Source organism: Gopherus evgoodei, chromosome 2 (assembly GCF_007399415.2).
Source record: "Gopherus evgoodei ecotype Sinaloan lineage chromosome 2, rGopEvg1_v1.p, whole genome shotgun sequence".
Taxonomy (NCBI): Eukaryota; Metazoa; Chordata; order Testudines; family Testudinidae; genus Gopherus; species Gopherus evgoodei.
In genome coordinates, this window is record NC_044323.1 from 147872816 (window position 1) to 148115375 (window position 242560).

General features: G+C 55.1%; 7 protein-coding genes across 12 annotated transcripts in view; 4 read left to right on the plus strand and 3 right to left on the minus strand.

Moving 5' to 3' along the window:
- The window catches only part of SEMA4C (semaphorin 4C), a 16756-nt gene extending 2125 nt beyond the window's left edge, over positions 1 to 14631 (plus strand). For both annotated transcript variants that reach the window (XM_030551815.1, XM_030551816.1), the window contains exons 2-15: positions 2344 to 2528; positions 7087 to 7235; positions 7613 to 7675; positions 7991 to 8089; positions 8599 to 8695; positions 8833 to 8949; positions 9354 to 9505; positions 9795 to 9970; positions 10269 to 10413; positions 10725 to 10947; positions 11273 to 11388; positions 11687 to 11844; positions 12095 to 12165; positions 12775 to 14631. In XM_030551815.1, coding sequence (XP_030407675.1) covers positions 2417 to 2528; positions 7087 to 7235; positions 7613 to 7675; positions 7991 to 8089; positions 8599 to 8695; positions 8833 to 8949; positions 9354 to 9505; positions 9795 to 9970; positions 10269 to 10413; positions 10725 to 10947; positions 11273 to 11388; positions 11687 to 11844; positions 12095 to 12165; positions 12775 to 13613 — 2517 coding nt within the window. In that variant the 5' untranslated portion in view covers positions 2344 to 2416 and the 3' untranslated portion in view covers positions 13614 to 14631. The remainder of the gene's footprint in view (positions 1 to 2343; positions 2529 to 7086; positions 7236 to 7612; positions 7676 to 7990; positions 8090 to 8598; positions 8696 to 8832; positions 8950 to 9353; positions 9506 to 9794; positions 9971 to 10268; positions 10414 to 10724; positions 10948 to 11272; positions 11389 to 11686; positions 11845 to 12094; positions 12166 to 12774) is intronic.
- Positions 14632 to 22879: 8248 nt separating this feature from the next.
- On the plus strand, positions 22880 to 29009 carry ANKRD39 (ankyrin repeat domain 39). Its single transcript, XM_030551817.1, has 4 exons — positions 22880 to 23096; positions 23293 to 23399; positions 26604 to 26807; positions 27245 to 29009. Exons 1-4 carry the CDS (start codon positions 23003 to 23005, stop codon positions 27386 to 27388), a joined length of 549 nt encoding a protein of 182 aa, XP_030407677.1. The 5' UTR covers positions 22880 to 23002; the 3' UTR covers positions 27389 to 29009.
- A 485-nt stretch (positions 29010 to 29494) lies between these two features.
- Positions 29495 to 38313, plus strand: ANKRD23 (ankyrin repeat domain 23). The gene is made up of 9 exons (XM_030551823.1): positions 29495 to 29534; positions 31752 to 31907; positions 32733 to 32867; positions 33157 to 33264; positions 34970 to 35068; positions 35310 to 35408; positions 35977 to 36075; positions 36298 to 36396; positions 36810 to 38313. The coding sequence occupies exons 1-9, from the start codon at positions 29508 to 29510 to the stop codon at positions 36909 to 36911; spliced, it is 924 nt and encodes a 307-aa protein (XP_030407683.1). The 5' UTR covers positions 29495 to 29507; the 3' UTR covers positions 36912 to 38313.
- A 7833-nt stretch (positions 38314 to 46146) lies between these two features.
- Positions 46147 to 66392, minus strand: CNNM3 (cyclin and CBS domain divalent metal cation transport mediator 3). Of its 4 annotated transcripts, none has more exons than XM_030551821.1 (9): positions 65404 to 66392; positions 52513 to 52656; positions 51798 to 51950; positions 51340 to 51509; positions 50757 to 50853; positions 50356 to 50489; positions 49607 to 49742; positions 48515 to 48598; positions 46147 to 47443 (listed from the first exon to the last, which is right to left on the minus strand). In XM_030551821.1, exons 1-8 carry the CDS (start codon positions 66272 to 66274, stop codon positions 48558 to 48560), a joined length of 1746 nt encoding a protein of 581 aa, XP_030407681.1. In that variant the 5' UTR covers positions 66275 to 66392; the 3' UTR covers positions 46147 to 47443; positions 48515 to 48557. The 4 variants fall into 4 exon arrangements, with proteins under 4 accessions (XP_030407681.1, XP_030407679.1, XP_030407678.1 ...); XM_030551819.1 differs by having other exon boundaries at positions 48515 to 48628; XM_030551818.1 differs by having other exon boundaries at positions 48515 to 48631; positions 65404 to 66307.
- Positions 66393 to 77345: 10953 nt separating this feature from the next.
- On the minus strand, positions 77346 to 126937 carry CNNM4 (cyclin and CBS domain divalent metal cation transport mediator 4). Its single transcript, XM_030549416.1, has 8 exons — positions 126914 to 126937; positions 120780 to 122322; positions 96092 to 96235; positions 95641 to 95778; positions 93504 to 93673; positions 93039 to 93138; positions 81982 to 82163; positions 77346 to 79108 (listed from the first exon to the last, which is right to left on the minus strand). The coding sequence occupies exons 1-8, from the start codon at positions 126935 to 126937 to the stop codon at positions 78902 to 78904; spliced, it is 2508 nt and encodes an 835-aa protein (XP_030405276.1). The 3' UTR covers positions 77346 to 78901.
- A 326-nt stretch (positions 126938 to 127263) lies between these two features.
- Positions 127264 to 143994, plus strand: LMAN2L (lectin, mannose binding 2 like). 2 transcript variants are annotated; one of them, XM_030551824.1, is made up of 9 exons: positions 127264 to 127402; positions 128081 to 128199; positions 131713 to 131830; positions 132990 to 133072; positions 136943 to 136975; positions 138255 to 138416; positions 138517 to 138631; positions 139778 to 139897; positions 140556 to 143994. In XM_030551824.1, the coding sequence occupies exons 1-9, from the start codon at positions 127279 to 127281 to the stop codon at positions 140696 to 140698; spliced, it is 1017 nt and encodes a 338-aa protein (XP_030407684.1). In that variant the 5' UTR covers positions 127264 to 127278; the 3' UTR covers positions 140699 to 143994. The 2 variants fall into 2 exon arrangements, with proteins under 2 accessions (XP_030407684.1, XP_030407685.1); XM_030551825.1 differs by lacking the exon at positions 136943 to 136975.
- Positions 143995 to 146901: 2907 nt separating this feature from the next.
- Positions 146902 to 241097, minus strand: FER1L5 (fer-1 like family member 5). Its single transcript, XM_030549417.1, has 50 exons — positions 241074 to 241097; positions 234432 to 234523; positions 233733 to 233845; positions 225845 to 225966; positions 225310 to 225438; positions 224732 to 224794; positions 215559 to 215609; positions 211898 to 211928; positions 208919 to 209034; positions 207781 to 207901; positions 207056 to 207159; positions 202742 to 202785; positions 201453 to 201535; positions 201260 to 201372; positions 200385 to 200498; positions 195504 to 195681; positions 193814 to 193938; positions 192722 to 192822; positions 190247 to 190436; positions 189367 to 189522; positions 189087 to 189215; positions 188424 to 188587; positions 187512 to 187626; positions 186957 to 187059; positions 186174 to 186337; positions 185584 to 185760; positions 184637 to 184796; positions 184298 to 184375; positions 181793 to 181974; positions 181532 to 181690; positions 173450 to 173548; positions 172345 to 172506; positions 171901 to 172066; positions 170923 to 170948; positions 167339 to 167395; positions 166776 to 166877; positions 166290 to 166421; positions 164474 to 164629; positions 163641 to 163732; positions 162720 to 162890; positions 161724 to 161872; positions 160820 to 160959; positions 159521 to 159609; positions 158982 to 159077; positions 151855 to 151996; positions 150896 to 150995; positions 150269 to 150462; positions 149945 to 150054; positions 148831 to 148978; positions 146902 to 147317 (listed from the first exon to the last, which is right to left on the minus strand). The coding sequence occupies exons 1-50, from the start codon at positions 241095 to 241097 to the stop codon at positions 147225 to 147227; spliced, it is 5925 nt and encodes a 1974-aa protein (XP_030405277.1). The 3' UTR covers positions 146902 to 147224.
- Between the last annotated feature and the right edge of the window lie 1463 nt (positions 241098 to 242560).

Below are 242560 nucleotides of genomic sequence, written 5' to 3' on the forward strand. Positions count from 1 at the left end.
CAGCCCAGGTGCCCATGGAGGGCAGGATCCATCCCCTGCACAGGAACTGACCAAGACTCTGGCTTGGTCTCTCGAGCTGCCCATCCCCCGCCCCCATGGGCTGCCCTGGGACCCGACCCCTCCGGCCCCCCGAGCACCTGCCAGGCAGTGGCAGTTGCTGTGATGTGGGTGTTTGACATGCTGGTCTAAGACCCACCAACTCCCAGGGGCTGAGAGCAGGGGCCAGTCCCTGCGGGCCTGACTGCGCCGGAGGGGTTCCAGAGGCTCCCTCGGCTCCGTTGGGGGTAGTGAGCTCTGGCGGGGGCAGGGGCTGCCCCACAGCTCGTTCCCAGCTGGATCTGGCTTCCTGGCTGGGCTGGCCATGATTCCCACAGCCCACTGCCTCACTTCCTGGCCGGAAATCCACTTCTCCCCTGCCGTGTCCTTCCCCGCAGGAGCCGGGTGGGAGAGGCAGCTTCCTGCTTCCCTTCATGGAAAACAGCTCTGCTTCTGCCACTGTCCTGCTGGTAACCTTCCCGCATCCGTGGCCCCACAGCCTGGCCATCACCCCCCCACTCTGGCCCCTGCCCGGCTGGATGCCACGGGCACCTTCTGCCCTCTGAGGCCGTGTCCCATCCACAGTCTCTGTCAGTCCCTCCCCAGGACATAGAATCATAGACTATCAGGGTTGGAAGGGACCTCAGGAGGTATCTAGTCCAACCCCCTGTTCAAAGCAGGACCAACACCAACTAAATCATCCCAGCCAGGGCTTTGCCAAGCCGGGCCTTAAAAACCTCTAAGGAAGGAGATTCCACCACCTCCCTAGATAACCCACTCCATGCTGGCGGGCTCTGGGCAGCAGTGCCGTGTGGCATGTTTCTGCACACTCCTCCAGGCTGGCAGCAGGAAGCCTAGGTTCCGGGGTGGCAGAGGCCCAGCACAAGGCAGGAGAGAACCCAAGGCAGGAGAGAGCCCAGCCTGCTGGCAGCGCCAGCCTGTTCGCTGGGCTGCTCCGTCTTCAAACATCCCGAACGCAGAAGGGGAGGCCCAACACCAGGCTAGTTCAGAGTCTCCCTTGGCAATTGCTCCCCCTTGTACCTTCCAGCCAAGGGTCCCAAAGCACCTCGCTGGTGTGGAGGTAATTCACCAGCTGCCAGCCGGGCTGGTGTCATCCTACCCATGTTAGAGGGGGAAACTGAAGCACGAAGTGATGGGGCTTACCCGAGATCGGAGAGGGAGTTTGTCAGAGCTGGGACCTGCCCTGTTGGGATTGGCTCGGGGGGCTAAAGCGGGTTCAGGGGGCCCCTTTGGGGCTCTGTCTGACTGGGGAAAGCCCCTCACCCATCCCTGGGTGGAGTTTCCTCCTGCAGAGGATGTGAGGGCGGCAAGGTGGAGTGATCCCAGGGGAGTGTGTGCGTGGGGGGGCGGGGGGCGCAGCTGTGCGTCAGCTGGGAAGAGGGAGTAGCATTGCTGGCAGCCTCTGTGCCCCCCTCCCCCCCCCCGCTGACTCAGCGCCAGCTCCATTGATGGCAGGAAGTAGTTATGGAAGGAGGTGAACCACAAAAAGGGGAATCCGTGACCTAGGGGTAGCTCCGGCTCCGGCTCTAGCTCTGCTTGGTACGGGTGGGGTGGGGGCAACAGCTCCCTGCAGGAGACACTGGTGCACACGCCTGCCCCCTGCTGCCTGGGGGCAGGCTCCTGCAGGGGGTGCTCGGCTACGTGGGGGGCAGGGGTGGGGGGCGCTTGGCTAGGTGGGGGGCGTGGGCACTGGCTGTGGAGCTGGCCAGTTGATACCATTCAGTGCGGGGGGAAGGGGAGCCAAGCGCTCCTGTGTGCGGGCCCAAGGGGCGGGGAGAGGCCCAGCCTGGGGGGGGCACCAGGATATCGCTGTGTCTCTGCTTCTAGCCACTGGCCTCGCCAGCTCGTGGGGCAGAAACGCTGCTCTGGCCTGGCCCTGGGCTGTGGGGTAGGGCCAGACAGAGGTGTCCTGCTTGCCTCAGGAGGCTAGAGGAGATTATAGGGGTCAGGACTCCTGGGTTCTGCCCCCGCCTCCCTCTCTGACACTGGGCAAATCCCTTCCCCTCCACCCCACGGCCCTTGGCTCATTCCCTGTCTGGCTGGGTCAGACTCTTTTCCCTTCCATGGGGCTGGGGCTGGGGCTGGGGCAGGGGGCTTGGCAGGGAACGCTCTGCAGGGGAGTGGGGTGGGGGGAATCTGAGTCTGTGTCTGGCTCAGCCCCTCCCTCCCCCGAGTGCTCAGAGCAGAGGCATCTCAATGACTCTCTTGTCCCCATTTCCTGCCTGCCCACGTGCTTTGGCTCCTCTGCCCTTGGCCCCCCGTAACCGGCCTGTCTCTCCCCGCCAGGCTGCCCAGAGCAGTGAGGGCACAAAAGGAGCTGGGCGCAGGGAGGCTAGACCTCAGCGTGCCACGGGGCAGCATGGATGCCAGCCTCTCAGGCCTCGCCCTGCTCACCACCGTCTTCCTGAGCGTGGGCACCACCGACACAGCCTGGTGGAACCTGGTGCCCAGGAAAACCATCCCCTACAACGGTGAGTGCCGCGATGGCCAGGCTGGGGGGACGTGTCATGACTCTGTTGGGTAGTGCCCAGCCCTGGCAGTAAGCACAGAACTGTTGTGGTGCCCTGGGCTGGGCTTTTTGGCATTACCCCAGCTGATGGGGGGAGGAGGAGGCAGCAGAGGTCTCTGGAGGAGTGGGGCTGGGAATGCCCCATCAGACAGACCCCCAGGGCCCGACCCCAGGAGTGTTTGTCCCACGGTGCTGAGCTGGATCCCAGCGATTCAAGACAGAGGGGCCTGGAGGGACAATGTATTTTAACAGAGAAGTCGAGCATCTGGCTCCCCACTGCTGAGACTGGGGAGAGGGGTGTGTGAGTGTGCCTGTCACTGCCAGGCTCGCGTTCCCCGCTCTGCAGCCATGACCACCTCTTGCTGTTTAAAGGGGAATGTAGAGACGCACTTGATTCCGGGAGCTGGGGTTTTAAGGAAACCTCCAAATCCCATGTGCTTCCTTGCAGAGCTGCTGCCTCTCCCGGCTTCCTGCTAAGGGAACCCCCTTTTCCTGGGGAGCAGCTCCCCCATGCCTGGCTCACTGTGCGGTGAGGGCGAGGGGTCAGCAGGGTCCCTTTGCTGGGGGGTGGCTGTGGAGGATCCCTGCCTTTGGGGGGATGGGAGGGAGCTCCCCATCCAGCCTGCACCCGCCCTGGCAGGGGAAGGCAGGCCTAGCGGTTAGGGTGCTGGCTGGGACTTGGCAGACTTGGGTTCAGTTCCCTGGGCAGCCATGGCCTCCCTGTGTCCTGGGGGAGTCCTGGAGCCTGTTCCCCGGGATGGGAGCACATCCCAGGCACCCTCCATCACCCCCCAGGTCTGACTCGAGGGGCTGGAGCTGGGAGCCAGGAGAGGCAAAGGGCTGCTGCAGTGAAGCCTATGGGTGCCCAGCCCTGGAGCCCCTGGCTGGCGCAACCCATTAGGTGACCTAGGCGGTTGCCTAGGGCACTAACATTTGGGGGGCGGCGACCGCGGTGGTGGGACCTTCCACCGCCTCTGTCGGGGGTGGCATTTCAGGGGTGGGACCTTCTGCCACCTAGGCCAGGAAAAAAGCTGGCAGCGCTCCTGGCAGGGGGGACATGCTACAGTTGCTCTGAGCCCTGCGGGGCGGCAAAGCCAGTTTGGGGAGCTCAGGCTCCGGTACCATGCATGGGACACAGGGCAGCACCCGTGGCCCGGGCAGCCTGCCCCTTTGGATAAATCTCACTGGCACAGCCAGGCCATGGTGACCAGGCACTGCTGGTGGGCACCTCCCACTGCCATGGGATTGGGAACCCCTGCCCACCCAGGCCCCCCCACCAGCAAGCATGCGGCATCCAACTCTGCTCTCCCGTCGGGTGCCTGGCCCCAGCTGTGATGCACCAGACATGGCATCTGCAGGCTGGGAGCTCTGTGGGGTAAGGTGGGGGCCCCCCTCCTTGGGCCAGCCACGGCTCACAGGCCAAATCAGGTGCTCAACCCCTGGCTCCGTGGTACCTACGCTGGGGTCCCGAGACCTTCCCTGCCCCCCCTTCCACTGGTGAAGCGCTGCTCTCAGCGCTGTGCTGGCGGGAAGGGGGCTCTTGCCTGCCCTGCCTGGGGCCCGGCTGGCCCCGGGGGAGCTGCCTCTCCGGAGGTGACATCAGGTGTTTGCGCCAGCCCCGGGCAATGATCTCATCCTGTTTGCTAGTAGTTGCCCTCCCCAGGGCTCCCTTCCCCTCCCCCCCGCATCCTGCGTCCTGCTGCTCCCCCAGCGCGGAGGCTGGGCCCAGCCTCCGTCCCTTGTGCCCACAGGCTCTCATTTGGCTCCTGCCATACGAGGTGGGCGCCCGACCCCTGTGCCCATGCGAGGGCTGCTCTGAGTGAGTCTCTGTGCCCTGGGTGCTCCCCCCTCGGTCCTGCGTTCCCCGCCTTGGCTCTGGCTCTGGGGGTCAGACGGCCCAATTGGTGCGTGGGCGGGGATGTATCCTGTGGCGGTGCTCCTCAGTCCCGACCTGCAGCCCCCCCCTTCTGCCAGGCTCTCTGTGCCCAGGGCAGGTTCTCCTCCTGGGCCCCCTTTAGCACTCAGGCTCTGCAGCTGCCACACCTCCCCCACCCCCGGCACCCCAGTCCCTGCAGGAGCTGGGATGTACTCGCCAGCCTGAAGTTGGACTGGGACTGGCTGCCTGGGGGTTGGCACTGCCCATTGGGTCCTCATCCCATGAGAGCTGCTGGTTCCTGCTCTCCACTCTGTGAGGGGCTGGACTCATCCTTTCAGGTGCTGCTGCCTGGGACCTGCTCCCCATATGTGCGGGCTCCCCTCCCCCACCCTGCTGAACCCCAGGCTGGGGAGTGGGGGTGGGGCTGATTGAAGCCAGGTGCCAGCTTTGATCGGCCGTGGCAGTGGGGCGGGCTCCACTCCCCGGCTCTAATGGGTCCCAGCTGGCGGAGCAGCCGAGCCAGCCGCCTCAGTGCCGAAGCCCCAGGTTCTCAGACTGCCCTGGAAGCTCTGCTCTCCAGGATGCTGGGCTGTGCCGAGGGGTCTCCCTCACCCCCCAGTGCTCCTGCCCTGTGCCGAAGGAGTCCCTGGGTGTTCGTGTGGGGGAGGGAGTGCAATAATCTCTGGGAAGCCTCGTTCCCTGTGTCCAGTCCCACTTTGCCTGTGTCACCTCAAGGTGCCCATGCTGCCTGCCTGCGATCTGTGGGTTCTCCCCCCCCCCCCGACTCTAGGCGCTGGGGATGCCAAGTCTGGCAGGATCTGTGCTGCAGGGCATGGGGGCAGTGCTGGGGGCAGAGGTGAACTGATCATGGGGGCTCTGGTTTGGCACCTGCTGTGCCGCGCCATATCTTGCCTTGATGTCAGCGCTCGGCTGCCTTCGCCCCGGTTCCAGGGAGATGCCCCGGGGCGGCCTGGTTGGACCCTTCCATGCCAGCTGGAGTGTGTGTGTGTGTGTTTGGGGGTATTGTACGTGGCAGCATCTGGGAATCTCCCTGTGCCCCAGGTGCCATCGTGCCAGGCGCTGTGCAGATCTGGTCAGCAGGGCCGGTCCCTGCCCTGGGGCGACATGCTCCTGGGTGGGGGATTGGGACACAGGAGGCTTCCTGGAAGTGTCGGGAGGGCCCATTTCCCCAAGGCTGTAGGCCAGCCTGAAGTGGTCTGTATCCTGGGCCCTACACGGCTGGCTTGTGAGCCCACTGCACCAGCCTGAGCTGCACTGGGGTTGTGTGAGGGGCTCATATTGCGGCTGGTAACGCTACCGGGCTGGTGCTGGGTTTCCTGCCATCAGCTTGGGCCAGCTCCGCTTGCGGGCTTGACTTCTCTCTTCAGCCTCCTTACCTTGGGGAGGCAGAGTGGGCAGCCCCCGGGCTGGCTAGGGAGTTCGGTGCCCTGCATGCTGTGTCCAGCCTGGAGCAGAGCGAATCGGGGGCTTGGTGGGCGACAGCTGCCCCCACCCCCACCCTGGCAGTGCCTGGCAGATCTCCTTCCCCCAGCCCAGAGTGGCTTGAGTACCTCTGTATGCTCCCCACCCCCGCGCTCCGCTCTCCCGTCAATGTGCCCTTTCTCTGAACAAAGCTGGCCCTGGGGGCCGGGCTGGGCAGGGGCTCGGCAAAGAGCCCCTCTGCCAGGGCGCCAGGCTCAGCACTCTCCGGTTCCACCCGGCGCATCCCCGACAATGGCTCCCTTGTCCAGCCAGCGTGAGGAGCGAGTGGCTCCCTGGAGGGCAAGGGCGTCTTCCAGGAAGGGGCTGATGCCCCGAGTGGAGCTGGCTGGAGCAGATGGTCCCACGTGAGCTCCCCCGGCCCAGCATGCTCAGCGGGTCTCTGTGCCCCATGGGGCCTGGGGCACGTTAGAGCTGAACTTTTCTCCAGGCTCAGGGTGTCTGCAGACGAGATCACGAGTTCAGGGCTGTTCCCAGCTAGGCTAGAGAGCTGCGGGTCAGGAGTGAGGAGCATGCCAGATCGGAGGGGGATCCCAGGGCTGGGCTAGCAGGGGCTGCGGATCTGGAGGGAGGGGCTGCCAGCCACGGCAGTGCAAGGTGGTGTGTGGCCAGCCCCGTCTCTGCTGGGGGCTGTTGGCGATCTGCAGGTGGGGAGGGGAGGGCATCTGGGGCAGTTCCTCTCCTGCTGGCACGGAACGAGTTGTCTCCAAGACACCCTTCTCTAGTCCTGAGTCCAGTCCAGACTCAGCCTCGTCACCTGCTAGCCATGGCCCCCGGGATCCCTCAGCACCTGCCCCCCCCAGCGGGTGGGATCCCCCCTTGCCCTACAGCAGGTTGGCCCAGTGCCCGGGGTGCCAGCCGAGCAGCCAACAGGACGTGGGTGGCTCCTGGATCCTGTGTGCCCCCAGGGTAGCCTGGGAGTGAGGAACTCACCCACCATTGCTGGGGCAGGGTGTGAGGTGGGAGCCCCAGTATCACCACACAGCTCTGAAACTTGAGGCCTGGCAACCTCTTGGCTGACTGGCACCGAGGAGCAGGCAGCCTGGGACGCATTGGTGGTGGTGCCAGGCCCCAGTCTGGCCCTGTGCCCCCAGGAGCTGCAGGCCTCCGAGTCCCCTGACACCGTCCCATCGCCTCCCCACAGAGCTGAAGGACGTGGCGAAGCGGTTCTCCAAGGCAGGCGTGTCGCACTACATGACGCTGACGCTGGGCGAGGCCGAGAGGGTGCTGTACGTAGGTGCCCGGGAGGCCATCTTCGCCCTCGCCACCGGCACCATGGAGCTGAAGGCAGCGGTAAGAGAGGGCGGCTCTGCTGTGGGGTCCTAGCAGGGGGCACAGAGCCTGGGAGGGGGCCCCCAAAGCCTGGCTGGCAAGGTACGCAGTGCCCCCACATCTAGGGGGATGGAGCTATGAGGAATCTGGGTGGCCTGGGGGTGCTGGTTAAACAGCCCCTTGGGGAGCAGCGCCCCCTGCTAGGCACCCCTGAACATGAGCATGTTCTCTTGGGAGCTGGGCTGGGCCCTGGTTGCTGGGCGCCTCCTCTGCCAGTTGGGGGATGTGGCAAGCATGGAGAGCCAAGTGCTGTTTGGCTGCAGGAGATGGAGGGTGGGTGGGGCAGGACTGGGGTGGCCTGGCTCAGCCCCTGACCCTGCTCCCCTCTGGCTTGGCAGATCTCCTGGGAGGCTCCAACAGAGAAGAAAGTGGAATGTATCCAGAAGGGCAAGAACAACCAGGTATGCCAGCTGGGCACACAGCCCCGGCTCCCCTGCCCGCTCCCAGCCTCGCCCCATGTGCAGGAGCAAGGCCCCCAGTCTGAGCCCACGGATCTGTACGGCAGCCTCCTTCTGCGTGTGGAGGGGCTGGTCCCGGGGTGGCACAGCGATGGCATGTACCATGTCTCTCCCTGGGCTGGGGAGCTGCAGGGGGTCCCACAGCCCTGGGCAAGTTCCACTTGTCTCCATGGCCAGCCCTGCCCTGGCATTGCTGGGGGGGGACCCAATAGCCCCCCCCACTAGCCTCCTCCCGCTGACCAGCCCCTTTCTCTCCAGACCGACTGTTTCAACTACATCCGTTTCCTCCAGAGCTACAACAGCTCCCACCTGTATGCGTGCGGCACCTTCGCCTTCCAGCCCAAGTGCACTTACATTGTGAGTATGGCCCGGAGCAGTGCGCCCCCTGCTGGACGGGATGGGGCTGGGCTGGCGAAGCTGAGAGCTCCCACTGAAGCCAACGGTCCTGCCCCACTCCCCACATCACCCCCTGCTGGATGGGACGGGGCTGGCGGAGCAGGGAGCTCCTGCCCTGCTCCCCACAGCGCCCCCTGCTGGACAGGATGGGGCTGGGCTGGCGGAGCTGAGAGCTCCCACTGAAGCCAGTGGTCCCGCCCTACTCCCCACAGTGCCCCCTGCTGGACGGGACGGGGCTGGGGGAGCCGGGAGCTCCCCCTGCCTCATTCTGGCAGAGGCTGGGAGTCCGTGGTGGCGACCGAAGGAGGGGATGCTGACGGGCGCTGCCTCCTGGATGAACGATGGCCAGTGTGGAGCTGTGCTGAGCGTGGGGCATTCTCAGACCCTGCCATGGACCCAGCACAGCCCCATCTCTGCAGGCAGCTTGCCGCTGGGTCCCACTGACCCTACGTGTGGGGCGTCTCTTTCAGGAGGAGTCCAGTTTCTCCCTCAACAGGCTGGCCTTCGAGGATGGGAAAGGGAAGTGCCCCTATGACCCGGCCAAAGGTCACACGGGCCTCATTGTGGGTAGGTGGGGCCCTTTGGGGGGGGGGGCTGGTTTGGGGGCTGGGACGGGGCCCAGGGCGCCCGGGCTGGGAGTGGGAGGCTGGTGGGTATTTCTGCCCCACGCACCCAGTTAACCCCTTCTTGGCCATGCCGTCCAGATGGCGAGCTGTACTCGGCAACGCTCAACAACTTCCTGGGCACGGAGCCGGTGATCCTGCGCAACCTGGGCCCCCACTACTCCATGAAGACAGAGTACCTGGCCTCCTGGCTGAATGGTGAGGGGGGGACAGGGCACAGGGGGCACGGGTCACACAGTAGCTCATGCAGCCCCCTTTCTGTGGGGGGAGGGACTCTCACTGCCCCCAGAACCAGTCCATCCCACTGTGGGTCTGGCGAGCGGTCAGGCCCCTGCCTGGGCTCTGCTGCCCAGGATTGAAGCCCCAAGTGTGGGTCTTTCCCAATGTGGCATCCGGCTGGGGTTGGGGGTGGTCCTGCAGCAACCAGAGGGTGCTGTTGGAGGGGGCACAGCCGGGCCGGCTCCAGAGGGCATCTGGCTCCAAGCGTGACGGGAGGCGGCCGGGGGGCTCCTCCCCACAGCACTGGGAGCTCGGGGGCCCGAGTGGAGAGCTGGGTTGATGTGGGGCCCACGAGCCCTGGTCTCACGTGCCCCCTATTGCAGAGCCCCACTTTGTGGGCTCGGCCTACGTGCAGGAGAGCGTGGGCAGCCCCAGCGGGGACGACGACAAGGTCTACTTCTTCTTCAGCGAGCGTGCCGTGGAGTACGACTGCTATGCCGAGCAGGTGGTGGCCCGCGTGGCACGGGTCTGCAAGGTACGTCCGGGGCACCGTGGCAACCAGCCCTCGGACAAGGGCCCGTGCCGGGCGGGAGGGGTGCCCAGAAACACTGCGGCGTGGCTGGAGCCCGTGGGCCAGGCCGGGCCCTGCCCTGAGCTGGATACGGAGCTCGCTCCAGGCCTGAGCCTGCTGCCGGTGTGAGGGGACCCTCGTGGTGACCTGGTGTCATGGGGGCAAGAGACCTCCTGGGACCCAGGTGCCAGGCAGTGGGGCTCTCGGGGTCTGGCCTGTCCCACCCCCTCATGTGGTGCCTCCCTCTGCCCAGGGGGATGTGGGCGGCGCCCGGACCCTGCAGAAGAAGTGGACGACGTTCCTCAAGGCCCGGCTGGTCTGCTCCATCCCGGAGCAGCAGCTGCACTTCAACCGGCTGCAGGCCGTGTACACGCTGGAGGGGACCACTTGGCACGACACCACCTTCTTCGGCCTCTTCCAGGCTCGCTGGTGAGCACGGGAGCCCCAGGCCACTGAGCGTTCCCATGGGCCCTGCAGCCTCCATCCCACCTACACTGCCTGCTGGGGGACCCCCGCCCCTCTGCAGCCGGTGTCAGCCCTCCCATTGGGCCTGTCTCCCCAGGGTTGCCCCCCAACTCACACGTCCCCCGGGGTCAGGGCAGTAGCTTTCCCCTGGCTCCCTCCCACCCGCCAGGCTCTGCCCTGGCCATCACCCTCCCTCCCCACTCCCTCATCTTTCCAGCACCTCCAGCCCCATGCCGGGTCTCACCCCCCTTCCCTCCCACAGGGGGGACGTGGACGTCTCTGCCGTCTGCCAGTACCACATTGAGGACGTGCGCAAGGCCTTCGAGGGGCCCTACAAGGAGTATCGGGAGCAGGCCCAGAAGTGGGGCAGGTACTCGGACCAGGTGCCCAGCCCCCGGCCTGGGGCGGTAAGTGCCATGGGGACCAGGGAGACCCAGCCATCACAGTGGGGAGGCCAGCTGCTCTCATCTCTGCCAGGGGTCACCCCCCGCCGTGCACTCAGTAGTGCCCCCTTGGGGGCTGGGTGGGCACTCACTAATCCCCACCCCCACCCCAGGCTGCCCTGGGAAGTGTCACCCGCACTGCCTGCCTGCCAGGGTCCCTCCCCCAGCGTGGGCACTTGAGCTGCCTCTGTCCCCCAGGCTGCCAGCTGAGCTATGCCTTGCCCCCCTGGTTGGTGGTGCCCTGCCCCACTGTGACCCAGCCCCTCTCCCCTCAGTGCATCACTGACTGGCACCGGCAGAATGGCGTCGCCAGCTCGCTGGAGCTGCCCGACAACACGCTGAACTTCGCCAAGAAGCACCCGCTGATGGACGAGCCGGTGCTGCCGCGCCACGGCCGGCCCCTGCTGCTCAAGAAGGACACCAACTTCACCCGGCTGGTGGTGGACCGGGTGCGCGGGCTGGATGGGGCCTCCTACAATGTGCTCTTCATTGGGACAGGTACTCGTCAGGACTCTGCTCTCTTCCCCTCCCTCCCCGCCCCCCAATAGCTGGGGCCTCAAGCCAGCCTGGGCTCAGCCTTGCCCCGGGGTGGGGGGGTGCAGTGGGAGGAGGGGCAAAAGCCACATGGCACAACAGTGCTGGGGGGCCACTTTGGGAGCTGCTGAGCATGTGATGGAGGGGCAACTTGGGGGTGCATCTCCCAGCATGGGGTGGCCTAAGGGTTCCTGGGGGTGCTAAGGGGGTGGTACAGGAGTGATGGGGGGTGCTTAGGGCCCCACCCCTGCCCACAGCTCCCTGCAATCCTGCCCTGCGGCTCTTCCAGGTGACGGGTGGCTCCACAAGGCCCTGGTCCTGCCCTCCCGCGTCCACCTCGTGGAGGAGCTTCAGATCATTGAGCCAGTGCAGCCCATTGAGAGCCTTGTGCTGGCCCACCAGAAGGTAGGGGGCAGGGCACCTTGGGGACAACCGGGGGGAGGGAGGGCAGAGCACTGGGAGGTGGAGGGGATGCCCTGGGCTGGTGGGGGGGGCAGAGTGTAGGGGGTTGGGGGAATGCCCTGGACTGGGGGGGGGGCAGAGATAATGGGGGGTGCCATGGGGGGGCACAGGGGGCAGAGATAACTGGGGGGGTTGTTGGGAGGGGCAGGGATAACCGGGGGGCTGTTGGGGGGGAACAGAGTATGGGGCAGTGATGGCTCTAGGCTGTCCCATCAGCAATGATGTCCCTCCCCCTCCCCAGAAGCTGCTCTTTGCCGGCTCTCACTCCCAGGTGGTGCGGCTGTCCCTGGCCGACTGCGCCAAGTACCGCTCCTGTGCTGACTGCGTCCTGGCCAAGGACCCCTACTGCGCCTGGAGCCGCAACACCAGCCGCTGCCTCCGGGCTGATGGCTCTGACGGGTGAGGGGGCTGGGGGGCTGGCCTGGGGGCGGGACACTACCCATATGGGGGGCGGGAAGAGGTGGTCATTGTGGTGTCCCCTCCAAGAGGGCCCTGATTAGCATCTCCCTGCCCTGCCCCACGGGAAGGTCTCCTCTCACCTCCCCCAGGGCTCTTGTTCCCTTCTGGAGCATGGCCCAAGGGGCAGTGACTGCAGCTCGGTGCCCCACCGGGGACAGCTGGGGCTGTGCTGACTCCAGGTCTGTCTCAGGTCCCTGCTGGTCCAGGACGTGGTGAACGCAGACACGGCTCTCTGCAACCTCCTGCGAGCACCCCCTTCAGGTGAGAGGTCACCAGCGCCCCCCCCCCCCCCCCCCCCGGGCGGGGAACTCCCTGGGAACCAAAGGGGCTGGGGAGGGGGCCTGCACTCTGTTAGCTTGAGGAGTCCCCTCTCAGCGCAGGCTTGAGAGCCAGGACTCCTCTAGCTCTGCTGCTGATTTGCTGCTTCTGTCTGTGCCTTAGTTTCCCCAGGTGGACAACAAGGCTGACTGGTGCTGAGGTACCTGCCCAGGAGCAGTGGGGTGCAGGGCTGAAGCTGCCCTGGGTTCCCCTGTCCCAGGGTCTCTCCTAGGTTGTCCCAGGAAGTGCACTCAGCCAAACATCTCCCGTACTTGCCCTACAGGCCACAGCGACACCTCCCACCCCCCATTGGTCCTGGCACAGCCCAGGTTTGTCCATGTGCCCAGCTCCTGTGTGAAACCAGCAGCAGTGTCAGAGCCCACAGGACACGTGCCATCTCCAGGCTGGTCCCTGCAGCCTCAGCAGAGAGGCCTAGGCCAAGGCCCTGGTGCTGGCATCGCCCGTGGGGTGTCCCTCTTGGGCAGGGCTGTGGGATGGGCAGAGGGTCCAGCCCCCACCTCAGCCTGACCCCTTCTCCCCTCTGTCCTGCAGTTAACGTCACTCCCAAGAACATCACGGTGGTGGCTGGCACGGACCTGGTCCTGCCCTGCCGTCTCATCTCCAACCTGGCCCGGGCTCGCTGGACCTTCAACGGGCGGGAGCTGGCCGAGGACCACGCCTCGGTGCTGTACGACGCCCGTCTGCAGGCCCTGGTCATCCTGGGCACAGGCCCCCAGCATGGTGGTGCCTACCGGTGCTTCTCGGAGGAGCAGGGCACGCACCTGGCGGCCGAGGGCTACATGGTGTCGGTGGTGGCAGGCCCAGCCGCCACGCTGGAGGCACGGGCCCCACTGGAGAGCCTGGGGCTGGTGTGGATGGTGGCGATTGCTCTGGGCGCCCTGTGCCTGGTGCTGCTGCTGGTGGTGCTGTCCCTGCGGCGCCGGCTGCGGGAGGAGCTGGCCAAGGGCACCAAAGCCGTGGAGAGCACCCTGGTGTACCCCATCGAGCTGCCCAAGTCGCCCCCCAGCCCCAAGTTCGTTCCCAGCGCCACCTCGGACTCGGACGAGAAGCTCTGGGACCCAGCCAGTTACTACTACTCGGACGGCTCCCTCAAGATCGTGCCGGGCCACGCCATGTGCCAGAACGGCTCGGCCACACCCTCGCCCCCCGCCAATGGCATCCCTGGGCAGCCCCTGGCATCCCCACCCCCGCACTCACCCAACCGCATCCACCTGGGCAGCGTCCGCGGCTCCTCCTCCAACGGCTACATCCGCCTGCAGCTGGGTGCCGAGGAGCGGCCCGGCTACAGTGACCTGGCCGAGGAGCTACGCCGCAAGCTCCAGCAGCGCCAGGCACTGCCCGACTCCAACCCCGAGGAGTCCTCGGTGTGAGCCCGGGGCTGCGGGCCTCTGACGCAGGCACAGCTACCTCAGACCCGGCCGGGGGCGCTGGGATCCCCTGCCCTGCCCACCTGGGACACATGTGGGACCCTTTTTCTAACGACACCGGTGGATTTTGATCCCCCTGCGGCTGCTGTCAGTATTTCAGTGGATCGGGCCCATTCTGGAGCCGGCCTGGGCCCTGGGAACGGCTGGTTCGGATGTATGAGCAGGTCCTGGACGGAGGGGACACACGAGTCTGCCCTGGATCCTGGATGGATGGAGCCTACTTAGGACCTGATGCCTGGAGCGGATGTGGGTGGGATTTTGGAGGCCGGCTCGCCCGAGAGGCACAGCCTGGTGCTGTTGGCTGCTGGCTGGACCCCCCCTTGTGAAAGCATTATCCGGTGGGCGCCTGGGGTGGCCACTGGCGTGTGGACCTGTTCACCCACTGCTGGGTGGGAGCAAGGGCAGACCCAGAGCTAACACAAGGTGCCCTCCTAGTAATGCGGGGCAGGACTGCATTGCATGCTGGGAACAGGGCACCCATTCCGATTACCTATGGGCTGCAGTCCCGGGGGTGGTGTCAGCTCTGGCCTTCTCCCTGCCCCCCCGAAGGTGGCACCTCATGGCCTGCGTGCTGGTGATGGGCCAATGGTGTCCTTGTGCCTGGGGGGGAGCTGCTGGTGGAATGGGGGGGCTGTGTTCCTGTGCCCCTCCTCCAGGCCAACTCAAACCACAGAGATGGACTTGGTGACTTTGCCACACCCCCTCTCCGAGGGGTGGAGGATATGGGGTGGGGGGTACCAGTGTAAATACCCCCCCACACACACACCCCACCTGAGTCCCTGCCTCTTGGCAAAGCCAGTTTCTGCCCAAGCTACCCCCGATCCCGCACGCCGGCTGCCTCCCCCACCCCCTTGTCAGTGTAAATAAGCAGCAAGGACCCCCTGACCCCAGTGTAATTTATTTGTTATTGAAATCTATTTATTGGCTGTAAATACTGGAGTATTTTTATATTAATAATAAAAGGGAGAAAAACTCCAGCTGGTGCCTGTTGCCTTGTGTGTGTGCGTGCAGGGGGGCGGGTGCCCTCGCTTGATGCCGGCAGATGCAGTGTTCTGCGCCTGGCTCTGCTGGGGTCAGGGTGGGGGTTGGCACTTGGACTGAGTTGTTGGGGGGGACAGCACTGTGCGTTTTGTAGTAGTGTTGCCCACTGGTCGGACGGACACACACACACACACACACACACACACACCCCACTGAGCTGTGCCCCGGGGCTTGGCCCCAAACCTTATCTCCCACCTCATGGGCCTTGCACCCCCTGCCCGAGACGTCTGGGCCACAGCACAGAAACCCTGCCCCGGCTGGGGGAGGGCTGTTCCCGGCCCCCGCCTGTGAGCTCATGGAAAAAGGAGCAGGCAGGCTATAAAAGGGCATTGAGTCTTCCTGGAGTGGAAAAAGCTCCGCATTCCCCTGGGAGCTGGCCTCTCTGCCAAGGGGGAGGGGGGCCCCCGCCGGGCCTGGAACGCTCTTAAAGCAGCAGCCACAGGGTCTCTGCCTAATCCGGGCTGGGGGGCAGGAGGTTTCTGTGGCTTGGGGGGAGCCTCTTGCAGCTTTTTTTCCCCTCCCCAGCCCCCCTCTGCTCCCACCCCTCTTGGGATCACTGCATGGACTGGCTGGGGTCCCCCCTCAACACAAGCCAGGACCCCCAGGTTTCATCTGCTCTGGCACTGCCGCCATGTGACAAGGCTCATGTCCCTATAAAGAGAGGCCTGATCCTGCTGCGTCCCCATGAGGACAGGCACATGTGGATCTGTACTGTGCTCTGCCTGCCCTGGGGCATCGGGCTAGGGGGTCGCAGGGCCCCCCCACTGATCATCTTGCTCGCTGGCATTTGAACCTTCCCCTCCTGCTGGCTTTGTGGCTCAATCCCAGCGTCCCTGCCTGCAGGCGCCTCTCAGGACTGTGCCCACCCCAAGCAAGCTCTGCCTTGAAAGCCACAGGCCTTCCCTTTGCCAGAGTGGTGATGTTTGTACCCAGAGCCTGAGAGATCCCCCAGTCTCCCTCCTGCCTGGCTCTGCCTCACGCTGCTTCGAACATTCGCTGCCACCTTGTCACTCTCCAGGTGAGCTGAAGCCAGAGCAAGTGCTAACCTGTTTAACCCTCTAGGGGCAGAGCTAGTCAGGACCAGCGCCCCACTCGCTGGAGGGGTGATGTGAAAGTGGAGGAGGGCGTTGGCACCTGGCCAGATTCCCCCAGGAGCAGCCCTGTGGGGAGCTCCCAGGAGTGTGGCCAGGGGCTCGGTCCCTGCTGCCAGCTGCCTGCTTTGTGGGGCCTCAGCAGGGCCGCCCCAGTGCTGGCTGCTCTCGGGGCTGGCTGGCCTGAGCCCCAGTCAATCTCGGTTAAATCCACACAAACAGCCAGGTCCTTTCTCACCAGGCTGACTCCCCTGTAGTCCAGGGGTCCGGCAACCTCTCAGAAGTGGTGTCCCAACTCTTCATTTATTCATGGTAATTTAAGGTTTCGCGTGCAGATAATACATTTTAGATTTAGAGGGGCCGGCAGATGGACAGAACCCCGGGCCGGCAGTGGGCTGAGCAGAGCCGGTGGCAGCAACCTCAGGCCCAGGGGGCCGAGTGGGGCCGGGACTCCGGGGCCGGCAGCGGGCTAAGTGGAGCTGGTGGCCAGGATCAGGGGCCAGCAGCAGCATGCCACAGTAAATCAGCTCGTGTGCTGCCTTTGGCACATGTGCCATAGGTTGCTGACCCCTGGGTAGTCCAAGCTGTGCAGTGTTTTTAGGGACCGGCACGATCCTGCTGGGGAGCCATGCGCTCAGGGCCCTTCTCTGCCTCCAGGACCTGGGTATGGATGGGGCTGTCCTGGCCCTTGCAGGCCAGTGCCATAGTGCCCCCTTGTGGTGGGGGAAGTTGCTGGTACTATTGAGCCTTTGCCTGTGGGGCAGTGGACCCTGGCCAGCCCCTTTGACAGAGGGGAAGGGGGGGCATGTGCCATATTGGGCCCAGGCAAGGGGTCTGCTTTCTCTAGCCCTTTCGCACTGGGGCTGGGGTGCGGGGGAGGGTGGAGCAAAGCAGGAAGGTGGGAGGGGAGAGGATCCACAGCTCCTGTGCTGCAGGGAGGGCTTCTTGGCCGGGTGGCTCCTTCCCATGGCCATGCAGCACCAGGACTTGTTCTCCAGTCCTGGCTTCTCATCTTTGCTAATTAATTACCGGAAACAGCTGGAGAAAGCAGAGCCAGCAAAGTAGGGGAGGAGGGCCACCCCCCTTCCCTCCACAGCTGGAGAGCTGCCCAAACCGCTTCCCTCATAATTGATCCTCATGGGAGCATAGCATTGCTCCTCCCGCCTACCCCTTACAGCTGGGGAAACCGAGGCAGAGCCAGCTCAGGCCACCCAGCCTGTTGGCACCCAAGCTAAGAGGAGATCCCAGGAACCCTGACTTCTAGCCCTGCTTCAGAGCAGGTGACTGGGTCCCTGCCTGCGGCCATGCGAGGCGCTGCCCCTCCGCTCCAGGCGTGCAGCACAGCGGATGTGGCCATGCTGGGCCCTTGCCAGTCGCAGCACAGTGCCCGGGGAATGTGTCAAGGAGGAGTGGGAGGGAGGGAGGCAGGAGCTGCCCGGAAGCCAGGCTGTGGGGACAGAACCGTGTAAGCTGGGAGCCAGCCGGCCCTAGAGGGCTGGGGGGAGCTCTGGCCTGAGGCCAGGTCCCCCCTCACCCTCCCAGTGAGGGGCCCACCAGCATGCTGCTGGGCCCTGCCAGTGGGGTTTTGCTGGGCCTGCTCTCAGAGCCCCAGGTTGGTGGGTGAGGTGCTGCCTGGCCAGCTGGTGGTGGCCATGCCAGGGGCCCAGGGCAGGCTCCCACAGGCCACTCCCCAAACCTGAGAGTGGCTTTGGGCTGTCTCATGGTGGCTCTGTCTGTGCACGTCCTCACTGGCCCTTCATCTTCCTGCCCTCAGGAGAACTTCTGGGAAGCGGCTTGTGTAACAGCGGCGTGGCCCGGGCCTGGGCCACTCCCCCCAGCCCTGCAAGGGGAGCCCTTCCCACGGGACAGCCCCTCGGCGGGCAGATCATCCCTCTGCCAGCTGGGGTTCTGGGGCAGGTGGGCCAACAGGCCGGCCTGGCACCCTGGTGTTTCTAGGGAGACCCCAGCACGAGTCGGCTCATAGGGTGCTGGGGAGGGGCAGGGGCACCTGTCGCCATCTGGGGGGGGCCTTCCTGCCAGCCCTCTCCCACCTTGAAAGGGTTAATGAATTTAGCCTCCCAGGTTTGTACTCCTGGGGACAGTAGGGGAGGGCTGGCCAGTGGCTGCAGCGCCCTCTGCTGCCTCAGCTGGCGCCCACAGCTGGGTGCGATCGCATGTGAAATTTCCATGGAGAAATTCCAGTTTCCTGCCCCTCTCTGCTATGGGGCCTGCTGCCAGCGTGATCCCAGAGATGCTCAGTGGGGGGAGGGGGGGATGTGACAGGGCCCCGAGCCCAGCGACGCACCAGCGTGCGTCAGACCCGGCCCAGGCCCAACCCGCTAAGGAAAACAAACACGAGCTCGGCTGGGAAAAGAACTGTCCCAGAAAGAGCGCCGGCCCCGTTCCCAGCCTTTCCCACAGCAGCGAGCTGGGACCACCCGGCCCCTCTGAGCGCAGGGGGCAGCGCTGGGAATCCTGGAGCACAGCTTGGCAGCTGTCCAGCTGGCAGGGCTGGGGGGGGGGGATGGGGTCAGGGTGGCCATGTGAGCCCCAGGGATGGGGACAGGGTCACAGGTTTTCCCAGCACTGGTGCCTGGCTCAGTGGGGCTGGGCCCAGTCCCCAAAGGAGACACAGGGATTATGCCTGATTATGGGAAATGGGGCTGCAGAGCCCCCCCTGGCTCCCCAGGAAAGCACCAAGGGGCCGAGTTCTCTCCATGGCTTCTCTGGCCAGCTGCTTCTCCCACCCTGCTGTCGTGGACCCTTGGCCCGAGGCAGAGATGGACGTTGCTGGGCCATTCAGCTGTGCTGGCCCCTGGACCCATGGCAGTCTGGGGCGCTCATTCCTTCACACCCACCCCACGCAGGAAGAAGCTTCATGAGGAGGAGACAGCAGCAATCATGTCTAATGGTTAGAGCATGGGGCTGGGCATCAGGATGCCTGGGTTCTATTCCCTGTGCTGGGAGCAGGGTGGGGGGTGCTTTAGTGGTTAGCACAGGAGAGACAGTCAGGACTCCTGGGCTTTATCCCCAGCTCCGCCACTGACTTTGGCTGACCGTGAGTAAGTCCCTTCCCCTTGCTGTGCCTCAGTTTCCACAGCTGTGAACTGGGACTAACAATACCAACTCCACTTTCCAAAGTGCTTTGAGTCCCCCCTGCACTCCTGCTTGGAGAAGCTAGTGCAATCATGGCTAGGGGCTGGAGCAGGGCCAGGAGTCAGGACTCCTGGATTCTATGCCAGGCTCCAAGAAGGAGCACAGTCTAGTGGTTAGGGCAGGGTGTCAGGTTCGAGTCTCAGTTTTTCCAGTCAGCGGCAATCTTGCGCGTCCCAGATGAATCAGTGCCTTCATGCCAGGGGTGGGGGGAGGCTCTGCCTGGCCACTGCTTCCTGGCACTGCGGGGTCGGGTCCTTTCCCCTGGAGGAATTCGGCTCAAGGGAGAGGCAGCTCTTGCAGGGAGCCCAGCTCTGCTTTCATGGCCCAAGCTTCCCATCCTGGGAAAGGGCAGCTCCTCGGGGCTGGGTTATGCAGCCCTGCAATGAATGGGAAGCTGACGCAGGGGCTGGCTGCTGGGCTGTCACCTTCAGGCTACGTGCTGTAGCTCAGCGTGGGAAAGGCCAGATCCCCCTGAGCCAGCCGGCTGGCCCCCCAAAAGCCCCAATGGGAGTCTGGGCGATGATGCCAGCACAGTCTGCCCCGGGGAAGAACATCCTCCTCCTGTGGTCCCGGGGCACGTGCAATTTCTCCAGGAGCAGCCTGGCAGGCCCTTTCTTGGGGTGGGGGGGGGAGATGGATCGTCTCCAGCATGGCCTTTCCTCAGAGCCCCCCAATGCCAGGTCTCCCCGGAGGGTTGCGAGCGGCGCAGGGGGGCTGGGGACCCATGCTGGGCCTGTAAGAAAAGGCTGGAATGTGCCCAGTGAAGATCCTTCCCCTCTGGGCCCTTCCCAGCCCACCCCAGAGCTGCTGGTGGCCCACAAGGCAGCGTGTCACCCTGGCAGTTCAGGTCCATGGATGCAGTTGGGTCTCAGGCAGGGGCCTGGGCCCTCGGAGGTGGGAAGATGTTTCAGAAATCCTCCCTCCCCTGCAGCCACCTCCTGAGAAGCGCCTCTTGTTTACAATGGACTGGACCTGCCCATAAAGTACCCACAATACATCGCTCAGCCCTCCTGTCCCGGCTGGCACGGCCAGGCCCTGTGGGAAATTGCTGCAGTTAACAAGCTGCGCTGGCCTGTTGCCATGTGGAGCAGCTGGCACCTGCATGCAGCACCTGGGGGTGAAGTTCCCCGCCCCTCCCTGGCACAGGGCACCATGGGAGGGGCCTGGCAGACTCCAGTGGCAGCGACAAGCAGGTTCCTGTAACGCCACTGTTCGGAGAAGGGCCCAGCCCAGTTCCAGAGCCTGCACCTCCCCGGCTGTTCCCCGTGGCACCCCCACCATAGCCACCAGCCAGGACCCATTGCAATCCAGTCTACATCCCGGGACACAGCCAGGGCTGGCCTTCCGCCCTCTCCCGGGGTTGCATTAGCCCAATGCCAAGATGAATTGCCCTGTATTAGAGCTGCACCTAGCGGGCCCAGGAGAGATCAGGGGCCTGTTGAGCCAGGCCCTGAACAAACAGAGTGAGAGACAGAGCCTGCCCAAAGCCATGTAAACCAGAGAGATGGGGAAGGTTCATTAGCCCCATTCTAGAGGTGGAAACTGAGGCAGAGAGGGCAGTGACTGGCCCAGGGTCACCCAGCAAGTCCACAGAAGAGCTGAGAATTGCAACCGTAACACCTCCCCCCAGGGCTCAATGTCAGGGGACGTGTTCTGAGCTCCAGCCACGACAGTGCCAGTAGCTGCCTGGCCTCCCGCTCACCCCGGGCTGCAATCTGAGGCCTGGCTGGGCCACGCCAGCGCTGAGGAGGGAGCCAGTGCCGGATGTGAGCAGCAGCCCACGGCTCTGAACAGAGGCTGTAATTAAACCAGGGAGCTCCAAAATGACAGGCACTCGGGCTGCATCTGGCCAGGGCTGCCTGTCATTTGGGGTCAGGGCTCTCCCCTAATGGGAAGGCGAGTGGGTTAATTTCAGGGTGCGCTTGGGCACTGTGCGGGGAGCACAGGGCGACGGCTGCAGAGGGGGCCAGCCAGGACGCTGGGAGGGGAGCCCCACCTCACGTGGGGTTACCAAACCACGCTGATCGCTGCTGACCCTGCACAGGACAAGCCACTCCCTGTGTGCCCGAGGTCACCAGCCAGATGGGATAAGGCCCATGCTAGAAGAACCATGGGGCAGGGGCCTTGCCCGCCTGGGGGCGATCTGAGCTGCCCCACTGTGTTTGGTTCATGCACATCTGGTGGAGGCATGCGTTCGGTGAGTTGGGGAAGGCTTGGCCCAACTCCCAGTTGCAGGGCTGCCTGGGGGGGGACAAGTGGGGAAATTTGCCCCAAGCTCTGGGCCCCGCAGGGGCCCCCACGAGAGTTTTTTGGGGCCCCTGGAGCAGGGTCATTCACTCACTCTGGGGGCCCCAGAAAACTCTCACAGGGTCTGGGCCCCTGGAGCTTCTTCCGCTCTGGGTGTTCGGTGGCAATTCAGTGGCGGGGGGTCCTTCTGCTCCGGGACCCATCACCGAAGTGCCCTGAACACCCGCAGCGGCGGGTCCTTCCGCCCCGGGACCCGCCGCCGAACTGCCCCAACGATCCATGGCGGGGGGTCCTTCCGCCCCGGGACCCATCACCAAAGACACCAGGCCCCCTGAATCCTCTGGGCAGCCGTGCCCATGTGCACCATCTCAACCCTCCCCCTGGTAATTTACACTGATGGGCAGGGCTGCGGGGCTGTAGCTGGCTGGTAGGGAGTTGGCATGGCTCTCCAGCACGTCTGTGCCGGAGCTGGGAGCGCTGCTGGCAGGAGGGCTGGAAGCTGTGGGCAGCAGGCAGGGCTGGGATCCTGCTCTGGAGGGAGGCCAAGGACAGGCTGTAATGCAGCCACCTGGACGGATCAGGTGTATGGGCATGGCCTGCTCCATGGGGGGTGGGGGGCTGGGAACTGCAGAGCGACCTCTCAGAGGAAAGGGGCTGGGTGTGGGGCTTGTGCCATGGGTCTGCAGGGCAGGGGAGCAGAGGGAGAGGGGCCTGTAAATTAGAGGGGCCTCCCCTGCTCCCCCTGGAGCTTTGGGACTTGTGAAGCTTTTTGGCTGCTTGTCCCCAGGCCCCGAGGCTCACCTTGCCCCAAGCAGTGTGGACGCCTGGTGCTTTGGGGCGGGGGGCTAGTGAGAGGGGCTCCTAGTAGTCCTTGTGGTATGCGGGGGAGCTCTCCTCCATACCCAACAAGACCTGCTGGGACCTGAGTGTCTGGAGTGAAGGTGGGGGTGGGAGGTTCCAGCCCGATCAAAGCCCCTGCCTAGGTTACTGAGTTACCGTGTTTCCTGGGTGCCCCTCATAGCCAGCGGGAAGATCGGCTGCCACCTGTCAGGCTCTCCCAGCACTGGCCCCTTTCGGAGGTCGCTGACCCGGAAAGCTGCCAGGTGCTCAGTGCCCACGGTGACGGGCTCGGGATTGTCCCGCATGTCCCTGTGGCCGCTCTACTGGGAGAGTGGCCGCGGGGACAGGATGTGCAGGGCACGACCCCCACATCCCAGCAGGATCCCTGGGGCTGGTAGCCGTGGCGGGGCTGGAGGTCTCAGACTCCCAGCCTGGCTCCAGGATGGCTCTTTGCACCCTGGGACACATCTCTGGACGTCACCCTTCCCTGCACTGCCCTGTGCCCACATCCTGCGGGCGCTGCCCTGCCCAGCTCACGCCCCTGTGCCCGGCGTGGAGCTGCCCAGCCGCAGGCGAGGCCTGAACGCTCCTTGGTGCAGCGAAGGCGCCCGGGGCCTGGCACCGCTGGCTGCCACCCGGGCACAGAGAGCAGGACACCCAGGCCCGGCCAAGGGGAGCCGGTCCCTGCCCTCCGGGGCGCACGTGGGAGGAGCCCGGCCTGACTGCGGCCCCCTGCACCCTGCGCTTCGGGCGCCCCCTGGCGGCTCCGCGCTGCCAGCGCGCCCGGGGAACCGGCGGGGGGCGGGGTCTCGACTCCCAGCGGGAGCCCGGGGCCGGTCAAAGGCGGGTCGGTCCGCGCCAGCCGGAGCCGGAACCGGGGAACTGAAAACGGGGCGAGCCCAGGGCGCCGTTGGCCGGCGCGGGGCTGAGACTGCCCCCTCCCCCGATCGGGCCCGCATGGCCTCCTCCGGCCCCCCCGGCTCCTGCTGCTCCCACGGGCCGGCCGTGCCCGGCGTGCACCAGACCGCGGCGGAGATGGACTTCGAGAGAGGTACCGGGGACCGGGCCTGCCCTGGCAGCGGGGCTGTCCCTGGGGGCCCTGCAGCGAGCAGCGGGAGATGGCCGGAGGGGGGGGGGCGCTGCAGCCCGGCTGGTGGGGGCGGGGTAGCGGCTCCAGATGGCTGGCGGGGGCTGGGGGAAGCTGCCCGCCTCCCCCACGCCGGGCCTCAGCTCTCGCCTCTCTCTAGGGGTCTGGTCGGCTGCCCTGGACGGGGACCTGGGGCGGGTCCGGAAGTTGCTGGTGGAGAAGCGAGTGGATCCCAGCAAGCCCGACCTGGCCGGCTACACTGCCCTGGTGAGTGCCTGGGCCTGCGGACGGGTCGTGCCTCGGCCGGCCTCCAGGGGGCACAGCTGAGTGCCCTCCCCCCATGGGGGAGCTGTGCCCTGGGCTGGGGACTCCCTGGGGCACATGCTGCAGGGTGACAGTGACCCAAGTGTGCTGGGTCTCAGCTCCCAGTGAGCAGACCATAGGAAAGATAGAACATGTGGCAAAAGGCCACCTTGGCTTAACCACGAGATCTTGCATGATCTAAAAAATAGAAAGAAGTCATATAAAAAATGGAAACTAGGACTACTTACAAAGGATGAATATAGGCAAACAGCAGGGGAATGCAGGGGCAAGATTAGAAAGGCAAAGGCACGTGCGTCTGACGAACTGGGTATTCACCCATGAAAGCTCATGCTCCAATACGACTGTTAGTCTAGAAGGTGCCACAGGACTCTCTGCTGCTTTTAAAGACACAAAATGAGCTCAAACTAGCTAGGGGAGTAAAGGGAAACAAGACGACTCTTTATCAGCAAGAGGAAGCAAGAGGAAGACCAAAGACAGGGTAGGCCCACTGCTCAGTGAGGAGAGAGAAACAGTAACGGGAAACTTGGAAATGGCAGAGATGCCTACAGACTTCTTTGTTTCGGTCTTCACCGAGAAGTCTGTAGGAATGGCTAACATAGTGAATGCTAATGGGAAGGGGGTAAGTTTAGAAGTGAAAATAAAAAAAGAACAAGTTAAAATCACTTAAGAAAAGTTAGATGCCTGCAAGTCACCAGGGCCTGATGAAATGCATCCTTGAATGCTCAAGGAGCTAACAGAGGAGGTATCTGAGTCTCTAGCTATTATCTTTGGAACATCATGGGAGATGGGAGAGATTCCAGAAGACTGGAAAAGGGCAAATATAGTGCCCATGTACGAAAAGGGAAATAAAAACAACCCAGGAAACTACAGACCAGTTAGTTTAACTTCCGTGCCAGGGAAGATAATGGAGCAAGTAATTAAGGAAATAATCTGCAAACACTTGGAAGGTGCTAAGGAGATAGGGAATAGCCAGCATGGATTTGTAAAGAACAAATCATGTCAAACTAATCTGATATATTTCTTTGATAGGATAGTGAGCCTTGGGGATAAGGGAGAAGTGGTGGATGTGGTCCACCTAGACTTTAGTAAGGCATTTAATATGGTCTCGCATGATATTCTTATTGATAAACTAGGCAAATAAAATTTAGATGAGGCTACTACAAGGTGGGTGCATAACTGACTGGATAACCATACTCAGAGAGTAGTTATTAATGGTTCCCAATCCTGCTGGAAAGGTATAACAGGTGAGGTTCCGCAGGGGTCTGTTTTGGGACCGGCTCTGTTCAATATCTTCATCAACAACTTAGATATTGGCATAGAAAGTACGCTTATTAAGTTTGCAGATGATACCAAACTGGGAGGGATTGCAACTGCTTTGGAGGACAGGCTCATAATTCAAAATGATCTGGACAAATTGGAGAAATGGTCTGAGGTGAACAGGATGAAGTTTTAACAAAGACAAATGAGAAGTGCTCCACTTAGGAGGGAACAATCAGTTTCACACATACAGAATGGGAAGAGACTGTCTAGGAAGGAGTACGGCAGAAAGGGATCTAGGGGTTATAGTGGACCACAAGCTAAATATGAGACAACAGTGTGATGGTGTTGCAAAAAAAGCAAACGTGATTCTGGGATGCATTAACAGGTCTGTTGTGAGCAAGACACAAGAAGTTATTCTTCCGCTCTACTCTGCTCTGGTCAGGCCTCACCTGGAGTATTGTGTCCAGTTCTGGGCACCACATTTCAAGAAAGATGTGGAGAAATTGGAGAGGGTCCAGAGAAGAGCAGCAAGAATATTTAAAGGTCCAGAGAACATAACCTATGAAGGAAGGCTGAAAGAACTAGGTTTCTTTAGTTTGGAAAAGAGAAGACAGAGGGGACATGATAACAGTTTTCAGGTATCTAAAAGGGTGTCATAAGGAGGAGGGGCAAACTTGTTCACCTTAGCCTCTAAGGATAGCACAAGAAGCAATGGGCTTAAACTGCAGCAAGGGAGATTTAGGTTGGACATTAGGAAAAAGTTCCTGTCAGAGTGGTTAAACACTGGAATAAACTGCCTAGGGAGGTTGTGGAGTCTCCATCTCTGGAGATATTTAAGAGTAGGTTAGATAAATGTCTATCAGGGATGGTCTAGACAGTATTTGGTCCTGCCATGAGGGCAGGGGACTGGACTCGATGACCGCGCGAAGTCCCTTCCAGTCCTAGAGTCTATGAATCTATGCCCCCATGGTAGGAGCTGCTCTCCGGAGGGTCCTGACCAGCTCCAAGCCTGCAGCCTCAGCAGAGCGGCCCCAAGGTCAATGTGTTGGCCTGGGCCAGAGTGAGACCATGGTGGGAGGGGGTCCGGGGTGAGCACCAGTGGGGCCAGGGCTGGACTCACATGGAAAGCTCCTGCCCCATAACCGCCCTGTCACTCAGACTCACCCAGGTGCAAGGGGAGGGGCATGAGGGCACCGGGCATTTGGGGGAGGAGGGTTCGAGGCAGCAGGTGCCCCTGGTGCCAGCTGGCTGGGTTCAAAGGGGAGAGTGGGACGGGATCCAGCTTTGTGATCTCATTGCCTGGCCCCCACCCACTTATGCCAGCTCAGCTGGAGGGGGGATTGACTCCAGGCAGCTGACCTGGCATGTGTCTGTGTGCGGACGCTCTTAAATCTGTGTCCACCTGCCTGAGTGCAGGTCCAAGCAGAACCCCAGGGTCTGGGCCCACGCAGGCCACAGCTCACACCCATTGAGCTAAATCTGCTCTCCCCGTTGTGATGTCTGCGTGTAGACAAGGCCTGGGATTTAATGAGCTGGCTGAGGGCTTGGCTGGGAGTTCTCATGGTGGAGGGCTGGTCGGATTCCCTAGAGGATGCTGTTCCCTTGGGGGAGAGCGGGCGAATGTTACCTACCCAAGGCCACAGTGCTGTGTGCCAGTGCCCTGCATGGTGCTAAAATGCCATGGCTTGGATGGGGGATTAAATGGAGGTTCTCAAACAGCTAGATCCCCTAGAAACTTGTTTTGTGAGCTGGGCTATGTCCCTCCCCAGAGCCAGCTGCATTTCAATGTCCTTGGGCTGGGTGTGCAGTGGGCTTTGAGGTGTGGGAGGCGGAAGGACCTGTGTGTGGAGGTGGTTCCTGAGGTGCCCTCTTCCCTGTGTTTCAAAGCACTACGCCAGCCGCAACGGGCACGGCGCCGTCTGCCAGTTCCTGCTGCAGAGTGGGGCCCAGTGCAATGCCCAGACCCATGGCGGGGCCACCGCCCTGCACCGAGCCAGCTACTGCGGCCACGTGGACGTGGCCAGGCTGCTGCTGGCCCATGGAGCTGACCCCGGCATTGCAGATGACGATGGCATGACAAGTTTGCATAAGGTGCGGGGCTGGGGCTCCTCCTCCCACTGTCCCCTTGTGCTTCCAGTGGCCCACAGGGATCTCAGTGCACACCACCGCCCCCTGCAGGCAGACCTGTCCCACCAGGTGTCGCTCGCCCTCTGCTGGCTGGAGCAGACAACGCCACCCTGTGCCTGCAGCTGGGAAAGTTCTGCTCTAGCTCCTCTTTGCGGAGCAGTGGGCTGCAGGTTCTGTTCCCTGGGCCGAGGTGGTTCGACTGGAGGCTATGGGCGAGGGGGTTGCAGAGTCAGTGCACTCTCCTGCACCCTGCTGGGCTCTGGTTCTCTCCCCTTTGCTGACAGGAGACATCTCCTTCCTCCCTGAGCATCCTGGTCTAGCAAATACTCCCCTAGGGTCTGTGCCATACCCTGCCCCACGGGAGCATGCCCCCTGCCCTCAATTCTGCTCTCCTTTCGCAGGCCGCCGAGGGAGGCCACCGTGAGCTCTGTGAGCTCTTGCTGCAGCACAGTCCGGTACTGAAGGGCATCCAGGACAGGAGGGCCAGGAGAGCATGTGACCTGGTCCCCGGCAGCGGCACCTTGCGGGACCTCCTGGAGACCTGAGGGCGGCGGGGGGGTGTCACCCTGCACCAGGGTGCGCTGGCTTTTGTCTCCCCCTCTTGGCCTGCCGTGGGATTGCAGCACCCTGGGCTCTGAGCATGCAGCCCTGGGGTGATCTGGGCACGCGCCCCACTAGGTAGCTGCTCTGGGGAGCCTGCTGCAGCAGCGGGAGAGGGGAACGGGCAGATTTGGGCAGGGAAAAGGAAGGTGCCGCTATAAACCCTGTTCTGGTGTCACTGGCTGGGGGGAGCCCGCCCAGGGTCTGAGATCAAGGGGACTCCAGCGACACTGCAGGACAGCAGGGTTCCTGGGCAGCTGCAGTGGCTGGTGGCGGAGTGGGACTCTGGGGGGCAGGGAGGGGTCTGTGTCCAGCCCTCTGCATGGGCCAGGCACCACTGCCCAGGACCACACATCTGGCGGGAAGCTGAGGCAGCCATGTTGGTTGTGGGCATTGCCCAGGGCTATTGGGCTCCGCTGGGAAGGCAGAGGCACTAGCTACGTGTGACTGGCGTGTGCTCGGTACCATGGACCCCATGCAGCAGGGGCTGCAGGCTCCCAACCCCTGGAAGGAGGAGTCTGACGTGTGCCCAGAGCAGAGGGCAGCACGGTGTCCCCTGAGGGGATTTCTGGCCTGTCGAGGGCTGCCAGGGGCTCCTCTCTGTAACCCTGAGCTGGGGGGAGAAGGGGGGTTGGGATAGGATGTCCCCTGTCTCAAGCCTATTTCAGTCCTTGGCACTGAGCTGGGGAACCGGAGCCCCCAAGGACTTGGTGACAGGATGTCGGGCGTCAGCACCATTAACTCTTCCCTGCCTAGTCCTGTGCCCTGTCTGTGGGCTGGTGGTCCCAGCTGCTAGGGGCTGGTCTCTGGGGTCTGGCAGGGCATGTCTGCCCTTTGCTGGGGAAGAGGGGTTAGTGCCCACCCCAGCCCTGTGTTGCCCCCTTCTCTATCCACTTGCTGTTCTGCCCAGCCTTCCCCCCACACCTCCGCCCGCAAGCCCTGTGGGCCTGTTTCTGGCAGGAAGCAGGGTGGGGGTGGGATCCTGCAAACTTACCCTCCCCACTCGCTCACAGCTGGATTGGAGGGGAGCCCAGACCCCTCCACATCTATTGCACAGTGATCTCGTGGGGGATGGGGTGTCTTCTTCTATGCCCCTCTCCATGCTAAAGGGACCCCCCACACACACTATAGGCCTGCAGAGATTGGGGGGGGGGCTGCCCTGTCCTCTCTCCCAGAGAGGATCCAGCAGAGCCCCCCCCCCGCCCCCCCAAGCTGGGATCAGTGGAAGCTGCATGGGGAGGCGCAGGGGCTGGAACATGGCTGCTGGGCCTCAGCGATGGCCAGCAGCATCACAGGTAGCAGGGCCAGTACTGACCTATGGGGGAGAGTGCCCCCTGCTGAGCGCCTGCTCTGCTCCCCATAGCACAGCACCCCCTAGTGCCAGCACCGAACTACAGAGGAGAGTGCCCCTTGCTGAGCACCTGCCTTGCTCCCTGCAGCACAGCGCCCCCTGCTGAACCCCCACCCCACTCCCTGCAGTATATAGTGTCCTTGGGAGGTGCCGTTTCTGGGGGGCGTGGGACATGCTGGCAGGGCATAAATTCATAATAAATCCCTCACAAACTGCACCGTCCCTTTTTTGTACAAACTCGCCCTGACTCCCCTACCCAGAGAGGGGAGCGGTGTGGGGCAGGGACCGGCTCTGTTCTGTGCCTGTGCACTGCCTGGGGCTGAGGCCGAGGGGCAGCGTGGCCGGGGGTTACCTGTCAGACTAGCCCGGCAGGGGAGCCGGGTTCTAGTCCTGCCCCGGCCAGGCCTGTGCCTCAGTGTCCCCGCTGGGGAGGGGGCTGGTGGCTGCCGGCTCTGACGCTAGAAGGGCCCGGGGCTGTTCGTGAGGCTCTCTGGGGAGGGTTGCCCGGTCGGGGCACCCCGTGGCAGGGCCCTGTGGGACCCGCACCGACCCCTGCGCGCTGGGGCCGGTTGGCCCGGGCCGGCGCTGCCCGTGTCCCGCTGCTGGCCGCTCAGGGGGAGCCCGGGGCGGAGCCGGGCGGGTCACTGGGGTGGGGGCGGACCCGCCGCTGGGATAAAAGCAGCGAGGTGGGGCCGGCCTGTCGCGGGCGGACCATGGAGCTGATCAGCGTGCAGCAGCTTGTGAGCTGGGGCTGCCCTGGCTTGCGGCGGGGCCGGGGGGCGGCGAAGCGCAGCGCCTGGGGCACCCCCCTGTGCGGGGCAGCGGGACGGAGTCCAGGGGGGATGCTGCGGAGTCCTTGAGTCCCGCGGGCTCTCGCTGGCGGCCCTGTCTAGCGCGGCTGCCGCGCTCCACCCCAGAGGTGGCTGCATGGGCAGAAGCCCTGGCTGCGGGGAGAGCGCAGCGGGCTGAGGCTGGGTATAGGGCGGTCCCCGCTGGACTCTCCTTAGATAGGGGGAGGGGGCCTCTGGGCTGACCCGGTGTCCGACGGCGAGGGCTGGTTATGGGGCAAATGTCTGCTCCCAGCAGGCCCCCCCCCCCCCGAGAGCGCCAGGACCTGGTCTCCAGGGCGCTGGGCTGTCGCTTCACTGGGGCCAGATCCCGGCGAGGGGGGCCCCCTGGGCTGTCATCCTGCATTGCAGTGAGGTGGCAGGTGGGGTCCCCCTCCACCGCTGGGGCTGGGTTTGTGAAGATGTAGCTGAGGGGGGATGCAGGGAACTGTGCAAGGGAGCTGTCCCACCTCCAGGACACACCCTGCCCTTGTGCTCTCCTCAGGTGTCCCTAGGGTGACCAGATGTTCCAATTTTATAGGGACAGTCCTGATTTTTGGGTCTTTTTCTTATATAGGCTCCTATTACCCCTCAACCTCTGTCCTGATTTTTCACACTTGCTGTCTGGTCACCCTAGGTGTCCCTACAGGGTGGGTCTGGTGGGATCCCCTTTGCGCTTCCCCACTCATGTGGGGCTGGGGTGTGGCGAACGTGCCAGGGCTGGTGCTCGGTGCCACGGGGTCTGTCTGGGCGGCCCCTCGGCTGGTCCCTCTTAGCTGGGCCCAGGCCGCTGCTGTGGGACTGGGTTGTTGCTTTGTAGGTGTTTGCCCTGGTCTCGCCAGGGTGGGCTGGGTGCCCCCTGCTGCCCCTGTCCTCTGCAGCCCCTGGCCCTGCAGGCTTGTTGGCACTTGTTTGCCCTTGGGCAGCATCCGCCACACGTGATGTTTATTTCACGCTGGACCCACCAGCCCCTTGGGGGGGGGGTATAAATAGGGGCTGACGCTGGCCAGGGCCAGGACAGGTGCACGGCCCCGCAGGGCAGCAAGGCACGGCTGGAATGCCAGCCACAGCCAGCGGGGCGCCCGGGCAGCAGTGACAGGAGACGGCAGAGCAGGAACTAGACACCCCCCTTCCCCTGGGCTGGGGAGGCCGAGCCAGCCAGGGAGAGAGTGATCTGGGGAGAGCCATGCACAGCCCAGGGCCAGGCCTGCCAAGGGCCCAACCTGGGAATGTCCTGTTCCCACCCCCGCTCAGCAGAGCTAGGAGTGACAGCGTTCATGGGGAGCTGGGCAGAGCACTTCCAGCCTCCTTCCCAATGCCCAGCTCTGCCACTGACCCACTATGACCCCGGGCAGGTCCCTCCTCTGCTCTGTGCCTGTTTCCCAGCTGTAGAGACGGCCTGGCCTCGCAAAACCCCCATGGGTTTTAATTTATGTTCCATGCCTCCTTAGCCAGCCAGTCTCCATCCTGGGGCCAGATGGGAGCCAGCGCCCCCCAGAGGGGAAAGGCCCCGCGTCCCATTCCCCACCCCCCTGAGTCTGCCAGTCCCTGTCCTGGGGTCAGATGGGAGCCAGTGCCTCTAGGTCCCAGGTCCCATTCCCTGCCCCCATGAGCCAGCCAGTCCCTGCCTTGGGGGTGGATCGGAGCCAGTGCCCCCCAGAGGGGAAAGGCCTCGCATCCCATTCCCACCCCCTTGAGTCAGCCAGTCCACGCCCTGGGACCAGATAGGAGCCAGCACCCCCTAGAGGGGAAGGCCCTGTGTCCCATTCCCTGACCCAGCCAGTCCAAGCCCTGGGGCTGGAGCTGGTGCCCCCCCAGAGGGGAAAGGCCCCATGTCCCATTCCCCACCCGCCCTAGGGCCAAATGAGAGACACCGCTCCTGTCTCCCAGTCCCTGCACCCTGAGCCAGCCAGTCCCCACCTTGGGGTCAGATGGGAGCCAGGGCCCCCAGGGGGTAAAGATCCCAGGTCCCATTCCCTGCCCCCATGAGCCAGCCAGTCCCTGCCTTGGGGGTGGATCGGTGCCAGTGCCCCCAGAGGGGAAAGGCCCCATGTCCCATGGGGATGCTACATCTCCTACACTTCATGCCCTGGCTGCACCCTCTACCTTTCCTGCCCCTCTTCTCCGCAGGTAAGTGGTGACAGGTATGAGGGGAAGGTGCGGGCCTTCGAGGTGCTGGCAAGGGGAGCAGCACAGGAGCCCGAGGGCTGGCGGCATGGTGTGGCTGGGGTCCGGGATGCCGTCCAGGAGGAGAAGCAGAAGGTGAAGGAAGATAGGAGGAAGAAGGTGAGCGGCTGGCCCCTGGCAGAGTGGGATGGGCACATCTCCGACTCCAGGGGGCAGGATCCTATAGGATCCATAGGGTCTTTCCCCAGTCCTGGCGTCGCTCCTCTTGGCAGAGCCTTTCTAGCTCTGTTAACTCTGTGCTTGCTTGTCCTGCTCTGTGAAGGGCAGAATGTCATTTGGTGCCCCTCACTCCCAACCCACAGCCCCTATTACCCCAGCCCTGGCCTCCCCCACTCCCATCTCTGCTGGAGCCCCTCACTCCCAACCCACAGCCCCTATTACCCCAGCCCTGGCCTCCCCCACTCCCATCTCTGCTGGAGCCCCTCACTCCCGACCCACAGCCCCTATTACCCCAGCCCTGGCCTCCCCCACTCCCATCTCTGCTGGAGCCCCTCACTCCTGACCCGCAGCCTCTATTACCCCAGCCCTGGCCTCCCCCACTCCCATCTCTGCTGGAGCCCCTCACTCCCAACCCACAGTCCCTGCCGTCCCAGCCCTGGGCTCTCGCTCAATGGAGAGCACTGTAGTATTCAGCAGTGGTCTCCCTAGGCTGGTGGAACCAGGTGTCTGGGTGTTTCTAGCTCTCCCCCGTCCCCCGCTTGTCCTAGAATCTGACCCCCTTGAGCTGGCTCTGTGCCAGGAGCTCAGACGGGCCTAGATGGCTCTGGGGGGACCCTGAGTGCCCCAGTTTCTGTCCCGTGCTCAGGACAAACGCAGCTGGGTGTGGCATGGCCCAAGCTCCTGTCCGCTCTTCTGGGCGGCTGGTGCCAGCTCCAGGCACTGCTGGCTCTGCCTTGACCTGCTTTCTGCCCTCCCCCTGGCCAGCTTGAGACACTCAACAACTCCCGGGTGCGGCTGGAGAGTCTCCAAGACCTGGAGGCGATTGTGAGGCTGCGGAAGCAGAAGAGGAGCCGGAAGAGGGTCCGCCCCAAGGAGCCCAAGCCCGAGCCGGCTGTGCTGGTGAGTGATGCCACTGCTGCCCAGCCTGGGATGGGAGCTGGCCACAGGGGGCTCAGGTGACTTGGTCCCAGCCAGCTGGGCTAGTCCGGAGACAGGGACCCCCTGCTCTGGCCCCATCAGTGGTGTCTGGGTCACGGCTCGCAGGGGGTTCACATCCCTGGCCACATGCAGGCTGGGGCTGCCCCCGGGGCGGGAATGGGAAGGATGCTGGCAAGATGCTCTGAGCCAGTTGTGCAGCATCCTGGGGGAGGGCACTGCCCCGGCACTCACCCCTCCCTGTCTGCCCTAGGCCGAGCCTGTGGACGCTGCCCGGTTCCTGCAGGCAGTGCTGGAGAATCAGGTTCCCATGATTGACAAGTACCTGGCAGATGGTGGGGACCCCGATGTTCACGACCAGGTGTGTGTGTGTGGGGGGGTCTGGGGCTTTAACCCAGGACGTGCTTTCAGCAAGGTTGGTTATTGTCACAAGTCCAGCCTGCCGCTGAGCTGCTCCGGATGCCTTGGGACGTTCGCTGCTCAGGCTGATGCTCCGTGGCCGGGGGGACCCAGCTGTGGCCTTTGACTGGGTGCCCCCAGCAGAATGCACCTTGGGCAAAGTGTGCACAGCCTGCCACAGGGTGTGGGTAGGGACCAGGGATCTAGCACCTGGAGCGTGTGTGTGTGTAGGGGGGAGTGTCACAGACTCACAGATCGTGCCCACTCGTGGCCCCGTGCTGTCCGTGAGGGGTGCCCCTTTCAGTGCAACAGCCCTTCTCAGGGCTCCACTCTCTCTTGGGGTCAGTCCCCTCTGCCTCCTGGAGCCACACCTCTCTGAGCCTTAGCACACCTGTCTCTCCCCATGGGCCCTCGCAGGGAGTCCACTCACTTTGGATCCCCGGGGCCTCCACCCCGGTGAAGGGGTTGATGCAACCCTGCTGTCTAGATGGGAGTGACTCTAAGCCAGCATAAAATAGGAGGGTTTATTGAGTGACTTAACACAGCACAGGAAACCCTCTGACCCTCAGGCTTGGCCTCCTTCAGCTCAGCACAGCACATCCCAGTCTCCCCTGCATTCAGGTGGGCTCTGCCTGCTCCCCCTCTCCAGCCCAGAGCCCCCTCCTTCCCAGCGGGGCATCTGAAATCACCGACCCCAGGCCCCGCCTCTGTCTTCTTTCCAGGTAAACAGGGTCGCCTGTCTCCTCTCCACTGCCCCCCCCCCATCTGGCTGGAACCAGCTGGTTAGGTCATGGGGTCCTCTCTTCGCAGCCCATTGTCCTCCCACTGGACAGAACTGGCTGTGACTCCTGAGCTGGGTCTCCAGAGAGGGTAGGGCGTCAGGTCACCAGTCGCTGGGGTATTCCTCCTCCAGGCCATTGGCTGGGGTCCCAAGTTCCTTCTCCGGTCCTCTGCAACAACAAACTCCCTCTCCGCTCACTTTGTTAAACCAGTAACAGCCAGGGGCACTGAGTCCCCCTCCCTCTGCATGCAACCCACTGGAAAACCATGAAAAGATAAGAAAATCCCCCACTTCATCACAGGGGGGACCTAGGGCCTCTGGAAAGGGGTCATAGAGCTTAAGGGCAGATGGGACCAGCTCACCCACTCTGACCCTCTGTATATCCCAGGCCACCAGCACCCACACACCCACCAACCAAATACCGCAGCCTTCAGGAGCCTGGGCTGGCATGTGCCCCAGAACTGAGGTGCCTGGTGCCCCATAGCGGCAGGGATGATGAAGTGAGACACACCCAGACAACCTGGCAAGGGACCCACCCCCCACACTGCAGAGGAAGGTGACAAGCCCCCTAAATCCCTGCATCTGACCTGAGGGAAACAGGCCCCTAGTGAGACCTGGGATGTGAGCCAGACCCGGCCAGCCATGCATCTGAGACAGCGATAGCTCGGTGCCACCAGAGTCTGGCCCTCCCCGCTTTGGGAGAGGGAATCAGCGCCTGGAGTGTGTGCGTGTGTGTGTGTGTGCGTGGGGAGGGGGGGGGTGGATGGATCTAACACCTGGAGTGCGGGGAGGGGGGGACTAGCAGAGGGGGGAGCAGCAGGGATCTAGCACTGAGAGCGGGGGCGTGGAGTTGTCTGTTATCACGTAACCTGGGTCTCTGCTGCAGTTCAGGTGCACTGCGCTGCACTGGGCCTGCCTCCGGGGCCATGCAGAGATCGTGGACAAGCTGCTGGCAGCTGGAGCCAAGCTGGAGCCCAGGGATATGGTGAGTGAGCGAGCATCTGGTGCCCACTGACCCGTCCCCCTCCCCCTGCCGGTTCCCATGGCCGGGGCATGCGGTGCAGTCAGAGCCCCCTGGGTCCTGCTCTGAGAGTCATTCCCAGATCTGGCAAACCTAGGGACCCTCCTAGGCGTGGTGACCTGGGGCCCAGAGTCTGTGTCCCCGAGCGGCCCCATGCTGTGGTCCCCAGGAGCTTGGCACCTGACTCTGCCTTCGCTCTGCCCAGCTGGAGGCCACGCCTGTGCTCTGGGCCTGCCGCGGGGGGCACCTGGACGTTCTCCAACGCCTGCTGGACAGAGGAGCCAAGGTCTCCACGCGGGACAAGGTGAGCGGCTGGAGCTGGCAGCCGAGCTTCCCGGGGCCTCTGCCATGACCGGGAGAGCTCCTGCTCCCTGGGCTGTGTGGCTGAGGGGTCCCTCTGGGTACTCTGCTGGGGGTTGGGTTTCCCTGGGGCTCTGCCCCTCACCCACCAATGGGGCAGGCTCCTTCCCTGCTCTCTGGGTCCCGTTTTGATGCCAGCCTTGGATCTCATCCTGTGCCTAGCCACCTTCCCTACATCACTCCATCCACACACCTCTATTTCCCGTCACTTCCTATCCTAAACTGGGGTGTGCTTAGAGGTGAGCTGGATCAGCAGGGAGAGGGGCTCCTGCCCTGCCCCAGGCCTGAGATCTGTTGCTTGGGCCCCTCGCTCTTGGCGCTGGTTGGGGCCTGGTCTGAGCTCCCTGCCCAAACATGCCATGGCAGCTAGGGACCCCAGGGAGGGTGTAGTGTTGGCAGCTGGGCATTGAGGGCTGTGGTGGAGGGGTGAGCGTCCCATGGGGGGAGACCACTTCCCAGCGAGGCCATTTCCAGGGGTGCTGCCATGATAATGGGCCCTTGTTCCCTGGCAGCTGAGGAGCACGGCGCTGCACGTGGCCGTCCGGACGGGGCACTGTGACTGCGCTGAGCACCTGATCGCCTGTGGGGCTGAGATTGATGCACAGGACAAGGTAGTGCCCGGGGCCTGAGGCCCCACCCTTGCTCCATGGGGGCACTGTCCAGAGCCATGGGCAGGGGCCCTGGCTGATGCTCCAGGGAATGGGGGCTGGGCTTGTACCCTGGGCTGGCCGGCTGGGTGCTGCATGGGTCCCCAGAGCCAGCTGCATTGCAGGAGGGGGCAGTGCCAGGCATGGGCCCTTGTCCTATGAGCTGCCTGTGCCTTTGGCTGGCAGGAGGGGGACACGCCCATTCACGACGCCATCCGGCTGGGCCGCTTCAAGGCTGTTAAGACCCTGCTGATGTATGGTGCCAACCTCAGCGTCCGGAACCAGGTAAGCACCATGTGGGACTCCCCCAGGGGCAGCTTGGGAGGGCAGGGGCTGGTAGAAGACATCCAACTCCAGGGGCTTGGACTCCTGGGTTCTATCCCAGCTCTGGGAGGGGAGTGGGGGCTAGTCGGTTGCAGCACGGATGGCTGGGGCCTGGACTCCTGGGATCTATCCCAGCTCTGGGACCGTGGCCAGGAGCTCATGCTCAGATATGGGACGAGTGTTGTGAGCCCTGCTCAAGCCCCTCAGCCCAGTTGTTCCTGCCCCTACTGCAGTCTTGGCTGATTGCTGCCCCCAGCTCTCTGCACAGTCCTGCCCTGCCCCCTCCCTGGACTGCTTGTGTAGAGTGGGCGCTGGTTCCGTGGCGGCCGTCCTGGCCGGTGCAGTGGCAGCCTAACAATGTCTGCTCCCTGCAGGAGGCCTTGCGACCCGTGGACCTGGTGAAGGACTGGCAGAGGGGCATCCGGCACACCTTGCAGACGTGTGCCGACCGGCAGCACCCCCCTCGGCCACACTGACGCAGCAGGTCCAGCATTCAATCCCCTCCCCAACCAGTGACCACTGGCGGGTCTGGGTGCCACCCTGGTGCCCTCTGCAGGCTGTACTCATCCCTACACGGCTTTCATACCTGGCCAGGGGATTGGGCCACCTGTCCTTTGGGAGGCCTGTGGCGGGTGGGGGTGGTGAGGTTTGACCCTGACACTCACCTATTCCTGGTTGTATGGGGATGTGTCTCTTTCCCTGGGGCTGCCCCTTGGCCAGGTGAGGCCCTGGGGGAAACTGAGGCATGGAGGGGCTAAGACTTGCCCATGGCCACACAGCCAGTTAGTGGGAGAGCTGGAGATGAACCCAGGAGTCCTGCTATTTCACCCAGCCCCACTCCAATCACAAGGCACCATCTCCCCATGGCCTGCACCACAAGAAGAGGAACTGCTCCAGGGTCTGAGCAGATCCCCTCCCCCTTCTGGGCCCTGGCCTGGCCCCCTCCCCCTTCTGGGGAGGTGAGCCCTGTGGCCTTCCTGAGGGGGTGCGGGAGGGAACACTGCTCCCCCCTAGGGGCAGGCACCTGCTGCACCCCAGGGTGATCCTGAGTTCATGAAGAGGCTGAGCCAGCCCTGGGGTAGAACATGGTGCAGTGAGATGGGGCAGCAGGGCTGGGCCCAGACCAGCACAGCTTCCTGGCTGATGGAGGCAGGCAGCTTGCATGGCCTGGCCTTGGCTGTCTCATGGTCAGTCTGTGCCCTGAGCCAACTTCTGGCCATGGCTGCCCCCTAAGGGTGTGCAGGCCTGCCCCCAGTCCCCTGGATGGCAAGGCCTGGTGTCTGAGGAGCTCCTGCTGTTGCTCCCCCCAGCCCCTCACCTCTGCCCATGGCCAAAGAGGCAGCTGCACCCAGCCTCCTGTAGCTGTGAGGGCAGCCCCTGCCTTACCCTTAGCCCCAGCAGCCTGGCTGTGCGTGCCCCCAGCCACGTGTGTCCCCTGGGCTCAGGCCCCACACAGCAGCTAACAGCAGCAGGGTAGGACATGGCTGACAGCTGGGTGGCTGACAGCTGGGTGCCCCCTCACAGCCTGGCACAGGACAGGCATGGCCTCCTTTGTTCCCCCAGGAGCGCTGCTGGCCCGGGAGGAGCTGAGCTGGTTGACACCTGTGGGGGATATGGAGGCTGGAGCTCAATGAACATGAGACCCTCCAGCCAGTTAGCCTGGAGCCAGTCAGCACCCACCAGCAGTACACCGAGTCTGCCCTGACCCCAGCCTGCCCAGCATGGTCCTGGCTCTTCCCCAAGCCCTAGGGGGAAAGTGCCTAGGCTAAGCAGGAGGTGGTCCTGCTTCTCTGCTGCTGGCCTTGGGTGAGTCCTGGCCCCTGCCTTAGTTTCCCTACGTGTAAAATGGGGCTAACAATGAATGGAGCCAGCTTCTGGGAAAAGACGGTTACTCACCTTTGTAACTGTTGTTCTTCGAGATGTGTTGCTCATATCCATTCCAGTTAGGTGTACGCGCCGCGCGTGCACATTCGTCGGAAAACTTTTACCCTAGCAACTCAGTGGGCCGGCAGGTTGCCCCCTAGAGTGGCGCCACCATGGCGCTCCATATATACTCCTGCCGGCCCACCCGCTCCTCAGTTCCTTCTTGCCGGCTACTCCGACAGTGGGGAAGGAGGGCGGGTGCGGAATGGATATGAGCAACACATCTCGAAGAACAACAGTTACAAAGGTGAGTAACCGTCTTTTCTTCTTCGAGTGATTGCTCATATCCATTCCAGTTAGGTGAATCCCAAGCCTTACAAAGGCGGTGGGGTCGGAGTGAAATGTGGCAGAATAAAACTGCCGAGCCAGAGGCTACAGCCTCTCTTGACTGCTGAACCAGGGCATACTGCGAAGCAAAGGTAAGGACCGAGGACCAATGGAGCTTCGCGACAGGTCTCGTGGGTAGAAACACGAGCCAGCAAGGCGGCAGATGAAGCCTGAGCCCTGGTAGAATGCACGGTGATGTGGCTTGGGGAAATATGAGCCAAATCAGAACAAGTGGGGATGTCCGCCATCACCCAAGATGAGATCCTCTGAGAGGAAAACAAGCAAGCCCTTCCTTTGGCCCGCTACCGGGGCAGAGCTGGGGCACCTTAGGAAATGATTCTGTCAGCACAACATAATGCGAGCACTCCACAGATGTCCAAGGAGTGCAACGGTTATGCCCATTGCGTTGAGCTGTGGGTAACATGAAAGGCCAAAACACCTTAGGGAGGAAAGCCGGGTGCGGTCACAACTGCACCTTGTCTTTGTGGAACCTTCGTAAGAGCTCTGATCTCAGAGACCCGTCTGGCCAAGACTAGGTTGAGGCCCCAGGGCGGGGCTGGGCGGCGCACCCGAGGGTGCAAGCGCTCCAAGCCCTTGAGGGACCTCGAACCCATAGAGCGTGGGACACTGAACGTCCATCTTAGCCTGCTGGAAGGTAGGGACGGCTGCTGAGAGTATCCTCAGCGATGATACCGCCAGATCCTGCCGCTGAAGGCCAGAGGCAGGCCAAATAGAGGGGATCGAGACCTCAGCAGGAGCAAGATCGAGCGTACTGCAGCTGTAAAGGAAACGCTTCCACCTGGCTCGGTACGTTGACCAGGTGGAAGGCTGCCTGTCACCCCAACTCAGGAACGCAGGAGCCACCGTGAGGCGAAGAGGCTGCAGGTCCGAGTGACGAAGCCTGTCATTGCCCTGAGTGATGAGGTCTGGGCTGACAGGCCGAGCAACGTGGTATGTCAGTGCTGCCTGGACCACTCTGGAGTGATCATGATGACGCACGCTCCGCCCCTGCGGAATTTGAGCAGGACGTAACGAACCAGTGGGAACAGCGGGAAGGCATAATGCAGTTGGCCGTTCCACGGTATCAGGAATGCGTCCAAGATCGATTCCGAGGAGAGACCTTGGAAGGAGCAGAACACCTGGCATTTCCTGCACTCGCGGTGAGCGAACAGGTCTGTGTGAGGAACCATTTCCACTTCTGGAAAGCGGGACGCCTCACATGGGGCAGAGTGATGACTCGTAAGACAGGAAAGACCTGCTGAGTCAAAGAGATAAGACGTTCCGAACGCCTGGGAGAAAGGACGTCGCCAGCTCCATCGAGCAGGCCATGCAAAAGACCCGGAAATGGATGGCCTCCTGACAAAAAAAGGGGGGAGGACTATGTCCCCCCTGAATGCTTATGAAGCACCTGGCCATTGTGTTGGCTGTAAACACCGAGATACAACGGCCTCGCAGCTGCCGCTGGAACCCCTGGCATGCCAGGCGGACTACTCTGATTTTTGGGGCATTAATGAGGAATGCCAGCTCCCTAGAAGACCGAAGGCCTTAAGCTCGGAGGTGACCATGAGCACTCGAGCAGAGAGATGATGCGTCCGCCGTCAGGGGCAGTGAGGGCTGGGGCGGATGAAACCGCATCCTGTCCACACCAAGGAGGGGGTTAGCCACCACTCTAGGGAGCCTAAGGCGTTCGAGGGAACGGTGACTACCATGACCATTGGCTCCCTGTCCAAGCGGTACGCCGAGGTGGGCCGGACTTGGAGAGGACGGAGGCGGAGCTTGGCGTGTTTGGTTACAAACTTGCGGGCAACCATGGACCCAGGAGACTGAGACAAGAACGAGCTGAGGTCGTTGGGAAAGCCTTCAGACCTCAGATGATTGATGCCATCGCCTAAAACCGCAGTTGCGATAAGCAGGCTCCGGCTAGGTAGGAGACCAAGATAGCCCCTAGGAAGCCCAACCTCTGCGTGGGAACCAGAGTGGATTGCTCTATAGTAATCATCAGGCCTTGATCTGTGAATAAGACCGTGACGATGCCCACGGCTGAGTGGGTTGTGTGTCAGAGTCTCCTCGGATAAGCGAATCGTCCCAATACGGAAAAACGCATATCCGACATAGCTACGGTAGGCGGCGACTATGGCCGTAAACCGGGAGTATTCACCGCTGGCTATAAAGCGGAGGCATCTCCCGTGCGGAGGGAAGATGGCATTGCGAAAGTACGCGTCCTTCCTATCCAGGGCGGCATAGTAGCCCCCAGGAGGCAAGGATGGAATAATGGTTCCCAGGGATACCATGCAGAACTTCAACCTTATCCCAAACCGGTTGAGTCCATGCAGGACCAGGGAGGTCTGAGACCTGTGTTCGAGTGGGGAACTAGGGCATAACGGGAGTAAAACCCCTAGCCCCTTTCGTCCGCTGAAGGGGGACAGGGCTGGAGCAATTTAAAGGTGGTACCTATGCTCTATCGTGCGCAGGACCCAGCGATCTAAAAGTAACTGGGGCCATGCCAGGAGAAAGCGGGATCAGGATCCCGTCCTGCGACTGGTACACCGCCCTCCGACGAACCTTGGAAGGTCCGTCTTTGGTCCCAGTGGTAATTACGAGGGGCCTCGACTCTGGCTTTTTAGGGGGCCTGACGTTTGTCTGCGACCACCTTGGCCTTGCCGTTTTCCAGAGTTCTGCCTCTGGCTAGGCACAGAGTATGGCGGCTGGGGCCATAAAGGCCTGCGTTTGGTCGCAAGCGTATACACGCTGAGACGCATTAGGACCCTATTGTCCAGCAGGCTTCGCAGTCTGGGGCTGTCTCTGCCGCGAAGATGCCTTTACCAACAAAGGGTAAATTCTTTCCCCCGTCCTCCAAGACGGCAGCGAACTCTAGGTGGGAGGTTCGAGGGAGAAACTCCTCCACCCAGGTGCTATAATTATCGCAGCTAAGCAAGGCTTGTTGCTTTGCTACCCAGAGGCGCAGGGCCCCTGCAGAGTACACCTTGCATTCGCCAAGGCTCTTTCTGCTTCGGGGCTGGCGCCCGCTGGCCATGATATCAGGATCGTGGTCCTGAGCATAAAATCTGCGCATATGGGATGACACGGATGCGTGTCCGGATGGCCATGGAGGTACTAAAAGAAGGCACGGGCCGAGTCTCTGACTCACTCGGACCTTGCCCAACTCGGCACCGGGGACCGGCATCGGGAGGCGTATTGGTACCTGGAACGAGATCCAGACCCGCAACCAGAACGGTGTCGGGAGGTCGACCGAGATCTCGAGGCTCGGAGAAGAGCTACAGGAGTCAAGGTACCTGCCCCGGTGCCAGATGTCGGAACGGTGCCGATAGCGGGTCGGCGAACGGGATACCGACCGGTGCAGCGAGTGTGACCAGTACCGAGGAAAACAGTACCGGGACTGCCAGTGGTGTCCGGCGTGCCGACAGGACTTGGAGTGTCTGCGGGACCGTGATCATGGACGGTGCCGCTCTGCTGTACTGACAGGGGACAGTCCCTTGAAGAGACTGTATTACCCGTACCGGCGGTGCCCGGGTCAGGCAGCACTGACTCTGTCATGGCACTGAGAGCCCTCGCCGTTGGTAACATCTCCGGCGTGCAGGGAACAGCAGGCTCAACCACAGTGCGTACTGGGGAGCTGTCAGGCACCGGATTCGACGGCCCTCGTGGGGCCGGGATCCACGGTACCGAGGTCATCAGAGCTTCGGTAGGTGCCGGTGCCGGGCGAACCGAGATAGATAAGCTGTCTGGCTGCGGTGCCGTCAGCACTGAAGCAGCGGGAGTAATACGCTCAACCACGGCGCGTGCCGGGGAGCCGTCGGGCACCGGATTCGATAGCCCTTGTGGGACTGTAATCGACGGTGCCGATAGAAGCAGCCGGAACAGGAGCTCAACCACGGCGCGTGCCTGGGAGCCGTCAGGCACCGGATTCTACGGCCCTTGCGGGACCGGGATCGACGGTGCCGACGTCATCGGTGCCGCAGCAGGTGTCGGTGCCGGGCGATCCGACTTAGACTAGCTCTCTGACCGCGGTGCCGTTGGCACGGAAGCAGCCGGAGCATTAGCTCGACCACGGCGCGTGCCGGGGAGCCGTCAGGCACCGGATACTACGGCCCTTGCGGGACCGGGATCGACGGTGCCGACGTCATCGGTGCCGCAGCAGGTGTCGGTGCCGGGCGATCCGACGTAGACGAGCTCTCTGGCTGCGGTGCCGTTGGCACGGAAGCAGCAGGAGCAATACGCTCAACCACGGCGCGTGCCGGGGAGCCGTCAGGCACCGGATTCTATGGCCCGTGTGGGACCGGGATCGACGGTGCCGACGCCATCGGTGCCGCAGCAGGTGTCGGTGCCGGGCGATCCGACGTAGACGAGCCCTCTGGCTGCGGTGCCGCTGGCACGGAAGCAGCAGGAGCAATACGCTCAACCACGGCGCGTGCCGGGGAGCCGTCAGGCACCGGATTCTACGGCCCTTGCGGGACCGGGATCGACGGTGCCGACGCCATCGGTGCCGCAGCAGGTGTCGGTGCCGGGCGATCCGACGTAGACGAGCCCTCTGGCTGCGGTGCCGCTGGCACGGAAGCAGCAGGAGCAATACGCTCAACCACGGCGCGTGCCGGGGAGCCGTCAGGCACCGGATTCTACGGCCCTTGTGGGACCGGGATCGACGGTGACGATGTCATCGGTGCCGTAGCAGGTGTCAGCGCCGGGCGATCCGACTAGACGAGCTCTCTGGCTGCGGTGCCGCTGGAACGGAAGCAGCAGGAGCAATACGCTCAACCACGGCGCGTGCCGGGGAGCCGTCAGGCACCGGATTCTACGGCCCTTATGGGACCGGGATCGACGGTGACGACGTCATCGGTGTCGTAGCAGGTGTCAGCGCCGGGCGATCCGAGTAGACGAGCTCTCTGGCTGCGGTGCCGCTGGCACGGAAGCAGCAGGAGCAATACGCTCAACCACGGCGCGTGCCGGGGAGCCGTCAGGCACCGGATTCTACGGCCCTCGTGGGACCGGGATCGACGGTGCCGACGTCGTCGGTGCCGGGCGAGCCATCTTAGACGAGCTGTCTAGCTGTGGTGCAGCTGGCACAGAAGCAGCAGGAGCAGTAAGCTCTACCACGGCGCGAGCCGGGGAGCTGCCAGGCAGCGGATTCCCTGGTCCTGGGGGACTGGAATCGACGGAGCCGAAGTCATCGGTGCCTCTGCAGGTGACGGTGCCGGATAGCGCAACTGAGGCGAGCTCTCTGGCTGCGATGCAGGTGGCACGGAAGTAGCGGGAGCAGGGGGCTCAACCACGGCGCGTGCCGGGGAGCCGCCAGGCACCAGCAGGAATCGTAGACTCTCTCGACCTCGGAAGAAGGGAGCGGTGCCGAGTCGACATCGGTGCCGGCGACGGTCGGTGCCGAAAGGCCTTGGTGGTACCGGCGGGGTCCGGTGCCGAGGAGGCGCTTCTGCCCGCCGCTTGAACATCGCTCCGCGCCCAAGGTGGAGGGGCAAGTGAAAGTCCCGCACCTTTTTGTTCTCGGCTTAAAAGCCTTGCAAATGGGGCACTTATCTGTCAAGTGTGATTCCCTGAGGCACTTCAACAGGAGTCATGTAGATCTCTCTTCGGCCGCGGCTTCTGGCAAGCCGGGCCCCTTTTTAAAACCCGGTGAGCCATGCATGGCTCCGGCACTGGGCTCATGGAAGGGGCTACTTCCTGAACCCCGCTAACTAAACTAACCATACAAATATATATATAAAAGTGTTATAACTGCATAATTATATACGAGAAAACGAGTAGCTAGGGAAGTGGAGGTCAGCTAAGCCGCGCTCCACTGTTCCAACGACCGACACGGGCGGTAAGAAGGAACTGAGGAGCGGGTGGGCCGGCAGGAGTATATATGGAGCGCCATGGTGGCGCCACTCTAGGGGGCGACCTGCCGGCCCACTGAGTTGCTAGGGTAAAAGTTTTCCGACGAATGTGCACGCGCGGCGCGTACACCTAACTGGAATGGATATGAGCAATCACTCGAAGAAGAACCCCAGGTTCATGCCCAGCCCGTTGGGCAGCTCTCTGAGCCACAGCCTGCCCCCTCAGCACTGCAGGTCAGGCTGAGACCACCAGGAAGCTGCTGTGGCTAGAGCATAGCCCCTGTGCCCGCTCTTACACACGCTGGCATGGGCAGCACGTCTCCCCCCACCAGAACTGGTACCTGGGTGCGAATGGAGCTGGATGGATTCATGCTTTGGGGCATCCAGCCTAGGAGGGTGCCTGCAACACTGGTGTAGCGTAGACAGCAGCGTGGGCTTGGTGCAGGGCTTGCGTGCCCCACCCCCCGCCTGGCGCTAGTGCCCTTAGCAGGGCCCCCAGCAGGTAGAGGCTCTAGCTCCCTGCTGGGAGGGTAAGGAATCCTGTATCCAGGGCTGGGGGGTGAGGTTAGAGGAGACGCTCCCTGAACCCCTGCCCTGGCTCCTGCCTTAGACTACAGCTTCCTGTGCCAGTCACTGCCTGGAGCGGCCCCACCTGTGCCCCAGTACTGCTGGGATGGGCACAGGCCAGAGCAGGTACAAGTGACAAGGCAGCAGCAGGTACAGCTGGGGATCTGCCCTAGCTGCAGCCCCCAGCTCGCTGCAGAGCAGGCTCCAGGCCTGTGGGTGCCCAGCCTGGCCCCCAGGCGAGTGAATAAATCTCCAATCCAAGCAGCGGCAGTGCCATGTTCTGTGCCCACCCTTGCTATGCAGGTGCTGTGCCAGGGCAGCAGAGGGGTGTGAGCACTGGCCTTGTGGCTGTGCTATGTGGGGCAGATGGGGGGCTGGATCACAGCTTGGCTGGATCACACCAGGTACTTTTGGAAGGCAGCTTAGCAGGGGGAGGGGCACCCGGCTCACAGCCCCTCCCTTTTCCACACACCGCACCTGTCTCCCCCATAACTGCCGGGCAGCACTGCAAGAACTGTCCCAGCAAGCAGCCCCTGCCCTCTCCAGCAGCCCAGCCTGGCCACCTCCTTTCACTGCAGGCAGCTGTGCAGGTTTCAGAGGGAGGGGGCCAACATTGGGGAGGGAAAGCGACTAGCCTGGGCCCTGGGATGGGCGTTTCCTGTCCTGTGCCAGAGGGGGATGGGTCTGCTTGTGGGGGTTAACCCAGGGTGGGGGAGGAGAGGGGTGCCCCTCACAGAAAGCCCCATCGCAGGCTGGAGGAGCTTCACAGAAAACCTTTCCCTCTGGCCGAGACAAGCCATGACAGGTGTGCTGGCCTGGCCCCCAACCCCCTGGCTGGCAGGGCCTGGTCCCTCCCTGTACTGGTGCCTGAGGGGCTTGCAAGGGGGAGGGCGGGAAGGGGAACAGCTCTCCCAAGAGGTGCCTACAGCCCCCACCTCATTTCCACTTAATGGCAGCACCTACCTCGTGCAATCAGCTCCATCCCAGGCCCCTCCCCACGCAACGCGGAGGCCATGGGACAGGGACAGACAGGCACAGCTATGACAGGACAGATTACAACTCCTTTACCTGCATGCCCCCGGCTTTTCAACAGGCTCTCCTGTTCTGGGGCCAGGCGCCACTCTCCAGCCTAGCATCTGGCGCCTTGAAAACCCGGGGAGTAGAGAGGAACAAACAAGGCAGGTGTCCTGCCCAGGGGCCCTGCGTCCATGTCAGACCTTTAACCCCCCAGGGCCTGCAGCCAGGCAACATGTCCGAGGGGTAAGAATCTCCGTCCATTGGGCTGCTCAACGCAGTCTGCAATCGCGGCATCACATGCCTGGGGCCCCTGTGATCTCTCCTCCTTGGGGGGAAAGGGAGGACAGGGCTGCAAGGACTGTGCTCCCCCAGCAATCAACCCCACTAACTGATGGCAGTCCCACCAGGCCCACTTGTGAAGACTGACTCAGGTTGCAAAGCCCAGGGCAAGGGCAGCACCCCCAGTGCCTCGGGAAGAGATAGCCAGGGGTGCAGGGGCAGAGCCCAGCCTGCCATGCGGGCTCTCTGCTGGCAGCCGGTGTGGAAGGCTGGCGGTGATGGGCCCTGACTCAGGAGGGCAGGGATGGGGTGACACCCAGCGCCCCATGGGAAGGGAAGCCTAGACGGTAACTGGCCACACAGCTCTGCCCTAGGGCAGGCTGAGGCATCCCAGCATGGCTCCTGGAGCAAAGCTGGCTTGGCGTGCACAGTGGAATGGCCCAGGCTGACACTGGCAGAGGAGGGACAGCCCAGGGCAGCCTGGCAGAGAACACGCCAAGGAGAGGAATGCCTAGGCCAGGCACACGCAGAAGGCACCCTATGGAGGAACCAGCCCACAACCCGCCACGGGGAGCTCTCCTGCAGCCCCCACCCAGCTCGCCAGGTGCCCCCAGCAGCCAGGGGGTCTGGTTTGATCTAGGCGCTGCTCCCTGGAGGTTTGTCAGCACAGGTGCTGATGCTGCCTGGGGCTCTGGCCACTGAGGGGGGAATTGGGTTGTTCTCCCGCGGACTGGAATCCAGTTCTGGCTGCCCTGGCAGTTGGTCCTGATGCAGCGAGATCCTGTGGAGCAGAGTCCAAGTGGCTGGCATCCTTTGGGGCAGCCCCTTCAGGCCACACAGGGGTGTGTGCAGAGGGCATCTGGGGCATCCCACCCCATGAGATTGCTGCTGCTGTCAGGAAAGTCCCCAGGGCCTGACTCCCAGCCATGAGGTGGCTAGGACGGCCGGGAGGATGGTGCCAGCTCCCACGCTGCTGTCAGCAGGTCCTGCACAGGGGAGGGGTTAGATGCCCGTGTGCTCCTCTTCCCCAAGGGACTGGCTGCTTTATCCTGGTACCAGAGCAGAGAGAACAGCAATTACACACCCATTAGGCCCCAGGAGTGGGGTGGGGGGCTTCCAAGGATGGTGTCCTAGGGCACAACCCTGCCGTGGCCCAGCCAGCGTTTTCCATCTCTAGAACCCGAGCTACAGATCCCCAAAGCACTTGCACAGATGGAGAAACTGAGGTAGAGGGAAGGGCAGGGATTTGCCCAAGGTCACCCCCAGACCAGTGGCAGAGCTGGGGCTAGATCCAGGTCTTAGCCCAGCAGGCCACAATGCCTGCTGCAAGGCTGGGCCCAGGAGCTCCCACCAGCAGTTCGTGGAACCAGGGAGACGCTCCAGCCCAACCCCCTGCCCCATCACACTGGCACCTCTGGCCACCCACGGCCGAAGCTCGGGCTCTGCTGCAGAGCCGTGACCTGGGCTAATTCCCCACTGACTCATCACCCAGGGAGGGGGCCTTGTTCACCAGCCCGAGCAGGAAACAAGCCCTGTGCTGGGGGCTGCGGCTCACTGGCTGATCCAAAGGCCCCTCCCACTGACTGGGGGACCTGCTCAGCATCCCAGCTGCAGGGGGCACCACTGGGACGGTGCATGAGCATCCGGGGACAGAGGCTAGTCTGGCTCCTTAGCAGGGAGGCCAAGCCCACTCTGGTCTCCCTCAGACCTGTTCCACGTGGTCGTCCGTGGCCCTTCTTACCAACCTGAGAGAAGGCAGCACCAAACTCCGCCCTACCCCTCGTCCTGCCAGGCTGCCGCACATAGGGACCAAAAGCTCCAGAAATGAGATGGTGACTGTTGGGCAGGCCTGGAGCCCAGCAGCCCGGAGCTGCAGCCAGTGTCTTGTGACGGTGGCGCTGGGTTTCAGAGCCTCCCTAAAGGCCTTGGGGAAGAGATGTGGCTACGGGCGGTGGGGGTGCCCCCAGAATGACTAGGATGGAGACAGCCAGGCCCCTGCACCGGTCACAGCTCCCATAAAAGATCAAAGCCCACCCCCCCACTGAGCACCATGGGCAGAGCAGGGAGCGCAGACCCTGAGAATACTGCTGCACCAAGCGGACGAAGGCTCAGATATTTACCTCCTGCCCATCAGTAACCCCATGGATCCCGCAGAACCCGCTATCAACTGCAGAGCTCAGCTGTGCCCAAGAGAGGGTGTGTGGCTGGACAGAGCACGCAAGAGAGAGACTCAGCTGCTGAAAACGAGGGAAGAGAGAGTGAAAGACACATGACAAGCAGGCGGGGTGATCGGCCTGGTTGGGAGGTGCCTGCCAGCACATTCTCCCAGTGGCTGCCAAGCAACCCTCAGCTGCTTACTGTGGAGAACAGCAGAGATGGGGAATGCCCACTCAGGGGGCTGGGAGAGGCTGGGGTCCCCAGGTCACTGCAGGGGTGCTGGACAGGGAGAGGCGAGATGAGGCTGGGCAACATTGGGCCATTCCAGGGGATGCTGGAGAGGGACGCTGACTCCAAACAGCCCCATCCTCAGTCCTACAGACCCTCCATCTCCCTCAGCGTGCTGCCTTCCAGCTGGGTCAGAGAATGAGCTCAGCCCACCTGGACTAGGCCTGGGTCCAGCCAGTGCTCTGGTGGGGGCTAGTACCAGCTGCTTCACAGGCAAGTGCAAGAATCCCCCTGCGGACAATTCTGGAGTCACCGCCGCAGGGAAGTTCCTTCCTGACCCCTTCCGTCACGCCCTGCAGCATAAGGGGTTGCAGCTGGGGGAGGGGCCCAGCTTACAGGCCTCCTCGTCTTCTAACACAGACACATGCAGCCGGTCAGTGTGTGAGAGGAAAGTGGGCGGAGACACCATGCGCAGCCACTGGGCAGCAGCAAAGGGGTTAAAGACAGACGTGCGCATGCGGCAGTGGGAGAGAGCATGGAGGGGTGGGCGCAGGCAGACCCCAGCCCTGGAGAGCCAGCCAGCTGGGCTCAGATCCCAGCGAGTCCTCACGCAGCAGGCAGGATGGCCTCTGGGAGCACTGGAGTTGGCCACAGCCTGCCCAGCCCGTCCGCACTGGGCACATGGAGGCCTGGCATGTGCCCCCTCGAGCAGCCCCCAGGGTGCTGTGCTTCGGGCCGCCCCAGCAAACGCCAGCTGAGTGGACTCCCAGTGGGGCACGGCAGCCTCAGGAAGTGTGTTCGCACTGCGCCCCCTGTGCCCCCAGCACCTGGCATGGTGTTCCTGTCGTCCAGGAGCTTCGTCTGGCTGTTGGGGACGATCTTCAGCTCCAGGCTGTCGGGCGACTGGGGGGACGGCTGTATCCTGGAGGTCATGAGGGCGTTAAGGTACTGCAGCCGGGTCACCTGTGGAGAGGCGAGCCAGAGCTCTGAGTGTTCCCTTTTCCTGGCAGCGGCCCGGGTTCCAGCCCCAGGGATGGTGCCCACCCAAGGCCAGGAGAGACGGGAGCAGTGGCTGCCTGGGAAAGCGAGTGAGACCCAGAGGGGCGCGTGATCCCTGAGAAGAGGACCAGAGCAGGGATGGGGCAAAGCACCCCTAGGAGTCCCCAGAGGTGGAGTCTCCCAGCCAAGGAGTTGGCAGCAGAGCGCAATCACAAGGGGGCAGAGGCTGCCCCAAAGCACAGTGCCACCAGGGACACCCCAGGGCCTGGCTCTCCTTTGGGCCCAGGGGACATGGCCAGAGGCCCAGGGCACTGCTGAGCACCAGCAGAGTCGTTTCACTTGTGACATGCTCTGAATCTGAACCCAGCTGGTCCCAGGAGAGAGCGAGCGCTGGAACCCTAGGAGGAGGTAGCAGTCCCTCCCCATTGCCCGGCTGGCTGCCCCCCCATTCACACCACGCAGCCCCTTGCCCCTCCAAGCCCGGCAGCGAGAGCACAGTGGCACGTGTCTGTAGAGCCCATAAAAACACGAGGTTAGGCCTGGCTGCTCCCAGCCCAGCTGAAGGGAGTTGTTGTACCTTGATGAACTGCAGGTCGGTGAGCGCCCGGACGGTGTAGTCGGGGCAGTATGTGGAATAGGAGGAGCCCTCGCTGCAGTCCAGCAGTTGCTCACGCCGGTTCGGCCGCAGGGTGGACACTGGCGATTGGTGAACTGTTGGGAGGCAGAAATCAGGGGCCAGCTGGGAGCCCAACACTCCAAGTGCTAATTGGGAAGGACCCCGGTCTCCAGGTCTCCCCGCCCATGGGCGCACAGCTGGGCTCATCCCCCCTCCTGCTCCCAGCCAGCCAGCGAGGGCCAGCCTGGGGCCCCCCAGCCAGGCCAGGAGCCGTGCAGAACTCGGGGCCTGGACTCCCCACAGCAACGGGCTCCCAGGGGCAGTTCACACCCATGACCCTGTGGCAGGCCGCAGGTGCTCACCCGAGGAGGGTGCCATCAGCGCCGAGACACCGTAGTACGTGAATGCTCCATTCTCGAATTTTAGGCCCTCCTTTCCGATCTCCACTTCCACCCTGCCCTGCAGAGGAGAGGGCCACGGGTCAGGGTCAGCAGCTGGCCCACTGCTCGACAATGCTCCTCCCCCAGCCCCAACCCGGCAGGCAGAGACCTCCCGCCGCCACCCGCTGCTGCATTTGCTGGTCACGGGGGGGCAGCCAGGCCAGGTGCCCTCCTGGCTCTCTGCCAATACCTGCTGCTAAGCTGGCCCCACCCCTCAGCTTGCCTCCCAAGATCCAACCCGCAGCCTGGCTCCCCGCTCTCTAGGCGTGCAGCAGAGCAGCCAGACAAGGGTCCTGTTGTGCAGGGTGCTGCCCGGTCTGGTGAAAATGCAGAGCTCAGATCATGTGGGAGGGGAAGAGGCGCAGAGGGGGACAGGGACGTGCCCAAGGTCACTCCGCAGGGTACAGCCAGGGACAGAATCCAGCCCAGTGCGCTGCCGGCTGGCTGCCTCCTCTCCTGCACCAGGCCTAGCTGATCTTGGGGAGGGGGCGGGGCTGGCCGATACCTGCAGGACCAGGACAAAGTAGTTGACGGGCTGGTTGCGCTGGTACAGGTAGTGCTCAGGCGCCAGGCGGTCACTCTCGTTGAATTTCACTTCCTGGTTGACGCTGGGGTGCTTCAGCAGGTGCAGCAGGACCTTCTCAGAGACGCGGGCCGGGCTGAACAGATCCACCTCTGGTGGAGAGTGAGGGGCAGAGAACCCAGCCTGAGTCGCTGGCTCCAGGGACGGGACACTGCAGGGAGCTTGGGGGTGGGCCCCAGCTGCTCCCCCTGCCCCAAGCCCAGGGGACTGACTGCACTGCGTGTTACAGGCTCAAACTGACCGGTCTGCAGAGGAGGTAAGCCAGGGCTGTCCCACAGGCAGAGGGAGCCCAGTGCTCAGTTGGGCTCGCTGGCTGTGGAGCCAGGGGGTGGCACAGGGAGGGCTGGGTGGCTGGCAGCTGGCTCTCTGCCCCGACTCACCTCGGGATAGGAAGCGCTGCGTGGCCAGCAAGAGCTGCGGGGAGATCTTCACCTTGTGCTCATTGTCAGAGCCCTTGAACAAGGAGAACTCTTCCTTCCTGTGCTCAAGCAGGGTGCCCATGGGAGCTGGCCTCTTCCGCACCTTGTTCTCCTCTGGGGTACGAGAGAAGGGAACAAGACAGGCGGAGCCAGAGTCACATCAGCTGGCACCAGAAACCTGGTCCCCAGGCTCTGGGGCCAGAGAAACCCCCAGAGCAGCTGCAGGCTGGTGATCCCAAAGCACAGTGCAAAGGGACCTCAGCACCCCCCACTGTACACAGGGAAACAGAGGCAAAGAGCAGGGCAGGGACTTGCTTCACGTCAAGCAGGAAACAGCGACAGAGCTGGGAATACAGCACTGGCCAGTGCTCCCACTAACTGCTAGAGCCCACTCCTTTCCCAGAGCTGGGACTGGACCCCGGGTGACCTAAGGTCCCAGCCCCAGACAGCACTGCCCTCCTGAGGAAGAGTTTGGGAGTGGTCCTGGGGGAATCCGTATACTGCTGCCAGCCTGGCTTGGGTGGGGAGGGAAGGGGCTAGGGGAGACGGGTGCTGAGCTGCCTGCACAGAACAATGTGCCCGCAGCGCTGCCCGCCTGCTGCAGCCGTCCCTGGGGGCTCTGCTGGCCCCCTAGACTGAGTGAAGCCGCGGGGCGCGCCGGGCGGGGCTCACTCACTGTAGTTGTCCGACTCGTCCAGGATCTCCGACCTGATGATCTCCTCGATGACATCCTCCAGCGTCACCAGCCCGATGGCCTCATAGAAGGGGTCACCCTCTCCCTCGTTGTTCACCTTCTGCACAATGGCCAGGTGCGATTTGCCTGGGGGGTGGGTGACAACTTGCTACAGGCACCAGGGAGGCCTTGGGGGGCGGGGGAGGGAGGGGGACAGAGGTTCAAGGCTACCCAGCAAGTCAGGAAGAGAACCCAGGAGTCTGGCTCCCAGCCTCATGCTCTGACCACTAGAGAACTCTGCCTCTCAGCCCTGACGCAGCTTTTAAAAAATAACTACGGAGCAGCAGAGAGGACACACAAACTGGCACAGACTGGCTAACCTAGTAAGGAGGGCTTTAAACTAGGTTCGACAGGGACAGGTGAGCAAAGCCCACAGGTAAGTGGGGAACAAGACTTGGGATATGGGTTGGAAACAGGAGGGAGCACGGGCTATAATGGCAGAGAGAAAGGAGGGTCAGGGCAAAGCTGGGAGGCAAGATCAAACCAGTATCTTAGATGCCTATATACAAATGCGAGAAGTATGGGTAATAAGCAGGAAGAACTGAAAGTGCTAATAAATAAATACAACTATGACATTGTTGGCATTACTGAAACTTGGTGGGATAATACACACGACTGGAATGTTGGTGTGGATGGGTATAGTTTGCTCAGGAAGGATAGACAGGGGAAAAAGGGAGGAGGTGTTGCCTTATATATTAAAAATGTACACACTTGGACTGAGTTGGAGATGGACATAGGAGATGGGAGTGTTGAGAGTCTCTGGGTTAGGCTAAAAGGGGTAAAAAATACAGGTGAAGTCGTGCTGGGAGTCTACTACAGGCCACCTAATCAGGTGGAAGAGGTGGATGAAGCTTTTTTCAAACAACTAACAAAATCATCCAAAGCCCAAGATTTGGTGGTGATGGGGGACTTCAACTATCCAGATATATGTTGGGAAAATAACACCGCGGGGCACAGACTATCCAATAAGTTCCTGGACTGCATTGCAGACAACTTTTTATTTCAGAAAGTTGAAAAAGCTACTGGGGGGAAGCTGTTCTAGACTTGATTTTAACAAATAGGGAGGAACTCGTTGAGAATTTGAAAGTAGAAGGAAGCTTGGGTGAAAGTGATCATGAAATCATAGAGTTTGCAATTCTAAGGAATGGTAGAAGGGAGTACAGCAAAATAGAGACAATGGATTTCAGGAAGGCAGATTCTGATAAGCTCAGAGAGCTGATAGGTAAGGTCCCATGGGAATCAAGACTGAGGGGAAAAACAACTCAGGAGAGTTGGCAGTTTTTCAAAGGGACGCTATTAAGGGCTCAAAAGCAAGCTATTCCGATGATTAGGAAAGATAGAAAATGTGGCAAAAGACAACGTTGGCTTAACTATGAGATCTTGCGTGACCTACAAAATAAAAAGGCGTCATATAAAAAATGGAAACTAGGTCAGATTACAAAGGATGAATATAGGCAAATAACACAGGAATGCAGAGGCAAGATTAGAAAGGCAAAGGCACAAAATGAGCTCAAACTAGCTATGGGAATAAAGGGAAACAAGAAGACTTTTTATCAATACATTAGAAGCAAGAGGAAGACCAAGGACAGGGTAGGCCCACTGCTCAGTGAGGAGGGGGAAACAGTAACGGGAGACTTGGAAATGGCAGAGATGCTTAATGACTTCTTTGTTTCGGTCTTCACTGAGAAGTCTGAAGGAATGTCTAATATAGTGAATGCTTATGGGAAGAGGGTAGGTTTAGAAGAGAAAATAAAAAAAGAGCAAATAAAAAATCACTTAGAAAAGTTAGATGCCTGCAAGTCACCAGGGCCTGATGAAATGCATCCTAGAATACTCAAGGAGTTAATAGAGGAGGTATCTGAGCCTCTAGCTATTATCTTTGGGAAATCATGGGAGACGGGGGAGATTCCAGAAGACTGGAAGGGGGCAAATACAGTGCCCATCTATAAAAAGGGAAATAAAAACAACCCAGGAAACTATAGACCAGTTAGTTTAACTTCTGTGCCAGGGAAGATAATGGAGCAAGTAATTAAAGAAATCATCTGCAAACACTTGGAAGGTGGTAAGGTGATAGGGAATAGCCAGCATGGATTTGTAAAGAACAAATCGTGTCAAACTAATCTGATAGCATTCTTTGATAGGATAACGAGCCTTGTGGATAAGGGAGAAGTGGTGGATGTGATATACCTAGACTTTAGTAAGGCATTTGATATGGTCTCGCCTGATATTCTTATAGATAAACTAGGAAAGTACAATTTAGATGGGGCTACTATAAGGTGGGTGCATAACTGGCTGGATAACAGTACTCAGAGAGTAGTTATTAATGGCTCCCAATCCTGCTGGAAAGGTATAACAAGTGGGGTTCCGCAGGGGTCTGTTTTGGGACCGGCTCTGTTCAATATCTTCATCAACGATTTAGATGTTGGCATAGAAAGTACGCTTATTAAGTTTGCAGATGATACCAAACTGGGAGGGATTGCAACTGCTTTGGAGGACAGGGTCAAAATTCAAAATGATCTGGACAAATTGGAGAAATGGTCTGAGGTAAACAGGATGAAGTTCAATAAAGATAAATGCAAAGTGCTCCACTTAGGAAGGAACAATCAGTTTCATACATACAGAATGGGAAGAGACTGTCTAGGAAGGAGTATGGCAGAAAGAGATCTAGGGGTCATAGTAGACCACAAGCTTAATATGAGTCAACAGTGTGATACTGTTGCAAAAAAGCAAACGTGATTCTGGGATGCATTAACAGGTGTGTTGTAAACAAGACACGAGAAGTCATTCTTCTGCTCTACTCTGCACTGGTTAGGCCTCAACTGGAGTATTGTGTCCAGTTCTGGGCACCGCATTTCAAGAAAGATGTGGAGAAATTGGAGAGGGTCCAGAGAAGAGCAACAAGAATGATTAAAGGTCTTGAGAACATGACCTATGAAGGAAGACTGAAGGAATTGGGTTTGTTTAGTTTGGAAAAGAGAAGACTGAGAGGGGACATGATAGCAGTTTTCAGGTATCTAAAAGGGTGTCACCAGGAGGAGGGAGAAAACTTGTTCACCTTAGCCTCCAATGATAGAACAAGAAGCAATGGGCTTAAACTGCAGCAAGGGAGATTTAGGTTGGACATTACGAAGAAGTTCCTGTCAGGGTAGTTAAACACTGGAATAAATTGCCTAGGGAAGTTGTGGAATCTCCATCTCTGGAGATATTTAAGAATAGGTTAGATAAATGTCTATTAGGGATGGTCTAGACAGTATTTGGTCCTGCCATGAGGGCAGGGGACTGGACTCAATGACCTCTCGAGGTCCCTTCCAGTCCCAGAGTCTATGAGTCCTAGAGTCTATAAGGGTGGGGCAGGGGGCAGAGCAAGGGGCTAGGCAGTATACCCTTTCTCCTGCCCCCCCACTCCAGCAGCAGCAAAGACGGCCAAGGGAGAGATTTACCTCAAGGGTCCCATTCGGAGCAGGGCCTTCCCTCACCCAGCTGTGCACAGGCCAGGCACCACGGTACGCTCCAGGGAGCGGAGAGGGCTGCGTGGGATACTTGTTCTTGGGGTTTTGGGAGCCCTCAGGTGGCTGGTAACCAGCCCTGTTTCCTTCCCATTCTCCAACTACGGGACTCACAGATTCCAACAAAGGGGACGTGGGGGTCCAACTGGCAACCTGCAGGCCACATCCAGCCCTCAGGACCATTCTGTCTGGCTGCGCCCCATTTTGCAATACCAAACGGCACCCTCCATGCGGGGTGAGTTTGTGTGCACTCTACGGGCGAGGTCATCACATGGAGGACACCTTTTGGGTTGTGTATGTTGCCTTCAGAGGTGCCACACTACGTATACTGCCCCCATCGCTGAACCAGCTGGTCTTCTGCACAGCCCCAGCCAGAGAACTGCCCCACAATAAGTCCTAGAGCCGAGCGTTTAGAGGCTTGACTTGAAAATGGTCAGGGGTGGAGAATCCGTCACAGTCCAGGGTGAATTGTTCCACTGGGTAATGACACTCCCTGTTACAAATGGGCACCTTCTGTCCAGTCAGGATTTGTCGAGCTTCAACTCCCAGTCATTGGATCGTGTGAGACCTTCCTCTGCCAGACTGCAGAGCCCAGTAAGAAATCTTTGTTCCCCATGTAGGTACTGACAGGATGGGATCAAGTCACTTTGTTAAACTACATCAGTTAAGATCCTTGAGTCTCTCACTCTCAGGCAGGTTTTCTAATTCTTTAATCATTCTCGTGGCTCTTCTCTGCCCCCCTTCCAATTTATCCACACCCCTCCAGAATTGTGGACACCAGAACCGGACCCAGGGTCCCAGCAGTGGTCGCACTAGGGCCAGATACAGACAGAAAAATCTCTCTGCTCGAGAATCCCCCATTTACACATCCCTGGATCGCATTAGCGCTTTGGCCACAGCATCGCACAGGCTGCTGATTAACCCCCATATCTTTTCCAGAGTCACTTTTCCCCAAGGGAGTCCCCCATCCTGAAAACCCAGCCTGTGCTCATTGCTCCCAGCTGTTTTCAAACCTGCTCTGTTTGCTTGCGCCGTTTACCATGCAAACCATGTCTCTCTCGATCAGTGACCTGTCCTCTTCACTATTTACCACTCTCCCAATTTTGGGTCATCTGCAAACTTGATCAGGGATGATTTTATGTTTTCTCCCAGGTCACTGATACAAGTATTAAATAGCACAGGGTCAAGAACCGATCCCTGCGGGCCTCCTCTAGAAACACATCCATCCAATAAGGCTTTTCTGTTTACAGTTACACTGAGATCCCCACTGACCGCACCCCCTTAGATGTCACCTACCACCACACATTGAAACCCATCTGGGGTATCATCAAACAATTACAACCCATACTCAACAGGGACCTCATCCTGAAATAAATCTTTCCCAAACCCTCCTCTTCTGGCCCTCAAACAACCCCCAGTCTTGTCAAGCTCAGCATCAGAAGCAAGCTCCCCACAGACCAGGACCCACCAAGTCAAAGCAGCACCAGAGCCTGTCAGAACAACAGATGCAAAACCTGCAGACACATCTCCACTGCTACAATGATCAACACCCCCCACAGCACACTAGTCAAGATCCATGGGTCCTATGCAGGCCTGTCACGGCATGTGGGGTAGCTCTGCCAGTGCAGTAAATGCCCCAACAACTGTGTGGGTGAAACAAGACAATCGCTACGCTCTCCAATGAACTCATCCAGGAACACGGTAAAAGACAAAAACACCCCATCATCTGTGGGTGAACACTCTTCACAAAGTGATCAGCCTGCATCCCACCTGTCAGTCCTTATCTTAGAATCATACAACAGCAAGGTTGGAAAGGATCTCAGGAGGTATCTAGTCCAACCCCCAGCTCAAAGCAACCAATCCCCAGATTTTTGCCCCTAGATCCCTAAATGGCCTCCTCAAGGATTGAACTCACAATCCTGGGTTTAGCAGGCTAATGCTCAAACCACTGAGCTACCCTGTCTTCAAAGGAAACCTGCACAATACCTTCAAAAGCCAAACCAGGGACTGTAAATTCCTAACTTTGCTAGACACTAGAAACCATGGACTCAGCGCAGATCCTAGGTTTCTGTCTCATTCCAACAATCTGTAACCCACTAGCCCTCCACTGTCCCATGACTGCAGAGCTGTTAACTGCCCACTTCACCTTGAACGGGCTCTTCCAACGTGATGGGTGTAACTCATTACACATAACAAACCCTTCCACCTGGTGTGTAGCTGGGACACCCTGAGGCCCTTTGCAAGCCCTGAAGAGCTCTGTGGAGCTGGCAGCTCCTCTCTCACCCACAGAAGTGGGTCCAGGAAAGAGATGACCTCATCCACTTTGTCTCTCTCATTTTGAGACCTATCAGCTTTTAATTCATTTAACGTGTGCCAAGTTAATTGTATGTCCTTCCAGTTTTTAATCAGCAATGCTGTGCTGTACTAATTCAAATGCCCGACAGCAGCACTGTTACCTTTATCAACCAACCCTGTCATCTCCTCCAAAAAGCTATCAGGTTAGTTTGACCGGATGGATTTTCCACAAGCCCATGTTAATTGGCCTTAATGACATCACCCTCCTTTAATTCTTTATTAATCGAGTCTTGGATCAGCCACTCCACTACCTTGCGCAGGATTGGTGCTCCAAGTGTTAATGAAAATCAATGTTGAAGGTCCAGAGAGCTCCAGGCCGGCTCTTTTCAAACTCTTGGATCTAAGTTATCTGGACCCCACTTCCCCAAAGGCATCTCCGCAGCGTCCCCTGGGCATCACAGCTGCTTCAGGCTGGTGACACCATCCAGGACACACATGCAGCAGTCGGGTGCTGGCCAGAGAGTGCTTGGCAAGTAGGCCAAGGTCGGTCGCTCTCTTGCTGCCGATCCCACGTGTCCAGCCTGGGAGGGCTGATTTTATTGCAGTACAATGGCGCAACAGAAATGCTCTGAGCTCCTAACACACTTCTAAGGCGCTCAGAGCACTTAGTGACATGCATATTGTTGCCCGCACTCTACGGAAGGGGAACAGAAGCACAGAAGGGGAGAAGTAACTTGACCGACCCCAGAATGTAAGTCAGTAGCAGAGCTAACAACAGAATCCAGGAGTCCTGACTGCCAGCCCCTGCCCCCACTCCCCTCCCAGAGCTAACAACAGAACCCAGGAGTGCTGACTGCCCCAGTGTGCATAAATGGCCGACACTCTGTATCCTGGCAACAAATGGTCAAGGTCCTTCCCCCCTGCAAGGGAACAGCTAAAGGTGAACAAAGAGATCAGGTGACCTCCTGGCCCGGGAAAGAGACAAAGGCCAGAAAGGAGGGGCTGGAGGGGGTTTCAGTTTGGAGCTGGCTGGGGACTAGGTGTGAGGGCAGATGGGGGGGTCTGGCTCACTGGTCTGCAGAATGGACTCGACTGAGGGGTCCCGTTCTCTGTACCTACAAGCTCTGTTTTAGACCCTGTTCCTGTCATCGAATAAACCTCTGCTTTACTGGCTGGCTGAGAGTCACGTCTGACTGCAAAGTGGGGGTGCAGGACCCGGTGGCTTCCCCAGGACCCCGCTGGGGTGGACTCGCTGTGGGAAGCGCAGGGAGGGGCAGAGGATGCTGAATTCTCCAAGGAGAGACTCAGGAGGTGAATCCGTGTGAGCTTCTTGCCCTGAAGAGTCTGCTCTGAGGGAGAGGAGGCTCCCCAAAGTCCTGACTGGCTTTGTGGGGAGCAGTTCCAGAGCATCGCCCAGGGACCCTGTGACAGCCCGTGCTCTGGAATCAGCAGAAATCAGTTGAGATTGGGCACAGAAGCACTTTTGGTTCACACCTGCTGCCAGCCAGGACATACCTGAGGATGGGGGAAGGGGAGTGGCACGCTGGAAGCAGCATGGCAGGAGAAGCCACCCAGACACTCTCCCCTAAGGAGGTGCTACAGCAAAGGAGTGGGCTGCTGGGCACACTAGGCCTGGCATCACCCCCAGCTTTGCCCACGGGGGTGTGTCTCAGCTGAAGCCTGTGTCACAGGGGTCCCTGCGCCAATCTGTGTCCCTGCTGCACAGGCGCACACAGGGCGCAGGTTGTGCTCTGCTCTGGGGTCTCCCTGAGCTGTTCTCGTGCACACTGGGTTTCAGCTCGGGCTGTCCGAGCTCAGCAAACAAACAGGATGTTCTCCTCCCTGCCGGCGCCTCCAGGGCTCAGGTGAGCGGCTCTGAGCCACTGCAGCCTTGTGTCCGATCTGTAGCCCCTTGGCCAGCTGTTCCCACGTATCCAGCTGTGCACGTTTGCTGGGGAGGCCACCTGGGAAGGCTTCACAGGGACCAGCCCTGGATTAATGCTGCACAGACACTATGGGTAGGCGGCTACTGCAGAACTCGCATGTCCTGAGACCCAGACATGAAGAATGCTGCGGGGCCTGGGGGCACAACAATGAGCTGCTTCTGATGGAGGTGAGAGGCCAAGCAGAGATGGTCTGCTTTGCACTTGGATCCCAGCAGTCCACAAGGGCCCCCTTGTGCCAGGCACTGCACAGACCCTGCTCCAGATGGGCCCGCCCCACCAGAGACAACGACAGTCTCTCTTTTACAGGCCCCGGGAAATGAAGGGACTTGCCCAGGGTCACAGGGGGGGTCTGTGGCAGAGCCTGGCTTGAATTCAGGCCTCCTACAGCCCAGTCCAGTGCCTTAACCAGGCCAGCCACTCACCGTCCTGCCCCCGACATTAGTGCAAGGTCTCCCTGCCCCACCCTCTGTTTAGCTGGGGGGGCCCAGGAGCCGGCTGGAGGCCCCCAGTCCAGTGCTGGTTTTGACATGTGAGAGTTGCACAGCATTCAGACAGAGAGGCGCATCCCCCATACGGCTGAAGCAGGAGTTGGGTGGAGCTTTGGGCTTGACACCAGACCCACAGATTCGCCCCCCCATCCAGGAGTGAAGCAGCCTGCTCTGAGGGCCCCGGAGAGCGCTGAGCCTGGAGCAGGCGACACGCGCTCAGTTGTTCTGCACCGCAACGGAGTAGCCAGATCCCTGCAGTGACACTGAGGTCACACAGGCAACGAGCTTGCCCTGCCAGATGTTTCCATGGCAGCAGTAGGACCTGGCTCGTCCCCCCACAGAGACCAAAGCCAGCTCTGCCTGCCCGGGCCCTGGAGCCCAGCAGGCCTGGGGACTCACGGCCCACCCCCACCCTGCGGGAAGGAAGAGCCTGCCTTTGAAGGTGACCTTCCCCAGGACACACGGGGAGGGAGGGCTTTTCCTGACTGTACTGTAATCGGCACTACCTTGGGGGAGGTCAGCACAAAAGGGCTTTACTGCTGGTTATTGTCCACCAGGCTCTGCGGCTGGGCAAGGAGAGCACCACGAGGGCACAGGGTGTGCAATCAGGCTGTTTAAAACGCTGTGGTGTTTGGTTAGTTTTTGCTAACCACATGCAGCTCCGACATCCACAAACCACTTGGGAGCAAAGCTCTCTCTGTTAAATCTTTAACAGTCCTTCAGCTAAGGGCTGAGCATAATCACTCTACTGCCCAGCTGTGCCCTCCCAGGAGGCCAAGAGAAACAAAACTGGGACTATCTGATGTTCCCAAGGGCAAAAATACCCGAGTAATATAACAAAGAACATGAGAGCTGCATGCATGAGGCCTAAGCACCACTGATTTCCCTTTGCAAGTCACTTTTCAGAACAGCACTCTGGCCTTTCTCCCCGAGAGGGACCTGCCTCCAGCTGCTCCAAAGACACACACCAGGAAGTGCCAAGCCGAGAGAGGGCAGGAGAGAGGGATCACCGCACAGAGAGGGGCAGGGCTCCGGCTCAGCATTAGAAAAGTCACAATATCTGGGGCAAGGTAATCCTGCCGAACTCTAGCCTCTGTGGCCGGCTTTGAGCAAACTCCCCTCCAGGGACAGGGCAGTGTGCTCAGTCCGCTGTGGTAAGCCAAACGTGGCATCAGCCAGAACTCTGTGAGGAACCAGCCCAGGGCCATCGCTGCCAATGCCCTGCACTGCACGTCGCAGCTGGGAGCAGCCAGAGACAGGAGGCTGCAGTCAGTCGGTGCTCTGCCTCGAATGCACACGCCTGCGCCTGGAGCATGGCCATCCCTAGTCATCTCCCAGGGAACACGGGAAGCTGGCTGGCCAGCAGCACTGAAAGAGTTAACTCCTGCTCACCCCATCGGTGTATTGGGGCTCGGCTAGTCTGACAACGCAAGGCGAGTGTCCATCACCTAGCGAGGGTCTCAGCCAGTCACTTACTTCCCTTTGGTGCCATCGGCTCCGTTGCACAGCCCAGCCCAGCCCATCTCACCCTCCCCCTGCAGCAGGGAGGCTGGGGGTGGGAGGCCAGTCCTAACAGCACACAATGCAGGGCTGGTGGGACGGGCGCTGGCCCCATGGAGCCTCCTATACCACAAGGAACTTTTGCAATTCCCTCCTGTCTGAGCGTGGGCTCTGAGGGGGACTGGCTGATGAGGGGTGGCAGGGATCGCTCGGGCAGAACTTCCACAAGGGTGGGGGCTGGGACCTGCTCAGCAGCCCCCAGGAGCTCCTAGTGATGGTTCAGCAGCCTTGGCGCAAGGCATGTGGCATGGCTGGAGATCCTGCACGCAGAGGTACTTTGTTATCATGAGAAGGATACAAGAAAGCATCACTGGAGCACAGTCCAGGCTTGTGTAGCCCAGTGTTCCATCTCTAGCAGTGGTCAGCACCAGCTGCTTCCGAGGCCAGTGCTGAAAACCCTGCAGTAGATGAGGAATGAGCTGTCCCATGATGGTTGCACCTTAACTCCCAGCAGTCAGAAGCCAGCTAAGCCCCAGAGCTGAGGGGAGGCCAAATTAAGGGTGTTATCCTTGGCTGCCCAGGAACGATCCAGCTCACGCAGACACTGCTTGCCCAGGGCGCGTGGCTATCTGCAGGGATCTCTGAGGAAGGGAGTGCCAGCTGCCTTCAGTGAAAGGTACTTTCGGACACTCTTGTGCCAGAGCAGGCAGCAGAAACGTGCCTCAGAGCATCAGCTCAGCCCGGTGTCTCAGGCCTCCTTGGCACAGGAAAGCTCAGCCTGCCACTGCAACCCCAGCACTCTGCTGACCGTGGGCCCTGGGTACAATACACAGGTTTACTCCCCATGGGAAGCTGATGGTAGGCACCAGCATTCTGCAGGAGGCAGTGTTACTCAAGGGGCATCAGCATGCACGCCTGACACCATGCTCTCCTCTGCCCCAAGAGTGCCTCCTGCTGGCTGGCTAATGGAATCAAAGCTGCAACCTTAGGCAGCATCTCAGCAGCACAGAGGGGCCAGCTCAGAACTAGCCAGAGGGCCAAGCACTCTAGCATGGTCTAGTGGACTAAGCTCAGGGTCACGAGGTACAAGCAACTGAGGTCTAGGCTGCATGGCCACTGGGACTTCGCGAGCCCTCTGTCCCCTCCCCCGGCAATGAGCCTGACCCAGCACCGGGACGGTGGGGCCCCTCAGCACTGTTCCCAGACCCTAATTCAGAAGGCACCTCCTAGCCATTACTCTGAACACAGTAGCAGTCACAGCATCCTGAGGCCCCTGTATTCTCTGATTGCTGGCCCAGCGCTTGGGGAAGTTTCCAGCCCTGTAAGCATTTGTTCTAGCCAGATCAGAGTCATGCATCCAGCCCCCACAGACCATGGGGCCTTGAGACATAGGAACTTACAAATCCCAGCAGTCCGATTACCAGCGCAGGCCTCACCTCAATCTGCATATAGTTTCAGCAGCAGATTTCAGCTCACGAGTTTGTGATTTGTGCTCACAGCCCACCTCCAACCTTTCCGAGGGCCTACAGTCCAGGCGCATTGAAAACATTTCTGCTAGAATCATGTTGGGTGGAAGAAACTCCACAGAAAGTGACCTATGGGTCCAGCATCCTGTGAGCTGCCTGGTACTGAACAACTGGGCTCCCCACCTACACAGCATGTGTTTATGACTCTTGCTTTGTGAGGTCTTGGACCATAAAACACAGGTTGATTTCAGGCTGAGTCTGAGTGACTATAGCAAAACACTCCACTCTACACAGGGGATTTGCATAGCGCACGGTACAAACCAGTCTACAGACTATGCCCCCAGATTGTGGGGGCACTAAACTGTCACTAAACTGGGAGAAGTGGTAGATACGCTGGAGAGTAGGGATAGGATACAGAGGGACTTAGACAAATTAGAGGATTGGGCCAAAAGAAACCTGATGAGGTTCAGCAAGGACAAGTGCAGAGTCCTGCACTTAGGATGGAAGAATCCCATGCACTGCTACAGACTAGGGACCAAATGGCTAGGCAGCAGTTCTGCAGAAAAGGACCAAGCGGTTACAGTGGACGAGAAGCTTGATATGAGTGAACAGTGTGCCCTTGTTGCCAAGAAGGCATTTTGGGCTGTATAAGTAGGGGCATTGCCAGCAGATCGAGAGACTTGATCATTCTCCTCGATTCGACATCTGGAGTTCTGTGTCCAGTTTTGGCCCTCACACTACAAGGAGGATGTGGAAAAATTGATAAGAGTCCAGAGGAGGGCAACAAAAATGATTAGGGGGCTGGAGCACATGACTTATGAGGAGAGGCTGAGGGAACTGGGATTATTTAGTCTGCAGAAGAGAAGAATGAGGGCGGATTTGATAGCTGCTTTCAACTACTTGAAGGGGGGTTCCAAACAGGATGGAGCTTGGCTGTTCTCAGGGGTGGCAGATGACAGAACAAGGAGCAATGGTCTCAAGTTGCAGTGAAGGAGGTTTAGGCTGGATATTAGGAAACACTATTTCACTAGGAGAGTGGTGAAGCACTGGAATGGGTTCCCTAGGGAGGTGGTGGAATCTCCTCCTTTAGAGGTTTTTAAGGTCAGGCTTGACAAAGCCCTGGCTGGGATGATTTAGTTGGGGTTGGTCCTGCTTCGAGCAGGGGGTTGAACTAGATACCTCCTGAGGGAAACTTCTAACCTTGATATTCTATGATTCTATGACTGTGGCACTCAGAAGTGAAATGCCACCCGATCTCTGGGGCGGGAGGTGGCAGCATATGTTACCACCACACTAGGGCAGGGATAGGAGACTGCTGCATACAGCTGAAGCCAGGAGGCTGAAGTTTGGCCAAGGTGCTGGGGCTGATAGCTCATTGGAGTGTCCCAGCACCTTTGGCAAGTGATTATGCAGGGCCTCTAGTGGCAGGCTCCCTGCGCCATGCTAGGGCACTGGGGGCAGCACTGACCCAGAGGGAGAAGCACCCCTAAGCAACCCACTCCAGGCAGTGCAATATCCCCAATGACTGAGGGGACTGCAACTCCTATGGAACCCTCAGCCTGGAACCACAGCACGCTGCAAGGGGAGAGTACCGGGTCACAATCCCCGGGTCACCCAACCCTGGGGCAGTTACCTCGTTTAAACTCCTCCAGGACAGCGTCCAGCTTAGTGTCGTTGAAGACGAAGTGCAGGGGGTGGTTGTAGAACTTGCTGATGGTGCTGAGCGGCACGCAGTCATCCGGGTCCACCAGCGCCAGGTCCTTGACGTAGAGCATGTCCACCAAATTGGTGCGCTCCTCCTCGTAGACGGGGATGCGGGTGTAGCCACTCTGCATGATCATGGACATGCTCTTGAAGTCCAGCACGGCGTTGGCGTTGAGCATGAAGCACTTGTCCAGCGGCGTCAGCACATCCTCCACCGTCTTGTTGCGCAGGGCACCCTTGCTGAACTCCTCGCGCACGAACTCATTGTACGGGTCGCTGTTGCGCACCATGTCCACGATCTTCTCCCGCAGGAGGCAGGTGCTGGCATCGTGCTGCAGGGCCAGTTCCAACAGCTTGCTGAGCGGCAGCGAGACGGGGAAGGTGAGCAGCATACAGAGTTGGGTCAGCCAGAGCCCGCGGGGAGCCAGTGCCAGCCCCCAGCGCGAGCTGACGGCGAAGGGCAGCACCTCAGCCAGCAGAAAGACCAAGACGGCCACGGCCAGGACAGCAGGTGCCACCATGCGCACGGCCCAGTAGAACAGCACGGCCAGGGCGGCGTTGGCCAGCGAGCTCAGCAGCAGCAGGGAGCAGAGGGCAAAGGTGCCCCGCTGCCTCACCAGCTCCAGGGCTTTGCAGGCCTTGCGCTCCGCCTCCGAGCCGCAGTCCCGCAGCACGTACAGCTCCACTGGGTCCAGCCACAGGGTGCTGAGCTGCAGGACCCGCAGCAGGGAGGACAGGGCCAGCAGCAAGGCCACCAGCGTGCCCAGCAGCCAGGGGGCCAAGGGGGGCGGCAGGGCCATGGCCGCAGCTCGCCCGCCCCCACCCTCGTCCTCGTCCACGATGACAGCGTCGCCCGGGGCGGCCGGGCCCCAGGGCTGCCCGGGCCCCAGGCGGCTGCAGAGCTGGTACCGGCCGCGGGGCCCGGCGGGGGACACGGCCACGCGCACCAGCACCGCGTGCTCCCCCCGGGGGCGGTCGTCGGGCAGCACCTGCAGCGCGCCGGCGGGCGGGGCGGCGGAGGGGGGCCCCCCCCGGGCCGGGCAGGGCCCCCCCGCGGGCGCGAAGGCCACCCAGGGCCAGCTGCGGTTGCTGAGGCCGGTGCCGTAGAGGCGCAGGCGGAAGTTGGCCCCCGGGGCGGCCCGGATCAGGCCCCCGCGGGCCCAGGCCCCCTCCTCCAGCCGGAAGCCCAGCACCCGCGGGGGGGCGGGGCCGGGCTCGGGGGGGGGCTCGCTGGCCGAGGGGGTCCCGGCCCCGCCCCCCCGGCGCGCGGCGCAGCCCAGGCACAGCGCGGCCATGGCCCAGCGCAGCCCCCACCCGCCCGCCATGGCGACAAGTGGGGAGCGCGGGGGGGGTCAGCTGACTCCCCACTCGCGCACCTTAGACTGCCCGCGGCGGGCCGGCCAATCAGAGAGCGCGGCTGCCGGGCTCCGGCCAATGGGCAGCGGAAGAGGGCCCCAAGCAAGGGGCGCGCAAGTTAGGCTGCATCGTGATATAAACAAGCAGAGGGAGGGGGCGAGGGGGCTGAGATTTAAAGGGACAGAGGCCCCTTTCCCTGGCTCTGGGAAGGTTGCACCCCTCGGTGCCCAGCCGGGGGGGGGGGAACCTGATCTGTGTCCCCCTCGAGCCAGGCATGGCCACAGGACATTTATCTGCAGGGCTCGTGCGCAGGGGAGTTACTGCAGAAGGGAGGCAGGGGTCAGGGGGCTGACCGGCACCTCCAGGATGCTCCTAGGCCTGAACCCCTGGACACCGGCAACGGGTACTGAGCACCCCCAGCTAGGGCAGCACCACACCTACTGAGCACCCCCCGCCCAGGGCAGCGGGTACTGAGCACACACCCCCACAGGGCAATGGGTACTGAGCACCCCCAGCGAGGGTAGCACCGCACATACTGAGCACCCCACCCCCAGGGCAGCAGGTATTAAGCACCCACACACACAGGGCAGCAGGTACTGAGCACCCCCCCCCACACACACACAGGGCAACGAGTACTGAGCAACACCCACCACACACAGGGCAGTGAGTACTGAGCATGCGCACACCCACCCAGGAAGCAGGTACCAGTGCTAACCAGACCTACCAGGGTCCCTGTTCGACCGGGCATTCTGGTAAAAAAACGGATGCCTAGAAACCCTAATTTAGACTTGCCCACACCTCAGACCTGTGTGAGTGGAACTTCTCCCTGTCCAAGGCAGAGGTTGAGCAAACTGGGATAGGGCTCAGAGATTTCACCTACTTTTCTCTGAATCAGGGTTAGACTGCACAAACAACAGAAAGGCCAGCCCAGTGATGTATGCACATGGTGCTTTAAAAGGGCTGTAAACACTGATGAGCCAAATCAGCTGTGAGGAAGAATGTATTCAGTAAAACATGAATGATCATTGGGACCTGGTTAAGAACACTTTACTAGATGCCAAGAAAGCCACAATCCCACCGTCAAGGAAGAAGGCTGGCTTGGGTAAAATAGCAACCTGGGTTAGAGGGCAAGTGAAGGCAGCTATTTAAAAAAAAAAAAAAAGGAAGGAAGAAAGGAGATACTTATAAATCAGAAGCTAGATAGTGTCAAAAATTGATGAGAAGCCACGAGATACAGAAAGACATCCATAGTGCGCCCGCACCTTGAATACTGTGTGCAGTTCTGGTTGCCTCATCTCAAAGAAGATCTATTCAAATTTGGAAAAGTACAGAGAAGGGCAAAAAAAAGATTAGGCATCTGGAACAGCTTCCATATCAGAGGAAATTACAAAGATTGGGACTGTTCAGCTTGGAAGAGAGGGCTAAGTGGGGATATGATAGAGGTCTATTAAATCATGACTGGCGTGGAGAAAGTGAATTAGGAAGTGTTATTTACTCCTTCATGTAACATAAGAACCAGGGGTCACCCAATGAAATTAACAGGCAGCAGGTTTAAAAAAAAAGCAAAAGTAAGAAAGGGGATGTTGTGAAGGAAGTATAAGTGGGTTCAAAAAAAATAACTAGGTAAGTTCCTGGAGGACAGGTCCATCAATGGCTCTGGGTGTTTTTTCCTAGCCTCTGACTGCCAGAAGCTGGGACTGAACAACAGGATGGATCATTTACAATTTCCCTGTTCTGTTCATTCCCTCTGAAGCACCTGGCATTGGCCACTGTCAGAAGATAGGACACTGGGCTAGATGGACCATTGGTCTGACCCAGTTTGGCCGTTATTATGTTCTTATTCACTCTATGGCCAGCAAAAGTTAAGGCCAATAAGATGGAGGTTTTTAAGTATATTATAAACAAACAAAAAAACCCTGACAATGGTATTGGTTTATTACTAGACAGAAATGGCAGAATTATCAATAATAATGCAGAAAAGGCAGACGTGTTCAATAAATATTTCTTTTCTGTATTTTGAAAAAAACAGATGATACAGTTATAGTGTATGAGCAAACTCTTTCCATTTCACTAGTATCTTCAGATGATGTTAAACAGAAGCTACTAAAGTTCGACATTTTTAAATCGGCAGGTCCAAATAACATGCACCCAAGAGTTTTAAAAGAGCTGGCTGAGGAGCTCATTAGAACATTAATGTTGCTTTTCAGTAAGTATTGGAACAACAGGGAAGTTCCAGAAGAAAGCTCATGTTGTGCCATTATTCAGAAAGTGTAACTGAGATGCCCTGAGTAATTACAGGCCTGTCAATCTGATATTGATCCCGGGCAAGATAGAGCAGCTGATGTGGGATTCGCTTAATAAAGAACTAAAGGAGGGTAGTATGAATAATAACCAATGCCAATCAAGACGGGTTTGTGGAAAACAGATCCTGCCAAACTAACCTGATATCCCTTGAGATGAGATTACAGGTCTGGTTGATAAAGGTAACAGTACTGATGTCATGTACTTACACTTCTGTAAGGTGTTTGACCTGGAACTTTATGACATTTTGATTAAAAAAGCTAGAAGGATATAAAATGATCATGGCACACAGGAAATGGATTAAAATCTGGCTAACTGAGAGGTCTCAGAATGTAAATGGGGACTCCTCACTGAGCAGATCTGTGTCCAGTGGGGCCCTGCAGGGATCGGTTCTTGGCCCTACGCTATTTAGCATTTTTATCAATAACCTGGAAGAAAACAAGGTCATGCCTGAAGCAACATGAGCACTGCGGGAGAGGTAAATACTGAGGAGGATGGGCACTGATCCAGAGCAATCGCTCACTGGGGGAGCTGGGGACTGGCAAACGTGTTTTAATCTGGCTAAATGTAACTGTAAATAAACAGAGGCTGTTTGTCTAGCGGATCTGTGCCAGGGATTATTGTGGGCAGGTCTCTGGCCTGTGCTCTACTGGGAGTCAGAGTAGATGATCACAATGGTCCCTTCTGGACTTGACTAAAGAGCCTTGCCCCACCTCCCCATCACAGCATTGTGTGCCAAGCCACTGATCATTTTATAATCTAGGTTTTTAATAAAAAATATCGTGCTTTCCACTTGACACCATCACAGGGACAATCACAGGAGTGCTGCCAATGGGACACACCCCCTATTTCAGTCGACAGGGGGCGCTGTAGGGAGTGGGCCAGGAGCACTACCTGTGGGGGGAGCTCCCAGCTACTTCAGTCCTGGCCTCTCCCCCAGCTGACAGTGCTGTAAGGAGCAAGGCGGGAGCACTGGCTCTTGGGGGCAGTCCCAGCTGAAGGTGTTGTAGGGAGGGGGGTGGGAGCAATTCTGCACCCAGTCCTCCCCAGAGAACGAGCCCAGCTTAGCCCCAGCCCTCCCTGGTCTGCCGTTCCAAGGCTTAGCAATCACATTCGAACTGGCCATGGCAGCAGTCAGTGGCAATGGACCAGCGCACCAATAGACAGGCCCTGTCCCTAAGAGCCTACCGTGTAAATAAACCAAGTGTGGGAGTGGAAACTGAGTCTGGGAGGGTGCCATGACTTGTCTAAAGTCACCAGCAGGGCGGTGGATGAGCTAGGAACATAACCCAAACCTACTGAGCTCTGAGGAAAGGCCCGACGCCCTAGACCTCTTAGTAAGTGTGAGCTCATTTTGTTTAGTTATTGTGGGAGGCTCAGATGCCACTGATACGCTGCAAAACTTGGCTCAGGGCCTAGCCCTCACCTGGTCCGCTCTCCTGTGCTACAGAAGGGGAGCGACTGGAGGGGGGAGCAGGGACACACGCCCGATCCTGTGGTTTTCTTGATCTTTGGTTCAGCCCAGAACAGCCTGCCCAGCTCGGACACGGTTCTGAGGTACAGTATGGAGATAGGAAATCTCGGGGGGTTCCGTACTATCGCCCATGTCCACAGACATGTAAAGACTCCATCTTTCATCTGTCACAGCCCAGGGAAATGCTGCCACCCACCCCCTGGCCACAGGCTGCGGCCTGGCCGTATTTAGATCCTCAAGTCCTTAGCAAGGGCCTAGTCTTGAAACCTCTTTCTCATGCTGCGGTATTATATAAGGTGTATTACGGTAGCGTCCAGAAGCCCCACCATGCAGGGCGCTGCACACACAGCCCCCAGCCCAGTGAAAATGGACTGGTCACTTTCACTTTCTGGCTCTCCGGGCCTAGCAAACCCCTGCAGTGGCATTGCAAAGCCCTGGCAAAAGCAGCATCATTCTGCAAACCCCACAGACAGAGCAATCAATCTGGACGCGCTGCCACCGCCCTCATGATTCTCGTTTAAAACAAAATTAGGAAAATGAGGGTTTTTTGTTTTAAAGTAAGTTTAGGACCCAAACTCTGCCCGGTCCCTTTAAATTCTGAGTTGCTCTTGGAGTCAAAAGCAGTGCTGGTGGGTGGGGGTAGGTTAGCTTTGGGGGCGCAGGGAAGCACGAACAAGCTTTGAATTGGTGAATAGAAAATGAAGAAGCAAATATAAGAAACTGTTTCTTTCAGTGCTGCCCCAGTTCCTGTTTCATCTCTTTACTAAACTCGCAGGGCCAGATCCTCACACAGTGTAAAGCAGCATAGACCACTGATGTGACTGGAGCTATGTTGATTTACCCCAGCTGGGATCTGGCCCACTGACTCCCACCGAGCGACAGCCCATTGGCCCCAGTTAGGATCTGGCCCGCTGACTCCCATGTGCTCATTTACATCAGCTGGCGACCTGGCCCTTAGAGCTGAATAAAGAAACGAAAATAGGATAAACAACACAGGGTAGAGCCTCATTTGGTGTAAATCAGCAGAACTCTACTGACTTCAAGGGAGCTACAACAACTTGCATCAGCTGAAGATATGGCTGAAATGTCAGCGTTTGTGACATTATGTAATATGCTTCCCACCAAACACATGAACAGAGAAATGATTAAACAGAAACAGGCACTCCACTGCCCATGAAATTAGGCATACGCAGATTCAGCCTCCTGGCCTCCACCTGCATAGCTGGGAATGAACCTTCAGGGGCCACAAAGCACAGAAGAAAGGGAATATAGAGAGATATTTTATTACCCAATCAAAAAAATAAATTCCATATTTTGTTTAGCAAATATCATAATTTCTTAGTGACAAGAGATGCAGACTCAAAAATGAAACAAAACAAAATCCCCTCCCAAAAGGGTGTAACTCAGAACAATGAAAAAAAAATATACAAGAAACGACGATCCCCAAATAATCACAAACATATACAAATTAAATCTGGTGCAAAATAAATATTAATCATTTGCTACCTGGCGTGGCCCATCTACAGTATTTGGATCTCCCCCATTGGCCCCATCAGCGATGCAAAGCCAGCGACGCTGGGGAGTCCAGTGTGGGGGTTATTGCTGATTGGCTAGGGAGAAGGAAAGCCAAAGGAATCAGGAGAGCTCAGGGGAGAGACAACCAGCACTGAGGTACTAAAATTCTCTGCAGAGGATATGTGTGAGATTCTCTCCCACCCTACCCCTTGTGCAGCCACTCACACTGGTGCACAAGAGTATAAAACGTGCCCAAATCCGAACGCAATGCCTTTGTGCTTGTACGCAGGGCAGGGCAGAATCAGGACCCCGGACTATGGAACGGCCACAACATTCAAGGGCCGTTGGAGACAAGTGGGGACAAGATCTGATCTGGATCGGCACATGCCCTCGCTCTGTTCTGCACTCTGGTGCCAGCAGCGCAGTTTGCGAACCTAGTCCCCTGGGCTAGATGGAGGCATTGTTTCATGGAGATTGTAGTATCCTGGATAAAAGCTGAACAGGAGTCATGAAAGCTACTGAGAGAACATCAATTGGGCCTTTAAACGGAATCAATTTGCTCCTTGAAACAGGTCTAGTCTCTGATAACCAAGGACACGAGGGGCTCGATTCTACTCTCACAACAGCACAGATTAGGAGTCAGTCCTCTGAAGTCAGTGGAGAGAACAGTTACCAAGCGAATCAACCCACTGAAGTTACAGACATGCATGCAGCTCCGATTCAGGAAAACATGGACAGATGTGCTTAACGTTAACCATGTGCTTTACTTCCGGTGACTCCGAAGGGGCTTAAGCACATGCTTAGGTGCTGTCCTGAATATAGGGGATGCTTTCCTGGATTGGAGCCAAGATGATGAGAAACATGACCATGGCTGAAGTATCATCCCTTCTGAGGTCACTTCCTGGTCTCCAACAGAACAGGAAATGACATGTACTGGAAGAGAAGCCGCCTGTTTTCATTAATTTAATCAGCACATAACTCCCTGGTCAAAAAACTGCTGCCCAGAGGCCTCAGAAGAGACAGGTGAAATTAACATGGGTGTTTCCATACACAAATTCACAAGTGAGCGGAGAAAGAGGCTTCAGAAGACACCACCTTTTTTCCAACCAGACTTTGTAGAGAAATATTTCTTCTTAAAAAAAAAAAATGGACTTTTAAAATCTCTCGAGTCTCTCCTCATAGGAAAGGATATTTAAAAAAAAATAAAAAATAAAGCCCCCCACAAATAAATTACATAAAGTCAGCCCCAGTGGGCAGCATTTGGAAACCACTGTGCTTTTGTCTGGAATAAAAAACCTCCCACACAATCAGAACATTAAAAACCAGACAAAAGCGCCGGCAATTGAAAGATTTGTACCCAGTCAAGGAAGAAATTCCAAGGGACAACGATGCACTCAAAAAATCCCTGTGCAAGCTCTGGTATTTCTATGGCAACAGATGGCTCAGACTCCTACAAGGAGGGAGCCAGACTTCTCCGGAAGGGTGACTGGAGATGCATAATGTGTATCTGCCCCTGAATTTCAATGGGAAGGACACTGTTAGAATAAATGCAAGGTAAGGAAGTAAAAGCCCACACTGCAGATGGGAGAATTGGGAAATCCTGGCAAAAAGTCCAATCACTGGAGTTTTCCTTTCAAAATGCTCAGCAGCGCGCTAGGTCGGCCCCAATCCTGTAACCTAGTCCAGGTAGGTGGCTCATTCGGCCCATGCAGCACCTCTGTTACTTTACAAGGGTCTGCCCTGGCTGGATCCAGTTGCACAAGGATGCCTTAACATCCCTTCCCTTCCCAACTCTCTAACCTGGCCAGATTCATTTCCCCTGGAATCCCTCCTCCCCACTCCCATCCCATTTATCTGCAATAGAGTCCACCCCACAGGGCTCAGGCCTGTGGTTCTGTATGAGTCAATGGGACCAGCCTCTCAGTGAAATCTGAGGAGCAGCTTGGGGGCTCTGGTCACAGACTGTGAGCACGTATATGGACCCATTTGGGAGGGTGCAATCAAACACTGGCACCTGCTTCCAGACCAGTTGAGAAATGGCATGCAGCGGCCAGCGTTTGAGAAAGCCCTGTTTTAAAACCCAACAGCTCTTGCAGCGCTGTGTAGTGCTGGAGCGAGAAGAAACGCTACATGTTCTGGTGCCGCTTTGCTCTACGTCCCCATACAATTTAGGAGAGTTTCATCAGTTCCAAAGATGGGGAAACTCAGGCACAGGAAGGGAAAGGGACTTGCCCAAGGTTACACAGCTGGGCAGTGGCAGAGCTGGAATTAACACGTATAGCTCCTGAGGCCCAGTCCCGTGCCCCAGACATGACGCCACTCTGACGGCCGCAGGACCTTTTTCTACACAAGGGGTCCCATCCCTGGAATACTGTGCTGAGAAGAGCCACAGCAAATCGGTCAGCGGCAGAATTCAGCGACTCTATCGACGGAGCACGCCTGGGAAGGACACAGCTTCCCACTGCTGCCTGGCACCTTGGTTGCAGGGAGTCAAACGACAACTGCATCGAGATGGTACAGTAGGCAAAGGGAACCATGCTCCACTGCCTGTGGATCTCCCCAGCCAATGGGCCCAAGCGAGATGCACGTTACAACAGCTGTTGCCAACAGCCGGGGCTAGAGTGATGGCAAATTCCCCTGGATAGCCAGTGACAGAGCAGCTCAGCATGAGCAGAGCCAGAGTGCAGTTAAACCCACAAACAGCACAGTGCCTGAGCCTGATCCTTCACCTCTCTGCACCTCATGGTGTCACCTGCTCAAAGGGCAGAAGGCGACCAATCCTGAATTCTCCGCTCAAGCTGTAGGGAACTTCCTGCAGCCCTCGATCCTAGGCATATATGGGCACACAAGGAGAACAGCAAGGGAAGGCCAGACTCTCCCTGTCTAGCCATACTGTAGCAAAGCAGATTTTAATAGCAGCCTAGACGACCCCAATGAGACAGTGTCTCTTTTGGGGCTGTCGTCGTAATGACACAGGAGGTGCTCTCCCAGCTGCAGGCAGAGCATCATGACTGAGAAAATTCAGGCTGCCTTGGAAACCAGTGGAAACCAAGACTAACTGAAACGTTTTTCAGTGTGCTTGTATCCTGAGGAGTGACTATGTCAAAATGGCTTGTTTTCCCGCGAAAGACCAGCTCCCTGTACCAATCCATTATCAGAGCTGCTCATCTTATTGTCCCAAACACCCTTCATCCTGGAGCACGCAAAGGGGGGAGTTTGGGGGAACTCTGGAGCTGTGTCTATGTACTGAATGGCTTTCCTTCACATTTAGATGGTCGTTATCATGAATAGGGATGAAAGACATTTGGGGGACCAAAGGTCTCTCTGTAATTAGCCTGGAAAACTGGAAAAGGTGAACCAGGAAGCTGAGCAGGCTCCGTTACAATTCAAAGGAAGATTTTTCCACCTGCCAGAGCTGTAGACTCTGCCTGGGATTGGAGAGTCAAACTGGAGTTCATCTGCCCCCAGCTGGAATATTCGACATGAACAGAACGGGGACTAGACACTTCCCGGGGCTGAAGGGGGAGTTTTTTCCAGGTCAGGATGACTGCAACTTTAAAGGTTAGGAGCAGGAAAGCCATGTTTTCCATGCAAAAACAACTTCAGAAACTTTGCAGAAAATTTCAGATGTCTCTCTAGAGACTTCTCTGAGGATTTGCAAATAGGATTTTTCTGACATCCCTCCATCTCGCCCAGGAGGATGATTCCTGTGGAACAGACTCTCTAGTTCTGCTTAAACCCTGAAGAGCTTCCATCATGAACAAAACATACCCAACACTATTCCCAGATCCCAAACAAGGGCTCCAGATCTGAACTCGATCGTGGAAGCCAGCCAGCATATGCTTTGCAATACCCTTTTAAAACATCAGCATGCAATATATCAGTGTACAAGATTTGTTCTCTGTGCACCGTTAACTCCGAACAGAATAAATCCAACAGTATGAAGAGTTGCTTCCTGAACACAAGTAGGCTCCCAACAGCACATTTTGGGGTAAGGGACATTTGCCCTGTGAAGAGCTCAGAAGCAGGAATACTGTATCACTGATGGTGGGGACAACCAATCCTGATTCTTCTAACCCTGAGCATGTGGTGTCAGAACATTAACATCACCAATGTCATTAAGGACACCAGCAGAAAAGTTCTCTGGTGCCTATCAGCAGCGGTCCTTGCGGGCACTAACTTCTAAAGTACATGTAAAGCCTCGGTATGGGAAAGACAAACGGGTCAGGTGAGTTCCTCCTGCGAGGTGAACAATTCCATAAACATCTCAGCAGCTGGAGCGCTTATTTTATCAAACACCGCAGCACTGACAACCAGGGCACCAGCCCTAGTGGACTAGGTGTTCATTTTGCTGTCCGCCCTGGAGTGGCCTAAACGCAGATCTGACCTGGAGACTGAGCCAAAGCAGGAATAATTGAATACCGCTCAGACGAAGTCACTTTGAGGAGCGGAAGAGCAGATTTAGTTACTTCCTATAACTCATTACATAGCCGAATATTTATGGTTAATTTAAGCAACTGGAAATAAATGAACCCAACCGTTTCTTTAAAATTTGCCTTAAAACCACACAGATCTGTCCAGCTTCCCCCCCTCCCAGCTCCTGAGAGGTTGCTGAGAATCGTTACAAATTAACTATTACATTTAATTTCTGCTGATGCCCAGATGTAGTGATTGCCCCCCCAAGCACCCTGCTCTTCCCCTTTCAGTGTAAGCCAGCCAGAGCCAGGGGCTGAGCGTCTCTGCACAGCTCTGCTCACTGCACTGCTGACGGGGGCTGCCTGGACTCCGGGGCGGATTGCCTGGATCTTTGGTTGAAAATAGAGAGCGGAAGTGGCCCAACAGCCAGTTCAAACAGGAGGCCCTGAGCCCAAAAGCCTGTCCTGGCACCAGGCTGTGGGCAAGGACAGAGGGACCTAGAGCTCTGGCATCCTGTCCCATCCCCCCAGCGGAGCGGTTATGCCCTAGTGGGAAGACCTGGATCCACTGAGGCTGTGCACCCTGCCCCTTGGTGTGTCAATGGGGAGTGCGAACCAGCCAGCTACAGCAGCTCCCTCATAGCGAGCCTCCCACACAACCCCTGCACCCCGGAGAGGCCAGAGGCCACAAGGGCTAGGTCAGGCCTCCCCCTCCCCCACAACACGGTCCCCCTCAAGCAGCTGCCCCCCCACGCCACAGCCCCCCATCAACTGCCCCTCCCCCCCAAAAACAGCCCTCCCCCATCAACTGTCCCTCCCCCCTGCCACAGTCCCCCTCAGTCAACTCCCCTACAACCACCTCACTCCGCCGAGGAGCATCCCTGGAGCTGGTTTGCTCCCTGACAGGTTCCCTGCCCAGCCCTCTCTCCCCAGGGGTGCCCTCAAACCAGGGCTCCCAGCTAGCCCAGGCAGCAGCCTCGGGGACACAGACAGGTGTGGGGGCCAGTTACCTGAGCCTGTGGGAACGGACAAGCTAAACTGCTCTCACGAGGACACAGGCTGCCCCGCTGCTCTGTTACTCCCGTGTCAATCGGGCTCAGCTAGTGAGTCGACAGAGTCAATCTGGATTTACACAGGCGCAAATGAGAGCTGAGTCTCTCTTGGCCAGGCGGGTGGAGAAGCCCAGGTGTCTGCCCCAACGGCGTGCAGCCGGCCACTCTAGGAGCCCGAGCTGACCTCAGGTGTGTGCGCAGAGGACCCCACTGATGCAGCAAACCCCACGCAGGCGAGAGCAGAATCCGGCCAGGCAGGGACAAAACCAGCAGGCCCCTCACAAGCCACATTGGCTGGAAGGGGCTTTTCACTGACCCCCCCCCCCCCCCATTGGCCTGGCTGCTCCACTCCCACTCAGCCCCATTCACAGCAGCGCTCAAAACCCTACCCGCACCATGGCCGCTGAAGTGATGTGGAATCCCAGCCACCACCACCGCTCTGCTCAGCAGTGCCCGCATCCAGCGCTTGGCATGAGAAGTGCGCCTGGACCCTCGACTCCCAGCTGAATCCTGGGTACGTGCTGGGCTCCATCTTGGAGACGCACCAAATGACACGGATACACAAAGAGCTCTGCAAGGCCAGTGCCCAGGCTGGATGGGTTCCAACCACCCTGATTGTAACTGGCTTCAGTGCTGGCTGCTCTGAACTTCCAACCACCCGGCAAAAAAAAAAAGAAACCGATGAGACACCAAGGCTTCCTGAGCTGGGCCAGTCACTCCCACATCTGGCGGCTGCTGCCCAGGCTGATCGCTGTCCTGTCCCCAGGGTGCATGGCCAGGACTGCTTTGCTGCTGGACTGGGGGTGGGAACAGGGCCATGCTGGGAGGAAGTGCGAGGGGCCATGCTGAGGCGCCAAGCGGGTGAGCATAGCTGTTCTTGGCAGGGGCACTCCCAGCATGGCCTGGGGTTTGAGACCTTGTCCCTTTGTTTCCATCTTTATTCATTTAAATAAAAGCCAGTTTAGAAACAGCAGGCAATGGGCTCCCTTCATAAATCCTCTGTGAAGTGAGCCTCCCTGCCCCTAGCCCACGCCTGGCCCAGGCCGAGGTAAAGTCGGTCCCTGGGATCCAACAACTCCAGGGCCCATTTTCAGGGAAGGGGTGGGGGATTCCCTTTTGCATCCTGGCGTGGCCATGGTACCACGAATCCACATCCTCACCAACGCTGGCAGCAGGGGATGCCCTGAGTGATCAAAGCGTCTCATAGAGGGGGGGATCTCTAGACAGAGCTATTTGGACGGGGAGGAAGGCTCCCCACCCCAAAGGGTGCTAAGTGTCCTGGCGGGGGCGCTGGCGGGTGCCCTGGTGCCAGGCTCAGATGGAGTTCTCCTGGGGACTGTGGCTGCTCCTGAGGTTCAGGCAGTTCCTCTCGTTCAGGAGGCTGGTGGTCTCGTCAGCCACCGAGGACTCCGCCTTTTCCGTCAAGCTGGTGTCCATTTTGGGTGCACCGCTGTCTGGAGACTGAGGGCAGCTGTCCAGGCGCGAGGCCATCAGGCCATTCTGGTACTGCTGGCGCGTTATCTGCAGCAGGGGGAGAGGAGCAAATGTGGTCAGCCAGTGAGACGAGCTTGGCTGGCCCAACTGAGCTCCAGAGTGTGGCCTGTGGCTATAGGCATCTTAAATATAGAAGATCGTCATCAACTACAGATCCCAGCATGCCATGCTCCAGCCTGACCATCCCACCTTGACCTGAGACTACAGACCCCAGCATGCAATGCTCCACTGCACCCTCTCACACCTGAGACTACCGATCCCAGCATGCCCTGGCCATCCCCCCCATCCCCCCCAGGCATGATAACACAGTGCACTCCCTTCATAAGAATCACATCCATGCTGGACAATTTGATTCTTATAAGCACTTGACTCTTACAAGCAGAATTGCAAAGAATAGATTAAATCGGCCATTATGTTTTAAACAACTGGCTTTTTTTCCCCCCAGTTGAGAAAGGTCTCATTTCCCATCACTGAATTCTTTAGACTTTCAACATATTCACCGTGGAACAAAACCACACCAACTTTCTAACTGAGTGAGACGCTGTTATTACCCAATCATTTAGCTGGTGCTTTTGTTCAAGGCAATCACTGTATTACGACTGTGCAGCATGTTACAACTGCAGCTGGTGTAAACTAGAGGAGCTATACACTTGTTACAGAGCCAAAGATACACATCTTAAAAATCTCTCAAACTGCAACAACCCTAACATATGGAAGCGCAGTGTGACCACACAACTATTCATGTAAAACACCCGAACGGACTGGTTAACAGTACTGGCTCACATTCAGATTCATTTCGGGATGTCACCGTCCGTCACCGGATTGGAGTGTCTGGCCCTGGGAATGTACAATGTAGTGGCACAATCACTGTTTGATTACAAATTTGTCTTGTGTTCCCTGATCACGGCATCATCCATCCCCTTGTTAACCTCCTTTTCAGGCAATGCAGGAGGTTAAAATCACTGCAGCCCCTAGACCGCAGGCCATTTGTCTACGTTTTTGTTGCATCCAGAGTCCACTTCAGCATCATTTTCGGGTTTCACTTCCAATCGGTCTCTGATCTCAGTCGCAACGTCCTTATCAGAAGTCGGCTGCGTTACACTCACCAATGGCTAGCCACTCTTCAAATTCGGGGGATTAACCAACTACTTCTGCCATGGGTGCTGTGACCAGACCTCCTTTTTCTCAGCAATTCTGGATTGCTGAACCATCGACGTCAGACCAGGCCTTTGTGAGCACTAGAATGGCACCTAAAAGACTGAGCTTCCTGGCCATTTCCACAGCAGCAGCTTTCTTGTTCTCATCATCAATGTGGTGCAACACCGTGCGAACCATTTGCTTGCGATACACCTTGGCAGTTCTGATACTTCCCAGGCCACATGGCTGAAGGATAGAAGTTGTGTTCCTTGGGAGGAATTCACAGCGGATATGCCTCAGTACTATATCTTTCCTCACCTGGATTGGGCAGACGTCCACAAGTAGCAAAATCTCTCTCCTTTCCTGGCCCAACTTTTGATCCCACTCACCCATCATCCAGGAAGGTGCACTGGCAGCAGAGCGGACTGGAATACGTCTCACACCTGGGTTTTGACTTTTTCCAAGGATGAAAAGGTCCTTTTCCCTACCAGCCACGGAACAGGCGAACCGAGCAGTAATCGTGTCTTTAGATGACTTTTCTCCTTTTTTATTGTCTGATTTAAAGGTAAAAGTGCCACCAGGCAGGGCTCCAAAGTCAATCCCACTTTCATTTGCTTTCCAAATGTTTTCTTCCATGAGGTCACATCTTATTTTGATCCACTTGTTTTCTAATCATTCTTTGCACGACCTAACGTTTGTGGCTTTGACTTCTCCATGCACTGTCTAAAACCAACCCCCTCTCGTTTCTTAAAGCGCTCACACCCGCCACACTTTGAGGTGGTAATGCCCAGGGTCACCGCCTGTTCTTTTGCCTTCCACTTCACCAATAGCCCACCTAGGGGGCATTTCTCTCTCTGGCATCTTTGATCCACTTTATAAGCGCCACCTCGACCATAGGTGCCTTGCCTGACCACTGTCTTTTTTTGTTTCCTTCGTTTTGTATTATGCTCTCCCTGTGTCTGAGAAGCTTAGACAATGTAGGTTGTAGAATGCCCAATTTCTGAGGTGGGTCTCTCTGGCCGGCCTTGGGAAGACTAGGGTAGGACTCAGGAAGGTGGCATTTTTCATCTGCAGAAAGCATTTTTCTTTTTCCTGCCATGTTGACTCTCACATAAAAGACACGACTTGTTTATTCTACCCAGGGATTTTCCTTTACACAGGCTATGTGCCCAGCAGTGCAAGATGTGATCAAATTCAAAACATCTATGCTGGCTTATTACATGTCGTAGCACTTGACTATGGGATTACATGCAGTCAGTCTGACCCGAAATGAGTCTCATCAGCGGATCGCTTGAGTCTTACAAGTGGAGTACTTCAGCATTAGAGAAAGGATCTTGTTCCATTTTTTTTTAATCACTATATGCAGTTGGTTCTTGTACTGGTAATTCTCATAAAGGGAGTGCACTGTAACTGGCCTGTACAAAACATGTTTCACGGGGGGACCCAAGCGCTTTCCAGAACACCTCATGTGTGGCCACACGCCAGCCCTGGGCTGCAGCCACCTCTGGGGTGGGCTGGGAAGCTGCACACAGCAATACTACATCCAGCATCCAGCAAATGCTAGAGGGGGGTTCAAAGAGGCCCAGTGTAGAAAAGCTGAACAGGAATTGGGCAATGCCCTGAGATCTGCACGACTGCAAACGCTCAGGGCCTTGAGTTTATGTCTCATCTGACAGCAGCACAGCGCCCCCTAGTGCTGCACTGAGGACAGCGCTCCCTACCCAGCCCTCACCTCCCCTGCAACTCAGCACAGCCGGCCTCACCTTGACGAACTGCAGGTCCATGAGGGCACGGACACTGAAGTCAGAGACGTACTGGGGGCTGGTGCACACGTTGAGCTGGTTGCTGCTGCCGCTGATGGGGGAGGAGATGGAGTCCGAGCGCTCGGGGTTGCTGAGCGACGCTGAGCGGTTCAGGCTGCTCATGTGGGACGGGGAGCGCAGCTCTGCAGAGACATGGGCAGGGTTAGCTGGGGACCACTCTCCTGCCTCACCCTGACCACTCCCACTAGGCTCACCTCCCTCACTCGCCCTGGGCCCAACTCTAAGCCCCTTTGCTCCAGGGCCATGTGCTGATTCCTGGCCAGCACCTGCCATCCAGAGAGGTGAGCCAGCCCCGGGCAGTCCCAAAGGTCCCCCCACCACTCAGTCCCTGGCCCACGGATGCCCTGCAGAGTGAGGTCAGCTCCACCCTGCTCTCACTCAGACCTGCGCTGGGAGCGGGGCTGAGACCCCCCAGCTCGCTGCACATGGACCACTGGAAGCCAGGATTGGGGCTAGCCAAGCCCCAGGCATATGACCGAGGCGCCGATCGAAACATCCCCCACTGTCCCAGACACTGGAACCCCCTGGAACTCAAGCACAAATCTGACCCGGGGTCCGGCCACCTTGGACAGACACCCACCTGGCTCCTGCACTAGCTCCCCCAGCGGAGCGAGGAGTCAGGGCCCCAAGAGGGTGAAAGCTTCAGAGCTCTCCCCTTCTCCAGCTCCGCCCCAATCCCACTCTTTGGGAACCAGCCTCTGCTGGAGCCCCAGCCTCCCCCTCCCCATTGCCCGAGGCGGGGGGCCCTGGCTGCAGGTGCTGTGGAATCACGGGGAGGGAATCCCCGGTGTGGGAAGGCTGTAGGGTATCTGCTTCTCTCAGGGATCCCAAAGGAGGGGACGGGAGCATGGTGACGTGCCAGCCCCCAACCCACATTCTCTTTTGGGTGGCCCCAGACAGGGCTGGGTACTAGAGACCCACCAAGCCCATACTGCACTTGGCAGCAGCACTCAGCTGTGTGCCGGGCAAGGGTTCGAGGGCATCGCGCTTACCAGCACCCAGACAAAACCAGCTTCCTCACCCTGCAGCCCTGAGGGGAACAGGGTGTGGGCACCATCCACAGACTGGGGTGGAACGTGTGTCCCCAAGCCAGGCCCAGGCAGGACTTTGGGTGGCCTGGGAGACAGTCACTGCTTGGGCCCAATCTGGCAGATGCTCCAGCACCTCCCCACTTGCCCCCTTTCAGCCCCTAGAGAGCCTGGCAGAGTCGAAGTGGGGTTAGAGCAGCAGTTGTGGAGGATGTGCCTGGGCCTGGCAGGTCTCTCATTTAGTGGGCTGTCTGGAGAACGGCCCAGGAGCCGGTCCAGGGGTGGAAGCACTGCAGGGGAGGCAGTGCCAGCCAGCTGCGGAGGAGCGCTCCAGCCCCTCCATCCCACGGCCGGCAGGCAGGGGCAGTGAACAGCTCAGAGGGCTCTGCCTGGGGAGAGTCCCATATGGAGAGATCAGAAGCCGCCCTGGCCCCAGACTGGCCAGCAGGGGGAGCCTGCGATACTCCACAGTGCCCTCTGCTGGCTGACATGGAAAAGGCTCCTGATCCAACAGTTTAACCCCTTCCCTCCCCGAGCCAGCAGTTCACAGTATGGCTGTTCTTAATTGCTTATATTTATTGCCAGCCAAGAGGCAATGAAGCCCAACCTGCTCAGCAAGGCATGGGCACCCTAAGGGAGAGCCCAGTGGAGGAGCCCAGCAGCATATTTGAACCCTATCCAGAGAACATACATGGTCACAGCCAGGACATCGGTGCCACCATCTGAGCATGGAGCTCCATTCTGGCATCTGACGGGAGTGGAGATTGGTTGGAGGTGGAGCTTGCAGAGTACCACCCTCTTTCTCTTGCCCGTTCAAGCCTGGCACACATTCACGCTGTGCTCCAAGAGCGCTCTATGGAAAGGAGGATCTGTACTGCTATACAAAATGTGCAGTGCCGGGTACAAAATAATAGGCTCTCAAAAATGGTTTGTTCTTGTTACAATGCACAATGTTTTCTCGCTGAGCCACCCTTCCCAGGCTGCAGTTCTACCGGGGGCTCCGACGTGCATGGCATGTTGCTCTGCTGGCGCGTGGGTAGAATCACAGAGCTGGGGTTGGGAGAAACACCTATCCCTTTCCACCCATGACACCGCGTCTCCGAGTGAGCATTGTGCAGGCAGCCAACAATGAAAGCTTCCAGGCAGAGAGTCAAAGCCCTGAAGTGCAGAGTTGAGACCTTGGGGGCCACAGCGGGAGGCATAGGAGGCATTTCTTGCCAACAGCGGGAGGCATTTCTCGCCAACAGTCTGGAAACACTGGAGGCGCTGAGCTGTTACAGGCCTATGAGACAGTTCCAAGCACCTGGGCAAACCCAGTTCTCTGCAGGGAGCTCGAGACGGGGCTGGGGACTACGAGCGACAGAACCACACGGCATTCCTGCAGCACGAGGCAGAGATGTTAGGGAGGTCTCCCTGGCACCAGTTAGAGGAACAGGGGAGGGTGGGCATGGTCCCCTTCTGCAGGGCAAGGCTTTCACCTGCTGGTGGAATAGGTGCAATTGACTGACCCCCGCTTGATGTTCTAACACTACCCCTGCACTCTCCCCCAGAGCACGTGCAAGGACAGAGGGAACACAGGCCATTGGCAGAGGCTATGGGGGGCACAGACCGGGCCAAGATGCTAGCTGCAATGTGTGGGCTGGACGTCAGAGGTGCTCACCTATGTCCCATGTCACCCTCTAGCAGCTGCAGCCAGCAGCGCAGGTATCACGAGGCCGGCACGGCAGCTGCACTGGGCAGGGAAGGCTCCTGCGTTGTGTCCCTGCTGTTCACTTCCACGTCCACGTGACCTGTGAGAGCCGGGGGATTGCGCCAGCCCCAGGCTTGCGCATGACCGTGTGTCTACAGTAGGGGGCAGTGCAGAGCGGATCCTTGGAGATGCTCACAAACTCGACTGGAGAGGGAGGGATGGGACAGGCTTCTCCCAAATGGCCCCTGGTGCCAAAGAGGGAGAGCCAGGTGCTCGCGGCACGGCACGGCACGGCACGGCACGGCCTCTGCTCCCCATGCACGTGCTGCTAGGCGGGATGAGGTCCCTTTCAGGACCAGGGTTCAAATCTGCTGGTGGCTCATCACACAGAGTCAAAGAAGCAAAGCCAGTACTGCCCTGCCTGCCCCTGTGCCTCCCGCAGGGCAGTGAGCCCAGTGCTGGATTAATGCGGGAAGGCCAGGCCCAGGTTAATCCCGTCACAGGGGGGTCTAGCACTCCATGCACTGGCTTCGGTTACCTGTCAGCCTGGAAACCAACAGCCTCTCCCTAGGACCGGGCGGCTGCGCTAGGCAGAAACACACAGAGGACAGAACAGAGACATGCAGGAGGAGAACGTCATAAGAAACCCTCAGGAGAGAGACCAAAGCTTGGCTCTGCCAGCTCCAGGGAGACGGGATTCGCCACAGACGCCCCAAAATAGCCCCTGCCTGGCCCCTCCTACATTTGGCTGCTGGACCGACTGCCTGGGAGCTGGTGCCATGCGGGGAGGGGGGAACTTGGGAGAGGAACCTGGAGAAGGTGGGGCCTTGCTCCAGGCGTGGCTTGGGACAGGGCCGTGCTGGACAGTGGGGGCTCAGAGCTCAGGTCCGGCTATGGGTGGAGAGGGATCGCGCCTGGCTGCAGGAGGGAAGCACGAGGCCCCTGGCAGGGCTAAGGCGAGTCCCTGCCACGTCTCGTTTCAAGTCCTGGGTGCGGATGGCGGGGCAGGACTTCCAGCCAACATGGAGGGAACTTTGTTTCTCTCTGCAATTGCTGCTTCCATGCCGACAAGCCTGGTGCGCAGCTTCTGCAATCATAACGTAGCCCCTGTTCCATGCCCCCCCGGCACATAGGGATTAGGCCCACGGGGCTCTAAGTGCCGGGGGCAGCGGGAATAGAGGGCAGGTAGGCACCGCGGTGCAGGGCAGGAAATCGCCTGGTTCTCTAACCCCCCAGCAGGGCCCACATGTGGCCAGACGACCAAGCAACGGGGGAAATGAACGGCAGCAGGAGGAAACCAATGGCTGGACCCAAGCCGGAGGCATGCTCCCCCCACAGGCCTAGGCTGCCCCCTCCCTGCGGCTCTCAGCCCAGCCCGTGTGGCTCACCGCTCTTTGGGGAGGGGCCGTGATGCTGCTGTGGAGGGCAGAACCCCGCAGCCAGGAACTCCAGCCACACAGGCTGGGTGTGGCTCCCACGCCTGCCTTACCCTCAGGATGGAGGCGTGGGCCGGGGCCCTTCAGGGCTCTCTGATCAGCTGCCCGAGCCCTAGACTCAAGCGGAGTTCCAGCCCAGTCCCCCTCCCCCGGCTGTGGGGGCCAGTGACAAGGGCTCTGCAGCTGGCTGCGGAGGCACCTCACCAGCCCCCTGAAGTTCTGCAGCCGGCCACAAAGCCCTTGTCGCTGGCCCCCACCCCGGGGAGAGGGGGACTGGGCTGGAGCTGGCAGCATCACAGGGTGACGCTGGCCCCGTAAGAGGGGACAAGACCTGCATACCTCAGCCGATCACTCCTACTGTGGGCCCTCAGGGGCGAGAGCCCAGGAGCCAGGGCTGCCTGGGAGCAGAGGGGAGCAGTGAGAGGGGGGTTGACTGGTGGCCCCAGGCCAGAGGGCTGAAGCCAGGAGAGCAGTCGGGGGGGGGGGGGGGGGCTGTGCCCAGGAGCCAGGGCTGTAGGCTGGGAGCCAGGGCTGGAGGCAGGGGGTAGCGGGGGGGCCGTGGCTGGGAGCCAGGGCTGGAGGAGGGGGGCAGTGGGGGCTGTGGCCAGGAGCCAGGGCTAGAGGCCAAGGGGCAGTGGGGGGGGGGTGTGTGCCCAGGAGCCAGGGCTTGAGGCGGGGGGAAGCAGGGGGGCATGGCCAGGAGCCAGGGCTAGAGGCGGGAGGGGCTGTGCCCATTGACAGCTCTGGCCAGCGAGCTGGGCCCAGGAAGCAGGGTGAGAGAGTTGGGCAGTGAGAACGCGCTCCCAGCATACAGGCGCCAGGGATCCCCACCGAGAAGGGCGGGTTTCCTGCCAGCTGGGAGGGCTGAGTGGACTGGCCTGGCCCAGGGACCGAGGAGATGGATAGCCGTGGGCGTGGCGGATTGGGTGAGATGATGCAGGACTGTAAAGGGGAGATATATGGACGACACTTCGGACTATTTGCCCAGTGCTTTTGTAACACATGAAGTGGCTGGCTCCGGAGCAGGACCTGGTACAATAGGTCCATTCTCTGTTCTTGGCAGCACGGACATCCCCGAGATATCACTCAAAGGGGTGGAACCTGCCCCCAGCACGGGGAGAAGCGTGCGGAGAGTGCACAGGGAGTCGCTTGAGCCTGGTGGCCGATCCTGACCTCACAGCATCAGGATTCACAGGGAGTAACCGACAAGGTAGGTCAGGAAAGCAGAAAACTGGGCATGAAAGCCAGTGCCGAAAAGACACAGATTATGGCAAGTGGAGGAGACGTGTGTTCCAGGGAGGCCCATCGAGGAGGGGGAATTGTAAAGATGAAAATAAAGCAGTAAGAAAATGGCTAAGCCAGGAATTCACGTGGTTACAGCAGGGGCTTGGTCCCGGATTGCTCCCGGAGCACGATCCACAAGACTAGGAACGGAGGAAGGCCGAGGATGTGCTGATACAGAGGGGCTGGAACTAGGGGGCTGCCACACCCCCTGGCTGCAAGTGGTTTCCATTGTACCCAGGGTTTAGTTTGGTTCAATGGCTCCTAGCCCCCCCTACTGCACACACTGTTCCAGCCCCGCTGCAGGACGGCACAGAAGAAGAAGGTTTAAAGATGAACGAAGCCAGTCCAAGGCAGAGAGCGGTGGGAAGACTTCGTCTGGCCCCACTGAGGCTGCTGCGCGGATGGATAGGAATCAAAGACAAAGAAGCCACAAGGGGAAGAGAGCCTGGCCTGCTGTCTCTGAGGGTATCTGAATGGGGAAACTAAGGCAGGCATGCCTGCCATGTCATGACCTTCCACAAGAGGGCACTCAAGATGGGGATGCCTTATTACAAGGGCTAATCCCAGCTTTCGGCTTGTGAGCAAGTGCTCTGCTGGTGTGTCTGTAACAGGGAGAAGAAACGGACACGAAGGTGAGATCAGACCAATGCAGAGCAGCAGATAAAGATGACCATGTAACCACCTCGGAACCAGGACTCCTGGGTTCTTGTCCCAGCTCTGCTACGGACTCCGCGCAAGTCTCTTCCCTGTTCGGGCCTCCGTTTCCCCAGCTGTAAAATGAGGAAAATGATACCAACCCACCAGCATGAGGCGCTTTGAGACCCTCGGAGGAGAGGCACGTGGAGAGGTTACTTGCCCTGGACAGCGAGGGTGGTGAGCCATGTTCCCTGTGCCTTTGATTGGAGATGGCTCATAGCAGCGGCCAGCTGGCACACATGCTAGTCAGCCTCCTGCCTGTTACATAGCTCCGTGCGGACCGCCCTCCGGCCCTTCCCTCCCGCCGAGATCCACCGCAAACAGCTCCGAAACAGGAGGAGGAGCCATCTCCAAAACCCGCAATTACTGCACACGGTGCATAACTGGTCCTGCTCCCTCCAGCCGCATCCTGCTGGGTGCTGCACTCTAGGGCATCGCCGAGCAGTTCCCTCTGTGCCGGGAGAGCTTTGGAGTTGGGGCCAGCGAGACAAACGCAGAGCCAGCAGCAGAGCGCAGTGTTTGGTGAATGGACACAGCGGCTTTGTGCATCTCGATAATGGCCAGGGAGGCCGTAGGGTGGAACGGGACCCAGGAGAATGAGCCTGTATGTGCACAGGCACTGGAATATTGCACGACTGGCAGCGAGAACGAATGCAGCCTGGTAGCTCCTGGGGAGGTCTGATTCCAGACCGCAGACCCCTAGCGAGACAAAACTCTGGGGGTCTTTCTGAAGGGCTTCATCCTGGCTGGTCTCCCCTGCTGGTGAGGGTGGGCAGCAGTGCCCCTGGTGATCTAGCTGGCGGGGTGAGACAGGCAGGCGAATGGTTGGTTAATTTCAAACTCAGAAGAAACTTGAGTAAAAGTTTGTGTGTGGTGGGAGGTGGTGGCAGCATCACTTTGTCCTTAACAAGTACTGTGAAAGGGGGGCAGCAACCAGGGCCCCGAGTTCCCCAACCTGGCGCATGGCTGCCATGGCCGAGGAATGGTGTCATCGTGGATACATGGAGCAGAGAGTTCCAACGGTGGCCTTATACAGCAGAAAAAGACCAAGCCGAGGTCCCAAACAGGCTGGGAGCAGGGTGGGTGACCGGCAGACAGAGGTTTCCAAGTCCCCGGGGGAATCGTGCTGGCACTGGTTGGGCAGAGACCGGGAAGTACCTAGACTAAAACCCCTTCGCTCTGTGCTGCAGTGGGCTGGTTCTAGCGCTCCCGAGCGTGACAGCGTCTGCTTCTCCACAAAGCACACTTGGGCAAGGGGCCCTGCAGAGAGACGGGGAAGGGGCTTTGCTGGAGGAAGTGGAGGGTGTATCCTGGGGAAATGATCTCCAAAACCCACCTGTCTGTAGTGATTGAATCCCCAGCCCACCTGTGGTGGTAAAGGCAGTCACCAAAGCGAGGAAGGCAGGATGGGAATTCAGGCCCTCAACCAGGCCCTTCAAATTGTTGTGTGGGGAAGGACGGGCGCAAGGTGGGAGGCTGAGCACTGGCTGGTTTCCTTCTCTGGAAGCTTGGTCTCTTTTGCTGCAGTTCATATGACTCCTGAGAGGGGCCGAATAGGGCAGGGTGGGATCTCTGAGCCGTCTGGGACTTGCTGGGCTGTCACTTGTGGGTGGGTGTATGAATACAAAGAGAACAGCAGGTGGCTCTTTGTTAACGTCAAAGGTCTCTAGATTTGTCTGCGCTGGCTGCGAACAACGGAGACCCATGGAAAGGAAGGTCCTCCACCGTCTGCTGGAGTCTTCTGGAGATCCGGCGCGCTGGAGCCACAAGGCCCATCTCATAACATCCCTGTAGCAACCAACCTGGCGGCAGCATCCGTGATGTTGAGGGAGGATTGCAGAGATGTTCTGGTGAGTAACTGGCCCTCTGCACCGACCACCTGGAACTGCTCTGAGCTCTGCTGGTAAGTGGGCAGCACAAGAGTTCAGGCTAGCACAGTTTATGGGATTCTTTTTTGCCATCGGAGCCTGGGAACTGGTGAATCTAAATTGTAAGGAGGCTGAGGATTAAGATCCCCTCCCCAGCTTGTGTCTTCCGCATTCGGTAACTGCACTGACGGCCGAGGAGTTAGGGGAAGGATGAGAAAAGAAAAACTCAGAGTCCTTTGCTAGGACAGAACAGGTCTTATCCGCCCTCCTGCACACAACAGAAGCAGGAGCATGCCGGGCGCTCTACCGAGCGGAGGAGTAGCTGGGGGATGCCGGACGCTCTGCGCATAGACGGAGGGATATCCGAGGGGAGGGGGGGAGGGGCGGGGGAGGGGGCGTCGAATGCTCTCCTGTGCGGAGACGGAGCGGTGACCGTGCCATGCCAGGCGCTCTCCTGCTCAGAGGCAGAGGGGTAACCTAGCCGTGCCATGCTGGGTGCTCTCTCATGAGGAGTAGCAGCCCGAGGGGGTGCCAGATGCTCTTCTGTGCGAAAGCAGAGCGGTAGCTGGGGGCATGCCAGGCACTCTCCTGCGCTGAGGCGAGGCTGGGGGGGCCGTACCGGATGCTCTCCCGCGTGGAGGCAGAGCTCGTGGCTGGGCTGTGCCGGATGCTCTCCAGCGTGGAGGTGGAGCGGTGGTGGGCGTGTGCAGACACTTATCACCGGGCCCAGAAGGGGCTCGCTGACAGGCACGGTGCCGCCGGTGAGGGAGAGTGTAGGGTAGCAAGTGGCTCCTCAGGAGGCTCGTCCATCTCCTTGCGAGGAATCTGCAATGCTCGTGATCAGATCCGGGGAGAGCTTAAAATCATCTGCCAGGGCTGAGGCGTGACAGTGTCACTCAGAGATGGGGAGGACACACCTCTTCACCAGGTCTAGTGTCCCGCTCGGCGCATGGCTCCTCGAGGGGCAGGTCCCTGGGCAAGCAGGTGATGCAGATTGTCTCTCTGCAATGGGTGGTGCTTGAAGCCCTGGAGAACTGCTGCCAGTACGCTGTGCAAGTGGCCCAGCATGGCCAGGGAGGAGTTGCATAAGGCACAGGATGGGGAGGCACCCATAGGTGCTCATACCAGCCAGACATTGGTTGCAATCTTCACCTCACCAGAGGCTTTTGGGAACGGGCGAGGGGAGAACCCTGGATTGAAATTTGCGAAGTTGAGGCAAGGTTTTCAGGCTCTGCCCCATGAAGCTCACTTTGGAATGGTGCCAGGCCTGGAGAGCTCTACGGTGAAACCGTCTGTACTAGGCAAACTTCAGGCCATCCTGACATTCTCAGTCCTGAAAGTAGGTGGGAGAACTGGGCACTTCAGGTCCCGGGGAAACGTCCCAGCAGCGAGCACGTGACCAGTGCCAAGTCCATGCTCCACACCAAGGTGATGGTGGGACAGTGCCATGCAGTTCGGGTGCTCCAAGGGAAACGCGGTTGGAGCCCATGGGGGCTTCAGTACCAAGGAAACAGAGGAACAATCTCTTCTTGCCGCCTCTGTCTGCTGACGGTACCGATGAGCTCTCCAGGACCGAGGCTTTGCCGTCGTTCTGTCAGGCCATGCCGTGGGGACCTGAGGAACCAGCTGGCTCATGGCCACCCAACTGGAGGGCACAAGACACCCACAACCTCGCCTTTTCAGAGATAGATTCGGGACAGGTCTTTGGAGGACTTACGAGAGGAGCCTTGTGTCTTCCTGAGGCCTGGGAAGGGAGGGGCTGCAGTAATGTGGAGATAGCGGACTTGCTCGCTCGGTGCCTGGGAGGGGCCATGGCCTGGCTCAGACACTCTCCATCAGGAGCCGCAGCTTCACCTCCTTGGTTCTCTGGTTCTTGGTTTTAGTGCCAGGTAGAAGTTGCTCTTGTGGGTAATGGGCAATTCCCCGAGGCAGTGGATGCATTGGGAGCGCCCAGCGTGACCGGGAGCGTCTCCTGGCACAACAGACAAGGTTTGGAACCAGGCGCAGCCTCCCAGTGAAAAATATCTCACTTCTTCTATTCTGATAGTCACTAAAGACGGCTTTTTAAAAATATCTCACTTCTTCTATTCTGATAGTCACTAAAGACGGCTTTTTAAAAAATGTTGTTTTAAAAAAAAATTTAAAACGAGGAAGCTCAAACTGCTGCTCCAGACGCTGAGAGCTCCCACAGCCGGCGATCAGAGTCTGAAACAAGGACAGAGCTGGGGAAATCTCCATGGGGACAGCTCAGCCGAGGCGGCTGAGAAGGAACGGAGGGCGTTTGCCCTCACAGCGCTAGCACGCAGGGGTGGGCAGAACAGGCACTGCCAGGAGAAATCGCTGATCAAAGCTGCAGGCGGTGCTAAAGCACCTCGAGTGCAGCACCCACCGGCACTACTCCCAGAACGTCGCTATTAATAGAAGTTCGTCGTATGAAATGATATTGAACCATTTGTGATAGGCTGCGATACCCAAATGTAACCACTAGATGGAGCCAGCTGCACGACAGTCAGATGTCCTGCCCCATACTGGGCCCGGTGTGGCCCAGCATGCTGAGAAAAGGCCCTGGGCTGGGACAGCAGGGAGAGGAGGAGGGAGCATGCCAGGACTAAGGGGTGTCAGCAGAACTGGGGGGGAGCAGGGCTGGGCTTGCAGGGGCTGCAGGTCAGGAGTGAGGGGCGCCGGCCGAGCTAGGTGGGGAGCTGGCATGTCTACCTATCCCTAGCTGATGCCACGAGTCGTATCACCTCTGCAAGCCCCTGGCCATGCTCAGGGTGGGCGGGGGGTCCTGTGGGGTCACTCCCTGTGGCAGGAACTCCAGCTCCCTGGAGACACAGATTTCCAACCTTCCCAACCGGGCTCTGGGCCCAGCGACAGGTGACGGCGCCCAGACCCTGGCCCAGTCCATTCTGCCAGTGACCTGGCTGGGCCCACCCATGAGTGTGGGAGTGGTTCTGGCCCCACAGGCCGGGAGTGGGTGGGGAGAGAAACTTACCCTGCGCGGGGGGCAGGCTCAGCGCCATCACACCATAATAGGAGAAGGCTCCCGTCTCAAACTTCATGTTCTCCTTGCCAGCCTCCACCTCCACCTTCCCCTGCAGGGCACAGACACTGTCAGGCCCCAGGCCGGCCCGCGGGTTGCTCCCAGTGCCCCCGTCACCCCATGCAGTCCTGCCCGCCCCCCAGGTGCCCAGCGCCCCCCACCAGCTGCACCTAGTACCCCCACGCAGTCCCACCTAGCCCCCCCACTACCCTCCACAGCCGCCCCCACCACAGGCTGCACCCCTCCCCCCGCAGCCTGCACCCAGACCCCCCCTGCTCCCCACTCCCGCATAGCTGCCCAGCTCCCCTCCTCTCCCATGGGCTGCATCCAGCCGCTCCCCCGGACACGCTGGGCTCCCCCGAATGCCTTGCCCCTCCCGCGGCAGGTGACAGGCCGGCCCCGCCCCACCCAGCACACCTGCAGGATGAGGATGAAGTAGTCGGCCGGCTTGTTCCTGTGGTACAGGAAATGCCGGGGTGATTTCTTGTTCTCCTCGTCGAACTTGAGCTCGTGGATGACGTCAGGGTGTCTGAGAAGCCGCAGCAGGATCTTCTCCGAGATGAGGGTCGGCATGAATAGCGTCACCTCTGTGGGGGGAGGGCAGATGGGTCAGACGCCCCCTGGGAGCCATGTCCTTGCCCCTGGTCCTGGCACAAACCCCCTGTCCCAGGAGTTTCCACAGAACCAGGTGCCCCCAGAGGACTGAGCCAAGCCCCTTGCATCCGATCCCAAGCTAGCTCCACGCAGCCACCTCTGGTGTGGAGTGCCTGGCCGGGGAAGAGCGAGGGGAACGCTGGCAGCTTTGGCACGCATGAGCCATGCCCCATGGGATGAGCGCCAGGGTAGGGGGAAAGGAGCCGCGGGCCTGCCTGGAAGAGGCGCTGCAGCGTGGAACTAACGGACGGGCCTGGTGGGTTCCGCTGGCTCCCCAGGACGGAAAGGCCCTGCGCCAGCTAACCATCACCCATGGACAACCTTCCTGCCACGCCCGGGCACGGGGCTCCCGCCTCTTTGCCAGCAAGATGCCTGGCCGGGGAGCCCACTCGCCTGGCACCATGACAGACGCTGACAGCGTGAAGTGGGTCTGTACTGTGGCCCATTGGTCCAGAGGTGACTTGCCCAAAGTCAGTGACAGAGCCGGGCACAGAGCCCAGGAGTCGTGACTCCCAACCACAGCCTAGAACCACAACGCAGTGATGAGACGGGCAAGTTGGCAGCCGGGACCCCCGACCGCACAAGGGAAGCGAGGACTCGTGGTTAGGGCCAGGGCTAGGCGTTGGAGACCTGGCTCTGACACTAGCTTGCCGGATCCCCTTGGATAGGGCATCGTGCCTTGGTTTCCCCCTCCACAAACTGCTCTGTCTCTCGGTGGGGGGTGAGGAGAGTTAATCCCTGGGCTGCAGTGGATGTGTTTTCAAACCCGACTGCCATTTGCCTATGGGGACTGAATCTCCCCTCGTGGCAGGGTGGGCACCATGCCCCACACTGATAGCATGTCACCTCCTGGGACTGTGGGCGTGAGTCCAGCTCCCCCCTGGTTCCTTTCCCTGAGCTCAGTCATCACAGTCAGGCTGCTCCTTGGTTTGACCGCAAGAAACCGACCCAGGGCCCAGTCCCCCGCTGGGGAGCCCTATGCCACAGAGACGGGATAACAAGGGGCTGCTAACGAGACACAAACCCCGGGATTTTGGAATGAGAGACTCGACGGAACCCTTCCTTATGGCCGGCATTGCTTCTACAACCCCATCGGGCAGGGATCAGAGCTGCAGGTTTTACACGCCGGGAGACGGTGCACCGAGCCCTACGGTACCTGCTGTCAGGTAGGTAGGGGTGGGTGCGTGTGCACGTGTGTCCCCGTCCCTGCTCAGCTGGGCTGCGTGTAGGTGGTGGTCTCCATCCGCCTGGGGAGCTGTACAAGTGTCTGCTGCTAGCTGGCGCAGGGCACATATGTGCCAAAGACATGGACACAAGGGGTGTGCTAGGGGCTGACCCGTCCTAACCCCATTAAGGGCCCGGCCCAGTGGCACTGGGTGCACCCACCAACAGCCCCAAAGGAGCACGCCCTGGAGACCCAGCAGGTGCCCTGTGCTTCCCCCACAACCCCACCCGTAGCCCTCACTGTACTGCACTGCAACACGGCCGAGGGCCTGGCGCCGCCAACTCCCAGAGCGTCTCAGGGCAGTGCCAGGAGGCCAAGTCCCTCACCTCTGGCACTGGATGGGCCCTGGGAGCTGCCAGACATGCAGAGCCCCAGCAGCAAGCCCAGGACCGTGCCACCATCTGCGGCCCAGATCTGCCCCAGCCACCCGCTCTCAACTCCTGCTCCCCCGGCACCCCTCTTTTGCCAGCCAGGGCTCAGACAGCATCCAGCCAGGATCACCCCGTCAACCTGACCCCCAGGTCCTCCCACAGCCCCTTGTCCTTCCTAACCCCCATCCCACGACCCCCTTTGCCTTCCCATGACCAATGCACCCCACCCCTCCCCCCTGGTGACCCCCATTGCCCTCCCCATGACCCCCCTCCGGGGCTGGCCGGTCCCAGTCCGGAGGCTCACCCGTGGCGAGGAAGCGGTGCGCAGCCAGGAGCAGCTGGGGTGATACCTTCACCTTGAGCTCGCTGTCGGAGTCCTTGAAGGCAGAGAAATCCCTCTTGTTCTTCTGGTTGGCCACACGCTTCCGGGTGCGGTTGTCAGCTGCGGGGAGAGGGGGTGTCAAGGGGGACAAGTCCCAGCACCCCCCCCATGGGCACACGCCCCTGGGCTCCCCTGTACCCAACCAGCGCCCGCTACCTCAGCCAAGGCCAGGGGCCGCCAGGGCCGTGCCCCCCCTGGAGGTGGGGGAGGGGATAACGGGGGCTGGGAGGTGAGAACCCGGTGCTCAGCAGGTCCCCTCTCCACCCCCCCTGCTGCTCGGGTGCCCATTTTCCTCAGGCCGGCCCTGCAGCGGAATGAGAGGGGGGCCAGGGCCAGGCCAGCGGCGCTGTGCCCGGTGGTGGGGGCACCTAACTGTACATGTCCGACTCGTCCAGGATCTCCGACTTGATGATCTCCTCGATGACGTCCTCCAGCGTCACCAGCCCCAGCACCTCGTAGAAGGGGTCACCCTCTCCCTCGCTGTTCACCTTCTGCACGATGGCCAGGTGCGATTTGCCTGGGGACACAGACACTGTCACCCTGGGCTGCGGGCTGAGTGCAGGGGACTGACAAGCCCTGGCCAGCCTGCTCCCAGTCACACGGCACACGCTGGGCGTAGCTGCTGCCTGGCCCCCATGCTGCCGTTCCACCCCCCAGAGCACCATGGGAGCAATGGAAACCCCAGATCTAGACCCCGCTGGGCCAGGCCAGGAGCCAGAGCCTGCGAACAGCATGCCACAGCAGCCAGCCGCACTGCGGGAACCCCGGGGAAGCCTGCGGCTTGCTGCAGATGGATCAGATGCACAAATCCCAGCGGCACCTGACGCTAGTGGAGCCCCCTGAGCTCCAGTGGGCACCGGCCGTGCCACCCTCAAGGCCGTAGCCTGCTGTATCAGTGTTCCCAGAGCAGCTGCAGATTGGCTCCCGGCAGGCCCAGGCCTGCCCACGGCTGTGACTCCACCCCGTGCTCTCAGCCCTGCCTAAGGGCCGGATCCATGCAGGGCCATGCCCCGGCTGCCCGCGAGCCCATGCAGGACCTCTGACCCGCCTTGAGCGAGTACATCTGGATCCGAGAACCCCGCATTTCCTGAGCCAGCGTCAGACCCTGACTCACCATGCCCGCACCCTTCTCCCCCAATCCCTCTCACCCCCCCACTCACCCTCGTGCCCCATCTCCCCTCACGCCCTCACAATCCCTCTCATCCCCGTACCCTATCTCCCCCCAGCCTCTCACAATTCCATGCACTGCTACAGACTAGGGACCGAGTGGCTAGGCAGCAGTTCTGCAGAAAAGGACCTAGGGGTTAGAGTGGACGAGAAGCTGGAGATGAGTCAACTGTGTGCCTGTGTTGCCAAGAAGGTTAACGGCATTTTGGGCTGTATAAATAGGGGCATTGCCAGCAGATCAAGGGACGCGATCGTTCCCCTCTACTCGACATTGGTGAGGCCTCATTTGGAGTACTGTGTCCCCACACTACAAGAAGGATGTGGAGAAATTGGAAAGAGTCCAGAGAAGGGCAACAAAAATGATTAGGGGGCTGGAGCGCATGACTTATGAGGAGAGGCTGAGGGAACTGGGATTATTTAGTTTGCAGAAGAGAAGAATGAGGGGGGATTTGATAGCTGCTTTCAACTACCTCAAGGGGGGTTCCAAAGAGGATGGATCTAGACTGTTCTTGCTGGTACCTGATGACAGAACAAGGAGTAATGGTCTCAAGTTGCAGTGTGGGAGGTTTAGGTTGGATATCCGGAAACGCTATTTCACTAGGAGGGTGGTGATGCACTAGAATGAGTTACCTAGGGAGGTGGTGGAATCTCCTTCCTTAGAGGTTTTTAAGGCCCGGCTTGACAAAGCCCTGGCTGGGATGATTTAGTTGGGGATTGGTCCTGCTTTGAGCAGGGGGTTGGACTAGATACCTCTTGAGGTCTCTTCCAACCCTGATAGTCTATGACTGATGTTCTGTGATTCTATGATTCTAACCCAGGAGTCCTGGCTCTCACCCCCCGCCCCCATCTAACCACTAGACCCCACTCCCCTCCCAGAGCCAGGGCGGGAACTGGGGGATAGCACCCAGGACTCCTGCCCCCCAAGATAACATTTTCTTCCTGCATAAAGCTGACATAAAGCGCTGCCGTTCCTGCAGTGTCACACCCCCTCCTCCAGCTGGGACATTTGGGGGGGCAGCTCCCTGGGGGTCTTGGGGCTGGACCACCCACATGGATACTTGCTCGGCCAGCTCAGCATTCTCGAGTGGCACATGGGCCACCTATGCCCATTCCCTGACTAGCTGATATCCCAGCGCCCTGGATGAGACAAGGGTGCCCACACCTGCCCCCAGACAGGGGACGCGAGACTAGGTGCAGCTGGTGCTGTCGGAGGAGGGGGAGATACGCCAGCCGCAGGGAACGTGAACGCTGGGTGGCCCCTGCTCACCCTGCTCTCAGGCCAGTGGGCACCACTCAGCGGGCATATGGTCATGTGCTAGCCAGGCGCTGGGAAACATGCCTTATGGACCCCCCACGCTGCCTGTTCCCAGCTGCCTCTCATGCAGGATCCTCCGCCCTCATCCGCGACCATGTGCCCAGGGCTGTCTGCTCAAAGGCCACATGGCACTGGACGGGCAGGCCCTTTAAGCCATGGTCTGGCCCTTCCACAAGCTGCATCCATATGGAGGGCACATGGGACTGGGGTGAGGAACGAGAGACCCTCTCACCTCCTGGAGCTGAGCACAGTGTGAGCATTAATGCACTGTCCATCCATGCCCTCCCCACTGCCCACAGCCTCGCTGCCCAGCCTGAAACACGAGGCCAGAGACTGGCGTCAACGCCTTTCGCAGTGGGGAGAACTGGCTTTTCCCCTCAGCCTGCAGACCCTGTGCGGAGCAGCTGGGGTGGACTCAGTCACAGGCCAAGGCAAAGTGACCTGCAGGTTCATCCCACCTGTGGAGCTTGGGGAGTGTCTTATCCAGCACTTGAGGGTGGCTCCTGGGACATGCGGGCCCAGGGAGTGTGTGTGGGGGGGGGGGGGGTTCCCTTCACTGCCAGCCTCCTCCTGGCTCCCTGCACCGGGCAAGGGGACTTGGAGCCTGTGTCTGGGCATGCAGGGTAGCACTTGAGCCTCCTCCCCGACCCCACCCTTGCTCCCCCCCAGCCCCCCTCCCCCCAAGCGGGCCTCAGGGACAGAAACCAAAGTCAAAATCTGAGCAGCACCTCCTGAGCTGTAACTGAAGATGATGGCATTACGCCCTCCGCCACAGAAATGACATTAGCCCAGGCTACACGTAGGCTGACTGCTCCCCCTCCCTCACACACACACGGTTAGCACTTGCTACAGGCCCCGTCAGGCCGCTGGGGACATGCTGCTCTGGACCTAGCCTTGCTTCCAGCCCCAAATCCCTGGAAAATCTGAGCTGCCCCCACTATCCACCACTGCCATGTAGCCACCTCTGGGAAGAGCCAAGGCAGCTGGGCCACAGGAGAACTGAGGGAGGTGGACCGGCAGGGCCCGGCCTGGGAGCTGAGCAGGATGCTCGTGCTAGCAGCCCAAGAACAGCAAGGAGCAGGCAGGTCAGAAAGGAAGGAGCCTGTTCACCTTTCCCTTCCCTGTTACCAACAGGGAGGGGCGGGGTGGGGCGGAGGGGCTCCTTCTGCTCAAGGGCCAGCCACGGCACCTGCTGGGAAAGGGAGGTGCAGGGCTGGGAGGGGAAGAAAAGAACGGGGGGGGGGGGGCGGGGAGGAAGCTGCTTGGCACAACCTGGGGCCACCCAGCATGGAAGCGTCAGGGGAGCGCAGAGAGGCAGTGAGCAGCATTTGCACAGCCCATGCCAGGAACCAGCCCGGGGGGCCCTCCCCCCAACCTCTCCAAGGGCAGAGTGCAGGAGCTGCTGCCATTAGCACCCCAGCCAGGGCGCTGCACCCTTCCCTGCCACCCCTTGTCTGTGCCTCGTAAAGCCAGGATTATGGCTCTGGGAGAGAAGGAAATCCATGAGTAAACAGTCTGTGGGCGTAACGCTGAGGGCTTGGGCCAGAGCCAAGAACTGTTTGGGAAGAGAGGGGTCCTGCTGCTATTACAATAATGCAAAAAAGGCAGAAGTGTACAATAAATATTTCTTTTCTGTATTTTGAAAAAACAGATGATGCAGTTATAGTGTATGAGCAAACTCTTTCCATTTCACTAGTATCTTCGGATGATGTTAAACAGAAGCTACTAAAGTTCGACATTTTTAAATCGGCAGGTCCAAATAACTTGCATCCAAGAGTTTTAAAAGAGCTGGCTGAGGAGCTCATTAGAACATTAATGTTGCTTTTCAGTAAGTATTGGAACAACAGGGAAGTTCCAGAAGAAAGCTCATGTTGTGCCATTATTCAGAAAGTGTAACTGAGATGCCCTGAGTAATTACAGGCCTGTCAATCTGATATTGATCCCGGGCAAGATAGAGCAGCTGATGTGGGATTCGCTTAATAAAGAACTAAAGGAGGGTAGTATGAATAATAACCAATGCCAATCAACACGGGTTTGTGGAAAACAGATCCTGCCAAACCAACCTGATATCCCTGGGGATGAGATTACAGGTCTGGTTGATAAAGGTAACAGTGCTGATGTCATGTACTTACGCTTCTGTAAGGTGTTTGACCTGGAACTTTATGACATTTTGATTAAAAAAAAATAGAAGGATATAAAATGAACACGGCACACAGGAAATGGATTAAAACCTGGCTAACTGAGAGGTCTTAGAATGTAAATGGGGACTCCTCACTGAGCAGATCCGTGTCCAGTGGGGCCCTGCAGGGATCGGTTCCTGGCCTTACGCTATTTAGCATTTTTATCAATAACCTGGAAGAAAACAAAGTCATGCCTGAAGCAACACGGACCCTGTGGGAGAGGTAAATACTGAGGAGGATGAACACTGATCCAGAGTGATCGCTTACGTGGGGAGCTGGGGGCTGGCAAACAAGACGTGTTTTACTCTGGCTAAAGGTAACTGTAAATCAAGATGTTTGTCTAGCAGATCTGTGCCAGAGGTTATTGTGGGCAGGTCTCTGGCCTGTGCTCTACGGGTGGTCAGACTAGATGATCACAATGGTCCCTTCTGGACTTGACTAAACAGCCTTGCCCCACCTCCGCGTCCCCATCAGCTGGGTGGCTCCCCTACCAGGCAACACTGCCCCAACTCTCCTCCGCTCAGTCTCCCCTCTGCACCTGCCAAGCTCTCTGCACCTGCAGGATGTGCACTGGCCCCTCCCTGGGGGTGTGAGCCTCCCCTCCTCGCTGGGTTCCAGCCTCGCTCCCCCCACAGGGTACATCCCTGGGGGCAGGGGGCAGAGCCAGTGACTCGGCCAAGCACACGTAGGGAGCCAGTGGGAGAGTCAAGACTCGAACCTGGATCTCCTGAGTCTCAGCCCAGTGCCCTGTCCACTGGAACCTCCGTCCTGCCGCTCCCTTGGGTTCCCCTAGATACCCCCACAATGCGCAGCGTTCACACTCAGCCAGCCCACAGACGCATTCAGATCTAGAGTCCTTAGCCCCCGACTGCCCCCACCCCAGACACGGCTTGCACTCCACAGGCAGGCCATGGGCTAAATCCGTCCCTGGTAGAGTTCCACCCCCCATTCCCCAGAGCACCCATAACCCAGCCTTCCACTCCCCCGCCCTTAATGCCCCTCTGAGACGGACAGGCACTGAGCCCGCAGCAGGGTAGAGCCGCCCGTGGCCAGAAAGGATGCAAGGAGCCGGGGGCTTGGGGTGAGATGCAGACATGCCTCTTCAGAGAGGGGCACCCCAGGGCCTGGGCCGAGGTGCGGAGAGCAGCCAGCTTCCAAGAGGGGGCAGATGGGAGAGCAGCAAAGGGCTGTAGCTGTCCAGCTGGAATGGTACGATGGGGCGCGGGGTCTGAGGGGTCCCTTTGTATTTCCCCCTGGGTCAGTAGCTCCCCTCTACATCCAGGGGCAATGCCCATCTTCAGAGCACCAAACCACCCTGTTCTAACAGCCTTGCCCCCCTGAGCCACCAGCCCCATCACCGCCAAGGCCGACAGAGCATGGCTTGCTCCCAGCCCGCCGTTCCCTGAGACATTAACCCCTTTGCTGGAGGGCTAGGCCAGGCCAGACAGCAGCCCAAGAAGTACAGAGCATGCAGGGAGGGGGAGCCTATTAACGACAACGGGGTCACAGACACCTTGGCCCAGCCAGACTCCTCCCAAACTCAGGCCTGCGTCAAACAGCAGCCCAGGAAAGGACGGAGGCTGGGTCCCGACAGCAGCTAGTCAAACGCAAACCCTCACTCCAATGGGGAGGAATTTCCTCCTTTGCCTTTTCCTTCTACTTTCTAAGCTCTCTGCCTAGAGCCAAGAGCAACAGTAGCTCAAGCTACACCATTCGATACAGTCACCTACGGCCCTGTGGGGTTCTCGAACTTCACTGCACCACGACCCTCTTCTGACAACTACTGCTGCCCGGCTCCAGGGCAGGGACCTGGAACCTGAGTCCCAACACCCTCAGGCTTCAGCCCTGGGCCCCCGCAAGTCTAACGCCAGCCTTGGTGACCCCATTCAAATGGGATCGCAACCCACTTTGGGGTCCCGAACCCTGAGGCCTCGTTTATCACGAGAGAAAAGTGATCTTCCTTGGCTTCTCATAGACACCTAGGGCTGTTCATGGCCTGGTCCAGCGGCGTGCAGAGCTGGTTTGTATGGATGGAGGAGTTGTTCGCTCCAAGAGATGAGTCAGTGACCATAGAAGGCTGCTGGGTGACGCTACCCAGCAAGGTCCCTGAGTGCGAGGAGACTTGCTATAAAGCCCCTGTTCTAATGTCTCTGGCCACGTCTGCACCAGAGAAGTGCTGATGGAAGGAACATTCCCTCCTGCTGCAGCAAATACTTCAACCTGAGCTATGTGGAAAAAAATCACTACCCAGGAGCAGGCCGACTAGGAGGTGTTCCATCACCCCCACAGTCAGAACACTTTCCAAACCTTCCCACACCACGTGGATTTCAGCTAGTGGTACAAGGAATCTGCTTTTGGTGCCCCCCCCCCCCCAACCTCTACCATTTGTCCAGGTAACATACTGGCCTTTGGAACCCCACTCTGCTTAACCAGAGACATCTGGGCCCCTGTATCCCTCTGCCCCAAGTACTCCCTGCCATCAGTTTGGACAGCCGAAACATGCTCCATGTCTGGTTCTGCAGAGACTAATCTCACAGAACCAACATGAGCATTTCTATTGCCTGGGGGGTTCTGTGGTGAGGACAGCAGAACTAACATGAGCTATGGGTTGCCTGCTGCCTCCTAGCACAGGGCATTTATTCCTCAGGTGATCCGTGGAATTACACTGATAGCACCTGGACTCTTCTGCTTTTACAGGAGATTTGGGATGAGAGTTAGAGGAATGGTTTTGGGGAGGTGAGTACCCAGCCTCCCACCCTCTCCTTGGAATCTCCTCTTCCCACCAGCTTTAAACACCTCTTTGGTGGTTTGTTTTCATTAGATGCCTGGGTCTGTTGAAAGGCATCAGCAAGAGACGCCATCTCATCCACAGACCTTACATCTCTGTCCCATAGACACTGCTTCACATCCACCTTACACATGCCTAGGAAATGCTCTTGAGCAACAAGATCCAAATGTTCCTCAAAACTTGTAACACCTTTGCCCCTTACCCATTTTCCCATCAAATCTTTCATTTTGTTCACATATTCCCCATTATTCATCCCAATAGCTCTCTTCAGATTCCTAAATTTAACTCTATACATTTCAGGGATAATCTGAAACCTTTGCAAAAGAGTATTTTTAAATTTACAGTAGTCTAAAGCATCCTCAATGGATATTTCACTGAATATATTCAGAGCTTTACCAGTTCATTTTGCAGTCAGGGTAGGAACTCCCTTGGCCTCAGGGATCTCATGCACTGCACACAGCCTTTGAAAGGTGGTCAGATATTCAGCAGGTTTCAGAGTAGCAGCCATGTTAGTCTGTATCCGCAAAAAGAACAGGAGTACTTGTGGCGCCTTAGAGACTAACAAATTTATTTCAGCATGAGCAATCCATTGTCTATAGCCAAGCTCTAAGTACAACCATATTTGCGCCAATCCCTCAGAGACAAACACCTACAAGATCTCTATCAAGCATTCTTAAAACTACAATACGCACCTGCTGAAGTGAAAAAACAGATTGACAGAGCCAGAAGAGTACCCAGAAGCCACCTACTACAGGACAGGCCCAACAAAGAAAATAACAGAACGCCACTAGCCGTCGCCTACAGCCCCCAACTAAAACCTCTCCAGCGCATCATCAAAGATCTACAACCTATCCTGAAAGATGACCCCTCACTCTCACAGATCTTGGGAGACAGGCCAGCCCTCGCTTACAGACAGCCTCCCAACCTGAAGCAAATACTCACCAGCAACCACACACCATACAACATAAACACTAACCCAGGAACTTATCCTTGCAGCAAAGCTCGATGCCAACTCTGTCCACATATCTATTCAAGTGACACCATCATAGAACCTAATCACATCAGCCACACCATCAGGGGCTCATTCACCTGCACATCTACCAACATGATATATGCCATCATGTGCCAGCAATGCCCCTCTGCCATGTACATTGGCCAAACCAGACAGTCTTCATGCAAAAGAATAAATGGACACAAATCTGACATCAGGAATCATAACATTGAAAAACCAGTGGGAGAACACTTCAACCTCTCTAACCACACAGTGACAGACTTGAAGGTGGCAATTTTGCAATTAAAAAAACTTCAAAAACAGACTCCAAAGAGAGACTGCTGAACTCGAATTAATATGCAAATTAGATATAATTAACTTAGGTTTAAACAGAGACTGGGAATGGATGGGTCATTACACTAATTGATTCTATCTCCCTATGTTAAGTTTTCCTCACACCTTCTATGGGTCACCTCAATTATCGCTTCAAAGGTTTTTTTTCTCCTGCTGACGATAGCTCATCTCAGTGGATTGGACTCTTCCAGTTGGTATGGCTACTTTCACCTTTTCATGTTCTCTGTATGTATAAATATCTCCTGTCTGTGTGTTCCATTCTATGCATCTGAAGAAGTGAGCTGTAGCCCACGAAAGCTTATGCTGAAATAAATGTGTTAGTCTCTAAGGTGCCACAAGTACTCCTGTTCTTTCTTCTAATTGCCTTCTATGATGAGATAACTGGGTCTGTGGATGAGGGGAAAGCAGTGGACGTGTTATTCCTTGACTTTAGCAAAGCTTTTGATACTGTATCCCACAGTATTCTTGCCAGCAAGTTAGAGAAGTATGGGCGGGATGAATGGACTATAAGGTGGATAGAAAGCTGGCTAGATCGTCGGGCTCAGTGGGCAGTGCTCAATGGCTCCACGTCTAATTGGCAGCCGGTATTAAGCAGAGTGCCCCAAGGGTCAGTCCTGGGCCGGTTTTGTTCAATATCTTCACTAACCATCTGGAGGATGGCGTGGACTGCAACCTCAGCAAGTTTGCAGATGACACTAAACTGGGAGGAGTGGTAGATACGCTGGAGGGTAGGGATAGGATACAGAGGGAACTAGACAATTTAGAACAGGGGTGGGCAAACTTTTTGGTCCGAGGGCCACATCTGGGTGGGGAAATTGTATGCAGGGCCAGGACAGGGAGTGCAGGGTGTGGGAGGGAGCTCAGGGCAAGGGATTAGGGCAGAGGAGAGGTGGGCAGTGTATGAGGGGGCTCAGGGAAGGGGGGTTGGTGTGCACAAAGGGTGTGGGGTGCGGCAAGGGGCTCAGGGCAGGGAGTTGGGGGGCGAGGTGCAGGAGGAGCTCAGGCTCCGGCACTGCTTACCTAAAGCGGCTCCGGTGTGGCAGCGGTGCGCACCAGTGCCAAGGCAGGCTTCCTGCCTGCTGCCCTGTCCCCAGCATCACATCGCTCCAGGAAGTGCTGCCCCTCGTGGAGGGAGGGAAGAGGGCTCCGTGTGCTCTGCCCTTGCCGCACCTCCAGGTACCTCCCCCAAAGCTCTCACTGGCCATGGTTCCCCGCTCCTGGCCAAAGGCAGTTGCAGGGGGTGGTGCCTGGAGGCACGGGCAATGCACAGAGGCCTCTGCCCCTCCTTGCCCAGGGGCAGAAGGGACGTGGTGCTGTGTGCTTCTGAGAGCGGCGCGGGGCCCACGGCACCATGGGGGGCAATCCCGCAGGCCAGATCCAAAGCCCTGAGGGGCTGGATCCAGCCCGCAGGCCGTAGTTTGCCCACCCCTGAATTAGAGGATTGGGCCAAAAGAAATCTGACGAGGTTCAACAAGGACAAGTGCAGAGGCCTGCACTTAGTGTGGAAGACTCCCACTGCTACAGGCTGGGGACCGAATGGCTAAGCAATAGTTCTGCAGAAAAGGGCCTAGGGGTTACAGTGGACAAGAAGCTGAATATGAGTCGACCGTGTGCCCTTGTTGCCAAGAAGGCTAACAGCATTTTGGGCTGTATAAGTAGGGGCACTGCCAGAAGATCGAGGGACCTGATCATTCCCCTCTATTCGGCATTGGTGAGGCCTCACCTGGAGTACTGTGTCCAGTTTTGGGCCCCACACTACAAGAAAGATGTGGAGAAATTGGAAAGAGTCCATCGGAGGCAACAAAAATGATTAGGGGGCTGGAGCACATGATTTATGAGGAGAGGCTGAGGGAACTGGGATTGTTTAGTCTGCAGAAGAGAAGAATGAGGGGGGATTTGATAACTGCTTTCAACTACCTGAAGTGGGGTTCCAGACAGGATGCATATAGATCAGTGGTCCCCAACGCGGTGCCTGCGGGCGCCATGGTGCCCGCTGGGGCATCTTAATGCACCCGCGTCCTGGCCCCCGGGAGAGCACCTGCCAAAATGCTGTGGCAGGGATGCCTCTCGATGACACCACTTGTCGCCAACAAGCGACGTCATCAAGAGGCGTCACTGCCGCTGCATTTCGGCTGGTACTCCGCCGCCGCTGTAGTCCTTCGGCTGGCGCCTGCCAGCCAAAAGGTTGGGGACCACTGATCTAGACTGTTCTCAGTGGTACCAGATGACAGAACAAGGAGCAATGGTCTCAAGTTGTAGTAGGGGAGGTTTAGGTTGAATATTAGGAAAAACTTTTTCACTAGGAGTGTGGTGAAGCACTGGAATGGGTTCCCTAGGGAGGTGGTGGAATCTCCATCCTTAGACGTTTTTAAGGTCAGGCTTGACAAAGCCCTGGCTGGGATGATTTAGTTGGTGTTGGTCCTGCTTTGAGCAGGGGGTTGGATTAGATACCTCCTGAGGGCCCTTCCAACCTTAATATTCTATGATTAGACTGGGCAGCAACTAGACTAAGCAGTTTTTCTCATCCCACTGGATATTGCAGTCCTTAGCATATAGGTATGTTCCTTAAACCTGGGCCAGTCTCCTCTGTTGGAGTCTTGTCTTCTTCTCAGTGTCTTGGTTGCTTGCAGTGAACATTGGGGCAGGAGAAAGTCCAGTATGTGTCCACTCTGCCTGTTTTATACCCGCAGTCCATGTGCTTGGAGAACAGAAATCCAGGCATGTCTGGGGGGCATTGCTGAGTCCCCAGGCAAGGTTGAGCAATTCCCTGGGTGTGGCCGCATGCAGGGGAGTCATTGCATTGTAGCTCCCTTGATGGACAACGGCTGGTGATGGGTTGTTTGACACCCCACCCAGGCATTGGTTCTATCCTTGCTGTTGCCTCTGGGGAGCTAGTAACTGGCTGATTCCCCGACTTACAGCATGCTTTAGTGACAACCATACTACACAATTCTCATAACTTCAGATGCATTCATGATACACACGTATGGATAGAGAAATGACTTTCAGCAGATTATAACCTTCCCCTGATACCTTACAAGGCCTGCTTTCTATGTGAGATTACAATTATATGAAAATGAGGACTATGGGGGTTCCAGTACCCTCCCCCAAGGTATAGAATGTCACAGCTACATTTCTCAATTCGACTTTACACTTGCTCGGTTGGACTGACGCAAGCAGTCCTCGAATTACAACGGCCAGTAAACGGTATTGGAGATCACCAAGAGTCTATGTTTAAGGATCCATAGTTCCACCTTGAAACCAACCCCACCCAGCCAAGCCTAGCACAGAACTAGGGACTGCTGCCTTTTAGCAGGACTGCGGTAAGACCTTGAATGAACTGAACTGATTTAGTCTCTCTGGATAATTGGGACTGTGCGCTGAGCACATTTTGTGACACTGTAACCCATTAACCAGCTGTATTGTGTTTTCTGTAATTTTTTATGTGCTTTAAAAGCTATTTTGGCTCATAAAACTCACAGACTCACAGAGAGGCAAGGTGGGTGAGGTAATATCTTTTATTGGATCCACTTCTGTTGGTGAGAGACACAAGCTTTGGAGCTGCACAGAGCTCTGCTGCAGATCTAAAGATGTACGTTTGCTAACCTCTCTCTGCCAGGGCGGCCTTTGGACCTGAGGAGAAACTCTGGGTGGCTTGAAAGCTCGTCTCTGTCACCAACCGAAGCTGCTCCAATAACAGATGTGACCTCACCCATCTTGCTTCTCCAACATCCTGGGACCAAATCGTGTACAACAACCCTGCATCATCCACTTACAGCGATTCTTCAGTCTGCACTTTCCAAGGAGCCCAGATCTAAAGAACAGCGAGGAACCTGTCCAAAGGGTAGGAATAAACGGCCAGTTTTCAGAACGGAGAGAAATAAATAATGTTGTCCCCCAAGGGTCTATACAGGGACCAGTGCTATTCAACATACTCATAAATGATCTGGAAAAAGGGGTAAAGAGTGAGGTGGCAAAATTGGCAGATGATACAAAACTACTCAAGATTGTTAAGTCCAAACCAGGATGCAAAGAGCTACAAAAGAATCTCTCAAAACTGGGTGACTGGGCAACAAAATGGCAGATGAAATTCAACATTTATAAATGCAAAGTAATGCACATTGGAAAACTTAATCCCAATTATACATCTAAAATGAGGGGTTTAAAGTAGCTGTTACCACTCAGGAAAAATCTTGAAGTCATTGTGGAGAGTTCTCTGAAAACATCCACTCCATGTGCAGCGGCAGTCAAAAAAGTGAACAGGTTAGGAACCATTAAGAAAGGGATAGATAATAAGACAGAAAATATCATGTTGCCTCTATATAAATCCATGGTACGCCCACATCTTGAATACACTGTGCAGTTCTGGTCACCCCATCTGAAAAAAGATGTATTGGAATGGGAAAAGTTACAAATGACAACAAAAATGATTAAGGGTATGGAACAGCTTCTGTATGAGGAGAGATTAAAAAGACTGGAACTTTTAAGAGACAACTATGTGGGGATATGATAGAGGTCTATAAAATCATGACGGGTGTGGTGAAAGTAAATCAGGAAGTGTTATTTACTCCTCCTCATAACACAAGAACTAGAGGTCACCAAATGAAATTAATAGACAGCAGATTTAAAAACAAAAGGAAGTATTTCTTCATACAACACACAGTCAACCTGTGGAACTCCCTGGCAGAGGATGTTGTGAAGGCCAAAACTATAACAGGGCTCAAAAAAGAGCTAGATAAGTTCATGGAGGATGGGTCCATCAATAGCTATAAGACAGGATGGGCAGGGATGGTTTCCCCAGCCTCTGTTTGCCAGAAGCTGGGAATAGGCGACAAAGGATGGATCTGTTGATGATTCCCTGTTCTGTTTATTCTCTCTGGGGCACCTGGCACTGGCCACTGTCGGCAGAAAGGGCACTGGGCTAGATGGACCATTGGTCTGATCCAGTCTGGCCAATCTCATGTTCTAGATTTGGCATATTCATTCTGAAAGGCAGCGAGGTTGAGTTAATGAGACCCAGATGGTCAGCTCTGGGTGCTCTTTCTGGGTCTGGCTAGCATGACCATGTGCACCCTCACGCGGATGACAGTTGTTTGTCTCTACGTTAGAAATGGGTTAACAACTAGGGTTGTGAGGGGCACAAAACATGAACAGCAGTTAGCAGAACACACATGGACTCTCGGTCTCCAGCCAAGTGCATGCTCCCCTAGAAAACAGGCTCTGTTGGGAAGAGGCCTCTCTCTGCACTGTGCTGGCATTCAATGCACGGTCCAGCATACGAGAAACAAAAGGTGAATGACTTGATAACGACGAGCCTTTGTAGCTTGTTCTTGGTACCAGGTGCTGGATCTCCGCAGCACCAGCCCCGCGGGGTGAGTTTTATGGGCGTTTTGCCTCTAGATATCTCTGCGTTTGTGCACAAAAGGACAGTCAGAAAGCTGACATTTTAGAAAACACAGTGGTGTGACCATGTTGGTCCCAGGATATTAGAGACAAGGTGCGGGAGGTGACATCTTTTATTGGAGCAACTTCTGCGGAGAGAGATGAGCGCTCGAGCTACACAGAGTCTTCCTCAGGTCTGGGAAACAGGGCATTGGAGGAAGGAGGGGGGAGAGGGCTGTATCTCAGCAGCCTCTTTGCCAAGTGATCTCAGCTTGCAGCACCCACGCTCGCGTGGCCCCGTGGCGCTGGTGGATTTGGGAGGGGTTCGAAAATTCACCTTTAAAACAGAACCTGCTGCCGCATTAGCCCCAGAGCAAGTCGCAACGTTCTCCATAGACACCAGCCACACTCTGGAGCAAGGAGTCCAAGAAAACAGTGAACGAGCCCGAGGACAAAGGGATGCCTTGGTCTATGAGGTGCGACCCTGGCTGACGGGTGCCTTATCTTTACAGGTCACATGGACACAGAGGCATAGCAAGGAAATGTCTCCCCCAGGGTCACTCAGCGAGTTAGGAGTGGGACCGAAACTCCATCTGCCATCAACACATGGCTGACAATCTTCCCAGGCTCCCCTATTCACCCCCAGCCCTGGTGTCCCTCCCTCAGCCCCCTTGCCACGAGGAAGCAGGGAACCTACTCGCTCGCCCTGCCAGCCACACCGGCTGAGCCTGCCATACTGGAAAAGCTGCTGCCGGGCAGAGAAGAAAACAATAATAAGCAACCACCCCGGGGCTGGCAGGAAGGTCCATCCCCACGGGACGGGGCAGTCAGCCTGGGCAGGGTGTTTGCACAGACTAGACAACACCCTCTCTCACCTGGCTGGGTCTGCACACCCTTCTCCATCGGCATTAGCTTCTCCCCCCTTCCCTGCCGAACCTCTTGGTTTGCCCCTTGGTCTCCCCCCATGAGGAGAGGCTCCCCGTCTTAGCACCCTGCTCTCGCATGCACTGACAATGAGTGACGCACGGGGACCAGCTCAGCACTGAGCCAAGGCAGAGAGCGGGAAATGGATCTTCCCAACATGTCGCCTCGACGCAGGCCCCATGCAGATGTCATTCAGAGAGGGCTGAATTCCCAGGGACAATCCTCAGCTTTTCTCTAGCACTGGGCAGCTGAGATCCCAATACACGTCAGCATCAGTCTCCCCGCTGCCCAGATGGGAAACTGAGGCACGATGAGTCTTTCAGCCAGCCAGTGGCAGCATCTTAGTGAGGACCTCTCCTGCTCCATCAGGAAGGAGAGAAAAAGCAACTTCTCCCTTCCAGCAGCCAGAGGAGGCCTGGGGTGGGGTGAAGGGCTTCCAGTTACTCAGAACCGTACTTGCCAAAAGCTCAGTCTGAGAAGCGGTGCCCCCAGCCAGGGGGCAGGGAGAACCACCAGCTTCACCTTCCTTCCCACCAGGTGCTTGGTACATTTCCCACCCGCTGTGTTTCCTCTACGTTGCCCACCTTACTCTGGCGTGACCTGTCAGAGCAACCACAGTGCCCGCCCTGGCAGCCCTGCAGCACACAACCCTGCAGGACAGAAAACAGCGCTGGCTGACTGGTGTGGTAGGTGGCTGATGGCATGAAGAACAAAGCTGCCCCACCTGGCAGGCACCGGCACAGAGACACAATGCCCAAGCCCAGCTGTTCGTGGGGTCCAAGGGATAGATGGTGCTGCTGTACTGAGCCCCACATGCTTCTATTTCTGCAGGGAACATTCAACACAACTGCAACTGGGGAGGGGGCTGGGAGTCCATGTGGTGCCTGATCCAGATGGACACCAGGAGCAGCGCAAGAGGTGCTCACATTAGCACTGGGTGCCTCATCCCAGAGAGAAACCCAGGAGCTCCCAATTACAGCCTACACAGCTCTTCTCCTGGCGGGGAGCACAGCTGCAGGCTCTTGGGGATCATTGCTCCTGCTGCCAAAGTGGGGCCCCAGACTCCGTGCGTGAGGTCGGGGGGGAAGCACTGGGCCTCAGCAGCGACACCTGGAGCTGTCTGTAACAAGGCTACTGGATGCCACAATTTCAGGCTATGTCCTAGGGACTGATGGGGGGAAATCAGCAAGTCAAAAGCGGGTGCTGGGGGGCACACACAAGGGGATTGTAACACACACGACAAACCAGGGATTTGGGGCCCAGGCTGCCTTTACCGCCAGGCCCCACTCGGCCACAGGCTCGTGGGCACTTTCCCTGGCTCAGCCAATCAGTGCCAGGACGAAGGGGCCCCGCCCATTTCTGCTTTGGGAAGGGAGGAGTTACAGTCACAGGAGGATCCGAGCCCTGTCCTGGCACCTGGGCACGCGCAGCATGTGTGCATGGGGAGGTGAGGACAGGGCTCAGGGCTGCCCGCAGGCCACACCGAGCTCCTGAGAGCTGCGGCTGAGCCTCAGCTGCTGTCTGTTGGCACAGGCCAAGTGACTGCGGAGGCTACAACAGGTCCCGCCAGCTGGGTGCTGCCCTCCTTGCCCCCGGCCTCGGGATGCCGAAGAGCTCTGATGGCTGAGAACGAACTCTCCTCTCGCAAGGGTCGCAAATGGAAACAGCCCCACTGGGTCCCATCCAGCCGGGCCCCAGGACACACTGTAAGATCCATTCTCCAGCGCTTTAAACACTCCAAGGAATGGGGAGAGGATCTGAAAGTTTAACAGATCTTGCTGGCAGGAAGCTGTTCTTAATTCCATCTTTCCGTCCTCGCCGTAACCTCAGGACCCTAAGTCATGCGCCTTTCTCCATGCAGCTCCCTAGGGTCACAGACTACAGATTCCAAAGCCAAAAGAGACCATCTCGTCTGACTCCCTGCAGACCACAGACCTGCCCCACAATAACCCCTAGTGCAGATCTGTTAGAAAAACAGCCAGTCTTGATTTGAAAACAGCCAACGGTGCAATCCACCATGATCTTTGCTAAGTTGTTCCAGTGATTAGTGACTCTCACTGTTAAAAATGTGTGCCTTATTTCCAGTCTGAATTTTCCTAGATTCAACTTTCAGCCACTGGATCACGTTAGGCGTTCCACTGCTAGACTGAAGAGCCCAGTATCAAATCTTTGTTCCCTGTGTAGATAATTATAAGCTGTGATCCAGTCACCCCTGAACCTTCTCTTTGGTAAGCGAAATACACTGTGCTCCTGGAGTCTCTCACTCTCAGGCAGGTTTTCTAATCCTTTAATCATTCTCATGGCTCTTCTCCACCCCTCCTCCAATTTATCAACACCCCTCCTCAATTGTGGGCACCAGAACTGGGCACCGGATCCCAGCAGCACTCGCATCAGGGCCAAAGTCAGGGGGGAAAAATCACCTCTCTGCTCCTTCTCGAGATTCCTGATTACGCATCCCACAATTGCATTAGCTCTTTTGGCCACAGCATCGCACTGGGAGCTCAAGTCAAGCTGATTCCAGAGTCCCTGCTTCCCAGGAGAGAGTCCCCAGCCTGTCAGTTCGGCTGACGTTCCTTGTTCCCAGACGTGCACATTTACACTTAGCCGTATTAAAGCACACACTGCTTGCGCCCAGCTCACCCAACGATCCAGATCGCTCTGTAGCGGCGCCCTGGCCCCGTTGCTATTTATCACTCCTGCCACGTGTGTGTCACTTGCAAGCTTTCATAAAGATGATTTTGTTTTCTTCCAGATCACTGATCATCATCAGAAGCATTATTAGCTGTTTAGTATCAGAGGGGTAGCCGTGTTAGTCTGGATCTGTAAAAGCAGCAAAGAATCCTGTGGCAGCAAAGAATCCTGTGGCACCTTATAGACTAACAGACGTTTTGGAGCATGAGCGTTCGTGGGTGAATACATGCATCTGACGAAGTGGGTATTCACCCACGAAAGCTCATGCTCCAAAATGTCTGTTAGTCTATAAGGTGCCACAGGATTCTTTGCTGCTTTTATTAGCTGTTTGTAACCCTGTGCCAGTGCCCCTGGGAGACCCCTCAGCCCAGCGCATCCTGGCCAGAGGAACGCACAGTGTATTCATTATGCAGATACACCCGGGGCTTCATTCACCCCCTGCTGACGCAAGGCTCTGTGTGCAGAGGAATACTGCACTCTGAGGACCCAGAGACCCTGGAGCTGGGAGGAGGCAGGATCTGCCCACGGCTCAGAGACTGATCTCATTCTCGGCCACGCACACCACGTTTGGCTGAGGTGGACTGGAGCAAACTCTGCAGGTTGGGGGCAGGTCAGGAGCAATCCTGGGTGGCAAGTGTTATCAGGGGGCTGTGACAGAAGAAGCTGCCCCTCCATCTCCTCCTCCCGGAACACGGCAGCTGGGGGAGCATAACAAGGTGCACCCAGGCAAGGCTGGAGCTCAGTGAGGGCGGGAGGTGGGAAAGGGTTAAAGCACCGTCCGGACACAGTGCAGCCTGCCTGGATTTCCAGCTGTAGCGAGTCTCTGAGCTGAGTGCCGACTTCAGGTGAGATGCAGGCGGGGAGGAAGGGAGCAGAACCCACCATGGTGCCAGCTGCCCTGGCTGGGACGGGACGTGCCAGGGAAGCCGGGCGCCCCTCTGGGTGCTGCACGCTTTGACCTGTCTCACCTGCACTCTGCCCACCTCGGCCAGGCCTCCTCTCACCTTCTCACCGTGTGCAGCGCATTCTGAGACAGATCGTCAGGTGGGCACCTCCCCTCCTTGCACAACAAGCCCTGGGGCCACCTCCCCTCCTGGCACGCCCAAAAGCCACCTCCCCTCCTTGCACAACAAGCCCTGGGCCACCTCCCCTCCTCGCACAACAAGCCCTGGGGCAGCAGCAGCAACTGCTCACGTGGAAGCAGCACCCAGGAAGCGGCCAGCGTGTGACTGTGTCTCCATGCAACCGGAAAGGGTGTCCTGATCCAAAGCCTCCTGAAGCCCATAGAAAGGTTCCCAGGGACCCAATAGGCTTTGCATCAGGCTCCAGGAGCGGAGCCGGGCCTGTGGCTATTACTATCGCTATGTGATTGGCCAGTTTTCTGCAGATCGTTGGTCCTCCACAGCACCAGACCCTGCCCAGCCGACGGCTCTGGCCACCGCCCACCCAGCATCTCGCAGACCAAATACTGCCTCAGAAATGGCCCCTTCTGCCCGGGCTGCCATGAAGGCAGGATTTCACACAGCCGGCAGGACAGCAGGGGTCAGATAGCCAGGGCCCTCACTGTCCCTGCCCCATTCCTGCATCCAGCCCACACTCCTGCCTGAGCGCACTCAAATGTCTGTGCGTGGGAACCTGCCCACCAAAAAGGACGCTGAGCAGGGCAATCCCTCATCCCAGACCACAGCAGATTCATTATCTTCTGACCTTGCAAGCTCACAGACGGGTGTTTGGTAAAGGACCTGGGGATTACAGTGGACAAGAAGCTGGATATGAGTCAGCAGGGTGTCCTTGTTGCCAAGAAGGCCAACGGCATACTGGGCTGCATTAGTAGGAGCATTGCCAGCAGATCGAGGGGCGTGACCATTCCCCTCTATTCGGCACTGGTGAGGGCACATCTGGAGTACTGCGTCCCGGTTTGGGCCCCCCACTACAGAAGGGATGTGGACAAATTGGAGGGAGTCAACAAAAGCGGATGGCAACAAAAATGATCAGGGGGCTGGGGCACATGACTTATGAGGAGAGGCTGAGGGAACTGGGCTTGTTTAGTCTGCAGAAGAGACGAGTGAGGGGGGATTTGACAGTAACCTTGCAGGCTTGGGACTATGGAGACAGGATGGAAGATGCCACCGTGCTGTTAGCCCAGGAGGGGAGAGCAGGGGGACAGCTGATGAACTGGGAAGTCAAGAAGTTTACCAGTGATCTGTTGTGCCCTTCCCCACACCAGTGCAGAGTCAGCCTGTGGAACTCACTGCAACATGAGGGGAAAGAAATGCTCCTGCATGACTTTAGGATGGCGTTAGAAGAGTAAATAGTATTTACAGATGCTCTGTGAGCTTCCACTTTCTGCCCGACCCAGGACCAGGAACTGGACAGGTGAGGAGTGATTTGCAATGTTAATACAAATATTCACCAGTGCCCGCTGGTTTTTGCCCTTGGGCTGCAGCTGATTTTGCAAGGCTGATTCACAGCGATCTGAGGTACATCTGAAGGTGCAAGAGACACGAAGTCTCCTTCCTCGGGGCAGGGCTGAAAGTGGACGAGGACGAGCCGGAAAAGGACACCAACACCCACCCTTGGCTTTCCTGCTCTGCTCCAGGAGACAGCAGCAAAGCAAAATTCACCAGATCTCTTTTCTGAAGCACACAGAGCGGTGTGGGAAGGGGAAGACAGGCCGGACTGGGAAATGGCACAGAACAGAGAAGAGACTGGAGAGGAGAGAACTGAATGTGCAAAGAACCAAGACTTCGGCTAGACAGGCCAGATGTCAAGGAGCCTGGCTGGAGTTTGGGAGACCCGGATCAATCCCCTGCTCTGCCACAGACTCCCTGGGCAACCTTAGCAAGTCACTTAGTCTCTCTGGGCCCCTGCTGCATGTCTGTAAAGCAGGAGAACAGCACTGCCCAGCCTCATGGCACTGCAAAGATCAGTGTAGAGAGGATTGTGAGAAACTCGGATGCTACCATCATGGAGGCCAGATAAGCATTGTGGTGAGGAGTGGTGGATGGGGAGGATGTTCCCAGACCAATGGCAAGGGATGTAATCAATACGGGGATGGAGCGGGGCAAGGAGTTCCAATGGGGGGCGCGGATCAGTGCCCAGAGAAGAATGCGGGGGTGACAAAGAGGGCAGGCAGTAGTGGGGTGACATAAAAAGGTGCCGGATGTGATGGTGGAGCAGGATCTTAATGTGAACTAAGAAGCTTTTGCCCACTGAGATCCGTTCCTTCAGCAGTGCCGAGGCACAGAGGAGGAGGAGGAGGAACCGGGTTTCACATATGGTGGCTTGAAGGCTGCGTGCTCTCTGTGCCCAAGGGGAAACCCAAAGGCAAGAGGCTATTTATTGTTAAAGGCCTTTCATCTCCCCTTGAGGACCAAGCTCAGAGAATGCCAGCCAGCCCGGCAGTCGATTGCAGCCTGTCGCTCTGCCATTGAGGGAGAGCAGAGCCAGGCTCCTGATACCCTCAGCCCACCAGGGGTTGGTTGCACCCTGGAGCAGCCCCAGAGGGCGGCGGGGGGAGTGCTTTGTGCTGCTCTCGAGGTGCAGGGCATGGGCGCAAGAGAGCTTCAGCCACAGCTGGAACGAGGAATCCCTGCCCCACAAGGCCTCAGGGGTAAAGGGAGAAAAAAACGGCAAGAGCCTCCACAGCCCTCTACAAAGTGAGTATGTTCTCCACATCGCACAGCAGGGACCTCACATGGCAATTTCACCCCCGTGGCTGGCCCGGGCTGTGGGGATGTTAGACGCCCAGGCTCAGACCCGAGCTCTGGGATCCTCCTGCCTCACAGGGTCCTAGCACAGGACATCTACACTGCACTTTAACAGCCCCTTGGCCCAAATGCTGCACGAGCCCGGCCAGTCATGGGTGTGGACAGACCTTCAATCACGGACATTAACCTATGGCCATTCCCTAGCCCTGCCCAGCCGAGGATCTCAGAGCACATGCTCCCTGAGAGAGGGCTCTGGGTCGCTAGGCACAGAGAGGGTGGGAACTTGTCCAGGGACCCCAGCAAGTCGGCAGAAAAGCCCTGACCTTGCCAGGGGCCTCAGCCCACCCTCGTGGGACCAATTTCCGGGGGAAGGAGAAAAGATCTTCACATGGGCTCAACCCTGGGCCAGTCACGTCCCCCAAATAATTAAAAAAAAGCATCAAGAGGCTCCAGAGGGAGGCTGGGTCTGTGCTTTAACGAGCCACCGTCCTGTCCAGCTGGCGGGGCTGAGTAAATCTGCAGCTTAGGCATTAATTCCTTGATTTAGGTTTTTTAAGTGGGGGGGGGAGATTGGGGGTATTGACATTCGGGGGCTCATAACCCCTCTCCTCCCCTGCCAGGGAAGTCTGTGGCCAGAGCTGCAGCTCAGTGAGGTTTTCAGCTGGCTGGACTGAGGCCTTGCCTGGCATCATGGGGGTAGCGTGGCCGGGGTGTGATCTGCCCCATGCCCTCGGCCCCAGAACACACACAATAGTGCCTCAGGGGTGCACACCTGCACAGGCTCTTGTTGGGGCGTGGGGACTCCAGAGACCCATGTGACCGTTCCCCCAAGTGCTCTCACTGCGCAAACTCCTGCCAGCCTTTCGTCACTGCCAGACAGGGCGGGTGGGAACCAGGTTCACTGGGTCCGACGTGCAGCACGAACCATGCCTTCACCAGCTGAGCAGAAAAGCCCAAACGGGAGGGTGCGTCTGGATTTCAGGCGATGGAGCCAGAACCAAACCCAGAGGGGACAAGGGATCAGATGAAAGTGACCTGAGCTCCCTGTCCCAACCTCAGACCAGACCCACATCACGTGTCCATAGTGCCCATCGCCGGGGTGAACGGGGCAGGCACCGGGGCCCTGGCACAGTGGCAGCTTCCAGATTTTCAGGTGCTAACTGGGAGTGCACCAGCGACGCTTCTAGCAAACAAGTCTCTCCCCACCCCCATCGCTGCCTGGCCTGCCTGGGCTGGGGAGGAAGGGGACTGGCAAGGGTCCCAATCCTGCTCCCTTCGAAGCCAAGGGGAAAAGTCCCTTTCACTGCAATGTGAGCGAGCTGGGCCTGTGGTTGGGGAGGGAGGGGGGTAACAGGGAGAGTGGATTCCTGTTCAGCCGGGAGGGGGAACGAGGGTAATATGTTCCCACCAGGTTCCCCAGCAGGCTCAGGTGATCCCTGCAGACCTGCAGCCCCATGGTGCTGAACCAGAAGCAGTAAACATGGTCCCAGTGTTTCATCCTGCGCTGCCTGGGGTGGGACTCTCGGAGTGCAGTGCCCGCAGGGCTGCAGGCTTGGCAGCATCGCCTGCCCCAGCCCTGCCAGCCTGGCTGTGGGGTCAGCGCAAGGATAAAACCTCCACAATGCAGAACAAACACAGATCAAGCCCCAAACAGACCGGGATGCCCCTCCTGGAGCTACTCCCAGGAGACACAGACAAAGCGCTAAGGCCTGGAGTGAGAGGGGACTTCTGTCTCCATGGCCTGCTCAGATGTTGGGCTCGCTACTCTGACTGTCCCTGGGTGCTGGAGGGGTGGGCTGGACCCCTGTCCATCAGGAACTGGAGTGCGACACCTCCCCACCCTGCGCACAGGCCCCAAACCAGGCATCGCATTGCCAGGACTCTGGGCCACAGCTGACTCGGTTCCAAAGCGTCTCTGCAGCGCACTGCCAGGGCCCTGAGTCTGCTGAACGGAACCACTGGGTCCAGCGGGTAACGCTGAAGGCAGTGGAGTGATCCTGGTGCCCAGGGGCACCCTGCAAGTGCTGTTAGACTGGAAAGCGATCAGATGACAACATGCAGCGCTTCCTGGCTTGTTTGCGTCTTCTCCTGCTAAGCTGGAGAGCAAAGCTAGTTAACTGTCCCAGTCCCCGCACCGCTGGTGGGCTCAAGTCCTGCCCCACACATACCAGGGCTAGAGAGTGACCTACATTTAGAAGCTATGAGCACTGCCATTGCTGGGGGGTGGGGGGACTGGTAGGGGGCGTACAAGCAATTTGTTGCTTTGACTTTCTGGTTTACACAGTAACACAAGCTGCAGATTGGACACAGGGACCCCCCCCCCCAGCACATTACACAGCAGTGCCATCTAAGGGACAGCATGAGGGGGGAGCACTTCTGTCTTGGACCCCCCCTTTCAGCCTGGCTGAACCCCGAGTCTCTGACACGCACTTGGCTCACCCAGCACCAGGAATGCTCAAACACAAATAATAAAATCACCCCCAGTCTGAATCAAAGAGACATCGCCAAGTTAAAAAACCCATATTTGAGTAAAGACGTTTCCTTCCCTGGGCTAACAACATCCAAAATGATTAAAAAAAAAAAAAAAAACTAAACTGACCCCCGGGGAGCCACAACTTCCCCCCCACACACACACTTTGTTTTCTTTCTGCATTTCATTCCACTGGGACAACAGATTCCTCAATTTCATCGGCACTCCTACATCAGTTTCACTTTCAGGTTCTCTGCTTTAGCGGGTCCTGCAATGTTTGGGTTGCAAACACGTGGGGAAGTGGTTAGCTCTAGATACCAATAAAACCCCAAACAAAGGCTGTGTGCATATATAATATTTTATGTAAATATTAGCTTTCGGAAACTTTTTAGACCAAAACCTCCATCTGGGGCCTAAGGAATCCATCAGGGCCCATGAATGGGTCTCTGGGGATGCTGATCAGAGAATAAACCAGCCTTTTTAGCAGACAAAGTATTTCTACATTTTTGCGTTGAACAGAATTTGCCTCATCTCAATATAAATAGAAGTCTCTCCCTCCCCCGCAGAGCTCGGTTTTAAATACCCTTGCTGCTAAACAGTCGGGAAGGAGTGCATCCCTTCCCGTGGGAGCTGCAGCAGGTACATGTCACAGAAGCTGGAGATGGACATGTTGACCCTACTAGGGGCCATCTAGTTCATCATCAGTGGGCCCAGCTCAGAATTGGTCCTTGCAGCATATTTGCAAATGGTTGGTCTAGTCTAGTTTTAAACACTCCAAGTGCCTAGGACTCTAGCACTTCCCACTGGGAGAAGCCACCTCTGGCAGATGTCACTAGATGTCAGCTCCCCGATCTAACTCCACTCAGGTTAGCAGAGATGCCTCTGAATTTGCACTGGTATAACTGAACCCAGTGGTGGAAAGTCTCCAGTGATGGTCAGCCTTGAGTCTCTTTTCTCATTGTCCCTCTAGTCACAGCCCCCTGGCATTCCTCCCTCTGCCCACTAATGCCTCACACCTACCGCCCTAGTGCTCCAGCCCCGCCTCAAGACAATAGCGGAACAAGAAGAATCCAGTCTGGGCTGGCTTACCCTTTTTGAACTCCTCCAGCATAGCATCTAGCTTGGTGTCGTGGAAGACAAAATGAACCGGATGGTTGTAGAACTTGGTGATGGTCTTGAGGGGGGTGCAATCGTCTGGGTCCACAAAGGCCAGGTCCTTGACGTAGAGGATGTCCACGATGTTGGAGCGCTCCTCCTCATAGACGGGGATGCGGGTGTAGCCGCTCTCCATGATCTCTGACATTGTGTTGAAGTCCAGGATGGCGTCGCTGTTGATCATGAAGCAATCGTGGAGCGGGGTCATGACATCCTCCACTGTCTTAGTCCGGAGCTCCAGCGCTCCCTGGATCATGTTGAGTTCCTCCTTGACCAGGTCATTGTAGGGCTCTGTCACCTTCAGCATCTCGACCAACTTCTCACGGTTGTAGACGGTGCCGATCTCCTGGCCCAAGATGCAATCCAGGAGCTTGCTGATGGGGAAGGAGAGAGGGAACGTCACCAGCATGAAGAACTTGGTGATGCCGATGGTGTTGGCGCCCACGGCCAGGCCGTGCCGGGAGCAGAGCGCCTGCGGTACGATCTCGCCGAAGATGACGATGCCAATGGTGGAGGCGATGACGGCGCCTAAGCCGGAGCCAATCAGGTCATCCAGCAGGATGGTGAGGGTGGTGTTCACCAGCACGTTGCCCAGCAGCAGGGAGCAGAGCAGGTAGTTGCCCTTCCTGCGGATGGGCTCGATCTTGCGGGCGTAGCGCTTCTCCTTGTCGGTGCCGCAGTTCTGCACGATGCGCAGCTCCATGGGGTCCAGCGCCATAAGGCCCAGGTTGAGGCCGCTGAACATGCCGGAGAGCACCAGGAGGCAGAGGATGAGGATGACCTGGAACCAGAGGGGCAGCAGCGACTTCTTCTCCTCCAGCACCATGAGGCGGCTGTCCCTGCCCTCATGCCGCAGCCAGGGCTGGCCAGGGCCGCGCTTGGTGCACAACACGTAGATCTTGGCCCGGTCGTTCTTGCGCAGGGGCCGCACCTGCACGTGCAGCACGCCCGAGGTGTTGTGCGTGTCGTTCATGTGGGACTGCACCACCAGGTCCTGGGTGTGCACGGGGCAGCTGGTGTTGGCGTCGGCACGGGCGCTGGCGTTGGCACCGGCCCTGGCACCCAGCTCGGCGAAGGCCACCAGGGCCCCGGTGTGCGGCCCGATGTCCAGCCCGAAGAGCCGCAGCTGCACCTGGCTGCCCTCGGTCACCTGGATGACGCCCCCGTGGGGCGCCGCGGCCGCTGGCTTGTTGGTGCCCTCCAGCCGCATGCCCAGGATCACGCTGCTGCTGCTGCTGCTGCTGTCGGGCGGGCCCGGCCCCGCCGCCAGGGGGAGCGCGAGCGCCAGCCCCAGCAGCGCCCGCAACGCCGCCACCGCCGCGCCCCCGCCGCAGCCCAGCGCCATGTTCCGCTCGCCCCGCGCCTCGCCCGCTCGCAAGTCACAACCGCCCGCTGCTGGGCTGGCGGCGCGCACGTCACCCGCCGCGCGGCCACGCCCCTGGGCCCGGCCACGCCCGTGGCCACGCCCCCTGCGCGCCTTAAGGAGGCGCCGGCCTGGGGCGTGTTAAGGGGGTGTCGCTGTCCCGTCCCGTCCTGGGACTGGAGGCGGAAGTAGGCGGACACGTGTGGGGTGTTATGGGGCGGCGTGACGTGCGGGGGAAGGGGCAGTTCTCAGGTGTTGGGGGAGGGTGTTTTGGGGAGGGGGGTGATTTTTGGGGTGGTGGGGGAGGGTGTTATGGGGAGGGGGATGATTTTGGGATGGGGAGGGCGTGTATGGGGCAGGGGTGATTCTTACGGGGTAGGGAAGGGGGTGTAGGGGTATATGGTGATGGGTCCTTTGGGGCAGCCCTGCCATGCCTAGGCCTCTCTGCCCTAGGTGTAAAATGCTACCCCATAGTTAACATGGGGGCTAGGTGCCTACAGAGGGACATGATGATACTCTCTAGGGCGTGGCAGGGGAGTCGTGCCGCTTCACCACCACCATCCCCTGCTCACATCATGACCCACTCACTACATGGCATTTTCTTCTCTTTGCCCCTTGTTTCCCTTTGTTGATTCATGACTTTTACAATTTGCCATAAAACATAAGAGTCAGTAAACACAGGAAGGGGACGACACTGTGGCGGCTTGCCCAGCATCATCCTGCAGCCTTCAATCTCTCCTGTGTTATGAGAAGGAGTAAATAACACTTCCTGATTTACTTTCTCCACACCAGTCATGATTGTATAGACCTCTGTCATATCCCCACTTAGTCATCTCTTTTCCAAGCTGAAAAGTCCCAGTCTTAAGCCGTTCCAGACCCCTAATCATTTTTGTTGTCCTTTTCTGAACCTTTTCCAATTCCAATATATCTTTTTTTGAGATGGGGCGACCTCATCTGCACACACTAGTCAAGATGTGGGCGTTCCATGGATTTATATGGAGGCAATATGGTATTTTCTGTCTTACTATCTTAATGATGCCCAACATTCTGTTCACTTTTTTGACTGCCGCTGTTTTCAGAGAACTATCCACAATGATTCTAAGAGCTCTTTCTCGAGTGGTAACAGCTAATTTAGACCCCATTATTTGATATGTAGAGATGGGATTTTGTTTTCCAAGGTGCATTTCTTTGCATTCCTTGTGGTGGGTTTTGTAGCGGACACATTATAGCAGAGGCAATTGTCCTCCAAACAGCATGCAGAAAGAGCTCCCTATTGTAGCATCAGAGAAAACCTGCATTGTGCACCTGGCACCCTGCCGCTGGGTAATGCTGGCATGTGAAGGGGTCTATAAATAACTTGCAATTCTCGATTGTACTCCATCCCTGGAGGATCCCAGACTGCTTTGCAAACTGTTATAACAAAGCACACAGTGGTCACTCCTACCGGGCCTGAAATGCAACTACCCCTGGGGTGGAACATCTGAGCTGTTTAACAGCTCATAGTAACACTAGGAATAATTTAGGGGCCCAAGTCTGTGCAGTACTGACCATCAACTCCCTTTAAAGGGGATTTGAAGACACTCAGCCTGGTTTGAATCAGGCTGTAGGAAGGAAGTTGAAGGAAATTCTGTACCCAAATAAACTGCAGGAGGGATGTAAAGAGGTGGAATGTAATTACTGACTTTGGAATGGGGCTAAGACACGCTGACTTCTGACAGGAGGCTGCATCTCCACCCCAGAGAACAAACAGCCCTGGCTAGTTAACATGCCTCATACCTCCACCTCAGGAGGCAGAGAGGGGGGTGGCGGTAGGTCAGGAGTCAGTGAACAGGACAGATGTACAAGAAGTCACTAATAAAAGCATCTCGGCAGATGGCCCAAAGGCACTCAGACAGACCCAGCCAAACCTACTGGATCATTTGCCCAAGTACCGGCAGTTCCCATCTCGGACTGAATATTGAGCGATGGAAGCTTGTTCTGCTCAGAGCACTTTAATACATAAATAGTTTAGCCAGCTCAGCACAGAGCGCACTTCTCCTTTAGCAGCTTTGATGCTGCCTTGTTGAGCAAAGTCCCTCTTCAGTGCTGGCCCCAGGTAGCTGGTAGAGAAGGGCAACAGCCCTACCAGGCGCATCAGATCAGCTCAACCAGACCCTGAATGATTAGAGAGGAAACAACCTGGTTGGTCCCTTGACATAAGTTCCTCAGTATTTTTAAACAGCCCATGGCCCTTAACGGCTTTGCCCAGTCACTGGAACCTGTCAGCTGAATAAAGTTGAGTTGCACAAAGCAGGCCTGTATGGGGACGCAATGGGAATGGGATGTTTGGATGAAGACAATTCTGTGTGGCTAGTGATTAGTTGGCTGGTTCACCGAACCCCAGAGTGACAGTGCTCAGTTACCAGGTGAGCTTGGGGTTACAGCACTCCAGGAGAGTCATGTCAGCATATGATGCAACCAAACGAAACCTAGTGAGTCAGAGACTTTCAAAGACAGGACAGTGGGTGGTGAGAATGGCCCGGCTGGGCAGCCTGTGTGGCTCACAAACAATATAATGACCCCAGGGCAGGCATTGTAATCAAGCCCCAGTTCTTCACCTCCAGCAAGGGGATTCACGCAGCTTTTCCAGGGGACAAGGAGACCAGTTCTGATTTCTCTCTTCTGCCAGAGACTGCACCCAGAGTTTGTTCTGGGCCCGGCAACAGCGATGGACTCACAGAAAGGGCACGAGGCAGAGGCAGGTGTAGAACCCAGGAGTCCTGATGCCCAGCATTATGTTTGATCCACTTAACCAGAGCTGGCTCTTCTTCTTCCTCCTAGTGAGTGCTCTGGTGCCTTACAATAATAACCCACTGCAACTCTATCAGAACCACTCAGTGCATGTTAACAACGTGTTAACATGTTAACAACAGCGTGTTAAAAATATCCCTTTTAAAGACTGGAAATGGATTTCTAGTTTAAAGTTTCCAGCAGGGCTCTAACTGCCAGCCAGAAAAAGTTCCCCATGATTTTAATGATCACATAGACTAGTGCGAGGGCCTTCTATAAACACAGGCTCTGTGCTAGCTATATTTGGACCCATTGCCACAAGGAGCTCCTTCAGGCACTCCAGGCGGATGTAAAGAATTCCTTCTGCCGGCATCGCCAGGTGCACAGTCCTAGAGCAGCTGGGCTTCATTTTCCTCTCGCTCGGGCTGGTGTCGCTCCAACTTGCGGTGCTGATTTCACCCCCGATGACATCAGCAAGAGATCACTCGCTGGGCAACTCTGACCTGTCTACAGATGCCCTGACACTGCTCCTCTCCTTCTGTTCCCCAGTCTCAGACTACTGTGACCCAGCCACAGGCAACAGAAAGAGCCAGGTCTCATTCCTGCTCTTTCCCAGAGGAAAGCAAGTGGTAATTAATGCATTGCCTTTGGGAACCGTAACCTCAAATTCACCATCAGAAATCTATGGTCCATTGGAATGTGTTTCTATAGCAACAAGGACCAGCGAAATAACTCCCTCAGAGAGCTGTTGGGCTCAGGCAGAAAGAGCAAGAAGATGCATAATGCTAATGCAGCCCTTGACTATCATTGCTGGAGAGCTGGGCTCCTGGATTAATTCACAGATGGAGATCAGTCTGGCTGGCTCTGCTCCTGGGTGGAAATCAGTCTGGCTGGTTCTCCACCTCTGCTTAGGGCTGGGCCAAGATGAGACCAGGAAGGGACGCCGTGAGTCAGGCTTGAGGTGGACAGGTAGACTACTTAAGGATGCAGGACCAGAGTAATTGGGTCAGGACTCTGAAGGGCATCAGCAGAGCAGGGTGCGTGGGGAGAGCTCAGGAAAGGAACAGGTAGTCGGTGCCGGAGATCAGGCGTGAAAGGCATTGGCAGAGCTGCGTAAGCAACATGGTTTGCACAACGCCTGAGTGAGCTCTGGACAAAGGGGAGTCAAGTGACATCATTCAAGGTGCCTTACCACAGTAAAGCAACATGTTCCAGCCCCATTTCCCATCCAGGCTGAACAATGCCAAGAGCCAGGCTATGGCAGCCTGTTCAGTGAGCACTGGTGGAGGCTGGGGCTGAGCGAGGCTGGCAGTCTCTGTCAGAGCTGCTCATTACATCCAAGGGGAGCATTCTTCAGCTTCTCAACAGAGCTGGAACTTCTGTTCAGAGAAACCCTAGGAAAGTTCTGCATCAGATGATTTCTATCCCCCTTCTTGACACGAACACCACAGTGATGGTGCCTGGTTCCTCTTTGGCCTCCCTGTCCCTCCCCACCCCAAGCCACAGCTCTGCTGATGCTGCAGAGTCTCTCACAGCACAGACACCCTGTGCTCCAGCAGGACTAGGGGGCGGGAAAGCTGGCTCTAGCTCCATCATTGACCTTAGGGCAAGGCCCTTCCGCCTCCCTGTGACTCAGTTTCCCCACACACAATGGGGTCAGTGACGCTGACCCAGCACTCAGGGAGCTGTGGTCTGTGCTGCAGAGGGAGACCCAGCGATGGACAGTGTAAAAGGGCCTGTTAGTGCATCGTGGCTGCTGAGATGGGCACAGGCTCCAAGAACTGGGGGGCAGGGGAGAGGGCTGAGCAAAGTCTAGTGCCAGGAAAGTAACAGTGGCATTTCGATGGGGAAACTGAGGCAGGGAGGCATAGTCAGGGCGGGGCACCCTCTGGCCCCCAGCACCACACCTGGTCCCGTCACTGCATCACTACGGTACCTGTCGCCAGATCACCGTCACCATGGCACCGTTGTCCCCATGTCGCTAGGCAACTGTGGCCGTGTGTGTCACAGTCCCGCTGGGGACCCAGGGCCGCCAGGCCCTGCCCCGAGAAATGGGGACCTGGTCCCCCTTTAAGCAGCCCCGTGCCCGGAAGCGGCGAAAGCACTACATTTCCCAGAGCCCTTCGCGCGGCTAGCACCATTCGGCCCAGTGACGGATGTGCTCCTCAGCCAACCAGAATCACGGTTCGCATCAGTAGGCGGTGCCTGGAGGAAGCCAAGGGTGGAGTTGGGTGGGGGCTCCCTGCAGCCAATGAGAGGCGCGGGGGCGGGCGCTAGAGGCACAGGTCGGCCCCGGGGAAGATGGCGGCGGTAGCGCGGTGGTGGCGGGCTGGGCTCCCGGGGCTGCTGCTGCTGCTGGGGGCGCGCGCCGAGCAGACCGAGGAGCACCTGAAACGGGAGCACTCGCTCAGCAAGCCCTACCAGGGTGAGGGGCCCCGCGGGGCGGGGCGGGGCGGGGCTAGGCTGGGGGTGGGGGGGACCCAGGATGGAGGATAGGCTGGGGGCCCCCCTGCGGTGTGTGTGCGAGGGGCTAGGCTGGGGGGCCAGGGCAGCAGGAGTAGGGGGGTGACGGGAGGGGCTGGGATGTTTGGGGAGCAGGGTCGTGGGATAAGCGAAAGCTGTACCTGGGGCAGGGAAGATGGGGGGGTGGAATGAGTCAAAGGGTGTGAGAAGGGGAGTCGGGAGGGGGCAGGCAAAGAAATGGAGGTAGTGCGTTCAGTGGGCAGCCGGTGTTGGGGGAAGAGAACGGCAGGGTGGGGGTGCAGAGGGAGCTGTGGGCAGTGGCTGGAGTATGACACTATTTTGGAGGCAGGGAAGAAGCAGAATGAGGGTGGGTTGGGAACCCCGAGAGAGAAGGGGTGGGGGATGAGCTATGTAGGTGGGGTGGGTGGAAGCAAATGTCTGTGGTGTTTTGTGCACCTGGGAAAGAGAAGGGTAGCCAGGTGGAGAGTCTGGGAGGGAAAGAGCGCAGAGCAGGGAGGTGGGTGGGAAGATGGATAGAAGCGTGAGAAGAGACAGAGCACAGGGCAGTCAGTGCTCTTGACAAAGTCACAGCACTGTACCCTTGTACGGATGGTGCAAATGTTTTCCTTCTACCCCTCAGGTGTTGGATCTTCCAGCTCCTCTCTCTGGGACCTTATGGGCAATGCCATGGTCACGACTCAGTACGTCCGCCTCACACCAGACATGCAGAGCAAACAGGGGGCTGTGTGGAACAGAGTGGTAAGAATAATGTTATCTAGCAAGCTGTGAGGAGTGCTGGCACGCCAGGGTTTTGTATCTTGTGCAGAAGTAATTTCTATCTTTGGGTTGCAGCCAGTATGTCTGAATTCAGGATAGTGAGAGGTAACAAGAAGGTAACTGAGATGACTTGATTTATGGAGTCAAGATTCTCATAGGAATCTGCTGCTGCAGGTCACAGGAAGTGGTGCACTGATGGTGAGAATCCTTAGCTCAAGTGCAGAATGAAGGGTGGATGGGCCTCAGGCAGATTGCTCTCATGAAAACTACTGGCCAGACAGATTTGTGGAATGGTTGTGCAAAACAAAGTCCAGCTACGGTTAATCTGAAACAAGAGTCTTGGCAGTGTCTCTGCTTTCGATGTAGCTACAGGAGATCATTAACTTTGTGACAGTATTCCATTCCATTGAGCTTTTCCTTTGACTAAAAGTGCTAAAAGGCAGTGCATCTAAATGGCTTGCTCCTGGGCAATGGCCCTGCCAATTCTATTATAGGATTTGATCCTAACTCCCTCTATGATTATAGCTCAGACATCCCATTGAGGATCACCATTCTGTTGTGCTCCATGTACGGGGCACATTCTTTAGATCCTGAGTAGATGCAGATCCATGTCCCCTGAATACAATAACTTATGAAAGAGGCTTTTTGTTCTGAGGGAATGTGAACTGTGTAGATGCACACAAGAACCCTAGACCAAAGGCAGATTTGGTATAAGTAATTGCAACTCAGATAAGTCAGTGGACTTGTACCTGGTCATACCAGTATGAATTGGGCACACTGAGTTTATCCTGTAAACTTGATTTGATGTTCCCCTGCTCCCATGTGTAAAGGTTCCATCAGAATCTGAAAACGACTAACCTCACATCTACCTTTAATACTTGGCCACAGCAGCACATGTACCTGGATTCTCTGCCTTTCTTTGGTGGCTGTCAGTTTGAGTCACAAATTCAGCTCTCATCGAATGTTTAGCTAACTTATGTCTTGCCTAAGGAGTGGATATAATTTGCTTATTAAGTGAAAAGCTGGAATTTGAGCCAGAAAGTGTCTTATGGTCTGTATATCTTCCTGTGCTGTTCAGTGCAGGCCTTCTCAACTTATATCTGCTTGAGCCCTCCAACAAACTCATACAGTCTTACTTTGCTGCACTATAGTTGTTGTTTAATGTTTATAGTGCCTATAGTGGATGCTACTTTTTAAAACATGTAATTATATATGATGTCCAAGCTTCAATCACACAGAACTGAAGCTTTGATAGGATGTTTCTCTGGCTTATAGTAGTAATCACACACTTCTTTCCAGAGCTGAAAAATGCCTATTCTTGGTGAGTGCAATTGCCAGGCAAGGGGAAGTGTGGTCTCCTAGATGTGATGCGGACACAAAGGGCTTGCTGTTAGAGGCTTTCTTTTAGGATCTTATGTGGCGCCCATCATCTTGTTGTGCCTATATTCACATGGTGCAGGATCATGACGTAGCTTGTAAGTGTGTGTGCTGGATTTCAGTGTTTGGCAGAGTAACTGGAGCAGTGATTCCCAATCTCTTCCAGATTAAGACCCTCTCCCGTCTCTCACAGGTCTAGCAGGAAGCCCCCTCCCATTTAGTAGTATGGAAGGGCCAGAGTGGTCACACCTCCGTCACACCTGCATCTGCTGGCTCAGGTTGAGCTCATGCACTACAGATCACACCTTATAATGTCTGGCTATGCAGTTGTTTTTAATGTTGCAGTTTTTGTCTGCATTTTGCACAGGCAGTGAATAGGCTTGCCTAAGTCCTATAACAGGATATACAGTAGGAGCCACTCAAAGGCATGACAGTTTGGGATGGAATTTTCTGTGGAGTAAATAGTACGTGAAAGCGCATCACTGTGGTTTTATAGAAAGTTTCCTGTAGAACTACTATGATTTCTGCTCTCTCCACACAAGTACCTCTCTGATTCTGCCTGGCTATCTGAGTCCCAAACTAGTTGACCGTGTGTTGGAGAAAGGTAGCTTGTTCCAAGATCAAAGGCACTGTAGCTATACCAAACCTTTCCAGGTCAGTACTCTTCTTGCAGCTCACTCTGTCAGGGATACTCTGCTCAGGAGGACAGAGTCCTGTCCGTTAATAGCCACGTCCTTTTAGTCCATGGGATGAGACTGTTTTAAGTCAGACATCTCCAAGCCTTCAGAGCGAGTTGGACAGCTGCCTCCTTATATTAAAGAGCTGTGTAAATTGTCTCCATGGAGCTCGGAGGCCTCCCTCATTTCTGCACAATTGTCTGTATGATGTAAGTGTGTGTCTCTGACCTGAACCTGTTCTAATTGTCTATTGTGAGTCTACCTTCCACAGTGAGTTGCCACCTGTCTCTGGTATGTATCTCTGGTGCAGGGCAGGCTTGATGCTGCTGCATTTGGCAATCAATACTCAGCCATGGGCACTATTGCGAGATGTGTCTGACTGTGGATCTTTCTGTTCTTTTATATGGAAATTCAGTACAAATAACATGCTTAAAAAAGGCTGTAGTCAAGGACCCAAATGTAGCTTTTTGAGAAGTCGTAAAATGTTTTTCATTTTAAAAAAAAAATGTCACGGAGAGTGTGTGTGTGTTTGTGTGTGTGTGTTTGTTTTGGATTGGTAGTTCCCCTGAAGTGATTGTGGTTCACATCAGCTCAAAATTAACCTGACAAGTGTAGCTTTGTTGCTTAAGCTGAATGAAATTCAGGAAACTGAACTGATTATATAGTGAAAAATGGACTGTTTTCTTAAAATCCATTGTCTTGTGGCATTGATAATATTGTACAGATGTGACTTTGAAGTGGGCTTTTGACTCCTCATATGGTATGAGTCCAGGAGTCGAAATACCTGTCTAACCACTAACTCGTATCCAGTCTGGATGACTCTGTTATAAAACTATTTACATTCTTTGCACCGATTGGTTCTACGCTTCATCTAATGTTCATAAGGGGGTGTAATTTGTTCATCTATAGTGATGAAATCCAGGCCCCTCCGGGCCCAATTCTGATCTCTTTTCCTGATTTCACTGGTTACTCCTGGGTTAGGACAGTGCAAGATCAGAATCAAGCTCTTTGGTTTTATATCCATGGTTCCCTAATCTTAACAGTGCCCCATGGGATTAATTACTCTTGCTGAAATACGCAAAGTAAGGCAGTGCTGCCTATTGGCAAGGGAAATAAAGGACGAAGAAATCTCTGCCACACGCTCCATTTAGCAGATGTATTTGTGCTAAGGCAGGCCAGCACTTTTCCATGAGGTGGTGGGTGTGTTGGTGCCATGGCTTGCTGGCTGCAGAAAAGCAGCTGTACTGTCTGGCTGGGGACACTGCAGCCAACTGTCCCTCCCCATCCAGATGGAACAGATCCAAGCTGAGATGATGTCCATTATTAACGTTATCTGCCTGCAAACCAATAGCCGGAAGGGCTGTGAATTGCAAGGGGTGGGTAGTCTATTGTCAAAGTCCCCCTGACTGCTGCATGCACTCTCCCCCTTTCTCTTTTGCAGCCTTGTTACCTGAGAGACTGGGAGATGCAGGTCCATTTTAAAATCCACGGGCAAGGCAAGAAGAACCTGAATGGGGATGGCTTTGCCATCTGGTACACCAAGGATCGCATGCAGCCAGGTAAAATGCTCTCACGGAGGCATTGTCTGCAGGGGGAAGTGTTGCACAGAGCTTCCGCTGCTGGCCTTCTCCTGCCCCAGCGGAGACACGCTGGCCAGACGAGCGTCGCCCTTGGCTGTGGGTGTAGAGTGCATGTGTAGTTGCTGCCAACCTTCTCCTTTTTGCAGGAACCGACAAGGAGGGAGCCAGGAGTGACTGTGAACCCACTGTAGCTAGTACTGACATTGCTCTGCAAAAGCTCGGGGTGACCATTGATGGGGGCTCGGAGGAGTCCAACGTGGCTATGAATTCAGCTGTGCAGTAGCAAACTGCTCACTCTGATTTTCAGAGGTGCAGAGCAAGCCCCATTCCTACTGCAGGACTAGAGGCTGCAGTTGCTCCAAAGCTCAGGAAATCAGACTTGTGCGGACTAAGCACGGACTTGGAACACCTGTATTCTGAAACTCTGCTCCCGTTCCCCCATCTGTCAAATGGGGGTGCCTGCCTACCTCATGAGTTATTGTTTGTAAAGAGCTCTGATATCTAGCACTCCTATGTAGACTGCAAAGTGATTCATCAGGTGAGAGTGTTGCTGTCTGCATTTGACAGATGGGGGAAGAGAGGTGCACAGAGGGAGTGGTAGACCCGGTGATTGAACTTGGGACTGCGGGGTGTCGGTCCTGTAACATGGGTGCTGGGCTCTGCTGTTCTGTAAGTGCTAAATGGTGCTATGTGGAGGGGGCTTCAGCCCCCCAAGCACAGACCAAGGAATGAATCCCCTGTGGGGAAGGGGGAAGGTAAGGGGTGACTCATCCACTGCCACTTGCTAACATTCCTTATGAGCTGCTACTGGCCCCATGACAAAGCTACCTTTGGAGGCATCTCCGGCATAGATTCTTAGGGGAAAACTCCTTCAGATGGGCATGTGCATGAAGATGGAGGCTGCTCCACTGGTTCTCATTGGCTACAGGGAGGTAAATGTCTGTCTGACGCTACCAAATATTACTGCAGCCTCTTCAAGCTACTCTTGTGGTTCTGCTCCAAGGTGGGGCCTGTCGATGGCTTGGGGAGTAAATCTACCCGCACACGGGGTGGAAAGCACTCACTCCACTGTCTCTGCTAGACTGTGATAGGACACAGGCTGTGTTGCCCATTGTTCACAATCTGCCATCTGTTCTAGGGCCCGTGTTTGGGAACAAGGATCACTTTCTGGGGCTGGGGGTGTTTGTAGACACCTACCCCAATGAGGAGAAGCAGCAGGAGGTAAGATGGCCTTTTGGCAGTTCGGAGGGAAGTGGGAGATGGATGTGAAGTTGTATTACATGGCGATGCAGCCGTATTGCGTGGCGATGCAGCCAGAGCTTGAGGGCAGAGTCGGCGTATTAGCTCATTCAAAAGGCTTTGGCCATATTTCTAGCTCCAATGCAGCTGTATGGTAGAGAAATGCCAATCACAGACCCGTCTAAACCAGCATTCTCTCCGCTCCTCATGGCTGCAGCTTTTGGTCACTTGCTACTGACACTGCTCTTTTTCCCCTTCCTGGCTCTCTTCCCTTCTGGTTTTGAGCTTGCTGTCTTCCTTGTTGTCCCTCTCCAGGGGACTAGCAGCAGGCAAGTAGCTCTTCATACTTGGAGGGGGCTGCAGGCCAGACCAGGCAGCTTCCCTCTGCAGCCCTTTCTGTGTGTCATGGCATCTGGTGTAGAGGCGCACTCGCAAGGACTGAGCATTCCTGATTAGCTTCTCCTCACTGCTGACTCCCTGTATGAAGTATCGTGCTCTGCAGGGCAAGTCCTGATGGTGGTGGGCATTGCCTTGCTGCCCCAGGCCGGTGTATGTAGGCTGGAAACACCGATTAGGACGTGCTGTGGGCCAGCAATGGCTGCAAACACTTTGCGGGGGAAATGGGAAGCAGTTGTACTCATTTCCCTTGGGGATTTGGGGACTGTCAGCGAGCTGGGGTCAGAAGTGTCTGAAATGTGTGGACCTGTAGTGTGGTGATCCTCACCTCTGCATAGCAGTGGCCTAAATGCCAGCATAAGAACGGCCAGACTGGGTCAGACCAAGGATCCATCCAGCCCAGTATCCTGTCTGCCGACAGTGGCCAGTGCCAGGTGCCCCAGAGGGAATGAACAGAGCAGGGAATCCTCAAGTGATCCATCCCTTGTCACCCATTCCTGCTTCTGCCAGACAGAGACTAGGGACACCATCCCTGCCCATCCTGTCTTATAGCCATTGATGGACCTACCCTCCATGAACTTATCTAGTTCTTTTTTGAACCCTGTTATAGTCTTGGCCTTCACAACATCCTCTGGTAAGGAGTTCCACAGGTTAACTGTGTGTTGTGTGGAAAAAATACTTCCTTATGTTTTGTTTTTTAAACTTGCTGCCTATTAATTTCATTTGGTGACCTGCTAGTTCTTGTGTTATGAGGAGGAATAAATAACACTTCCTGATTTATGTTCTCCACACTAGTCAGGACTTTATAGACCTCTATCATATTCCCCTCCCCACCCTCCTAGTCATCTCTTTTTTCAAGCTGAAAAGTTCCTGTCTTTTTAATCCCTCCTCAAATGGAAGCTGTTCAATACCCCTAATCATTTTTGTTACCCTTTTCTAATTCCAATATATCATTTTTGAGATGGGGTGACCTCATCTGCACACAGTATTCAAAATGTGGGCATATCATGGATTTATGTAGAGGCAATATGATACTTTGTCTTATTATCTATCCCTTTCTTAATGATTCCCAATGTTCTGTTCGCTTTTTTGACTGTCGCTGCACATTGAGTGGATATTTTCAGAGAACTCTCCACAATGACGCCAATATCTTTCCTGAGTGGTAACAGCTAATTTAGACCCCATTTGATATGTATAGTTGGGATTATGTTTTGCAGTGTGCATCACTTTGCATTTATCAACATTGAATATCATATGCCATTTTGTTGCCTGGTTATCCAGTTTTGAGAGATCCTTTTGTAGTTCTTCACAGTCTGCTTTGGACTTAACTATCTTGAGTAGTTTTGTATCACCTGCAAATTTTGCCACCTCACCGTTTACCCCTTTTCCAGATCATTTATGAATATATTGAATAGGACTGGTCACAGACCCCTGGGGGACCCCATTATTTACCTCTCTCCATTCTGAAAACTGACTATTTATTCCTACCCTTTGTTCCCTTTTAACCAGTTGCCAATCCATGAGAGGACCTTCCCTCTTAACCAAAGTAAGCTGTCATGGGATAAGAGCCTTTGGGAGGGACCTTGTCAAAGGCTTTCTGAAAATCTAAGTACACTATATCCACTGGATCCCCCTTGTCCGCATGCTTGTTGACCCCCTTAAGGAATTCTAGTAGATTGATGAGGCATGATTCCCTTTATGAAAACCATGTTGACTATTCCCCAACAAAAGACATTCATCTATGTCTGACAATTCTGTTCTTTACTGAAGTCAAGTACTAAAGTCAGGCTTAGTGGCCTGTAATTGCCAGGATCACCACTCTGGTACTTGCTGGCTAGGGCTTCCTGCATAGTCCTTCTGTAAAGCTGTTCTGGAGAACATCTCCTGTGCTCTAGAGCTGTACAGCGAGACCGTACTGTTACGTGTTATTGAAACAAACGTGGACTAAACGTGTGTGTGTATGTATGAGAGCTGGGCCCATACATGCTTTCACTGAAGAATTGCTTTGTAAAGGAAGCCAGCATTTTTGAGACACTTCCACTTTATCATTAAATTTCCAAGGATATTTTTTTTTCAGGCATTTGGATTTTTCTAAAGTGAGTGGGGAGGAGGAATCGAAGCAGCCAAGATGTGAAAAAAAAATTTGGACAATTTTGTCAGATTTTGCACAAGCTGAGTATTTGTCATCTCGTTCCAGACTTGTGGGAAATACGTGGCTGTTTTCTGGCCACCCCTGAGGTGTGTGGAGATCATCCCAAATTAGTATCCTGTTAATTCCTTTGACTTAAACCCCAGGGCTCTCCTTTAGACTCCAGTGCCTGACCAGCTCAGCTGTGTAGGTGGCTTCTGACCTTGAAACTGATTAAACAGATCTGCAGCTCTTGAATCAGTGTCAGGTTTGGTTGAAACATTAACATTGGCCTGCCCTTGCTCTGTGAAGGGCCTTTGTACCCTTAAGTTGGGTCCTAGAGAATGCTGGGCAGCTGGAGAAGCCACACTCATGGTATTCCAGCTCTTGGAGTTTAATTGAGGATAAAGATCATGATATGAGTCACAATGCAGGGAGAAGTGACAGCATCTGCAGCCTTTCTCTTGCCACAGATTTGTGCTGGCGTCTGGTTACGGTCCTAACCAGACAGTCCAACACAACGGAGGCTTTTATTTCTGTTCAGACTGGGCCCAGTTCTGATCTCTGCCACTGTGGAACTCCATCGATATCTGTGGAGCTGCATGGGATCCTCAGGGAATGGGTCCAGGACTGGGTCCCTCGTGAAAACTGGAGTTCACACCTGGGGCTCGTGTGCCCAGCTCCTCAGGACACTGGTGTCCATGCGGCTCTGGGACTGTCCCTAGCACAGCAACACTTGCCTCAGAGAAGCCAAGAGCCTCTTCCTGAACTGTGAACACTTCTATTCTATGGCAAGAGGGGGCAGAAACACTGGACAAGACAGCATCAAATCGCTCTACTAGTGCCTGCAATCACAGCTCCACCCTCTTCCCTTAGCAGCTCTTCATTCCCTGCGTGTGCTGTGGGAGCACCCTGCTGTCATGCGTTTTTTGTGGTGGACACAGTTAGGGGTGCTGGAGGCATTGTAGATCTGGGGGGTTGTGATTCCAGCCAAGCAGTCCTTTGTTGGCATGCATGCTCAGGTCCTTAGTGCTGGCTTAATATGGGTTTGTGCTGTGGGCTGGGGAAGGGAAGTACAGGGTATAAACTGGGCAGGATTACAGTGTGGGGTTTCTTGGGTCAGCTGCCTTTTTAAGCCATGTGTTCAGTGGTTTGGTACATGACGTGCAAAATGTAGGGTACCCTCAAGTCTTGGCAAGGGGACAGTGTTGGTGGTTTCCTAGGGTACATTTCCTTCCCAGTTTGCAGGTTAATACTAAACTGTCTGGTCGGTGACTCTGTCTTGCTTCTGTACCCTTTCTTGCTCTCAATAATCCTTCTGGACTCAGGCTCAGAAGAGGCGGTATACCCCTGGAAATCAGGTACTTTGCTCCTAGTTCATTTCCAGCCTCAGAGTCCCCTCCCCTTTCTCTGTCATTAGAACTTCCCGAGTGTTTGTGACCTTGCTGGGTGAGGGAAGTGCATTGCCAGAGTTACAGAAATCTTTATCTGACTGGCTGCAGCCAGTGTGGCTGGTTCAGAGCCAGTCTCTCCATCTGCCACCAGATCCCCAGGCCAGCGTACTTGTGCCAGAGTGCACTGGGCTGCTGATTACTTTCCTGTGACCTGAAGGAAGTCTAGCGTGTGCAGCCTCCCCAAGTCCCTCACTCAGGTGCACCTCTCTCTTCCTGTGGCTTCTCCTTATGGCTGTGCAGTTCCCACATGCGGAGGAGACGCTGCAGCTCTTGAGCTGGTCTGTGCTCATGGGTTCCTGTTCCTGCTTCATTTCGTAATAAACAACCCTCTGTTCCCACAACTTGTGCATCTCCGTGCTATGCAGCATTATGCTGGGGGTCTGGCCTGGGTGCACTGCTCGCCTCAGCTTGTCTTCTCACTGCCTTGTAGCTAGAGGAGGGTCCATCAGAAATGAATTAAGCTGCACACACCGGTGGCTCAGCTGTGGTGTGGTTAGCCCGTCTGCTACTGCAGACCTGGGAAAGGACTCTGCCCTTGGGCCTCTGGGCAGGATTGCCCATCTAGAGGAGTGGGAATGCTGGACCCAGTGTGATGCACAATGCACATGACTTGGTGGGGGTTTTGTTTTATTAAGATCATTCCAACTTGGAGGGGGAGAGGAGACGCGTGATCCCATGAACAGTGTTCTGGCTGGGGCGCCTGGGCTGTGGTAGCTGGATGTCACTGTCTCAAAGCCAGCCCAGCACAATGGCACTACTGCTGCCCGGCCTGTGTGACAGGTGTGCGGTGGAGCAGGGGTTCATGCCACACAAACTATCAATGGGAAGTTTGTGGGCAGTCTCTGTAGAGAGAACACCCCTTGGAGACAGAGCCCGTATCCCTCTCTAGACCTGGGTCCCTTGGAGTCAGGATGAGGCCCAGTGGTGGAGGGATCAGTCAGTCCAGTGCCTCCTGCCAGCACTTTGCTCCCTTACAGACCTGGTCCTGCCAGCTGCGTGAGAATTTCAAGCGCTGGCCAAGGCTCTTGTCCGTCTCTCGGCCCTGGTGTCGTGCTCCATGCTGTCAGTGTCCTGTGCATGTTCTCCGCTGGCTGCATGCATTTGGCCTGTTGCCCATGGTTTGTCTTGCCAGGCCTCCGCAAAGCAGTGTGAGGAGACCACTAACCTGCGGCTTTGTCTCCCCTAGCGCGTGTTCCCCTACATCTCCGCCATGGTGAACAATGGCTCTCTCACCTACGACCATGACCGGGATGGACGGCCCACGGAGCTCGGCGGCTGCACAGCCATGGTGCGCAATCTGAACCACGACACCTTCCTCGTGATCCGCTATGTCAAAAGGAGGCTGACGGTGAGTGACTCCTCCTTGAGCTCTCCAGGCCCAGGGCGGCGTTGGGTCGGGAGGGCTGGGCTGGGTTGCTCTGGGTTGAGTGAAGTCTCATGTGTTTCAGATCATGATTGACATTGATGGCAAGCACGAGTGGCGGGACTGTATTGACATGCCGGGGGTCCACCTGCCACGGGGATACTTCTTTGGGACCTCTTCAGTCACTGGAGACCTCTCAGGTACCGCGCTGTGAACCTGGCCAATGCTCCACAAGCGCTAAGGGTAGGCCTGTGCTGTGCCTGCGAGTCTCCGAGCCAGGGTCTCCAGAGCCTGAGCCGAACGGCTGCTTTTAGCGCTGGAGTGTGAGCCTGAGTCTGACCGCACCCTTCTGTTTTCAGTGGAACCACAGGAGCTCACAGGTGACACACTTGTAGGCTTGAGGCACCTGAAGTTCTGCAAGGTGCCGGGAGGCTCCTCTGAGTTGGCATTGACATTCCGAGTATTTAAAATACAAAGCTGCCCACTCTCACACTCCTTCACCCTGACCGCCTCAGACACTCCCTGGCTCTTGTGGCTGCCTGCAGCTGAACCTCTGGTGCGCACAGCCTGCAGTTAGACAGGGACCTTGGGCCGTACTTCAGGGGTTTAGAGCAAGCATCTCTTTTGCAGGGCACTTCTTGAGCTTTCTAGCGCATTAGCTCTTCCAGTATAGGCGGGAAGACCAGTTGCACGGACACTGATGCACAGCTGTCTGGCCTGTTGAGGCTCTTGTCGAAACTAAAACCTTGCCTGTTTCAGCCTGTAACGTCTGTGTGAATTCCATTCAGCTTCTGCCATAATACCCCAAAGTACTGGCCTGTCTGCTTTCGTAGTTCTTAAGCCAGTTTAGAGCAGATTTGAATCAAGCCTCTACAAAAGCACGTTGAGCACAATGCCTGGATTCATTGTTTGCTCCAAGCAAAGTTCCTTTATTTCCAAAATCTCTGCAGATGCTCTGGGAATTGGAGCCCCTGGCAGGGGCAGTTGAGTAGTTCTGCTAATAAGTGTGAAAGAAAGACAAAGGCAATGAATGTCTCTGAGGGCAATTCTAATTTGCTGCCTTCAGGTGGCTGAGTGGACTTTAAATCAAGGGTGCTCCCCGGCTGAACAACTCATTTCTCAGCCTGAATTTAAGTGGCTTATAGGTTGTGGAAAAGTGTGTTGTGTTGTGCTGGGCACAGCACTGCCCTGCCCTGGAGAGCTGAGTTCTGCTTGCTCCATACATGGGTGCTTGGCTCTGTTTGAGCAGATGTTCACTGTTTACCTCTTCCAGCAGCTCTGCCATCCCTGGTCAAGATTCCTCTTCCTGCCTGCTGTCTAAGACCATGTTTCTCTCGTGCCCCTAGATAACCACGACATCATTTCTCTGAAACTCTACCAGCTGACGGTTGAGCGGAGCCCAGAGGAGGAGAAGCGGGATAAAGAGGTGTTTCTGCCCATTGTGGACAACATGAAACTGCCCGGAGGTGAGTAGCGCACGGGTTGGTGAGGTGCAAGGCTGGGAACACCAAGTACCTGCTTTCCCCACCAGGCGGGCTATTCCCATCATTGGGTGGGGTCCTCACACCATCTGCTGAAGCTCCTGCCTGTGAGCCCCTCTGCTTGAATGTCTCCCTTTTCTAACAGTCCTAGAAAGAGGGGACGGTGTGACCAAATGCTGAGCACTGATGTCCCTGCATCTGTGCCAGTGCTCACTGCAGTGTCGGCTTCTCCAGTAGCCCTGCAGAGAGGAGCAGCCCACAGCCTCAAGCGGGGATTTAGGTGTGTCTGCAGCACAGCATGCCCTGGATCTCACTACTTCCAAGCGCTGGAGACAGGGTGGAGGTAGCCAAAACCCCGTGTGTGCTTTGAGATCCTCTGCAGGCTAGTGACAGTGTAGCATTCAGTCTCTGAGCCAGGCTCTCTCGCTTCTCCCTGGAGACCGAACCCAAATCCCATAGCTCAAGATAAATGCAAGTGCCTCATCTTGGATGAAGCGCTGGGGAAGGTGGGAGCTGGACGGCTGTCTCCCCTGGCCACTGCAGAGATGGGCAATGCAAGGAAAAGCCTATGGCCGTAGTTTCTGAGCGCGTGGTCTCTGCGGTTGCTAACCTGGGCTTGTGCCCCTCTGCCTTTGCCCCACAGTGGAGGCCCCAGTGGAACCCATGAGTGGCCTGGCCCTGTTCTTAATTGTGTTCTTCTCGCTGGTCGCCCTGGTGTTTGCCATTGTCATCGGAGTCATTGTCTACAACAAATGGCAGGAACAGAGCCGGAAACGCTTCTACTGACCTTGGTGCCTTCCCTGCCCCTTGCCTCGGCAGACTAGCCGCTCTGCTGGAGTGGGCTGGCACAGATGCCAGAGGCTAGCTGAAGAGAAGCCCTTGCCTGCTCAGCCCAGACTTTCCAGAGCCCCTTCAGATGACTGCTACTTTGCTGGCCCCCATGGGGACCGCTGCTGTCTCTCTTCGTACTCTAGGGTTCCCAGCAGGAGTGGATGTCCTGGATCATGTGGGGAGCACACTTTGTGTGACATGTCATGCATCAGGGAGACCTAATCCCCCTGACTCTCTGGAGGTTGGTGCAGTGACAGATGGGCTGTCCCCCAGCAGCTCTTGCTTTGCAGGGTGTTTAGAGGATGCTTGGGGCGGGTGGAGCTGAATGTTGTATTGTGTCCGTGTTGGTGAGCCTTACGTGTGCTATCTGGGGATGTCCCACAGCCTAGCTAGGAGCCAGGCGCTGAAGACTGTAAAATCCTAGAAAAGCTCCTTTGGCTTAAGGGTGAAACTTGGCCAAACAAAACACGTCTAGCTGAGAAGAGTAGTGCTGGCCCCTCCCTGGCCCCTGCAGGACATGAGCCTGGCCCTGCCCCCAGCCCCACCGCTGCTCACTCTGGCAGCCTGTCTGTTGCAATCCAGATGGTTTGGCTGCCTTAGGCTGGTTGGGAAAGCCAAGCTCATCTGCCCCAGGCAGCTTTAAGCTTTTAATCCTGGTTTTGTGGTAGTGCAGTTGAATTCTGCACCATGAATGAAATACTCCTTGTCCTGCTGCTGCTCCTCATTAGGAAGTGGGTGAACTGGGAGCTGTGCTAAAGGAAAACCCCTCATTTTACAGTCACCCCAATGTGGTCTGGGCATGAACACAAATATTGGCTGCTGGCCTCCCAGTGCCACCCTGAGCCTGCCTGATGTCCCAGCAGCACGGCAGGGAAAGCACTGCTCTTCCAGGCTGTGGATGGGCCTTGATGCAGCTGGCTCTTCTTGGCCTCTGATGGAAATTGGCCTGAGCTGCTTCCATTCAGTGCCTCCACTCTGCCACTGCTAGCATATGGTCACCTCCTCTTTCTCCCCGACAACTGGGCTCTCCATCCAGGGCCGAGAGGTTTTGCTGCTGGTGAAATATGCACTAAAAAGTCTCACTGCAGCCAGTCCGAGAAACTGTTCGGATCCTGGGCTCACTGCACAAGGGTCAGTACGTCTGTGTGCAGGGGCTCCATGACGCTCATTGCTGGGAATGTGGTGGGCGAGGGACGGCTAGTCCCAACCCACTTCCCGTTCGTTCACATGAAGCCAGGTTACGTTGCTGGGGTGGGGTTCACGTGGTCATGTTGCTGTCCACATGAATGGACTCGCCCAGCAACTGACTCTTTTAACACTGGGTTTCGTTGTAATAACCACTCGCTGCTGTCAGGGGGGCCTGGCCCTCCACCACTGGATCACTGTCTGCATGCAGTGCTGCCTTCCTCCCTTCTGCGTACCTCGGCCTGGAGCCAGCCTTTGCACAGGGGCTGCTTGCATGGCACCGTGTCCTGTTAGTGGTGTAAGTGTGATGTGAAAAGGGTCAGTTCTCTCTTCCTCGCCCAGAAACCTGATGCCAGCATTTGTACATGGTCCCTTTGTGTTTCTGAAGGACCTCGATCTGGCTGCTGAGGCAGGAGTTTGGAAGCATGCTGGCAAAGGAAGGTCAAAGGGTTTATTGGCCTGGCAGAGACCTTAGCCATGCTTGGGAATGAGAGCTCTGATCTCTACAAACATTGGGTTGCCTTTCAGGGAGGGTTAGTTATTTCCTACCTCAGTGACTGCTGTTCGAATGAGTTCTTGCTTTCTGTAGGTCCTGCTGAGTCGCTCATAATATAGATGCTGAAGGGGGTAGAATACGGGAACATGTACCGATAGAATCTCCAGGGGACCTGGTTACAAAACTTTGTCCTTGACACTGTTCCATTCTGTAGTGTAAACAGGCCTGGAACTGTGTGCTCAATGTGGACAAGGCTTGGCTGCCCTATGTCTGGTTAAATTGGACGCAAGACACCAGAGCCATGTTCTCACCTTGTTCTAGCTACCCATGTCTAACTGGATCTCTTGCCCTTGTTACAGTGACAGTAAAACCAGGCCCTGCTGGCTCCTCCTGCCCATCAGGCCATCTCTGGGTGCAGTAACCAGGGCTGGGCTGAGGTAGAGGAAATTCCCAGACTCCTCAGAGGAACCTGCCCTTTGAGGGAGGAAGGTTTAGATTCAGAATGTCCTCTCCCTTACAACTCCTGTCCTGGCTGCAGATCCTGGATTCCCGATGTCTCTGCACCCCAGGGTGGCCATGGCCCAGCTAATTAAAGAACATGGTTATTGTCCAAGACTTTCAAAAGGGACTTGTGATGGTAAACCCTGCTCTGCTCTGCAGCATGCCAGCCAGTGGCACTGGGACAGGTTGGATTGATCCTGGAGCTGTGCTAACATGGGGCAGTGCTGCTGGCACGTGGCCCAGACAGGACGCAGATGAAGCAGCCATTGTAGCTGGTGCTCGGCAGAAAGCAGATGTGTTGTTAACCGAAGGGTTCCTGAGCTCTGCTGGTGGGGTGCCCTGTTTGCCAGGAGCTACCACGACTGGTGTCCAGATGGATGCTGCAATTTGTAGCCTTAATTCAATGGACGTTAGTGGCATGACACCTGATCAGCAGAGGTGCGGGTGAGAATCTGTGCACTCTTTGCCCTGGTACCTGACGGACTGAGTGTGAGGGTGAAATGGGGCAGGGAGAAGCCAGCTGTCCTGGTATAGTAAACCCTGTAGCTCCTGTGCTGACAGGATAATGTGGCCTTACTGAAGTGGGGAGCGGCTGCTTGGTGGCTCTGCTCTAGATGCTGGTTCGAAACACCAGGCCATGTTGAAATAAGATCCCTGCTTGTGTATCTTTGAGTTCCAGCCTTCACGGCCTTTGACTTGCCCATCTGCACTATTTCCCTTCCCAACACAGTTCAGAGCCTTGGAAAATCAGTGATGAGGCTTGGGAGAGGTGCTGCCTTCCTCTCTGCAGAAAGGATCTGGCTAAGATACATTTGCTCCCATGACTTCATATCTAAGCTCCCTGTTCTGAGGGTGGCAAACTGGCATTTGCTGTAGCAGGGAGGTTTGGCCTGGTAGGATGGATAGGGGGAGATTTTACATGTGGCAAAGCAGTGGGACAGCCTGAAAGCACTGGGTCTGTTCTTGCCGCTTTTAAAACATTTTACCCGATCAACAGAACTGTCTGTACGTGTGCCTGGTTCTGCATGTGTAATTTGTGTCCTGGAAATAAATACACACATGCCCACCAGTGGGGGTCTGCACTGCACTTCATTTCGGGGTGCTGCTCTCCTCTGCCTGTCTGGGATGGAGGGGTTTTGATTGACCTTGTAGTTCTATAAAGACCAACGCCAGGTGAGTACGTGTCCATCTTCACTCCTCGAAGGAGTTTCACGGGGAGCGCAGGAGTAAGAGCTGCACTTTCGGATGCTCACCTGATCCTGCTGCTGCGGCTGGTAGGTACAATCCTATCTCAGTCACTGAAGTGGCTGAGGGTATGTCTACAATTTTGCAGCGCTGGTTGTTACAGCTGTATTAGTACAGCTGTATAGGGCCAGCGCTGCAGAGTGGTCACACTTACAGCAACCAGCGCTGCAAGTGGTGTTAGATGTGGCCACACTGCAGCGCTGTTGGGCGGCTTCAAGGGGGGTTAGGGGAACGCGAGAGCAAACCGCGGGGAAGCAGGTCTCCTTCCCAGCGGTTTGCTCCGGTGTTCCCCGAACCCCCATGCAAGCAGGTCTCCTTCCCAGCGGTTTGCTCCAGTGTTTTTTGAACCCCCGTGCAAGCAGATCTCCTTCCCCGCGGTGTGCTGTCGGGTTCCCCGAACCCCCATGCAAGCAGGTCTCCTTCCCAGCGGTTTGCTCCGGTGTTCCCCGAACCCCCCTGCAAGCAGGTCTCCTTCCCAGTGGTTTGCTGCGGTGTTTTTTGAACCCCCATGCAAGCAGATCTCCTTCCCCGCGGTGTACTGTCGCGTTCCCCGAACCCCCGTGCAAGCAGGTCTCCTTCCCAGCGGTTTGCTCCGGAGTTTTTTGAACCCCCGTGCAAGCAGATCTCCTTCCCCACGGTGTGCTGTCGCGTTCCCCAAACTCCCGTGCAAGCAGGTCTCCTTCCCAGCGGTTTGCTCTCGCGTTCCCCGAACCCCCCTGCAAACCGCGGGGAAAGAGATCTGCTTGCACGGGGGTTAGGGGAACGCGAGAGCAAACCGCGGGGAAGGAGACCTGCTTGATTACCAGAGAGGCTTCCTCTGGTATGCTGGGATACCTGTTTATTCCATGGAGGTCAAGAAAAACGCTGGTGAGTGTTTACACCTGATGACCAGCGCTGGATCACCAGCGCTGGATCCTCTACACCCGAGTTTCAACGGGAGTACGGCCAGCGCTGCAAACAGGGAGTTGCAGCGCTGGTGATGCCCTGCAGATGTGTACACCTCCTAAGTTGCAGCGCTATAACTCCCTCACCAGCGCTGCAACTTTGTGGTGTAGACAAGGCCTGAGTGTGCAATGTGGGAAATCCCACTATATCCGTGTCTAATTCCTCCCCCGAGCAGGGCCAGCTCCGTGCTGGGCGGGACACTGGGCTCAGTTCTAAGCCATCCCAGCCAGAGCGAGCGGGAGTATGCTCCTGCTTTGCCCTTCTGTACAATGAAGATTAAACCCCTGCTGCTGGCCTAGCAGGTGCACAGCCAGGCTTGGGGCTTGCCGCAGTGAGGTCGAGCACTGACCCCTCCCACTAACTGAAGCTAACTCCAAATGCTCCTGAAAACCAAGTCCTACATGACTTGCCTACAGTGCTGGAGGAGATCACTGGCAGAGGTGGGAACAGACCCCAGGAGTCCTGACTCCAGCCTACAGTCCTGATCCAGTATAAATGCCCTAGAACAAACAGGCCTTATTTTGATCATTACAACTCATGTAATATCACAGCAGAGACTGACAGGAAGAGCTGTGCTTGAGGATGCTGGCATAGGGGGCCTGGCTCTAGCAGCCTGGGTATGCTCCACTCAATCCCTCATGGGGGACTATGGCCCAGGGGCCACATCTGGCTCTCCAGACATTTTAATCCAGCCCTCAAGCTTCTGGGGCTTGCCCTATTCTGGTACACCAGCTGGGGAGTGGGGTCGGGGGCTTGCCCCACTCCCTGCAGCTCCGAGAAGCAGTGACTTGTCCCCCCTCTGGCTCCTATGTGTAGGGGCAGTCAGGGACATCTGCATGCTGTCCCTGGCCCAAGCACACCCATTGCAGCTCCCCTTGGCTGGGAGCTGCAGGGGTGGCGTGTGCAGACAAGGCATTGTGCAGAGCTACCTGGCTGCACCTCTGCATAGGAGGTAGAGGGGGGACAGGCTGCTGCTTCGGGGAGCTGGTTAAGGTAAGCGCCACCCAGAGTCTGCAGCCCTAGGCCCCAACCCCCTGATCCCCTTCCTGCTCTTTGTCCCAGCCTGGAGCACCCTCCTGCTCCTCAAACCCCTCATCCCTAAAGCCCACACCCTTAGCCGGAGCCCTCTCCCCTGCACCCCAATCCCCTGCCCCACCTCAAGGCTGCCTCCTGCACTCTTCATGTCTAGCTCCACCCCAGAGCCCACACCTCCAGCTGAAACCATCCCACATCCTAACCCCAATTTTGTGAGCATTCATAGCCCACCATACAATTTCCATACCCAGATGTGGCCCTTGGGCCAAAAAGTGCCCAGCCCTGCTCTAGAGGAATCAGTCACTGGTATGTCATGCTACCACTCTCTGGGGAGTAGTGCTCCCTGTTGGTGGTAGTGTGGAAATACAGCTGTCTCGGGCAGACGAAAGGGTCCTGGAAGCAGCTTTGCTCCTGCTGTGACTTGCCTCTCCCAGCTAATGCAGCCTTGGCCCTAACATGATTTCATATCGTGGGCAAAAAGAGCCCAGAAGTCTGACCAGGCAATGGTGCACGAGGCAAGGAGAGAAGCCGAGGGCTTTCCCAGCAGACTGGGTGGGGAATACTTATTGGCCAGGAGCCAGAGCTCAGTTTCATCTCTGGATGCAGCTCCTGGGTGGCACCCCAGGTGCCTTGAGTGAGGTGCTGTAAAGAAAATCTGGTGCTCAAGTCAAGGTCAAGGGCCTCCTTTCCATGCCTTTATTGGGGAATACTGGCCCTGAAGGCTTTTGGCTCAGAGAATGACCTGCCTGGGAGTAGGGCTGCTTTCTAGCCGAGGAGCTAGTCAGCCTCACTGGCCTGCGGTGAGTGGCGCTTGGCCCCCAGGGAAGGAGCAGCAGGAGTGCAGGCCAGGGAGGAAGTGGTAAGACTGGCTGCTGCCTGGAGGCAGGAAGATCCAGATGCCTGTAGGGCAGCGGGTGGTGAATGTGGAAGGGGTGCTGCTGCCCAACTCCTCAGGCTGGGGGTCAGGGCCAGGTCCCTCTGTGCTAGGGGACAGCAGGTGCTGTCTGTTTTCGGGGCCTGTGCCCGGTTGTCATCCCAGGAGCTGGGCTGGGGGTGCTGCTGCCGGCTTGTGGCCTATGGGCTCCCGCTGCTCCCTGCCAGAGGATTGAGGCTCCCAAAGGAATGGAGACTGCGGAAGGGGTTTATCAGTTTCATGGCCAGGTAGCCCTGGGGAGAGGAAAGCGAGGGAGTCAGGCCCTGCAGCAGCAGTGTCTCCTCTAGCCAGCCTGGGGTCTGCCGCTTCAGCTGGCTCCATAGGCCAGTGCCCTGTAGGGAGCAGGGCCAGATTAACCTTTCATTGGCCCCCAGGGTGAGGGGCCGGCCAGGGGCAATGGGGTGGGGGGGGTCCCTGGAGCAAGGGGCTGGCCAGGGGCAATGGAGCAGGGCGGGGGGGGGGGTGTCGGTCCCCAGAGCGAGGGGCTGGCCATGGGCAATGGGGTGGGGGAAAGGTTGGTCCCCGGAGCGAGGGGCTGGCTGGGGGCAATGGGGTGGGGGAGGTCAGTCCCCGGAGCGAGGGCCCGGCCGGGGGCAATGGAGCAGGGCGGGGTGGGGGCAATGGGGCGATCCTGCTCTGCCCAGCCCAGTACAAGGCACTAGTTACAAACAGGCAGTTGTCAGATGCCCAGTGGCCTGCCTGGCCCTGTGCTGGCAGCGTGTCCCTTCCCCTCACCCCCGATTCCCAATGCCCAGAGCCCCTGACCCTGCCACAAATGCCCAGCGCCATGCACAACACCACCCCTGCCCAGCCCCCTCACCCTCCACCCCCGATTCCCAATGCCCAGAGCCCCTGACCCTGCCACAAATGCCCAGCGCCATGCACAACACCACCCCTGCCCAGCCCCCCCACTCCCTAGTGCCCCAACACACAAAGATATTCCTCCTCCCACAGCCCAGTGCCCCCCTGCCCCCCAGAGACCCACTCCCCCACCTCCTGGCTGCACTCACCAGCCCGCAGGAGGGTCACTGTATCTGCTGGGCTGATCTGCCAGTGCAGCCAAGGTTGGTCCCAGAGCCAGGAATCACTCCGGCCCCTCGGGAGCGGTGGGATCTGCCAGGCCAGGGCCTGTCCCAGCCAGGCTCCCTCAGGACACACTTGCCTGGAGGGTCCCAGCTAAGACCTGCAAGGCTCCTGCACCAGTCCCAGGCAGCTGAGCCCTGGGGAGACAGGCCGGGCCCCACAGGTGGTGGGAAGCAGAGAGGCCCGGAGCCAAAGGTGCCCTGGGGTCCGGCCAGGGGGCAGAGAGGAGCTGGCGGGAGGGGTTGGGGGCAGAGAGGAGCCTTTGGCTGGGTAAGGGGAGCCAGTGGGGTCTAGGGGTGCAGTGCGAGCAGAGCAGACCAGGACCCATTCTAAGCAGGGCCCTGGCTCCACGATGCCACTGGCACCATTGTGAACTCGGGACTGGCCTTAAGGGGCTGGAGCCGAGGCACAGGCTGGAGGGCAGCAGGCTCACCCCGTTTGACTCCACTCAGCTTTGTGCTGCCTCCCTCCCCTTGCTTTCCCCAGCACTGGGCCCCAGGGAGCAGAGCCATGGGGTTGGGCTTAGGCCCTTCCCGGGCAGGGTGGTGCTGCTGCCCCAGGCACGCTAGGGTTCTCCGTCTGTGCCTGCAGCCCTACCCAGGGCTTGTGGTGGGGGGCCCCCACCCCTGCTGTGACTCCCAGGCCCCCCATGGGCACACGCACCGGGGAGGAGTAGATGAAGGCTGCAAGCAGGAGCAGCAGCAGGAGCAGCAGGAACCCCAGGATGATCTTGCACTTGTGCGGCTGCCAGAGGATGTAGCGTAGGCTCTTGAGAGGGGCCGTGAACCACAGGAATGAGGCTTCTGGGCGCCTGCAGGGAGGAGCCGGTCCCAGGACAACCATTCCCAGCATGGCCTGGGGTATCCTAGCTGGGTCTCTGGGCTGCCCTGGGACAGGGCAATGGGATGGACTCTTCCTGGGGCTTTCAGCTCCCTCTTCAGCAAGGCCTTGGGAATGGCCCAGTGCTGTGTCCCAGCAGTGGGGAGGGGACTGTTCCGGGATACTCCTGGGTCACAGCAAGGAGGGGTCCCTCCCCACCCCGTCTGCCTGCGGTCTTGCCCCCGCCCTTCCCCTTGGTCATGCGGCCCGGCCCACAGCCCTGCCCCTTCCCTGAGGCTGCCCCTCTTCAACCCAGCGTCCCTCCCCTTCCACCTCCCCCCCTGCAGCCCCGAGACTGGAGAAGCTCTGTCCCCGTGCCAAGCCCTAGGGCTGCAGTGAGGACAGAGCTCTCCTAATCCCGGGTCTGGAGCAGGGGTCCAGGTGAGGGGGCTTCCTCTGCCACTCCTCCCATGCTTCTGTGGGGGGACAGGGTTGGGTGCGTGGTTTCCCCTACCTGGAGTCTTCTGATGGGGTCAGGAGCCACTGGGGGGGCTTCCCCCACCTGCCCAGGGGAAGATTTTTTCTGGGGCCCCGGAGCACAGGCCCGCTGGCCCAGTGGCTAATCCATGCCTGCTCCTGTGGGAGGGCTAGGCAGGTGGGTGCTGGGAAGCAGAGCTTTTTGCAGCCCTGGGGTTGGGTCAGAACCTCTCCGCAGGCATAAGGCAGCAGGGAAGGGTTTGGCACTGGCTGCTCTGTGGGTACCCGCTCACACTGGCGCATGAGGTGGGAAACTGTTGGTTTGAAGCAGGAAGTCGCTGGGAATGTTCTGTATTATTTATCCTCCTGGCACAATTTGGGGGGTTTCCCTTATAAAATTCTAAATTTTTAAAATCACCCTGTTTGTCTCGGTTTGCCTCAGCCTCCTCGTTAGCACCGCTGAGCCGGCTCCCCCACTTACACAGGTGGCTGCAGAATGGGGTTCATGTTTGGCTCTTCCCTTCCCTTCCCAGCAGGCCGCTCTTCCGCCTCCTTGGCCGTCAGCAGCTCCAGCGTCATCTCGATCTTCCCCTTGAGAAGCAAGGCGGGAATTGGGCCACAGTGGTGGAAGGCAGGCGCCCTCCTCCAGAGGTGCTGGGGGCTCTCTGGTAGCTGCCTAAAGCTGGAGGAGGATCGGGCCTCTAAACACATACGCAGACCTCTGATTCTCCAACTCCCTGGGACACCCAAGCCCCCACCTTCCCCTCAGGTACCCCTGCATCCTTGCTGCCAGCTCTGTTCCTACCGACAGCCGCTGCCTGCCCTCCTCCTGCACCACGCACGGCCACCAGCCTCGGGCAAGCCTTTGCTTGAAGAGGGACGTTCTGGGGCAGCGGGGTGGGGCGGGGGAGTCGCTCTCATCCTGCAGCATTTTCAGGGTGCAGGCCTGGGGGCGCCTGGCTGGGCAGGCCATGCTGAGCAGTTTGATTTCCAGAACCCCTGCAAGTGGCAAAAGAAAACTGCAGGCCAACCTGGGGACTAGGCTGCCGGTGGTGGTGCATACAGGAGAGCGATGGAGCCCTTCATGCAGCCCAGAGGTGCTCCAGGGAGGACCTTACAGAGGCCCTGCCTGCCCTAGAGGGCTGGGGATGATCCCAGGGTGCTGTACCTCACAGCAGGGGAGCCATTCAGAGCCCTCTGCCAACACGGCTGCTCTTGCCCCTTTGTGCAGGGACCGGGGCATGGTTTTGCACCCCAGAAGTGGCTGCATATCATTGGCCCTGCAGCATCTAGGTTGCTCTCAGGGACAGAAACATACAAGATCATTAGCAAGAGGGGGACGTGCCTACGGCAACCGGTGGGAAGGACCAACGTGCCACTCTGCAGCCGCCTGGGCTGCAGGGTAAACACCCGCCCAGGGGAAAGGCCTCACCGAGAAAATCGTCGGCCGAGAACTTGTCATTGTCCCACACCTGGAGGATGAGCTTGGGGGGCACCTTGAGCACCGTCTCATCCAGGCTCCAGAGAGATTGCTGTAAGCAGAGTGGCCGTGAGCTGAATGGTGCCCCTCAGGCCCGGAGCAAGGCAGCTGCTGAGAGGCAGGAGTCTATGGCCAGCACGTTCCAGCTGGGGCCAGGGTGACCCAGCTGGGTGGGGAAAGGGCAGCTGCAGCACTTGGCCTGCCAAGTGGATGCTGTGTGGGTGGAAGCACCAGGCTGCTTCCCAAGTTGCCAGCCAAATGAATGGCTGTTTATAGATCTGCAGACTTTGACGGGTTAATGCCCCAGCAGAGGCTCAGGGTGCTGCTGTCAGGGCTCCGAGGCAGGTTTGCAGGCAGAAACTCCCCCACATTAGTGGACAGCTTTAGCCTGCCAGCCTAACGCAGGGGCAGGGGCTGGGGCTCCCCAGGGGAGGTCGTTATGTGAGGGCGCAGATCAGGCCACGTGATGCTGGCAGTCCAGAAGCAAAGGTGCCTGTTGGGGTAGGGCCAGCTTCTGCAATGCCCAACCCCTACACCAGGTGGCAGCACTGACAATCCCCTTTCCCCCAGCATGGCCAGTGCTCTGCCCAGCAGCCCGGCCCCAAAGATGGTCAGCTGGGTCCCAGCTCCGGCCAGGAGGGGAGAGGACAGATAGGAAGCAGGAGACAGGCTGGAGGACCCAGTCGCAGAGGGGCAGGGCATCCAGCAGCCTCCGCTGATGTCATGCCCCGGGCAGGTAGCAGAGCATGCTGGGACTCCGGCCAGGGGCACAACAGGAATTGGGAGGACTGGCCAACCTGAAACACAGCCAGAACCCTACCTGCCCCTCGGAACAGCCGCGTCAGCGTGTGAGGCCCAGAGCAGGCAGTGCTGCCATAGGGAAGTGGATGTCCAAGGCGAGCAGCACCCACCTTTTCGGGCAGGACGCAGACCTGCTCCATGGGTAGGAACTCGAAGGGGAAGATGAACCTCCAGTTGAAGTTGCCCTCTCCTCCCAGGGACCTGTAGTGGACATCGGTTCTCTGCCTCTCCTCCTCCAGGCCATCCAGCCACCTGCAACAAGGAGCCCGAGCCTGGGGTGTGAATGGAGGTGTGGCTGTAGGGCATGCAGGTCCCACCATACCCTGCCCCACTGTGCGATACTGCGCCCTGCCCTGCCTCGCTGTGCGACACTGCACCCACCCTGTGACACTGCACCCTGCCCCACCGCGCAACACTGCACCCGCCCTGTCCCATTGTGCAACACTGCACCCCGCCTCACTGTGCAACATTGCCCCCTGCCCTGCCTCACCCACTGTGCGACACTGCACCTGCCCTGCCCCACCGCGACACTGCACCCTGCCTCGCTGTGCGACACTGCACTCACCCTGAGACATTGCACCCTGCCCCACCGTGTGACATGGCACCCACCTTGCCCTACTGTGCAACACTGCACCCCCCTCTCCTCACTGTGCTCAACTGGATAGTACCCTGCTTGGGGATTGTTTGTTACTAAGGAGACGATTATGTCAGGGAGGTCATGGATTCCCCAATTTTCAGAGAACTGTGTGACATTCTCCACTTCTGCTCTGGGGCAGCAGGGCGGAGCCATCAGCTGAAGGGGGCCCTGGAGCTCCAAGCCACCGTGGGGGGACCCCAGAGCTCCCGGGCAAAGTGGGTGAGGGGGGAACCGAAGCTCCTGGATGGGTTGGGCAGGGGGAAAGCAGAGCTCCCGGGTACTGGGGGCGGGGGGAATTGGAGCTCCCAGGCAGTGGGGAGATTGCCCTGGAGCTCCTGGGTGGCAGACACCTCAGACCTCTGAACCACTGCTGGGGGTCCCCTGGAGCTGTCAGCCACAATGGTGGCAGGTGCTGCACCCCTCCTCCCTTCCACAGCAGGGCATAAGAATGGCCATACTGGGTCGGACCAAAGGTTCATCCAGCCTAGTATCCTGTTTTCCGACTGGCCAATGCCAGGTGCCCCAGAGGGAGTGAACCTAACAGGCAATGATCAAGTGATCTCTCTCCTGCCATCCATCTCCACCCTGCAGGCCACAGAATCTCACCCACCCACTCCTGTAACAAACCCCTAACCTATGTCTAAGCTACTGTAAGTCCTCAAATCGTGGTTTAAAGACCTCAAGGTGCAGAGAATCCTCCAGCAAGTGACCCATGCCCCATGCTGCAGAGGAAGGCGAAAAACCTCCAGGGTCTCTGCCAATCTGCCCTGGAGGAAAATTCCTTCCCAACCCCAAATATGGCGATCAGTTAAACCCTGAGCATGTGGGCAAGACTCACCAGCCAGCACCAGGAAAGAATTCTCTGTGATAACTCAGATCCCATCCCGTCTAACATCCCATCACAGACCACTGGGCATACTTACCTGCTGATAATCAAAGATCAATTGCCAAATTAATTGCCAAAATTAAGCTATCCCATCATACCATCCCCTCCATAAACGTATCAAGCTTAGCTTGAAGCCAGATATGTCTTTTGCCCCCACTACTCCCCTTGGAAGGCTGTTCCAGAACTTCACTCCTCTGATGGTTAGAAACCTTCGTCTAATTTCAAGTCTAGACTTCCTAGTGTCCAGTTTATATCCATTTGTTCTTGTTCTGGTCCCAGTGACTTGTTACTGTTAAGTTTATCAATTAATTCGAAAACTTCCTCTAGTGACACCTTAATCTGTGACAATTCCTCAGATTCGTTACCTACAAAGGACGGCTCAGGTTTGGGAATCTCCCTAACAGCCTCAGCAGTGAAGACTGAAGCAAATAATTCATTTAGTTTCTCCGCAATGACTTTATCGTCTTTAAGTGCTCCTTTTGTATCTCGATCATCCAGGGGCCCCACAGCTTCCTGCTTCTGATGTACTTACCTTTGGAGTTTTTGACTAGCCGTTCTTCAAACTCCTTTTTGGCTTTTCTTATTACATTTTTACACTTAATTTGGCAGTGTTCATGCTCCTTTCTATTTACCTCACTAGGATTTGACTTCCACTTTTGAAAAGATGCCTTTTTATCCTTCACAGCTTCTTTTACATGGTTGTTAAGCCACGGGCTCTTTTTTAGCTCTTTTACTGTTTTTTTTTAATTTGGGGGTATACATTTAAGTTGGGCCTCTAGTATGGTGTGTGATGAAGTGGCGGGTTTTCTTGGGTTTTCTGTGTTTTCCAGTGGTTGCATGCAGAGGGAGTGGGTCTCAGTGTCCCTGGGTGTTACTAGTTTAACGAGGTGAGGGGAGAGGGAGTTTGCTGTTACAGAGGACCGGAGAGGGAACTTGGGACCGTGGCCTATGGCCTGGAGGATGGAGACCCCACTGACTGGTGACCTGGTGCCCTGGAGACACAGCTCAGGAGTCACAGTCAGTTCTGGCCAGTGGGAGGACAATGGGCTGCAAAGAGAGGACCCTGGAGACCTGATCAGTCGGTTCCAGCCAGAAGGGTCCAGAGGAGGGCTGAGAGGAGAGGAGACCCAGGCCATCCTGTTTACGACCCTGTTTATCTGGAAAGAAGCCAATGGACAGAGGCGGGGCTTGGGGCCGGGGATATCAGAGGCCCAGATGGGAAGCAGGGGAGCTCTGGGCTGGAGACGGGGAGCGGGCAGAGCCCACCTGGATGCAGGAGGACTGGGATGTGCTGTGCTGAGGGATGCCAGGCCTGAGGCCCTGAGAGTTTCCTGTGCTGTGTTCAGACACTCAATAAACCCTTCTGTTTTACGCTAGCTGAGAGTCACTCTGGTCTAGAGAATAGGGTTGCATCAATCCCTTTGGGGGCAAGGAGGCCCGGGGGGGGGCCAGAGTGTGTGGACTACCTTAGGGGGCCCACGTCGAGAAACAGGTGTGCTAAGGCTCAGAGAAGTGCAGCTCCAGGAGGTGCATGGGCCTGACCCCGAAAGAGAGTGGAGCCCCGAGAAGGGCTGTCTCACTGAAAGGGGCACCCTCCACGGACCGCACGGGACCACGAGCTGGTACGATCTGTGAGTCTGTGACACGGTGTCTTTGAAAATCACCCATATAGCTTGTAGGGATTTCACAGGATTCTTTGCTACTTCAGTCACTGTACCTTTTAATTTCTGTTTAACTGACCCCCCCCCTTCATTTTTGCATTGTTCCTCTTTCTGAAATTAAATGCCACAGTGTTGGGCTGTTGAGATGTTCTTCCCACCATGGGAATGTTAAATGTTATTATGTTATGGTCACTATTTCCAAGAGATCCTGTTATAGTTACCTCTTGGACCAGCCCCTGTGCTCCACTCAGGACTAAATCGAGAGTTGCCTCTCCTTTGTGGGTTCCTGTACCAGCTGCTCCAAGAAACAGTCATTTAAAGTATAGAGAAATTTTGTCTCTGCATTTCGTCCTGAGGTGACACGTTCCCAGTCAATATGGGGATAACTGAAATCCCCCACTATTATTGAGTTCTTAAATTTGATAGCCTCTCTAATCTCCCTTAGCATTTCATCATCACTATCACTGTCCTGGTCAGATGGTCGATAACAGATCCCTGATGTTATATTCTTAGTAAAGCATGAAATTACTATCCATAGAGATTCTATGGAACATGTGGAATCATTTAAGATTTTTACTTCATTTGATTCTATATATTCTTTCACATATAGTGCCACTTCCGCCCCGCCGCATAACCTGTTCTGTCCTTCTGATATATTTTGTACCCCGGAATGATTGTGTCCCATCGATTGTCCTCAGTCCACCAGGTTTCTGTGATGCCTATTATATCAATATCCTTCTTTATCACAAGGCACTCTAGTTCACCCATCTTATTATTTAGACTTCTAGCATTTGTGTACAAGCACTTACTTGTCACTGTTTATTTGTCTGCCCTTTTCTGATGTGTCAGATTCTTTTTTATGAGAATGTTTCTCGTCTAATCTGGCCCATGCTTTATTCTCCTCCTGACTAAAACCTTGAAACTCTCTATCAATAGACTCTCCTCTAAGAGAAGTCTCTGTCCGATCCACATGCTCCTCTGCAGCAATCAGCTTTCCCGTATCTCTTAGTTTAAAAACTGCTCTGCAACCTTTTTAATGTTAAGTGCCAGCAGTCTGGATCCACTTTGGTTTAGGTGGAGCCCATCCTTCCTGTATAGGCTCCCCCTATTCCAAAAGTTTCCCCAGTTCCTAATAAATCTAAACCCCTCCTCTCTACACCATCAACTCATACACGCATTGAGACTCTGAAGCTCTGCCTGTCTATCTGGCCCTGCGCGTTGAACTGGGAGCATTTCTGAGAATGCCACCATAGAGGTCCTGGATTTCAGTCTCTTTCCTAGCAGCCTAAATTTGGCCTTTAGGACGCCTCTCCTACCCTTCCCTATGTCACTGGTACCTACATGTACCACGACCACCGGCTCCTCCCCAGCAATACACATAAGTCTGTCTAGATGTCTCAAGAGATCCACAACCTTCACACCAGGCAGACAAGTCACCATACGGTTCTCCCAGTCATCACAAACCCAGCTATCTACGTTTCTAATGATCGAATCTCCCATTACTAACACCTGCCATTTCCTAGTGACTGGAGTTCCCTTCCCCGGAGAGGTAACCTCAGTGCGAGAGGCAACCTCAGCACCATCTGGAAGGAGGGTCCTAACTATGGGATGGTTTCCCTCTGCTCCCATTGACTGCTCTGCTTCCCTGGGCCTTTCATCCTCCTCAACAGCGCAGGGGCTGTCTGACCAGAGGTGGAACAATTCTACAGTGTCCTGGAAAGCCTCATCAACATACCTCTCTGCCTCCCTTAGCTCCTCCAGTTCTGCCACCCTGGCCTCCAAAGTCCGTACGTGGTCTCTGAGGGCCAGGAGCTCCTTGCACCGAATGCACACATATGCCACCCTCCCACAGGGCAGGAAATCATACATGCTGCACTCAGTGCAATAAACTGGATAGCCCCCACTCTGCTGCTGGGCTTCTGCCTGCATTGTCTCCCACAGCTGCCTAGGTTAATGATGGGTTTTTGTTTAAATCAAGTTTGGATTAGAGTTTAGTTTAAAAGTTTTAAAGAACGGCAAGTGTCCCTCGCCCCCTTCCCAACTCCCTCTTGAAACTCCTTGTTAGCAGCCCCTGGTTGCAAAGCTCCCTGGCCGCTCGCTCTCGGGTTTATAAAGCCCTGGCCTTCCTGATAGCCCCGCCCCCTGACTAAGGCTCAGCCAATGAATAGAGGCTCGTTTAGAAGCTCACAGCTTCCAACTGCCGGTCACAGCATTGGGGTCCATCTGCCAGCTGGGGTCTCTCCCCCTCATGGGCTTCAGTCACTTCCCCCCATATTTAGTAACAGTCACAGACGGGTCATGGCTTCCGTGAAGTTTGTTTATTGCCCATGACCCATCCCTGACTGTTACTATAAATAGCTATGACAAAATCAGAAGTCCATTTATGACTAAGCTCATTCTCCGAGCTCCAGAACAAAGCGTCCTAGCAAAACGAAAGGGGGTCTGGCTCTCAGGGTGCCTCTGACGCCGGCCCTCTCTGCTCGGTGGCCAGTGCCCTCCAGGGCCTCACTTGGTCTCTGAGGCTCCTTACGGCAGAAGCCCCAGCCCTGCCCCCACAGCTTGTCACCCACCAGCTGGCACTGACCCCACTCACTCCTCAGGCTATCAGGGCTTGGCAGGCGGCTCTGGCTGGGGTCTGCCCTCAGCTAACGCAGACCCTGCCAGAGCCTCCCTGCACACCCAGCAGCTGCAAACATCTGCCCTGCCCGAAGAGGCAGCATTTATACCAGCCCTGAAGCCCAGCTCATCCCCAATTGGCTGGGAGAGAGGGAGGCCTGGACCCGCCCACTCTACAAGGCTCCTGGGCCCAGGCCCTTAAAGAAACAGTACCAGGATCTCTCCCCACTTACTCCCTGCTTCCCATCTCCCCATATCGCCTGCCCAGGTCCTTGTGTCCATAATCAGACCTTTCGGCTCTGCAAGAGCCATGCCAGGGGTGGGGTGGACTGACCAGTAGGCAGTACTGCCCCTAAGGGGCAGACTACCCCATCACACATGCTGGTACTCTATTCCCTTCCAGCTAGCCTATGCATCATGGCAAGGGCCATGTGCAGGACCTGGGGGTTGGGAGGAGCTGGGGAGTTGGAACATGGCAGAATCCTCCACTGCTCCTGGAGCAGGCCTCTCAGCTCAGGGCCTCTTGCCTTTCCCTCTTTCTAGCTCTGTGCTAGATGGGACAGCTCTTCTCAGGAGGGGCCCAGAGCGGCTGGAGCTCAGGAGAAAACCAGATACATCCTGTGCCCACAGGCGCCAACTTCTGGCGTTCTCAGGAGGTGCTTGACCCCACGCTCTGCACCAGGCCCTACTCCCATATCAATCCTTCCCCCAAACCCCCACCTCCCTTGGGCAGGATGTGGCCAGTGGCTGGGCTGTCCCAGGAACTGCCGGCTGCCTACAACCAATACAGACCTTGGGGGCTTGCTCTGAAGTCGTTTCTTATGCTGGTGGTTGTTGACTCAGGGCCCTTGATAGTGTCTCTGCCACTACCTGCCTGCCAGGGGCTGGTTCCAGAAGGACCCAGCAGCAGACTGGCTGGGCCCCAGAGCACTCAGCTAATGTCCTGATTCAACACCCACAGAACAAGAGAAGTCTCAGAGAAAGGAACCAAGATCCATATTGATACTGAGCAGCCAGCAATTCCCGCACCTGCCAGCATCAACCCATTAGAGACCCACTGAGCTATACAGAGACTTACCTTCAATGCTTCCGGGGGTCAGCACTGGGTACACTGGCAGAGGGGGCAGCCCAGGGCTGAGGCAGCAGGGGGCTGCGGGTCGGGAGTGAGGGGCACCAGCAGGGTGGGGAGCCCCAGAGGCCGCAGGCTGGAACTGAGGTGCCTAGGCACCAGCCAAGGTTTGTGTGACAAGAGTATAGCACAGGAGCTGCTGCTCTCAGCCTGTCCGTTTTCTCAGCTTCCATGTCACTGGCTCCAGCATTGTTTCATCCCCACTGGGCGCTGGCTGCTTCCCAGGCATGCCTGGCTGGGGGCCATGGGGCGGTCCCCTGGAAGGCCTATGGCTTGGGATCCCTAGGGCCCGAGGCTGCACCCCTCACCCTTTCACATAGATGTCGCTCATCCTCTGCCCCGTGATGCTGGTGTCCTGCAGATCCACGTCCTGCGTGTTCCAGATGATGCAGCGCAGCTCGTACCTAGAGAGGGGGCAGCGCTGGCTGGTGGGGGGCTGCTCACAGCCCAGGAGGGCTGGTGTACACAGCCTGCCCTGCGGACCTGGGCTCTTGAGGGCTCACTGGGGCCGCAGGAACGTGGAGAACACAGAGGCCACAGGAGCCCTCAGGCAATGGGAGACTCCACTGACCTCTGGCTTTCAGAGAACTTCCCACCTGCCGCACTCAAGGGGAGAGCAGGGTTCACACTTCAGGGAAGGTGCTGCAGATGGGGCGTGGCCAGAGCTGGGGCCTGGCCCCTGCGCTCGCCGTGGCCGGCTGGGGGAGGTGTGGCCTGGCCAGGCTCTGTGAGGCTGTACACTACCCCCGAGTTGCCAGCCTTCTCCTGGGCATGCTGGGTTTGTGCTGTGCCGGGGTTCGCCTGCTCTGGAAGCTGCCCAGGGCAGCGGGGGATTTGTCCCACTCACCGTTTGGGCTTCCGTGGGGTGATGTTGAAGGCAGGACCTGGGGGGCCAAAGCTCTCTGGGAAAACGTCCACCCACATCTGCAGCTTCCCCTGCCGAGCAGACGGGAGCAGGCAACTTATTGACATGAGCCTAGGCCCAGGCCGCTTCCTCGCCCTGCGTCTGAGGCCCCCTGCTGGGGTCACCCCTGAGCATGACTCGCTGGCTGCGTCGTGCCTCACTGGGGCCTGGCTCCTGGCTGAGCTCCCAGCCGGGCCAGGAGGAGCTGCTATTCTTGGGGATCCCCCCCGGCCCAGCTCATGGGAGAGGACGGAACCTCCTCAAACAACCACAAACCTCCTCCCCACTCCCCGCGGCCCGACCAGCCCCTGCACGGCTCTCGGCCAGCTGGTCTCTGGGGCCACGCGTCCCTCCCACCAAAATAACCGCCAGTGCCCCCACTCCTATGCACCCACACCCCCCAATGTGTGCACCCGCCTACGCCCTCCCTCCCACAAGCGCACCTCCCCATGCGCCCCCACTTCCACATGCACCCCCCCATGTGCACACATGCACACCCATGCACACATTCACATCCACATGCACCCCCCCGTGTGCACACTCCCACATGTACACACACACAGAGGTGCTCCCCCCCAAAATACAGGTGCACCCCCCCACATGCACACACGGAGGCACACCCCCACACATGCACACACACACACATGCACTCACCCCCACAGCCACCCACCCCCACACAGATGTGCACACACACACACACACACACACACACACACACACACACAAACGCACAGAGGCACACCCCCCCACATGCATGCACACGCAGATAGGTGCACACCCACCCACCCACTCCCACACACACACAGGTGCACACCCCCATGCACACGCACACACCCCACATGTGTGCATACACGCACACACACAGGCACACGTGCACACACATGCGGTCCCACTGTACAGTTCTCTCACACGCACACACATTTCGGGTGTGCGCACGCGGTGCGAACACACCCCTCAGGGCGGGGCAGCCTAGACTCACAGCCACGGAGCCAGGGCAGCCGGGATCACACAGCCGTTTCACGGCCCAGTGGCTCTGGTCTCTGGGCTGCCCCCGTCGGCTGTACCCTGGCTCTGGGCTCCATGCCAGCGGGTGGCTGGACACCAGCCAGGCCCTCGTCCCATGTAACAGACCCAGTTCTCTGGGTTCGTCCCAGTAAAGCTGCTTCCCCACATCCTGTTGCAGTGGCTGTGCGGGGCAGAAGCTACTGCTGGGGGACTAGGCTCACCGCTCTGGGGCCCCACCTGGTCAATGCCGGGTTGGATGCTGTGGTACAGTGTCCTGGTCTCCAGGTGCTCAGGGACCAGCCCACAGGTGCGGAGCAGGTGCAGGGCCAGGCGCTCTCTTGGGGGCCCCAGGTGACCGTGCACAGGGACCTTGTTCTCTGAGATAGGGAAGCCAAGCACAGCAGAGGGACATGGGGCACGGGCTGTGTCCCGCCCAGGGGCCTGCAACGCCCTGGGAACCCCGCATCCCACCCAGGGGTCCGCAGTGCCCTGGGAACCTCGCGTCCCGCCCAGGGGCCCCCAGCGCTCCGGGAACCTCGCGTCCCTCCCAGGGGCCCGCAGCACCCTGGGAACCTCGTGTCCTGCCCAGGGGCCCCCAGCACCCCGGGAACCTCGCGTCCCGCCCCCCCAGCCCCCTGGGAACCTTGCGTCCCGCCCAGGGGCCCCCAACACCCCTGGAACCCTGCATCCCACCTGGGGACCCCATATCTTACCATGGGGCCCACAGAGCCCTGGGAACCTTATATCCCAGCCCCAGGAACCCCGTATCCCCCCCCGGATCCTGTATCCCACCGTGGGGCCCACAGCACCCCGGGAATCCCATGTCCCGCTCGGGAGCCCCCAGCGCCCTGAGAACACCGTGTCCAGCCCAGGGGCCCACAGTGTCCCGAGAACCCCATGTCCCGCCCAGGGGCCTGCAGTACCCCAAGAACCCCATGTCCCGCCTGGGGACCCCATATCTTACCATGGGGCCCATAGAGCCCTGGGAACCCTGTATCCCAGCCCCAGGACCCGCATATCCCCCTCCTGGGACCCTGCATCCCACCACGGGGCCCACAGCACCCTGGGAACCCCATGTCCTGCTCAGGGGCCCCCAGGGACAGAGTCTGACTTGTCTCTCCTGGGGACTCTGGGCACTCACCAAACTGCTCCAGCAGGAAGGCCCTGCCCATGAAGGTGGCTTTGCCTCCGTCTGCACTGAACTCGGGCAGCGCAAGACTCCTCATCCTGGCAAAGTTCTCCAGTAACTGGGTGGGGAGGAGCTGATCTCGCCACTGACAGGGGCCAGAACTGGGGGCAGGGGAAGGGAGGGAGCAGAGATCAGGGTGAGGCCATGGAAATGGATGCATAACCAGCTATTCCGAAGCTGGGCTCAGCTCTCTGACCCCAGGGGGACAGCTGTGCCGGGATTAGGGCACACTTTGGGGGCAATTCCAGGTCTCGGCAGTGTTGTCCCCAGAGGGGAAACTGAGGCAGAGAGCAGGGCAGGGATCGCCCAAGGGTGCCCAGCAGGGCAGTGACATTGCTGGAAGCAGATCCTGCCTCCTGGCTGGTTGTCCTGTGCTCTAACCATGGGCGGGGGCTCCCCAGTGACGCCAGTGCAAGTGAGGCTGGGACTGGTCTGCCCATGCCCCCTCCTCCATGTCCTCATCCGGTTCTCACCCCTGCACCCTGTCCCTCCTTACTGGCACCCCCATGCTGGGACCCCCAGTACTTTCCCCATCCCTAACCTCTGGCCCCTCGTCCAGCATAGGGGGCCCCTGCAGCTCCCCAGGGAGAGAGATTTGTGTGGACAAAGGGCCAGAGCCCTGCTGCAGGCTGACTTGAGTACTGCTGGGAGAGGCCCAGGGACCCCACCACTTCTGCAGCAGGGCCAGATAAGTGCCAGGATGCGGCTACCCCCAGTGCCCCTGATCATACTAGGCCCAACGCCTGCTGGGCAGACTCAGGAGCCTGCATTTCCCACCACTCTCAATGGCATCTCAAGGTGGCTGGCTCCTGAGGGGGGGCACCGACCCAGGCTGAAATCCTCTCGGGGGGGCTCTGCCCCAGCTCCACAGTCCAGCCAGCAGGGAAAGGCTCCGGCCTTGCCCTGGCTCAGCTGGGGGGGCGGCAGGGTGGGGTGTTGGCCACTCACATGCAGTAGGACTGGGGCAGCCCACAGCTGGCCCGGAAGCGGGACAGGAGCCGGTTCTCCAGGTCGATGCTGGTGGCCCCTATCTTCTGGTCAGGGAGGATGAGGTCGTAGTCAAAGAGCGAGATCTGCAAGTCCTTCTCCAGCGGGAGGGTGCATGGGAGCTCGAACACCCTGGCGGGCAGGGCAAAGAAAGGGAAGGCAGCTCGCTCTGCGGCCTGAGGGCTCTTGGCCTCAGCTCTGCCTTCCCTCCAGCCCTTCCATCTACCCTGGCCAGAGCCCTGAGGGGCTGGGGAGACCCAGAGCCCAGGGAAAGCTCACACAGCACAGCGAGTCCCTGGCAGGAGATGGTCTTGGGGCTTTACTGCTCTGCAGCTCCAGGCCGGACCTGGCATGGGCCCAGCCATCCCATCTTTGCCCGCTCTGTACACAAGGGAAACACACACGGCACAGCAGGACCAAGCTCCATGCCGAACATGGGACTGTTGGCAATAGGCTGATGTGCCCTCAGTTTCCCTCTGGGCTTTGTCCAGCTCTGCACTGGTTAGAGCCCAGAGCCTGGGGCCCGCACCTGTGAATGGAAGAGGAGGCCTGGACATTCACTCCGACTGAGCACTGCCATGAGGAAGGAGATTCCTCCCTCTCTGCAGAGAAGCAAAGCCCAGCTGGAGGACACAGGAGACAGGTGGCAGATGGCTGGGGGAAGAGCTGAGCTCACATTGTACGTCTACACCGTGAACCCCCCCAGCGGCAGCGAGTCTCAGAGCTTGGCTCAATGCACTCGGGCCCACTATCAGGCAATGCTCCCTTTGTTCTGACCTGTTCCATCCAGGCTGCTCGGTGACGGGGAGAGCTCGGGAGGGCTGGGCAGGGTTCAGACCCTGAGCTGCCCTGGGGCTCTGGAGAGCTGCAGGCTGGACTTACCTGCCGAAGACAGGTTCCAGGGTGTTGGGCAGATACTGGTCTCTGTCCCCCAGTTTCTTCTTGCCCAGGGTGACCTGCACATAGGGGTCGCACTGCAGGGGATACAGCCAGGAAGGGGCAGTTAATAAACATCCCCTTAGTGCCTTGCCCTGTTCTTGTCACATGCAGGAATTGGGGGGTGGAAGCGGAGCGGGAAAGGGGCTCCCAGGCTGTGTCAGCTGGGCCTGGGCACTGGAATGAAGCTTGAGGGGCACAAGCTGATCTCTCCCCAACAGGGCCTGGAACAGGGCAGGCTGGCACACACACCTGGCTGCGCCCATGGCATCAGTCAGAGCTGGACTATTTGGATAGTAATTAACCCCCTGGAACCTGCCAAGTGCCTCCAGGTGCAGGGCTCTGGATTGTCAGGTTCCTTAGGGTACATCCACACGGCAAAACGCCCCGCTGCAGCAGGTTTCAGGGCCTGGGTCTACAGGCTCGCGCTACGGCACTGAGACCCTTTGCCTTGTCAGATATCAGAGCCCAGGCTGGCAGGTCTACATGGCCACTCAGGGGGTGCTGAAAGTGGAAACCATGTGTTTGGCTGTTATTACTACTTCAAGCCACGGGGTGCTTCTGCACCCCCAGCACCCTTAGTTCCAGCATCACTGCAGCTACTGTTAGCACTGTAGTGACCCCGGATCTGAAAATCTCGGACGCGGCTTTATTAGGGCACTGTCGATACTCTTCCAGGGCAGTGCACCAGCCTAAGGAGATTTGTCCCGGTGCCACAGGGAAGGGGTGCTGGGTGGGGGAGAAGCAGTGTGCAAAGCGGGTAAGAATTGGGCAATTACCAGGCCATTCCTATCCTTTGGCGGGAGGTTAAAGGCTCGGACGATGTAAACCCGGACCAGACACTTCTGGGGTTGGCTTTCGGGCAGCTCCTGGAACTGGCGCGGCGGTGGTGGGGAGCTGGGGTCCTCTGGCAGTGGGTAGATCTGGAAGAGTCCCTGCAAACAAACCAATCCACATGACTTCTAGCTGCTCAGATACTGGATTGACGGAGTCTTGACCCCCATGCATCTGGGGCCCATTCCCTGTTGGAAACAGCGCTACTCATACTGTTGTGCTCAGAGACCAGAGAAGACAGGGGCTGGGTACGGTGCCAGTGGCTGTGCTCAGAGACCAGGGTCGATGGGGGAGAGTCACGGTTCCAGCTGGCATGCCTGGCCCTGGGTGGCAGGTGTGGCAAGTTTCCCCTGGGGTGCCACTTGGAACTGGCATACCACTGAGCCTGCCTGACCCACCAGCCCAGGCTTCCTTTCACACTGTACTGTTGAGACAAGCCCTCAAGCCCCCTCCAGTACATATATACCCAACTGCAGCTTCACACACAGCTCAGCTAAGGAACTGCCCAGTACTCAAGTGCCTACCTCCCTCTGGAGGGCAAACCCCAAATTGTACCGTTTTAGATGCTGCACAGAGAACTGTACAGCGTAAGCTCATGAAATTCACCCCCTCCCTCAATGTGGAGAGAAAGATGCAACAACTCTTTACCCCCCCGTTAGAAATTCCACACACTGGGCTTTCGACAAAACAAAATCAAACGTATAACTACAAAAGAGAGATTGTAAGTGATTCTAAGGGACAGCAAACAGATCAAAGCAGATTACCTAGCAAATAAAGCCAACACACAATCTAAGCTTAATATACTATAGAAACTGGTTATACGCAGCACATTCTCACCCTAAATGTTGTTTTAGGCAGATTGCAGAGACTTGCTTGCAGCTTAAAACTCCAGATATTCCTTTCACAGGCCAGACACCCTCTGGCCTGGGCTCAGTCTCCCCCCTCCCCCGCCCCCTGTCTCTTTATTTCTCAGGTGTTTCCAGCAGCCTTCTTCCACAGGGGGGAGGGGTAGTGAAGAAGGAACCAAGATAATGTCACTTCCCTGCCAGAAATAGCTTTTGCAAATGGCGGGAACCTTTGTTCCCATGCCAGACAGTGGAAAAACACTGGGGTTCCAAGATGGATTCCAGTGCCAGGTGACTTGGCCACATGTCTCTGTAGTGCCATAGCAACCATGAGGCAGAGGCTGGTTGTTCCTCAGGAAGCCACCCCAGTGGGAGATTAGCATCTTCTAAGACCTACTGTTCTCCCTAATGGCTCTTCCTCACAGCCAGCCATCTAGACTCATTGCATTCTGTCTGGTGGGCGTTCCCCAGGTGTAAACACACTTGTAATAGATGCCCAGACAATATTCCTAACTTCAGATACAGCAATGATAGATGCACACAAATAGGATAATCGTATTCAGTAAATCACCACCTTTCCAATGATCTCTCACAGGATTTATTTTGTATAAAATCACTGTTATGCCATAAGCCTATCATAACAATCTCTCTGTGAAGAATATGGGGGTGCAATGCCACAACGGGGTCTGGGAGCATTGTATTCTGTAAATGGCACACACAGCACTGGGTGAAGGCTGAGTATTTGTCACTAGACCTCAGCTGACCAGCCCCTTTGCTCCCCCGTGTCCAGCTCCTCTGATGGCTGGACGCAGAGACACTGGGCTGCTGAGGGGGAGCTGCTGGGCCTAGGACCTTGTTGATACACCCTGGGAGCTTCGCAATGAAACCCATAAAAGGCCAAACACCTGGTTCTCACCTTGAATTCCCCAACCACCAGGGGGTCTTCGCTGGCCTTCTCCTGCACCAACCCGCGGTACAGCCTGAAGGTCTGGCAGAAATCCTGCAGGCCCTGGAACTCCGGCACAGCCTCCAGCTCACAGTTATAGACCTGCCAAGGAACCACAGGCTCAGGCTTTGGACACGAACAGCTTGGTCGTGCAGAGTCTGTGCTGTACGGTCAGCGAGGGCTGGTACTGAGCCAAGGGAGGAACAGGATGTGCCCTCAGGGTGGATCCCCCAAAGGCAGATTTCTCCAGCAGCAGGAGCCTGGACTGTCCTCCACTGCCAATCTGTCTGAGAGCCAGACAGGGCCAGCCTGGCTGGCTGTTGGGAACCCTCTGGCCTGCAGAAGGCAGATTCCACCTAGGTCAGGGCAGTCATCATCCACAGAACAGAGGGGAGACACCTCTCTGCAACCCCCGGTCCAGGTTCGACCATGTGCGACCACCAGCCAGGCGCACACCTTCAGGCTGTCCAGCCCTGTCTGCAGGTAGTCTCTGCTCTTTGCCAGATCCCCCGTGGCAGCATAGAACTTGCTCCACCAGTCGACACACTCCTCCTCCTCCTGGGGAAGAATGGAAGGAAGAGTAGCATGAGCCTTGCTAACCAGTGGGAAATGCAGGTGTCTCTGTCACACTGCTGCTGAGAGCTGCTATCCAGGGGTGGCTCCAGGCACCAGCGCAGCAAGTGCTTGCCTGGGGTGGCAAGCCGTGAGGGGTGGTCTGCTGGTTGCCGTGAGTGCGGCAGGCAGCTGGCTTTTGGCGGCGCACCTGTGGGTGGTCCGCCGGTCCCGCGGCTTCGGCGGCAATTTGGTGGTGGGAACATCGATGGTGCGGCACCAGTGGACCTCCCGCAGGCATGCTGCCCAATCCACGTGACTAGCAGACCACTCACAGGCACGCCGCCGAACACTGCCTACCTGCCGTGCCTGGGGCAGCAAAAAACATACAGCCGCCCCTGCTGCTATCCTACTGGGCACGGGGGCTGCTGCTCCAAGTTCCTTCCTGACCCCTCTGTGAAACCCACCTTCTCTGCTCTTGGTGTTGTTCGAAGCCACGACTCTGCAGCCATCCTGCTCAGCATCTGCAAAGATGAGGGGAGACAAATGTGTCATGCCCAAGAAGTTTAATACACCTTGTGACACTGCACCCCATATTCCTCACAGTGATGTTATTATGATATGATTATGGCATAATTATGGTGCATTTTGTACAAGATGGGTCATGTGAGATGTCACTGGAAAAGTTACGATTTGCCGAATATGATTATTCTATTTGTATGCATGGATCATTTTTGTATCTGAAGGTATGAATATTGACTGTGCATCTGTATTTCAATGTGCTGACTCTGGGTGACACCCACAACTAGCCTTTCACGCACAACAATGAAGAAGCCAGACAGTGCTGATGGCTCACCAGCAAAGACAATGGGCCCCGGAAGAACTTAACCTTCCTGGAAACGTTCCAGACAGCCTGTAAGCAATGGCTGCTGTGACTCAGCAAAGTATGCAAAGGCATATGACCAGACCACATGACTCTGGGCTCCATTTTGTGGTCTTTGTATTTTTCCACAAACTAGTCTGGGAACCAAGTTTAAAACAAAGGGTTCCTGCCGTATGCTAAAGCTATATAAGGCAGGGAGTGACATCATCTGTTCTTCTTCACTCCCCACACAAGAGAACTCCTGGAAACACCTGAGGAACAAATACTGAACTGGGGGAAGTGCTGGACCCAGGCACAATGACTGCCTAGGAAGGAGCAAAGAGGCCTGTGGCATCTTATAGACTAACAGACGTTTTGGAGCATGAGCTTTCGTGGGTGAATGCCCACTTCGTTGGATGCCTAGGAGGGAGCACCGCGGAAAGGGATCTGGGGGTCAGAGTGCATCACAAGCTAAATATGAATCAAAAGTGCCACACAGGTTCCAAAAAAACGAACATCATTCTGGGTTGGATTAGCAGGAGTGCTGTAAGCCAGACACGAGAAGTCCTTCTTCTGCTCCACTTTGTGCTGATTAGGCCTCAGCTGGATAGCGTGTCCAGTCTGGGTGCCACATTTCAGGAAAAAAGTGGACAAATTGGAGAGAGTCCAAACATCAACAAAAATGATGAAAGGTCTAGAAAACATGAGCTATGAGGGAAGATTGAATAAATTGGGTTTGTTTAGTCTGAAGCAGAGAAGACGGAGAGGTGACATGATAACAGTTTTCAGTTACATAAAAGGTTGTTGTTACAAGGAGGAGGGAGAAAAATTGTCCTTAACCTCTGAGGACAGGACAAGAAGCAATGGGCTTAAATTGCAGCAAGGGAGGTTTAGGTTGGACATTAGGAAAAAGTTCCAAACTGTCCAGGTGGTTAAGTACTGGAATAAATTGCCCCGGGAGGTTATGGAATCTCCATCATTGAAGATTTTTAAGAGCAGGTTGGACAAACACCTGTCAGGGCTGGTCTGGATAATACTTAGTCCTGACTTGAGTGCAGGGGACTGAACTAGAAGATCACTCCAGGTCCCTTTCAGTCCTACGATTCTATCTTGTTAAGGGATTTTTAGCCCGTGTATGAAAACCTGGGGAACTCAAGATGCAAAGCAAATACAGCTTGTGCCTTAAGAATCTGCCAGCCTGCTTGTACCATCACTCAGGGTGAGAAACTGCTAACTCATATCCAATCTATCTCGTATGTTAAACTCAGTTTGTGTTTTTGTTTTAGTTCTTATGGTAATCTACTTTGATCTGTTTGCTATCACGTCTAATGACTTAAAATATATCTTTTAGTAGCTAATAAACTTGTTTTCTGTTTTAATCTAAGCCAGTGTGCTTTGGGGAAAATCTCAGCTTGGTTAACACAAGTGTGCATTGTTCTCTTCACATTGAGGGAGCGGCGGACTGGGTATTAAACCCATATATTGGCCATAATGTGAACAGGGCAGAACGATACAGCTCTGGGGTCCTAGGCTGGGGAGCTGGGGGGCGGTGGCGGGGTTGCTCTCTACTGACGGTTCATGCAGGGGCTGGCCAAAGCCCGCATGTAATAGCAGCTGGATGTGTTCCTGCCCGTGTGAATGCTGGTGGGAGTGTAGGATCCGGAACGGTCTGCACTTGTCCCTGCAGCACAATGCAAGAGGGAGCCCAGGCTGGACAGACAGACGGCTTAGTGGTACCCCAGTTCCCGGTTGCACCCGGGGGGACCCGTCACATACCTGATCAGCTCCTGCCTGGCCCACCACATGCTGCCTCTCTGCTGGGCTCCTCATGGCTCAGGACATGACCCCCAGAGTCCCGTGGAGGGCTTCGGAGACATTCTAGGAGCCATCTCACATCTCACTAGTAAGTGGAGGACTGGCCAGGCCAGCTGGAGGGTCTGCAGGGCCCTTGTGGGGAGTGGTAACCCAAGAAAGGAGTGTGGGTATAGGGTACCTTTTCTTGCAGCTGGCATTTTGATTGCTAGCTTTGGCAGGACTTTACCAGCACTTGTGTTAATGATCCAGGCTGAGCAATGCTCATAAGAACAGCCAGGTGTTATTGTAGAGGAGAACTCTGTAGATAGGTCACTGCAGCGGGGGCCCACATGGCTGAGGGAGCCAGCATGGATGAGCAGGAGTGTCCTGGTGCTGGCTGCCTTTTCAGCTTCCTGGAGGAGGGGCATCTGAGCAGCTGCTCTGGCTACAGGCTGTCTGGAGACCATCCCCTTCCAGCTGTCATCTGAAGTCCAGGTGAAATTTGCTGATTTGATCAGCGAAATACCTGACCTTGATCCGAGCCTCCCTCCCCTCTAACATACATGGGTTGGATTTTTATTGGTAAATGTCAGTAAACGCCTTTTCCACTGTACACACGCAAACTGACGAAATTTTTTTTCCACGGACAGTAATCGAAATGTGCAGCTAGGCAAAGTAAGGGAAACGCTGCTTGGGACCGTGTTGAGTTTGATTTCAGGATTGACGTGGTGTATTTTGACTGGAGATGTTGACAATTTGTGTTTTATTGGCTATGAAGCTTTAATTTTTGGAATTTCACAATTCAATTACAATCGATTCTGTCAAACCTATACCCAGACAACCCTTCCTTCTGTCCAAGCAGCTCACAGTGCTTGACAAGCGTTAAGTCATGAAGTCTCACAAACTTCCCCCACCTGTGAGGTAGGTCAGTAGTATCGTAGTTTTACAGGTGGGGAAACTGAGGCACAGAGCATGGCCGGCACTGGTCCAAAGTTGGACATCAAGTCTGTGGCAGAGCTGGGTATAGATCCCAGATCTCCTGGCCTCTGTCCCCCTGCTCTAATCCCTAGATGATACTGTCTCATAGGGCCCTTTAGGGAGAGCCCCTCAGACAAGTTAAAGGCTGGCTATGTGAGCACAAAGCGAATGCACCTTGGAGTGAGGTGCAGATGTGACATCATGGGATGCAGCACGGGGCTTCCTGCTAGAACTGCAGTGAGGGGAACTCAAAGGGTTAAAGCAGAGCTGAGGCCCGGGTTACCCCGCGCTGTGTCTGCACTGAGGTCAGTGGTGCTGGAGCAGGAATACCCATGGCACCAGGGAGCAGGACGTGAGTGCTGCAGAGAGGGGACCCAGCAAGCAGGTGGCTCTGGGCTGCTGGAGAGTAGCACTCACCTTCGCGAACTTCCCCTTCGGAGCCACTGCGCAGGGCAGGGAAGGGAGGGGGAGAAAAGAGACATGAAATTAATGGCAACATTGAAATAACCCCAGGTTCCCTCTCAGCCCCGAAAGCGCGAATGGCTGGGGGAGGCTCTCTGACCTGGGTAGGCCGAACTGGCTGCATAACCACACTGGGCCCATCCAGCCTGAACGTCTAGGAATTAGCCCTTTAATGCCACAAACGAGGAACAGAAACTAGGATTCCTTACGCTTACTATGAGGACTAGACTCAGCCACTGGTTACTGCGTAACTTTGCCACCGCTGGAGGTCAGGAGTCAAACTGGACTCCCGTGAGGGGTCAGTGTGGTTATTCAGAACCCAGGTCCTTGACAGCATTTCTTTACATTGCAAAAGTAACCCAGCATTTAGCACCTGACAGGCACGGCTCATGGGAAGCCAAGCTTTCTCACAGGCAGGCTGTTCAAGGCAAGGACTGATTGGCATTGGCACCGCTGTGTGCGGGGAGCTCAGAGCTGGGCTAGCAGGAGGCTGGGGCTTGGGAGTGAGGCCACTGGCAGAGCTGTGGGGCGGTGGATGGGCCCTCCACGACTGGAATAGCAGAGGACTGCGGATCCCAGCTATGTCCTCCCTAGGAATACATCTTCCTTTAGTTTTAATGTTGGGGGATGTGCAGTCCTGGCACCCCAGCGGGAAAAGATTCTGTGGGGCGATGGGGGCTGGGGGGCTGCAGCATTTCTGTGTTAGAGCACACAGACACCACACTGGAGCCTGGCTCGGCAGAGCCAATGGTGCCAGACGGCTGGCTCCAGTGAAACGTGGGGTTTGGCCAAATAGTTCCAGAGGAGAGAGTCTGGCAGTGACAGATCCCGAGGTCCCTGCCAGCAATGGGAGAAAGACAGTGTTCCCCAGAGGTCCTGGGAACTGGGCTGGATGTGGGGGATGGCGAGTGGGATTCATTGGTTGGCCTGTACCTGGGGGTGGCAGGCTGGGATGGTGCCCCTCTGCAGACGGCTCGCACATGTACTGGCGCAGGGATCTCACGCTGGCCTGGCCCACCACTGGCTTATACCCAAACTCCCGGTTGTCCACGACCTTCAGCTCGATGGGGGGCATTAAATCTTCTTCCATGGGCAGGTGCTGTGGGGTGGCAAGCAGGTCCATGAGCTCCATGGGGAGGCAACAGAAGGAGCAGGCAACTGGGCCAGCACCTGGACACTCAGCCATGGAGCCCTGTATGGACAGACAGACAACGCTGGCCATAAGGCTAGAGGTGATGTGGGTCGGTGGGATCAAGTGGTCCCTGGAACTCTCCAACCATCTCTGACTCCTAACCCAGGCACGTAGGCAGGCAGGAAGGGAAGTGGCTGAGAAGCAGTGGGTGGAACTGCCCTGCCCCATGCTCCTGCCCTGCTCACCACTCTCATGAGGAAGACATTGATTGGGAAGTTGGGGTTCTCAAGGAGGTCTCTGATGGGAGCTGTCTGGATGGCCTCTCCTCCACACTCCACCACCAGGCTCGGCGACATGACGCTCAGCAGGTTGTAGCTCTGCAGGCCTCGCAGGCCCCAGGCCAGGATCTGGAGGGGAGGAAGAGGTGAATGGTTTGGTTGTACCATGGATGGACGTCACGAAGGAGGGGTAGGCTGGGCTGCTTCAGCACCAGTCCCACTGACAAAGACACCGGAGTGAAGCTGCCGATGTGGCTCTGTTTCAGAATCAGAACAGAGCTTAGAAGCCAGCCGGGCCAGAAACACTCACCAGCCAAGAGCCCTGGCCAGCCCCTGAGTCTATTGGACACCTAGCAGGGAGCTGAATGGGCTGGACTGCTCTGGGGCCCAGAAGGCGATGGAGGGGCTGAACTGCTCTGGAGCCCAGAGGGTGATGGAGGGGCTGACGACAGTGGCTCCCCAGCACAAACTCCCACCGACGTCCTGCCTGGCCAGTCAAGGTGGTGGGTGGGAAAAGGGCAATGCTTCAGCCTGTGTTGGTGCCAGGTGGAAGGGATGGTTCTGGGTGACAGGAGAGTTACAGTCAGGAGTGAGGGGCTGGGGTTAACCAAAGGGAGAAGCAGGGTCTGGAGGGAAATGACACGGTGACTAAACTAGAGGGGCAACCTTGCCCCGGCCCCCAGGCGATGAGCAGGGCGGGACTTCCTAGGTGCTTCCATCCCCATGCTGATGAGGAGCAGCAGCCTGTCCCCTCAGGAGGGGAAGCAACTGCAGGTCATTGGGGGCCATCGACCTCAGCCCATCATGCTGGTCTGATCTTCTTAGCGCTGCCTGCAGCAGTCCCCATGCAGGATGCCTCCCAGTTCCATCCCCGCTATCCCCCAGTCCCTGCTGGCTAGGCCCTCCTGTGGGGTAGATAGTGGCTGACACCCAATGGCTTGGCAGGCTTTGTGGCAGTAACAGGTGTTGCATGGTGCCCTCCGCAGCAGATGCTTGTTTCCTCCTCCCACCAAACAAGCTGCTTCTGCCCTGGAGGCCGCGTGAGCAGAGGGGCCCTGGCTGTCACCCTCACCTCAATGGCCATCAGTCTCAGCGTGGGCCGGATGCCGCTAGGGATGACGTAGATCCCGTTCTTCCAGGAGGGGGCGGGAAGGCAGCCTGGGGCACCATCCTGGGAGAGGAAGGACAAGGCTGTTGTGTGATGCTCTGGCTTGGCTGCACTAAGGCTCTTTCTTTGTACAAAATGGACAGAGGACTTTTGTGCTGGGGAAGGACCAGGACTGGCAGCCAAGGGCAATTCCTCTGGCTTCCACATCGTGCCCCATGCTAAAGTGACCCCTCCAGCCCTCGGAGACCCTGCTACATGGGCCAGGGGACTCAGTCTCTGTTGCTCACCGTTCCTGGGAATGCCAGCAAGGAGACTGAGGTAGAGCTTAGCTTTTGTGTTGGAGACACCTGTTCGGTTGGAACTCTCCTGAGATTCTCCATCAGGATGAGTGATGTGATGTCTGCCAGTCCCGGGGCATCTCATCCGTCCCCTGCACTGGGGCAGGACCCACTAAACCCTTCAAAACCACCAGTGACGGGGATTCCACAACCTCCCTTGGAAGCCTGGTCCAGAGCTCCACTCCCCTTAGAGTTAGAACGTTTTCCCTAATATCTAACGTAAATCTCGCTTGCTGCAAACTAAGCCAATTCCTTCTTGTCCTACCCTCGATGGCCGTGTAAAACAGCTGTATACAGTGTTGTTGCAGCTGTGTCGGTCCCAGGATATTAGAGAGACAAGGTGGGTGAGGTCATATCTTGTATTGTACCCATTCCTGTTGATAAGAGAGAAGCTTTCAAGCCCAGAGCTTCAGCACTGGGAAAGGTTCCCCGAGTGTCACAGCTAAAGACAAGATTGAACAGATAGTTTAGCATAAATAGCACATATTCTAAGGGATCCCTGTAGTCACAGGACAAAAAGGGGGTAAGTGGGTTACAGAATTGTAGAGTTAGAAAGGACCTCAAGGGTCATCTAGTGTAACCTCCAATAAACCATTAATCCAGCATTTTATTAAGTCTTAATAAAGACACTGGATTTATAGTTTATTACAACAACCTGTAACCCATTGATCCCTCTATTTGTCCTGTGGCTTCAGGGGTGTTAGGCCACTTCACCTTGAATGGTCCATTCCAACGTGTGCTAACTGCTTACGCTGAGCTATCTTTCAATCCAGTGTTTGGCTGGGACACTCGGGGTGCCTTTCCCACATCCAGGGATGAGGTCTGTGCGGCCAACAGCTTGGCTCTCTCGCCAACAGAAGTTGGTCCAATAAAAGTTATTCCTCCCCACCTTGTCTCTCTAATGGAAGACAGTCACCATCTTCCTTATAACAATTTTTAAATATTTAAAGGCTGTTATCAGATCTGGAGGACTGGGTGCCACACTTAAGGAAAGATGTGGACAAATTGGAGAGCATTCAGAGGAGAGCAACAAAAATGATACAAGATTTAGAAAACCTGATCTAGAAGGAAAGGTTAAAGAAAATGGGCACGTTTAGCACTGAGAAAAGCAGACTGAGGGGGGACCTGATAACAGTCTTCAAACTTGTTAAGAGCTGTTAGAAAGATTCATGGATTCCAAGGCCAGAAGGTACCATTGTGATCATCTAGTCTGAACTCCTGTTTCGCACAGGCCAGAGACCTGCGCCACAGTCATTCCTAGAGCAGATCTGATAGCAAACATCCACTCTTGATTTTAAAATGGTCAGTGATGGAGAATCTACCACAACCCTCGATAATTTGTTCCAATGGCTAATTACTCTCGTTGTTAAATGTACACCTTATTTTGTAGAATCATAGAAGATTAGGCTTGGAAGGACCTCAGGAGGTATCTAGTCCAACCCCCTGCTCAAAGCAGGACCAATCCCCAACTAAATCATCCCAGCCAGGGCTTTGTCAAGCCTGCCCTTACAAACCTCTAAGGATGGAGATTCCACCATCTCCCTAGGTAACTGTAGTGGGGTGGTTACCCGCTCCTGCCTGGAGAGAGCTGCAGCTCTAAAAGCTGGGCTGACTGGTGAAGTCTGTAAGCCAGGAGCCCAAACAGTCTCCTTCTGCCTGTAAAGGGAGATGGGCCTGGCTGCAGGGAGCTAGAGACAGGGTACCTGAGTGGAGCAGGGCTGGGGAAAAGCTGAGGAGCTGGGGAGCTCCAGCCTGGAAAGCCCCAGACTGCGGCCTAGCACAAGGCTAACAGGTACTGGGGGTTGCAGAGGGCAGCCCAGGGGTAGGCCAAGGCAGCAGGTCCAAACCCACCCGTGCCAGTGATGAGAATGCTGATACTGCAGTCTGCCTCAGGGTGTGGGGCTAGACAATGTCTGGCAGTAGCCGTATATTGAGGCGAGGTGGGGATAGTGGATGGGGGTTCCCCTGGGAGGGGGAGACCCTGAGAGAAAGGGGTTACTGCCAGGGGGCTGCACCTCAGGTAAACGGGCACCAGGTCCAGGGAGGGACACGGGTGCCAACAGCAAGCAGTAAGGCGGATCACTGGCCTGCAGAGGTTGCTCTGGGCTGGAAATCGAGCTAATTCCCTGAGAGACCAGCAGGAGGTGCCACAGAGGTGAGTCCACACACTTACAGTATCCCATTTCAGTGCTTCACCACCCTTCTAATGAAATAGTGTTTCCTAATATCCAGTCTAAACCTCCCGCACTGCAACATGAGACCATTGCTTCTTGTTCTGTCATCTGCCACCACTGAGAACAGCCAAGCTACATCCTCTTTGGAACCCCCCGTCAGGTAGTTGAAGGCTGCTATCAAATCCCCTGTCATTCTTCTCTTCTGCAGACTAAACAAGCCCAGTTCCCTCATCTTCTCCTCATAAGTCATGTGCCCTAGCCCCCTGGTCATTTTTGTTGCCCTCCACTGGACTCCCTCCAATTTGTCCACATCCTTTCTGTAGTGGGGGGCCCAAAACTGGATGCATTACTCCAGATGTGGCCTCACCAATGTCGAATAGAGGGGAATGATCACATCCCTCAATCTGCTGGCAATACTCCTACTAATGCGGCCCAATATGCCATTAGCCTTCTTGGCAACAGGGGCACACTGTTGACTCATATCCAGCTTCTCATCCACTGTAATCCCCAGGTTTTCCGCAGAACTGCCACTTAGCCATTCGGTCCCCAGCCTGTAGCAGTGCATGGGATTCTTCCTTCATAAGTGCAGTACTCTGCGCTTGTCCTTGTTGAACCTCATCAGATTTCTTTTGGCCCAATCTTCCAATTTGTCTAGGTCACTCTGGATCCTATCCCTACCCTCCAGCGTATCTACCACTCCTCCCAGTTTAGTGTCATCTGCAAACTTGCTGAGGGTGCAGTCCATGCCATCCTCCAGATCATTAATGAAGATGTTGAACAAAACTGGCCCCAAGACCAACCCCTGGGGCACTCCACTTGATACCAGCTGCTAACTAGACATCAAGCCATTGATCACTATCGTTGCTGCTTTTACTGATCACTATCTGTTGAGCCCGACAATCCACACTTCTTTAACTTGTCGGCAAGAATACTGTGGGAGACTGTATAAGAAGTCAAGGTGTATCACATCCACTACTTTCCCCATATCCACAGAGCCAGTTATCTCATCATAGAAGGCAGTCAGGTTGGTCAGGCATGACTTGCCCTTGGTGAATCCATGATCACCTTCCTCTCCTCCAAGTGCTTAAAAATGGATTCCTTGAGCACCTGCTCCATGATTTTTCCAGGGACTGAAGTGAGTCTGTAGTTCCCCGGATTCTCCTTCTTTCCTTTTTTAAAGATGGGCACTATATTTGCCTTTTCCCAATCATCCGGGACCTCCCCTGATTGCCACTAGTTTTCAAAGATAATGGATAATGCAATCACATCAGCCAACTCCTTCAGCACCCTCATATGCATTAGATCCGGCCCCATGGATTTGGGCATGTCCAGCTTTTCTAAATAGTCCTTAACCTGTTCTTTCTCCACTGAGGGCTGCTCACCTCCTCCCTATACTCTGCTGCCCAGTGCAGCAGTCTGGGAGCTGACCTTGTCTGTGAAGACCGAGGCAAAAAAAGCATTGAGTATTTCAGCTTTTTCCACATCATCTGTCACCAGGTTGCCTCCCTCATTCAGTAAGGGTCCCACACTTTCCCTGACCACCTTCTTGTTGCCAACATACCTGTAGAAACCCTTCTTGTTACCCTTCATAACCCTTGCTAGCTGCAACTCCAGTTCTGGTTTGGCCTTCCTGATTACATCCCTGCATGCTCTAGCAATATTTTATACTCCTCCCTAGTCATCTGTCGAAGCTTGCACTTCTTTGCTGTCTGAATTTGTCTAGCTTCAGCTTCCAGCCATTGGATGGTTTTAGACCTTCCTCTGCTAGAATGAGGAGCCTAATTATTACACATTTGTTCCCCATGTAGGTACTTTTAGACTGCAATTGAGTCATCTTCTCTTAGACAAGCTAAAAAGATTGAGCTCCTTGAGTCTATCACTATAAGGCAGGTTTTCTAATCCTTTAATAATTTTCATGGCTCTTCTCTGCACCCTCTCCAATTTATCAACATCCTTCTCGAATTGTGGGCTTCAGAACTGGACACAGGATCCCAGCAGCGGATGCACCAGTGCCAAATACAGAGGGAAAATAACCTCTCTGCTCCTACTTGAAATTTCTCCGTTTATCCATCCAAGGAGCGTATTAGCCCTTTCAGCCACAGCATCACACTGGGAGCTCATGTTCCACAGATTATCCACTGTGACCCTCAAATCTTTTTCAGAGTCCCTGCTTCCCAGGACAGAGTCCCCCAGCCTGTAAGTGCGGCATATGTTCTTCGTTCCCAGCTGTTTACATTTACATTTAGCTGTATTAAAATACATATTGTTTGTTTGCATCCAGTTTACCAAGTGATCCAGGTTGCTCTATATCAATGACCTGTCCTTTTTGTGATTTACTACTCCCCCAGTTTGTGTGTCATCTGCAAACTTTATCAGGGATGATTTTATATTTTCTTCCAGGTCATTCAAAAAATGTTAAATATCGTAGGGCCAAGAACTGATCCCTGCAGGACCACACTAGAAATACACCAAGTCAATGATGATTCCCCATTTACAATTACATTTCGAGACCTATCAGTTAGCCAGTTTTTAATCAATTTACTGAGTGCCATGTTAATTTTATATTGTTCTAGTTTTTTAATCAAAATGTTATGCAGTACCAAGTCAATGATTTACAGAAGTCTATTATATCAACACTATTACCTTTAGCAACCAAATTTATAATCTCATCGAAAAATATATCAAGTTAGACAAATATCTATTTTCCATAAACCCATGTTGATTGGTATTAAGGCATTAAGTCCTTTAATTCTTTATTAATCGAGTCTCATATCAACAGCTCCATTATCTTGCCTGGAATTGGTGCCAGACTGATAGGCCTACAATTACCTGGGTCATCCTGTTTACCCTTTTTTAATATTGGCACAACTTTAGCTTTCTTCCAGTCTCCTGAAACATGTCTGGTATTCCAAGACTTATTGAAAATCAACATTAACAGTCAAGCGAGCTCCTCAGCCAACTCTTTTAAAACTTTTGGATGCAAATGTGACCCCAAAACCCCTTAATGCCAACAGGCAAGGGGGTTACAGGAATGTCCTGATTCTGTTATATACATTCTGGTTCACCACAGAATGTCTTGTGAGGTCTCAAATGAAAGCTGGTGTCATATTGGTCATTAATATCACTGTGAAATGTATGTCCATAAGGAGTTATGTACATAGATTGAAGATATGTTCTTAGAGTCTGTATCAAGGTTCGAGTCACCGGCAGAGGTGAAAAAAGCAGGTTTTGTGTCAGACAAGAGGTGTTTATTCACCTGTCTCTCTGCTGGGATGGAAACGAAGCATTGTATGCTAACACACTGTACTCTAGCCCACTTACATATGAAGTCAACAGGGAAGCATGCATGGAAAAATAAACCAGGGGTGGTTATCCTGTCTCTGAGCACAGGCAATGAATTTTGGGGATTATAAATAGAAGACAAAGAAGACACTCCTTACCCTTCACCTGGGAAGTAAACGGGCAGTGCGTCTGCATTCGTAAAACTGGGATCTCAGCCAACCTTGGCTGAAAAGCTGCAAAGCACTTTGGGGTGAGATGAACTTCTTTAGACAGGTGGTTAATTTGTTAGTTAAGTTTAGTCTCTAGAAGACATGTTCTGATTTAGTTTTATTTGTAACCTTTTGTCTCCAATATTCGTACTACCACTCTAACCTTGAATCTTTGATGATAAACTTATTCTTATTGTCACTATTAATATATCTCAGTGCTATGATATTAAGCAAGGTGCTGAGTCTGAGCTGAATCAGACAGGCTGGTGTGTACACTGGTCCTTCCCTGGTATTTCTGTGAGCGTTCAGGGGATGGGGCAATAGGCACAGCCGGAGAATGCTTCACAGGGTATTGGGGTCTGGGATTATTAACCTGTAAGGCCTGGCTTAGCCCAGAGGAGAATGCTAACAGGCTGGTGGCATTGTGAGATGACACCCAGTGAAGCAAAAGCAAGACTCCTTCTCACTGAAGACGGGGGCCCACAAGGTGACTCACACTCCTGGGTACCCTGAGATCTGTCACAGAAAGTTATCTGGACTTGCTGATTTTAAAATGTCTAATTTTAGCAGCTGCTGTTTAACACCCTCCTGAGATACTAGTGGAATGGACAGAGTGTTCTCAAAAGATGATGCTACATCTGTTTTTTTCCCAAATAGAGAATAGAAATAGTTATTGAACACTTCTGCCTTTTCTGCATTATTATTGATGATTGTACCATTTCCATCTAGTAAGGGACCAATACAATTGTCAGGATAATTTTTGTTCCTAAAATTCTTAAAAAGCTCCTTCTTATTGTCCTTAACTCTGTTGGTCATAGATGTCTCCTTCTGTCCCTTTTGTTTCCCTTATCAATTTTCTACAATTTACAGCTTCTGATTTATATTAACTTGTTATCAACTTCTCCTTTCTTCCATTTATTTATTTAATTTTGTATAGCTGCCTTCATTTCCCCTCTAAACCAGGTCATTTTTTAAAACCAGTATGGCCTTCTTCTTCAATTGTGGGATTGTGCCTTTTTGGGTATCTAGTAATGTATTCTTAAATAATTCCCAATTACCATGAACATTTTTCTGATGAAATAATTGCAGATGATTGGGTAATAATTGTTTCAGTTTTGTGAATTTGGCCATTTTACATTACCAAGTATATATCTCACTGGTCTGGAATTCATTCTGTTTGCACATTATAAATGTGATCAAATCATGATCATAAGTTACCATTAATATTTAGTTCTGTGATCAGTTCTTCACCTGTCAAGACCAGGTCTAATACAGAATTCTCGATCTTGGATGCAGCACTTTTTGAGTTAGGAAATTGTCATCTCTAATGTTTAGAAATTCCAAGGATGTTCTAGTTCTGGCAGTGTGAGACCTTCAGCATGTGCCATTCAGATTGAAGTCCCCCACGATAATATAGTTTTTCCCCTACACATTGTAGATAGGTGCGTAAGGAAGCAGTTATCCTGTTCATTTGTGGGATTTGGTGGTTGGTTGCAGACACCAACTAATACCTCATCTTGTGCTTTAGCCATTAAAACATTGATCCATAAGCATTCAAGAATGTTCTCTTCCAAATAATCAGCAATTCAGAAGCAGATGATGCCATTTCTGACATACATCTTTTGCCCACTTGCTCCTTCCTAAATGGTTATAACCATTGATTTTAACATTCCAGTCATGGGAATCATCCCACCAGGTTTCAGTAAATAAAGAGGACGGTGACCAATTGTTCGCCAGGTCCACTGAAGGCAGGACAAGAAGTAATGGGCTTAATCTACTATAACCCCCAGATCCTTTTCACCTAGCCGGTACTACCACCTAACTAGTTATTCCCCATTTGTATTTGTGCATTTGAGTTTTCCTTTCTATGCGCAGTATTTTGCCCTTGTCTCTACTGAATTTTGTCTTGTTGATTTCAGACCAGCTCTCCAATTTGTCAAGGTTATTTTGAATTCTAGTTCTGTCCTCCAAAGTGCTTGTTACCCCTCCCTTCAGCTTGTGCAAACACCTTCCCCCGTCCAAAAAAAACCACACCCCTTTTACCTTGGGATCCAATAGGAGCTCAAAGGCAGCTAAGAGCTTGCCCGCTTCCTTCTGCTGCTTTGTGATTGGATACCACTGGAGGCGGGGGAGGTGTCGGGATCCGAGATCCAGACATACCAGTGGGGAACACATGCTCCTCCCCAGGAAGTCATCCTTGTCCTAATATAATGAGGAGATATGATCAGATCATGTGAGTCATGGGGCTGCAGATCCTCTTCACCTGCTCCTCCTTTACCCCCTTCCCTGGGATCTCGCACTTACAATGATGTCCCGGCCAAACAGCTCCAAAACCACCAGTGGCGGGTCCTGCCGGGTGGCCTGGGGGTCTCCGTAAATCAGTATATGGTCGAAGATGAGGGTCTGGTCCCAGCTGGGGCTCAGGGTGGCAGTCAAGGTCTGCGTGCGCTGACTCCTGTGCAGGAAGGACACGTGGGCATAGGGATCTGGAGGAAGGAGATGGGAGAGATGGGCTGTTCACTCATAGAGTCATAGAATATCAGGGTTGGAAGGGACCTCAGGAGGTCATCTAGTCCAACCCCTCTGCTCAAAGCAGGACCAATTCCCAACTAAATCATCTCAGCCAGGGCTTTGTCAAGCCTGACCTTAAAAACCTCTAAGGAAGGAAATTACACCACCTTCCTAGGGAACCCATTCCAGTGCTTCACCACCCTCCTAGTGAAATAGTGTTTCCTAATATCCAGCCAAGACCTCCCCCACTGCAACTTGAGACCATTGTTCCTTGTTCTGTCATCTGGTATCACTGAGAAAAGTCTAGAGCCATTCTCTTTGGAACCCCCTTTCAGGTAGTTGAAAGCAGCTATCAAATCCCCCCTCATTCTTCTCTTCTGCTGACTAAATAATCCCAGTTCTCTCAGCCTCTCCTCATAAGTCGTGTACTCCAGCCCCCTAATAATTTTCGTTGCCCTCTGCTGGACTCTCCAATTTTTTCACATCCTTCTTGTAGTGTGGGGCCCAAAACTGGACACAGTACTCCAGATGAGGCCTTACCAATGTTGAATAGAGGGGAATGATCTTATCTCTCAATCTGCTGGCAATGCTCCTACCTATACAGCCCAAAATGCTGTTAGCCTTCTCGGCAACAACGTCACACTGTCGACTCATATCCAGCTTCTCATGCACTGTAACCCCTAGGTCCTTTTCTGCAGAACTGCTGTCTAGCCACTTGGTCCCTAGTCTGTAGCAGTGCATGGGATTCTTCCATCCTAAGTGCAGGACTCTGCACTTGTCCTTGTTGAATCTCATCAGGTTACTTTTGGCCTAATCCTCTAATTTATCTACGTCCCTCTGTATTCTATCCTTAGCCTCCTGCGTATCTACTCCTCCTCCAGTGTATCTACTTCTCCCAGTTTAGTGTCATCTGCAAACTTGCTGAGGGTGCAGTACATGCCATCCTCCAGATCATTAATGAAGATATTGAACAAAATTGGCTCCAGGACCGACCCTTGGGGCACTTTGCTTGATACCAGCTGCCAACTAGACATGGAGCCACTGATCACTACCCGTTGAGCCCAACAATCTAGCCAGCTTTCTATCCACCTTATAGTCTGTTTATCCAGCCCATACTTTAACTTGCTGGCAAGAATACTGTGGTAGACCATATCAAAAGCTTTGCTAAAGTCAAGGAATAACACGTCCACTCCAGTCCTGTAGGAATCCGTCAGAGCGGGCAGCGTCTCAGTGTTCCCGTCTGGACATAACAACGTGAGAGAGATGTAGAACTGACCTATCTGAGGGGCACCGTGCAGCCCATTGGACATTGTGCGCCCAGCAGCAGGGAACCTGTAGGACCACTGTTTGTACAGCGTACAGGGCCGGCTCTGGCTTTTTTGTCGCCCCAAGCAAAAAAAAAAAGAGGGTGGGGCCACCAGAGCACCAAAACGGGGAAGAAAACGGCGCGGCTGGAGCAGCAAAGCGGGTGGGGGGAATATGGCGGGACTGGAGCAGCAAAGCCAGTGGGGGGACACGGCACGGCTGGAGCGGCAAAGTGGGGGGGGGGACACAGCGCGGCTGGAGCGGCAAAGCAGGGGGGGACACGGCGCGGCTGGAGTGGCAAAGCGGGGGGGGGAACAACACAAAAATGGCACGGCTGGAACAGCAAAGCGGGGGGGCAGGGGGAGTAACAATGGTGCGGCCGGCAAAGCAGGGGGAAAACAAAACAAAAAACTCTACAGGGCAACCGGAGTCAGGGGACTCCCTGTGCTGCAGAGTGCGCGCCCAGTCTAATGTGGGGGAAGGGGAGGGAGCGTGGGGGAGAGACAGAAGCGGGGCGGCCAGCGCTTCAGCGGGGCACTCACCCCGCGGCCCCGATTGCTGCGCCGCCTGCCGGGAGGGCTCCGCTCCACTCCAGTCGGCAAGGACGCGGGCTGCCCTGCCAAGTTTGCTGCAGGGCGCTCCCCTCCTCCGCCCCCAACAGGGCGGTCAGAGCAGCGAAAAAAAAAAAAAAGGCAGCCGTGCCGCCCTAGATTTGGGCGGAATGCTGCCCCGTAGAATCTGCCGCCCCAAGTACAAGCTTGCTCAGCTGGTGCCTGGAGCCGGCCCTGACAGCGTAGGCCATTCAGAGCTCCCATGCCCAACAGGGGGGACCTATCTGGCCTTGGAGGGTTATACCAAGGGTCGCACCAAGAATATTTGTGTTAGGCCCCCAGGCGTTATGATCTGGGGGTGCCAGGAGATGGGTGGGGTAGAGCAGGGACGGTCTGAAGAAGCATGTGCTGAGGGTGGCGGGGTTTGCCTCATGTCACCTACCGGAGGAGCTCCTGCCATCGCTTGGTGTCAGATCCCTGGCTTGGTAGATGTAGCAGTGTAGCTGGTAGTAATTGGGCTCTGGAATATGAAGAGTTCACAGGTCTCACCCACACTCCTCCTCACCTGTTACGCAGAGGTGCCCTGCGGTGTCCCCCCATTCCTGCCACCATCCAGGGCCCAGCTGCAGAGGCTTCAGTCCTTCCGTCCATGGAGAGGGGCCCAGGAGGAGCCAATGATCGCAGGGACCCTGAAACCAGTGGATGGAGGGACAGATTGGGGGGCTACCTTCCTTCTAGGGCTCTGGGGCCAGGTGTGATCCCCTCCATGCCAGTGACTCACGCTGGAAGACACAGGTGATCAGAGGAGTGTTCAGCTGCAGGATGTTCTGGGCTGGGGACCTCTTCTCTCTCTCTCCCTCCTCCAGGATCTTTTTCTCTTGCTCCGTTTGTTTCTCTTTCTCTTCTCCTTCCTCCTTCTCTTGATCTTCAAACTCCATGCCCTGAGCAGAGAGCAGTCCTCAGCCCCTGGGCACCCTCAGCTGCAGGACGTCCAGCTGGAAGTGCTGGGACCCGGGTGGAGCTCTCACTGCCAGGATGCCCTCAGCACCCCCTTCCGGCTGCAGGTCCTGCTTCCTGTTTCCAGCTCCACGGAGTCTATAGCCCCTGCCCTGGCTATACATCCTCACTAACACAACAACCACTTCCTCCCACCTCTGTTGTAACCATCCCCATCATTCCTCTCCATTCCTCTCTATGGCTGCATCTCCCTGGGGGCTCAGGAGCACCCTGCCTTGGGTCTGTGAGCTACCTTGGGGCAGGATGACCCTTCTGTGTCAATCAGCCCTCTCTAGCCTATGGAGACCCTGCTTTGGGCCAGTGGTTTGTGATAGTGGCTGGGCAGGTGCTTTCTGGGAGAGGAAAGAAGAGAGGCTCCAACTGGAGACAATGGGCCAGGGGTTGCACTCCTCCCTCTCTAGCCTGAGACCACCCATTGGCATAAGGCTGCATGCACAGCTCCTACTGGATCAGCTGCAGCCGGGGGTTTCCAGCTGAGATCTGCCTGCCTCAGGGAAGCCTCCTGTTGGCTCACTCTGCAAGGCTGCTGCCTACGAGCCTCCCAGTTCCTGTCATGCCCAGTGCATGGGTCTGCATGGGTCTGGCCAGGTGATAGGGGGGAAGGGGTTCCCAGCCATTCTAGCGTTTGGCTAGCCGGGGACAGGATCTTACTTAGAATAGCGGCCAAATGAACAGCCAAGGGCAATGCCCCTTTGCTGCCTGGCCTCTTACCAGGGAGCCCTCCAAGAGGAAAATGGGAGCCACCCTGGCGGGCTGCACAGGCACGAGCTTCCTGTGCCAGCAGCGCCGCCGGTAAGTGTCATGCAGCCGGGGCTGCAGGTGGAACTTCCAGCCAAAACAGGAGGCATATTCCCAGGTGTCCTCTTCCGCCGGCTTCCCTGTCGAGTGCTGCAAAAATGGGACAGTCCTGAGAAAGAGGGAAGAGCTGCGCCACAAGGATCCAGCTCAGATTCAATCCTGACCCTCCGTAAGATTTCCCCGAAGCAAGTCCCCTCCCTGGCCATCAGGTTTCACCCTGAGACACTTTGGAGCTTTCCAGCTCCATTTTGCAGACTTCAGAGGCTCAAGTACAATCCGTGAACCTGGGGGAGTGCATCTCCAAACAGCTCAGTTGACTTTGGTGGAGCCCCGGTGATTTGCAGAGGAGCCAGGCCGCCTTACACCAGCTGAGGGTTTGTCCTCGCAGTGTGGTGTGTGTCTGACGCTCCCTCACCTCTCGGGTGCTGGGAGCAGCCCCTTCCGAGCCAGCCCCATAGGCACCATGAGCACAGCCCCAGAGCTCGGCCACTGCCACCACTTACCAGCTGGAGAAAGGAGGCGATTTCCTGCTCCTGGTTCTGAGCGTTCAGGTCCCGACAGCGTCTCCGCAGCCAGCGCCGACGCCGGTGTGTGTGGTATGTCTTCTCTGCAGCATTCCAGGATTGGGGGGTTCCAGTGGGGGGGATGCCAATGCCGTACTCCCAGCCTGAGAGAGGAGCCGTGCTGCCATCAGGACCTGGGAGGAGGCCCCAGGAAGGTGTGCTCACATCCTGGTGATCGGACCCTCTCTCATGAAACCAGGCAACCTCCTGCATGGCCTCTCCTGCTGCCTGGGCTCACTCCCCAACTGCCTGGGATGGACAAGGTGCTGATCCTGTGACTGAGGCTGGCAGGGAGAAGCTGCAGCCAGTACACGTGTTCATGCACCAGCTCTCTCTGTCTGCCAGCAGGGAAAGCCTAGGAAACTCCCCTCATGTGCCCACCAACCCAGGTCTAGAGCAGCCTCCTCCAAGGGTGATAGGGGAGCTCAGTCTCCATGGCCTGTCTGCTGAGGCTGCCAGCAAGATGGGAAGCTTGTACCAGTGGTGGTGTCGGTGATCCTGTGATGAGGATGCTTGTCTGCTGGGAACCCGCTAAACTCACTCTGGGCTGCTGAATGGCCCTCGCAAAGACTGCCCCACAGACCCTTCAGGATGTGCCCAGGAGAACACAGTCAGCACTGAGCCCCACAAATCAGGGTGGGCAGCAGCTTGGTCCTGGCTCTCTGATTGCTCCACAGTGGCCACACCGATTTCCCTGGAAACAAGCATGGGAAGGCCACTTACCAGACTCATCCACAGCTCGGTTCACCTCCACCCTCCAGCCTTCCTCGAAGTGCCAGCCCTTAGGGCACACGATCCCTTCCTTTGGGGAGACAGCGGCTCCGCCCTGGAACCGAGACAACAGGGGAACTGTGGAGCTGAGCATGTTTGCTGGAGGTGCCCCGGACCTTTCAGAAGGGTCCAGCAGCCATGGTCAGGGCCAGACTCTCTGGAGAGCCCAGCCTGTCATGGGTTGAGCCCTCTGACACATCCAAAGCACTGAGTGTCACAGCAGGAGCTGCTGGGAGCTGAACCCCTTTGCAAATAATGTCCTCAGAGACCAGGGCCCAGGGAAAGTGTCAGCACCATGGAGACCAAAGCCTCTGGGCATCCCTGGGAAAAGGTAGACGCAAACCAGGGCGGGCAGAAAGCCAGGCTGCAGGCTGGAGCTGGTATATATCCTGGAGAGGGGCTGGAGAGGTTCTGGTTTGATGGCACAAATGAATGAAAAACAACCTCCAAGATGACACCTCCCACCAGCCAGTGCTGCTTGCACCCAGGGCTCCCTCCTCTCCTCACCGCATCAGTGTTGGGAGAAGGGGCTGGGGCCCACTCTTCCCCTGGCTGCCGGCTCTCGTTCTCGTACACCTCCTCCAGCACCTCACTGTGGTTGGTCTCAGTATCCAGCAGCAGCCTGTGCAGGAGGCCAGGGCAGAGTCAGGAATGCAGGAGTCTCATCTCATAGCTTTTCCAAAGGGTTGGCCGGACAGCTCTGCATGGATCCTCCTGTCATCTCCTGTTCTCTCCCATCAAACCTCAGGGACCTGTCCCTCTAGTCCAGTACCTGGCACCTCCATCTGGAACCCTCCACCAGTGAGGGAGGACGTTCCTCCTGACCCCAGCTGGAGATCCACTCACACCTTGAGGCCTGATACAAGGTCTGAGAGCCCCGGGGCAATAGTCCTCGCTAGCATGACTGCAGATGCGATCCTGACTGGGACATGTCTAATCTCTCCTGGAAACAGACTCATCTTTTTGCTTCAATAGTATCCTGCAGCAGTGAGTTCCACAGCTTAGCTGTGCAATCAGCTCTCTAGGCCCTTCACTGGCTCAGCTCTTCCCATCCTACTCCAACACTGATGTGGGGGACTCAGCGGAAGGCACATTTAACCCTTTAAACACCTTCCCTCACCAGGAGCCTGTACTAGCCAGTGTCATAAGTTAATGATCTGTTGCATACCAGGATGTTTCCCAAAGCCCATCTCGTGCTGTTTCCTCCTTTGGCCATGTCCGGCGTTTCAGAGAAAGGTGTAAGCTCACTTCATAGCACCCCTCACAGTACAGTACTATACACATGGGAGATCTCTCCCAGAGCCCCTGAAACTCCTCCTCCCCATAATGGTTTTTGGGCTTCCTCCTGGCCTGGTTCTCATTGGCAGGAGACAGCCCCTGTGAAGGGCTCTCAGCAGGACAGCATGTCACACGACTCACCTCCTCTGTGGCTCCACCGCCCAGTCGCCATCCCAGTGCCAGCCCTTGGGCAGCTGGAACTTGTCCCTTGGGACACCAATCTTCCCGGTTATGTCCGAGAAGCTGGGGTGCTGCATCAGCCCTTTGGGCCCCCACTTCCCAAAGATCTTCACCTGGTTCTCATACTGAGTAGGGCACAGGGGAGTGACAGACACAGACGGAAGCAGGTCAGAACAGGTGCAATTCCGCAGACACAGGGCGGGCTCCGGGCGTGGGGTGAGCGCTGGGCAGCTCCAGCCAGTGCGGGGTGGCAGAAGGGCTGAGCAGAGCTGCTGTGGAAGGGGTGTGCGAGGCACATGAGCTCTTATGGGCTGGACCCGCTCCAAAAGCAGCCACCATGCATGGGCAGAGCCCGCTCCACCCCTGCATGGCTCTCCGGCTCCCAATAGCCCGAGGCAAGCGACAGCAGCTAAGAGATTCTGGCACATCTCTTACCTTCAGGAAGAGGGTGTGGGTTTTCCTGAAGGTAAGAGGCTCAATTGGCCTGCTGAGGGTGCACCCAGTGTACGCAGCATTCTCTGTCGGCTCCAGCACCACCCTTGTCCAGCAAACCTCCCTCCCCACATGGAAGCCCCGGCAGATTATCTCTGCCTCTCGCCCCAGAGCTGTCCTCCTCCTGCTTACCGTCTCTGCATAGACACCAATCTTCCCCTCGCAGTGCCTCATGAACTCCTGGCTGTCGGACACCAGACTCAGCCACATTCGCATGCGCAGCTGGCCATGGATGGTGTCCTTCCCATCCCGCCGGGGGCTCTGCAGGAGAAAGGCAAAGGGGCCGTGCTGGACCCGCTCCAAAAGCAGCCACCATACGTGGGCAGAGCCCGCTCCACCCCTGCTTGGCTCTCCGGCTCCCCACAGCCCGAGGCAAGCGACAGCGGCTAAGAGATTCTGGCACATCTCTTACCTTCAGGAAGAGGGTGTGGGTTTTCCCGCACAGCTTGCCACAGGCACAGGGACCGGCCTTGGAGAACATGATGGTGTGAGCCTTCACGCGGGCATAGGCCACCCGCTTCTCCTTGCACAGCATCCAGATCACCACATCGGGCATGCTGGCTTGGGGCTGGGGGTGGCCGCACATCAGGAGAGAGAAGAGATTTCACAGATGCTATTGCAGGAGCAGAGGGCTGCTCCTGGGCTGCTCTCCTTCCCATGGCAGGGGCTGTGCCAACTCAGCCCCTTAGGCTCCCCCCTCATGCCAGCCTGGCCCTCCTGATAGGCCTGTCTGCAGATGCAACCCCCAGCGTGACCAGAGAGCCCCTCTGGAGCTATTCAGCACTAACTCAGCATCACTCCTAGCTACCAGTGACCCAAGGAATGAACAGCGAGATCAGAGACTGGAGAGTGAGAGCTCCCTGGCTAAGCATGTCTCCATTCTTCTCCAGGACTGCTCAGCCTGGACACTAGAGGAGATGACGTTAGAGGCAGGGCCAGCTCTAGGCACCAGCAAAGGAAGCAAGTGCTTGGAGTGGCCAATTAGAAAGGGGCAGCACGTCCAAGTCCTCGGTGGCACTTCCCTTAGTCCCTCTCTTCCTCTTTGAGCTGCCGCTGAAGTGCCACTGAAGAGGAAGAGAGGAAGCGAAGGACCCGCCGCCGAATTGCCGCAGAAGAATGAAGCGGCACGATCGAGCTGCCGCCGAAGTGTTGCCGATCAGCTTTGTCTTTTTTTTTTGCTTCGCAGCTTGGGGCGGCAAAAAAGCTAGAACCGACCCTGACTAGAGGAGATGCTGGCGGGCAAGGCAGCCTGGGGATGGTGTCTGGGGAAGGGGTGCAAGGCCTTGGCCTACCTCCGGAGTGACGGAGTTGATCCTCTGCAGCCAGTCCTCTACCTTGAGGATCAGAGTCTTTGGGTTCATCCCAGCGCTCAGCCTCTCTGCAGACCTGGCTACTTGGTGGAGGAGCCGACGACGTAGGTCCCTCAGCTGCTGATCCAGGACTGTGGCTGTCACCTGACCTTCCAAACTGGGCAGCGGCCTGCTGTGAGGAGCATCAACAGGGAGAGGTCAGAGTTCCCTCACTGCCACCAGCTACCCAGGGCAGAGAGCATGGGGGTCTGATAACTGACCTGCCCCTTGGCTTGCGGGTGGAGAGATGAGAAATGTGGAACTGACCCATGGCATCATGTAAGTCAGAACTGGAAAAGACATGGCCAGTCCCTCTCCTGGCCAGGCAGGATTGCTCCCTGCAGCACTTTTGCCAGTGCTTTGTCCAGTCCAGTTTTACATGTCTCAAGTGATGGAGATCCCACCCCGGTCCCACATCCTCATTGATCTCACTGGCAGGAAGGACTCCCTGAGAGTCAGCCTTCAGTTTCCATTTCTCAAGTCCATCCCGTCACTCCTAATTACCCTACGTTTCCCATCCTAAACAATCCCCCTTCCTCCTTGGGGTTGACACCCATCAGACTTTTGCAGACTATGATCACATTCCCCACGCCCTAGACACTGCTTAGCTAAGATGTAACCCCGTTAGCTTGCCAGCCCCCTGTTTCTCCTAACTCCTCCCAGCTGGAAAATACCCTTCTGGAGATGAAGACATGTCATGAGGGCACAGCCTGATCTGTAACCTCCATGCTAGGTTAGGAAGCCAATAGATGGTGAGGACATGGACAGACACTGGAGATCCAGCTTCGGAGAAAGGCACTGAGAAAGCTGGCACCATAGTCTGGCAATCAAAAGCCCAGAGTAGCCAACCTCTGGAGACAGGGGGACACATGCAGTATTGTCGATATAGCCTTCTTGTACAGTTTGGCAGTGTGACGCAGTAGGGAACGGGGTGGATTGACCTGGGAATGTCGTTTAGTTTTACTAGGGTTTTCTGCATGGGTGATGGGAGAGCAGGGGATGACTTTAGGTGAGGGACGGTACCTGAGCCTATAACCTGAGCCAGGAAGGGGGTCCGGGAAGCTGGACAAAGGGAGGAAGCCTGCTGAAAGGGGTTTTTTTGGTTTCAATTTTGGGCTGGCTGGGAAGAGGCAGGGAATCCTAGTCTGGGGTCTAAGATCCTTGCCCCCCGGAGGGACCTGGCTGAGAGGTCCTGGTTGTACCTACAAGCCCTGCTTGAGACTGTGTTCCTGTCGTCTAATAAACTTTCTGTTTTACTGGCTGGCTAAGAGTCACATCTGACTGCAAAGCGAAGTGGGGAGGGGTGTGCAGGACCGTCTGGCTTCCCCAGGACTCCGCCTGGGCAGACTCGCTGTGGGAAGCACATGGAGGGGCATATGCTGAATGCCCCAAGGAGAGATCCAGGAGGTGAAGCTGTGTAAGCTTCTTGCCCTGAAAATAGTCTGCTCCGAGGGAGAGGAGGCTCCCCAAAATCCTGACTGGCTTTGTGGGGAGCAGTTCCAGAGCATCGCCCAGGGACTCTGTGACAGGCAGCCCCTTTGGTAATAAATGATACTTTGCCCTTCTATAGCATCTTTCCCGTGAGGATCTCAAGGCCAGGTGCTCACAGATTGCGATCTGTCACTCCGGTAAAAATCTGGAGTGACTCCACTGAGGTCAACATTCATACCTGGGTAACTGAGCTCTGAGTCTGGTCCTTTAGGGTTAATTACACAATGTATAATTCCCATTCGACACAGTGAGACTCTAGATCACAGTGAGAGGAAGGCCCAGGTTTTCAAATATCAGGATGTAGCCGTGTTAGTCTGTATCCATAGAAACAACAAGGAGTCTGGTGGCACCTTAAAGAATCTTTAAGATGCCACCGGACTCCTTCAGGTTTTCAAAGGTGCTCAGCACATTGGGGGCATGTAGGGTGCTGCACACTTGGAGATTTGGCTCTGAGGTCTGGTGTAAGGCTAGCCCCTGCTGGTGGCAAGGTCACCCAGAGCCAGTGACGAATGGAACCCAGGAGTCCTGACTCGCAGTCCTGTGACCATCAGTAAAGCCCTGTGAGATCCTGGAGAGCTGCAGGAGTGCAATGCAATTTATTACTTTATTATTCATCCTCTGAGAGGAAAGCTGTGCAGGTCACACTCCTGAGCTGCCCAGAGGGTATGTCTACACTGCGATTAAAAGACGGTGACTGGTCTTTGCCAGCTGACTTGGGCTCACGAGGGTCGGCTCAGGCTGCAGCCTAAGCTCTGGGACCGTCCCATCTCGCAGGGTCCTAAAGCCTGGGCTCCAGCCCAATCCTAAATGTCTACACTGCAACTGAACAGCCCCTCAGCCTGAGCGCTGCGAGCCCGGGCCAGCAGTGAGGGTCTCATTGCAGTGTAGATGTACCCAGGAAGACCAACACTTAGCGTCCTGGCTCACTTGCAGTCCTCCAGCAGCTCTTTCAGCAGCTTCTTCCAGACGTCACCCAAAGATGGATCCTCGGCGGTTCGGACGGATCTCAGAGCATCCAGATTTGATGTCTGATGGAGAAGGAAATCAAGTCAGACTTTATCTGCGGCTCATCCTCCAACCGGTGGGCCAGGGCACAGAGCTACAGTGCAACTGATTCAGTTTCCAGTCAAGTCAACAGGGGGTCTCTCCATTGACTTTAACCAGTAGGGCCCACATTCCTCCCTCAGGACAGATCCAGTATTTGGTGCATCTCGAGCTGTGAAGGGGAGGAGCTAAGAGATAAGCCACAGGAAAAGTCTGTGCCTGAGGGGTTTGGGTGTGGCTGGCATGGGAGCTACAATGAAGTTATAATAGTCATTAGAGGTAGAAAAGGCCCGTTAGTGCCCATCCAGACCGTCTGCTGCCAGTGCCGGATTGTTCTCTACCATGCACGTGCCAGGATTTGGTTTAGTCTAGTTTTTAGTGTCTTCCATCCATAGGTGCTGGAACTTGGGGGGCAAAGGGACGCTGCTGCACCCCTGGCTTGAAGTGGTTTCCATCACATATAGTTTGGTTCACTGGCTCCCAGCCCCCCTGCTTCCATCCCTTTCCTTGGGAGACAGACGATTCTACAGTCTAATACATCTTGCTGTTTAACTCCACCTCTCATTCCTTACTGCCCCTCCTTGTGCCCCAACCAGCCCTTCTCCTTCCTGGCATTTTACCCTTAACACACTTGCAGACTGTTATATTCCTGCCTGTAGTCACCACTTAGCCAAGAGAGGGCCAGGTAATCGGTTGAGTCATCCCCTGCAGGCTCACCCCTCCAGCCCCTTGACGGTTTTAGTTGCTCCTCTCTGAGCTCTCTCCAGTCTGCCAATACCTCTCTGGCATTGAGCTGCCCACAGCATTCCAGATGTGCTCGCGTTGGAGCTGTCCCTTGTGGGCTCTGTGATGGGGTGCCCCTCTGTGCACACAACCCCTGTCTGCTGCTGTCCCTCATCCCAGATTCATGCCTAGCTTTGCAGTCTGTTCTTGGTGATTTGCCCGGCTCCCTGCACAGCGAGGACCTGCACTCACCAGCCTATCCCGTGTGGAGTGCAGGATGTTCAGGGTGTCCATGTAGTAGCTAGCGTCCTCCCAGAACGAAGTGATGGCCACCATTGGCTTGGTGTCGTACCACGGCAGATAGTGATAATGGTTTCCTGGACAGCAGGAAGGAAGGTAGGTGGACTACTTGGCTCAGGGGAGCTCAGGCATGTTCCTTAGGGACATGATGGGTGGAAGCAGGCTGGGTGGGTTAATATCAGCAGCGTGCATCCTATGTAGCTTCTCTCCCCTGCTGCTGGCCATGGGTTTGTAGGGCCTGACGCATGTCCCTCTGTGAGGGCCCCTTGACAGCTTGAGGAATAGGTCTGTGTCCAGTTATGAATTCCACCTGGTTTTATGAACACTCTTCATAACTGTGACCATCACTGGGGATTAGATCTCAGGAACTGGACAGGGAGAGAGGGCTTGTTTGCACATGCAGTTATTCCACAATAGCCCCTGCACTGTCAGTTCACAGCCTGCCTTAAGTACAGACAAGCCCCGAGGAAGCTCTGTCGGGAAAGGCATGATAAGGCCATCAGAAGCTATCACCACTGAATGGCTCTCGCCTAGTGACTCTCTACACAGAAACCTGCCTGAGGCAGGGGGCAGGAATCCCACAGTCTGGGATGGTGGAGAGCGGCAGCATCTGCACTTCATTCCCTGGCCCAGAGGCGTCGAGAGTGCTTTAAAAAGGAGTGCTTCTCCAAGCCAAAGAAGCAACTGGGGTGTGTGGGTGGGGCTGGGGCGCTGGTGTCAGGGTCTGGCTGGACTGTGGGTTCCCACTGCCAAGGGGGATGTCAGACACAGGGTCTGCACCTGGGACTATGCCCAAGGGATCGAGAGCAGGGACACTGACCAGTCACCACTCAGACCTGGGGGTTAGCAACACGTGGGATGCAATGGTTGGCTCTCCTCACAACGGACTGGTGTGTGTCCAGAGACTGAGACCAGCCCCTGCACAGACAGAAGGGGCTCATGGCGATATGCCCCCCAGGAACAGAACTGGTCAAACTTTTTGCAATAAACATTTTTCTATCGGAAACTGCCACTTTGTCATAGAGTCATAGTCTAGTCCAACCCCCTGCTCAAAGCAGGACCAATCCCCAGACAGATTTTTACCCCAGTTCCCTAAATGGCCCCCTCAAGGATTGAACTCACAACCCTGGGTTTAGCAGGCCAATGCTCAAACCACTTGTCAAAACTGAACCTTTCTGTGAGAATGGGGTGATTTTGACATAATTTTGATTAGGAAAAAAATTGACAAGAAGTGTTTCAAGAAGCTCAAACCAGAACACTCTGACCTTCTGGGAGCAGAACTTTTCGTTTGAAAATGGATATTTTTGTAATATACAATTAAAGCAGTCGAAATCGGAAGGAAACGTTTCCGTTTGATCAAACCAGAACGCTTCAACTGACCCCAAGGACATTTTCTGGAAAATTTCACTTCACAGGAAAATTTGAAATTTTGTTTGTTTTCATTCAGACTTGGAAGAGGAACAACCATCGGAACGTCAGGATTTCCTGCAGAATGCTCTCTCAGAATCTGGCTCCTCACATCTCTCCATCTCTCCAGAGCTCTTCCTTCTCCTGACTTCCTTCCTGCTTTCCCACCCTTCCACCCCATCTTGTGCCTCCCGGGCAGCCTGTCTCCTCTCCCCTGGCCTTGCCTTGTTCCTACCGTCAAACACAGCTTGGCTGTACTGGGTGGTTGAGGCACAGGGCTTGCATGTCATATCAAACTTGTTGCCATAGTTCCCGATGCTGACCTCAAACTGGATCAGCTCCTTGATAGCGGGCAGCATGGTGGCTGAATAGAAGATGGCACACAGGCCGTACTTGCGCCGGGACAAGTATCGCTGGCAAAGGAAAGACCCAACAGGCAGGTTAGGACGGGGAGGGGGCAGGTGATGGTGTCTTGGTCACTATCACCTGTCCCTGCAGGTCATCAGCAAGGACCTAACCTGAGACCTGAGGCAGCAAAGTACCAGCCTCTGCTGTTTGAGCTAAAGGAGTGACAGCCCTAGCTGATGGCAGTAGCAGACTTTATCCTCTGTGTGGGCCAGTCAGCAGCAGGAGATGTGATCATACTGTGACTTCTATACCTTGGGGGAGCATCCTGGAACCCCCATAGTCCTCATTTTCATATAATCATGATCTCACATAGAAAGCAAGACTTGTAAGGTATCAGGGGAAGGTTATGATCTGCTGAAAGTCATTTCTCTGTCCATACGTGTGTATCATTAATGCATATAAGTTATGAGAATTGTGTAGTATGGTTGTCACTAAAGCATGCTGTAAATGGGGAGATCAGCCAGATATTAGCTCCCCAGAGGCAACAGCAAGGAAAGAACCAATGCCCGGGTGGGGTGTCGAACAACCCATCACCAGCCATTGTCCATCAAGGGAGCTACAGTGCAATGACTCCCCTGCATGAGGCCACACTGGGGGAATTGCTCAGCCTTGCACAGTTGCCAACTTTCACGCAGTAAATAAGCACCCTGACTTTCACAATAAACCCAAAATCAAGCTAATTCCATTTCAAAACAAGGCCAAAACAAGCCAATCCCTAAGAACCCCAACACTCTATGTCACTAGATCCCTCCAGCGTGCAGTCTGGGATTGTGGTAGGCCTGCTGTGCACTCCTGACTCTCTCCCCAACTTGCCCCTGCTTGCCCCCACCCACTTTGCCGGGAGCTAATAAAACAAAAGAACCAACAAGCTACAACAAGCAACAAGCTAGATGCCCAAAACTACCCAATAAGCAACTCACAAGCCAATTAAGCCAAAAACAAGCCCAGTTTCTGTGTTTTTTAATGGGTTTGCCGTATCTGCAACCTTGCTGGGTGACTCAGCAATGCTCCCACACATGCCTGGACTTGCGCTCCTCGAACACATGGACTGAGGGTATAGAACAGGCAGAGTGCACACATACTGGACTTTCTCCTGCCTCAACCTATGCTGCAAGCAACTAAGACACTGAGAAGAAGATTGAAGACTCCAACATAGGAGACTGGCCCAGGTTTAAGGGACAAACCTGTCTATTAAGGACAGCAATATCCAGTGGGGTGAGAAACTGCTTAATCTAGATGTTGCCCAGTCTAACGGGGATGAGAGTTTAGACTGCCTGCTTAGATTTTATTTCTTCTCATAATTACCTCTGACTTTTTGCCTATCACTTAGTATCACTTACAATCTACCTGTTACAATCAATACATTTGTTTAGTTATTTATCTTTACCAGTGAGTTTGTATGACGTGTGGGGCAAATCTGCTCAGGTTTGACAAAGGCCAGGGGCGGCTCTAGGTATTTTGCCGCCCCAAGCACAGCAGGCAGGCTGCCTTCGGTGGCTTGCCTGTGGGAGGTCCCCAGTCCCGCTGATTTGGCGGCAGCCTGCGGAAGGTCCGCCGAAGCCGCAGAAACAGCGGACCCTCTACAGGCAAGCAGCTGAAGGCAACCTGCCTGCCGCCCTTGCGGTGACCGGCAGAGCGCTCCCAGTGGCTTGCTGCCCCAGGCACGTGCTTGGCGTGCTGATGCCTGGAGCCGCCCCTGACAAAGGCTGGTGTCTGCCCACTTTCCATTGATGAAGTGGTGAACCAGTTAATAAATCTGCACTGCCTGTCTTCAGCGGTGCAAGACTGTATATTCCTGGGGTACAGTGCTGGGAGCTGGGGGGATTTGGCTGGTGCTTTCTCTGCATGATTCATGAGTGGCTCTAGGAGCATTCATGAAATCTAGCTGGGTGTGGGATCTCCACATGTGGTTTGCTGAGTGATCACAGTGCCTGGAGGGGTTTGCTGCTAGTCACTAGCCAGGCACTGTGACAGACAGCCCAGGCTGGGGAGAGTTCAGGGGGCACAACGGTCCCACAGTCCCAGGCTGCACCCCAGGGATCCCAGTACAACGAGCAGCATGAAATACACCGCTCGTTGTACTGCGCAAGATTTACACTTCATCCACTGGTGTAAAGATTTTAAGTGAGGCTTTAAGTGTGGTGGCTAAGGACAGTCAGGAGGAGGCTACCGATTTGTTATTTTCTGTTTGCTTATTTCGGGAAAGGGAAGTAGGGACAGAAAAGCAGGAACCTGAGTGAAAGCAGTGAAACGATTGCGAAGTTGGAGCTTTTTAGGCTGCAGGTTGCAGAAAAGGAGAGGGAGCACCTGAGAATATTGCTGTTAAAGAAACTGGCCATGGAGGAGAAGGAAAGAGAGTGGGAGGAAGGAGAGAGAGAGACAGAAAATGCAAATTGGACTTGCTAGAGAAGTAGAACCAGAAACCGCCAACCCCAGCCATTCCCATCACTCCAAAAATCCACAATTGGGACCACCTATGGCCTGCATACAGTAAGACCAACTCCTGCACTGCAGCTGGAGGCAACACCACATCGGGAAGGGATGGGGGTGTGATGCCGTCCAGGGAGAGACCTGTCCATGTTGTTAGCTGCCAGCAGGTTGAGGCTGAACCACAGGCAAAGCCGGCTCTAGGGAGCAGAGAGAAATGTGTCCCAGAGGAGAGCCCAGAGAAGGGTGATGGAATCTCAGAAACCACTGAGGTGGGTGAGGATTCCTGTGACTCTGTAACACAGGGAAGCAGGTGCTTCCAAGTGTGGGAGGGGCTGAGACTAGCTCCTTTCCAGCAGAAGGCAACGTGCCATCAGTTGCAGGGGCAGGAGAGGGGCTGGTGATTAAGGAAACTGTCCTAGTTGTTATCTGGCAGAGTTCTGCAGATGAACAAGAGACAGACTCCTTCCTAGGGAGCACAGAGGAATGTGTCTTAGATGGGGGCCCAGAGGAGGAAACTGGGGAAGGAATAGTGGGGGTACAGGAATGTCTCCTCACTAGTCACTTGGGGCAGGATGCCCAGGACACTAGGAGGATGGCTGGGTCAGCATCTGTGCACCCAGGCACTTAGTCCAGGACCCAGGTTTTGAGAGGGAACCATGTGACTGACTTCCTGGAGGGGAGCAGTCACACAGCTGACTTCCCAGGGACAGAGAAAGGGGTGGCGAAGGTACCTCAATCCAGGTCCCAGTTTTTCAGGATGCTATTTCTGAAAAGTTTTTGGAAAGTAACTGTGTCTCTTTACATCAAGATGCAGCTCCAACGTCTCGGGCAGCAGAGGATTTGGGACCAGAAAATTGCCAGATGGTGGGTTGTGAGAATGCAAATGACCCAATGGGCAGAGAAGGGGGTGCTTTCCCCCAGGCTGGTGAGACACAGGGAGCAGTTATGGGAAAGCTGCTGGGAAAAGGTGAATCTGATCAAAGCATAAACACACCTCGCCCACAGAGCAGAGATCACAGTCCTCTAGGAAAAGGGGGCAGGGAGGGACTCAGTGCTGGGAGGGGGAAACACAGGGTGACCCCAAAAGAGGAGCTGGATTTTCTGTATATGTACAGTCCTGAGGTTGGGAGACCGCTCCCCCAGGGGCCAGCCAATGTGCAGGATCCCACTGAACACCCATCTTGCCAGACCCTAGGCACCAAAATTCCAGAAATATGATTAAATTAAGAACCCAGGCAGAGGGGAGCCCTGGAGGGAAAGAAAAGTCCGTGACTGATTACAAGGGAAAGAGTCAAATGACACCCTGGGGTTCCTGTTCTCTAAGCCATGTATCCACCAGGAACACACACGGCCTCTGATCCTGGTGGGGAAAGAACCAGACTCATGGGATCACCAGTGATCTGACCTTTGGAGGGAAGCTTTGCCCTTCTGTACTTTCCTAGGTACACTGGGATTGCCAGACAGGATCAGGCTTCATCTAGCCCCATGTCCCGCAAGAGCCACCACCAACTGCTTCAGCAGAAGGTGCAAAAACCTCACAATAGCAGATGTGGGATAATCTGCCCCCATGATGGTCTCATTCTCACCCTGGAAAGTTAGTAGCTAAACCCTGAAAGCTTGAGAGGTTTTATCTCCCTTCCAAAAAGTGATAGCATTAACTATTACAGCGCTTCATTTTGTCATTCCCCATCTAAATTTCCTCTGAATGAGGTCAAAGGTTCTGTTTAGATCTCCCTGGTAGCAGAGGCTATACAGCTTCTCTGGGGCGCGCTGGTGAGGGGGGACCAGGGATGGTTGCGGCATGATCAGCGTAACTGGACGAAATGTGTCCAACCTCTTTCCGATATTCTCCCAGCACCAAGAGGACACATTCTGGGGCCCTGCCTTTCTCACAGCTCCAGGATGTGTTTTGTTGTCAAGTGCAATTCTGCTCTGAGCCGTGACAGTAAGAACTGCATGGGGAGTTTATTAAGTTCCTATCTCAGATGGGCTCAGGGGCCAAGTGAACGTGTGTTTCTGTCTAACTGCCAAGCCCTGCAACTGGAAGAGAAAGTCGTGGGCTCCTGGAAGAGCCACTGGGAGCTCCCAAGGCAATCACAGCTCATAAAGGGCTGGCTGGAATGCTCACACAGCATTACAATTCATAAATGATGTGCCGCTTCCTTCTGCTGGAACTGCTTCCTGAGAAACTCTGTTCCCCTGCTCCCCATCCCCATTCATTGTTAGGCCATAGCTGGGCTGCGGTGTTGGGGTCACACCCTCAATCATGGCTAGTTACCTCCACCCTGGCAACAGCCTCTGCAGGGATCTCCTCTATTTCCTGCAGGGGGGTCCTATCCATGCTGGTGTTTAATTCCACTAGAATCCGACCTCGATAGGCCACTCCTTCCTCCTGGAAGACAAATAGGTCCAGAGAAGAGGATAGAAGAGCAAGGAAATGGGAGACCATGGAAGAGGGGTAAGAGAAGAGAGAGAAGAGCATGGGGAAACTTTCCCCACCCTTTTTCCAGGTCTGACATCAAGCGCAAGAAACCCAAACAACTGTCTGAGCCTCTTGCCACAATGTTTACGGGCTCCATGCAGGCTCTGCAGCTCATGGGACAACTCAGGGCAGTAAGAAGCAACTTATGGGCTGTGCAGGAGGAGAAAGGTTTCTACCAGATTTCTCCCTGTTGCAGACTGCCCGGCTCACCCCACCTCAGGTCTGCCCTTGCTCCTCCAGACCCTTCTCCTCCCTTCCTAACTTCCCCTTCAGCAACAGCCAGAGGTCACTCATGCTGATGATGCAGGCTGGGAGCACTGCTTAGCGCTAGAAGTAGCCTGCTACCCCAGGAGCGACCATGTCTCCGTGAGTTGGGCTCAGAGGGGAAGGCGGAGGACAGACACTGTGGGTTTGGGGAGATGGGCTATCACCTACTGGTCATCCTCTCTCATCCCCCTGTACAATTCACTCATCTCTGGAGCAGCTTGGGGAACTGTGGGGTGCTCCCGTCAGTGAAGGCCAGAGTCAACCCAATGCTGTGGCCAGATGCCACACTACGAGCCTAGTGGCATGGACTCAAGGCAACCCCAGGTCTTGGGAGTCATGAGGACCCCGCCCCTAGGACATGCTTTCCCTGGGATCTGGGCCATGAACGGAAGAGAGACACTTACGCTCCCAGAGTTGAGTTTCTCATATGGGTCGTGGAGGCTGGTGAATTCCCTGGGGCTCCCATAGAGGGTCAGGAAGCTGGGTCCAAAGCATGGCAGGAACCCGGAGAAATCCCCTGGAACCAAGAGAGGAACGTGAGAGGATGAAAGGGCCCAGAATGAAGCCAGCTCTCGGTGAGCAGTCAGAGCCCCTTACCTTCTATCTCAGCCCCCATGGAGGACACCTGGGACAGGTTGATGTACGTGGTCCCAAGGACGTCTCTCTTTCCTGCTTGGTCCCTGGAAATGCAGAGCAGACAGCAAAGGGCCTTTCTGTGTCATTGGAGCAGGCTGGGGGTGCTGCTGAGAAAAAGGCCCACCAAGTGCTGCGTGCTCCTACCAAGCCCTGGGGTCTATGGACACTGGCTTCTGCCAACCCAGTCAAGGGGTGTGACAAAGTGGGACTGTTCTTAATGTTTCCTCTGAATACTGTGTGGGTGCCTCAGTTTCCCCTATGCATTTCTTAAGTCTCCAGTGTGCATAATTGGCTGACACTCTGTCTCCTGGCAACAAATGGCCAGGCCCTTCCCCCCTGCAAGGGAATAGCTAAATGTGAACAACAAGATCAGGTGACCTCCTGGCCTGGAAAAGAGACAAAGGCCAGAAAGGAGGGGCTGGAGGGGGTTTCAGTTGAGCTGGCTGGGGATGAGAAGTGAGGGCAGATGGGGTTGTCTGGCTTGCTGGGTCCCAGAATGGATCCGGCTGAGAGGTCCCATTCTCTGTACCTACAAGCTCTGTTTTAGACCGTGTTTCTGTCATCTAATAAACCTCTGTTTTACTGGCTGGCTAAGAGTCACGTCTGACTGGGAAGTGGGGGTGTGTGCAGGACCCTCTGGCTTCCCCAGGACCCCACCTAGGTGGGCTTGCTGTGGGAAGCGCACGGAGGGGCAGAGGATGCTGAATGCTTCATGATCAGACCCAGGAAGGTGAAGCCGTGTGAGCATCTTGCCCTGAAGACAGTCTGCTCTGAGGGAGAGGAGGCTCCCCAAAGTCCTGACTAGCTTTGTGGGGAGCAGTTCCAGAGCATCGCCCGGGGACTCCATGACAAGGGGCTTCACAGCCTGGGACCAGGGTATTTAAAACTTGGCCAAAGCTCTGGGATGCACCACTGTGGCCCAAAGGAACTGTCTACTGTAAGGATCGTCAGGGCAGGAGACAGAGCTTCCTTTGGGGTAAGTCACAGAATGAAATCCCCCAGAACTAAGGACCATCCAGAACCTCTCCCTTCCCTGACCTGCCTTCTCTAACATAACACAGAGCAACATGTCTATTTATGAACCCCTCGCGGGCCCCTGCCCTTCCACCCACCACAGTGTCTCTGCCGGATTTTCCTTCATCCCACTGACCAGCCTCACCCCGTCCTGCTCTCCTCAGCTACTCCCCTGCCTCTGGGGGTAACACCACGATCGCCTGCTCCAGGCAGGGACTATCCAAAGTGCTGCTTACCCATTCAGAACCGTTAGCTTGATCTTATCACACACGGACGGTAACTGCAATGGGAGAGTGGCAGGTTAGAAGGGCATAGGTCCCTGGGGCCAGCCCCAGTGAGCCGTTTAGACTTCGACCCAAATGACACAGCAAGGCTCTTCCTTCCCACGGTTTATATGGCAGGGCTGCCCTGCCTCTGTTGGCATAGTAGGAAAGATGCTGCTGTGTGGACTGGTGACAAAGCCATTGGATGCCCCATCTGGCTCTTCAGCTGTGGGAGCTGGGGATGGTCAGCGGACGGAGAAACTGAAGCACTGTCTAGGGGGAGCAGAGGGAGGCAACCATTGTGGGGAACTCCCCCTTCCTTCCTTCCCCTCCCTACAGACAGGGTTTCCAGCCTCTTCCACTGCTGCAGGGCTGGCTCCACTCCCTATGTTCCTGTGAGGAAGAGGGTATTTTCCCTTGTTACGTTGTATGTGAGTCTTGCTGTTTTGCTTGAACGCTGGGTGCGCCTCCGTTTCCCTGTGCGTCGCACCAGTGCCTAGGTCGTGGGAATAAGCGTGGGTGACCTTTGTGGGGGCTGCTCTAGCTCCTTGCATGGATGCTATGGCCGCCCCTTCGCAACCTGAGACCCAGGAGGGGGATGTGACCAGGTGGCTGTTGGCCCGGGAACAGAGACAAAGGCCAGAGGAGGATCAACAGGCAGGGCAGAGGCCAGAAAGCTGGAAGTGAGTGAGTTTGGATCTGGTTGGGGAGATAGGGGAGGCCCAGAACTGTGTCTGCGCTCCCCACCACCCAAGGTGGACCTGACTGAGGGGTCCTGTCTTCTGTACCTACAAGCTCTGATTTGGACCGTGTTCCTGTCATCTAATAAACCTTCTGTTTTATGCTGGCTGAGAGTCATGTCTGACTGCGAAGTGGGGGTGCAGGACCCTCTGGCTGCCCCAGGAGCCCCGCCTGGGCAGACTTGCTGTGGGAAGCACATGGAAGGGTAGGGGATGCTGAATGCTCCGGGATCAGACCCAGGAGGTGAAGCCGTGTGAGCTTCTTGCCCTTGAGACAGTCTGCTCCAAGGGAGAGGAAGCTTCCCCAGAGTCCTGCCTGGCTTCATAGGGAGTAGTTCCAGAGCATCGCCTGGGGACTCCGTGACAGTTCCCAGTGTCAGGAACATGTGCAGGGGAGAAACCCAGCCCCCATAATAGGGAAAGGACATGACCTTCCACAAGCTCTGTATGTCACTTCTCCTGCCCCCCGTCAATACTCCTGGGACTCTGTGCTGCAAATGCCAGCCCTCCCAGGGAGAGACTCTATTAGGGGTCTATAGCAAGAACTTCCTTAATCCTCTTTCAGGAAATGAGAATTTGGGTAACACCTGGGGGAAAGAATGGATGCAGGGCAGATGTTCAGTGCAGATTGTTGGGGCTCTGACAACATCCCCTTCCTACCGAGTCATCCATCTCACCTGGGCAGGAAAGAACACCACCTGGTTCCACGCCGGGTTGGCATTTCTTGGCATTACTCTGGTGCAGCACTGAGAACATTAAATGACACTATTAGAAACCAGAGATCAACACCTCTCCTTCCAGCTACACCCTCTGCAGGTCAATCACTTCCTTTACCCACCTTAGTTTCCCATATTTTCCCCCAGCAAACAAGAGTTTGCTCTCTAGGCAGCACTGCAGAGCCTTAGATGAGGTTTGGTACTGTCCCATGCACTGTCAGCACCAACACCAGTTGCCTTCCCATCGTGGGATCATCAGGACTGACATAGACTTGGGGAGGCTTAGAGAAATCATAGAAATGGGGCATCCTTATGTGAGGGGCCCTGTCTGGCATTTCTCAGTGTCAGAATCCCTCAGTCGCTTTGTGATAGTTGGGAGCAGGGCCTTCATCATCCTCCTAGGCACCAACTCTGGAGCACCCATGGAGAAAAATTAGCAGGTGCTTATCACCCACCTGCAACCAAGCTCCCTTCCCTCCCCCCAAACCCTTCCCACCCACTGGCGACCCCTGCTGATCAACTCCTCCCCCTCCCTCCCAGTGGGACAGAGGGGGAGGAGCAGGGATGGGGTGTGCTTGGGGGAGGGGGTAGAAAGAGGCAGGGTGGGGGTGGAGCAAGGGTAGGAAGAGGTGGGGTCGGGCCTTGGGGGAAGGGTGGAGTGGGGATGGAGCCTGGGGCTGAGGGGGGTTTGAGCACACCCGGGGAAAATTAGAAGCTAGCGCCTGTGATCATCTTGATCCTGAGAAGTGTGCTGATCAGACTTATCCAGAAAGAGGGACCCAGATGACATTGCCACCCCTGCTGGCTTCAGGAGAATCTCAAATACCACCTGGGATGTGAGACTGTCTCTCTCTCTCCCTTTGTGTGTCCTTTTCCTTCCCCCTCTCTCTCCTTTTGCCTTCTGCTTAACAAGAGTCTGGCTTAGCCAGCCAAGCCTGGATATTTTTAGCACTACTATAAATCTGGGACCAGAAAGAGGCAGCTAAAAGTAATGGCCTAACCAGCCCAAAGTTGATATGAGTTTGCCTCAGAGTGCCTGTGCCTGTCTTTCTCCAGCAGGGAGGTTGCAAGTGAGAGTCACACCAGAGACAGAAGCTGCATTTTTTACCTTCTCTGTTCTTGTCTCCCCCCTTTTGCGTGTGTTTTTCTTGGTGCGTCTTAAGAAACAGGATCAGACTTTAACAGCAGCAGCAGCAAGGACAGCTCCAACCCATCTCAACTAGCTTCTTCTCTATTCCCCCAAAAGGACACTTATTACCATCAGAGAGATTGTCAAACAACGGTGCTTTTCCTTCGAAAACTGACTTCAACAACAGTGACATCTCCAGCCTATCTCAACTAACTCTAGGCTTGTCTTCAAGTATAGCACTACAGCTGCACCCTGTAGCGGTTTAATGAAGAAGCTACTATACGGATAGGAGAGCTTCTCCCAAGGGTGTAGTTAATCTTGTTCCCGAGAGGGGTAGTGCTGTCTACGCAAGGGGCGAGGTCGGTGTAACTCCATTGCTCAGAGGTGTGGATTTTTCACACCCCTGAGTGACACTGTGATACCGATACAGGTCTGTAATATAGCCCAGAGACAATTTCAGACTTTAACCAACAGCAGCAACAACTCCTCCAGCTCATCTCAACTACTTTCTTCTCTTTTACCCCTCCCCCCACCCCCACCTGCAAACAGTTCTTACTATCTTTAAAACCATCTAAGAGACTGTTTGCAGTGATGTTATAACTGTGTTGGTCACAGGATATTAGAGAAACTAGGTGGGTGAGGTCGTATCTTTCATTGGCCCAACTTCCGTTGGTGAGACAAGCTTTTGAGCTTCGACAGAGCTTCTCTTCTGTACAGAAGAGCTCTATGTAGCTTGAAAGCTTGTCTCTTTCACCAACAGAAGTTGGGCCAATGAAATATATCATCTCCCTCATCTTGACTCTTTAAGAGACTGTCAGGCAAGATGGATTTTCCTTCTAAAAACTTTCTTCAGTTAAAGAGAAAGGAAACAAGGATTGTTGTTAAAATTAAAGCCTTATTTAACACTTCATATTTCCGATGCTTTAATTGTGTTTCCTTCTCTTCTGTATCTTTAATAAAAAGTTAAAAGAATTTGTGATCGTGTGTTTGCCAGGCTGAGGTCTCAGTGTACCAAACCTTGGACCTTGTTTAACACTGCTTAATGTTGGACAGTGACCGGCTTCTATTCACACCTTTGGCCTATGTATTCCATCCAAATTAATAAAACAGGGCCCAGTTTGACTCTCAGCCCTCAGGGATGGAAGTTGCTTGGTGTGCTCCTGCAAACAAATCTTGTTTGGACTCAAATAGAGCAAGTTCGCTATGGAAAGTGCCGCAGGATAATAACTACCAGCCCGGCCGTGGTAACAGGAGTGAACTGGGTGACTCTGGACTAGAGCACTCATGTGTTACTATACTAATGGGATAGGGATTCAGTCCATGGTGTTGTGTAGAAACTCCTACTGCTAGGTTTACTCTCTGTGTGTATTGACGTCTGCTAGATGGCACGACGTCATCTGTAACGAACAGGCTAGCGTGTCTGCCAGCTACTGGATGCAATCAGTACTGCTCAGCTGTGTGTAACAGACTGTATACTGTACTCCCAACAGCTAATGGGGATTCTCCTTTAGCTCAAGGTGGGATCTGAATTCTATCGCCTCTGTTGTCATGGCATTTCTAGAGGCCACACATCTGTTACTACACTCATGTGTTAGTGTTTGAGTACAAGGCTGGCTGTTGGTGAGGTGACTGACGTTGCCTGGTGCTGACACACCCGTCTCCCAAGAGGTCACTTTTCTGACCGGAGCTGCATGTTACCTACCGTTTTCCCTGCAAAACTAACTTCCACAGAAGGGTCAACGCAGATCCTTTTGTCGACATGCATCTGGAACATGGATCTAAAGTAGTGCAGGCAGGAGTCCTCCACTGGAGGGGGAAGAGAGAAACGTTCGTGTCAGATAGCTCTCGGCTGGCACAGTTTGCTGACCGTCTGTGCTTCAGTGTGAGACCCAAAACCTCCCCTCGGCTGAGGGTAATGAGGATCTGAAAGGGCAGAGGAAGCTGGTGACATTGGAAGCAGGCAGACAACGTGGCAGGCCACCCTACAATAGTGGGAGGGATAGCTCAGTGGTTTGAGCATTGACCTGCTAAACCCAGGGTTCTGAGTTCAATCCATGAGGGGGCCTCAGGGGGCCTTTTAAGGAACTGGGGTAAAAATCTGTCTGGGGATTGGTCCTGCTTTGAGCATGGGTTTGGACTAGATACCTCCTGAAGTCCCTTCCAACCCTGATATTCTATCATTTGCCTCCAGCCCCTCTAGGAACTGTCACTGCAGAAGGGTGAGCAACAGGGACTGTCAAACCCTTGTGCTTCCTGTGTTCTGGTAGCAGCCATAAGTGTGCTAGGTGCTGCACAAACATCAGAAGGCCCGATCCCCACCCAAGGAGCTGAAACGACTGAGGAACAGTCCCTGGAGTCCTGGCTCCCATCCCCCAGCTCTGATTACCAGGCCATGGAGAGGTATCCTCTGCGCTATACGACACATACTTTGGGGAATATCCTCAGCTCTGTATATGCGGAGCTCAAAGGTGGCCATGCATACGGGCATCGCTGCTGGCTTGAGAAGGCTGGACTCTACGTCCTCGCTCTCTGCAGGCTTGTCCAGCTCCTGAGAGGAGAGAAGAATGCTGAGAATGTATACAGGCACAGAACAACTGCAAGACAATTCCACCAGCAGAGCAATGGTAAGAACCAGAGAATGGTATGTGGTGTGTCTGAGACCAGGTGTTTCACTGCTCTGGAGAGAGCCAAAGGCACGTGGCAAGCAGGTTACTCTGCAGCCTGTGCGGTGTTAGGGTCAGATCCTAATGCCTCTGGAGCAAGGACGGCTCTACCAGGCACTCCAGTGGGAGAAAGATTGGGCCCTTATGCTGCAACCGAGAGTCATCTTAGGGCTCTGTATGAACGGTGGCCTGCAGGGGCCAGAGAGCATGGCCTGTGGGTGGAGAGAGCATGAAGCCAGGTATGGAAGTGTGAGTGCAGATGCTAACAAGGAGTTGTGCCAGGGCCTGATCTGCAGAGACACTGAGCACCCACAGCTGCCTCGATGTGCAGTGGGAGCTCAGCACTTCTGACAACGCAGGGCTCTTCTGCTGAATCACCCTCGACTCATGTTCAAACCCTGCACCAAGATTCAGGCTAATCACTGCTGAGTCTTGCTAGTAGGTGGGTTCACTGAGTTCCAACAAGGGACTGAAGCATGAGCAGCCATTGGGGGACACGGCTGCTGGGGGAAGCTAGCCCCGGCCCCTCCCCTTGTGCCCAAGGCCTTGCCCCTCTCCATCTCCCCCTCAGGAGCCCAGAGCACCCCCACTGTGGCCCCCGACCTCAGTGCTGGGTGGCCAGGGGGCAAGGGCCAAGCCCTGGTGTGCCAGGCAGCAGCACTCCCGGCCCCCGTGCTCCGAGTGGCACCACCCCAGCACCAGCTGCCCTGTGTCCCTGCGGGAGGCAGGCCAGCCAGCCTGGGCCAACCAAGGCAAAGTGCTCTGGGAACCGCAGGAGGGGGCCTGGCCTAGGGGCGGAGTGTGGGCAGGGCCACACTAGGCTGTTTGGGCACAGCCTACCCCTACCTATGATACTCGGCGGGATCACAAAATATCATGTCCCTTTCACAGGCAGTGTTTACCGGTGCCTGGTCCCCGGCTCCAAGCACACAAAGGCTGACTTTCAAGTAGCCTCTCAAGCCAGCATTCAGATGAGTCGGGTGGTAAAGACTGAGCCATTTCCAGTTGAGAGCATGACCTGGGAGAGAAGGACAGCAGGGTCTGCGATCTGTGAAACTCGTTGTATTCCTCGCACTCAGTTTTTATACAGTCACAGCTTCCAGGGCCACAAGGGACCATTGTGATCCAGAGAAGCTGGATATGAGTCAGCAGTGTGCCCTTGCTGCCAAGAAGGCTAACAGCATTTTGGGCTGTATAAGTAGGAGCATTGCCAGCAGATCGAGGGAAGTGATTATTCCCCTCTATTCGGCACTGGTGAGTATTGCGTCCAGTTCTGGGCCCCCCACTACAGGCTGTGGACAAATTGGAGAGAGTCCAGTGGAGGGCAACAAAAATGATCAGGGGGCTGGGGCACATGACTTATGAGGAGAGGCTGAGGGAACTGGGGTTATTTAGTCTGCAGAAGAGAAGAGTGAGGGAGTATTTGATAGCACCCGTCAACTACCTGAAGAGGGGTATGATCTTTCACTCCATATTTTTTATGAAAATATGCTTATGATATGAACATGTCATAACTGAGATGTACTTTATGCAAGATGGTTCATGTAGGATATCACTGGAATTTAGCTGTACTGCATTGGAAAGGTTATAATTTACTGTAATGCGATTATCCAATTTGTGTGCCTGTACCATTTCTGTATCTGAAGTTAGTAACAGTGACTATGTATCTGTAGTTCATCTATGCTTCTTTGTGTGACACCCATTGCCAACACTTCAGGTACAAAATGTAAAAGCCAGACAGGGTGGAAGGCCCATCAACGAGGACAATGGGCTGTGAAAAGGTTTGGCCTTCCTGCAGACCCTCCATACTGCCACTGACTCATGGACGCTGTGATACTAAAGAGTCAGGTGGTCTGTCACCTGATACTAAACATTACCTGGGACTTCTCATAATGTTCCACGGGAAGGAAAGGGAAGGGTGGGGAGGAAGACAAAGGGACTCCTCCTTTCTATGGTCTGTCTCCCCAAGAAGAAAGACTGCAAACACCACTTGAAGGGGAGCCTAGACTGAGACAGGGGTCCAGTCTGAAAAGGAATATAACTGGAACTCTGAACCACAGAAACTTTGCAACCTGCCTAAGGTGAGAATTTACATTGTGTAACCTGTTTCTTAAGTCTATTGAGCTTAGCTTACATGCTTTGTTTTATTTGCTCAGTAATCTGCTTTGTTCTGTCCGTTATCTCTTATATTCATTTAAAATTCACCTTTTGTAGTTAATACACTTATTTCGTGTTTATAATATAACCCAGTTTACGTAATTTCTAACTGGGGGTAGGGGGAAAGACATTGCACATATCTCCCTCCACATTGAGGGAGGGGACGAATTTCATAAAACCTTTGGGTTTGTCCCTGTTAAAGGAAGTGGGCACCAGAGTGTTAGGGAAGCCCCTAAGGCTGAATCTTCGCAGAGCGGGTCTCTGTCTCTCTGCAGCTGGGTGAGGCCCTGCCTGTGAGCTTGGCTGGAAGAGGGTTGTGAGCCTAGCCCAGCAAGGCCAGGTAAAGGGGACCCAGGTTGGCAGAACAGGCTGACTCAGTGGCACCCCAGCACATCAGGTGACACCCCAAAGGGCCCAAACCCATCACAGGGGGTTCCAAAGAGAATGGAGCTCAGCTATTGTCAGTGGTGGCAGATCACAGAACAAGGAGCAATGGTCTCAAATTGCAGTGGAGGAGGTCTAGATTGGATATTAGGAAAAACTATTTCACTAGGAGGGTGGTGAAGCACTGGAATGGGTTACCTAGGGAAATGGTGGAATCTCCTTCCTTAGAGGTTTTTAAGGTCAGGCTTGGCAAAGCCCTGGCTGGCATGATTTAGTTGGGGATTGGTCCTGCTTTGAGCAGGGGGTTGGACTAGATACCTCCTTAGGTCCCTTCCAACCCTAATCTTCTATGATTCTATAGTCTTGTCTGAGCCCCTGGAGAGTACAGGCCAGAAACCTGCCCCACAATAATTCCTGCAGCAGATCTTTTAGAAAAACATCCCATCTTGGTTTAAAAATAGTCATTCATGGAGAATCCACCACGACCCTTGGTAAATTGTAACTGTTAATTACTCTCTCCATTAAAAAACTGCACCTTATTTCCAGTCAACTTGTCTAGCTTCAACTCCCAGCCATTGGGTCATGTTAGACCTTCCTCTGCTAGACGGAAGAGCCCATTATCAGATCTTTGTTCCTGTGACAGGCAGGGCCAGCTCCAGGCACCAGCTTAGCAAGCAGGTGCTTGGGGAGGGAACTCCGGAGCGGGGGTGGCACTTACAGGTATTTGGCGGCAATTCGGCGGAGGGTCCCTCACTCCAGCTCGAAGCGAAGAACCTCCCGCTGAATTGCTGCAGATTGCTATCACAGCTTTTTTTCTTTCTTTTTTTTTTGGCTGCTTGGGGTGGCAAAACCCCTGGAGCCGGCCCTGGTGACAGGGTGCTGGCTAAGAAAATCTGAGCCAGGGCTCTGTCACGCCAGCTCCAATCAAGAAAGGGGTATTGGATCTGGCTGGCTAAGTCCAGGCCTGATTGGCAAATGGGGAACAGCTGCTGGCCTCATTAGCCAGGGGCTACATAAAGGCTGGCAAGAAAGAAGCCATGGGGGAAAGAAGGAAAGGGAGTGGGAACTCTCCTCTCCTGGCTGCAGGAGCTAGCAGTCCCTGAGGCTGTTTGTAGCTAGAAGGTGGTGGGAAAGTACACTAGAAATAAAGAGCATGGTTGATTGCATCATTGCAGAGGTCTCTGGCTGGTTTGTGCACCTGGAGTCCCAAGGGTGAGAATAAACACAGGGCAACTGGGATTGGTTTGAAATCCTGATTTGCATCTTCTTTGGTACCCAGGCACTTGGAACAGCCCAGCCCATCTAATTGTCTAATGGCTCCACGAACAGCCTTCACCTACCGGGAGAGTCGTACACACGGCCAACCTCTAGCTGTGGAGAGGAAAATGGAGCACGTTAGGGGATCTGCCCTAGGAGAACAATAACACCACCTGGCATTCCTCTAACACTCTCCCTCTTAGGATCCTTCAGTGCTTTAAACCACGCAGCCCCCCATCAGGTAACTAGGATCCCTGTACAGGTGGGGAAAGTGAGGCACAGTGCGGCAAAACGGCAGAGTCTGGAATAGACCCTGGCCCGCTTGACTCCTTGATCTGTATTTAAAAGCACAGCACAAGGCCATGCTGACGCTAGGGGCTTGTCTCGACTTACAGTGCTGCAGCATTTCACTGGCAGCTTCGCTGCTGCAGCACTTCATGAAGATATGACTACACTGACGGGAGAATGTAGGCGGTAGCTATGGCGACAGGAGAAGCCCTCCCACTGGTCTAGCACTGTCCACGCCGGGGGCGTCGCTCAGGGGTGTGTAGATCCAGGCTATGGCGACGCTACAGAGCGTACAGCGGCACAGCTGTACCAATGCAGCTGCATGCTGTAGCACTGGTAGTGCGGATGCTCTAACCCAGAGGAAAGAGCCCTCCCATTGACTTAATTACTTCAGCCCCGTGAGCGACAGTAGGTATGTCCCCACCGGCGTTGAGGTTGGCGTAACATATGTCACTCATGGGGTGACTCATTCATACCACCGAGTGATATCACTTATACCGACGTAAGCAATAGCGTGTACAGAGCCCAAGCCTAAGAGAAGCTAAATCAAAGGCAAAACAGAGCTCAGCTAGCTGCTGTTGCTCCTGTTCTACTCATTCCTCTTGTGACGCGATGCTCCATATTCTTCATAGAACTATGCTCATGAGATGAATATGGCATAACTAAGATATACTTTATGCAAGATGGCTCATGTGAGATCATTGGAAAGGTTCTTACTGACTGTGATTATCCAATTTGTGTGGCTGCATCATTTCTGTATCTGAAGTTAGGAATATTGATTATGTAACAATTACAACTGTGTGTGTACAGATGCTCCCAGGTTACACAAGACCCAACTTACGCAAATTTGCACTAACGGAAAAAGTTCCATAAGCCAGAAATAGGATTTTCGAGTTGTGGAAATTTTTGCATAACGTACAGGTATACGTTTCCGACTCATGCAAAATTTGAGTTACGCAAGGCTTTCCGGAACAGATTGATTGTGTGAGTCGGAGGGTGTCTGTACTTGGGGAAACGCCCACCAGACAGCAGGCAATCTTCCTGAATGAGCCATTTAGGAAGGACAATAGAATGCTGAAGATGCTAATCTCCCACCTCCCTGAGGAGGTTCCTGGGATGCTGCAGTGACACTACAACGCCTGGTGATAATGTCACCTGATGAAAAATACCCCCTTAGACACTGCTGGTACTCTTCCACTGGAAACCAAGGCTTCCCGCCTTATGCCAATTCTATTTAAGGCTGAGAGGCAAGGCCCTTGGGACTCTCCTCCATTGCCTATCCAAGAAGAAAGACTGCTGAAAGTACATGAAGAGACAAAGGAACTGAGCTGTGGGAAAGGCAAGGGCTGAGTCCAGACTGAGACAGAGGAGACTAGTCTGTAAAGAGAAATAACTGGAACTCTGAGCTACAGAAACTCTGCATCCTGCCTACGTCAACATTTAGGGGGAGAAATTACATTTTGTAACATGTTTCTTTAGCGAATCAAGCTTAGTTTGCAGGTTTTGTTTTATTTGCTTAGTAATCTGCTTTGTTCTGTTTGCTATCCCTTATAATCACTTACAATCTGCCTTTTATAGTTAATAAACTTGGTTTCTTATTAAACCCAGTTTGTGCAATTTCTAACTGGGGATGGAGGCAAGAAGTTGTGCATCTCTTCCTCCACGTTGAGGGAGGGGACGAATTTACATTGTATAGATTTCTCTACAGAGCAAGACAATATTATCTGGGGTTTACCTCTTCACAGGGGGTGTGCACATGAGTGCAGGGTGAATCCTTTCATACAGATCTGACTGCAGTCATGTTTGCAGCTGAGTGTGGTCTTGCCTGAGTGTGTGCTGGAAAGGGATTTGAGAGCCTGGCACAGCAACCCAGTGCAAGGGAAACCCAGGCTGGCAGGGCCGGAGGGCTAAATGGGACCCCAGCACATCAGGTGGCATCCCGGATTGGGGGAGGGAGGTCTAACTTGAAGAGAGGTACTGGGGTACATGTGTGGTATTGGGAAATGGGGTGGGGGAGTTGGAATGGCCCCAAAACAAGATTTAATGAAAAATCTTGATGTTTCAACATTTGCTTCCATTCTGATGCAGAACAAAACTAATACCTTGTGAACTGGGGAGAGGGATTGACCAGCCCATCCCAGAATGGTGAGTAGCTGGCCTTCTAAGGCATTCCCTTCATTCAGGCTAGGTACTTGAACCTTAGGGCAGGTCTCAACTATGGGGCTAAGTTGACCTAAGTTACGCAACTCCAGCTACATCAATAATGTAGCTGGAGTTGACGTACTTTAGGCTGACTTATTGCGGTGTCTACACTGCGCTGGATCAATGGGAGACACTCTCCCATTTACTTACTTTACTCTTCTCGTTTCGGTGGAGTACTGGAGTTGATGGGAGAGCAATTGGCAGTTGAATTAGTGGCTCTTCTCTAGCCCCACTAAATTGACCCCTGGTGGATCGATCCCCATGTATCGATCCCCTGGTAAGTGGAGACAAGCCCATAGACTCCTACATCCCAGGCATGCTCTAGACAAGTAGCTATTCTGGCAGTCTCTTGCTCTGGTTTTGATCAGAAATCCCATCCTGGACCTGCGAAACCTTTCTGGCAAAATTTTAGTCAAAATAGATGTGTTTCTGTGAAAACGTCCAGTTTCAGAAAACCAAGATTTTGTCAAAAAGTGCCTGACCAGCTTCAGTCAGCAGTAGCTGAGGTAATTCCTGGCTGCCTAGAAAAGTGGTGACTGACTAGGAAAGAGACAGGGACAAAAATCTAGGAACATACGTTACAGTGGGCAAGATAGACAATTTCATCCCCACGTTACCACAATGTGCCAAAGGCAGGAGCAAGGTAAGGGGGAGAGTGTTCATAGGTAGAATTATAATGAATGACTGGAGTAAGGATAAATTATAGACCCACTGGAGAACTGTAACCAGTTGTGGAGATCACTACTTGGAGACAACAGATGATTCCTAAAGAGCCTCTTGGGAGCAGGGCTGGCCAGAAAACAAGAATCCCGTTTCACACCTTTTCAAAGTTTTGGCCTTTGTTTTGTTTTGCATTGGGACAAGCAGAGCTCTTCGAAACCTTTCACAAAAAGACAGAGAGCATGAGTGCACGCCACTAGAACAGCTCACTGGCTACGGCACTCAGCTGCAATGGAGGAGAAAAGAGCTCAGGTCCCTGCTCTGCCTGATTCAGAGGAAGGACATGAAGGTGGGTCTCCCATGCCCTAGGTGAGGACCCTAACCACCTGGCTATTGGCTATTCTGAGATGGGTTGGTCTCTCTTTCTCTCTCCCTCCCTCCCTCCCAGCAAATTCTCAACCAGCTCTACTTGGGAGTGAGCATTGCCTCTATGCAGGTTGCCACATCCATGCATGCAACATCACCAGGAAAATATCTGCTGGGGTGGTCCAGTCACCTGGCTCTGCCAAGATGATTACATCCGCTGTCACTCACCTTGAATACTCCAATGATGGAATCCGCTCGCACAGCCCTTGAGTTCAGCACCTAGCAAACAAAAGCAAAACTTTGGTTCACTGTTCCTGTGCTAGGAGGTGAAGCCTCCGTCTTCGCCGCCGCCCACCTGAGGGACAGCATGATGGCTCTACTACCTACAATTCCCAGCTCCGCGGTGCTGACATGAAGGGTCTGTAGGCCTGATTCTTCAATGCCTGGAACCCTGTCTCATCACTTACACCGGCGTAAAATGCTACACAATCAGAATTCTCCAGGCACCTTGCATAGGAGAAATGACTGCATAAGGTGCAAAGCAGAGAAGAATTGGACTTCAAGTCTTGAAAGCCCTAAATGGCAACTAAGCTCTGTGAATATAAAGTTCATAGATTCATAAATCTAAAGGCCAGAAGGAACCATTGTGATCATCTCGTCCTGCATAACACAGGCCACCGGACTTCCCTGCATTAATTCCTTCTTTGAGTCCAATAGCTGCAGTTGAACTAGAGCAGATATTTTTCTAAAACATCCAATCTCAATTTAAAAATGGTCAGTGATGGAGAATCCACCATGACCTCTGATAAGTTGTTCCAATGGTTAATTACACTCAGGGTTAAAAATTTGCCCCTGTATTTGCCTGGCTTCAACTTTCATCTATTGGATTTTGTTATACCTTTGGCTCCTAGACTGAAGAGCTCTCTATTCTCAAATTTCATTTCCTCATGCAGGAACTTATAGACTGTGATCAAGTCACTGGATACGTCACACGCCCCTTAACCTACCTTTTTGATAAGCAAAATAGATTGAGGTCCTGGAGTCTCTCACTATAAGGCATGTTTTCTACTCCTTAAATATTCTCGTGGCTCTCCTCTGAACCTTCTCCAATTTATCAACATCTATCTTAAAATGCAGGCACAAAAGTGGACACAGTATTCTAGTATTGATCTCACTGACAAGAGAGATTTTGAGCTGCTCTATTTTCCTGAGCACAGCACTGAAAACATTGCTTTGCCACCATTAACTGAAAACAGGGGAAGAGCAAAAATAAAATGAATGAAATTGGGAAGGAATATGGTGGCAACAGTAGAGCTTAACATTAAGATGCATAAATTAACAATTGGATACATAGTGAAAGGGATAAGGTAATTGTTTACAGTTTAATAGCTTGGTAAAATGTTGGCACATAGCCAAAGAGAGTGAGGTATCAGTTTCAATTTAGCCTATAGCGAGTATGTTGGCAGACAAGTGTAGCCTGGGGTAAAGGTCACTCCCCCTCTGGAGGGAGGGGTGAGTCCAAAACTAGGTGAGGGTCACCAGACCATAATAGTAAACAGACCATAACACTAAGACTTGTTATGTAACAGCTTTGACTGACAGTCAGATTTAGCAGTTGTGTTTGGACTACAAGTATGGACCAATCAGAGAGGCTTTAAAGGTGATTGGAAGATAGAGTATGCTCATATCGGGATTGGGAAACAAGCCAATCTGAAAGGGTTTAGCGGCTGGTAAAACTGAATAAAAGGAAGGAAGGTAGCAGGCAAAAGTCAGTCAAGATGGGGAACCAGGAGAAGATCAGATCAGAAGAAAGAAACCTAAAAGAGCAAAGAACAGCAGAGAAGACCTGAAAGAAGCAGCAGAAGCTGCAGCACCAGTGACAGAACAGAACGAGCTGTGGACAGGGGGAGAGAAGCCTAAGGAGAGGAAGCATGCTAGTTACAGGATAAGACACAAGACAGAAATAGGGTTAATGAGGGAGTATGTTTTCTATAACAAAGTTGAGTGTCTGGGATGTGTGTTTGTTACTATGTATAAAGTTTAGAGTTTATTCAGACTGGTGTCACGACATGTGCAGAACATAATCACCTAAGCCATTTCAATGGTATGACTTGACAGGGTACTTTAACTTGCATACCTGTGCTGTAGCATGTGCGGATAACTTGTTTAAATCGATGCAATTTATATTCAGTGCTTCATAGGGATTTACATTTAACAATTCCATTATTGCTGAACCTATTGTCAGTAATAATACAAATATTTTTGTTTTGGAAATATACTACCTGTGTGTTAATCCTTTGAATGGAAGGCTGTATCTGCATCTTCCCAAGGGTAAACAGATCAAGTCTATCCTGGAGAATTTCCTGAAGGGCATAGGGAGATCCTTGGTCAACCCTGGCAATTCTACTAGAGTGGGCCCCTCCTTTCACCTTGCTAGAACAGATTAATAGGTTAACATCTAGGGAACCCAGAAGTAAGCAACAGGAGAGCTACTCGGGGATCACTCTGTTCCTGGGGTAACAATTACTGGAGGTAAAACACCTCCATACTCTCCTGTTTATGCACACAAAGATTGCATTAGCCCTTGGGGCCACAGCATGACGCTGGGAGCTCACATTCAGCTGATTATCCACCACAAACCCCAAGTGTCACTGCTTTCAAGAATAGAGTCTCTCATCCTGTAAACATGGCCTACATTTCGTTCCCAGATGTATACATTTATATTTAGCCATATTAAACACATTGTTAGCTTGCACACAGCTAACCAAGTGACCCAGATAGCTCTGTATAACTGACCTGTCCTCTTCATTACTTACCCATCACCCAATTTTTGCATCACCTGCAAACTTTACCAGTGATGATTTTGTTTTCTTCGAGGTCACTGATGAAAATGTTAAATAGCACAAGGCCAAAAATCCCACTAGCAATACACACACTTGATGATGATTCCCTTTTTACAATTACATTTTGAGACCTATCAGTAGACAGTTTTTAATCTACATAATGTGTCATGTTGATTTTGTATCATTCTAATTGCTTAATCAAAATATTGTGCAATAAAAAGTCAAATGCTTTACTACTGTCTAAATATATTACATCAATCTTATTATCTTTATCAACAAAACTTGTAATCTCATTAAAAAAAGACATGAAATTAGTTTGACAGGATCTACTTTTGTGCTCGCATCATCAGAAAGAACTCTAATTACACAGGAAAGCTCCTCGCCTTCTCCACTTTGACCCAATGATGTATTTACTTTGGGGCCAAGTCCTGGGGCCCACTTGTGACAGAGGCCCATTGGCAGACAGCCCGCTGTTCTTTGTAAACAACTCATCTCAGGCCTGACAAACTCACTACATCAAACACGACTTACAGGGTATTTATCCATAAAGGAGTAACATGTAATGCATCTACAGAAAACTCACAACTTGTCAAGGCTCATAATCATTATGAAATGTATGTACAGGACTATTTCAGAAATAATGTATTTCAGAGCGTTGGAACTGCTTAGGTGATTATGTTTTGCACATGGTGTCAGGACACTGACACCAATCTGAATAAACTCTAAACTTTATACATAGTAACAAACACACACCCAACTTTATTATAGCAAACATACTCCCTCATTAATCCTATTTCTGATCCTATCCTGTAACTACCATGCTTCCTCTCCTTAGGCTTCTCTCCCCCTTGCTCTGTCTATGGCTCATTCTGTTCTGTTCTGTCACATGCATCCAACCAAGTGGGTATTCACTCATGAAAGTTCATGCTCCAATACCTCTGTTAGTCTATAAGGTGCCATAGGACTCTTCATCGCTTTTTACAGCTCCAGTCTAACACGGCTACCTCTCTGATACTTTTCAGAAATAATGTAACTATACTGTCGGTAGGCTTTATGGACTTGGAGTAAAAGTTAGTTACTAGGGGATAAATTGTTTCGATGATGTCCCATTCTGGCAGGAGGGAGTTGTCACCCCTCCCAGGTTAGCCAGTGAGGTATGCAAGGCATCCAGCCTTGTTCCATCTCAAGACTATCAATGGAAAACCAGCACAAACAACTGCAAACAGCTGACACTACTTGGAGGTGAAAAAGAGACATGACAACAGACGGAGGATCGCCCTGTCTGTGAATAGACTCAAAAGACTGTTTCAGTACAACATCTAGTGGAGAGAGGTTCTCTGTATCCATTCACTGAGGAGACATCTTGGGGGGCTAGGGAGTTTTCAGGAAGGTTTGGATCCTGGTTCCAATCACCAACTGAACTTTTGGGGAAAACCTCCTTTCTTAGCTAGGAAAGGGAACTGTTAATAAACATAGTGCACGGTTTATGATTTTGGTTTATATTGTGATCATTTGTTTCCACCACTCTCTTGTTTCTGGTGGGATCTTTATTCTTTCTTAAATGAACTTTTTTGTTTTATTAGAGGTGCTCAAAAGTGCTGTGCATTGCATAGATGCAGTGATTTAAAGTCAAACTGGCAAACTGAGGCAGAAGTTCCAGGATTTGTGTGAGTAGCCAGTGTCAGGGGCTGGATATCAGGAATACTTCAAAAGGACTTGGGGACTAGGGACACCTCTTGTTAACCTGCAAGGCAAAGACAGGGCTGGCCTACCCCAGAGAAGAGGGCTTAAGTGTCTGAAAGGCTGGTGATTTCAGGGAGCTGGGACCCACCCACCATTGGCAAGGCTCCCTCATGCTGGAGGCAGGGGGTAATAAGATGATTCATTGTCACACAGTGGCTCACTGTGTCACAGGGTAGTTTTGTGAGGGAGTTTAGAGGGAGAGTGTGTCTGTGTACCTAGATACACTTAAGATTCTTTAAACTTAAAGCCAAAAACACCCCCTGATAAAAACAAAACAACAACAAAGAAACACACTTCAGGCGTAAAAAGAGAATGCAGGCAGATATCCATCAACAGAGTGGGGGCTACGCAGTTTATTGCGGCATGTATGATTACCTGCCCTATGGGCGGGTGGCGTTTGTGTGCATTCGGTGCAAGGAGCTCCTGGCCCTCACAGACCACGTACGGACTTTGGAGACCAGAGTGGCTGAACTGGAGGAGCTAAGGGAGACAGAGAGGTACACAGATGAGACTTTCCGGGACACAGCAGAACAGTCCCATCCCAAGTCTGACAGCCTCTGTGCTGTTGAGGAGGATGAAAGTCTCAGAGAAGGAGAATATCCAACTGGAGCAGAGGGAAATGATCCCATAGTTGGAACCCTCTTTCCAGATGATGTTGGGGTATCCTCTCACACTGAGGATACCTCTTCAGGGGAGGGAACTCCAGTTATTAGGAAGAGACAGGTAATAGTTATGGGAGATTCAATTATTAGAAACACAGATAGCTGGGTTTGCAATGACCAAGAGAACCGTATGGTGACTCGCCTGCTTGGTGTGAAGGTTGCGGATCTCTCGAGACATCTAGACAGACTTATGTGTAGTGCTGGGGAGGAGCCAGTGGTCATGGTACATGTAGGTACCAATGACAAAGGGAGGCCAAATTTAGGCTGCTAGGTAAAAGATTGAAGTCCAGGACCTCCATGGTAGCATTCTCTGAGATGCTTCCAGTTCCATGCACAGGGCCAGTTACACAGGCAAACTGCAGGGTCTCAATGTGTAGCTGAGACAATGGTGTAGGGAGGAGGGGTTTAGATTGATTAGGAACCGAGGAAACTTTTGGGAAAGGAGGAGCCTATACAAGAAGGATGGGCTCCACCTAAATCAAAATGGAACCAGATTGCTGGCATTTAACATTAAAAAGGTCGTAGTGTAGTTTTTAAACTAAGGGTTGGGGGAAAGCCGACAGGTGCAAAGGAGCACGTGGTTTGGACAGACACCCCGCTTAGGGGAGGATCTATTAATGGAGATTCTCTATGTCCTAGTAAGGAGGAGAGGATGGAAAATGATGAAATACAGGCAGGATCTGATGAGAAACAGTCAAATGAAAAAAGTCCCATCAATTAGATCATGTAATGGCAGATAGCTAAAAAGTGACATGTTTTTAAAGTGCTTATATACAAATGCTAGAAGTCTAAATAATAAGATGTGTGAACTAGAGTGCCTCGTATTGAATGATGATATTGATGTAATAGGCATCACAGAAACTTGGTGGAATGAGGATACTCAATGGGACACAGTAATACCAGGGTACAAAATATATCGGAAGGACAGAACAGGTCGTAATGATGGGGGAGGAGCACTATATGTGAAAGAAAGTGTAGAATCAAATGAAGTAAAAACCTTAAATGAACCAAACTGTACCACAAAATCTCTATGGATAGTAATTCTATGCTCGAATAATAAGAATATAGCAGTAGGAATATATTACCGACCACCTAACCAGGATAGTGATAGTGACTGTGAAATGCTCAAGGAGATTAGAGAGGCTATAAAAATTAGAACACAGAAGCAGTGAGAGACAAAAAGGCATCCTTTAAAAGTGAAAGTTAAATCCTAGTGAGGAAAATAGGAAGGAGCATAAACTCTGGCAAATGAAGTGTAAAAATATAATTAGAAATACTAAAAAAGAATGTGAAGAACAGCTAGCCAAAGACTCAAAAAGTAATAGCAAAATTTTTTTTTAAGTACATCAGATGCAGGAAGCTGCTAAACAACCAGTGGGGCCACTGGACGATCGAGGTGCTAAAGGAGCACTCAAGGACGATAAGACCATTGCAGAGAAACTAAATTAATTCTTTACATCAATCTTCATGGTTGAGGAGGTGAGGGAGATTCCTAAACCTGAGTGTAGCAGATGCAAAGACTCACTGGTATGGCACCTCCTGCTAGTCATCTGGGAATTAGCACTTTTCCAGGCTCAGAGCACCCTCTGCTGGCTGGTGTCTCACCTGCCTCAGGCCCTGTGTCCCTCCCGGACCCCTGTGCCCTTTTACCTTGGGGTTCTGAGACCAGCAGGTTTAAAACGAACAAAATGAAGTATTTCTGCACACAGTCAACCTGTGGAACTCTTTGCCTGGGAGGTTGTGAAGGCCCAGACTATAACAGGGTGCAAAAAAGCACTAGATAAGTTCATGGAGGATAGGTCCATCAATGGCTATTAGCCAGGATGGGCAGGAATGGTGCCCCTACCCTCTGTTTGCCAGAAGCTGGGAATGGGCGACAGGGGATGGATTATTTGATGATTACATGTTCTCTTCATTCCCTCTGGGGCACCTGGCATTGGCCACTGTCAGAAGACATGATATTGGGCTAGATGGACCTTTGGTCTGACCAAGTATGGCTACTCTTATGTTCACCCCAAGAACGGTTCACCCCTCCAAGGGTCAAATAAGAAAAGATTTTTCATGACTCCCTGGTATGTTTTGTTGTGGCCCCCTGGGTACCTTGATCACTTAGATATTGCTCCTGGCTCCAGTCTCACACTGGTGTAACTTGGGAGTAAACCCATTTAAATCGATGCTAGGATACAGTGTCCAATGGACATGCTGGTTGCTCTCTGTTTCCCCGGCACATCATGTCTGATTCACTCTTTCACCGATTTCAAGGCCAGAAGGGATCATTAGGTCTTCTAGTCTCTGTTATGCAGTGCTAAGTCATATGCCTTACTGTAGCGGGGCAGTCGCCTGCTCCAGCCCTGGAAGGGTTAAAGCCAGCCTGGGAGAGGGCTGAGGCTGGGAAGGAAAGCCTGGGCTGATTGGGGAAGGCAGTAACAGCTGGGGCTATGCCTCAGTCTGGCCCAGCTGGTCCCTATAAGAGACTGAGTCAAAAGCTCAAAGAGTCTCTCTCTGCTTGCAGAGAGAGAAGGGCCTGGCTGCTAGGGAGCTGAGCAGGGTACCGAGAGTGGAGCAGGGCTGGGGGAAGGCTAGAGGAGCTGGGGGAGCTCCAGCTGGAAAACCCCAGGCTGCAGCCCTAGCTGAGGGCCTAAGACAAGTACTGAGGTTGCAAAGGGGCAGCCCAGCAATAGGTTGGTCCAACCCAACCTTGCCTGTGATGAGTGGCTGACACTGCAGTCTGGCCCAGGGCCCGGGGCAAGTTGGGGATTGGCAGTAGCCTATGAGTGAGGCAAGGTGGGGGTAGTGGGTGGGGGTTCCCCTGAGGGGGGAGACCTGAAGAAACAGTGGGGGTACTGCCAGGGGGCAGCACCCACTGAAAGGGTCACCCAGGGTCTGGTAGGGACACGGGGGCCAGCGGTAGCGCGACACCGGCCGACAGGGGGGCGCTCTAGAGGCTGGAAGCTAATTCCCCAAGACAACCAGCAGGAGGCGCCGCAGGGGTGAGTCTGTGCCCAATTACACTTACCAAAGGCTAAGTCTATTACAGCTACTCTGTTACCTTTACCCACCAATGTGTAACCTCAACAAAGCAAGAAACCAGGATTGTTTGACAAGCCCTCTTTTCCATAAAATATGTTGACCAGTATTTATTATATTCCTAGCCTTTAATTCAATATCAGTTGACTCCTATATCAACTTTTCCATTATTTTCCATCCAAGATTGATGTCAGGCTAACTGGCCTATAGTTACGCTGGTCCTCCCACTTACTCTTTTTGGGTACATCTACACTGCAAAAACACCCCACAGCAGTGACTCTCGGAGCCTAGATCTACACACTCTGAATTGCTGGACTTGTGCTACAGTCTAAAAACAGTTGTGTAGACATTCCCAAAATGGCTGGAGTCCAGGGCAGAGGGTGGGCTTCAGAGCCCAAGTGGGAACATCTATGTGACTATTTTTAGTGCCATAGTGCGAGTCCTGTGAGCTTGAGGCTGGAAACCTGGGCTCTGAGACATGCTGCCACAGGGATTTTTCGCAGGGTAGACATAATCTTTGAATGCTGGCACAACATTAGCACTCTTCCAGTTTTCTGGAATTTCTTGCATACAACTGAAGTTTTGTCTGTTGAATTCAGCACCAGTAAAACAGCCTATTATGGGGGCAAGATTTTACTTTCTGTCCTTAGATGGAGTTGGCTTGCGGCAATATGTTTAGTTTCCTCTCAGGACAAAAAACCCTTGTTAATTTATAGTTGCTTTGACACACTCCACCCTTGTACTAAGACTCATGTTACAGTGTCCTGTGATAGCCATGTATGAACCATGGTTAATTCTTATGCAGTCAGAAGACACCACTAAGCATGCTCAGGAAATGCATAGTAATGGCCCACTAACACTGACTGACATCAAAGCCCATCAGCAAACAGACTCAGCACCAACTGTTAGAAGAAAAGAGTTAGAGGGCAGGCTGCTTCAAGGTTCTTCAGTGCCAGGAGAGTAAAACGGGAGACTCAGGTCAACCAGGTAGAAGAGAAGTGATGCAAGATGTCTCCTGCCCTTCATCTGGCCTATACCTGGAGTAGCAGGGAAGGTCCTGCCAGGGAGTTGTGAGATGCAGGAAGCCAGCTCCAAAGGTAGAGGGGTTCTGGTCTCACTATCATACCTGTATGTTTATGGTCTCGTCAAAGAGCTGAGTAGGCGTCTCATGGAAGTTCTGGAAAAATATCTGAGAAAAACAGGGAGAGGTAAATTTAGCGCAGTCCCAAACCTGCCTGCGCTCTCCGGGGAGCTCAGGATTTCACTCACATGCAGCCAGGGTTGTCAATTTTCGTTGGATGTATTCACAGAGGTTTCATCACATGACATAATCTTATACTCCAGGATTTAGTTGGGAGTTGGCGCTGCTTTGAGCAGGGTGTTGGACTAGATGACCTCCTGAGGTCCCTTCCAACACAAATATTCTAGGATTCTCTGAATCCTGGAGGGCTGGCAACCTTACATGCATCACCCCATATTAGTCCCCTTAGGAGTCCAGTCCAGACACTGCCCTGGGGAGGAAGACTATAACTCACAGGGATGGCTGCATCCCTCCTCAATCTTGTCTCCAACTCCCTCAATAACTGGTGCCCTGGGGCCATCCTATGTGGAATTTGAAATTGGCTCACAGACTAGAGAGCCCTCCCCAGCACAGGCTGGATAAGTCCACAAAAGCAGGCATGGAACCACATGATGCCCACCCACCTCATTAAAATAAGGGTTATTCCCCGTTTTGATTCTCGTCCTGTACACGTGGTTGCCGATGAAGACCTTCACCACGGGCTTGATGTTGTTTCCCTGGAGCTGGCGGCCTTCAATGATCCTCACACGCACCTGCAGTGAGAAATACAGTGGCATGATTTAAAGGGTCTCAGGGCAGGGATGTTTTGTTAGCTCAGCTGGGCTCCACTGCTCGAACTGGTCCCAATGACACTCTGACCTGAGGCGGGACATGCCAATGGCAAAACAACCCCAGAATAATAATATCCATTTCCCAAGGCATCAGCTCCATCCAAGGTAGCAGGATGAAGCCCATGGATGAAGGAATATATGGCTGGGATCCTCATATCCTACTACAGAGAGGGAACTAATTCTGGCAAACTAGGTCTATCGCTGTGGGAAAAGGACTGACTTGGCCATTGAGACCCATGTATTGACCACCTTTACCATTGGGCCTGGGCTATATGGAGGGGGGGGAATCTCTACTTGACGGATCTAATTTTTCCTTGGTTCGCAATACCTGGAAGTCCTGTTTTTTGTCTGTGAGTTCTCTTCTGGAATTTATTCCACCGCTGAGTCCTTCCCTCTGATGATCCTTTCCTGTAATACTCCGGATGGCTGTGGTGACCCCAATGTGTGCCCCTGGAGATGGTCAGAAAGGGAATGGATTGGCCTGGGGTGGATGACCTGGAAGAATAATCCTTTCCCACAGAGCAAGTCAGAACAAACATTCTCTGCTCCTCCTTTGGCAGCTTTGTCAAGGACGGTGTCAGACATGGGAGCTTTAATTTCACTGGTTTGATACATTGTGTCTGTGGCTGCAGAGCGTTCAGGGTCAAAGCAATTAAGTCAGAATCTGGGACACAGATCATTGGATATGAGGAGCCTAAGAGCATGTCCCATATAAATACCTTACTACATGCAGTCTGAATGATCTCAATACACACGTACCACATTGTGCCAATGGGGGGGTGAGCTCTGATCTTCACAGGGATCAAGTGTGAGTCCTGCTGCGCACCTGCACAGATGGGTAACGGCTAAAATGAGATCCCGTAAATCCCTGAGCAGGCTACCCATGTTGCTGGAGCCTGCATATGGGCTGGACAGGGGGAGGACTGAGAGAAAAACATCCAGTCTTGATTTGAAAATTGCCAGTGATGGAAAATCCACCATGGCCTTTGGTAAGTTTTTCCAATGGTTAATTACCATTGCTGTTAAAAATGTATGTCTTATTTCCAGTCTGAATTTGTCTAGCTAAAACTCCTAGCCATTGGACTGTGTAATAACTTTCTCCGCTAGACTGAAGAGCCCAGTATTAAATATTTGTTCCCTATGTAGATATGGACAGATTGTGATTAAGTCACCTCTTAACCTTCTTTTTGTTAGACTCAAGGAGCTCCGTCTATTTATCGCTATGAGGCAGGTTTTCTAATCTGCTGATCATTCCTTATGGCTCTTCTATGAATCCTTTCCTATTTATCAATATCTTTCCTGAACTGAGGGCACCAGAACTGGACAAAGTATTCCAGCAGTGGTCATACCAGTGCCAAATACAGAGATAAAATAACCTCTTGACTCCTACTCAAAATACTACTTTTTACGCGTCCAATGATCACATTAGCCATTTTGGCCACAGCATTTTCCTGGGACCTTATGCATGGCCCCCCAGTTAGTCACTGTTTCCCAGGATAGAGTTCCCCTGTGCTGCAAGTATGGCCTACATTTTTTGTTTTATATTCAGTCACATTAAAACACACATTATAGACTTTAGGGTCAGAAGGGACCAATATGATCATCTAGTCTGACCTCCTGCACAAAGCAGGCCACAGAACCCTACCCATCCATTTCTATAACAAACCCCTAACCTATGTCCGAGTTATTGAAGTCTTCAAATTGTGGTTTGAAGACCTCAAGCTGCAGAGAATCCACCAGCAAGTGACTCATGCCCCACGCTGCAGGAGAAGGCGTAAAACCTCCAGGGCTTCTGCCAATCTGCCCTGGAGGAAAATTCCTTCCCGACCCCAAATATGGCGATCAGCTAAACATTGTTTGCTTGTGCTCAGTTTACCAAGTGTATCCAGATCACTCTGTATCAGTGACGGGTCCTCTTCATTATTTATCACTCCCCCAATTCTTGTGTCATCTGCAAACTTTATCAAGGATTATTTTAAATTTTCGCCCAAGTCATTGATAAAAATGTTAACTAGCATAGGGCCAAGAACTGATCTCTGCAGGATCACACTAGAGACACACCTAGTCAATGATGATTCCCCATTTACAATTACATTTTGAGACCTATCAGTTAGTCAGTTTTTAATCCATTTACTGAGTGCCACGTTAATTTTACATCATTCCCATCGTAAAATTATATGAAGTTAGTTTGACAGGATGTATTTTCCATAAACCCTTGTTGGTTGGCACTAATTTTATCACCCGTCTTTAATTCTTTATTGAGTTCCATATCAGCTGCTCTATTACCTTGCCCAGGATCAATGTCAGACTGACAGGCCCATAATTACCCAGGTCAATCCCGTTCACTGTTTTTAAAAATTGGCACAATACTAGTCTTTTTCCAGACTTCTCGAACTTCCCCAGTATTGCAAGACTCATTGAAAAATTAACATTAACAGTCCAGTGAGCTCCTAAGACAGCTCTTTAAAAACTCTTGGATGCAAGTTATCCGAAGTTGCTGATTTAAAAATGTTTAATTTATTTGCTTCTGTTTAACATCCTCATGGCATACTAGTAGAATGGAAAGAGTGTCATCACCATATGAAGAAATTACATCCCAAATAAGTTTTTATTCTGTCCCTAATGCATGCCAGAAATAGTTATTGAACACTTCTTCCTTTTCTGCTTCATTACTTATAATACTACCGTTTCCACTGAATAATGGACCAATACCATTGTCAGAATTCTTTTTGTTCCTAATATTCTTAAAAATCTCCTTTTTATTGTCTTTAACTCTGCTGGCCACAGATTTCTCCTTCTTTCCCTTTACAATTTTCTACAATTAATAGCTTCTGATTTATATTCATTACTATCAACTTCCCCGTCTTCCATTTGTTATGTATATATTTTTTATTTTTCATATCCACCTTCACTTCTCCTCTAAATCAGGTTGGGTTTTTTTAACTGGTATGGCCTTCTTTCCTGGTTGTGGGATTCTGGCTTTGGGGACATCTGTTACAGTATTCTTAAACAATTTCCAATGATCTTTCATATTTTCCTGATTAAATTCTTCGTCCCAGATTATTTGGATCATAATTGTTTTCAGTTTTGTGAATTTGGCTCTTTTAAAGCACCAAGTCTGTCTGTCTGGCTAACTTGTCAGGACTATATTCTGTTTGCACATTATATAGGTGATCAAAACATGATCCTCTCTACCTAAGCTACCATTAATTTTTAGTCCTGTGATCAGTTCCTCTTTGGACTAGATGATCTCCTGAGGTCCCCTCCAACCCTAATAATCTATGATAAGTTCTGTGATCTATGATTTGTTAAGATGAGGTCTAAAACAGAATTCCTCCATGTTGAATGCTGCACTTCTAGATTTAGGAAATTGCCATCTATAATATTTAGAAATTCCAGGGATGTTCTGGTACTGGCAGTATGAGACGTTCAACAAGTATCACTCAAGTGTAATTCCTGCCCACTGTGTCAGCCCATGTCCAAGTGCTGGTGCAGACAGCGAAGCAAGCTATGTTAGCCAAAGGGCTACTATTTCACTTCTGCATGGGAGCAAGGGGGAAGTAGGGACTAGACCATGATTCCCAAAGTCGCAGTGTGGCCCCAGCCCATAGAGATTAAAGTTGGCAAAGCACCTATCAGATCACTTGCCCATCCTCTCCTGAGCCAGGTGGTACTGTCCCATGTGGCTCATTCTCCAGGGCTTTGTCCAGTTCAGTTTTACTTGACTCAAGCAATGGGGCCTCTACCACTTCTTAGGAGATGATTCCACATGGCACAGGGAGGAAATGGGCATCATAATGGTCTCTGGAACTGGTAGGAACAGTCACATACTCATCATGGGGTGGGGATGTGTGAGATGGAGTCAGGCTGCGGTACTTTTCCCCCACCCCCCCATGCTTTTCCCCCAAACTCAAGAAAACTCCCCTCACAAGAAACCAAGGCCAAGTTGATCTGGAAAACGTAAACATGATAAATTACATTTACAGCACAGGAAGGTCCAATCAGCAGATGCTCACTTACTTTCACCACTGGCTTTTTGTTTTCCTGGCTCCCCTATCGCCTTGAGTCCTGGAGGGGTGTAGGAGGCACTTAAATTGATGGTACACTGAAATTCAACAACAAATAGAATTAAACCACCTCCATTGGTTTGGGTGTAGGTGTGGTGACACTATTCAAAGCCCAGGAGCACAGGGTACCCTCCCAGAGTTGCACACAAATCCCATGCAGGATCTGTTTGTTTGCAATATGGTAATGGCCCCAAACACTACACGTTACTCTAAGGGTGCATGGGCTTTTCCTCTGGTGCAGAGGTGCTCAAACTGTGGGACGCGCCCCTCTAGGTGGGCACAGAGGAACGTGCACGGGTGTGTGGCTGGGGCCTGGGCCAGTGCCCATGAGGGAGCAGGGAAGGAGCGCTGCCCAGCTCCGCTCCTGGCCCCAGCTGCCGGCCCTGCGCCTGGGGCTCCACTCCTGGCCCTGTGCCTAGGGTCTTGGCTGCTGACCCTGGGGCTCTGCTACCAAACACACCCCTTCTCCCAGCAGGGGCCCCAGCCTGGGCCCCCTTATCCCTGTCCACATCCCCGCCTCCCGGAGCCGTGACCCAGCAGCGAAGTAAAAAGATTGGGGGCCATTGGGGTAACCAGTGTGTGTTAGTTCAATTCCCCAGGTGCCCACCCTCACCCCCCAAGTGCCCTGAGGCAGGGTGAGTGCGAGGATGCTGGTCCTGGGGTCCCCATCACTGTTACCATTACCCAGCAGGTCCAGTGCTGTCCCACCATCTTGCTGCCCAGCCTGCTTCACGGGACCCACACAGCATTGCAAGAAGTCACCCCCCAACCCCTGGCTCTCTGTCTCTCACCCTCCCTTCCCCGCTGATGTGCTGGGAATCAACATGGCTGTGGTGTCCATGTCCTGGCCCCACACCTGGCCCATGCACATGTGTCCTGGGAGGGAGCGGAGCCACTACGCATGCCCACAAGTTCCTACTCCAGGCAGCTGGGATTTGACAGGGATGTGCGAGCTTCCTCCCCCAATGTGATGATTCCACCTCCCTCCCCACATAGGCTTCAAACTGGACACCACCCAGGTCTCCCCTTTGCTCTGTGCCGAGAGGGCCGTGCCTGGGACGTGAATATTCAAAGGGGGACTCAGCAAAAAAAAGTTTGGGTTCCTCTGCTTTAGTGCTTTACAGGAACAGGGCAGGTTGAGTGAAACTTAGTAGATAACACTTTTCTCCTCTGAGCATGCCACAGACTTTCTTCACTTCTTCAACTTCCCTCACTTGAGGATCCCAAAGTGCTTCACAAACAACAATTACAGGATTCCATACCCACTGCCAGGTGGGTCAGGATGGTGCAAGGGCAGCTAATCATCAACAGGACCCCTCACCCAGTGTCCCTCAGCTTTGGCCACAGAGGTTTCAACGGCCTGCATCCTTAGCTATTAACTGGTGGTGTCTCCACCTGACATGCCCCTCAGACAGGGGAGACAGTCGGGGGATCGCCTGCACTCCCCTCGGACAGAGTTGTCCTCCTCTAATCGTCCCACCGATCATGTTAGTCAGTCTTTCATCCTCCAAGGTTCACCCAATTACAAGGCTCAACACAGTTGGCAAGGTGAGCACACTGCAGTTTTCACCATCTCTCATGTACCCAGCAACAAGTGTGGCTCCCTTTTTCATCAGACTCATTAACCTGGGTTACAAGCATTAGACCCATTTTACAGATGGGGAAAACTCCAGCAGGAACCATCCCTCTACTGATGATCAATCCAGGAGAGACGCATCAGACCCCAACACTGTCTAGGACAATGTGAGTATGACAGTAGCTGTAATACGTGCATGGACATAGCTAGGATTTGTATATGCTGTGATATTTGTAACTTTGCTGGTAACTTGAATAAAATTGATAAAAGATATTAGACCTGGTTCTTGCGAGTGTCTGTTACTTTTCTTGGTGTTTATGTGTTCCTATATGCTCTAGATCTGAAACAAGTGGCAGAGGTAACTCTATTGAACTTGAGACTGCAGCCACCAGAGCCAAACTCACAGTGGTGTAAAACATCATCACTAAATTCACGTTAAATAAAAATAAAAAGCTACACTTGTAGTAAGATGAAGCCCTGAAACGTAAACTCTTATCAGAGGCCCGATATGAGGCCTGAGGCCTGAACTAAAGTAATGGTCAAGACTTTGCTAACATAAAGTAAAGTTAAGCTGTGAGCCAGAGGCAGGCCCTGCTCGCAGAAGCGGGCAAGGAAAGGGCTGATGCTGCAAAAAGAGACATACCTGAAAGGTACTGGACACTAGATAACAGAACATTCGCATACTTGTACACGCCATACAGATAACAAGGAACGGGCTGACCCATCCCAATGACAGGGCCAAAAGGGTAATAAAATGGATAGAGTTGTTTTGTTCGAACCAACATGTACAAGGTGAGAGGCGGCACCTTGCTACATAGAGAGGTTGCATCTCAATACATCAGGAGTGATGTGTAACTTGTTTGCACCTCTGTATAAGAATGCATCCCTAAGTGGATGTCTTTGTCCAGCCTAGGGGGCAGTGGAAAGTCCCACCACAAACTGAGCTGAGTCCATTGCCAAGCGGCACATATTCATAGTATGTCCTGTAAAGTCTAGAGGGAACTATTACTGTGCTTCGTTTGACAATAAACCTGGCCGACGTGGGGGTTCTCTCAGGGTCTGCTGTGTCAGCAATCTGCGCAGAGCTGGGGCAGCACACAGAGGGAACGCACGCACGCAGCCGATTGATATCAACATTAAACAGAGCAGAGCACCACACCGGTAGCATCTGACAACAACACTATTGTGACAATTTGGTCTACAAATTTACCCTAATTTCAAATTGAGCTGTAAAAAGTGAGAATGAGTTTATAAGATGTCACAATTACCTATAAGAACAAACACTGCTGGGCAGAAGTCCAAACGGGAGGCAGACAGACTGAATTAGTCCCGAGAATAAGGCCTCCTGATATAACTCAAGGACTGTTTTAAGATCATGCCTGATAACAAGAGAGGATGGGTTATTCTACCCACCAATCCCTTTGTGAGTCTGTCATGGGGTGTACGTACCCCATGCTATCCCAGCAACCAAAGGGTTACTATAGGCACTGCCGGCCACTACTGACTGGCAGTCTCTCAGCAGCTGGGAAGCAGTGGGGTAGGGTGGCTAGTAGAGTGAGCAGGCTGCAGAAAGGAGCTCCTGCCAGCAAGCTACCAAAGAGCCACCCAGAGACAACAGCCCAGGACAGGATGAACTGACCGACGGCCTGAAGAGATCCAGGAGAAGGTAGGAAGGAGCTCAGGGCATTGCCAAAGTTGAAGAATCCTGATCCTGCTTATCTGGCTTAAGGACCTGAGGTGGAACCGAGTGGACTGGGCAGGCCTGGGCTCCCCTACTCACCCCCTGATGGAATTGGGAGTGGAGAAAAGGTAGGCTCCCAGTCACCAGGAACAGACTGTCAGTCTCACTAGGCTGTGAGCCCAGAGGCTGTGCCATGCTTGGTCAGAGGGGGCACTGTTATACTAACGCACCGCCTCAGAGGGTCCTTAAAGAAAGAGACTTTGGGGAGAAAAATTGGCTACTGGAGTGAGCTTATTATTATGGCTGCCACCCCGCCCATCTCCTGGGATGCCACCATCATGATGCCAAGCGATGTCCTAACCAGACCAGGCCAGAGAGAGGGACCCAGATGACATCACTACTCTGCTGGCCCTGGCTGGATCCCAACCCCTATCTGGGATGAAATGGGATTGGACTGACAGCAGCTCCAGCCAGCTCAACTAACTTCTTTCTCCCACCAGGGACAGTTATTACCATCTTTGATACTTTCTAACAGACTGTCAAATATGGTGGGAAAGGGGAGGTTTCCCTTCTAAAAGCTCTCTCCAGCTAAGGGAATGGGAACAAGGGAGGTGGTTCAAAAGAACACCTTACTTAAAGTTTTGCATTTCAAAGGCTTCCACTGTCACCTCCTATTTTCTGTACCTTTAGTAAAAGGTTAAAATGTTGTTTCCTGGTGGGTTTGCCACGGTACAAAGCAGGCTGAGCTCTCTGCATACCAAACCCTGGACATTTTTGGACACTCTTTGACCTTGGACAATGACTGGGTTATGGTAACAACTTTGGCTCATTTGTTGCATCTATATAAGACCATAGGATGCCCCTTCTCTAAAGTGAGGGTTACCCTTCTTACTTACGCCTGTTGGCTGGTGGCCACTGTCCAGAAGGGCCAGGTTCTTCAGGGTGAGGATGCTGCTTGGTTTTGCAGCAAGAGATGTTAGAAATACAGTAGCAGAGCCCAGATCCCTGGAGGATAGAAACACCTGCTTGTCAGTAGCACTAGCATTCCCCTCACCAATCCCAGGAAGGGAGTCTCACCCTGATGGTCTCAGTGAGGGTCTCAAGGTGTGAGAATGGTAGCCAGTGTTCTGCTTTTAAAGGATAGAGAAGCCCTGTGGACCAGCAATTAATGCCATACAAAAGACTTGGTTAGATTCCTCAGTGCCAGACTCCACTCTTTGCAAGGAGAGGGTCCTGGGCAGGGGCAAGGGCTGGTACATTCCAATTTTGAGGGGGTATTTAGGGGGAGAGCAGAATTGTTGCTACTTGGAAATGACCATTTAGTCTTTGTCTTGCCCAGGAAAAGCAGCAACGCTTAGGTCAGGGTTAGCTGGCATGTGCTGAATCCAAGCTATGTGACCACGTTCCTAGTTGAGACAAAGCTTTAGAAGAAGGAACAACAAGGTCTCTGGTCTCCTTGGCTGGAAGGAAAATACTGTAGTATGTGCATGGGGGAGTACATATGGATACACAAGGCTGCAAAAAGATCAAGAAGGGACCTCCCCCAAAATTGCCCAAGAGGCTCCGTCTTTACTTGCTGTTGACGATTCACCTTTCTGTAGCCAAGTGACCCCACTCCCGGAGTTGTATGTCCACAAAGGAAGCGCTGTCCAGTGGCTGATCACTCAGGAACCACACCAGCGTCTGCAGGGGAAGCAACACAATATACACTTCACCGTGCACTGTGGGTCCGATCCTGATCGGACACTGGAGTTACTCCCGATTTACACCGGAGTGACATCTGAATCAAACCCCGGAGATGGGCAAGGAGACAAAGAGAAGCAGGTCTAGAATTGTTGCCCAGGTTAAACATAAATAGTGCCCAAAGCATTGCAACCAAGTGGGGGATACTCGTGAGTTTGTAGAAGGAGGCCTGGGCTGACAGTCAGGAAAACACCAGGCCTTGTGAAAGGGCCTTCAAATCAATTGTTCTGCCCCTTGCAATTGCCTGATGAAAAACAGCTGGAAGACCAGCCCCTTGGGGGCTGTTGATTGGCCCCTGTTGTATGTCTGCTCTCTCTGGGTCACTGCTTCCCTGTGGGCTCAGTTTTTACCTCTTCTCTTACTAACCCATGTTGCTCAGTCTGCTATTCTGGGTATGACTACACTGCAAAGAAAAACCTGCAGCAGTGACTCTATAGACCCGGGCTCACCAGGCTCAGGCTACAGGGCTAAAAATAGCCATGGACATGTCTGCACTCAGGCTGGAGCCCGAGCTCTGAAACCCAGTGAAGGGGCAGGTCTCAGAGTCTGAGTGCCAATGTCTACACAACTATTTTTAGCCCTGTAGCCTGAGCCCTGTGAGCCGGCGTCTGTAGACCCAGGCTCCGAGACTCGCTGCAGTGGGAATTTTTTTTTGCAGTGTAGATGCACTGTGGCCTGGGGGACCTACTTGTAGACTTTAAGGCCAGAAGGGACCATTGTGATCATCTACTCTGACCTGCTGCACATTACAGGACCCAGACCCTCAACCACCCGCTCCTGTAACAGACCCCTAACCTCTGGCTGAGTTACTGAAGTCCTTAAATTATAGTTTAAAGACCCCAAGTTACAGAGAATCCGCCATTTACTCTAGTTCAAAGCAGCAAGTGATCCGGGCCCAGGGGTGAAAGTAACTTAAAGGACTTACCTACCCAGAGTCCTGAGCGGGGGTGTGACCTCAACCGGAAGAGGCGGGGCCTTTCAAGATTTAAAAGCCGTGTGGCTCCGGCTGTGGCTAGGAACTTCAGGACCTTTAAGTCACCCTGGAGCTACCAGCTGCAGAGGCAGCGGGGAGCCCCGGGGCTCAGGGGCAAATTAAAGGGCCCGGGGCTCCAGCCACCACGGAGCTCCAGGCCCTTTAAATCACCACAGTGGCCGGAGCTCTGGCAGCGCTTTAAAGGGCCCGGGGCTTCCCACAGCAGCTGGAGCTCCGGGCCCTTTAAATTCCCACCCGAACCCGGCTGCCAGAGCTCCAGTGGTGATTTAAATGGCCCAGGGCTCTCTGCAGCAGCTGGAGCCCTGTGCTCTTTAAATCACTGCCGCGGAAGCCAGTCCAGTCCGGCACGGTGTACTGGCTCTTGCAGGTACACCGTACTGGACCGGACCGGCTTACTTTCACCTCTGCCTGTGCCCCATGCTGCAAGGAAGGAGAACCCCTCCCCCCGCCAGGTCTCTGCCAATCTGACCCAGGGACAATTACTTCCCAATCCCAAATCTGGTGATCGGTCAGATCCTGAGCATGTGGGCAAGAACCACTAGCCAGACAGCTGGGAAATTATTCCCTGTAGTAGCTCAGAGCCTGCCCCACCTAGCATCCATCTTTGGCCATTGGAGATATTTGCTGCTAGCACATATAGGCTACGTGCCATTGTAGGCAGCCCCATCAGGCCATCCCCACCACAACTTATCAAGTTCAGTCTTGAAGCCAGGGAGAATTTTGCCCCCCACTGCTCCCCTTGAGAGGCTGCTCCAGAACTTCACTCCTTTGATGGTTAGAAACCTGTGTCTAATATTGAACCTAAACTTGACAAATGTACTTGCAGTATGGCGTCTGCCAGGCTGAGGGGGATGCACTGACCTACCATGACAGAACGCACCCATGTATTCACACTCTACACACTAATGTAATAAACCTTGTACAAGGCATGCTTGGAGGTATCACATGAAAACTGATAATTTGCTGGTCAGTATTATCATGGTAAAGTGCACAAAGTAACATTACATGTAAAGTTATAAACATAAGCTGAAATCATGACTGAAGTATGTTTCCCAGATCAATCTGGAGAGTGGTTAAACCAGTTTCTCGAAGACAAAAGGGCAAGCTGACACACCAGCAAAGTATCAGCAAAGCCAATGGGCCTTTACCTACCAAATGTCTGGTCTTTGGCAAGGAAGGGAAGCAGGGACAAAGATCTGTATCTTAGCAAAGAAACAGCATGAAGTCTCCTTCTTCCTGCAGACTGCCTGTCTCCTGGTTTTTAGCTGACAATGCTTTTCAAAGAGGGACTAAAACTATAAAAAGAAAGGGGCAAACACCCCAAGGCACCCCCCTCTCTTTCCCTACCCATCTCATTCTCTGCATCTGAGAAAACAAAGGAAGCAGCCATTGGACTCTGGGGGAGGGAACTGACATGAAGAGTTTGGTCAGTAATGCTGCTGGAGACATGTGGTGAGAAACTTTGCTTTGGAACTAATATAGTTTGTTACATTAGACACCAGAACATGTTTTATCCTTCTTGTAAGCCTTTCAGACTTCTATGCCTCATTGCTTGTACTCTCTTAAAATCTCATCCTTTGTAGTTAATACACTTGTTCTATTGTTTTATCTGATATAGTGTGTGTAAGTTAAAGTGCCTCAATAAGTCCATTTAGGATGGTAAGTCGTGTGTATATTATTCTCTTGAAGGAATAATGGACTTAATAGATTTGGACAGTCCAGGAGAGGGCTGGTCAGTACAAGACATACATTTCTGGGGGAAAAATCCAGGATTAGAGGTTTGCTGGGGTCACCCTGCAGTACAACCATGGCTGGTAAAAGACAGAGGATAACCCAAGTGTCGCTAGCAGGCTGCAGTACGTGCAAACATCTGGGAGTGACTTGCACGCTGGTGGCTGTTTGAGAGCAGTCCACATTGGAAGATACAGCAGCAAGGCACTACAAAGGCATCCCAAGTTACAGGACAGGGGTGACAGGGCTGCTCACTGGCCTGGATTGTACCCTGGTATATCCCACCTATTTCAATCTTTTCTTTGACCACCCTGTACTTGTAGGTTTCAGATATTCATATATGGTTCAGTCATGGATTGCAAAGGTTTTAGGGACCTATATGATAAGGTCAGGTTCTAGAGAGCCACAGGGCTGGTGGCAGGTGCTAGGAATACTTTCTGCTGACTTATCTGACAACCAGATGGGAGAAAGCTTGGGCTGAGTTTTCGGTTTTGTTATAAAAACTATAATACATGCAAACCCCGGGGAGATGGTAAATTCAGAGTCGTGTGTGCAGGCGCACAGGCACATGCTGTGTTAGGAGCAGAGGGGGAACACTGTGCGGGGAGGGATAGCTCAGTGGTTTGAGCATGGGCCTGCTAAACGCAGGGTTGTGAACTCAGTCCCTGAGGAGGCTGCTTAGGGATCTGGGGCAAAATCAGTACTTGGTCCCGCTAGTGAAGGCAGGGAGTTGGACTCAATGACCTTTTGGGGTCCCTCCCAGCTCTATGAGATAGGTATATTTCTATATCTATATATATATAACACCGCCTGCTCACAGGGGCTTACCTCATTCCAAGTGGGATTCTGTTCCTTCTGTATAACTCTTGTACTTCTTGTGACATCTAAGAGAAATTAGACATATGATGGATTCCCAGCATGCAGCTCCACGGAAGTGGTGGTGTCTGAGTGTGTGTGAGGAGGGAACACAGCCCATTTACAGTGTTCACTGGGTCAGGTCTCTTTTTCTTATGATATCCAGTGTTGAGCCCAGCCTGCTTTTGCAGGGAACAACCTTGCACTGGGAGGGAAACAGACTGGATGAGGGAATAGGTCTTTTCCATCTCCAGTCTATTTCTTAAATTCATAGATTCCAAGGCCAGAATGGATCACTATGCTCATCTAGTCTGACCCCCTGGATATCACAGACTACAGGACAGCCCTGAAAGTCAAATGCCATACAGAAGTCTAAACTTTCAAAAGTTTCTAAGGAATTTGCATGGCCAGTTGCCATTAATTTTATTGAAATCTGGGCATCCAAGTGTCCCAGGGGGCTTTGAAATCTCAGCCTTCATGTTTACAAATCTATATTTTCTTCTCTTGCTTTAGTTTTGACCTGCTTTGTGCTTCAGGCAGATCCCTTAAAATGCCGCTCTGAGCCCCTTTAACTGCTGAAGGCACTTCCCTTGGGGAATCCTTGAGACACTCCACCTCCCAGCCCACCTTTACCCCAAAAGTCTGTGGATCCCATCAAAAGGGTGAGATTGACCCTTTCAGAGAGAGCAGGGCCAGTGCACTGTCACATCAGCTGACCCAGACCTGACTTTAAAACAGGGCACCTGGGCCTGGGGAAAGAGAGGCCAGGTGAGTGAGAACTCAGAGGCTGTCAAAGTTCACTGCGGGGGAGGCAGTGAAAACCTGAGAGGAACTGTCTAAAAGGGGGCCTCCAGGGAGAAAAGCTGAGGGAGGTAGTGCTCTTGGAACAGGGCACAGAAGCAGGAACCAGGAGCTGCAGGACTTCCCGGGGAGCGGCAGCCATGAGAGTCTGAGAGGGAAAGGGGGGAAATCCCCTGGAAATTGTAGCCAGGGTGAGATTTTGTTTAAGTTTGGACAATAAACCTGAGAAAGAGATGTGGGTGTGGCAGAGTCTTTACCAAGATGGGGAGAATCCTGCCTTGTTACAATCCCCAGCTGCACAGAGGGGCTTCTTGTCCTTCTATACTTAGTAGATTCATTTCTCCTGTGCCACCCAGCTAGAAAAAGGAGGCCCTTAGTGTCCAGAGACCACTTTGTGATCCTCAAACAAAATGTACCTGAGAAAGGCAAAGGATGATCAATTATCTACTGGAAAATGCTGAACAAGTTGCTGTTACCTCTGAAGCTGGCAGACACATGCGAGTCAGGTGCGGTGAATTTTGTAGTTGGGATGTTAGCAGACAGAATGATGAGGTGTAGCATTTCTGTCTCACCTCTGCTGTGGCTCTCCTTTCTTCCCAGCAAATGGCTTTATTCTGCAACGATGCAATCCCTTCAGTTCTTTCTTATTTCCCCTTCACTCTGCCCCAGCCCTGTTTTTGTCCTGCTGGAGTGCTGTTAGTAGTAATAACTCCTGTGTTTACAGCTTACCTCCTAATGCCACTTGGAGGTTTTGTCTCAGAAGTCCTGTCTGTACGGAATGCAATTTCTGTTTCCAGGAACTACATCAGAACAAGGAGTGACATCATACAGAGGAGAGTCAAATAGTGCATCCAGGAAGTGATGCCATAATAGAAAGGAAAGAGGCTTCCATTCATAGACCAGCTATGTTCAGCTGTTTAATCAGTGATATGTTTTTTGAGATAAAACCTGAGGTGCTGACCATGTTGGGTATTGGTAATACCTGGACACTTTCTGGTATCTTGAACAAATTCCCACTCTGGTAGCTGCATTCGGCCTGCCTTTTCAATTGGACAAAATGCTTTGTTCACTATCTGACCTAAGATGTTATGTAGTGTTGATATGAGTTGTTAAACAATGGCCAAGCTACTCTCCAGAGTTGGCTATATTTAACTGGTGGGCAAATGAACCATAAGAACCCTCTTTCTTAAAATGAAGCTTTGTTCTGTATTTTGAGTCACTTAACATTTTGAAGACTTGATCTAATAATAAGTAATCATTTTCAGACAATGTCCTTTCATTCCCTGAAAAATGTACCTAGCTAGAGTATGAGGCTTAACTAATGTTTAAGTGCTTTGAGATCCCTGGAGATAGACAATAGCAATTAGTCAACAGAAGATCTGATTATTTATTACTGCTTATTTCAGCAGCTTGTGGAAACTTCCTAAGCAGAATGAAAGGCTGCTGAGGACCCATGCAAACCATGAGGGAGAAATTCTGCCCCCTTGAAGTGGAGGGGTATTCTGCTATTGACTTCAATAAGGCCTGGGTTTTCAGCCTGATCATGTAAGTGCCCTGTTTCTCCTTATGATGGACGCATCTTGCTTCAGTAGCCAGTTATGTGGCTGAAACAAGCTACATGCTGGTATTTAAGAGCCTAACAACTTAAGAGTGGTCAGACCAAAGGTCTATCTAGCCCAGTATCCTGTCTTCTGATAGTGGCCAATGCCAGATGTCCCAGAAGGAATGAACAGAACAGGGAATCATCAAGTGATCCATCCCCGTTGCCCACTCCCAGCTTCTGGCAAACAGAGGCTAGGTATACCATCTCTGCCCATCCTGGCTAATGGCCATTGATGGACATATCCTCCATGAGCTTATCTAGTGCTTTTTTGAACCCTGTTATAGTCTTGGCCTTCACAACATCCTCTGGCAAAGAGTTCCACAGGTTGACTGTGTGCAAACAATACTTCCTTATGTTTGTTATAAGCCTGCTACCTATTGATTTCATTTGGTGACCCTTAGCTCTTGTGTTAGGAGAAGGAGTAACTAACACTTCCTTATTTACTTTATCCACACCATTCATGATTTTATAGGCCTCTCATATCCCCTGTAAGCATGCAGACTCACCCTGCAGCGCCTCCTGCTGGTCATCTCGGGGAACTGCTCTCCAGCCATTGGAGTGCCCTCTGCAGGCTGGTGTCCTGGCTACCGCTTAGCCCTCCTGTGTCTTTCCCAGACCCGGTGCCCTGTTATCTGGGGCACTACCCCCTGGCAGTAACCCCTCAGTCTTAGGGTCTCCCCAGGGAACCCCCACCCACTATCCTCACCTCAATATACAGCTACTGCCAGTCAACATTTAGCCCCACTCCCTGGGGCAGACTGCAGTGTCAGCCACTTATCATAGACAAGGTTGAGTTAGACCTGCTGCTTCTCTCTCTCTCTAACTGGGCTGCCCCTGTGTAACCCCAGTACTGGTCTTAGGCCCTCAGCTAGGCAACAGCCTAGGGGTTTTCCAGGCTGGAACACCCCAGCCCTGCTCCACTCCCAGTACGCTGCTCAGCTCCCTAGCAGCCAGGCCCTTCCCCCCCAAGCAGAGAGAGACTTCTCAGCTTCTGGCTGCCCTGGCCTTTTTATAAGGCCTGGTTGGTCTGTTTGGGGCATGGCCCCAGCTGCAGCCACTTCCCCCAATCAGCTGGGGTTTTGCTCCCTTCCCGAGCCCCAGCTCTCTGCAAGGCTTTTCCAATCCCTTCAGGCTGGGGAGGGTAACTACCAAGGCTGCCCAGAGGAGGTGGGGCAAGTGGGGCAATTTGCCCCAGGCCTGGCAGCGGTACGAGTCTTCGGCAGCGGGGGACCCTTCAGTGCTGCCGAAGATGTGAAGTGACTGAAGGCCCCCTGCCATGAAAATGCTGCCAAAGACCCGGACCGCCGCTGGGTGAATACAAGTGCTGCAGCTCCCCGGCTTTGCCCTCAGCTCCCTGAATCCTCTGGGCAGACCTGGTAACCACCCCACTACACCTCCCTTAGTCACCTTTTTTCCAAATAGTAAAGTCCCAGTCTTATTAATCTCTCCTCATACAGAAGCCATTCCATACCCCTAATCATTTTTGTTGCCCTTTTCTGAACCTTTTCCAATTCCAATATAGCTTTTTTTTGAGATGGGGCAACCTCATCTGCACGCAGTATTCAAGATGTCAGTGTATGTATATAGAGGCAATATGATATTTTCTGTCTTATTATCTATCCCTTTCTTAATTATTCCCAACATTCTGCTTTCAGCTACCTGAAGGGGGGTTCCAAAGAGGATGGAGCTCGGCTGTTCTCAGTGGTGGCAGATGACAGAACAAAGAATAATGGTCTCAAGTTGCAGGGAGGGGTTAGGTTGGATATTAGGAAAAACTTTTTCACTAGGAGGGTGGTGAAGCACTGGAATGGGTTACCTAGGGAGATGGTGGAATCTCCTTCCTTAGAGGTTTTTAAGGCCCGGCTTGAGAAAGCCCTGGCTGGGATGATTTAGTTGGGGATTGGTCCTGCTTTGAGCAGAGGGTTGGACTAGATACCTCTTGAGGTCTCTTCCAACCCTGATATTCTATGATTCTAAGGGTTGATGGGTGCTA

Coding starts and splice junctions, on each gene's coding strand:
- ANKRD39 (XM_030551817.1), top strand. CDS start 23,003: ATGGCCTCCTCCGGCCCCCCCGGCTCCTGCTGCTCCCACGGGCCGGCC. Junction 23,400..26,603: donor TGGCCGGCTACACTGCCCTG/GTGAGTGCCTGG, acceptor TGTGTTTCAAAG/CACTACGCCAGCCGCAACGG. Junction 26,808..27,244: donor GCATGACAAGTTTGCATAAG/GTGCGGGGCTGG, acceptor CTCCTTTCGCAG/GCCGCCGAGGGAGGCCACCG.
- ANKRD23 (XM_030551823.1), top strand. CDS start 29,508: ATGGAGCTGATCAGCGTGCAGCAGCTT. Junction 35,069..35,309: donor AGCTGGAGCCCAGGGATATG/GTGAGTGAGCGA, acceptor CGCTCTGCCCAG/CTGGAGGCCACGCCTGTGCT. Junction 36,076..36,297: donor AGATTGATGCACAGGACAAG/GTAGTGCCCGGG, acceptor TTTGGCTGGCAG/GAGGGGGACACGCCCATTCA.
- CNNM3 (XM_030551818.1), bottom strand. CDS start 66,274: ATGGCCCTGCCGCCCCCCTTGGCCCCCTGGCTGCTGGGCACGCTGGTG. Junction 51,510..51,797: donor GCAGCGCTTCCTATCCCGAG/GTGAGTCGGGGC, acceptor ACTCTCCACCAG/AGGTGGATCTGTTCAGCCCG. Junction 49,743..50,355: donor CCGACCTGCAGTTCATCAAG/GTACAACAACTC, acceptor GCCTCTCCACAG/GTGACCCGGCTGCAGTACCT.
- CNNM4 (XM_030549416.1), bottom strand. CDS start 126,937: ATGGTGACGGTGATCTGGCGACAG. Junction 96,236..120,779: donor GCTGGAGGAGTTCAAAAAGG/GTAAGCCAGCCC, acceptor CTGTGTCCCCAG/GCAAATCGCACCTGGCCATC. Junction 95,779..96,091: donor GGACGAGTCGGACATGTACA/GTTAGGTGCCCC, acceptor CTCTCCCCGCAG/CTGACAACCGCACCCGGAAG.
- LMAN2L (XM_030551824.1), top strand. CDS start 127,279: ATGGCGGCGGTAGCGCGGTGGTGGCGGGCTGGGCTCCCGGGGCTGCTG. Junction 127,403..128,080: donor GCTCAGCAAGCCCTACCAGG/GTGAGGGGCCCC, acceptor TCTACCCCTCAG/GTGTTGGATCTTCCAGCTCC. Junction 133,073..136,942: donor ATGAGGAGAAGCAGCAGGAG/GTAAGATGGCCT, acceptor TTCTGGACTCAG/GCTCAGAAGAGGCGGTATAC.
- FER1L5 (XM_030549417.1), bottom strand. CDS start 241,097: ATGACCAGCAGGAGGCGCTGCAGG. Junction 209,035..211,897: donor CCGTGTGTACGACTCTCCCG/GTAGGTGAAGGC, acceptor CTTCTCTCCCAG/GTCATGCTCTCAACTGGAAA. Junction 166,878..167,338: donor CAACACCAAGAGCAGAGAAG/GTGGGTTTCACA, acceptor ATTCTTCCCCAG/GAGGAGGAGGAGTGTGTCGA.